At 46.7% G+C, this 287,483-nt stretch overlaps 3 protein-coding genes and 1 pseudogene across 3 annotated transcripts; 2 read left to right on the plus strand and 2 right to left on the minus strand.

The window, feature by feature from the left end:
- The first annotated feature begins 18,616 nt into the window (after nucleotides 1–18,616).
- Nucleotides 18,617–71,416, plus strand: Tp53bp2 (tumor protein p53 binding protein 2). The gene is made up of 18 exons (XM_021633645.2): nucleotides 18,617–18,897; nucleotides 38,847–38,994; nucleotides 40,780–40,893; nucleotides 44,323–44,405; nucleotides 45,874–45,975; nucleotides 50,128–50,302; nucleotides 50,944–51,125; nucleotides 51,484–51,648; nucleotides 51,981–52,209; nucleotides 53,662–53,769; nucleotides 54,082–54,230; nucleotides 55,769–56,228; nucleotides 57,873–58,651; nucleotides 61,045–61,182; nucleotides 61,889–62,022; nucleotides 64,767–64,933; nucleotides 67,730–67,929; nucleotides 70,668–71,416. The coding sequence occupies exons 1-18, from the start codon at nucleotides 18,871–18,873 to the stop codon at nucleotides 70,707–70,709; spliced, it is 3,402 nt and encodes a 1,133-aa protein (XP_021489320.1). The 5' UTR covers nucleotides 18,617–18,870; the 3' UTR covers nucleotides 70,710–71,416.
- A 4,069-nt stretch (nucleotides 71,417–75,485) lies between these two features.
- Nucleotides 75,486–124,870, minus strand: Capn2 (calpain 2). Its single transcript, XM_021633631.2, has 21 exons — nucleotides 124,377–124,870; nucleotides 119,444–119,513; nucleotides 100,248–100,366; nucleotides 99,608–99,741; nucleotides 98,420–98,588; nucleotides 97,553–97,636; nucleotides 96,544–96,629; nucleotides 94,739–94,813; nucleotides 93,553–93,713; nucleotides 91,255–91,424; nucleotides 89,649–89,660; nucleotides 88,468–88,679; nucleotides 87,023–87,059; nucleotides 85,788–85,853; nucleotides 84,655–84,712; nucleotides 81,689–81,753; nucleotides 80,936–81,004; nucleotides 80,314–80,392; nucleotides 78,647–78,763; nucleotides 78,142–78,200; nucleotides 75,486–76,490 (listed from the first exon to the last, which is right to left on the minus strand). Exons 1-21 carry the CDS (start codon nucleotides 124,611–124,613, stop codon nucleotides 76,467–76,469), a joined length of 2,103 nt encoding a protein of 700 aa, XP_021489306.1. The 5' UTR covers nucleotides 124,614–124,870; the 3' UTR covers nucleotides 75,486–76,466.
- A 1,055-nt stretch (nucleotides 124,871–125,925) lies between these two features.
- Nucleotides 125,926–225,230, plus strand: Capn8 (calpain 8). The gene is made up of 22 exons (XM_060365101.1): nucleotides 125,926–125,930; nucleotides 127,951–127,999; nucleotides 168,733–168,802; nucleotides 192,726–192,844; nucleotides 193,330–193,463; nucleotides 194,481–194,649; nucleotides 195,327–195,410; nucleotides 196,796–196,881; nucleotides 198,467–198,541; nucleotides 199,225–199,385; nucleotides 202,267–202,442; nucleotides 205,913–205,924; nucleotides 207,782–207,993; nucleotides 209,203–209,239; nucleotides 214,140–214,208; nucleotides 216,253–216,310; nucleotides 217,707–217,771; nucleotides 221,048–221,116; nucleotides 221,531–221,609; nucleotides 222,121–222,237; nucleotides 223,047–223,105; nucleotides 224,957–225,230. The coding sequence occupies exons 1-22, from the start codon at nucleotides 125,926–125,928 to the stop codon at nucleotides 224,978–224,980; spliced, it is 1,929 nt and encodes a 642-aa protein (XP_060221084.1). The 3' UTR covers nucleotides 224,981–225,230.
- A 17,555-nt stretch (nucleotides 225,231–242,785) lies between these two features.
- LOC110546673 (RAD51-associated protein 1-like) lies at nucleotides 242,786–245,604 on the minus strand (annotated as a pseudogene).
- Nucleotides 245,605–287,483: the final 41,879 nt, after the last annotated feature.

Below are 287,483 nucleotides of genomic sequence, written 5' to 3' on the forward strand. Positions count from 1 at the left end.
TTCTCCTGGAGCAGAAGCTGATTCTGTGGCTTGGATAACAGCAAATAGAAGTGAGGGAGAGGAGAGAGTGAGACAGAGAAGACAGAAAGGCTAGCATCGGGATGCATTTCTGTGGGGACAAACCACTTGTGCCATGGAGAAGTGATCTCATGGGAATCATGAGGGGAAGATAGAGAAAGCCCTCCAGAACAGTCCTTCTGAGGGAGAGCGGATGGACGCTCATGCAGCACTTCCTTCTGCTGGTTGAGGAGAACCCTGCCCTTCTTTCTGCTCTACACTTGCCCTGTACCCTAGCGGGCAACCAGAGTCCTAGAGAAAACTCGGCCATCAACTGAAAGACTAGTGTTTGTCACCTCAAGTCCCAGGTGGTCTGAGGTGATGCAATGACCCTTTTTCCCAGTGTTTGGTGACTGGGTAGCTAAGAGAGCATCCTAATCACTCTTCCTGTGTCTGTACATCTGGCACCAAACTATCCTAAATTCAACAGCGGCTGAATCTTCCTGACTAACAGCTCTTACCATGAATGCCTCCACCTGAAAATCTGTAATATCTTTTCCTCATGATAATCTGGCATCTCCTTTTGATGATGCTTCAGGTCCTTGTGAACTTACTTCAAGCTCGTACGTAAATCTTAGAGAAAGTTGGGAATAGTCCTTCAGTGTTATTTGAATATGCCTAGGCACTCCCCATCTTCATTTGGGCATCCTTTGCCCTCTGCCTGGAGAGTATCCCCTAGCTCTTTCTTTTTTCAAGACAGGGTTTCTTTGGGTAGCCTTGGCTGTCCTGTCACTTGCTGTGTAGACCAGGCTGGCCTCAAACTCAGAGATCCACCTGGCTCTGCCTCCGAAGTCCTGGGATTAAAGGCTGCGCCACCGCCGCCTGGAGAGCCCTTTCTCTTTAGATGTTGAAATCCTATCCGTCCCCCAACGAACGGTTCAAATGTCACCTGTATCGCTTTCGGTAGTTGAGTAGCAAGTTACTGGGAGCATAGTGGCCTCAGTGCTTCGAATGTACAGTCTTTCCCAAACTCCTGCTGAAATTTAGTTGTCAATGTAACAGTGTTGAGAGGTGAGGCCTTAAGAGGTTCAATCCCAGTAGGCGGATCTTTGTGAGTTCAAAGCCAACCTAGTCAACACCGCGAGTTCTACCCAGAGAGACCCTGTTTCACTCCCCCAAAGTAATTAGGTCATAAGAGCCCCGTCTTCCCTGTTGAGTTAAATGTCTATTTATTAAAGAGCAGCGCTCACTCTTCCATCTTTGCCACCTGAGATCCAGCCTTTCTTCTCTTTAGAGAAGGGGTTCTCAGCCTGCAACCCAACTGGTCTGCTTGTCAGTTATCCTGCATTATCAGACATTTACATTGTGAATTATAACCACAGCACAATTACAGTTATGAAGTAGCAACGAAATAATGTTATGGTTGGGGGTCACCACAACACGAGAAACCTTACTAGAGAGTCGCTGCGCTGGGAAGGCTGAGAGCCTCCCCTAGACCTGCGCAGCATGCAAGGTGCCGGCTTGGAAGAAGAGAACTTGCCGCTATTTTGGCTTTGTTTTCCAGTTTCCAAAACTGAGGGAATTCATTTGTTTGTTAATTTGTTCGCTTTCAACCTTATGTTAAAGCATGTGATCAGCCACTTAGTGCCTCAAACTAAGGAGATCTGAGGCCAAGAAGCTCAGGTGGAAGAAGCCAAGCTGTTAGCGGGAATGGTGATACCTAGGGATCCTGAGAGGCATGAGAGTCCAGCCTCTAGGACAGATTCAGCTCTAAGGGGCTGGAGAAAGGAGGGCTCTGCATTCTTATTGGCTATTAGCAGGGGGGGGGTTGTTCTCGGGGTAATCATGGCACTTCACAGTCCTCTTCACACTTAGTGTCTGTGACTTGCTCTACCACCAGAAAACTGCTTGTTTGTTTGTTTGAGACAGGATTTCTCTGTGTAGCTCTGGCAGTCCTGGGACTCACTCTGTAGACTAGGCTAGCCTCGTATTCACAGAGATCCACCTGCCTCTGCCTTCCTGAGTGTGGTGCTGGGGTTAAATATGTGCACCACTACCTACCTCTCGTCCCCTGAAAACTGCACTTTTGAAGGGCTTCTGTGATGAGACTGGTCCCACCGGGAAATAAGGCAACAAAACCACGGGGCTGACTGGTGACGTCCCTCCAAGCACAGATTCCATCGTTTAAGGGCAAGAAAGCATACAAGGGTGAATGGGTGTTGGGATTAAGATTAGAATTCTTCTATAGCGCCACTTCCTGTCCTGACTCCTGGCAATGAAGACAGTTTTGTCTTCTGCCTTTCACAGCGCTTCATGCTAATACATTCATTACACATGCGCGGGAGTTTCCTCTCCACCAAGAGTGGAAGCGCTTGATTTTGCTTACTTTCCATTTGTCTTATGTTGGTTAATTAAAATCTGATTACTGTTACGCAAGAAGATATTCTGGTATTGCCTGTATTTAAATTTTAAAAAGGCAAATAAAGGACAAAATGTAAAATGAAAAAGACAAAATGTAAAAGAAATGTGAAGTGAAATAGGTGAAGTCTGTAAGAAAGTATGTATTGTATATAATCAATATTGGGGGGTGGGGTCGAGAGACTGCCTCTTGCTGTCGTGCCCAGGCTGGTTTCAAACTCCTGGGCTCACGCAATCTCAAATGTTTGGCACGGTAGGTGACTATCACCATGCTCAACTTGAATATCATTTTTGCACGCATTTTTATCATGATCTTTTTTTGTTCTATCTTCTTGGTGAGTTAAATATAAAATGTCAATAAGTATTTTATTGCTACTTTCTTAAATGCTATAATGTTTTTATTGTGGAACTGAATTTTTAATAGGTGATAAGGTGTATGTTAAAAAAAACATTCAATTGGAATTTTAAAATTCAACCCAATAGTCTATATTTCAATTGGTGTATTTTACCATTTATATATTGTGATAACTAAATGTATTTAGACTTGTCCTACTGCCTAATTTTGTGAATGTGTGGGAGTTGGAGGCTACCTTGCTTTTTTTTTTAAGACAGAGTTTCATGGAGCCAAGACTTGACTCAAACTTGCTGTGTAACAAGGAGACATTGAAGTCTTGATGCTCCCGTGCTCACCTCTCAAATGTTGGGATTCCGACTGTGTACAACCGCATCAGACATTAAGAAACACTCTCTTTTTATCACTTCATCTGCCTATCATATTGGTAATTTCTTCTTTCCCTTAATATGATTTTAGGGTTAATATTTTGGTGGCTACCATAATTTTTGACATATATGCCTGATCGGCTCCAGCAAAGATTAAACTTAACCAGCACTTTATTTCAGTTTACTTCCAAATCTAACCCCCATGCTTAGTGTAATATTGGTTTTATTTTAGGTTGCTTTTAAGCATGAAAAAAAATATCAATATTATTATTACTAATTAACCATGCAACATGTTTGATATTTAGACAGACTGCTATGTAATACTAGTTTGCTCAGTGGTGTTTTGTAAGTTTAATTTTTCTTCATCTTTAGTAATTTTTCAGTGAGAGTATTTGGGTGGAAATTTTTCTAAGTTGTTACTTGAAAGAATTTGCTTTTCTCTGTTTCCATTTGTCAGTTCCTCCTTGTTAAGATCTGATGTGTTTACTGGAGCCACAGTGTTGCCTTTTCCAGCCTGCTGCCTGGCTGGACTTTACAGCACGCTGCTCTTTCAGACTGTCTCTTCTGATTAGTACATATTCTTTGAGGCTGTACTTCTTTTTAAATGCTGTTTTGGCTAGTTGTGTAAATTTATGCCTCCAGTTTTGCTGCTTACATACACATTCACACAAACATACACACCACACATGCACATAATACACACACACACACACTACAAAACACACACAGAAGTGCTGGGTCTCTAAACCATGGAAGGCTAGGGTCCTGAGAATAGTCTTACTTGTCCAGAGGATTTGCTTTATATTAGAATATTGTCAACACTGACAGTAAGTGGTCTCTAGTGGGAGAAATGATTATGTGTGATAATAATGGCAGCTACTCATTATGGAAGCATAGCATGAACCTGGTTACAGGCTGAAAGTTTGTATATACAACCTCCTTTAATGTCCTGGGAGGCTACCAAATTGATGCCAAATTATATGTGGACATCTGGTCAGCACAGCATGCATGACAGCCCAGAACTTCTAGACTTAAGTAACCCTCCTGTCTCCACCTTCAGGAACTAGATGTGTATGCTACCAAGCCCAACAAAGGTAGAGCCTAGACTGGCCTAAGACTAATATTCTCTTGCCTCATCCCTTTTAGCTAGTTGATTGATGGCATTCTATCATAGCTGACTCCTTAATTCTCACAGTGACACTAGATCTAAGAATTTACCTCTTCTATAGATAGTACAGCAGAGTCTCCAAGCGATCAAACAAATTGTCTAATGCCACATATCTATACCCAGCAAGGTGGCTTCTGTTACATACAGTTCTGTGTGACACTCAGTCCACGATTTTAGCCACTCCATATATTTTTTTGCAAGACTGAACTTCTAAAACACAAAATGGACTTTATTTCAGAGGGAAGTTTGGCAGTTAGGCTCAAGTTATCTGTAAACAAATTTAAGTGTTGGAGAGTTAACTCAATGATTATAAACTTACCATTCAGGTACAAATCCCTGCTTCAATCCCTGTTCATGGATAATCAGCTGGTCTTTGATCTCCTTTTTGAAAAATTTCTTTTATTTTTTTGAGATAATATAATTACATCATTTCCCCCTTCCCTTTCCTCCCTCTAGATCCTCCCATATATCTCTCCTTGCTCTTTCAAATTCATGGCTTTTTCTTTCCTTAATTGCTGCTACATATTTCATGTATATGTATATATTATATGTATATGCATATATTATACATATGTATGTATGTATACTCCTAAATACATAAACACAACCTCATCAGTCTGTATAATGTTACTTGTATGTGTTTTTTAGGGCTGACCACTTGGTAGTTGACAACCAACCAATTGATGTGCTCTTCCCTGGGGAAGCCTATTTTTCTCTCTCAGCACTCCTTGGTTGCCTGTGGTTCTTTGCCTAGGGTTGAGGCTTTGAGGGCTTTTGCCATCAACTTCATTTAGCATGTCTGTTGTTGTTGTCCTGGTTCAGCTCATGTTTAGACAGTCACGATGATTTCTGATCTCCTGATCAAATCTGCTTCTGTCCTACATCTCTAGTTGCCCAAGAACTAATAAACTAAATGTGCCATTTTTTCCAGCCTGTTGAAAATTTCCTTCTGGTTATTGACCTGTGCATTCTCTTCTCTTGAAAATGTATTCTTGGACTTACTTAAAATTCATAGTTAGGCACCTGGAATTATCTGAAAGGAGCCACCTACCTTACCACTGTCTACCAAGACCAGCAAACACCTCTTGGCATCTTTAGGCTCAAACAGTTTTGGTTCACAGGCTTAACTTACCATCGGTCCATCTTCATTTCTCATTCTCACAGGCTGCTTGTAGATATTTAAACCTAGACACAGTCATTCCCAGTGGAGACTGTGCTAACCTGGCTGATGCTTCTCATGCAGCTACAAGGCCTCTGCTTATCTCAACTTGCCTGCTGGGAGGACTCAACTTGGGTCAACAGGTTCTTCCAGTTTTCCTGAAGTCTAGGAAGATGCTTCTTGATAGTTGCATGTGCTATGTGTCCTTGATGGGACATTTAGATCCACACAAATGTACTTGGCCCCATCTTACAGCATAGTGAATTATAGCCTGGCATGGACCTTAAATTTGAAGGTCAAGAGTTTCCCCTGATGATGTCAAGAAGTAATATGCTTTATAATCCCTTGTCCTTTTGACAAGCTACCCCTGTAGACCTCAGGGGACGTGTGTACCTCTGTCTGCCCACCACCCACACATCATGCAGGCAAAACACACAAAGAGAGTCACCCAAAGAGAGGAAGGCTTGTTTCAGAGGAACTTTGGACATTTTTACCCACAGCGAGGTGGCCTGTGGCTGTTTGGGCCACTGGTGAGGCAGGGCACTGTGATGAGAACACATGGTGGGGTGAGTAGCTCATGTCATGGTATCCAGGAAGTAAAAAGAGAGACAAAGACAAGCATCCACAGTCCGCTTCACAGGGCACACTGCCAGGGACCTAACTTTCAGTTGGCTCTGCTGTGAAACATTCCATCACCTCTGAATAGAATCAGTCCGGAGTCCAAGCTCTTAATACATAAGGCATTTGGGAGATCTTTCAGGTTCATGTTATGGCATTATTCTCTGGAAAAGCATCTTCCAGTATGTAAACAAGTAGCAGGGGGGAAATGAAATAATTTCCTTTCATGAGTGTAATATTTGCTTCTAGAGAGAGGGAAAGTTCTGGCTCTTTAAGAGAAAAAATCTCATCTCTTGGGGACAAGCTGTCCAGTTATATTCAGGCTGACCTGAGTTGCAGTGGGCTCTTTTGATTCAACTAGAAGTCAGAACGTCGTGTCTTTCTTGGACTCATCTACTGTGTCACATGTCCCTAAGGTTTCTGCCTTTCCTGTTTATGACGTCTTGTCTGGCAGCTGGAGCCTGCCCTGCCCATGATTTGGTCATCTGCCACTTACCTTATGATTACTATCTCAACAGCAACTCCTGTCTGAGCTTACCATCTTCTCAGATATATACCATTTAACCATAATCTGACTAGCAGGTCCCACAGTCTCCTGGAAAACTTCTGGCCCAGGTGGCTCCTGCCTGCTGGCCATGTCTCCCTTGGACCTGTGAAGCCTGGCTCTTCAGGCTGAATGGCTCTCCCCTCAACACCTGTGAGAAGCACAAGAATTTTTGGCAGGAAGCTTATCTGAACTTCTACACTGAAACTTTGAAGCTACATTCCTGCATCCTTACAAGGGATTCCAGTCTAAGATAAGAAATGTGAATGGAATGGGTTGAATTTAACATCAGAGTTAGAGGAAGATGAATTTTATACTGTCGGTACAATATCATTCTTTACTCATCTGCACGTGTTCTTAGAGGAAGCCTTTCTGCTTCTGCTCACAAGCGTTTCTTCCATTTAAATGTTTAACTCCGGGGATCTTTGGATGTTCTTGTGTTAATGTAAATGCACACTCCATGTTAAGAGTGTGCAGTTCTTTCTTCCTCTTTATTTAGGCAGTGTGGAGTCTGGGCTTCCATCTTAGGCAGATGTGGATCTGGGTGTTAGCTCTGGTGTTTATTAGTGCTTTGGTTCAGAGGAGAGCTCTCTGCTCTAGACACTCTGGGATGGCTTTTGCTCATTGAACACACCAGTACCAACCCTCTCAGCATCTTTGCACTCGCTGTCCCCTGCCTGGTTCCCCCTGTGTCCAAGTCTTCTGAGGATAGCTATTGCTATTCAGGTATCACTTTAAATGTCACCTCTTTGGATGGAACATTCCTGACCACTATTACCAGCCCCACCCAACTCCAGCCTCTTTGATATTATCTTGTTTTATTTTTCTTTTAGTATTGCTCTTATTTACTTAATCTAGCCATCCCAACTAGAATACCTAGTTTTCATAAGCAGGACAGGCCTTTATCTGTCTTTTCCACAACCATATTTCTAGAGCTTTGAGTTGTATGAACCTAGCCTAAACAAGGTAAATTCTTTAGAAGTATTTGTGGAATGAATCAGTAAGATGGCATCTCTAAGCTTTAGTTTCTCTGTAAAATACAGGCCATAGTCTTTTCTTTCAGGTTAGTGAAGGTTAACATTTATGAACAAGTGCTGCATGAATCGAGTATATGCGTGGTGTACACTAAGTGTGCTAAAAGGACAGACCTAGTTAGTTATTTCTGCACACTTCTCTCTCCTCTCAAGTACAGAAATTCCTCTAGGAACACTGTGCATATCATATTGCTATACAATAAACTCAATGAAACTTGGTCTATCGTTTATAATTCATTTGAGATAGTGGTTTCATTTGTGGTCCAGGCTAGTCTCAAAACTCCCACACTCAAGTGCTTTTACCAACTCAGCCTCCCAAGAAGCTAGGACTACAGGTGTGCATCACTGTACCTATTTATAAATTTAGTCAAAGTTAAAAAAAATAATGCAAACTTAATGGTAGTTCTTATTTTAGTCTCAGCTTCTGAATTTCTCTGCTCTATGTGTTTTTTCCTGACTGTTCACAGTGGCAAGGTTAGGGAATTATTCTCTGTGTGACTTTGAGAACTTACACATTTGATTTAGTTCATCACTTGCAGATAGATCCTACACTTTGATGCTTTGAATCTTCCTTATTGTGTTCCCAATGACAGGCCCCAGGCCTGGGGCACTCAGGACAGGGGCAATGAAGGATGGGATTGTGGCAGGAGAAGAACAATGGCATGGTGATTAAGGGTGCTGATTTTGGACCTAAGGCATGTGAGTTCAACCTCCAGCTTCTGCACGTACCTACTGCAAAACTGCAGAGTACTTTATGTTTCTGTGGCTCCAGTTACCTGTTCATAAAATGAGGATGTAAACATGAATTCCACTATTATCGCAGTGATTATGATCACCTCTTGGTGTGGGTTTCTTTAAAAATGCGCCCAGATTGCACATAGATCATAGCAGACATTCAATAGCCATCCCTGAAAGATATGCAAGTTAAATATTCTTGGCAAATAAAAACATAATTAAACAGGCAGGAAGAACTTGTGATAGCTGGTCCTTTGTAAGAAATATAAATAGATTTCAGTTAAAATATTTAAAAAATATTTTAATAAAGTATGTTTAATTTTAATTTTGTTCAATTTCATAACTATTCTATTAGCAAATGTGAAGTAAAAATGAAAAAGGTTTGAGAATGGATTTATATTCTATCCCAAATCAATTTATAAACACTCTTAAAATACAAATGATGGAAAAGATGCTTCAGTGGTTATAATTCTGAAAATTCTTTCCAAACAAATACTTTCCCCCACTTTTGGTTCTTTTGTCTTCTGTTATGTGCACCTTCCTAATATTCCTGTGAGCTTTCAGTACAGCAGCAACAAAGTCTGAGGTTAGAAATTTTACATTGGTAAACATTGTTGTGCTATGCTCATAGGGACAGCAAGAACTTTGCCTATCTACTGTAAAACCAGTGTGTCTTTCCTAAGTGTTAGCTCCTCAGTCCCTGTGACGATACACCCGAGACACGATACACCCGAGACAATCTACTGAAAAGGAGAAAGTCAGCAACGGGTTGGTGGTTAAGAGCTCTTGGTACTCTTACAGAAGACGTGGGTTCCATTCCCAGTATCCAAATCAGGCAGCTCACAACTGCCTGTAACTCTAGTTCCACTGACTCTGAGGTGGCTTCTTTGACCTCTGGCTCTTTTGGCCTCCTGTGGCACCTGCATGCATGTGGTACACATTAACACATGTAGACACACATACACATATAAACATCTTTGCATGGAGGAAAGGTTTATTTTGGCTTTCAGTCTTGCAGGTCTTAGTCCATGGTTGATTGGCCCCATTGCTTTTGGACCTATGTTAAAGCAGCACATCACGGCTACAGCCTATTGTCAAGGAGGCTGTTAACCCCCTGTTAATCAGGGAGCAGAGCAGAAGAGGGGCTGGGGTCCCAATATCCTATTCACGGCACATCTCAATACTATTAACTTCTTTCTATGATGTCCTTCCAACAGTGCTGCAGGCTGGCAAGCCTTCAACACACAAGCCAGGCTATACGTCTCTTCTCTATCAACATTCCTGAAAAAGGAAAGCACGAGTAACCCCTGACATGACACAGGAACTTTGAAAACAGTTTCAAAATGACTACGACAAAGTTTGCTCTTATTTGATGTGTATTTTGAGAGAGATGGAGAGGAAAAAAAAAAAACAACTCATGTACATTCCTCAAAGGGGAAAGGAATTCCTCTGCACCAGGGAGAAGAGAGACTGCAGTTGACTCTCTTGGTGGCCAGTGGGCCTTTGGGAGGTCTTGGCATGAGCAGTGCTTGAGTATTTTAGACTAGACTGCCTTTGCTTGTCATTACTGAAGCCTCTAAATTCTTTCTCAAACCTCACCATGTAGATTTGCTTTCTTTTCAAATACTGCAACATAATTATAAAGTCCTCTATGATGATGCTATCACGTGCCATCATCAGAGCAGGAAGCACTTGAGGGGTGTGGTCTATGAATGGGCTTAGACTCCACAGATCTTATTCAACCAGAACTACTTATAGCCATTTATGAGTTTATCATTTGGCATACAATATATCTATGACCATAAAGGTGAGAAATGGACAAAACACTGATTTGCATCTCACAAGTTGCCGACAAATAACTTATTATCAGTGTTTTGTTCATTCATCCTTCATACTACTATGTCATGAGCCCTGTTTTAGGTTCTAAAGAATTCATGTTACACGAAGACGAGAAAAAAATCCTGCCCCTATAGTTTACAGACTAATGGGAGAGATGAAAATTAACTGGAGAGCACTTGTAACCAAGACTGAGTTTCCAAATGCTCAGTGGCAATACAGAGTGTGAAGATGAGGCCTTTCGACTTGTGATGTAGTATGTGTTGGAGGAAGCACTGCAGGCAAAGGAGACTGAGAAAAGACAATGTGGCTGACTCTCAGCAAGGGAGAGGACTGAGGTATGCAATTAGGCTAGAGGGCAGGCACAGCCAGACATGCAGGGAGTTGGAAGAATAACTGAGGTAGGATTTCCATCAGGGCTATGTGATGATCAGATCTATGGAAGGCGATGGCAGTTTAAACAGTGTGCTGTGTGGTAGATGAAGGGGAATTTGAGCTATTTAGGAGATAGAATAGACTAAAAGATAAGCAAACTCAAGCATGATTCCTAGGTTTAGGGTTTGAGGAAATGAACACAGTGCCATTTACTGTTGCAGGAAATAGGAGAGGATCAGCCTGGGAGAGGAAGACTATGGGGTTGATTTTAGGCATAGTAAGCTTTCAAGAGAAAGTAGTCAAACACGCAGTTGGGTTTGATGAAGTATAGACAGCCAGCACTGTGATGACAGAGCATACTCCACCAACTGTCTAATGTTTTAGCTATTACATTCACGTGACCATTTAACTTTAATTAAAATAAAAGTGTTAAAGGACTGAAGACGAGCTTTTCCAGAATGCTTGGGTTTGGTTCCCAGCACTCATGTTGGGTGGCTCACAATAGCCTGTATCTCCTACTCCAGAGGGCTCTGACACCTCTGGCGTCTCAGGCATTTGTATGCACACACAGACACACACCCAAGCAAATCTTTAAAAAGTTTAGTGTCTCTGTTCTAGTAGTTACATTTCAAGTAGTCAATAGCTCTATGTAGGAGTTTCAAGTTTGAGGCAGAAAGTGGCCTTACTATGAAGGAGGATTTGGGGCCTATCATTACTGGAAAATAAAAGCTCTTGGTAGACAGCAACTTTCATTTTTAATAGCCCAGTTCTAGAGCTCAGAGAAACACTTTGGGGTTAGGAGTACAGAAAAATGATGCTTGGGTAGAAAAGGTTTATCAGTGTAGGAAGAGTGATCAGTGAAAAGAGGAAATGGTAGGACTGAATCGGTTACCTTCAACATGCAAGGGCCAATGAAGAAATGTTTCAAAGGGCACACAGAAGAAATAGTCAGAGGCAGAAGGGGGAGCATCCTTAAACGTCAACAGAAAAGTTGTGCAGAGGAGAAGGGAGGAGCAATGACGCTGCAGGAGAGTCAAGGGAGATGAAGACAGAACGTGTGTATTCCATCATAATTAGAGATGTCCGGCCACTCCAGGAAGAGCTGTTTCAGTGGATGGCTGGGATGAGATGTGGAGTAGATGAGGAGGGGGAGGTCGTGGAGAGAAGACTGACACCAGAAGATAAACTCCTTATTCCACACGTTGTCAATACAATTACACTTACAATTTACTCATGTAAAATAGAATTAGTATTACAGACATACCTTCAAAGCATCACACTGCCCCCCTCCCGGGTTACCAATCTTGAGTATTTTGTCATAAATAAGAGGAGGCATGCATACTGTGCTTCTCCCTTTTTCTGACTACGTAGAGGGCAGGTAAGAGGGGGACCATCCAAGGGCTCAGACGAGGCCATATTAAGGAGTATCATTTAGCCTTCACCCACATAATGTAACAGAAGATGTTTCTTTCTTTTATATTATCTAGAAGTTAGAGAATACACAAGGGGACAGAAAAGTATAGAGCACCCTGCACTGTACTAGTCACTTGGCTCTAACACCTTCATCCTTTAGTCCTACCCCACCCTTACCCTATCCACAGGCATGGAAAGGTTTTAAGTCTGAGAGCAACATGATTGCACAGTGTTGAAAAAAGCATTCTTGCTTAATACCCACACCCACATGCACATGCATGTGCACAAACACACACACACACACACAACACACACACACACACACACATTATGTATTTTTTTCTGGCCCAAACTCTTGGGCTCAAGCCATCCTTCTGCCCCAGTCACCAGAAGAGCTGGGACTACAGGCCACTTCTCCATGCTAGAAAATAAGTACTGAAAGCCTTGCAGACCATACAGGTTCTGTCGCAGCTTTTGAATTCTGCTGTTCTTCCCTGAAAGCAGCCCCACATTGTATATTAACAAATGTATGGCTGTGTTCCAATAAAATATTATATATAGACTGAAGTTTTCACATCCTTTTAATATGGCACAAAATGCAAAATACCCACTTTTTTGCAGGGGGTGGGTGGGTAGTGGAGGTAGGCTGGTGGCACAAGCGTATAATCCCGATTTCTTGGGAGGTAGTGGCAGGAGGATGGCAAGTTCAAGATTACTCTGGACAACCTAGCAAGATCTGCATCAAAATAAAATTTAAAAAGTGAGAAGAAGCCTGGATATAGTTCAGTGGTGCTTCCCTAGGATCCACCACCAGTACTGCAAAAAAGCAAATCAGAAAACAAAACAAAACAAAAAAATCTTTTGCTCAATAAGCAATATTAAAACAGGTGGAAAACAAGTATGGCCTATAGTTTGCTATTCATTAGGTTAAAAAAGCAGTTCTCAATCTGTGGGTTGTGACCCCTTTGACAAACCTCTATCTCCAAAAATTATTTACATGATGATTCATAACAGTAGCAAAATTATAGTTATGAAGTAGGAACAAAAATAATTTCATGGTTGGGATCAGGGAAACACGAGGAATTGTATTAAGGTGTGCGACATCAGGAAGGCTGAGAACTACTGTGCAAGAGAATGATGGGCAGAGGCAAGAAGACCTGTCCAGGGCAAGAGTCAAAAGAGTAGAGAGACCTAGTGGTCAGGAGAGAGGGGTGGGGAGGGAGGAAGAGAGAAATGGGTTAAGTACTGTCAATTCTGCATTTACTGAGTATTTACTATGCTCTAGGCACAATGTTAAGGCTGAAGCTGTATAAAGTATTTCTTGCTATGAAATCTAGTTGGCTGTGAGCTTTTGTCTGTGTCATGTGGCGTGGGCTACAACATGGCACCATGGAATGTAGAGGTTAGTTAGTTCGTCTTGAGAAACATCAAATAGCACTTTCAAGAGTTATGTTTAGGGCTGGAGAGATGGCTCAATGGTTAAGAGCATTGGCTGCTCTTCCAGAGGACCCAAGTTCAATTTCCAGTACCCACATGGCAGATCACAACTGTCTGTAACTCCAATTTCAGGGGATCCAACATCCTCACACCAATGCACATAAAATAAAATTAAATAAATTATAAAAAAGAGTCATATTTAGGTGGGAACTTTAAAAATGCACAGAAGCCTTGTCATATAGGTTAAGTGGTATACTTAAAGCAGGGAATACAAACTTCAGTCCCCACCTCCTTGTCTTTGAATCACTAATTAAGGAGATTGAAGAAAAAAAAATTGGGTAGGTTTATAGGTCAAGGAACCTGTAAAATAGCTATAGTTGACAATAATTATGTGTTTCATTATAGAAAGGTTTTGAATGTGTCCAGCACAAAGAAATGGTAAATGTCTAATGCCAGTTATTCCCATTTGATTATTAGACACTGTATACATATGTTGAAATGCATATTGTACCCATAATTATGTAAAATTATTATGCATAAGATGGAGTATTTGAGAAGGACAACTGGAGCATTAAATTGTCCTAGATGCTCCAGGCCCTTGCTTCATCTTCTGGCTCTTTCCAGTTTCCATCTTCCCACAACTCCAAGCCCTTTTCACTACTTTAAGGTGGCAAACACAAGAGAATCTCGGCCCTTTGCCTGGCTGTCCCCACTGCCCAGAGTCTGGCCTCTTCGTCACTGCATTCCTCAGAAGCCACCTCTTGTCACCCTGTCTACAACAGACACTATACAACTAGGTTTACTTGACTGTTCTCTCCTTTCTGCAGCATTTACGATTACATCACTCATCTTCTTATTGAATAGCTTCTGTACTCAGAATATAAGCTCTAAGAAGGGAGAGGTCAATATTGCCTCTAAAATCTAGACTAGTGCCTGGCAGTTTGTTCTCCATATCCAAAGGCCCTGCATATGCAAAGTCAACCAACCTCAGGTTGAATATTTTCAGGAAAAAAATTGTGGCAGACTTGAACTTGTATAGACTTTTTTTCTTGTCCTTATTCTCTTAATAATATAGGAGAATAATATAGTAAGTATTTTTAAGGAGTTTACATTGTATCTAATAGTATGAGTAATACATAGGTGATTTAAAGTATACTGGAGGATATGTACAGGATATATACAATTTGGTTGACTGGTTGACTGGATTTCACCCAGGCTGGCCTCAAACTCTTGATCTTTCTGCCTCAGACTCCCAGGACTAGGGTTACAAGTATGTGCTTCCATACTTGTTATGCAAGTGATTGAGCATTTGAAGATTTTGGTATGTATGGGGAATCCTGAAAGCAGTCCTCCATGGACATGAAGGGACAATTATAATAGTCAAATCAATAAAAGAAGGTGAGGCAGGCAACTGAAGGGAAGTGAGAAAATGAAATTGCGAAGGTGCAAGCTCTGTAGTCCCTATCTTACTAAGTAACACGAGTGTGCATCTTCTGGGAGAGGAGAGGAGTCACAGTTTGGAACATCTGTGGGAAATGGGCAAGAGAAGCATGGGGAAGACACAAGCCAAACAGATAGGTAATTGCACTGTGCCTAAGGGTGGGGTGAGGTCAAGAGAGAGGCAGCTCCTCCCCAACCAGCTTGGTAATTTTATTTATCTTTCTTGGAGTCAAATACAAAATTATGAGGCTCTTGGAGAGGAGGTGAAGGTGGGAGCAAAGAAAAAGTGAAACTGAAGACATCTGACAGCTATGTGTGACTTACACAGAACTGAAGGGGGTAAATTAAAGCACAGACAAGTTTTCTTCTGTTTCTTGTTATTACAATTTAAAAAAAAAATCCCTCAACTATGAAAATAGCCGCTTTTTGGCAGCTGGAAATTCTCAGTTGGCTGGAAGTGAGTTTCAGGACAACTTGCCAGCAACTGTTCCTTTTTCTCGTCCTTCCCTTGGGCAGGGCATTTGTTTAAGTAGCACTGAAGACAAACAAATGGAGTGTATTATTCACATTCTTTGCTCCTTGTTTCCATCTTCATTGCAATAGTTTCTTTTAATCATTTCCTTATCGGTGTTTCGCCTCCTAGTGCATCTGCACGATGGTGTCAGATCCTTTGGAGTTACAGATAGTTTTGAGTTGCTGGGTGTGCCAACCCGGTGGTAAGGATTGAACCTTGGTCCTCTGAAGCCACCAGTGCTCTTAACCACTGACCCATCTCTCCTGGTTTAGTGTTTTGTTTTTTTTTAATTAAACTTATTTATTTTTACATTATTATTATTATTATTATTCTTTTGCCAACCCAGTTGCCAGTGTTCATACTAAACATAATGTACTGTTGTGTGCAGTCAGTTTTCTGGCAGTAATGAGATAAGCCCCCATTCCTTGACCGAATGAGAACTAGAGCATTGGTGGCCAATAGGAATTCTCTTACTGAGTTGGGCAATGATGGCACATACCTTTAATCCCAGCATTTAGGAGGTAGAGGAAGGTGGATCTCTGTGTTCAAGGCCAGCCTGTTTTACAGAGCAAGTTCTAGGACAGCTAAGGCTACACAGAGAGACCCTGTCTTAAAAAAACCAAACCAAACAAACAAAAAACCAAACAACATCAAAAACAAGAACAAGAACAACAACAATAACAAAAAGAATTCTTTTTCTGGATGACTGGATGTAGACCATTTCTAGGGCTGCCATTTGTTATAGAAAACAAGTGGAAAATAAGAGATTTTTAGTGAAAAATAGTCCCTGTGTGAACTGAAGGTAGCTGAAAATAACTTACTTTTCACAATTGTGCAAACATTCAGTATTAATTTTCTTTAGTTTTTAAGATTTTGATTTATTATTGTTTCCCTATTTTTCTTAGCAAATAATAACAATAAATTATAATACTAATCCATAAGGCCTTGGTTTACTTGATTATTTTCATATTTTCCTGTTTGGTTGTTGTGCCTCTGTGCACATCTATGTACCATATGCATGCAATGCCAGAAGAGGGCATCAGATTTCCCCCAGAACTAGAGTTAAAAGACAGTTGTTAGTTGCTTTGTGGGTGCTGAGAATTAAATCTAGGTTGTCTGGAAGAGCAGCAAGTACTCTTTTACTAAGCCATCTCTCCTCCCCCTACTCAATCCTTCATGTCACCCTGTCTTATATCCTACTACTCTTCTCAGTCTGCATAAGCTGTTTTGGGCCTCTTTGGTGGATCTGAATATATTAAGCTGGCTCCTTTCTCTGTGGCTAAGCATTGGCTGATCTGCCTGGAAGTTCTTTTCCACATTTTCATGCAGTTTATTCCTTTACCTCCTTCGAGTTTGTGCTTTTCAGTGAAGCCTGTTTTGAATATTCTATTCAAAAATACATCTCTAAGCTCCAATAAATATAATTTATTACCAAAATATTAAATACTGACTTTATTGTCCATTCAACTGTTTTGTTCATTAATGAATCCACAGTACTTAGAATATGTAGTACATAGTATTTTGATAAACTTTACTGAGTAAATGAAGGTCTGGATTTCTTCAACTTAACTCAGGATAATCTTAAGATAAATAGACTCTAAACTAGGTCTTGTTGGAACATTCAATTCTAGCTGTAGCAGTTATAATTTCATATTTAGACATAGCAGTTGGGATGATGTCAATTGGGAGTTTGATAGTGGTTTTGGTATGGGATATGTTCATATAAGAAGTAATTATTCTGTTTGTTGTTTATTTATTTGGAGGCAGGGCATGTAGCCCAGGTTGGCCTTCCACTCCTGATTCATCCTGCCTCAAGCTTCACGGTGCTGCCTCAAGCTTCACGGTGCTGGGATGACAAGTATGTAACACGACTCCAAACAAGGATTGTTCATTCTTTCTGTTGTACTTCATATTAAAACCAGGACCTTATTCATGTTAAACAAGCTCTCTATCACTGAGCTATGCATGTCTCTAGACTCTCCTTTTTTTAGTTTTGTTTTCAGACGTATGCTGCTAAGCTGCCCAGGTAGGCCTTAAATTTGCGATCTTCCAGCCTCTGCCCTCTGAGTACTTAGGAATGTAAGTCTGTGCCACAGGTCAATTTTTAACTTAATTTAAAGAAGTGTTTTTTTTGAGGTAAGGTCTTACTCTTTCAGCTCAGGCTGGCCTCGAATTCACTACACTCCTCCTGCCTCAGCTTCACAAGCGCTGAGATTATAAGTGTATGCCACAACATTCAGCTGGCTCCATTCTTGAAGCTACATAAATCCGGGTGCTTCATTTCATTTCGTTTTTGTAATCTTGTGTAATGATACAGCATTCCAAGTGAGCTTGCATGGGCTACTTCACCTGAAATGAGCTTCCTGGAGTTAGGGTTCCTGAAGCCCGCGTCTCTGGAAAGTGAAGAGGGCTGGCTTCTCTCCTCGCTCTGCTGCCGCCCCGTCAAAGCGAACCGCTTCAATTTTCCCAGCGCGAGCTTCCAAGGCATTAAAAGATGTGTTTGTAGGGTGTGATCAGCTGAAGAGCACCCCAAAGCTGTTTTACACATCTCCAAATCTTTTGACTGTACTGTTCAAAACATACACAAAACCACCACTTCGGTAATACTGAAATACTTTTTTCTTCTCACATTACAGCGAGTAACAGGGCTTGTGGATGAGGCCTTGGACATCTGCCTGAGGAGTGGAAGGAAGAACAACTTCAAAGCGCCTTCCGTCAAGAACCTGCTTCGGGCCAGGCTGGCTCCCGGGTCTCCATTTTGTGAGCGGGTCGGCTCCCCCAGGACTCCCCGAGTCAGGGGTGTGAGGGGGCGCCGCCCGGGCCTCTGTGCGCCCGGCGCCTTCTGGCGGGCTCAGGGTTCCTGAGGCAAAGGGCTCAGTTCTCTTGGGCAATTCGGAACTGCAGAGGTGAGGGACACAGCCCTGGGCTCCATCGCTGGGTTTTACGATTATTGTTCTCCCGAGGCGCCGCCTTCCCACTGCCAGGCTCCGCCTGGAGGCGCGCTCTGGAGCAGCTCCGCCGCCCGCCCGCCGCGCTTTCCTCCCGAGGCGAGAAGGTTCCCGCCCCCTCTGGCACCGCCCCTCCAGGATCTGCGCATGCGCCTTCGCCACCCTGGGCGGTGCTTCCCTCCCTTTCCTCGAGCCTCGGGGCGCGCCGTGGGCGGAGCCTCGTGGGGGGCGGGGCCACCGCCCCTCGGTGGGGTCCAGGCCGGGATTAGTTGGTTTCGGCGGAGGAGGAGGAGGAGGAGGGAGTCGCGAGCGCCGAGACAAAGCCGCGTCCGGAGGACCGGCGGGGGGGAGTGGGCCCGGGGCTCGGTGGCGTCCGGGTCGGCTGAGGGGGTTCCCGCGCCGCTGCCTCGCAACAGGTCGGCCGCCGGGCGCGCGGCCTCGTCCCCGCTCGGTTCCCCGGGCCCGCGACCCCCCGGGCTACTTCTCCGCAGGCCGCGGCTGGATCCCCGCTTCCATGCGGTTCGGCTCCAAAATGATGCCGGTAAGCCGGTGGGCGTCCTGCGGCCGCCGGGGCCCCGAAGGGTGCGGAGCGGGGGGTCGAGTCAGCCGAGCCGGTGGAGCCCGGGGCTCCGGGGCTTCGTCCTGCTCGGTCCCCGCGAGGGTCGCGGTGCTGCCCCGCAGGTCAGTGCGGCCACCCTGGCCGCTGCCCAAACTTTGCCTCTCGGATTGAGACCTTCGGGGGAGCTTGTTTTGAAGGTCAGGAGCCGGGGAACCGGGAGCCTTGCTCTTAGCCTCGCCATTCTTTTAATTGGTAAAGCCTTTTACTGACGTGAAGCATAACGCTCACAAGGGCTTGCTTTTCTCTCTCTTTCTTTCTCTGTTCTTTTTTTTTTTTTTTTTTTTTTTTTTTAACTTGAATTTCGATCTGATGTCGGCGATAGCAGCCAAGTCACCCTATCTCTTTGTGGAAACAGGTTTTTAGCAAATGCAGCCCGAAAAGTTTTAGCTCGCAGGGAAACTTCTGTTCCCCGCTGCCACAGCTTGTTCTGCAAGACCTCTAAGATGAGTGAATTCTTTGGCATCTGACTTCCGGCCACCAGACTGCAGGTGACCTGCAGGTTGTTGGAGGTGTTTTTGAAAAGCCCCTTTCCTTAGCGAGCGCAAGATCTGGCTGGTTGTGGTGGCTTGTTGTCGTGCATTTATTTCCTCATGGGTGCTGTATTTGCTCTTCTCTCAGGGAGGATCGGTCTTGCAATCAACTTACCTTCTATTTTTATAATAATTTTTATATATGCTTTGAAAAGTTCATGTATTTTAATCATAGCTATCCCTAATTTCTCCTCAGTTCATATTGTCACTTGTTTAAGAAAACAAAACAAAAAAATTAAAGCAACTTTTTTTGCTTTTGTTAAATCTGTGGACTAGAGTAATAAAATGTATGTGTGTGGGTTCAGTTTTGTTTTGTTTTTGTAACTACACATGCAGAATGTACTATATTGTCTCTTTGCCCCCTGTGATGTGTAGGATGTCCTACCTTTTTTTTTTTTTTTTTACCTTGTACACATATATAATAATTTGATTATTTGGGTTTAGATGGTTTGGGATTGCTTGTATTGATAAGAGTCAAAGAATTTGTAATTGTTAGCATTTTGTATCTTCTGGTTTAGTACTCATTGAGTTAGGTTTGTGACGTGAATATCTTTTTCAGTATAAATTTTACCTACCTTTGTTTTATATGCATTGATGTTTTGCCTGCATGTATGTCTGTGTGAGAGTATCAGATCTTGGAACTACAGACAGTTGTGAGCTGCTATGTGGTGCTGGGATTTGAACTGGGGTTGATTTGGAAGAGAAGTCAGCGCCCTTAACCACTGAGCCATCTCTCCAGCCCCTGTGATGTGAACACCTTAAAGTACATAACCTTGATAATGATACGTTTTGCTAACTTTTTAATTCATGTGTTTTTACGACATTGTTGTGAAAGGACTTTTGCAGGTTGCTTGTCAGTTTTCCCTGTAAAGAAAGAGAAAAAGAATAGTTTTTTTCCAGTGTGATTTCTTCCTGAAAGATCAGTTTAATATCAAATTATCCTTTGTTTTTTGTTTTTCTTTTTGTTTTACATAGGGATGTTTTTCTCTCAACTGAATAGCAGATCATTAGCATTCTTATAAAAAGTTACGACGGAACTGAAATCCCTTTAGCAGGGTGGATGTTTTGAATCTTAGTGGAATAGGTGTAATATGAGTGGTGTACTAGCTTTGAAATTCGATGCCCTTTGGAATTTTGTGCAGTATTAGTAATCCCAGATGTTCAAGAAAAATTTGTCTCTCAGCTTCCTCGTCTGTAACTTGGGGATGATAGAATGCCAATTCTTAGGGTGGTTTGGAGTATCAGCGTTCCTGTTTATGAAGAAAGGGGTCAGTGCGGTGCTGGCCAGGGATAGGTGCTAGATAAAACTGAATTAGCAATAGTGATTAAACATGAGGTTCCTACTCTGTGACACACACACATAGATATTTTCCTTCAGCAGCCTCGTGTTCTTTTTACAAAAGATTTATTTTATGTGTATGAGTTTTTTCCTTGCATGTATGTCTGTATGCCATATATGTGTGCCTAGTGCCCACAGAGGTCAGAAGAGGTCATCAGATCCCCTGGAACTGGGGTCATGACTGGTTTGTGAGCTGCTATGTAGGTGTTGGGAATTGAACGGAGGAGCTCTGTAGGAACAGCAAGTTCTATTAATGGCCAAGCCACTATCTCTTCACCACCCAAGCCACATGTTGTATATGCCTTTATACTTGTATTAGTAGGGTACCCGAAAACAGACTTTTATGTGTGTGGTAGTAGGAATTCATCCCAGGGCCTTGTATACACACTAGACAAACTCTGTCACTGACTGAACTGTAAAGCCGTTAAACGTCTCTTTTAGTTTAGCTATGTAGTACCTGGCTGGTGTGGCACCTACTTTGTAGCCCAGGCTGCCCTTTAGCTCACAGCAGTCCTGCTTCAGCATCTGGAGTGCTGGGATAGTAGGCATGGCCCACCATTCCTGCCTGAAAACCATTTTCTTAAATGTGGTTTTCAGATTTAGATTTTAATATGCTTGGGTTTTTATTCTAACATGAGTAAGGTTTTGTTCTATTTTGTTATTACTTTGGAAAACTAGCCAGTTTATTAGGAAAAGCATCATGCTAATGAAAAGATGTGCATTCAGAACATAGACTAGTTGCCTTGATACTTTTTTAATGTGCTAAAATATACATAATGTATAATTTTCTGGTTCTAACCATTTTCAAGTGCAGTTTTGTGGCACTAAGTACAGTCCTTGGTTTGCTTTGCATTATATTAAATATACATATGAACAAATGGTATTCATATTTTCCTTGCCAAATAGTACAGACTCAAGGAGTTTTCCTTTATGTGGGACGTGAAGTGATAATTGGTTACAAAGCCAGAAGGGAAGATGCATCTTAGTAAACTAACTAAAAATAAATAGAGAATCACAGTGGAGCTAATGATAGGGTACTGTGCAGTAGCAGGATGATTCCTGCCATGGTTAGCATCTCTTGTTCTGTGGTATCTCCTACACTTAGTGAGGAGAAACTGATTTCACAGTTGACACCTTACCTTCATCTAAGAAGGGTTATTTTACTTGGAGAGAGTGGCTTTTTAGTGTTCCATTCACTGAATTTCAAATGGAGGCAATTATCCAAAACAAAAATTCTCACCCACTTGAAAATTATACTAGATTTCTTTTATGCATTACTTTCATTTTGTAAAGTGTTATATTCCAACAAAAATATTTTTTAATGAAAGAGCAAATATTTGCTGCTCTTTTCAGAGAACAGCTTCATAAGCATTTCTGTTCATATCTGCTATTGAAATGGTAAATTAAAAACCCACACCCCACAATCAGCACTGCCCTGTAGAAGGCTGGTAAGCTTGGATTTTCATGTATGGGAGCATTTGGCATGTTGCGTGGGAAGTGGGGTGTACGGTCCTGTGGTGCCTGACAGTGTCTTTACACACTGTGGCTGTTGTGAGTGAGGAACTGAACTTGAGAAAAATGATTTCATTTTAATTATGTTTAAATAGCTGTATGTGCCTGGTGGTGACTGGTTTGCACGTGCAATCAAACCAAATGTCATCATACTACGGATAATATTTTCCAGACACAGCAGCTTATTTGAAAGAGCTCAGTTGCTCTGACCATGGTTTAGTTTTAAGTTTGCGGCGTTTTCTGTCAGTGCTGCAAGGGCATAATTACTCGGAACTGTTCTGTGGTGCTGGAAGACAAAATCTGAGTCTCTGAGCGCCTGGCATCGGGTGCACCTAGCTGGGTACCACATCAACTGCTTAGCACCTCTGCACCTGGGCAGCAGCAGCTTTTCTCTTTCTGTAGTTTTGCTTTGTGCAGGGCCTAACTTCTGCTTAAACACTGTATTTTCAAAGTCTAGTTTTATTTGCCAAGATTTCCCAAACTGAAATTGTTTTAAGTTACAGATGTGGAGCATGAGCCTGTCTGACTGTCTTGTGCTCTGAAAGAATTCCTTCCGGCTGAATAGGAATATAAGAAGGTGGTGTGGGTTGGGTTTTACTCTAAATGAAGTTTGGACTAAACTCTTAAAGATGCGTTCTTTAGAGTTGTAATTCTCAAAGGCTGTTGAATGGCCTGTTTTTAAAAATGTGCAAAAGATCTCACATTTCATGTGCTTCAGTTTTGTGGTCTTGTGACTTCAATTATATTATGTGTGAAACACATTTAAATTTTTCTTTTTTTTCCTTTCAGAGAAGTCAAACAGTATAAAGAAATGTGAGCAAGTATTCACTGCCCCATATTTAAAAAATTCAAGTGAATTAGCTTATCTGGAAGGGACCTTGGAGGCTCATTCTTACTCTTCTAGGAAGAGCTGGCAGTCCCCCTTTCCCAGCAGACTCTATGGACAATGAAGACTTTTTGTGCTGGAGTTGTTAAGGAATACTGTTGCCTGTTATCTCTGGTGATCTACCGCAGTGTGGCAAGCCTTAAAAAGGCCTCTAAAAGCTGTCTTAACACCGAGCCCTTGTGAAGTCCGCAGATCTTCAGCTCAAACTGCGTAGCAGTGCCTTCTGATCCGATTTGTTGTCATGTGTTATAAACCTCTCCCTAAATTTCTCCAAGTATCTCAAAGAATAAGAGGCATGAGACATAAGAGCTTTGGAATCCAGAGTGTTCTTGTCAGCTCATGCCACTCAGTCAGGACAAACACTATTTAAACACTGGCTTTCAATAGCGTGCTAGGTACATTTTTCTCTAATCAGTTAGAATTGAGAAAACATAGATACTGTGACCACATCTGAAATGTATTCTTAGTTGGAGTGCTAAATACAACTTTTAAGATTCAACATCTATTGAATGTAGAGGTTTTGGTCACAGGAGCTCCTCAGGGAATCAGGAAGCATTAAGGAGGCAAACACTAAGTACTGCTTTATCAGAGAAATACAAAGTCTTGGTTATAGATTGTGGGTAAGGAATTTAGCAAGTATGCTTTTTGGTTGTTTTAGCTTTTTTTCTTTGTAAAATAATTTAAAAGTTGTTATATTTAGATTATACTATCACCAATCTGTCATTAAAAAAAATGTCCACCACAAGGACAGCAACAGATCCAAAAAGTCTGGGCACAGGGGTCTTTTCTGAAACTGATACTCCAGGCAAGAACCACTCATGGAGATGGCCTGGAACCCCTGCACAGAGGTAGCCTATGGCAGTTCAGTGTCCAAGTGGCCTCCATTGTAATGGGAACAGGGAATGTCTCTGACATGAACTGATTGGCCTGCACTTTGATCACCTCCCCCTGAGGGGGGAGCAGCCTTACCAGGCCACAGAAGAAGACAATGCAGCTACTCCTGATGAGACCTGATAGACTAGAATCAGAGGGAAGGGGAGAAGGAACTCCCTTATCAGTGGATTGGGAGAGGGACAGAGGTGGGAAAGAGAGAGGGTGAGATTGGGAGGGAGGTACGGATGGGGAATACAAAGTGAATAAACTGTAATTAATAAAAATAAAAATAATTAAATAAAAAAATAAATGTCCAGTTGACTGGTCACAACTACTGACCTTCTGAAACACATGTTAGTTGCTTCCTTAGAAAAATTTAAAAAGATTGTGTGCCTGTGTGTGTGAGTGTGAGTGTGTAAAGGTATGTACATATAAGTGCAGGTGCCTGTGGAGGCTAGAGGTATCAGATCCCTTGGAGCTTAGAAATTTAGGTATATTTTAAACATATCAAGTAAAAGCCTTATAGGAAAGTAGTGTAGAAAAACAAAATGAACAATTATAAAGTACCCATTTAAGCTACTAGTGGTAATAAAGAAGATGGCTGGGGCACTTTGCTGATCTTCCACTGTGGGACCATCTGTTTGACCTAAGTTGGAGGTGGGTGAGGAGGGGTTGGGAACCCTAACTCTCCTCATAGGTCAGGCGGAAGGCTTCTGTTTAGAGCCCCTTTGTGTAATACAGGCCAGTAACCTAGACAGACCTTTCTAGCTAATGTCCTTGTTGATCTTTCCATTCTCATTCAACAGAATTTGAAGCTCAGAGTAGTTTCAGTAATTTGCTCCTGGTCATTTTACTAAAGTGAGATTTGAACAAGCTGATTGCAAGTACATGCTTTGCTCAAGCTTGAAACCCTATAGCTTGGGCTATGATATTTTATGTTATTTTAGCTAACGGCTAATAATAACTTCAAATATTGCTCTTCAGAGGCTAGAAAGAGGGCTCAGTGGTTAAAGACACTTGCTGCTCTTCCAGGAGATTGGAATTGGCTTCCCAGCACCCAAGTCAGGTGGTTCAGAAAGGCTCCTGCCCTGGGGAGCCAGTGCTCACTTCTGACCTCCACAGGCACCTGGCCTCCACAGGCACCTGCACACTCATGGCATATGCTTTCTCTCACACACACATATCCACATAAATGAAAATAAAGCTTAAAACATTCCCTCCAGAATGTAACTAATTTTTGAAGTAGAAAAAGAAAACAGATATTTTCTATTTAAAATGCATACCAAAAGAGAAAATTGGTTAATTTTCTACCATGTTCTCACTAAAAAGGAGATCATTAGCTGCACCTAGGTAAAGGAAATAGTGCAGTGACCTTTAAAAAATTTTTCCCCTGTAATAATACTGTAGAGCGCTCCTCAGATCTTTCTCATGCATAGGGAGAAATTTCCTAATAGTTATCTTTTTATGAGGGATGTTTAATAAGCCTCCTGCAGTGGTACTTTTAAACAGGGTTCAAAGGAGATGGTGTTGAAAATAAGACAAAACAGACAAAGGATGGAACAGAGGCATTGGGAAATGTTGAAGGCAGAGAAACTGAAATAGCTGGGCACATTCTACAACTATATCCAGTTGGTTTGATGGTGCAGAAGGACCTGATGTGGTGACAGGGTGGGTGATCTCTTCTTGTATACTCAGGACTGTCTATATGGTGAGTATGGGGGGACTGATTTGGATGGAATCATGATTGTATCAAACCTCTTTGTTCTTCTTTTTTTCTCATGATGGCTGTTTGGGGACAGTACATGTTCCATACATATTTAGTGACTTCCCACTGTTTTTCACGTTCCTTTCTGAGTGTCACGGATACAGAACAGGACAACTTTGAGGGAGACTACCTTTCATGGAGCTTGGGGAGGTGGAGACAAATGTAAAAGGAAGTAATGGCATTAAAGGGAACTGGCAGCAGCACTTTGTATCAGGTGGTCAGGGAAGTGACATTTCTGGATCTGCACAGCAGGAAGGAGCCAACACTGAAGATTTCCACATTTCAAATGGACAGAATTCCTATTGTCTGGGGCAGAGGTCCATCATGAAGCATTGGAAACCAGATAGATAGATAGACCAGAGCTTTGAAGGCAGGGGAGAGCAGCAGGAAGTGAGGTAGAGAAGTAGAAGCATGTAGATTTTGTGTGGAGGGGTAGCCACTTGAGGAGAGCAGGACAGTGAGACTTGGCACGATCTGATGACTAGGAAAGCTTGTTCCATGGCTGTGTGAGGAAAGGATTCTAGGAGCACCCTGGTGGAAGGGTGGAAAAGGCTATAAGGATACTATGAGAAATGAACAAAGGGGTCAGTCACTTTGCCACACCAAGGTTGTAGAAACTGGTTGTAGACTCAGCGAATACAGTTCACCACTTGCTCTACTACTTGCCTTAGTTGACACTAAGAGGTGGAAGGAGAAATAGCAGACTTCCTAGGGTTGGGAATCAGAACAAGGCTGGAATCTAGCTGTTTACCTGTCACTCATTTCTTTACTTCCCATTCTGTATTGGGGATTCAGGTCAGGGCCTTGCACATGCTGTCTTCAGCATTTTTACCCTCCCCCCCCCCACAACTACTTATTTAAAAAATGTCTTTTGTCTCCACATATGTCTGTTTACCATGTGCATGCCTAGTGTCTGTAGAGCTCAGAAGGTGTCAGATCCCTTGGGACTGGAGTTACAGATGATCCTGTGGGTGCTGGGAATTGAGCCCAGTCTTCTGAAGAGCAGACAGTGCTCTTAGACACTAAGTCATCTCTCTAGCCCCACAGCTTCTTGCTTTTAAGAAAGGATCTCCATAAATTGCCCAGTCTTGCTTGAACTTATTCTGTGGCCCAGGTAAACCTTAAGTTTACAGTCTTTTCTCAGCCTTCCAAATACCTAGCTAGCATATAGCTTGTGCCACCAAGCCCAGCCTCGTTTTTTTTTTTTAATTAATTAAATTCGAGTTTGCTTGCCCTCACAACTAGTGTAAGTGCTCTAGAAAGCTTTTGACCACACAGCTGTGTTGCTCTAGCAGCTTCAGATCCTAACTGCTCCTTTTGTTTTCATGGTCCTAACACAGATACAAAATGGGCAGAGATCTAAGCAAATCAAGTCAAGCCAGCTTTCATTTTAGAAACCATCTCTTCATGTTTTCTCCATCACACAAGCTGTAGACATGACAGCTAGTCTGTGAGATGCAGGTGACTTTTGATAAATGTGTTTGCTTTGTGAAGTAGGGACGCTATTGTGAAAGACGGTATTTATTCTCTTACTTGGTGTGTGTGAGTGTGGGATTGTTGATGCCACAGTACACATGTGGAAATCAGGACAACTTTCAAGGGAGAAGATTTCCCCTACAGTGGGTCCTAGGGATCCAGTGTGGGCTTCCAGGCGTGCACAGCAAGCTGTTATTTAAGGTATCTAGGATCTTGGTATTTTGGGTGTTGCTCTTTAGAGCCTGAAACACAGGTGTTTATGCTCCTTTCTTTTCTTTTTTCAGCCATTTGCTCAGTGTACACTCAGATTCTTTATCTCCAGTCTTTTTTTCCTTGGGATGATGCAATGCACACCTTGATTGCTATTTTTGCTCCAGTCTATACAAAATTGTGTGTCCCTGTGGTCTTTCTGAGCAGCTGTTTTTCCCTCTTAAAGACAGACCTCTAATATAGCACAATGAACTCCTTAGCCAGATACCAAGTTTCTTTGTTATCTAGCGCAGTGAAGTTAAACCTTTCGTGTGAAGGGTACATTCTATTTCAGAAGTTTTAGCTGTCTACAGGAAGTGACCAAAAGATTCGAAATACCCAGGTCAGCATTTAGAAGAGAGCACTTGGTCACCCTTACCTCTATCTTCGTGCTCCTGTGGAATCTTACTAGGGAGCCGCAGGGCTTACTAGGGGTGTTTGGTTTTTCTCTGGCTCACAGTCAGTTGTGTCCTTTTGCGTCTTACTGTCCATAGCCAGCCCTGCTCCATTCGACTTTGCCATCTTTCTGTGTGAAAGGCAAAATGAAGTATGTAGCAGTACCTTGATGTAAAACAAGTCACATAACCGCAGAGTAGCAATGCCTGTTTCAGAGGCATTAATCTTTTTTTTTTCCTTTTCCATAATTTTATTTTTCTCATTCGTTACATTTTGTTAATTCTGTATCCCAGCTGTATCCCTCATTCCCTCCCCAATCCCACCCTCCCTCCCTCATCTCCTCCCTGCCCCTTTCCAAGTCCACTAGTAGGGGAGGACCTCCTCCCCTTTCATATGACTCCCTTTTGTCAGGTATTTTCAAGACTGGCTGCAAAGTCCTCCTCTGTGGCCTAACAGTACTGCTCCTCTCTTGGGAGGTGGGGAGGTCAAAGAGCCAGTCATTGAGCTCCTGTTAGTAATAGTCCTTGTTCCCTTACTATGGGAAACCAATTGATTACTGATCTATCCTCATTTAGAAAGACAAATGGGATATGCATTGAACGTATGACAGGAGTCTACCGCAGAAAGCATCTGAAAGACTCTACCTAGCAGTGCTCCAAAATAGATACTAAGACTCACAACCAAACCTTCCGCAGAGTGCAGGGAATCATATGAAAGAAAGGGAGTTTGATGTGGAAAGGATAGGAGCTCCAAAAGGACCAAACGTATCTGGGCACAAGGTCTTTTCTGAGATGGACACTCAACCAAAGTCCAGAGGCATTAATCTTAACAGCAACGTTAATCCCACAGAATTGCAGACAGGAAGAATTCATTAAATAACCTCTTTTGCTACTTTTATTTTTAATTTATTTGTGATTATGACAGCTCCTGAAAGCAGAGTGACCTCAAGGGACGTTGCTCTGGATGATGTGTTTAGACTTGACAGATGTTTAGACTTGACAGAATTAGTTTTAGGTATAGTTGACAAGGTTTTTAAAATTGTCTCCAGATAGGTAGACATTCATTCTTTTCATTTAGCATTGACAAAGCTCACCTGGAAATAATGTTATGTGTTTATGAATAAATGTTTCTTGAGGCATGCAAACTGACCATCATGTTTAGTCTCCTCTAAGCATTCCAGTCTTCCATGCAGCGTTAACTCTCTGACTCATTGTCATTAGTTCACTTGGGCAGACACAGATTGCAGAGCTGCTGTGTTTAAGGGCTGAGTGAGCTCGGAGTGTGGTGTAATGGAGGAAGAGTGAGTAGCTGGCAAAGAGCAGGCCTCTGCCACAGTTGGGTGGTTGTGTAGGAGCGGCTTGAGGAGGTTTTATGTCAGAGTTGTCTAAAATATAGGGGTGGCTTCAACATGAGGGGATGGGCGGGGACTGCAGATAAGTTGTTCTAGGTGGGAAGTGAGGAAACTGGATTTTAGGTTTCTTGGTGACTTGAAGCTGTTACTTTGGAGCATATCATTTAATGTAAGTTTTAGGTCTTTTCCCCCCTTCATATAGGGTATCACTATTTAAGCCACACTGGTCTGGAATTTGGGATGATCCTTGTGCCTCAGTGTCCTGGGTGCTGAGATTATAAGTGTGAGCTATAATACCCAGCTAAGCTCTCAGCACATAGTATCCATGATCCAAAAAAACCGAAAACAAACAAACAAACAAAAAAACCCTCCAAAACTGAAATCTTAGACGTGGACAGGGGGTTGAGTAGAAAATTTCACTTCTGCCTCCTGTGAAGCGTACCTTTATGCTACCTTTATGCTATATGTATTAGGTGTATAGAAAATGCATGAATTTTATATTTATACTTGAGTCTCTTTAATAAGATTTTCATGGGTATTTGCAAATACCCCCAGATACAGAAACAAAGTGAATTCTGGAACATTTGTACTCCTAAGTCCTGATTTCCTATAATTAAATTGGAATTATCTGAAATCAAAATATGCAAAAAAATGATTTCCTTAGCAACAACGCCCACACATCTTAATCCTTTAAAAATATTTTACTTATATGGGTGTTTTGCCTACATGTATGTCTGTGTGCCATGCATGTGCAGTGCCCATAGAAGCCTGAAGCAAGCTGGAACTAAAGTTACAAGCCACCATATGGGTGCTGGGAATTGAATCAGGGTGTTCTGGAAGAGCAGCCAGCATTCTTAGTTGTTGAGCTATTTCTCCAGCCTAATACTCTTGTTCTTGACTTTCCACAATCAGCGGTGTATTATTAATCTTTTCATTCTGCCCCAAAGAAGGCAGTTTTTCATCGTTGTGACCTGTATCTGCACAACAGGCCCTCAGAACATGTTAATGAGTGCATGGTTCAGTGACACTGCAGTTAGCAGGGAGTTGTGGTTAGGAGAAGGACAGACCAGGAGCTTCTTTTGAGTGACTGGCTTTGATGAGATCCATGCCAGAAGTTGCGTATAGAAGCAGCTGCTAATCTGCTTATGTATAGGAATGGATGTTACAAGACAGCAAAGACCAGCAGTCTCCTTGCTTATAAAACACTTTTTTTTATGTGTAATCCTTTTTGCTTTAATTAAAATAACCACAATTTATTGTGTAACTCTTTCACGTTGATTATTTTAGGAAAGGATTGTCTACATGGTATTGAATGCATGCCAGCATATTTTATGTATGATTAACCTCACAGAATATTGTTCAGATTGATACTTCATGTGTTATTAGTCTGTTCTAACTTCTTTTAAGTGGCCTGAGAAATAGTTGATGATACGGAAAAATATTCATTGGCTATGATTTTGTGAATTTGCTTTAAATAACTCAAATTTGGCTGATAGACTTAGGTTAAAAGTGTGCCAGGGTAAAAGACAGTATATTTAGTGAGCACAGAGAATTTTGATATGATTGAGTGTTACTGGAAGATTGGTAGAGAGACTTCATTGCGATTTCCCACATAACTTGACAGCCCAGAGTAGACTCCAGGTAGGAGAAAGGGCTGGACAAGCATGTTGGGCTCTTGAGAGGAGTGATCTTTTGAGAAGTGTTACAGCTGGGATGGCCTCAGGGGGGCTGGGAAGGGACTTCAAGAGAAGTGCTCCTGGGGCTCCTGAAGGAGGTTCCACATCCACAAAGACCCTGCGTACTGCCCTCAGAGATGAGGATGAACCTTTCCGGCTGAGGCAGAGCATGCCTGCGTGAGGCAGCCAGCTGACATGCCGGCAGAGTGACCATAGGAGCAGGAGGGCGACTGGAATGGTCTGATCTTCTGAAACCCTTCAAATGTTGCATAGCTGTGGCCGGGCTGAAAGTCCCCATGAGAGTTGAGATACTGAAAGAAGCTTTGGTTGATGGAGAGAGAGAGAGAGAGAGAGAGAGAGAGAGAGAGAGAGAGAGAGAGAGACCCAGGCTCAGGCACTTGACAGACCCGATCTCTGCCCCTGAGCAATATGACAGTCCTTAATGTTTTTTAAATGAAAAATTTAATATTATTGTGTATGTGTGATACACACACACATGACAGCTTTGTGGAGACACTTCTTCCTTTCCTGCTTTATGTATATTCTGGGCCTCACACTCAGCCCATCAGGCTTGTGCAGCAACTTACCCACTGAGGTATCTTATTGGCCTTGCTATTTCTTAAGCCTCTCTCTGGCAGCTGGGAAGATGGGTCCTTGGGTAAAGTACTTGCTGTGAGAGCATAGGACTTGAATATGGATCCTCAGCACCCACATAAAAGCCAGGCTTGGTAATGCACAACTGTTGCTCCAGTACTGGGGGCAGATAATCAGGTCCAGGGGTGAGGGGAGGAGGCTCACTGGCCAGCCAGTCTAGTCAGTTGGTCAGTTCTGGTTTCAATGAGAGATCCTGTCTCAAAATGTAAGCTGAAGAACAATAGAGGAAGACACTTAATAGTCAGCCTCTGGCCTCCATGTGACACACACACATGCACACACATGGATACACACATCTGTACATGCACACGCTACTTTCTGAGTCAAGGTATTTTTGCAGGGGCACATTAAAGGAGCTTCATGGTACTGTTCTTCAGGAAACAGCCTGGGGCTTTGAGTGGGTACCATAAAATATAAATCTGGAAGGACAGTTCATATTTGCTCTTCACAGAAGCGTAAGAAACCCCTCGGCTTTCTCTTAATCTCACCACTGGCTTAATTACCTAGCAGTTTTGTGAGACTTTTCTTATGCATTGGCAAATTTGAAAAATATCTTTGTTCTTTTTATAAGATTGTTCATTTTTCCTTGAAGGGCACTTTTTTCTCCTTGTATGCCTGGTTTCCTCCAGGTAAGCCTAGAGTAAGCATGAGTTTTCCCAAACGGCAACTCTGAAGGTGTGGTCAGTCTTTACCTTCTGCCCATTACAACAAACGTCTTAGCCCCACACACAGTGTTCTTCCTGTGTGTCTTCACATGGCTTTTAAAACCTAATTAGTAGGACTGCAGAGGTGGCTCAGTGTGCAGAGGTCCTCATGGCCACCCTGACAACCTGAATTTGATACCAAGGAACCATATGGTGGGAGAAGAAACCTGATACCTGCAGGCTGTCTTTGACCCCCATGCATGTAGTGATACATGCATACCACCTCAATAAATAATAAATTACTATATTTTAAAATCAAGTAAATAGACTTAAACCTCTGACTCCAATAAATTCCTTGCAGTGCCCTAGCCAGTGCTCTGCGTGTCCTCTTGGAAAGGTTGCTCCTTCTTCCACCTGAAATAACTTCTCTTTGAAAACAAAGTATTATGTCAGTGACATAACATGAACTACAGTGGGTGCATGTTCTGTCACAGGGGCTTTAAACTAAGTCTGTGATCTGTTCTTTTTGACTACTATTATCTGTGCCCCTGTGTTTCTGGAAGTTCTGTACAGATATGGCTTTGGCGTGAATTACTGTGCAGTGTTCCTGGAGGATGCATTTTATCTTTCCCTGCATCTTTTCCCCTCTGAGGTTGATTTTTGTAAGCAGAAACAAGTAATAATTATATCAGTTATGCCGTCAAGCTGTAAATTAGTTTTAAAATTTTAACATTGACTTGTTTTAATTTAAGAGAAATTGGTATATGCTTACTGATACCATCTCCATGTTTCCATGCTAGCCAATTATTTGTCCATCTTTTTTATTTTGGTTTGGAGTCTGGGTTTATTTCACTGTGTATGTCAGGCTGGCCTTGAGCTCTCTAAGTAGCCCAGGCTGGCTTTGAACTTGAAGCACTCCTATCTCCAGTGCTTGCATTATAGGTGTGTGTGTGTGTGTGTGTGTGTGTGATTATACCTGGGCTTGTGTATATATTTATTTATTTTTTCTGTTTTATAGGGTTATAATCTACACCTTAACATTCTGTATTATAACTTTATCTTAACATTTTTCTCATTCTATGTTTATAGTGACAGTAATTGTAGCTGGGGCACAGTCTTTCTAATATTTGTATTTTGACTGAATTCTTCCATATTGTTGGAAGAATTTCCGATCTAGCACTGTAGTGAAAATCTTCAGACACTTAAACTTTTTCTTTCATTCCAACCATTTCTTTGGGATAAATTCTAGGAATATTCGGTTATGAAATACAACTAATTTTATAACTTCAGATATATGGTTTACTTTTTTTGTTTTGTTTTGTTTTTGTTTTTTTCAGGACAGGATTTCTCTGTGTAGCCCTGGCTGTCCTAGAACTTGCTCTGTAGACCAGGCTGGTCTCAAATTCAAAGATCTCCCTGACTCTGCCTCCTGAGGCTGAGATTAAAGGTGTAAAGTGTGCCCAGCTTCCTTCCCCCCTTTTTGGTTCCAGTCATTAAAAGTGAAAAATGAAAAATTATATATCATAGACTGGGAAAACACCCATAGAGGCTCACAGCCATTTGTAACTTGAGTTACAGCCAGTCCAATGCCTTCTGCCTTAGCAGGCATCTCCGTTCATACGTATAGAGAGATGTGTGTGTGTGTCTGCATGCGCGCACGCGTAAGTGCACGTTTATACACACAGGCAAACACTAATTACATAAAAAGTTTAAATAAATCTTTAAAGAAATGGGATTATATATTATGTGGTCTTTTGTGTCTGGCTTTTATCACTCAAGGTGATGTTTTTAAAATTTGTGTTGTCACATGTACAAGATCTTCACTGCTTAGAGTCATTTTCATTCCATTGTAATGGCATAGGTGTTTAAGATTTGTTTATTGATTGTTTCAATTTATTCTTGACTAAAGTTGAGGCATCATGGTTATACCAAAAATGCACTATTAAATGTTTTTCCTCTCAACAAAGATGTGTGAAAATAAGAATATGCATGAATAAAAACGGCACATTATGATTGTTAGCTTCATCATTGATTCTTTAAACCAATTTTAGTATACAATATTTGGCTTGGAACCTAAAATTCTTCTGCCTCAGTTTCGTGAATGCTACCGTATCTGACTTTAAAATTTGTTTACTATTTCATTATGGTTATTAAAAAAAAATCACATGATCTTAGCATAACAATAACTGCTTCATTTTTTTTTGCTGCTTTATTTCTGGAAATTACACTGTAGTTTTGAGAATACCTGGATGTGTGGGAGAGCACGTTTGTAAAACAAAGCTCAAAGGAGGTAGCAGTGTGCAACACTGGCCTGCCTGCCACCTTCACTGTCACACCAACATCATAGTTTAACCTGCAGCCGCCTCTCTTCTGTCTTCTCTTCAAGTAAAGGAAGGAGAAAGGAATTGTTACTTATTGGAAGCAAGTCTGCATTTCATTCTCTTTTTAGCACTTGAAATATAATAATAGATCATATTAAAATCCATCATTGTGGTTAGGTTTTAAGTTTAGATATTTGAAGTTATATTTAACCTTTATAACTTGGGGGAATACTTATGACTATGAATGTAAAGGAATGTTTGACATAGTTTTAAAAGAATGTTTCAGAGGTGTGGTGCCTTCATTTTGTTCTCTTCTAAGAGGAGGAAGAAGCAGTTTCTTTATCTTCTTCCTGAAGCCCTTGGCAACCATGGATTGATTAAGATTATGATTATGATTTGCCTCCTGGAGCCTCATAAGTTAAAATTCAAGTCCCTTGTTTTGCCTGTTCACAGTGGCTCCTGGTGGGTCTCTAGATCAGTTGTGCACCGTCCAAGACTATTAGAGATGGAGTGTCATCCCCCTTCCCACACCTGCTGATTCAGAACTTGTCTGGGTGGGCAGCAGTCTGGGTCTAACTACCCCTTGTCCTTGCCAACGTTTAGAACCTCTGCCTATAAATACTTGCATGATGGTTTCCACTTGTTCTTGTAATCGTTTCTTCTTTCTGTCTCTGCAGAGACCTCATCTTCCACAAATGTGGCCCATTTGTTCCCTCTTGGGGCCGTAGTTCTCTGTGTGGCATACTTGCTGACCCTTAGCTGGGCTCACGCCTCATGTCTTTTAGATAGTGGCTGCTTCCTAAAGAGCCCTCCCGGCACTGTCGAGAGGCGCTCTGCTCTTCAGCTGCTATTTTAATTCCCCACAATTCTCTCTTCTGCCTCATCTTGTACCTTGGGAGAGTGATTTTTGTGTGCGCCAGAGCTCCATGGCCATCTGGTTCTCCTTGGGGTTGCCCAGTGGGGAACAGGAGAGAGTGGGAGCCAACTTCAGTTCCTCCCTGTGTGTTTTCCACATAGGTTTCATGTTCTCCTTCTGTCACCCCCCTTCTCTCCCTCCCTCTGCTTTTTGTTCAGCATTAACTATTTCAGCAGAGGTTGTTTCTACATTGGAGTTCAGAGCATAGATCATCTATAAATGTTGAATGAATACAAAGAATATTGAGTCAGAAGTGGAATGGTGGTGGCCGGGTGTAACTGAAGAAAGCGAGTCTGTAGCTTGCTGTATACTCTATGCAGGACCATTTGGTGATACCTGAATAGACACCTTAGTGCTTCAGTGTGTTACTGGAAAGTGCTGTGCTGTCTACAGCATTTGATGCATGTTATGTGCCTGTTATCTACCAGGAAGCTCGAGGTGCTGAAGGTAGACTAACAAAGACAACTGTGGCTGCATGGTACTCAAATTTGTAATGAACGGTTAGCTCTTGATTATCAAGTACAGAACCTATGCAGAGGGAGTTGCATGCATGTGCGTGTGTGATCGAATTTTAGGTGGCATGCCAGGAAGATGTCACGGAGATGAGAAGGACACAGAGGCAAGTTATGTTGCTTATGAGCATGCTCAACAGGAGCAGCAAGTGCAGACTCCTGAAGTGGGCACAGGCCTGGCCTGTTGTGTACTAGCTGGGAGGACCCTGGTAGAGCAGGGGTTATAGGGAGGAGAAGTGTGGAGTCGTAATGTTAATGGGTGGCAGTGTCATTAGTATAGGCAAGACACATGGATCTTGTTGTCTGTAGTCAGTGCTGGCTTTTATTGTGGCACCTAACGAAATGACAGTTCTCAGGGAATATAAGACTCATTTTAAAGATGAGTATTTCAGAGAGGGCACCTTCCTAAAGCATTGTATAGAACAAGTGTGAGGTTTTACCAGATCTGTCCAGGAAGCCAGCAAATGCCGTTACTAGTCCATGCTCCTGGGATTTCCACAGCTAGTCTTTCTGGGGAAGAAGGGCATTGGCTCCAGCACTCGCCATTCACCCCAGTGTTAACTCCATGGGGCAAGTTCCCTGGGAGGAGCACTTGTCACATTCTTCCAGTAGTTGGCTTTTAGGTAACAGCTACTGGTTTTCAGAAAGTAAAGGCTAGATTGTTAAACTTGCGGTGGCTGGTTAAGTGGAGGAATTCCTGATGCTTTTCTGCCCAAAGCACAGACAGCGTGAAGAGTAGAACACAGCTCAGAAAGTGTTGTACTCCAGCCATTTTTCCAGTAGCCGAGGACATCACTGCTCTGAGTCTCCTTTTTCATTGATAAAGAGAAAATAAGACGTGTTTGTTGGAGAGTTGACGTGAGTCTGACGCCTGTGAAAGTGGCGGGCGAGGCAGGAGCGTACAGTCTCTTCCGCAGCAGTGCACATTCTTCTGTCTAGTATTAGCTTCAGTGAAGACAGTTCTTTTGAAGCTTTAAAGTCCAGAGAACGTTTTGGTGTGGGTGGGAGTATGGAGAAGGATTACTTAATACCTTGCTGCTGTGATTAAGTATGCTAGGAATTCTGGTCCAGCAGTAACACAGTAGCATTCTCTGAGCTTGATTAATCTCTACTCTGTTCCAGTGTTGTCCAGACACTGTGTGCAAGGAGCTTCCATGTAGCCCTGTTGGCTAAGTTGAGGCTTTAGGACTCCACACTTCATGTACAGTTAGCAGAGTGCGCCGAGCCCGAGATACTAGCTTGAACACAGTCAGTTCATTCTAGGAATCCTGACAGCATTTCCCCCCTTTATTTGGTCTTCTTACTATTTTAACAGAGTCCACTTGTCATGTGTCTGGATTACCTTGTATGTAATAGGTGTTTATATGAGTTAGTGGATGCCTTTGCAAAAAGTGGAGGTGTAGTACCCAGGGAAACAGGCTTTAGCACTGAGGAGCAGAGCCCAGGAGCCTCCAAATCTTATGGTCCCCAGTGTGATGTCTGAGTCGATTTCTGTCCTTCCTCAGTGCTGCCCTTTCACAAGGAGGCTGGTGCAGCTTTCTCACTGGGATGATGGCCAGAGGAGTTCTCATCTGACTTTTGGCAAACCCTGTAACTCTGTAATGCTACTGTGTCACTGTGACCAGAGTGTAGATTTTGCCTACTCTCCTTATTTTATTATTATTATTATTATTATTATTATTATTATTATTATTATTTTGTAGTCATAAATACCACACTTTTTCAATGATCAATGTAGTCTCATTTGGTTATTTTGAAAGACAATACCCTGATCTATTGTTTATCAGGTTCCCATAGTCTCTGCTTGCTTTCTTCTTTCAGCATGAAAGTGGGATAACTCCTTACAGGCATTATTCTCACTCACATGGAATTGAGTGAGCAGGGCTCCTGACTTGCATGCATCAAACAATGGTTTGCTGCTTGTTCGTTTCTTCGGCTTTAGGATTTACAAAACTTTTAAATAATTTGATAGGCATAGAAATGTGAATTATTTGGTAGCAGTGATTTTAGGATGTTTATTTTTATTAGGAAAAAGATTTACAGTGAGTTTTAATTATCTGTTGGACTGAATTTATATACAAGATCATGTAGGTTTTGGTATACTAGCTAATTTCTACTTACTCTCATACTTGAGAGTAAATATTGGATTTGATTGAAACTCTTTTGGGAGTAGTTAATGTATGCGTGTGATATAAAAATAAATTTTCTGTCTATGTTCTGGCTCCTGTTTCTTGTCCCCCATGATCAGAATCTGTACTTACTCTATTTTTATATATTCTTCCAAAGTGAAGTGCATCTGTAAGTATGTATGTGTGACATTCACTCCTGAGAGGTCACACATCGAAGCCAAACTTAGTGCAGACAGCTGATCAGTGTGGTGCACTGTAGCTCAGAATTCCTGAACTAAGCAGTCCTCCCACCTCAGCTTCTCACGCAGCTTGGACTACAGGTGTGTTATACCACATCAGGCATGTGTGCTATTCTTTAATCAACTATGAGAAGATTCAGGAAAAGATCTATTTGATGTCTTGATTTAACTCAGTTTTTGCTAAATAAATAGTACAGATGAAACCAGCAGAAAAAGGTTTGCTTTGCCCTTCTGTCTGAAGGCTGCCTGTGGCTGTCTGTGGTGTTTCCAGTTCAGCAGGCAGCACCTGGGGAAGGACCCAGTGCTTTGGGCCTGGCCCAGCTCCACCCTTTGTTTCAGGGCAAGGATCTAAGGGGAATGCCACCTGGGCAAGCAAGACAGGTAATGTTTGCCTCTGTTTCAGATGTTCCTGACTGTGTACCTCAGTAACAGTGAGCGGCACTTCACAGAAGTTCCTGTTACCCCAGAGACGACGTGCAGAGACGTGGTGGATCTGTGCAAAGAGCCTGGAGAGAGCGACTGCCATCTGGCTGAAGTGTGCTGTGGCTCTGGTATGGGCCTGGCTTTTGGCTTGGGTTCTGCTGTCTTCTACTTTTGAGTTCTAGGATTGGCACTGTGGGAGCACTCTTGTTCACTCACAGATAGCAGGACAGCCTGTACCTTAGAAGATCATGTTCTTGCTCAACCTTTGGTAGTATAAAATTGTTTGTTCTTTTCTTCTGCAACAGAAGGAAGTCACTGAACAAGGAGAGGTGACATGTGTTGGTGGAAGCCTTCTGGGATATTGTTATGGTCAGGAGCTTGGTACTCAGAAGTTGGGTGTTGAAGCTTTCCTTGCTGGGCGTTGTGGCACATGCCTTTAATGCCAGCATCTGAGAAGCAGAGGCAGGTGGATAGAGGACAGCCAGGGCTACACAGATAAACCCTGTCTCAAAAAGCCAAAACAAAACAAAAAACTTTCCTTAATTAGAAATTTGAGGCTTTCCTTCCCTTCTCTCTTTCTCTTGTCTCTTCCTTCCTGCCACTTTTGGTGTTGGGGATTGTCTTAGTGTCTTGTTGCTATGATAAAATACTCTGAAGCAACTTGTGAAGCGCAGTTTTGGTTGTCATCCATCATGATGGGGACATCACAGCAATAGGAGCCTGAGGGAGCTGGTCACACTGTTGCTGCACTCAGAAGCAGAGATGGTGAATGCGTGCTGATACAAGACCTCTAACCCCAGACCCGAAGAAAACAAAACCAGAAAACCCATTCTCATTCTAAAGCTTCAAGTGTATTCCCCTGTTGCTTCACTCTCTAAATGTTAAAGCCTCTCTTCTTCCCTCCCTCCCTCCTTCCTGTTTCATTTCTTTTCTATATACTCATCACATTTCTTGGGTGACAGTGTGCTGGATTTTGAGGGCTGCAGAGATAGAAATTCCCTGCTTTCAGGGATCTCACCATGCCAGCGAAGGAGGTGTCCGCTGGTGTCCTGTTACAGGGCGGGGAGGGAGGGCCGCAGTGGAGTATCCTCCAGACGGAAGGAAGGCTACTAGGGACGAAGATGAGTGCTAGTACCTGACCCCTCCCTTCCCTTCCCCTTCCTTCTCTCTCCCCTGTCCTCCCCCCCCCCAAGGGTTATAGTGGTTTGGAGAGAAGCGGGGGACTGCAGAATGTGTGGTTTGTAGAAACTGTCAGCCCTGTTACTGGAAGTAGAACCAGGACTGCGAGTTGTTTGTTCCAATCAAGCAGATTAAGTTCAGGGTTAAGTCGAAAAATTGGCTGCTGAATGCTTGGCTTCCCTGTGTCTGCCCATGTTGTTTATTTAAGGCTTTGAGAGATGGTGTCTTTGGTTACTGATGAGTGTAGAGTTTTCATAGGCCATTTCAACATTCTTACACAAATTATATTGATGTAATTGAGAGCTGAGTTTGTGCACTTCCCTTCGTAACTAGTACATTGGGTTTTTTAATCCAGCTTTCTTTCCTGAAGTAGACTCAGGGTACATTGTTTCTACTGAAACTCTGCATTATCGGAGTATTTAGCGGTTTGTATAGATCATACAAACCTTTGAAACTCAGAAATTAAGTGGCGTGCCTGTAGATACTGAGGAGCCATTGACTTGGACTTTTAAGACCCTGACAACTGACATAGACCCATTCTTTCTATTACTTTGTATTGACTTGACACTGATTTTGCGGGAAAAAAAATCTGTGACATACCTTTTTATTTTAGTTCTATTAATGGAGGAAAAATTATATGAGATACCAAGTGTTTCCTGTGTCTGTAACATAGTTTATATCAGGGGTATATTGTGCTTCTTTTACCTGTCGCTGATGTAATTTTTTTCTTTTAGAACGCCCAGTTGCCGATAATGAACGAATGTTTGATGTTCTTCAACGATTTGGAAGTCAAAGGAATGAAGTTCGCTTCTTTCTTCGTCATGAACGCCCCCCTTGCAGGGACACTGGTGTGTAATACCTCATGAGTCATAACTAGTGTTCAGGCTGTTTGTCTTATGCATTGTAATGCTGGGGAGAGGCAAGGACGACAAGCTGGGGAACTGGAGAGGTGAAGGGAAGTTAGGAAATGAGAGCAGTGGGGCAGGTTTCTCAGTGTAGACTTGACTGACAGTAGGAAAAAGAGAGGTCCTTTGCTCAAGGGTTCGTGTAGTGTGTTTTGGCAGGAAGTCAAGTTGGTGGAATCTTGAAGCAGCTGCTCCCCAGTCAGAAAGCTGGCTCAATGAATACTTGTACTTAGGTCACTCTCTCCTCTATACGCAGTTCAGGGAATTAACCTGGGGAATGGGCCACTCACAGTGAGCAGTGTCCCTGGCAAGGAAATTTCAAGCCTTAATTAACCCAGTCAGGCATGCCCAGAGGCTCATTTCCTGGGTGACTCTAGATACAGTCAGATTGGTACTTAACACTAACAACCATCATAGCCAGGATGGGTTTATGGGGAAAGAGTAGATTGCATCCAGTGACAAACCTCATAACTAGATTAGTAAACAAAGGCAATGCAGGGAGAAATGAGTGGTCAAAAAGGAATGATTAAATATGAAATTTCAGATGTAGACCACTTTACGTGATGTTTTTTCAGATTAGACCCTGCAAATCAGCCTGATTTAGAGGCAGCTTGGCCACAGAACTTACATGTCTTGGGTGGCAGGGTTCAGAATGAAGGCAGACTTGGAGCATGTAAAAGAAAATAATGGGATGGTAAGGCTTCGCAACTGACAGATGTGGCCCAAGTTGATATAGGACAGAGAGGACAGAAAGTAATACAAGTGGAGACTTGTGGGCTACTAGTGGTGTAGACACTGAGGTGTTGCCTTGCCTGTAAGATGCAAGGGAATCTGCATTCAGTCTGGGAAAGCCACAGGTTGAAACAGAATTCCTCTATTTCTGAATATGTTGGGATTTTCTTTTTTTGTTGTTTGTGTTGTTTTTTGTTTTATGAGACAGTTTCTCTGTGTAGCCTCAGGTGTCCTAGACTCACTTTGTAGACCAGGCTGGCGTTAAACTCACAGAGATCCACTTGCTTCTGCCTCCCAGAGTGCTGGGATTACAGGCATGTGCCACAGTGCCTGGCTATATGCTATGATTTTTTTTAAAAGGAAAGTTAAGAACAGTTTTCTTGGAAGCAGAAATACAGATAACATCTTAATTAGTTGATAGTATAACATCCCACTTTTATTTTTTGCTGTTATTTTAATCCAAGTATCCACATGGTACCTGAGCATTAGAAATGATTAGTGTCGGGCCAGAATTGACTTAGTTTGGCAACTTTTACTCTACAGATGAGAAGTGCTGATATTTAGGGTTAAGTGTCTTGTCAGGCCACACACCTAGTGGCAGAGCCAAGAGTGCAAGCTTGAATCACCCAGACCAGGCTTAGTTACATGCCTTTCAGTGTCACTGGTGTTTATAATTTTATTTTAAATATACATAGAGTTCCCCCCCCTAAGACTGCTTTTAAAAATACATTTTAATTGACATTTGCATCATGTTTTAATTTGTTTTGTATTTGCATTACTGTATACATTCTGAGTTCTAATAAGGTGAATTTTGGCTCTCCATCTCCCAGTTCAAATGTCTTGCAATGGGCAGCACTGGATGAATTATTAACTAGTCTCCCAATAGTGCGTTATGCAGTGTCAGTGTGTCTGTAATGTGAGAAACAAATGTTTGTAAGACAGAGGAGCTGTTTGCACACTGAGCAAGGTGGCTTTCCAGTCTGCTGCAGGAGTTTCTGCTTTCCTGTTCAGTTCAGACAGCCAAGGATTGGGAGACTGCTGATGCATGCTGTTTAACTACGACTGTGGCCCACAGTGTGTTTGAAATGATTTTTAAAACGTTTGCTTTGTATCCTAAGTATGTAACTGGCTATAAGAAAAAGCTAGTTGAGTATTTTTTATGCTTGCCTCTCAGGCTAGCTAATCATAGTTATTTATTGATATAAGAATTTGTTGTAGGTTTCCTGATGGGTATAATAGATATTTGAGTTAAAGAAATGTTTGTCTTAAAATCTCTCAAATAATTATAATGATTGTTTTAATTTCTGGAAAGTATGGGTTATGAGTTTAACATATTTTAAAGTTTATCTTTATTGATATTTCATACATGTATTAATGTAAGTTTATTCCTTTGTTGTGCATTGAATAGTGCTGAGACACATGTTTTGGCTTGAAAAACTTCTGTTAAGTCAAAAAGCAGAATAGTTGTTAGTTTTTGGTTAGACTTTCTCAAACTAAGAGAAATGGAAATATTTTTCATAAACTAATGAGGATATATTTCATAGCATACTTATGAATTTCCACAGAATATTCCAGTAAATAAAATAACAAAAATACCACTGGTTCTATTTTTAACTGCTTTCTTCTTGTATAAGGTTTTTTTTGTTTTGTTTTTGTTTTTTTACTGTTAATGAATACAGAGGTGTACTGATTGCATTTTCAGTTCTTTTATGGAATACTTCCCCACTCTGTACTATGCGTTCAGCTAGCATCCTGAGCATGCCAGGAAAGCACTCTATCGCTGGTTCATCTCCACAGACCCCTGCCTTCTTACATCTTTAAAAATTACATTTATTTATGTATTATTTATTTATGTGTGTGAGTGCGTCTATACATGTGCTTATTTCATGGTGAGCATGCTGTTCTGTAGCATGTATGTGGAAGTCAGAGGAAAATTTTGGGAGATCTCTTTTTTCAACTTGTGGGTCTGGTCCACGAAGTCAAATAGCTCATTGGGCTTGGCGGCAAACACCTTAGTAACCTGTTGAGATGTCGCTGGTCCCCAGTCCTTTAATTTTGAAACAGGCAGGCCTTGAACCTGGGCTTTTCTTGACTGAGCCTCCTGAGTAACTGTGACTATAGGCCTGTGCCAGCAGGTCCCTCTAAAGCTCTTTCTCAATCTGTTACTGCGTGGCCTAGAAGTAGGAGGAAAGCTATAAGCAATGGTGGGAGTTACTTGTTGTCAAAGGTCCAGTAGTTTCTCACCATTGTTGAGTGACTCAGACAGCTTCTTGGAAATAGGTGGAATGTGAGCTGCCTTAATACTATTCACTGTTTCAGATAATTGCGATTGTTTTTCTTCTTCTTTTGGTTTTTTTGAGACAGGGTTTCTCTGTGTAACCTTGGCTGTCCAGGACTCACTTTATAGACCAGGCCTTGAACTCAGAGATAAGACTGCCTCTGCCTCCCCAAGTACCTGGATTAAAGGCATGTGCTGGTAATTGCATTTTCAAAAAAGCCTAATTATGAGACTTAACCTCTATTGCTGTTAGGTATAGATACTTAAGTATCAAACAGCAGTTAAGCAGAAAGCAGAAAGAAACTGCTACATAGAACTTCTGTCAACTCCATTGTTAATGTGGTTTTTGAATTTGTATTTAGTGAGTGGACCAAGATCCCAAGATGCAAGTGTAAAAAGAAATGGTGTAAAAGTTCCTGGTGAGCATCGGAGAAAGGAGAATGGAGTAAGTGGTCCTTTTTTGTCTTGTTATATGCCATGGTGATGTTTTTAAACTTTAAATCTCATTCATTGTCATTTTCTTATTCAGCCAATCAATGAGGACCATTTTAAAGGCTTTTTCTTAGAAAACCATTTTTAAAATGTAAAAAAAAAAAAAAAAAAAATATTACTTTTGATGAGTCAGAGGAGTGTCAGATCACCTAGAGCTGGAGTTAAAGCCATTGTAAACTTCCTCCTATGGATGCTGGGACCTGAACTTGGATCCTCTGCAAGAACAGTGTGTGTTCTTAACCACTGAGCCATCTCTTCATCCCCTTTAAAAACTTTTTAAAATATATTCCATAGGTATTTCCATGATTCTTACATGACTGTTACTCTAAGAAGCCAGCTGCTGAATATAGCATAAATTTACAACAACATGTTTAGTAATGTCTAGGAAATATTTGCTGCTTTTTTTTTGTTGCTATAGTCACTTTTAGAAAAATGGAAAATTATTAATGATCTTGCCCTTATACATGAATTTAAGTATCTTTGAAGATGTTCTGTTCAGAGCCCAGAATTTTGAATATCATTCTGAATTTCCTAAGTTACCTTACTCTACTTCATAGTTAATTTTTGCCAGCATCCCAGGTATCTGCTCTATATTCCAAGTTCTTCCTGGTTCTGTTCTTTGATTTACAAGTAGTTATCGTACTGTGGGGAGGCCAAAGAAGATGACAAAAGTAGTCTTAGTAGCAGGATGCTTCTGAGTGTAATCTAACATGTAATTCCCCCAAACTGGTGTTTTCTTTCTTTCTTTCTTTCTTTCTTTCTTTCTTTCTTTCTTTCTTTCTTTCTTTCTTTCTTTTCTTTCTTTCTTTCCAAAGGAAGCTATATGTAAGTATTATTGAGATACAACAAATTGCATCTTTGTTTTTCAGTCAGGGTCTTACTGTGTAGCCCAGACCTGGCCTGGAGGACCTCCTTGTCCAGATCAAGGCTAGCCTTGAACTTATGACCCTCCTCCTGCTCTGGAGTTTGAGTGCTAGGATTACCTTAAACTGTTTTTTGGGATTTGGAAAGTAATACTCTTGCCTCAACCTCCCAGGTATTTATTCTTTACCGCTAGGTCCAGCTAGCGCTGATTTATGTTTAAATTGTGTTTTGTTGACTATGTTCTGAGTTTGCTGTCAACACTCTAGTACCATGTTCATGCAACCTAATGTAAGTTAACCGCAGAACAAAATAATTCTGAATGCTTCTGACCAAACGAAATTTTACAACCTTATAGTTTAAATTTTACAACTTGAATGATAATTGACCTGTATGAGTATGTTTTACATGTTAGTAAGTCAACTCAGTAAATATTAAAGTAAAAATTAATATCCAAATAATTGTGTTATGATTAGTTTCAGTGGAGCTTTTAAGTAAGTCTTTAAGTGGAATCTCTGAACATAATATGGAAGTGGATGATGACGTGCTTCCATTTTTAGGTCAACAGTCCTAGGATGGACCTGACGCTTGCTGAACTTCAGGAAATGGCATCTCGCCAGCAGCAGCAGATTGAGGCCCAGCAACAAATGCTGGCTACTAAGGTAGGTTCTTCACAGACCTCATCGCCTGGTTATCTCTGTTAATGTCTTTGTTGAATCTGTTCAGTCTACAGGCTGAATAAGTGCCACGGAGGCAGCAGCATGCAGAGGCTAAGGTTTACCATGACGTTCCAGGCGGTCATCTCTCACATAGGTGCTGCTGTTATCATCCCAAGTGAGCTGCACTGTGACTTTGTTCAGCACTTTTCAGAAATCCCTGTATCATCTTAGCTCTAATCCCGATCCTTAATTTTTGTCACTATTTCTTTTTCTTTTTGAGTTAGGTGTCTGTCTGTTACCTTTGCTGGTCTCAAACTCTTGGACCCAAGTGATTTCCGCTGCTTCTGGCACCTGAATAGCTGAGATTATAGGCTCACAGCACTGTGTCTGACCTGGTCCTGGTTTTGATCAAGCTGGTAGTGAACACTTTGCTTTGCTCTCTGGAGCTCACCTGGGTTGCAGCAGAAACATTTATTAATGCTAACACTGTCGCCTTCTGCTACTTGGCCCCAGTGGAAAAAAAGGTGCTTTCTTCACACTCTCAGGCCTGATCTTGAGTAAAAGAAAAAGTGCCTAAGGGAGCCTCCCAGTCACCACGAGTAGTCTCACTGCTGCTGCTTTTGTCGGCCATGGGCTAAGAACCTACAGCAGATGCCGGCAGACTTTGCTCCTGAGAGTGTCACGGCTTTTGCATGCTGCTCTGCCTCCATGCGCTTATTCAGCCTTGCCTTGTGCATAGCCACAGGTACGTATGGCGTGTTCCAGTGAAGCTTGCAGAAACAGTGAAATTGGGGCTCAGGAAATGGCTTAGTGGGTAATGTGCTTGTTGTACAAGTGTGAGGATTTGAGTTTGGATCTCAGAAACCACAGCTAGCTAGGTGTGGTGACTTATGTCTGTGACCTCAGCATTCCTGTGATAGATTAGCACCCCCCCCATTATACACATAGGGTAGTAGGAAGAAGAGAAAGAGAGAGTATTGATTGATCTAAAACAAACAAAAAATCTTGGCAAGTTGATTTTGCCTTCAGGCTCTAGCTTGTCAGCCATTAGTTTGCCATTAAGGATCCTTAACTTAGTTCTTAGTGACTGGAGGCTCTGGGAAGCCGGGATAGCCATGTGATGACTTGACAGGTTAACCCAGTGAGTCTTTAGGTAATGGCTAGGAGATCTTTTAGCTGTTCTCAGCAGGTGCTGTGCTCTTACATGTAACACTTTCATACATTCCTGTGTGTCCATTTTTACTTGTGTATAATACCAGCACTAGAGTTTTCAGTCATACAGACCTAAGCGTCTAGGTCCAGTTCAGGGTCTAATTAAAAACAATGTGTCTCTGATCCAAAGCTTGGAGTCTGAGGTCCTACATTTCTAAAACTCAGGATGAGCTGGTATGCCATCACAGTGAGTAGTGAGGTCATACACTCATGTAAACAGTTGATTATTGGAGAGAGAACCTCTAATTTCAAGATGTTCACTTTGAAATTTCATGTTATTTACATGTTTTAGGCACATTCTGGGATGTTTACCTTAATTTTAGATACTGTAACTGGTGGTTTAAAATTATAAAGTAATAAAAATACATTTTAAATTGCACAATAGCAGTTTTCTAAAGGTGTTACCGCCTTGGCTCTTTACAGTTCCTACCTATGGCGTATGTAATATGTAAGACGCTCCTCGGAGATTTCTATTCTCCACTTAGTCTAATCCTTGCCGCAGCAGCATGTAGATGTTCCTGCTCATTCCCATGTTACAGATGAAGAAACAGGTGTCTCTTCTTGGTGAAGCTATATAATATGTCCAAGCTTTCATAGGAATTCATAGTCAGCTTGGGTTTGAATCTGAATTTTATTGCGAAGCTTTTGCAGAATAAGACACGAGACTTGTATATAGTTTAAAGCTGTTGGCCTTTAGCTGGGGGCAGTCTCTCAGCTAGCTCATCCGAACTCACCTCGACTTCTCCGCCAGCTCCTCTCCCATGTGGATCTCACCTCCAGCTTACAGCTGCATTCTATCACTTCTGTGCTCTCTCTCTTTCATGTCTCTCCTTTTGCTCCTCTCTTCACTCGTTTAACTTTTTTTTTTTTTTTTTGAGACAAGTTTCAGTGTAGCCTTGGCTTTCCTGGACTTACTTCATAGGCCAGGCTGGCCTTGAACTCACAGTGATCTGCCTACCCCTGCCTCCCCAAGTTACTGGGATTACAGGAGTGTGCCACTGCGCCTGGCTTAATTACTTTCTTACATTGCTTCCCAACTCAAACGGGCTCCTTCTTAAAATTAGCCTCTTTTTTTAAGTTTGTGCGTGTGCGCGCGTGCGTGTGCGTGTGCGTGTGCGTGTGCGTGTGCGTGTGTGTGTGTGTGTGTGTGTGTGTGTGTGTGTGTGTGTGTATGGGCATACATATCTCTACCACAGTACAAGTGTGGAGGTCAGAGGAAAACTCTTGAGAGTTGGTTTTTCCCTTCCACCATGTGGCCTTCAGAGATTTAACTGGGTTTCTCAGGCAAGTATTTTTACTTACTGGCCCCAAATTAGCTTCTGGGTTCAGAGTCAGCTCAGTTACTGAAGTGCATGCTATGAGTTTGGATCCTTGGCACTCATTAAAAGCTGGGCCCATTGGCAGCATCTGTGACCTTAGCACTGAGGGGTGATGATTATGGTGACAGGCAGATCCCTATTGCTCATTGGCTGTCTAGTCTGGCCAATGCAGGTTCAGTGAGTAACTCATTCTCTATCTGTATAACCCCCTCCTCTCAAGGCTCAGGGATCATTGTAGAAAAGCGAGCACACAGAGTCTAAGGGCTAGAGGCAGTGGGTGACCTCAAGGAAACAATGTTTTCCACATACAGCAGGGCATTTACACGTATGAGCTCATTGCAGTTATGCCAACATGTATAAGACCTGTGTAATCTCAAGCCAGACAAAATCCCAGCGTGGAGAAGGGAGTTGGGCATGCAGTCGCTAGGGAGGGGCTGTTGTCAATTGACAGCTTCTGGGAGAGGAGAGTCTGTTTTCTTTAAGGGTATGGTCCCTGGTGGTTGGCCACCCTCCACTGGAAGGCACACATTCAAGAGTATGTGAGCAGCACAAACTGTACTCGAGTTTGTTTTGTTTTGTTTTTTGAGACAGGCTTTCTCTGTGTAGCCTTAGCTGTCCTGGATTAGCTTTTTAGACCAGGCTGACCTGAAACTCACAGCAATCTTCCTGCCTCTGCCTTCCCTGAATTCTGGGATTACAGGCGTGTGCCACCTCACCAAGTTGTACTTGATTTTTTAAAGGGGGGGGGGGAAGGGAAGCTCAGCATTTAAAAGCATGTACTGCTCTTCCAGAGAGCCTGAGTTCTATTCCCAGTACTGTCAGGTGACTCATAACTCCAGCTGTAGGGCATCTGAATCCCCTAGCCTCTAAGGCATCTGCATTCATGTGCACATACACAGGTATACACACATAATTATATATATATATATATATATATATATATATATATATATATATATATATATATTTTTTTTTTTTTAAGGACACAGTTGGGTAGTGAAGAAGGCATGGCCCCGAAAGGAATTGGGAAAGGTTGAATATGATCAAAATTCATTACACACAAAACTCTAAAAACCAATAAAAATGAAGGGGAAAATCAAGGAAGACATTCAATGTTGTCCTCTGGCCTTTCATGCTGCCACACATACACATATCCACATGTGTGTACAACATATATATTACACATGCAATCTATTTTACAAACAGATCTTTATGAAATTGCTTCTGGGATGACTGCTTGCTTAGTGTATAGGAACCTTTTGGATTAGAGTACTAATTTCAAGGTTATCTCTCGGGGCCTCTCGGGTGGCCAAGGAGTGTGTGTTTCGAATACAACCCAGCTGACTGTGGTGACAGAATGTAGAGTGTGTGGGGAGGGCCAAACAGGGTTAAGGAGCATTCCTCTGGGCGTGCAAGGGTCGGCTGAGGTTCTGTTGAGGGTGGTAGTTTACCTTTTCTTCTTTTTCTTTTTCTTTTTTTATTTTTTTTATTAATTACACTTTATTCACTTTGTATCCCCCCCTGTAGCTCCCTCCCTCCTCCGCTCTCAATCCCTCCATTCCTCCCCCTTCTCCACCTTTTAAAACGACAGGCCCAGTGAATGCTTCTTTTTTTCTATCTTTAGGAGCAACGCTTAAAGTTTTTAAAACAGCAAGATCAACGTCAGCAGCAGCAAGCTGCTGAGCAGGAGAAACTTAAGAGGCTCAAAGAGATAGCTGAGAGTCAGGAAGCGAAGCTGAAGAAAGTGAGAGCACTGAAGGGCCACGTGGAGCAGAAGAGGCTGAGCAACGGCAAACTTGGTATGTTGGTCACAGTAGACAATGAGGCCACATTTGAAGCGGTTTTGGCATAAGTAATCAGAGCAGCAAGGACGTTTATATAGATTTGTAGTGAGAATAAGTGTGTGTATTTAAGGACATTGTTAAAGAAAGTGTTTTGCTATAATTTTGACATTGCAAGTTCCTTTTGGTTGAAGTTAGTTAGCATTGAGTGTTTTAGATAAAATTTTAAAATAACATGTTAAAATTATATTTTTCTTAAATTCTTGATACAGAATTTGATGAGGATAAGGATTTTTGTTTATATGGCACCTCCAGTGAATAGATTGCTGTATTATTATTAATTAAAGTTTTAGTGATTCAGTCACCATGGTCTACCATTATAAAATTGGAAGCAAAGGTTCTAAAGAAATTTGAATTCTGAAATTTAGAGTTTGTTTACTATAGTCACTATTTAAATTCTTCAGAGTCTTCAAATATCTGCTTCTAGACAGAACTGCAGGTGGATAGTGATTTCTGTGTTGATCTCAGTTGCTTCTCAAAGTAGGCTGGACCTAGGATTCTCACAGAGTTTTCTACTTACTAGAAAGTTCATTATAAAGCTTGGTGTCTGGGAAGTAGTTCATTCTTTTATTTTCAACTGTGGTGGTTCTCTGTTCTAGTGGAGGAAATTGAACAGATGAATAGCTTGTTCCAGCAGAAACAGAGGGAGCTAGTTCTGGCTGTGTCAAAAGTGGAGGAACTTACAAGGCAGCTAGAGATGCTTAAGAACGGCAGGATTGACGGCCACCATGACAACCAGTCCGCAGTGGCTGAGCTTGACCGCCTCTACAAGGAACTGCAGGTACGCCACAGCCACATTCTAGATACAGTGTGAGCTCCTCCCTAGGAGTACAAACTGTAGAAGTGACTGTAACTCTGAGACCTCAGCTGCTCGTCCTTAAGGTGGTGAAAATGGGAGGCCTAACCCCCAGGAGTCCAGAATAAACTTTGGATGCCTTAAACAGGAAATGAGGCATAACCGCAGCCAGTGGTCTGGCACAGAAGTCCCTTAAGTTTAAACCAGGAGGTGAGGTGTACGGAGAGGTGGAAGCACTGTCCAGTTTTAGAAATTATGTAATAGTTAACCGTGTGATTGCCTCCTGAAGGTGCTTTTCTTTCTTTTTCTTGGTTATCTTTTGTTTCCTTTCTGTTTGGTTCAGTTAAGAAACAAACTGAACCAAGAGCAGAATGCCAAACTGCAACAACAGAGGGAGTGTTTGAATAAGCGCAATTCAGAAGTGGCAGTCATGGATAAGCGAGTTAACGAGCTGAGGGACCGGCTGTGGAAGAAGAAGGCAGCGCTGCAGCAGAAAGAAAATGTCCCGGTGAGTGAGTGAGTGGGTTGTTTGGGGCCTGGAAAGGGAGAGACAGCTTCACAGAATCTTTACATCTGCCCTCAGAGAGGACAGTGCAGTGTTGAATCTGCCAAAGATGATCTGTTACTTTTTACGTTTTGTTCTTTCCTGTGTTGCTTAGCTTTTCTTTCTAACACAGCAAGGTTGTAGGAGAGTTTGATGTAAGTGTTTCCTTTGGGGACATTTTTTATAGTCTCTGTGGTTAAATTCTGAAAGTGGTGATTCTGAAATTTTCAGTCCTTTCTGAATTCGGTCATCCAACAAAACGTATAATATTAAAAGTGATATGTTTTTAAACTAAGGTTTCACCTGATGGAAATCTTCCTCAACAAGCGGTGTCAGCCCCTAGTCGTGTGGCTGCTGTAGGCCCTTACATCCAGTCATCCACAATGCCTCGGATGCCCTCCAGAACTGAGCTGCTGGGGAAGCCAGCCCTGCCTGATGGTTCTCTGGTCATGCAGTCAGCAGAGGGGCCGATGAAGATACAGACGCTGCCCAATATGAGGTCTGCGGCTGCTTTGCAGAGCAAAGGTAAAAGTGGGCTAAGTTCCTTCACAGGTAGCTCTTCCCTACCCCACTGTGTTTTTTAACTTTGGTTGTTTTAAAAATTGTTTTCATAGGATCTACTTTTAAGATCTCAAGTTCCTTTTTGTTTGGCAGTGATTTTAATCTTAACCCATACAGGTTGACTCAGGATAAAACCAGAGTTATTTCAGAAATGGCCTTGCTGAATGCATGGTGTGAACCTCTAAGTCCAAAGTCCAGTACTCTCTGCAGAGGTTGAGGCAGGAGGATTGTGTTCTGGGGACAACCTGACCTATACAGCAGAGCATTATGTCAGAAAAGAGAATAAGCAGTCCTTGTTATGAAGGAAAATTTGGTCTGATGTTATAAAGTGAGATATTTTCATTCTATGTCAAGAGACTGTATACACACACCAGTAATGCCATTTTACAGGAGTAAGTTGTGAGACCATTCTTTTTGGATTTATGAGCTCTTCTGCAGGAGCATTGCTTTCTTATAGATGTTAATAAAGGTAAACACCGAGGGGTGTAAAGGTGGGAAGAGCAGAAGCTTCCGGCTTTAGTCGTCTTTGCATTCAGTGTGAGCCTCAGGTGCATGGAGAGTGCAAGTCAGAACTTCATAATGGAAGGATAATTGATGAAAGGAGCGATTTGGAAAGTGCAGGGTCTAAACACTACTCCCACCCCCCAACAGGGTTTCTCTGTGTAGCCTTGGCTGTCCTGGAAATCACTCTGTAGGAGTCTAAACATTTTTATCATTAAATAACTATTATTTTTCTTATATAAGAAAAAAGCTGATTTTAAAATATTTATTGTTTTGCCATAGGTATTACTATGAAGCATTAATAGTATTAATTTTCTAAGACAAAAAAAAAAAATCCATGACATTTGTATGGGGTGTGTGTGTTTTGTTGTTGCTGTTTTTGAGGTAGGACCTCACTGTTTATAGACCAGGCTGGCCTTGAACTCAAAGAGATCCATCTGCCTCTGCTGGGATTAAAGGTGTATGCTACCACTCCTGGCTGGCATTTGAAATTTAAATAGTGTAGAAACCATGAATACCTTAAATGGTGACCGCTGGATTGCAGTGATGGACACATTCCCTGATCATCAATAAGGCATTGTTTGTAAGATCCGTCTTATGTGCTTCCATCTGTTCTACTGGAAAGTGTCTTCTGGTGATGGTTCCTCACAGTCAAGAATAATGAAATAGGGTCTTTCTGGTACACGCTAACTTTTTCTTTGCTTTGGCTATTTTTGAACTGCTTGAGTAAGGTGGAAAATCTAAACATAGAAACAAAAACTAACATAGGAATTTTCTAAATAAATTTGCTTGAAGGCTGTGTGCCCAAACTCTAAAGCTGGTTTTAGAGATTAGAAGTCTTAGCAGTAAAGTGAACTGAATTAGTGAAAATGCCTTTAGGATATGAGTGACTTGGGGCTACTTTCTGTACTCTAGGCTCTAGAACTCCCTCAGCCGGCCCTGACTGGAACCCTTCCAGTGCAGATGTCTTACCCAGCCAAGGCTCTGCTGCACCCCAGAGTGCTGGGAATGCCCTGGACCAAGGTGAGGTTTGTTTGTGCTACCCTGAACATCTTGCTTTGACCCTAAAGGGTATTTTCGTACCTTTTTAGCTAGCTTGTTCTTTAGTTTGTTAAGACCAGGGACAGTCTGTTTATATAATTCCTGTACTTAACTGAGGAGCCAAGATAGTAGCATTGTAGTGTTTGGGATGCTCTTTTTCCAGCTTAGCATAAAAGTATGAAAGCACTTAATGGGTGAGGTGTTCATCGAGAGCTAATAGGAAGAGACAGAAGTGATAAGCAGTTTTATTCCAAGCAGTTCGAATATCTAGGTGGGTTTTTTCTTTGTCTTCAGTTGATGATGGGGAGATTCCACTGAGGGAAAAAGAGAAAAAAGTGCGTCCATTTTCGATGTTTGACACCGTGGACCAGTGTGCTGCTCCAGCCTCCTTTGGTACCCTGAGGAAAAACCAGAGTAGTGAGGACATCTTGTGGGATGCTCAGGTACTGGTGCTATCTCAGCTGCTATCTAATATGTTTCTCTAGTGCAGTTTTAAAGTACTCTCTGTGAGGGACAACAGAAGAAATACAACATCTGGAACATGAGGAAGTATAATAGGAGTCTGTTACTCCATTTCTGTTTAGATATGACTGTGCACTCCCTCCATGTTGGGGATGGCTGGCATATTTGCTTCTGAGTCACAGGTTTTTGCAGTTCTCTGAAGTGTGTAAGTACACTGAAGAAGAAAGTATTCATGTTGTGCAGGGTTTTGTTTTGTTGAAATCTCGTAGCCGAATATAGTGGCTCCTCACTATATTCCAACACTGGAAAGACTGAGGCAGAAGGGTTGCCTCAAATTTGAAGCCAGTCTTGGCTAAAGAGTGAACCTCTTTCTCAAAGAATGATAGCACAACAAAAACCCATGAAGAAATCTGGAAACAAGGTTATGTCAAAGACATGATAGTGAATCTTGAATGGCTGTGGGGGACCCTACCTTAGGGTAAGTGGACTTGTGGATGAATGCTGCAGGCTCGTGTTTTTTTCAAGCACATACAACTCTGAAATTGCTTGTTTTGGAGAGGTTTATTGAGTCTTGATTTTTGCTAATGCTGGCCTCAAACTTGTCCTCCTGCCTTAGGCTGCCAAGAGCTGGGATTACAGAAATGCACTTCTATGCTCAGTTAGGTTGTAAGACACTTTGACGAACAAGAATGTTTTCTAGGGTCCTGGAGAGATGGCTCAGAGGTTAAGAGTACTGGCTGCTCTTCCAGAGGTCCTGAATTCAATTCCAGGCAACCACATGGTGGCTCCTAACCATCTGTAATGAGATCTTCTGGTGTGCAGGTGTACATGCAGGCAGAACACTGCACTCATACTAAATAAAATTTTAAAAATGTCTTCTAGTATTGATGCCATCCATGGATATGAGAGATGGCAATAAAGAGTTTTGCCCAGCTAAGACGCAAGACTAGGAGGAAAGGAAATCATGAGGTTGGGGAGGAATATCACTATAAATCTCTTATTAATCTGATTTTAATTTTTTTTTATTTTTTATTATTTGATTTAAAGCCTTAATGATTTTAAGATTTAAAGCTTGTCATCTACTTTTCATGAGTGTCACCTAGTGTGCAGGAGTATATGTATGTATATATGCATGTTCATATGTGTGGGTTCATGTATGTGCCCGTGGGTGTGGAGGTCTGAGGTTGATGTTGGGAATTTTCTTCATTGCTTTTCTATCTTATTCTTTGAGGTGGGTTCTCTCAGTCACAGTCAGAGCTTGCTGACGTGGCTAGTCTTACTCGGCAGCTTGTAGGCTGGAATTACAGGCAAGCTCCCACTCAGCATTTCCATGGTCCCGGAATCCAGACTCCAGTCCACTTGGTGTATAGCAACTGCTTTAGGCCGTGAGCTAGTTAGAGACCCAGGAGCTCATGTTTTATAGTATTTGCTTGTATTTGTGAAATGAGCTGACTAGACTAGTTCATATACTTTTGTGTAGTGTTTTAACTGCCTTGCTGTGTTTGTGTGTATGTTACAGGCTGCAAATAAAAATGTGGCTAAAGTACCACCTCCTGTTCCTACAAAACCAAAACAGATTAATTTGCCTTATTTTGGACAAACCAGTCAGTCATCTGACATGAAGCCAGATGGAAATCCTCAGCAACTGCCAATAGCTGCTACATCCATGGGAGCTAAGCTCAGGCCTGCAGGGCCTCAGCCAAGGGTGCTGTTGTCTCCGGGTGCGCCTTCAGCTGCCCAAGACCAAGTCCTGTCTCCAGGCTCTAAGCAAGAAAGTCCACCTGCTGCTGCAGTCCGACCCTTTACACCCCAGCCTTCCAAGGACACGTTTCCTCCAGCGTTCCGAAAACCCCAGACTGTGGCGGCGAGCTCCATCTATTCCATGTATACCCAGCATCAGGCACCAGGAAAAAACTTCCAGCAGGCTGTGCAAAGTGCCTTGACAAAGACACATCCCAGAGGCCCCCACTTTTCAAGTGGTAAGGTTCCATTTGTTTGTGTTTTTAAGTGTGTTTCGGGGGGGATTGGGCTTGCAAGAATGCACTTGGAAGAGTGAGTGCACAGGCCATTGTGCATGAGGAGGTCAGTCTCTCCTTCCATCGGCATTCCACAGGTAGGACTCAGGCTGTTAGGCTTGCACGGTAAGCACCTTTAGACACGGCCATCTCACCTAGCCCTTGGTCGCTAAGGTTCTTGGTTTTGTTTTTTACCTGTTCTGGGCTTAAGTCCTGTGCCAAGCTACCAGCAGACAGTAACATGCCAGGTCTCTAGTTACATTGAGCTGTCATAAGAATTTTAACTGCTCCGGGTAGCTTAATGGGAGCTTAATGGAGTGCCTACTGCATGTCACCACCACAGTAATCATGGCAGACACTGCATCGTGTCCTATTTTCCTGTCTACAGCTATGATAGAATACGCCCACAGAGGGCAACGTAAAGGAGCAAAGGATTTATTGTCCAGAAACCCAAGCAGCTGGTCACATTGTAGTCACAGTCAAGAGTAGAGAGAAATGATTAAGCCCACTGTGCCTGCTTGTTCTCAGCTGCTTTCTTCTGTCTTACATAGTTCAGGACTCCTACCTAGCGAGCGGCGATACACAGTGGGCTGGGCCTTCCCACATCAGTTCACGGGCATGAGTCCCCACAGGCATGCCCACGAGCCATCCTGATCTAGACAGTTCCTCAGTGACACTCTCTTCGAAGGTGGCAAGTTAACAGTTAAAAACTAGCGTGACACATGAATTAGGTATCAGTTTTGAGGAGCTTGCTGATATAGGGAAACAGGGTCACAGAAGGCTGCATCTTTACATTTAGTTTGACGGTTCTTGATATGTGGAAGATGGGACGATTACATTATCTCTTTATTTTTTAAAAGCAGAATTCTCTTGTATTCTAGATCATTCTAATGAGGATACCACCACTAAGTACATATGAAACTATAATATAATTATTTTTTGTTAAACATATGCAGTCTGGATGTTTGAGTTTGTTTTTTAGATTATAGTTGGCCATTCACTGAAAATGGCTCTGGAGTTATGAAATAAGCATATAATTGTGGTTTAGACCTATCAAAACAGATATTAAAGTGTCAGTGTACTGCTATCCCTTAGTCTTTTCATTAATCCTTGGTAAATACTGCCAATATAATAATTTGGAGATGAGATAATGCTGACGTAATTGGAATGTTTCAGGAGAATGTCTTTGGGAAAGACAAACGTTTCTCGGTTTTGTGAGCCAAGTGTGACTTTCCACACTGATCTACATTTGAATAGTATGTAAGCTGGGTAGTTTATGTTTAGATTTAGTTAGTATACATGGACAGATTAACAGTTTTTCTTGATGCCACAGTTCATGGTTTCTTACAATTGGCCACACTTTCCTTCTTACTGTTTCATAGAACAGTGGTGCATGTGATAATCATTGGAGATTATGATTCTATAGTAAATGCAAAGATGGAAATGTTTACTTTGTCTTTGTTATTTTAAAAAAATCAAGTGTATGTGAGGGGAATGATGTAGCAACTATGAAATGAAGAGAGACTTCACTTGCCAGTAGCTCTTTTCTTACCAGTCTTGTTTAATTAGCACTAACTGTGGTTTTTCTTTTCTCTCCTTCCCAATTAGTGTATGGCAAGCCCGTGATAGCTGCTGCTCAGAATCTACAACAGCACCCAGAGAACATTTATTCCTGTAGCCAGGGCAAGTCTGGCAGTCCAGAGCCTGAGACAGAGCCTGTTTCTTCAGTTCATGAGAGCCATGAAAACGAAAGGATTCCTCGACCACTTAGCCCAACAAAATTATTGCCTTTCTTGTCTAATCCTTACCGAAACCAGAGCGATGCTGACTTAGAAGCCCTACGAAAGAAACTATCTAATGCACCAAGGCCATTAAAGAAACGTAGCTCCATTACAGAGCCAGAAGGCCCTAATGGGCCAAATATTCAGAAACTTTTGTATCAGAGGACCACCATAGCTGCCATGGAAACCATCTCTGTCCCATCATACCCATCGAAGTCATCAGGCTCAGTGACTGTCAACACGGACAGCACAGTTGACATCCCAAATCCATATTTACACGTGGAGCCAGAGAAGGAGGTGGGCTCTTTAGTTCCTGAACCATTGTCTCCAGAGGATATAGGGAGTGCCAGTACAGAGAACCGTGATGTGCCAGCTCCGTCTCCAGGCCTTGATTATGTGCCTGAGGGAGCCACAGACAGCATTTCACATCTCCAGAATAACACAGAAGAGGCCAACCCAGAGGCCCCCCATTTACTTGAAGTATACCTAGAAGAATACCCCCCATACCCACCTCCTCCATACCCATCTGGGGAGCCAGAGGGGCCTGAAGAAGACTCTGCACGCATGCGCCCACCTGAAATCACTGGGCAGGTGTCTCTGCCTCCTGTAAGTAATGCAGTGTCCCATGTTCGTCTAGGAGACCTTCCCTTGCGATGCTCATCATGGGGCCTGTAGTCTTCTCTAGTTCGTGTTTTTATCTGATGATGATCCCTTGGTATGAAGTGGATCTTTGTAGTCTTGGTTTTTGACAGCACTGGGACACATTCATGCTGAGCTATGTATTCCAGTCCTCTTTTTATATTTTATTTTATTTTTAATTTTTTATTTTATTCATTTATTTTATTCATTCATTCATTTGTTTGTTTGTTTTTTATAATGTCTCACTCAGTTGCCCAGATAGGCCTTACGCCTCTGGAGTAGGTGAGATATAGACCTTGGCCACCAAGTCACCCTCAGGGTGGGAGTTACAGATGCTGTAACATTAATGTAAGAATATTGCTGTATTTTGCTGTATGTGTGTGGTGCAAGGTTCTTTAAAGGAAACGGATTTTGTCCTTGTGCCTGTAAAAAAACACCTCTGTTGTTTGCTCTCTAGTGGAAAGCACACTAGCGAAACAGCACTGTATTGAAACACGTATGGATCATTTGCTTAGCTCTAACATCTGCAGAATGTGTTATGTCACTGCTTCCAGGCTTTGAGACTTTTTAAGACTTTGTTTTCATTTTACGTATATGAGCTTTTTGCCTACCTGTCTAATAAATGTATATTGTGTGCCTAGTATACAAGGAGTCCAGAAGAGAGTGCCAGAGCTCCTGGAACTGGAGTTAGGGATACCGTTAGCTACCATGTGGGTGCTGGGAATCGAACTGGGGTCTTCTGTAAGAGCAACGCTTAAAACATAAAATTTAAAAGGATTGAAGAGAGTGGGCACAGGAGAGAAAACTGGGGAGGGTAGATAGGCTCTTTGGCCTCTTCCTTCCCTTCAGTGTTGTTTGGAAATCACTAGCAAATAGTCTCTTGGTTTCCTTTTTCTCTAGTGTCAAGTTTTTCTGAAACTGTGTTTCTGGCCTGAAAATGCCTTCTACACTTCTTCAAATATTAAAATTGTTTTGTAGGTTTATCGTGTCACTTTGAAATAGGTGGATGTAAAAGTAACTTCTTTTCCAGTGGGAGAATACCATAGTGTCTGCTTTTCTCTAGCAGTAATTTTTGTTTCTTTAGGCACAAACAAAATAGAATGCTAAGCTGTGAATTTAAAATAGTAAAAATCAGAATGGCGCCTTTGAATGATTATTTAAATGGATTTTGTTTGTCTGATCCCATATTTTTTATATCAGTTTGTACTTTCTTTGCAAGATTCTGTTATTTTCTTTCTAGAAAAATGGCTGCTTTCTTCTTCCCATCTTAAGGGAGACAGATGTGATGATTGTGTTTCTCTGAAAGTATGTGGCCAGGTGCTTGCGTTGTGAAGCATCCAGAGGCTGTGAGCACTGTCTTGGGCTCATTACACTTTCTAACACTTAATTCTCTCCTAGCTGCAAGGCATGTTATTTGTTACTTAATATTTTACAAAGCTCTGGCTCGTCACATCTGAGATAAAATCAAAAGGGGCTAGCAGGATGGTTCAGTGGGCCAAAGCACTCACTACCAAGCCTGACAACCTGAGTTCTATTTCTGTGACACAAATTGTGGACCAAGAAGTGAGTGACTCCTGAAAGTTAGGTTGTCTTCTGACTTCCATATTCGCACTGTGACACGAGTATGCACGCACACACACATACATAAATAAATGTAACTTAAGAAATCTGATTGTGTGTGTATATAAAAATCCCTTTTTATAAGATGTTAGATTTCATTTTTAAAGTGCCCCTTTAAGGCATAACTTACTAACCTATCTTAGGATATAATGTTCTCCCTTTGTGTATCTATCTAGTTATAACTGATCATCTTTGTTATTTAGCCTAATAATTTGCCTGTGCCTTAGGAGGAAGGATTATGGTATGAAATACTTAAGAGGAAGGCTTACCTAGATTAAATTCTGGTCCTGATGGTTTCTGACTGTGCTCCTTTCCTTTTGTGGGCAGCAAGGAGGATTGGGCTGTTAGTGGGATTAAGTAAATAATGACTTACGCGTGTGAGCTCTCACGATTCTGAGTATTGGCCAGGTGAAGAGTGAGGCTCGCCGTGTTGTACTGTCAGATAAGGGACTTAGAGACAGTCTTGTCTGGTCAGCTTGCCACCAGGTTTCAGTTCACTCTGGCTCCATAGCCAGGCTTTCGTGGCATACTCCTAGGAGCGCAGGGCCTGGGAGACAGACAGGAAGATTGCAAGTTCAAAGTCAGTCTGGGCCACGTGTTGAGTTCCAGGCCAGCTTGAGCTAAATGTCAAGGAAAAGAAGGGGGAGGGGAGAGGCCCCGAACAGTAGTTCTTTTCACTAATTCAGCTGAGTGCTGCCTTTACTCTTGTTGCTCTCTAATTTCCACAATTTCCTTTACAGGGCAAAAGGACAAACTTGCGTAAAACTGGCTCTGAGCGGATTGCTCATGGAATGAGGGTGAAATTCAATCCTCTCGCTTTGCTCCTAGATTCATCATTGGAGGGAGAATTTGATCTTGTACAGAGAATTATCTATGAGGTAAGTTTCTTAAATATAACTTTGTATTTTATTTTAAAGCTCAAAATAGAAAACTACTATAGAGAAGTTCTATTTAAAAATTTTCTCTTTTGTGGAGTTGTGGAGAGGAATATTGAACATGCTTCAAAATAGGCTGTGTTATTTTAAGAATCTAACTGTAAGATTTTGATAATGTAGGAGTTGAGACTGGCACATGAAATATTTTAATGTATGCCTCTTTGTTAGGGAGAGCATGCCTCATTGAAAGTTGCTCTGAATGAATTTGTATTTTATAGTATGATAGTATAGAATTAACAGGTGTAGTCTCAGATTTTTTTTTTTTTACGATTCATGATCCTCCTACCTCAGTTTCATGAGTACTGGAATGACAGGCATGTGCCACCAGGCCCAAAGATTTTAGTTGAACTCCTTTAGCTTCCCATAGCAAATAGGATCTGCTTAGAAACCAGTGTGGTGAGAATTGGAAGGAAGAACAATGGTAACTGAGGGTGTAGTTTTGACACTGATTTTTAAACAAAACCTTCTTATAGTAAGTACTTACTCAATTTGGCTATGCTGTCTGCCCTGTTTCTAGGATTTTTCTTGATGGCTCCTCTATGTTTCAGTTACGATTTTTAAAACCAGAGTTTCTGTTTTATTGATCCTAAGAGGCCGGTTAGTGATGACATAAATTGGAGTGACTCTCACCTTTTTATCGGTGTAATAGGTTGATGACCCAAGCCTACCAAATGATGAGGGCATCACAGCTCTTCACAATGCTGTGTGTGCGGGCCACACAGAAATTGTGAAGTTCCTGGTGCAGTTTGGTGTGAATGTCAACGCGGCAGATAGTGACGGATGGTAAGTTTCTCATCTAACTCCTGTCAGACATCACTGGGGGTGCCCGCGTAGAGGCAGAGGCATAGCGCTATTGGAAGGCGTAGAAATGGCCAGCACACGTCCTTCCTTCACTTGCTGCCCATGAGCTGCTTTAGGACTTGCTGTGTCTTCTTGTAGTGGCCATTTTGTTCAATTTCTGAAAGCAAAAGAAGTTTTAAATTTTAATGGTAGTGTGCTGCAATAAAACTGCCAGCCTCCCTGCTCTGTGCTTGGAGGTCACTGAATAAAGTAAGATCTACTAGATCAAAAGCATTGTAGTGTTAGGGCTGTCCAGGTGGCTGCCACATGAACAATGGGCAGGGGCCCACACTATAGTGTGGACACTGGACAAAGCGGGGAAGTCACATGACAAGGAGACAGTGCAGGATCTTGCGCTACGCAAACCAGCCATAATGTATAACTTACCGACTATTGGCATTTTCTCTAACATTTTTAGAGCTCAGTTGATCACATCCATCTTGATACTTCAGAAAGTGAAGCCATAGGAGAGACAAAGCTCTTTCTGTGGAGGAATAGGAAAACTTTTCCTATATAGGACTAAAAATGTTACAATTTAATTTCCTGTTTACTTAAGTACCGTAAGCTTATTAGTTTTTTAATGTTATCAGATGCTTATGTATGTAAATCATAAATTTGAATTATCCTATCATTCCAAGTGACTGTGGTCATCTATATGAAGACTGTTTCCCTTTTGTTAGATGCTTGTTATTGTTAGAAGTAATACTTGGAGAAGTTTATGGTTGTATTTTAAAATGTGTGTCCACTGTGGAAAAATACACACAATAGAAAAGAAGAAAACAATCAATCTGCACCTCCACAGTTTAAAAGTACACAACATTGAAATTTTAATATAGTTCCTTCCGTGTGTGTATGTGTGTGTGTGTGTGTGTGTGTGTGTGTGTGTTCCCTGCACAGTAAATTTAGAACCTCCTGTATAAGCCATGTTCTTTATAGCTCCTCTAGTCCTCAAGTTCTTTGATGTGTGTGTTTGTATATATGTGAATATATATTTATTTATGTGTGTGTATATACACACACACACCTTTTTTGGTTTAGCACAAGCAAATCTTACTATCATATTATCCATTTTTGAGACTTTAGATTGTATAATTTTTCACTCTTAGAAATTAGAACTGAAAAGTCTGTAGGACATGGGCTGGGGAAGATGGTGTATTAGGTAAAGCGCCCGCCCTGCAAATATGAGGACCCGAGTTTGGGTTCCCAGGTCTGTAACTGTTGCAGGGCAGGCAGAGATAGATAGGTCATGGAGCTTCCTGGGCAGGCAGCATAGCTAGTTGGTAAACTCAAACTCAGAGGAAAACGCCGTCTCAAAATAGAAGGAAGTCTCCATCAATAGAGGGAGATGCCTGTTGTTGACCTTTAACGTTGGTGCACGCACGCACACACATACACACACATACACACACAAATACACAAATGCACAAGTCTGTATTCATATTCTCCAAAATAACCAAAATAATAAAGATAGTATTCTGGAGTAAAAAGGGCCAGAATTTCTATTTTTAAAAACTTATGTCTTGGACTGGAGAGATGGCTCAGAGGTTAAGAGCACTGGCTGTTCTTCCAAAGGTCCTGAGTTCAATTCCCAGCAACTGCATGGTGGCTCATAACCATCTATAAAGAGATCTGGTGCCCTCTTCTTGCCTGCAGGCAGAATATAGTATAAATAATAAATAAATAAATCTAAAAAAACAAAACAAAACGTTATATCCAGCTGTGGGTGGTGACACACGCCTGTAACCCTAGCACTTAGGAGACAGAAGCAGGTGGATCTATGAGTTCAAAGCCAGCCAAGACTATATAGGGATAAATAAATAAACTGTAAATAAATAAACAAACCTTTTACCCATACCACAGGTGAGATGTAGCTCAGTGGTGGAGCGCTTGTCTGGCATGAATAAGTGCCAGGGACTCCCAGAACTGTGCAGGTAGAATAAATGAGAGAGGAGACACAGAGAGAAAACAAACAGAAAAGCATACAGACAAGGGAACCTGGCTGAAGGAGGAAAAGAAAAAGTAAAGAAATACTATGCAGTTCAGAGCCTGATTATTAATACCTGTCTCAAGCCAGTTTTCTGTGTTTGGAGATTTGAGATGCCACAGATTTCCTTCGATGGTATTGATAACCATATGTGTATATTGATAACTATATATTGGTATAGGCTAACTCATTGCCTAAAATAGATGAAATTTTGTATGTGTGCGTGCATGCATGTGTGTGCACGTGTGTGTGTTACAGTCACTGTTTTAAGATTTTCAGGAATCATCTCTGCAGTTCGTTACAGCTACTTTTCTACTTAGAATACACATGTATATAATGAAAAACTAAAATTTAAACAAGAAGTAATTACAGAGGTGGGGAATCCAGAAAGAACCAAATCTATTTTTTTCTGTTCTTTTTAGATCACAGTGAAGACTTTATTAATATATATATATATATGAGTTTTGATTCTTCACACTAGTATTCAGCTCCTAGCTTCATTGTGGTCTATTGCTTCAGATACTTTCCTTTGTAGCTGTAATTCTTTTATTGGAACAGTCATCTGTCTTGATTGAACTGGTTTTAAAAGCCATTTGTGGGGCTAATGGGTAAGAGGCTGAGGATCTTGCTTCACAGACAACTTACCCAGTGGCGGTCTCGGCTTGGGGAAACACCTGTAACAGTTCTCTGTCCTGCTTCCCAGGACCCCGCTGCATTGCGCTGCCTCCTGTAACAATGTCCAAGTGTGTAAGTTCTTGGTGGAGTCAGGAGCAGCTGTGTTTGCTATGACCTACAGTGACATGCAGACGGCTGCCGACAAGTGCGAGGAGATGGAGGAAGGCTACACCCAGTGCTCGCAGTTTCTCTATGGTACGTGCCAGTGTGAGCGCGTATGCTGGCTGCTGCGTTCATTTACCCCTTTGTCTCTAGGGAGTAGCTCAAAGCTCAACAGGTATTTTATTATTTGCTCTGCGTAATTCCGGATGCTGAAATTAGGACAGCCTAGGTCACAGATACAGCAGCTTCTGTGCGCGTGCCTAGAAAAAGCTGTCGTCAAAGCCATCCTCAGCTGCAGCTGACTCTTGGTGTTAATTTAAGTCTTTATACATTCAAAAGACGCCCTGTTTAAAAAAATAAAAAGACGCCCTGTTAAGGTGTTAGCACTCAGAGAATTACAGCATGTTGTGAAATGAGATTAAAAAATAAACACAACACAGCACATTATGATTTTGATTACCGTAAAAAATGCCCTGTTAGGACTATATCTGGATACTGATCTCTGTTTAGGGAAAAGCAGGAGTGAAGTTGAGATGGGTATATGTTGATTATTTTTTATGTAGGACTTTTTTTTTTTAATTTACATTTGAAGTTAATTTTTCTGTTCATTTTGGCTTGAGAGGACAGGAAATCCGGAGGCTTCAGGAGTCTAGATTGCCCAATGTCTCAAAAGCTTAACAATTGTTGGAAAAGTTTCCTGAGATTAAAGGCACAGCCCTTTGCCTCCTCTGCCTGGCTATGTTCCTTAGGTGTTTCTGCCTCTTTTAGGTTGCAGGTGAGAAGAGAGATTGTTCTTGAGCCCCACAAGGCTCACATCATCTTTCTAAGTGCTTTTTCTTTATTTTTCTGCTGTGTGTTTAGTGGCGCTAGTTTTGAACCCAAGGCCTTACACTTACTAGCAGGTGGCTACTCCTGAGTGACTCCAGCCCTTCAAGCTGTTTTTTCACTATTGAGACTCATTTTGATTTTTTTCAACTTTGGACCGATAGAGTATTTTGACATTAACAATATTTCTATATCCATATGATAGACTATGATATTTTTAAAGACATGAAGGATATTTGGTCAGTTTTTTGATTCATGATTGGATCACAGATGTCAGGGTTGTTAATGATACAGCCTGAAGGTAACTGCTGGTAATGGACTGGGCACAGTGGGACTGGGAACAACTTCCCATCTAAGGGAGAAGAACATGACCTCTTTGATACCATCTGGATTTTTTATAAAATTTATTTTCCCATTTTATTTTACTTTATTCTATTAATGTGAATGGTTTGCCTTCATATATGTCTATGCACCGCATGTATATAGTGCCCTAGAGGCCAGATTAGGCATCGGATACCCTGGTCCTGGAGTTAGAGAGTGCCATGTGGGTGCTCAGAATTAAACCTGGGTCCTCTGGAAAAGTAGCTAATGGTACGTCTCCACAGCCCTGCCGCGATTCTTAATTTCATTGAAAACTGGGGCTTGAATTGTTAATTTGAGCATATTGTAGTACCTAGGATTTCTTTCCATTCCCATCCCAAACAGAAACGAAATGAATCTTTAAAATGTTGTGGAGTTACATTTGTGTGAAGTTTTGTTGCCCAGTCTTGTTTGTGATGTCTGGGTGGGAGCCTATGGCTTTTCACGTGCTTCATGAATACTCTCCCACCGAGAGACCCTCCGGCTGTTGTCTTACCCTGCTTTTCCTGTGGCTTTAAAATGCCAGAATTTATCTGACCCGTTAAGTTGGCAGAACTTTCTTTTGGAAAAGAACAGTTTTCATTTTGTTGCTGTTGTTTTAAAAGATGTATTTGTTTGTTTGTTTGTTTGTTTGTCGAGTGCTCTAGCTGCATGAATGCTTGCATGCCAGAAGAGGGCATCAGATCCCAGTATTGATAGTTGTGAGCCACCATTTGGTTACTGGGAATTGAACTCAGGACCTCTGGGAAAGCAGACAGTGCTCTTAAATGCTCAGCCATCTCTCCAGCCCCCACATGCTGGTTAATTGATATATTAATTGTCATAGGCTGATGAGTAATTGTTGGGTGCTCTGAGCTGAAAAATATGTTTGAAAGTCAAATAGATATTTTCCTAAACTTTTACAATATAAAGGTAAAAAAAATTGTCTTGCTGTAAACCTTATTGTCATGTCCCCATCTGCTTTCCTCTGCTTTCTTCCTGTGGTGCCAGGTGTCTAGTTTCTCCAGCCTTGTACCACTCTTCACTTTTAGGGTACAAAAGGAGGTTGAACCTAACTCACGGTTAGTAAGTAACTGCTGGAAAATGGCCTTTTGAGGATTTTCTCCTGCCCTGTTTGTAGATTTCAACATCCAGAATTGTGATTTTTCTTTTAGAGTAACCATGTGTAGACTTTTCTGTCTTATGTAACCCTCTGTATTCTGCATTCTAACAGATGATATTGTGCTTTTCCTTCTACTAACTAGGACTTGGTGTAGGCACGTAAACAGCTGACAGCCTTCTGAAAGTTTTCCTGTTGGCTCTGTGTGTTCAGTGAGGACTGAAGTTGCAGAGCCCTTTGGCCATTATGCTTAGAAGTAGGAAGTTGACAAGTGTGTCATTTTCTTTTTTAATGTCATAGATTTAAACAGCTTTTCTTTTAGCTCCTGGGCTAACAGAAGGCTTCTTCTCTAGGGAAGGTACGCCTTGCAAGATGCCTAGGAGGTGTTCGCTGTTGGCCTTGTGGACCTGACATTGTTTGTCTTCTGTAAACACTGCTGAGCTTCCAGGTTCTCTCCCACGCTGGGACATTTATTTCTTGAGGGCTTACTGTTGTAGTTCTGACATTCTAGTGAGTGTCCTTTTCCCACTTGCTTCAGAGTCTACAGTCCTCTGAGTGGTAATCTGAGTGGCGAGTTCATGGTCTGTCTTCTGTTTCTTTTGTAGGAGTTCAGGAGAAAATGGGCATCATGAACAAAGGAGTCATTTATGCGCTGTGGGATTATGAGCCCCAGAATGACGATGAACTGCTCCTGAAAGAAGGAGACTGCATGACTGTCGTCCGCAGGGAAGATGAGGATGAAGTCGAGTGGTGGTGGGCACGCCTCCATGATAAGGAAGGCTATGTTCCTCGCAACTTGCTGGGGGTAAGCCGCTCCAGCACTGACCGTGTTTTGTGTGCAGGAAAGTGGAGCTTTGCGTGGAGTGCTGTGCAGATTCAGTGCAATTCACTGCCCTTTGTTAACAAGACATTACAGGGCTGGAGAGATGGCTCAGCAGTTGAGAGCACTTGATGCTCTTACAGAGGACTCAGGTTCAGCTCCCAGCATCTCCGTGGCAGCTCTCGACCGTCTATAAATTCTAATTCTAGGGGATCAGATGCCTGTTCACTGCACACACATGATACACATACATACATGCAGGCAAAGCACTCATACACATAAAATCTTTTAAAAAAAATAGACAAAGCTTAAATTTTTGATGCTCTTTAGACTTACAGCCACATCTACTGTGCACCTGATTATACTTAGGAACATATTAATAGGTTTGAAAGCAAGAATAACATGCTTCCAAATTTTTGCATTAGGCTCTTTTATAGATTTAAGCCAGGTGCCATGTAGACCGTGTCCATATTCCCAGCACTTGGGAGATGGAAGTAAGAAGATTGAAAACAAATTCTTCAATGGGCTTGGGTATTCTTGTGTGGGGGCTGTGTACAACAGAGTGTGTTGGGTGTGTCAAAGAATGAAAGAAAATAGTATAGGTAGCTTGGGATTGCTTGTGAGTCTATTGGTAAGAAATGGGAAAAGCTTAAGGGAAGGAAGAGTGGGGTGACGTATGCAGGTAGGTCACAGGCACCGGGGTCCATGTCCCTGCTGATCCACTAGAACGTTCTGTCCTGGGGAAGCCTGGAGAAGCCTGCCTCCTGAGCTTGCTGTGCCGGCAGTGCAGGCAGTCCTGGAGAGTGCTGGTGGGTTTATTAAGCGTCACATCGGCAAGGTCTGTTAGGTAGACAGTAGGTAGAAGCCGGAGGGCGGTTTCTCCAGCATTGTGGCAGGAGCAGGAATCTGTCTGCTAAGGTTCCTCTGCTTGAGTGGTTCACCTGACTTTGGCCTGGGCCCTGGCATTCTGGATTCTGACAGTGACTCCCTTTCCTAGAGTTGCCTGTCACGTGTCCATTATTAAGTCATTTGCTGCATCTCACTGCTGCTTTCCAGACAGTAGCATTTATTGTGAAATCAACCACTGAGCCATCTCTCCAGCCTCATCACCCCTAGTCTTTCAAGAGCTTGGATTATAGTTGTTCAACTTCATGCTCCGACGAGTTCCCCTCCACGGTGTTTTGCTGTGTAGCTGAGGCTGGCCTCAAACTCCGAATCCTCCTACCTTCCAAGTGCTAGGTTTGTAGATATGTGTCACCTGCCTACCTCATTTGTTATAAATGGGTAACCAATTATGCATATTTGTGGTATATACCATGATTTTTAGAAACATTTATTTTATGTGTATATGTGTTTATGCATGTGCCAAGCAAGTGTGTGAGGTCAGAAGACACTTTTGGGAATTCAGAGATTGAGCTCAGGTCACGAAGCTTGACAGCTGGTGTCCTTATCTGCTGAACCATCTTCCCAGCTCCTATCTTCCCAGCCCCTAACCCAACTTTAAAATAACGGTTTATATTTATAAAATAGCTAAGCCAATCGACTTGTATAACCTGACATGTCTAACTTTTTATTTTGTGATGAAAATAGAATGTTAGTTTCCAATTAGTATGTGTGACTTTGAACTATAATTCCATTGTACAATAGAACTGCGTATAAATTCACTTTTTAGTAAAGAAATCCCCCGGGTTAATGCGGTGGGAGGATTATTCTCAGGAGGGGAGGCAGCTAGTCAGAGACTGTTGAACCCTCAGAAGGTTCTGAAATCAACAGACTGGGACAAAAGTTGTAATTTTAGTCCTAAACATAGATCCTCTTGGTTGTCTGGCAATCTCTTATGGAAGTGTGCTGTACATATCATATTTAAGTATCTTTTTTTTGGTGTTAAATAAAGGCAATTTCACAATGTAGAATTTTTAGACAGGCTCAGCCGTGAATCTGGAAAGTGCCTTGGTGAATGTTCTCTTAAATGAACCCTCCATTCCTCTTGTTTCCTTGTCCATAAGAGAAAGAAGGGGGAGGTGTGTAGTTTGATGGTTGAAATTCTCGTTTGACTTGCTCTGGGCCTCAAAGGGCCTTGCAAGGCTCACATAGCCGCTCCTCCCCTTGTTATGGGAAGCACAGGCCAGCAGCTTTTTTTCCCTAAGTGTGCTGACTCATTTTGTTCCTGATAGGCCCAGGGCCCACCCACGGTGTCATGTCCTTGTGAAAAAGGTTGAAGAAGTGTAGCTGACTTCTGTGGGTGGTCACAACACTTTGGAGCTGAGGGCAGAAGATTGTGAGGCTAGCCTGAGCTACCCAGAGAGACCCTGCCTTTAAAAAAAAAAGGGTGGGGGAAGAAAACTTTGTGTCCTGTCATAATGGGTGTTCCAAATCCTGGCACATACAGCAGTGTATAAGCAGCCTTCAGCAGTTTGGCTTCCCTGGACTGCTCTGTGGTTGAGCATACTGCAAGTTGAGTTAATGCCTGGAGTTTCTGTGTCCCTTGCCTAGTGACGCTGTTCCCGCTGGTGGGCCCTCTGACCTTCAAAGTCTTTTAGAGAGTGGCCAGTGAGCCAGGGCTGAGTGTGAGCCCTGTGCACTCAGGTGGCCAGCGTGCTTCCACAGCTCACTGCTTTCCTGAGTTGATCTCCCGTGTCACATTCCTTTCTGTGTTTATTGGAATATTGTAGAGCTTCCATGTATAAGGCACATGTAAATATTTTTTTTAAATTCTCTTGCAGTTATACCCAAGAATTAAACCCAGACAAAGGAGCTTGGCCTGAGACTTGAGTTAATGAAGAATTAATAAGCTAGAAGAAATACTATTATTGTTCTGGGAAAAAAAAAATAAAAGACTTAGTTTAATGGCATTGTAGCTTGAAAGCAATGAAGAATGTGCCCTGGAAGAAAATGAAGGATTGCAGACGTCAACATTAGCAGAGGACAGAAGCGTCAGGAATTGCGATGCTCAGCACCATCCATGCTGAGCAGAGTGCTTATTGCGGCACACATAGGCAGCAACAAGCCTGTTTTTGTCAAGAAATGGGACCATTCACTGGGCTGTGGGAAATGAGCTGCTTGTCCTGCTTAGGGCATTTTGGCACTGTTCCCATACCAGTCCCCTGCCAGAAAGGACCAGTGCCATGTCGCACCATCTCCAGCTGTCGCCAGCAGCAGCAGGTTTTGGGGGTCCCTGGCGCTGCACACTTGTGTGTTATCAGTGAAGAACTGTTAGCTGCTTGGCAGTGAGCAATAACTATTGTATGAGTTCCTGTAGCAGTTAAGAATTATGCATATTGAATACTGAAACTAAACTACACTACCTAATCTGAATTAGATTTAGAATCTTGTTTTTAGGCTGAATTTGAATCTATATTTATTGTCTTTTTGTATCTTGGAAATTAGAGATTTGTTATAGATTTACCTGTATTTGTCAGGATCATAGCTGATTTTAAAATGATTGTAATAAAATTAAACTTTATGACTCTAAGCCATTTACTGGTTTTCCTTTTAATGTCATAAACAGCTTTGGTTGTAGATCATAAGCCATTGGGCTGTCTCCTGCACAGCTCAGAAGTAATGAACTGCTTGATCAACATACGGGAACTGTGCTAAGATTTTTTTACAGTGGAGTGAGAAGTGCTTCTTAATTACAGAAAACTCAGCTTTGCAGTTCTCAGATCTGGATAGCTGGAATATCAAGCTTCTTTTCGAGACTGAGGGTATGCACATGCATGTATGTGTGTGTTTCATCTGTGGAGGCGGAAGAGGACTTCAGACCCCTTGAGCTGGGTTTGAAATGGTTTGTGAAGTACCTGATGTCAGTGTTGGGGTCTGAACTCTGGCCTTCTGATAGAGCAGTCAGTGCTCTTAGCCACCTCTCCAGCCCCTAGTTTTGTAATTTCAGAAAAGATCTTGGAGATCATAGTGACAAAAAGTTTCCATGGACCTGCAATGTCTGCTGGGTCATTTTAATGTCTGTTTTTTTTGTTTTTTGTTTTTTTTTTTTTTTTTACATTTTTCAAAAAGTTATTCACATTCATTTATTTGTCGTTTATTTACTTTTACTGCCAATCAAATTAATGAGTTGTTTTAGAGCCCATTTTGCTTAATGGAACTGTAATTTAGTAGAAGATATATATGCAAAACCAGTGGTTACGTTTTCTAGATGTTTTTAAGAGAAGCTGGGTTCTAGCAAGGCGAGTAGATGAGAAACCACGTAACCCTTCAGATAATGGAGAAGGAACGACACAGGAGACCGCGCAGGAGGAAAAATTCTGATGCCATGGGTGTTCCTTCCCCGTTAGTGAGGTTGGCACAGATCTAGGGATTTTTCAGACTAAGTTTCCTAATCAGCTAACACCATGGGGAGATCAGCTTGGATTAACCAGGTGGACCCAGTGTAATCACATGAGCCCCTGAAAAGCAGGCAGAGAGGCAGGAGCCTGAGCCAGAAGGTCAGCTAGACTTAGGGTGTTTTTGAAGATGAAAGCGGTCATGAACTGGAAAGTATGGAAACTAAGAAAAGCTCTGGACCGAGAGGCTGCAAGGACTTAGGACCTCAGGCTGGTAGCCACGAGGACCTGAGGGCACCCCACCAGGCAAGTCAGTCTGTCTAGGGGTGAGTCCCCATGTGGGGATGCGGTCTGCACTAGCGCTTGTTTGGCCCCAGTCTGTGTAAGTGTGGGATCCGGCGTTTTTAAGCCCCCAAGTTTGTATGAGATGGAAACACATGACGTGGATTCCAGAACTAGACTGTTGCACTCTGTGATTACTTGTATCACCTTGCCAAAACAGTTGACCTCTGGGAGACTTGCTCTGCTAACATGTAGTGAGACCTAAGGAGTCGTGGAGGAAAACCATGCAAAGCGCTAGAGAGAGCTCTGAAGAGTTCTGCCAGTCTACAAAGACAGGTGTGGAATAGGAAAGGGAGCCAAGCCAGTCTGTCGCATCGTCCTTAATCTTAGCGTTCATTTTTATCCTCTGTATGTTCTTACTTGTTTAATTAAAGTATCAAAGCTTCTTGGGAATAATACTGGAAAAAAAAGTTAGTGACTCAAGAAACACAGCCTTCAAGGGGATAAGAGACAGTTTATTATGTATGGAGCCAATTTGAATGCCCAAGGCTCAGGAAACATGGAGCCAAGTTACTCCAGGGTCTATGTTTCTACAGGAAGCAGTTTCATGAAGCTTCATAGTAGTATGGTAAAGAAAGTCATACATCAAGGCAATTTTAAAAAACTGGTGGGTACATCAGAGAAGTAGTTACGTGGGCAGTCTCTGCTATAGGTCTCAGATGCTGTCTGATGACATTCTTAGATGTTAGATTAATAGACTATAAATGGTTTTCATTAGTCACCAGGTGTTACTCTGACATAGAGGTGGGCTAAGAATGGCTATTTAGGGGCCTAAAATTAGCCCAAGATTTGGACCAAGCCAAGATAGTCCAAGCCCTGGACCTGCATCCTTCCAATCTCTCCAAATCACTGCAGTTCTAGACAGTCTTCAGATGGCTTCTGCCTAGGGATTCTTGTTTAGAGTTAGGCAGTGGACACTGAGACACTGTTGGGCATATTTTTTGTAGTATTTGGATTTTTTTTAATGGGTAGTTCAGAGCATCCTGTAAGCAATTCTGTATTCTGTTGCTTGCCACCGTGTGTTAAGAGTCAATGGCTATATACGACTCACAATTTATCAAACGATTTAATGTTTAACGTGGGCTGTTTTTCAGTTCTCTGTATTGCTATTGTAGTCATGCTAACAATGGGCCGTGGTACAGAGAAGAGTTTATTTAGACTTTGCTCAGATATAATAGGCAGTGAAGCCTTGGCTGGAGGTGCTCGCGTGTGACTGGAGTTGATAAAAGCAACAGACAGAAGGGAAGTAGGGTAATGTGGACTCAGATTAATGTGGTCAGAGGAAGCAGTGAGTGGAATTAAAGGGAGCAGAGTCTGGTGGAGGTGGGCTTGGTCTGGGGCCTGGGAAGAGTTTCGAGGAGTTGGCTTGAGGGAGAGCTGGTCCTTAGCCATGTAAGGAGACTGATAGGCTGTCAATTGGCTAGATGGTACCAGGTGGAGAAGTGATTAGGGAACAAAGGATCTAGGAGGGATAGCTTAGAATCGCTGGCCCCGGAGAAGGACAGGCCAGGGTAGGGCAGCTGTGTGATTAGGCTGCTGTTGAAAAGCTCTGAGAAGAAAGACTGAAGAGATGACTGGACCCAGTCCACAGAAGGACCAAGATAGGTCTGAGCTTGCAATTCAGGGCAGAGGTTTAGGGGAGTGGTGGTGAGGTGTAGGCCAGGACAGTCCCTATGGGGTCAGACAGTTGGGAGTCTGTTTCCTCCCTGTAAAATGGGCACTGACCAGTTTTTGTTTGTCAACTTGCTTATCTTTATGTGTCCATGTGTGTCTGCCTGCTTACATATGTGTGCACTACATGCCTGCAGTGCTGATGGAGGCCACCAGATCCGCTGGAATGAGTTACAGAAGGCTGTGAGCTGCCGTGGGTGCTGGGGACTGAACCTGGGCTCACCCTGCCCCGCTTCCTTCATTTCAACAAAGAGCAAAGTTGGCAGCAGGGAGAGCACTTTGCAATTAGAGCGCAGCCAGGAGGACCTGGCTGCATGCTGCTAGCTAGTGATGTCTAGAGTGGCCTCTGCCGTTTGGGAGGGGCCACCTGAGACCCTTCCCTCGGTTTACTAAGGCAGGACCCCACCCTCCCTCCCTCCAGGGTCTCCTAGCTTCATGCTTCAAACATCTTATGACCTGCCTCAATCCTAGTCCATCTTTAGTCCTTCCCCTACACTCACCTGTAGTCCTGAGACATCCATCCCTCTCTATCCCTCAGTGTTGAACAGAGGAAGCTCTTGCTAGTGACCCGAGTTAGCTCCACATTCCCTCTCCAACCTCTTAGCCTTCCCAGCCCACTCTAGCTGTGTTTGAGAAATCCAGCTATTACATGACATGGTGCTGTAATTCCCAAACTGTGGAGGTGGCGACAGGAGGACCGGGAATTCAAGGCCAATGTTAGCCATATAGTTACGAGTCTATCTAGACTGTATGATTCCGTTATATTCCCAGCCCCTGAAAAAAAAAAATCTGCCCCCTAAACTGTCTGTGAAATACTAGGTAGCATTTTCCCATTAGGCACCTTCTTCCTTTCCCATTTTGTGATTCTTTTAAGGATCACCAGTGACAGGCCCAACCCTAGATTAGTGATTGAATATGTGGGTTTTCTCATCTCCTGTGCTCGCTTCCCATCCCCTTGGGAGCTGGCCTAAGTGATGGAGCCAACAATGATACAAGACCCTTCCCCAAAGCCTTCCTAAACAGGACAAAGAAGCAGGTGAAATTAGAGCTGCCCTTTCTGGTCGAATGACTGGAACTTCTGACCTAAAGTTTTAAAACATTATATAATTTCATAATTTAACTGTAGGCAAGATGGCTTCTTGCTGTATGAGTGTGCAGAACAGTAGACCTCGGTGAAGAACCCAGCTGTAACCCTGTGTGCTCATAAACCCTCCCACGGGGCTGCCCTCTAGGAAGAAAAACAAGGTGTGCTGTGGCTGCATCGCAACTCTTTATTAACAGTATGTTTGGAAGGAGATAAGGCAATATGTTTAGTCTGTTGCTAGCATTTGTCCAAGATAAAGAAGCCAGCTTGTTTAAGAAGAACTTCTAAGTCCTGTCTTCCCCAGCAGTATGCACAATGCCTGGGGTTAGTGAAGTACATAAAATTCGAGGCAGCCAACAGTTTGTCCTTTATCATGATCTTGCAAACTGGACACCTGGTTCCGCTGGTGAGGAGCAGAATGCTCTCACTACTCATAAGACTTAAGACTTAAATGTGTAAGGCCAAATACGGTCAAGGACTTGAGTTTAAGAATGACTTGCTGTTCATGAAGGGTATAAAAACCATCTTTTGTTAGAACCAAATTATGGATGCATTTTTTAAATTGACATTTATTTTTTGAGACAGAGTCTTGCTCAGGTTGGCCTTGTCTCAGACTTCTGTTGTACCAGTCACCACTCTTGGCTCCTGGATTCTTTAGATGTCTCCACCAGGCTATTTCAGGATGCTTCATTGTATTTCCTGAGTTTGCTCAGGGCAAGTGGTAGTCCCTGGGCTGCTGTGGCAGACGCCACCACTGCGTTTTAAAACTTAATTTCTTTTAAAGTTCCTATCAAGGCCTTGTGGCCTCAGAGACTGACTTACTGTTTGCCCAGTTATTTAAACCTCTCTGCATTCCTTTCTGATTTAATATTGCTATGAACAGGAAAATGTGTGGACTTAAAAAGTATATACTATTTACAAACATAAAGCTTTTTTTGAGCTTCCTAAGGGTTATGCAATTCATTTGCATTTGGCTTAATGATACACAAATCTTTGATATGTGAAAATTCATCTATCTCAGATGGTTATATTCTTCTTTAATATCCGATTAAGTAAATGTTCCCTTAAGTTCAAGGTCCAGATACAAAGTGTTTAGAAGGTCAGGCGTTGACTGTTTTCTTCCATTAGAAGTCTTCAGGCGTGTAACCTCAGAGTACTGTAAAACTCAGCCACTGTGTAAAGAGAAGAACCAGTCATTCAGGGACCATCAGTAAAACGAAAGACTTTCTATTCTGGAAGACAGCTGAACCCAAAAGCTTACCAAGAGCTAAGACATCAGTGTCCTAGCAGTTCATTCTACCTACCTTCCGGAGTCTAGTTTTAGCAGTTTGGTGATTGGTGTGATTGGAGCTGGTGGTTGTTGGAGTGCTGAGTGAATGAGGGTGACATTCAAATAATATAGGAACCAGCATTTTTATACCTCTGCCTCAGCACAACACATCAGAGGTTGGTTTGGGGGCTGGTGTGTGGTGGTGCATACGAGGGAGGCAGAGGCAAGCAGATTTCTATGAATTTGAGGCTAGCCCAGTCTACATAGAGAATTCCGGGACAGCTAGGGCTACATAGTGAGAACCTGTCTCAAAAGGAAAAAAAAAATGTTTGAGATGTGGACATCCAGAAACCACTGTTTTCAGCCTTGGCTCTGTATTGGAGTGAGAAGCACTCTGTCAGACTCTTACGTCCATGTAGAATACACCAAGTCATCAGGACTCTGGCAAAGACCCCTGGGGTGATGTAACCCACAGCTGAGGTTGAAAATCAAGAAAAGCACTGCATAATTAAGGGGTGACTTTCTAGACATGGCTCCTCCTGGGCAACATCTCCAAAGAGATCTTTAGGAACTTGTGGAGGGCAAGTGAAAAGGAGGGTGGCAGAAACATGTCCCTTAGGGAGTGGGAAGGGGCTGGTTGGAGTAGAAAGGCCAGTATCTGTGAGCAGGGAGTGGGGTGGGTAAGTGGGGTGAGCCTTTCGTTATCAAGGTGACGAGAGCATGTCCTATGTTTTGTTTTTGGTGGAGATGCCTACCACACTGACTTAGACTGATCTCAGAGATGTGTGTTGCTGAGGTCCAGACGCATACGCCCGTACGGCATATGACAAATGCGTGCATTGTTGTTAGTTTCATTTTAAAGCGGGGAGAGAGAGTAGAGAGAAGCATTGGTCTTAGAAAATGCTTTAAGTAGATATGTCCTAAGAACGGCCCAACCTGAATTCCATCCGAAGGGTTTCCTTCTACCAGCCCATGCTCTCAAATGCCAATCGGTTCTTTCCTCAGCCATCTGGTCTACCCAGTTATCTTAGTGTAACCTGGTGCTTATGCTCCAGTCAAAGCCCATGGGACAAGAGACCCAGGTATATTTTTCTAGGCTGGAGAATCAGCAAGTGGTTCGGAAATAGCAAGTCAAAATGCGTCATGGGACTTTACAGCCATTTACAGGCCTATCGTGAACAGACCAGAAAAAAATTGAGAAGCAAAATTTTCAAACATGTCACCTGCCAGGTGGTGGTTAGTGCATGGTTGTAATCCCAGCATTCGGGAGGCAGAGGCAGGCGGGTCTCTGTGAGTGTGAGGCCAGCCTGCTCTACAGAGGGAGTTCCAAGTCAGCCAGGGCTACACAGAGAAACCTTGTCTCAAAAAAAAAAAAAACAAAACAAAGAAAAGAATGTCACCCTAGGAACAGCCTGCTCAGGTCACCCCAGGGACAGCTTTTCAGGTCACCCTAGGAACAATCTATTTAGCCTTGTTACCCCCAACCAGCCTGTCCTGACCCATCTTCCACCAGCCTTCCCGGGAGCCAAGGCTGGCATGAGCTGCTGACTCACAGAGATAAGGTCAAGCGTTATCGTCCCAGTGTTCTCCGGATCCAGCTCCTTGAAGATCTCTGTGGAGGGAGGACAGGGGTGTGAAAAATGAGGGAGCAAAAGTACAGATTCCAGCACCATCCAGTTTGGCAGCTGATTCTTGTTGGATGCCACCAGCGACTACTCTTTCCTGCTTTCTCAGCTTAACAAAGGGGAAGTTTATTATCAACCCTCGGGACACATTTAGTGACTGCCCCCTGCTAGAGACAAGACAGGTGAGTGGTCCTCAACCTCCCGAACGCTGCCATCCTTCAATCCAGTTCCTCATGTTGTGGTGACCCTAGCCATTAAAAGATTTTCATGGCTACTTTGTAATCAAAAGCTTGCTTCTGTTATGAACTGTAATATAAAATCTGGGTCTTCCTACGGTTTTAGGCGGCCCCTGTGAAAGGGGTCACTACCCACAGGTTGAGAACCACTGAGAGAGGCCTAACTCCTAGTGAACGGAATGGAAAGAGCCACTTACTGAATAGCACTTCCAGCCGAACCAAACAGCGAACAAAACTGTTAAAATCGATGATGAGTTCCTCATCGGCAAACCGGGCAACAATGACTTGGTGGAGTTGATAGGGCAGCTTGAAACCTGGAGGTGAGCGGACAAACGCCATCAGCTGAGGGTCGGACCCACCATCCAGCTCTGCTCCCACGCTGGGGAGCCGACGTGAACCACACACACACCCCCTCTCCCATTACTTTATTTATATGTTCTTGAAGTCTGTTTTTACATGTGTGTACCTGCTCTCCTGTGTGTGCGGCACCTGTATGTAGTGCCTGCAGAAGCCAGCAGAGGGCGCCGGCTCCGAGAGTGCTGGAGAGACTTACAGGTGGTCGTGAGCTGCCCGGTGTGGGTATTGGGAACCAGTCCGTCCTCTGTGAGAGCAGCAAATACTCTCAACCACCAAAGCGGCTCCCCGCACTGTGTGACACTTTAAATTACCCCTGCAACTGCCTTTGTCCACGGGCGGTGTGGCGGCTTGAATTCTGCAATGTAGTCCCTTCTGATATTTATTTTGTTTCTAAACTATTCCATCGCCCTGTTCTGTTTCCTAACAAGTGAAGCTTTTGCCTGTTCTTTTGCAATGGTCCTGCTGCTCTGTATTGACAGCCATGATCCCATTTTTTTTTTTTTTTTTTTTTTTTTTTTTTTTACCATTTAGTTTGAAATCATCTTGGAGATTAGCTTCTTCCCAGATTTAGGTGGCAGACTGATTGTGGCAAAATGATTAATATTAATTCTTCCTTGTAAACAGAAAAGGAACTTTAACAGGCCCAGGCTGTCTGGGCGTAGCTACATTTCCCAGCTTTCCTTGCAGCTGTATGAGTCCTTGGGAGCAAGTTCTGGCCAATAGTGTGAGTGAGCAGAAGTCATGGGTGCGCCTTCAAAAGCAAGGAGTCCTTTGTGTGTTGATCTCTTGACAGCATGTGATGGTGGTGACCTGTTGTCCCAGATCCCTAAACAGTGGATAGGAGGAGCCTGGAGTTCTAACAGCAGGAGGCCCCATCTCAGCCCTGGCTGCTTGAGGGGGGACCTGTTTAAACCACTCTTGTTCGGAGTCTTGTGTAGTCAGATTTGTCCTCGAAGCATAGAAGTCTCCTTTGGTGGTATTTGCTAGGTTCACATCCTAGTTATGATGTGTGTTCTGCTGGGGCCTTCCTGAAGGCTGAGCTGACACGGTCGGATTCTACCAAATCAGGTCTGCAGGGAAGAGTGTGAGGAGTATGGACACACATGCGCGCGCGCGTGCACGCACACTATGAGCTGGCTTTGCATGCTTGCTCTGAGAGGCTGTTCCAGGCAAAACTTGGATTCCAGAGGATGCCAAGTGCAGAGCTTCCAGGAAGGCAGGTAATTCTAGCAGTCAGTCAGTCTTTTTGAGGGGAAAGGAGAAGGATGTGTTTGTATGTTCTTCTGGACCAGTGCCTGCTTTATGTCACAGCTCACTGGTTTGTCTAATTTTTTTTTTTTTTTTTTTTTTTTTTTGTGGTGCTGGGGATAGAACCCAGAACCTTGTGCACGGTAGGCAAGATGTGCCTCTGAGCTACACCCCCAGACCCACCAACAAAGCTTTCTGTCCTACGGTATAGAATGAGGCTTCATGGGAACCATGAGGGGGCGTGAGTGTGAAGGGTTACCTGCTTCTTCCAAAGCTTTCCGCATCTCGTAGGAGTTCATCGTCCCAGACCTGTCAACGTCGGCTTCTCGGTAAATTTTCTGGAACATGCAAAATGCTTATTAGAACCATGACACAAAGCCAAACAGGTATGACGGTGCCTGGAAGATGTGTGCCGAGTGGGCGTGAAGGCCTCCATCTCCACGCTTCCAGTTTGGCCTTACTAGAATCACTCTCACCTTCAACGCCTGCTAATGCTTTTGCCTTTTTCTACCACCTGATTTCTCAGTGTGCCCATCAAATCACCTAGTCAGTCAGCACAGGCCTACATTACGTTTTACATGCGACTTGCCACAAACCCAAGCTACAAAAGGCCATGCAGCAAACTCCTGACGGTGACCTCATTTCTGGCCACCAAAGCAGGCAAAGGAAAGGACAAGGCTGCTTCCCTTGCAAAGCCCTTGCTTAGTTTGCTGGTTTGGCATAGCCAGATCTCTACTCGTGCTGAGATCTACCCTGGATAAAGTTCGATTCCCTTGGAAATGGGAGCCTACTCTTCAGAGGAGTTGCATCTTAAAGGTCAAGCCTAGAATGCCCCCCTCCCCAGCACTGATCCACCCAGCCCAGGGTACCCAGGACCCTACTTGGTATTTCTGAATCTTCGTCCAGAGGATGTAGAACTCCTTCAGGCCCAGCTTGCCGCTCCCATCTTCCTGCCCTCGGTCAAGGAAAATTCAAATGCCATCTGGTTGGCCTACAGGCTGGGCCTGCTGTTCCTCCCAACACATACACAGGGAGCTTTGGCAGAAGGCTTTGCCTGCTGCTTTCACCCTCAAAAAAGGCAGCAGGAAGGGTGTGACAGTGTCACAGAACCTTGGGCTATTCCGTACTGAGCATCAGAAATGGAGAGGAGCACAGCTACTCTGGCCTGGGGACAGGTAGGCAGCCCAGGGGGACGAGGCCAAAGAGAAAGAATGACAGTATGACAGTATAGGCAGACCCTTACCTTCAGGTCTAGAAACTTTTTTTTTTTTTTTTGAGATAGTCTTGCTATGTAGTCCACACTGGCCTCAAACTGGAAATCCTCCTGCCTCAGCCCCACCATGTGCTGGGGTACCACCACACATGGTTTTAGAAGGAGATCTTGCCACAGACACAGATCCTTATCAGACACATTCTGGTTTAGGGAAGCTCTGCTTAGGAGAATTAGGAGAACACGATCCCTCAAGAAGCCACCAAAGCTGCTCTGGGCTGAGATGGTGGGTGTATGGCCCAGGTTTCCAGCCCCAGACCTGACAGGTCTGTCTGTCTGCACCCCAAGCCTATGAAGGCAGCTGGACTCACTGTCCTCTGCCCGGGGAAGCAGTCTCTGTTCTCTGGAGCACGTTAAAGGATACATCCAGCATGTCAACCATGATTTTACAGGTCTCGATGCTGAAGCCATTCGACTTGATATCTTGGCCTAAAAGACAAAATAAGCATGTTGAGGAAAGCCTTCCAGACGAGCACTGCCTGACACTTTCTACAAGGATAGACACGTCCTTCCTCTGTGCTGGCCACTACGACAGCTGCCTGGATTACCTTAGCCACATATGGTAATTGGCTGTTGAACTGGGGTAGCACAGAGGATCTTGCACAGGCGTGGCCTCTCTTTATACCTATCATGGACAAACAGGGCTTTGCTATTAAAATAAGCAAGTGAAAGAATCAAGAATGACTGGACCGGGGTTTTGTTTTGTTTTGGACAGCGCTTTGCAACTGAGCTCAGGCAGGCTTCAAACTCACACTTCTGCCTCACAAGTGCTGGGGTCATAGGCATGGGCTCCCGCACCTGGATGTGGCTGAACCTTTAAATGCTGACAGGGTGGAAAACTGCATGTGGTCACACACCACCAACGGGCGGGCATGTGTGTTCGCTGTAGGCTCTGAGCAGGAGAGGAAGACAACTGCTCCACCTGCCCATCTGCAGACAGTTGTGTCCCCGCTGACTGTCCTGTGCCACTGGTGGTGATAACTGGTCTGAGACTCTTGTCACACACCCCACAGACCATGAGATCAACTCTGTGTGTGTGTGTGTGCAGTGAGGATGATGGTAATGTTGGGTATTATGTGTTTGCATGTGTGAATATGGATCTCTGTGTGTATCATGGCACATGCATGGAGTCAGGACAGCCTTAGGTGTTGCTCCTTGCCTTTCATCTTCTTTGAATGGGCTCTCTTCCTTGTTAGCCCTGTATATGCTAGACTGGCAAGCCCACAAGCTTCTGAGGACCCCTGACTCCATCTCTCATCTCACGACAGGAACACTGGGATTGCAGGTGTGTGCTACTGTGCCTGGATTTACCTAGGTTCTGGGGATTCCAACTCAGGCCCTCAGACCAGCGTGGCAAGCACTCTACCCCCATAGCCATCCCTCCAGGCCACAGGGAACAACCCTTCTGGTGCTGAGGCTGTAGAATATTTGGAACTAGTCTATCTCAAACTTGTTCCACTAGACACCAACCCATTCTCCAGTATGAGCATGGGGCTGTGTGGGGACACTTAGGCAGAAGGCTGGAGTCACCAGGGGCCTGAGCTCAGAGGCACGTGCACAGCACACACTTTTCCCTCAACTAGGAGCAGGCTGGGCCAAGCATGGCTTAGCTCTTCCTGCACTCCAGCTGTGTGGGACAAAGTGACTCTATCTTCTGCATGCACCGCAGCCCACATCTGAGGAGCCCTGTGACCACCCTCGTGCCTGGCAGCCACAAGGGTAGACACTATTCTCTTGTCCTGGAAGAGGGAGAGTGTAGCTGGGCCGGCCCGGGGGAAGCCCTGCACTGGCCTGCCTGGATGCTGGCTCCAGCCATCCTCACTCTGACAGCCGAGTGAACCACAGATGCTATCTTGTAGTTGTTTGTAGCCCATTGTTTCCTGTGAGGGACCCACGCCAAGCATGGGAGACTCTACAGACCTTGGGCTCTTTTTTGGCTTTAAAACAAGGATTTACTTTTATCCTGAGGGGTCAAGTGGAAGGCCATCTGATTTGGTGTCAGATGGAACAGCAACCCCTGGAGGCCAACCCCTGGTGGGACATCCATGATGACAGATTAGAGCTGATACTTGGGATGTCACAATGTCTGTTTCTTAAGCACATGACTTCAGGCATTGCACACTAACTACTGCATACACCAGAAGCAGGATGTTTGTAATGATTTGAGGGGGGAAAAAGAAGAGGGAACTCTTCTCTCTCGGTGAGCAACAGTAGGGGAAATGGGCACTAGTCTTTGGATTTTTATTTATTTAAGAGCTGGCATGGTGGATCACACCTATAATTCCAATTCTCAGGAGCACAAGGCAGGAGGATTGCTGCAGGATCATGACGAGCTTAGGCTACATTTTGGGTACAAGGAGGTCATTCTAGGTTATAGAATGAGACCATGTCTCAAAGCAAAAAAGGTCATCAAGATGGCTTAGCAGGTAAATGTGCTTGTCACAAGGCCTGATGACCTAAGTTCGATATCTAGAACCCACACAGTAGAAGGAGAAAACCTGTTCCTGCAAGATGTCTGCTGACCTCTACATGTGTGCTGTGGCATGAATGTTCATGCACACACACATGCACACATATGTACACACATATACATGTAAAAATAAGAGCTATAGGGGACATGAGAGATGGCTCAGTGGTTAAGAGCACTGGCTGCTCTTCCTCAGGATCTGGGTTTAATTCCCAGCACCCACATGGCAGCTCACAATTGTCTGTAACTCCAGTTCCAGGGGATCTGGCTTCCTCACACTAATGCACATAAAATAGAATTAAATAAATGATTACAAATAAGAGCTGTATTTTTAAAAAGCAAAACCAAAAGCAAAGCAAAATAAAACAAAACACAACAACAATAAGAAAACCAATAGCTACAAGCTAAAAAAGAAAGGTTGACAATAACCTTGGCTCTACCTCATTCTCCAGCCTCTTAACTAGTCAGTATAAGAACTTCCATTTACAGCACAAAGGCTCTGTGACAGGCAGGTTTTATATGTCACATCATGAAGTACTGGGAAGAGGAAGTCAGATGGGGGATGGTGGTGGGGGAGGATCAGACAGGTGGTCTCACTTGGTTTACATCACAGAGCTCATAAGTAGAAGAATTTGGATTTGATCTGCCATCTCTAGACCCAGGAACCTTTGCTCTTTGGCATTACTTCACTTAGACCCTCCTCTGTCCCATGGGGCTGGGAGTGCAAAGGCTTTACTAACGTAGGAGCAGAGAGGGACAGTTTAGCCACAGCTGCTGACGTGTGCCTGAAGGAAGGAGTCCCCGAGTCCCCTTGTGTCCACAGGGGGAGGAGTATGATGAGAGATTTGCAAAGGGGCACTTACGCTTGGCTAGAACTCTCCTCAAGATGGTCTGCAGCTCAAAGGCAGAGATCTCAGCATCCTGTGGACAAACGGCCAGAACATTGTAACTGCGCTCTGTGGGAGCGGGTGAACCACAGTGAACATCTTAGGTGAATCTTGTCCTCATTGCTAAAGCCCCAAGTGATGCTGGTGCAGCGGCTGTCCCCAGCCTTGCACTGAGTACCACCCTGGCTTGTGTTTAGCACACTCGAGGTGGAGTCAGTCACCCTTTCTCTGTGGCAGGGAACGCGCTCATGATCTTCCCCAGCCTAGTTCTCCCACACCATTCCTCCTACTAGGCAGGCCTTCTCCATTCTCTACAACTCAGATCTTGGGCTTTCGGAAGTGGTTTAAGATCAGCCATCTCCAAAATGGCTCAGCACCTCTCTGGGGCCATTTGCCAGGGCTCCTCAGACAGGGTCCAGCTGAGGGGTGTTTGTGAGATTTGTGTAATCTAGACAAGGCCCAGGTGTGTGTGGAGGGATCTATGTAGTTCAGTCAGCGGGAATAGTAAGTTTCTCTGAGGCCCCTTCCCTTGAGAAATGGGGTGGGGAGGGAGTGGGAGGGAAACAGGTGGTACCGCTTAGCATGTTGATGAGTGTGTGGCTAAACAGGGGAGGGCTTCATGGTAACACTAGAGAGAGCTACATGATGCAGAAGGACACTTCTGGAATTGCTGGGAGGAAGGGGCTGACTGGCTTTGCAGTGGCACTGTAGGGCTGGGGGACTGTTTTAAGAAAAAGAAAAGCAATGCTTTGGCGTGAACTGCTTACAATCTGGAGGAATGGGACCGTTCCATCTCAGGTATGTTCATGGGGGTCAAGACAGGGAATCAACTTTCATGTTGGCATGGAACAGAAAAAACAAAACAGCGTTGAAGTGAGCCAAGGATCTCAGGGAATGAAGAGCAGAGCCAGACTGACCTGAACAGAAGAGACCCTGGAAGCCATCAGAGGGCCTGACAGGATGTGAGCAAGGAGTGCTGAGCTAAGGGTCTGAGCAGTGACCAAAATTCCTCAGCTTTTGCTTGGCTTGTTTTCTTCCCAACTTTAATGGAAGTTTCTTCCGGGAACATCACTTTTCCTTTATGTCAGCAGGATTTTGGTGACACCTACCTCCCCTGCCAGCTGAACGAACAGCCTTCTGAACCCATCATCAATGTCCTCCTCATTGGCTTCAATCTAGAAGAGCAGTCAGAGAAACGGGCTATGGGTTAAAGTGAAGATTGACAAGTAGGTATCCTTTCCCTTCCCCAGCAGCCCCCCAACCAGCAATTTCCAGTCTTCCCATTCCCCAGGCAATTCTAAGAATACTGGGTTTACAGTGAATGGCACTGTGAAGAAGTAAATGTTTTGTTTTCTTTTGAGACACGGTCTCATATAAAGTTTTGGACATACAGGCTGGTCCAAAACTCTTAATGTAGTTGAGGATGGTCTTGAACTCTCCATCCTTTTGTCTCACCTCCCATATGCTGGGATTAGAGGTATGTGTCACCACACTTGTCTTTTAAGAATTTTTTCCTTCTTGAGGCAGGATCTCAAGAATCCAGGGTGGCCTTGAACTCACTATATAGCCAACGATGCTTTGAACTCTTCATCCTCTTGCATCTACTGCTTCAGTGCTGAGACTGCACTGTACACCACCACACCCAGCTAAGCTGTTTTGTTTTGTTTTGGCTGAAGCCCATGAGAGGAAGTGGAAACCACATGGCAGGGAGGTTACACTTTAACTTCTTGTAATTGCAATTATCTTTAATATTTAACTAAAATGACCTTGTCTGGTGTACTCCAACAGGAGCTAAGTGGAAGGCTATGGAACAGTTTTGTCAATGACAAGCCTTTTGGTATAAGCACCAGGCTTCAGCAACTATGACCCAATCAAAGAGTCACCTCAGGGCCTCAGAGAGAGGAAGGAAGAGACCTTCCTTTCTCTAGCCTGTAGTACTTCTACTTGGATTTGCTATAATTGGGCTTTGGGTGAAGTTCCTGAATTACATCCCTCAAAGCCTTCAGGATTTACCACAGAGTCACTCTTGGAACTCTCAGAAACTTGAGGACTCTTGTTATCCCGTGAATCCACTTTATCAATGATGAAAGTGAGGCTGAGCAAGGGGACTGACCAGAACCCAGCCTGTTCAGTGCAGCACTGGTGTTCTGTACTCACCATCCTCCCTGCCCCTGCACATGGAAAAACTGGCCTTTAATGAGCAAGAGACTGGCTGGCTGTAGCCTGGCTTTCAAACTGTGTTCACGCAGCCCAACGGGTGCCCAGGCCATTGCAGCGTTTTTGCTCTGTTGCATGCTGGGTATCCATCAGAATGAGTAGAATTAGAGAAATCGGGAAGAAATACCTCTTCAACGTTGGCTTCGATTTCATCATCGACAACTCTGGAAACAGAAGGGAAGTTTGTTATTAGAAGGGTGGAGGGGTGAACCAGAAGTATTGCAGAAGTCACCCTGTGAAACGGAACAGCAGTGTTTAAACTCAGCATGCTCCAGCAGAGGGGGGATCTCTGCACCCTGAGTTTCTGTGTTAGCACAGCCCCTTGGCAGCAGTCGCCCAGGAGGCAGAGATACTCTGTTGGTTTTGGGTCTTTATCAAACAGCACAGTCTTCCCATGTGGTATAGAGCAAGGGCTCTGGGGACGCGGTTAGCTTCTGGCTAGACATTTTCTTGACAGCTGCTTCTTTGTTTTGCTTTTTCTTTAAGTGCTGGAGCCTTGCAATGCTGAGCAAGTACCCTACCACTGAGCTACATCCCTAGTCTCAAAGGACAACTTTGAAGTACCATCTTAAACACTGCTATGAAGAGGACTGTCTTATTTGCTTGTATGAACCTCTGACCATGTCTCACATTGGGCTGGAACAAGCTATAGGAAACATGACAGGAGACTTAGCTTACTCTCACACAGTCCCTTGCATAAGCTGGGTCCTCCATGAAGGTACTTAAGCCTAGGAGGGGCTTCTGTGGTGGCTTGTAATCTTTACTAAGGGTCTCGTCTGAAGACCTGAAGCATCATGGAAGGGTAAAGGGATTTCTGAGTGCTGCTAGCTGGGATCTGCAGTAGGTTGGCTGCCCTGGTCAGGGTGGAAGCTCTGAAGGGCAGGTACCTCATGCTAGACAGAGGAGAAGGGCTGGCGCTTCTCTGGCAAGGTTTGTCGTTAGCAGTGTAGGATAGGGTTTGACCAAGAACAATGCCTTCGTAATAATATCAGGGTTTGACCCCATTTCGTTGTTGGAGGCTAAGCAGACACACTGGGATTCCCCCAGTGAAATGACCCAACAGGCTCCTTCCCTGTAGCAAGTGTCAATAAAACAAGAGCACTTGTCAGGGCAGGGAGCCACTGCCACACTCAACCAGCGTTGACCGCTTCACAGCTGTTGGGAACTGAAACTCTTCTAACATGTATTGTCTTGAAGCATCCTGGTCTCTCTCCCATCGCATTTTCCTTTTCACAGGTGATGGCAGGGGAGTGGCTTGTGCCCACTCCGTCAGACACAATTTATGAGGCCTTTGGGTCTTTGGCACAGGTTGTCCCAACCACGGTCCTCCAGAACACTCTCGTTCCGGTCCTTCCCATTTTGTCCCTGCTCTCCCCTCCCCCCTTTAGCCACCCGCTTCCTCAGCTGTCCTGTTCCTGCGTCCTGCGTGGCTTTCCCCTTTGCTTCCTCGAGGAGGACCCTCGGAGCTCTCCCGCCCACCTCCCCCTACACTGGTCAGTCAAGTTGGTTAGTATTACAGAAACAGCGAAGGGCAGACTAGGGCTGGGGCCAGGGAGAGGTAGCAGAACCTACTCGTAGTCGGCCTTCTTCTCCGAGAAGACGCGGACGCAGAAGTCGCCATCCTTGTGGGGCTCGAAGGTGGAGGGAACCAGGATGTACTCTCCCGGGGGCAGCTTGAAGCGGTTGAGCACCTCCCGCAGGTTGATGAAGGTATCCGACCGCTCCCTGGCTCGGGTTGTGAGGAAAAAGTTCTTGCCAAGGTGGATGTTGGTCTGCCCTTTTAGCTGATGATTAAACGAGGACATGGGGAAGGAGCTCACAAACGTGCCGTTTTCTCACAAAGGGATAACAGGGACAATGCCTGGATGATTTCAGATGAGAAGCGAAACTTCCATCCCAAGCATCACATGACTTGCAAGGGGCTCAGGCGTGACCAGCTGTGACAGGAGCACCCCTCTCCTGTCTACCTTGCTCTGAGTGACTCTCAGGGTGCTAGAGGCCCCTTCCTCACAAAGGATCCAGGTCAGTTCTGTGTTGTGTTTCACACACCGGTAAAAGGGGGCAGTAAGAAAGGGCCCAGCCATCAAACCAGATGTAACCCTAGGCTGGGCCCACAACTCAGAACGTAGCATTCAATAAAGCTCAACCGTCTATTGGCAAAAGCAGGAGGCCCATGGGTGGGTCAGGGCACATGGTGTGGCCATTTAGTACCTGGCCCTTTGAGTCACCTGGCTGCTATGCATCTTATTACTGTTAACCATGGCCTTCTATAACCCAGCTCATGCCCACAGTGCCCAGGAAGGTCATGGCTGATTATTTATGCTGGAGAAGATATGAAAGCTCAGCGAGACCATGTCACGTGTACAGGGTCACATGGCCTGGGAATTGGGGTCCAGGACAGTACAGCTCATCTTCCCCCTCCCACTTCTTCTCAGGGCTACACGGGCTTTGATGAGGAGTCTCTGAGGTCCAAGGGCGTGGGGCTGCCACCACAGCTAAACTCTACACAGGTTCTCTGGGCTCACGCAGAGACAGTAAACGCCAACGCACTCTCCAGATGTTTCTCCCTGAGCTTAGTCCACTGGGATCCAGAACTGGATCCACCCCCCACAGGGCCTCGGAGGGGGCAAAGACTCGTCCCTCAGCCACCACCCCTCCAAAGCTCCCTCTACTCCCTGAGTTCAGGCAGGCTAAGCCTCAATCATGTTGGCAGCTGGAGCCCTGGGGGCGGGGTTGACATGTGCCAGACGTACCTCTTCCGGAACCTGGAAAACAAAGGGGGCCCGATTCAGATTTGGGGAGCCAAGTGTAAGCACACCAGCACCGTGACTGACTACTCACGGCGTGTTTTTCTATGTTGCTTCGGTGCTATTAACTAGGTCAGCACGGCTATTGTTTTTCAAGGAACTCAAAGCACGTTGGCCACGCTCGAAGAAAACCCTCTTAGGACCCGGTGATAGGGTGGATGGGCTCGTACTGCCATTCATGCATGGAAACATGTGGAGGCTTGTTTTCAGTCAGGAGCCAGCTGTGTCGAAGCCCACACCCATCTCTTGCTCAGGGGAAGTAGGGCTGGGTGAAGGTGGAGGAAGCAACAGGCTAGGCCAGCCATATCCAGGCTGTATGAATCTCCTCCACTAAGTCGGTCTCCCTCATTGGCCTTAGTTTTCCTACATGTTGAATGGGACTGATAACTGTCAACGTCCTGCCCAGCTCTGAAAGGCCATGACTGGACGGACCCCCAAGTGCATGCATGAGCGGGCACAATTCACTTTGCATTTCTGAGCTATTCTGCCCAAGTCCTCAGTTTTCAGAGGCTGAGAGTCCAGGGCCTGTGTATACTTTGCAACTGATGGTTTCTGTCCAACCCTAATTCTCAGGTTGGTGGATGGGGCTCAGATCAGCAGCCAGTCAGAAGCGGCCATATTGCCAGAGATGTGCACTTGAGTTGAATCTTCTCCCTGACCTCTAGTCTGGGTTCCCAGTGTGCCAGGGGTATGCTTGGAGTTTGTGGGCAGAGGCCTGGCCTGGTAATGTTTGCCATTTCCAAAACACATGTTCCGGCTACGATGACCTTGCAAAGCGTGGGGCTGAGGGAATGATGGGCGATGGCCTGGCAGAACCAGGAGGAGTCCAGAAAATCGCCAGATTTCACTCATTAAACAAAAAGGCACCCCTGCAGCCTCATGGAGATCTTCATTCTCTACTCATCTCCTGCCAACCAAGGCCATGTTCTGTGCAGCACAGCCCCTACATGGCTCTAGACCTCAGCTTGAAGAAGAAAGATGGCCGTGACAAGGCTGCCGTCTGGCAAAGCTGGGCAGGCGTGGCTTTCCGTTGGCTTGGCAAGAGAGCCGGCCCCATGAGGGGTCTGTGAGAGCAAGGCTGCAGCCAGCAGGCCCCAGGGGAGCATAATGACCCTTCTTTATCCTGTCCTGGGCTCTCTCCCATCCAGGCCAAAGACTTGGCTGGGCTCTGACCATTAGGACCTGTTGGCTGAGCGCAGCCCTCACAATACTTCTGGGTGTGCTCTAGAATATTCTGTTCTAGCTGAAATCTTTCCCATTCTTTGGAGTTTGCTTGCCCAATCAGAATTCCAGGACTAGGAGATGTGAAGAGGGACACAGAGGTCTCTTCCAAGCATAGAACTCCCGGAAGGATAGCTTTGGGGGCCCAGAGAAGGGCCAGGAGGTCCCTGGAGACACAAACCGCTGCAGACTACTAAGTCTGGCTTCTTTCCTTTAGCTTGGCCAAGCTCCCCGTCCTCTGGCTTATGCCATGTTCTGCCTCTGGGGTCTGTGTAGCTGGGGCTGGGAAGAGGGAAGGGAAGGCAGGGCACCACCCATCCTCCGCTCATACCTCATAGATGCCAAAGCCAATGGTGTGCATGTCCTGGCCCATCTTCCTCTGCCGTCGCCGGTGCTTCTGGATGAGGCCCACCAGGAAGGTACAGCCCCTCTCCCCATCCTCATCATCTTCATCTTCCTCCTCCAGCTTGATGAGGTACTGGGGGTTCATCCAGAAGGTATCTGTGGAACAGGGACGGAGGAGCCTAGTCCCAAACAAATGCCCAGGGTCTGGGAACTTGGATGGGCCCTGGCTTTGTAGCTGGAGGTGGTGGGACAAGGATGAGCAAAAGGGAGATGGTGGGAGATGCAGAAGCACGGTAGAGGCCAAATGCAGCCCCTGGCTGGAGTGGCTGCTGACAGAGGGGGGCTGCGGAGGGAGATCTGCCTGCACCTGCCATGAGGAAGCAGCTTCCTTGGGTTCTCTTCTTTCTTTCTTTCTTTCTTTCTTTCTTTCTTTTCTTTCTTTTCTTTCTTTCTTTCTTTCTTTCTTTCTTTCTTTCTTTCTTTCTTTCTTTCTTTCTTTTTCTTTCATATAGCTCAAACTGGCCTTCCTCAGAGATGACCTTGAATTAATTTCTGGTCCTCCTGCAAGTACTAGGCACCGAATCCAGGCTTCATGCGTGCCAGGGAATCACACTCCCATCAAAATAACACCCTTGGTCCCATTATGAAGTGTTCCCCAACCATCACCCTAGGTAGAGCAAATGGAGGTTCTGCTGGGCTCCTGGAACAGTCTGGGTCTCAGAACATCTAAATCAGGAATGTCCTGCCTTGGTGCTCCCTAAGGCTCATCTACCCCTTGGTGAATGCAGAAGCCTGGGCGCATCTCTGTCTCTTGCCCCACCTTCGAGGTGCCTCTACAATCCACACTTCCAAAGCCCATCTGCAGGAAGGCAACGAGTCCCTCCTGTTTGAGGTAATTAGGCTGAGTGCTACTCCCCTTCCCTCATGAAGTGACCTCTGCTTCTCTAAACTCAGTTTTGTTGACACACACAGCTCCTAGGCTACCTGTTGAGGCAGAGCATCCCACAAGGCCAAGAGCTTCACTCTGAGGTCCTTGAGAGTGTCCGCTGCTCCCCTCTCCCCCGCCCCCTGCCAACTAATGTACAAGGTGTTTTTGTGGGTGGTCAAAGGGCTTCCCAGTGGAGGCCTCTAGAATTGTCGCTTGGTGACTGCATGCTGGGACTTGGAGGAACTGGGCAGCTAGTCTACTTGCTCTGTAGGTCTGGTACACCACCTAGAGCCTCAGTTTCCTAATCTGCAACAGAGAGTCAAAATATGACCATGGCCTGCTACCAGAGTAAGAGTGACTCCATAGCCAGACTGCCTGAGTTCAAACCGCAGGATGCTCTGTGCCTTGGGTCAGCCACAGCCCGAGTCTCAGTCCCTTCATCTTCAAGATGTAAATGAATATAGGTGAGCTTGTTGAGAAGAGTAATACACAGATGAAGCTCTGTGGGACAGTTCCCAGTCCCTGTATGACCCACCGCACAACTGGCAGTGTCACCAAGATCAGAGAGTTTTTAGGGAAAGAAGGAAGGAAGGAAGAGTGAGCCATCAGGACAACAGAAGAGATTAGCAGAGAGGATCAACAAAGAGCAGAGCAGAGAAATCCTCTCCCTGTGTGAGCTGGGCTCTGTCATCATCATCCTTCCTTCTTTTCTTTCTTTCCTTCTTCCTTCCTTCCTTCCTTCCTTCCTTCCTTTCTCTCTCTCTCTCTCTCTCTCTCTCTCTCTCTCTCTCTCTCTCTCTCTCTTTCTTTCTTTCTTTCTTTCTTTCTTTCTTTCTTTCTTTCTTTCTTTCTGTGACAGAGTTTCTCTGTGTAGCCCTGGCTGTCCTGAAACTCCCTCTGTAGACCAGGCTGGCCTCGAACCCTGCCTGCCTCTGCCTCCCAAGTGCGGGGATTAAAGGTGTGAACCACCACCACCTGGATGTCAAGGTTTTATAAATGATCTTGACACAGCAGAGGGTGGGAAACTGCCAGGAGAGGCTGGTGTGCCTCAGGAATGAACTGTGTGAGGGCCTAGGGTGGCTAGTTATGAACTGTGCCTTAGCACTGATCCACTAAGCCAGCTGAAGGTCACAGGCACCAGAGGATCTAGGGCCCAGACGGCTTCATGGCAAATGAGTGCAGGGAGTAGCAGGGCTGAGAAAGCAGAAAAAGATGTTGCAACCAAGGCTGGTGGTGAAGGAAGAGAACGATGGCCTGGGTGAGGGAGCCAGCTCCCCTGGGTTTCCAGGCTGCTGCAGCCCGTCTATCCAGGTAGGATGCTGTGGGACTGCTGCCTCCCACGGCCACGACCCTTACTTGGGTAGTTCCTGCAGCCCCCTGCAGTGGAGCCTCGCCTCCAGTTCCCATCCATCTTGTTGAGTTTCCACTTCTTGTAGGAGTCGCAGGTGAGGGTGTCCGGGGTCAGGTTGCAGATCTCCAGGCGGGAATAGTGCCTCAGGAAGTCACTGAAGGACATCCTAGCCGGGCAGAGACAGGGTGTCCCGAGTTACAGGAGACGCGGCCAGCCTTGGCCCTCCTCCTGGTCAGATGAGCAGCTGCATGAGACCCGGCGGTGGGCACTAGGGACAGACTCAGAAGGCACCCAGCCTAGTCCTGTAGCGGCCACTTTCTAAGTGGTGACTGAGCAAATTGGTGAGCCCTGTTTGCACCTCTGAGCTCTCAGAAGACCTGAAATCAGAGCCACGAATAAATACCAACCGAGACAACATCCGGGCTCCCAGGGCAAACAATAGCCACTGTAGGTATTCTGTGGAGCAATGCACATACAGGGGGCCCTCGCCCTCTCTGCTCACTAAGGAACTGGTTTCTTTCTTTTTAAGCTTTGTTTATGTTATGTGGGTTTGCTTTCATGATTGTATGTGCATCACATACAGGCAGGAGCGAGGAAGCCAGATGCCCTGGAACTAGAGTTACAGGCAATTGTGGGCCAGCATTTTGGGGTGGGAACTGAACTCAGGTGCTCATGAGCAGAGACGGATCTTAACTACTGAGCCGCCGCCCCTTCTCTGCTGTTGGCTATCGCTTTAGAGACTGATGGGAAGAAAGGTCTCATCTTTCTCTGTATTTTCTCTTGGGGTCTGAACATTACTGAAGGAATTCCTCTCAGCCCTCGTAAAGCTGCCCAGGTGTCAACCCCACTGATGAAATGGACAAATCGAAGAGATTTAAAAGTTGTTCAGGATCGTGTGGAGAATTTTTCTTTTTCTTTTTTTTTGGAAACAGTTTCTTGCTTGAGAGCCCAGGCTATGCATCTCAGCCTTCAGTTTGAGAGCCAGCCCTCTTTCTCAATTTCCAGAGTGCTAAGATTGCAGAGGTGTACCACCGTGCCTGGCACTTAGAGACACACAAGGCAGCAAAGCCAGGATGCCACGCCACACTCCCTCAGTGTGCTGAGCACACTTCTTGCTGATGTTCTGGTCAGCGACTTTCTGGTAAAGAGCACTGGGGTGGGGCCCTTCCCCTGGAGCCTCCGCTGTCTTACCAGAATTCCCCGTCCTCCTGCCGCTGTGTTAGAGTCGCTCTCACATCTGGGTCAACCGTGTTCCAGCTGGGGCAGCTGGAAAGCAAAGCAATAGGAGAGGCCTTAGGAGGGAGTGTGTGGTAACGACCGTTTCTCTCCACAGTTCCCAGATGCCCACTGAGAAACACAAAAGAATGACCTAAGGAGCACAGAACCGTGTACAGGAAGCAAGGGAAGAGGTCAGGCTCTCCTGGAAGATGTCAGACAGAAGAGTAGAAAATGAGCAAGGCCCACTGAAAGAATCAGACTAACTTTGTAACCTATGTTTCTTTTAATTGCCTTATAACTTATATTTGCAAGTTTTAGGCCCATGTTAATTAAAGCCTCTTAGTGCTTCTCCAGAGAGCCGAGGAATGTAAAAGTTCCTGACATTAGCCATCTGTGAGGGCAGAGATAAGGAAGAGAACAAGCAGAGATCTCTACTAAATGGAGAGAAAAATCACCAGCTGGTGCCGGTGAGATGGGCTTTGGAAACTGGGCCAAATGGCCCCAATCCTTCTCCTGACCTTTGATCCAAAGCCTGTAACCCCCACTCCTCAGAACAGACATGGGATGAGTTAATCACTCTTCCATATTTAACTGTGGATGGCAGGAAATTTCAAACTGACTTGAAGATCAGATATTTACGACAGGGCTGACTGGACCTAAGGGTGACCAGAACTAACCAATTATTTTAAAAGTTAAACACCTCATCCAATCCTGAATTGCCAAGATAGCAACCCCAGGAGATTCCCACCTTGTGTCTTTTAAAAACCTAAGCTCTTTGTCTCCCGGTGCCACTCCTAGCTGACCAGCAGGGGTGATCCCATTGCGCAATGGTCAAGAGGAACCTCTTGGCATTTTTGCATCGATGGATGATTAGTTTCCTGAGTTCTCATCATACCTTCTTATATTTAGGCTCTTGCTGGGCCTAACACCCACCATCAGGCATGAAGGAGCAGCACCTGTGTCAGGTGACATGCTCCTGGCGGCTCTTTCAGGGCTAACTGGACTCCCAAAGCAACTTAGAAGGAAGTCTGCCAATAGGCATTCCTCTGCTGAGGCCAGGGCTGCCTAGAACAAGCCAGAAAGTGGGTGGAAGAAGCAGGGGTGAGCATCTAGTAAAGAGTGGAGGGACCCGGAGGAGGGGCCCAGTGGAGCATCTGCCCCAGAGGGCTGAAGCTGAACAGCTACCAGCACACCGTGGAGAGCAACAGGCTCACCTCTGCTCTTGGCACAAGGTTCATGTCCTTGAAATGGAGGGTTATCAGGATGAGGGTGCTTTTTCCTGTTTACACTTATTTAGTCTGTGTGTGTGTGTGTGTGTGTGTGTGTGTGTGTGCGTGCGTGCGTGCGTGCGTGCACCAGCAGGGTGAGGGTATATGCTCATGACACGGTGCCTTTGTGGGGGTCAGAGGATAACTTGTGGTAGATGGTTCTCTCATTACTCCACGTGGGTCCCAGGGGTCAAATTCGTGTCACCAGCTTGGTGTGAGCACCTCTGCCTGCTAGGCCATCTCACCAGCCTTTGGCGTGCATTTCCCCCTGAGGGAGGTCTAGCCACTGAGGTGGGAGAGAGTGTGTCCACTGGAGACCTGGGCAGAACTCCCCAGTGCTGGGAGGGATGATCTGTCTACAAACTCTTTAAAGGGCCTCAGCCCTGGGGCCCACTCAGAACCTCACTTCTTGGCTCTGCAGGCAGTGCCTCATCTCTTGAGTTTCAGCCGGCCCTCCTAGTAGAACGCACACACCCTGGCCCACCCTGGCCCACTCTGCACCCCTCTCACTTGTCATTCCACCTCCCGGTCCACTCCACTTCTCCCCAGGGATTCCGGATTCGTATCAATTTCTGCAGGCTTCCTGAGCTTTCAACCTAAAGGATCCAATGAAAGAGAAGAGGGAGAGGCTGAGAGCCAGGCCGGCATGGAGGGGCTTGAACCCACAATGTGGGTTCAGCATGAGCCAAGTGGGTGGAGGAGGATCATGGAAGCCAGGAATGTCTTGGCCCTCAGACCCTCACAGCTGCCCAGCTCTGGAAAATGAGAATTAAACCTCAGGGAAAGCCAGAGACTCCACCTCAGTCAAACAGAGCAGGGCAGACACCAGCACCTCCCCAAAAGCAAAATGAAAATAGAGCTCCCAGGATCTGGCTCTTGGAGACTGGACCCTTTAATCTTTGTCAGCAGCCTGAGGTCACAGCAGCCTGACCCTCTGCCCTGGTGTCTGTGGTTGGGGTGTAAGGGTTAAACCTCAATTAACTAACTGTACAGGGATGTGCTTTTATCACAGGCTCTCAGAGAAGCTTTCTTGGTTGCTTAGAGGTGTTGGATGAAAAGGAAGATGCAGTTTGGGGATTTTTTTTTTTTTTTTTGACAAGGTTTCATTGGGTTACCCAGACGGGCTGTGAACCCTTGACCTTAAGTAATCCTCCAGACTCAGCACTGAAGTAGCCGGGACCACAGGCCCAAGCCACCATACCTGCGGCTCACTTGACTTACTTGCAAGCAAAGACAGCATGTGTGGCATGACTTAGCAATGTTAAAATACACATAAAAACAATCTTTAAAAAAATCCTTGCAGTTGGGTGACAGAGGCTGGGTGTGAGCCACCGTGTCCCATTTTGAAGAGTATAAAACAGTATACAGATGCAAAGTGCTGTGTTTGGGTTTTGCTTTTAAAGCTGATTGTCTTTTAACATAAGACCGCCTGCAGCTGCCTCTGTGGCCAGCAGGGGGCAGCGCGCGCCGGACAGATGCCGGCCTGGAGGCCCCACCCTGGAATAGCTGGGCTCCGTACCTCCTCCGCTCCAGTGACGGAGTACGCATGTCCTTTCACCAACTTCTGGTACGTAACGGCCTCGGAATCTGCAGCGCTGGTGATCTGCAAACACAGGGACATCCGACTCCGATACAAACCACCCAGAAGGACGCACAAGGCACCGGGGCCCAGCCTGGGAAACTGCGCCCTCATCCTGCCACCTGGAGGAGCTCCGTGCCACTTTCAGTTGCTGATCGCCAAGGATCAAGTTGGCACACCCCCAACCCTTCCCCCCCCCCCGCGCTCGCGCGCGCGCGCACACACACACACACACACACACACACACACACACACACACACACACTTTTAAGCCAACTTCTGGATGTGGAGGGCGTGTTGGAGGGACTCACCTTCGAGACAAGAGTCTGTGGGGGGAACCTAACGACAGACACCAACCTGCATCATCTGTGGCCAAGATGCTCTGATTCCCCACCCGTACCCCGCCCAGCTCAGTTGTGAGTTCTTTATCTCTAGCCTCATGCCAGAATCCACGTATTCGGTTGCCAACTCCTTAAAGTCCCTCCTTTCCCCTCTCGGCCACAGCCTGGAGAAGCTCCTGGGGCCTGCACCAAGCCCACTTCCGAGCTCCCTAGTGGGAGGTTTGCCTGCAAAGCTAGTTGGGAGAAACAGCTCCTTCTGGTACTTTCTAGACTCTTCTCCTGGACCCATGAACACTGGGACAGAGTGAGGAGAGGCTTCAGGGCTGGAGGCACCATGACTATGTCAAACGCACCCTTAGATGGCTAATGCCTAGCCACCCTGGGCTTCAGCAGGGTGGTTACAGGGTGGAGAAGGGTTCTGGGCTCTGGCAGACAGCCGGGCTTGGAGAGGGTGGTCGGGACTTACGTCGATGGAGCAGCCAAGCAGAGAGCCTTTCTGCAGAGCCTTCTGGATGATCTTGAATAAGTTAGGAGGAGGCTTCCTCAGCTCGTACCACTCAGCAATGCCTCCCGTGAAGTCCTCAAAGCCCTCAGTGGTGGCGCCGCCAGAGAGTGCTTCGTAGCACCCGTTGATCCTGAAGGAGGCAGATTTGTGCGCCCTCATCCCTGAGAGCGCCATCTCACTCCAACTCAGATCCGCTCCCCCTTCGTGGGAGCTCACGGGGCCCCCTGCTTTCATTCTCCTTGTCTTTGTCCCCAGCTTGGGAAGGGAAGGCCCAGGAAGGTAAGGCACTAGCTCCCTACTCACTTTCCCCCTGTGGTTCTGCATTAGAAGTTGTACAGAACCCCAGGACTGGAAGGACTAAGTGACGATCTAACCCACTCTGGTGTCAACTCTGCCCCTGACACAGAGAGAGGTTCGCTAATTGGCTGTTTGACAGTCAGTGCTTAAAGGGCCATTACAGTGGGGAACCCAGCTTCCCCGAAGAGCACACAGCGGTTCCAGTGGTCACTCCTGCAAGCTTCTCCATCAGTCCTTGAGCTCTAGGCTCCAAGTTCTTTTGGCTGAGGACATGAAGCCTCCCCTTCCTTTCTAGCCTAGGGCTGTGGTGATCCACCAGCTCCTGTCTTAATGCAGGGAGTCCACCTGCGATGGAGGTCCCCCCTGCAGGGGGCTGACATCCTGGGTGGACCCAGCACAACTCTGGGCAAGCTGGGTTAAGCCTGGCTAGGACTGGAACTGGGAACCCATTCTTAGCAGCCACATGACTTGTCGGAGATGAGTTCCCACCATTTCCCTACCTCAGCAATGGGTAGTTTTGCCTGTTGGCAAAGCTTTTTGCTCTTTTAAGTTAATGAAATGCAATGGGACCCTGCCAAAGAAGCAGGGCTCTTTCTCAAGGCCAGAGCACCCAGCCCCAGAATGTTCTGGTCCACTTGCTCAAAAACAGCCATGACTGTCCTGTATCAGTACGTCATGTAATCAGGCACAGTGCCCACAGTACCTCCTTGAATTAAGAGCCCGATTTGGGCCAAAGTCATCCTTTTATAGAATGGAACCTCTACTCAAAACAGTCCCCAAATAGCTTCTGCTGTTTCGGAGTCCGGGGCAACAGGGGCAGGATGGGGTGTGGGGAAGGGTGTGGCTACTTACTTGGCGTAGGCCTTCTCCAGCAGGGCACTCCAGAACTCGCTCCTCTCTGCTGAGTGCACAAAGAGCAGCTCCCCGTCCTTAGTGGGCAGCCTGTCGTCCACCACCACCTCCACCCATTCGCCGTATTGCCAGAACTGCAGGCAAGGGGGAAAGAGCGGGTGGCGCTGGGATTCCGAGCCTCGGCCTCATCCGGCTCTCTCCCGCCCAGCCCCTTGTTGTAGGTTCCCATGATGCTCTTCAGTGTTCTACGTCAGGCATGCCCCTCATCAAGCAAGAGGACAGTGGAGCTTGTCTGTGTCTCCAAGGCCACACATAGCTGTTTTTAAAATAGCATCTCTCATTTCATCACAAACAGAGCAAGTTTTGTAACCTTTTATCTCAAACCTCAAACTTATAAAAAAAAAAACTCGGGATACTTCCTGTACCCCAGTATCTACCTCCATGGACACCCCCACCCACAGCTGTCAGGCATTCTGATGGGACTCCATGTCTTGGGCAGGTTGGGAAAATCTTGTCTTTCTCTCCCAGCATCCTTTGCAAACCACCAGGAACTGAGGAGCTGAAGAGTCAGCCAAGCCAGGGAACCCTGCTGAGCCCCTGAGCCTGGGTGAGGAGGTGCCTCAGCTAGCAATTAAGTTACCTGGAAGTGGAAGATGCCTGCATAGTTTTCCTGGAAGCTCTGATCTAGAGGCACAACCCGAGCTAGGATTTCTTCATTCAAGGTGAGGGAGGCAATGGCAGCCAGCAGCCAGCAGTCCCCTGAGAACACAAAGCCAAAAGCTCTGGTCAGGTCTTAGGTCCTGGAGGATGTTGTCTTGTTCCTGCAGCTCGGTGCTTGAAACCCAGCATTACCCTTGAGGGGATGGAATGGTGTTTCAGACACTCCTCATATGAGGGATAGGTCACGCGGTCTGGTGGGTATTTTGATGGACCTGCTGTGGAAGAAATCATGTTGGGTGGATGGCTGGTTATAAGAAGAGAGGCGCTCTGAAAACTCAAAACCCTGTGGTGGCTGAACTGTGTCCTTGGAGCCTGCCCAGCTCTGTCTGACACACAGGAGCTGTGACCATTTATGGATGAATGAACTTGACCAGGCAACAGAGGCTTCAATAAGGAGGTTTCCTTTCTTTTTAAATATCTTTTTAAAAAATTATTTTATGTATATGAGTGCTCTATCTGCATGTACACCTGCATGCCAGAAGAGGACATCAGATTACATTATAGATGGTTGTGAGCCACCATGTGATTGCTGGGACTTGAACTCAGAACCTCTAGAAAAGCAGTTAGTGCTTTTAACCACTGAGCCATCTCTCCAGCACCCTTTAGGGAGGTTTTCCAGGGGAGTTTGAATGAGGAAGAAAATGCAGCAGTAGAAGGGAAGATGCCGAACACTGCACACCTCTCAGGATCGGGATTCGGAGACAAGGAAGGAGATGCCAGCAGGTGGCATGAGCACAGGAGCATGCAGCAATGCAGACAGGACAGCCATGAGCCAGTATGCATGAGCCTGTACTCCCTGGGGGTTCCTGGAGTAGAAGCAGAGCTCATTTCTGGCATGTGGACACAGAAGGGACTGGACAGATAGAGGGACAACCAGACGAAGCTCTCTGAGCCTCAGGTGCATCCTTTGTGAAGGAGAACGTATGTTTAAAGCCTGCAGCCCTCGCTGGTGCCCATGGCAGGAGCTGTGTGTAGTGAGCACAGTGACCATTCCCCGAAGGTACAAATAACCCAGTCCAGCACCAGCTCAGGACAGTTTGTAGACAGGGGCACACTGCTCACAAAACACCAACAAAGGGGGAACTGGGAAGAGAATGAGGATATTTACTGCAGTGAAAGTTTCCACAGCAGCTGTAGGGAATAGTTTGGTTGTGAGAAATACTGGCGGCATTGATGGAGTTCTGGGTTCCGGTGGGCTATGAACAAATGCTGATGAAACCTCAGCTGGATGGTCCCTCTGACAGGACTGCGGTCAGCTCTTGGGGGCCTGGATAGGCTGAGATAAATGGTCACAGTGAGTGGTGAGTTGCTTCTGAAATGGGGTGGGTGGCACAGATCTTGTGGTTTTCCACTCACAGCCATTTGTCCTAGTGACACCAGTGCGTTCCTGTGACTCTGTCTCCAAGGTCCAGCTGCCACAGCTCTGTCACCAGTTCCAGAGGAGAATGTGAACAGCGGGACATTGCCTGACTTCAATGGAAGGCTCAGGAACAGAGCGTAATGGCCCCAGTTGAACTCTGGGTCAGGCAGGCGGCCTCCCCTGCATTGCACCTATAAAGATGTAGGTCTGACACCATCCTGCCTCCATGAAACTCCACCAGTGCTGATGAAGACAGGCTGAGAGATGCAGGAGAAGGCAGGTCCCTGAATCAAGCTGTACCCGAATCAAACCGGATCTGGCTTGGAAGTTTTTCCGTCACACAAACTGATCATTTGGTTCCTTTCCCAGCCTCCTGGGCTGCAAGTTTCTGCTGCTTCACTGCTAGGGGAGGGTGGACAAGAGCCACTACTTACTCAGGCCTTCCAGAGTACTGCCCACTGCTCTGGGAGATTTGAATATTTTGTTACTCTTCACAACAGTACAGTGTGATCTCTGTCCCTCAGTCAAAGCTGAGAGTAACAGAGCTTGGAGTGCCCCGTCCACAGTCTAACAGCTGCAGCCCTGAGTTTTAAAGGAAGGACTTCATTGGCAACCCTTCAGGTCAGTGAGGCCACTCTCCAGCCCAAACTGGAGGCTCTCTGGCATGCTGAGGCTAGGGAGCCTGGGGAAATTTGGCAGTGACTCTTTTTTAGCTCTGGCTATTGGTTTATGCTGAGGATTGGAAGGGCTGATCTATCTGGGGGTGCTTTTCCCATCTAGTTCCCGGTGGTGCCTTGGGAGGACCTGTGGACTCAGTGGCCAAAAAGTCCTTCCAGTTTTTCTGAGATCTGCATGCTCACATTGGAGCTCAAACTCTCCAGGATTGGTTTGCCAGGCACCAGCTGCTCCTGGGGTGGTAGAAGCCCCCTTTCGTAGCATCTCTCCTCTTCTTTAAGGCCTCTTTGGGAGCTTGGCAGTGCTTGTGCTAGCTCTCCCTGAACTTATTTGATTTGCTAGGACTCATGCAAACTGCGAATATTTGAGTCTGTCCACAACACTTGGAGGAAAAAAGTTGGGGGGGGAGGGACCCACTGTAAGCAGTCAGGGTTGAGCCAGGAACTTCCATGGTTCCTATGTAATGTCCCATCAAATCCTAAGCATCCGCTTAGGGGCATGCCTGGTACTGTCTGAGCTTGTCAGCGACCATCTTGATATCTTCCCTCCCGATTCCCTCAGCCCCAATGCACATGGAAACACAAACATGCGTGCAGGGCCGGTTCTTTATAATCTTAAGAGGTCACTGAAGACCAGTGCGCTATTCGGGGAACAATGACTGAATGCATGGAAGGCTGGCTTTGGAAAGTGACACTTATTTGTAGCTCACATATCTACATCACTGGCCAGATTAGGTCGGCGAAGCCGTGTCACGATACCACCAACAGTCCTTGAGTGCTCTTGCCACATCCTGGAAATCGGTAGCCATGCTTTGTGGCTTCTAGTTTCTCCCCTTCTTGTCTCAGAAGCACATGTCTAGCTTGGCCAGGTAGGAATTAGGCCCCTCCTCCTCCTGCCTTCGGAGAGAGCTGCTTTCCTCATCACTTGCTAAGCAGTTTCCTCTGAGAGGGTCATGATCCTAGAGGGCTCCCTGGTGGTGAAACAGTGGCTCCAGCCTGAGGTAGGCTTAGCTCAAGTGTCCTGGAAGGGGCACAGCCCAGACACCTCCACCTCTAGTCTGCGTTCTTCCTACCAGCAGGAGTTTAAAAACTAACAGGCAGCTCACACTTAGGCAATACTTTGAAGCTGACAAAGAATATTGTACATTTTATAGGATCCTTTCATTGCATGCACGCCGTGTTTATCATTATTCTTATCATCAAAGGCCAGCAAATCGACGGAGTAGACACTTGGCAAGTCTTGCATACACAGTCTCAGAGTCCAAACCCTGGGGTGTTTCTTCGTTTGGTTTTCTTGAGACAAGGTCCTGATAGGTGCTCTGGTTGACTTGGAACTTGATACGTAGACCAGGCTGGTCTTGAAATCACAGAGCTCTGCCTGCCTCTGCCTCCCTAGTGCTGTAATTAAAGGTATGGGCTATCATGCCCAGCCAAATCTTGGGTTTTGTTTTAGAAAATAATAACATGATAATAATTTCTTTTGACCAAGAGAATCCAGTTCCCAGGAGAAACACTCAACTTGCAAACTCAAATTTGACACTGTGGTAGAACACACCTACAGTGCTCTCAAGCCGTGCATTTAAATAACTTAACGTATTGATTCATCATCTTAGTCACCATCCTACTGCTGCAAAGAGACACGGTGACCAAGCATCTCTCGTGAAAGAAAGCCTTTAAGTGGGGCTGGCTTACAGTTTCAGAGGTTACTCCATTATCATCATGGCAGGGAGCATGGCGGAGCCCGTGTCACTGGAGCAGTACCCAGGCTGAGAGAGAGAGTGACCCTGGGCTTGGCTTGGGCTTTTGAAACCTTGAAGCCCACCTCTACTGACACACTTCCTCCATCAAGGCCACACCTACTCCAACAAGGCTACGCCTCCTAATTTTTCTAATCCTTTCAAATAGTGCCACTCCCTGGTGACTGTGCATTCAAATAGAGTCTGCATTATTATGCAAACTACCACATGTATGAAATATTCAAAGCTATAAATCTCCTCAATGCAAGTTATTTTGCGACACCATGGAAGTTTATCATTACGCAGCCAACCCAATGACACTGAGATCATAGCCAAGGCAAGAAGAAACGAATGATGCGCATTTTGGGTTTGTTGGTGGTGGTGTGTTGAAACAAGGTCTCACTGTGTAGTATAGGGTAGCCAAAAACTCAAAAATTCTCCTGCCCCAGACTCCTATGGGCTGGGATTACAGGTGTGCTCCCAACACATCTTACACATCCTATAGTCAGACATTCAATTTTTCTAATTCTGGAGTCCAGTGAGGGAGCCTGAGAGGCAGAAGAAAGAATATGTTGTTATTGTTTCTCTTTAACACGAGAGAAACACTTGAAATCCCGTCTCATGTTTGATTCCTTCGTGTTCTCCCTCATCCCAATCAGCAGAATATTTTGAAACAGGCTGGAAAGTTCCATTACTCAATTTTTAAAAATCATTGATTGTGTAAGCTTGCTTGGCATCAGCCTTCATGCAATGATTGTGCAGCCGACACGCCCAAGGGCTTGCCATGTGCCGGACCTGTGCAGGCATTTGCATACACTGTCATGGTATCATGTCCTTTCTCGGTCACCACATAGTGCAGGGTAAATATCCGCATCCTGTTTCACAGCTGAAACCGGTTTCAGCGGCTGCAGTCCAGCTACTGCACACCCATCTAACCCCTTCACGTCCTGCGTTGCAGCCAGGCTGCTGCCTCTTCCAGGTTCATCCAGTTCAAAGGGTAGTGTCGGGAGACGTTAGTCCCCGAGAGATGACCTGAGGATGTCTCAGGACCTGCACAGTGCTCCCTCCACCGGTAAGCGCCATTCCCATGGGAAGCTTTCTCCCCATGAGGCCCCATCATACAACGTTATCAACTGTGGCTCCTCCTTAGTCCTACCCATTCTTCCCCACCAAGGTCAGAACATTTTATGGAAGCATTTCCCTTCCAGATAATCCTGATGACTTGTTCCTGGACAGGTGCCCTAGCTGGAGATGTCCCCGGGCCCCCTCTCTCAGCAGAACCCGCTTGGGGCACTGACAGTCTGGGCTGGTAACACGTCAGCTGGCTAGTTTGGGAGCGGTCTCATAAATGGATTAACTCAAATGCAACAAAGGGACGTGACTAATCTACTGTGGCTCCAGGTACGCCCTAAAGGGTGTCTTCAGGCACCGGAGGTGATGGCCCCTGGATGTGGCCACGTGGCTGCAGCTTGAAAAAAAAAATACAGATTTTAACCTGCACCTGTAAGAGACTCCGTCTCAAAGCTGTAGTTCTCACTGGCATTATTTTGGCTCTGCTCTCCAGTCACGCAGAAAGACACTGGTGGGAGGGAAGGTGGCATGGCCACTCAGAGCCTGGCTTTCCCACTCTGGGGGAAAGAACTGTCTCTTTGTGCTATACCTCGAGTTACCCAAACTCCTGTCTTCCTTTCCTGGTAGTCATGGCTGCTGTTACACACGTGGTTTATTTCTTGCGGACTATTTTTGGGTCCCCAAATAACTCAACTTATCCCAACACAGAAACGCTTGTCTCTGGAGCCTGAGAGCTGGACTGTGGTGAGCAGAGGTTAAGAGCCTGCTCAATACCCTCTGCTTGCCTCCATCTTGTTCTCTGCTTAGAAGCCCCCTGGCCAGCAGACCCAGGCAGGGGCTATGGCTGCTGGTGTGGTTTAGCCAGCGGAGGACCGGAGACCAGAGGCCAGGGCATGTTTTCCCTGGTTCCGCTGATGGCGGTTCCCTCGTGGTGACACTGTACAGGGCCCACTCCGGGTTCTAGAGTTCTAGCAATGGTCCCCAACTTCCAGGTGGAGATCCAGAAGAATCCCGGGCAGCTGTTGTCTTTTACTCCTAACGGTAAGTTGTACAGGAGCCTGACTGCTGGGCTGAAGCTATGATCTACTCCCCCTTTTTTTTTTTAAGTAGCCCATATACTCAGCTACAAAGATTCGTTATCATAAAGATGTCTTTTCCTCTTAAATTGGCCTATAAACAATGTGATCCCAGTAAAAATATCAAAAGAGTTTGAAGAATTGGAACCTGGTCGTTGACACTTAAATTTACCGGGAAAATTAAATATGGCCACATCCGGGAAATAAAGGCCCAGAGGAACATGCGCCTGTAGCTCTAGCACGTGGGAGGGAGGTGACAAGCGTTCCGCAGGCCATTGGACTCATGCCCACCATGTGGTCCACACCATGCTGCCTTTCCTCCTAAGCAACAGAGCTAAGTGACAAGGTGACCTCGGATCAAAAGATCTGAAACCACGAGCTAAGAACGGGCTGTGAGATGGCTCAGCGGGCGAAGGCTCCTAAGACCTCGGTTGGATTCCCAGAGGGAGAAAACGGACTCCTGCAAGTTGTCGTGGGCCCCCCCAAATAGGTTAAAAAAAAGAATAAATGATGAATGGTTTGATATTCCTATGTAAACAATCATCATGCAACTTAAGTTCATTTACAACTATGTATACATTTATAATTATGATAAACTATCCGCTAATATAATTTTTCTCTTATTTATATATTCGTATATTTTATATTATGGTATATTTAACATATTTAGCATATTTAACATCCGTGAAAATTCTAGAGGAGAAAGTGGGAGAACTGGCTAATTGTAATCTAGGAGCCATGAAATTTTAAAATCATAAGTTAAGAATATTTAAGTCTAAAATAACAAATTTAGCTACCTCAAAGTAGAGGAATTACGTGGCAAAAGTCACAATAAGTAAAATAACGAAAATATTAAAAACATCAAAAATAAATGTTATGCAGAGCTCACATTTCTTTAGTATATAAAGTCGAAGGCCAAGCTTCCTAGAAAAATGAAGATACGGTTAAAGAAAAAGGAGAAATTGATGTGTGTGTTCATGCACGTGCATAAATGTTCACAGGAGGCTGTCTGCCCCTGTGTGTGTTTGTATGTTCACGTGTGTGTGTGTGTTGTGGACATACACACGAGCAGGAGACCGTGCGTGTATGCATGTGTGTGCGTGTTTGTGTGTGTGTGTGTTTGCAGTTCAGTCTCAGCAGTTGTTCCTCAGGGCCGTCCACTCTGCTTTTTGAGACAGGGTTTCTCCGTGGCCTGCTTAGGCTGGGCTGGCTGGCCAGGGAGCCCAGAGACCCTCAGCGCAGGTCCGTCTGCGACAGTGAGGTGTGTCTGACGGTGCCTGTGCTTTTCTCTCTGGACTAGGGCACCTTCTTCCTCCCGGTTCTCTCTCTGTTAAGACAGGATCTTAGTCTGTAAGACTGTAGCTCAGGCTGCCCTAGAACTCACTAATAGCCTAGGCTAGCCTCAAATTCACAGCAGTCCTCCTGCCTCAGCCCCCCAAGTGCAGAGATTGCAGGTGCCTATAAGCTGGCTCTGGGCCGCATTTCCCTTAGAGCTACCTGCTTTTCCTTCAAGTTTTACATTGTCTATATTTACACTGTTGTCTGTGTACCCTGGGAATGGGGAGAGGCGCATGTCAATAGAAATAAACTCTGCGTTGGCCACTGTACAACTGAGACCTAACAGCTCTGCTCTGCCTTTCCTGCCCCAGGATTTACGCTGGCTTCTGTCCAGCACCCTGGGCGTGAGCAGGGACAAGGGTCAGAGAGGGGTCAGTGTAGCACTTATCACTCATGAGAGTCCCCCCAGGCTGTGCCTCCCCAGGGTGGGAGCTGGCAGCCGCTGAACATGTCCACGGTTAGCCCAGAGGTTACGGAGCCGCCTGTGACCACTGTCCACAGAATGCCAATCCTGTCACCCAGGCTGCCCCACATCAGTCAGTCAGACATCCTTCGGGAAGACGCTAAGACTGTACAGCTCGGGCCACAGGGTCCAGTCTACTCCCACTTCTGTGATAAAGGACGGATCCTCTCGCTCCAAACAGAGAGACCAGACTTGGGCTCACACATGCCTATGGAGAGGGAAGCTTTGGACTATAAAACTCCGAGGTTCAATGACTGATAATTTGAGGAAGGTCAGGGAGGCAGGGTTCTGGAGTCTAGAGGCAGCACTGAAAGGAACTCACTGGGCCAGGGGAGTGGCTGAGGTCTCACAGCCACCTGGGGAAAGGGGAGAGAAATGCTCTCTTCCTCTGGTGTTCTCTGGGGTTCCTGTCCAGGGTGTGTTTTGCTGCAGGCAGAGTACATACCATCTCCCTCTTCCTTCAGAGACCTGGCCTACCCGGTTCTGTTTCTAGTTTTTCACTCCTTCTGGCATGTTCCACCTACCTGTTTGTCTTAGAGCACCAGCAGGCACCATCAGCCTCAACCCCACCCTCCCAAGGCTCCTCAGGCTCTCCCTTCCTGTGGCCTTTCCTTCCCTGGGTGTGACCCACCCTTCTTGCATTGTCCCAGGCACCACTCTGTCCCTCCTGCTGGTAGGAGGCAAACGAAACGGACATGACAGCTGCCCACTGAGCTCATGACCTGAGAGCCTTGGACACTAATGACAGAGGGGCAGCGGTCACCTTGGGCAGGGGCACTGGCCCAGCCTGGGTCGTGAGGAAGCTAAGCAAGAGAGGCCCAGGAGGCAGGTGGATACACAACTGTGACCAGGAGCCTCCATCTGGGGCCTGATGCTGCCACGTAATTTTGGGTTGACTTTGCTTTCTTTGTTTTTGTCGTGTGCAAGCGTTAGCCACCTTAGGCAGTTTAGTCCTGGGAGGTATGAAGCTGGCAGAGGGGGTTGGGAAGGACGGGGAGGGGTCATGACTGAGGTGGAAGTGAGGGGGGAGAGGACAGTGGTGTGCTGAGCTCTGTCTCATTCTTCTGGCTTCCAATGCTGGAGAAAGTGCTGGTGTCCAAATGAAAGGAAAGCCTCACTGAGGTCAAGGTCAGCACTGAGGTCAAGGTCAGCACTGAGGTCAAAGCCATGGTTGCATAACTGCTTAAGAGCCAAGAGTGACTTCTGTAGAGAAAGTCCCATGTCCCTAAACCCCCAACCCCGACCAATTTTTCAGGGAAACCTGAGTTCCTCTTTATTCCTTGTAGAGCTGGGCACTGGACCTGAGAATTATGAGCTCTTTTGGGGTCCCTTCTCTGCTTGGTCCCCTGACACAAGGCTGCCAGTCTGTTTCCTGAGCCCTTCCTGAGCCCAGGGTTGTACTATCAGTTTCTTTTCCTGATGTCCTCACCGTGGGCTCTCCCAGAGACTCCTGCCTAGGTAGACTAGCATCTGCTTCTTCACTTATCTATTCTTCATCTATTCAGTGATAACTCTCTCTAGCCTGAGGCACGTGAGGAGGTCTTTAAGTCCTTTTTATATGAGGACCCTCGGGGTCTCTCCAAATTCAGACTTTCTCTCCCCCATTTTAATTTGCTTGGCCAAAGCCAGTTAGAGCTGGAGTTTGGGCTTTTCCACACCTTGGCCTCAGCCTTGGAGACTCACTCAGTCTACCTGGATGAAAAGGCTAATGGTCTCCAGTTGCTCTGGCCCTAAGAACAGCCCTAGACCCTGCAGCCTTCCCTCTACACCCAAGTCTACAGACAGGTCCCTGTTGGCACACGCTGTGCCACACCCTCCCTTAGGACAGGTCTTATGAATGGTTCCTTTGAGCTTTGGGGCCCTCTTCTGAAAAGATAGATTCATTCAGGGCCATGTCAGTAAATTTCCAGAGCTGGGCCCCTGGTCTCTACACCCTGTCCAGGACAGGGTCACCCACGCTGCTTCGGGGAATGTCTGTGCCCGGGTTACTCATATTTGCATGCGCTGTCAAGGTTACTAAAGGGACCATAAAACCTTTGTTGGGTGTTTTCTCTTTCATTTCCTTCAGACATCAACATCTTTCCTTCCCAAACAGGAAATGAAGCAGAGTGGGGAAACACTCCAGGGGACCCAGGACATGCTGGGCCTGGCACTGTTTTGCCACATCAGAGGGCAAAAGCCTGTGGATACAGTCTGGCCACTCACGGCTTCAGCCTCGCCTCAACATGGGTATGAGTGAGTTAGAGGACCAGGGAAGGAAGATACCCATCATTCATAAACTTCAAACCCGGGCTAAGGTGGTGTGTAAGCTGGCGGGGGGGGGGGGGGGAGAGGGGGCGAGGGGAGGAGCAGGACACAACCCAGACAGCTGCATCCCTCAGATGTCTCAGTTCCCCTCACAGGTTTCCATGATTATCTTTCCCATTTGAGGTGGGTATCATCCTCTTCTACCTACAGTAGGTGTGGAGTAGGTTTGGGTTCTGAACTGTCCCTGGGAGATTGAGACTGAGGCTCCTTCTTACCCCTGCACCTTCTGACACCAGCCTGTCCCGGCTTGGCAGCCCTCCAGGCGCAGCAAAGCTCCTGCATTCTAGCTACACCAGCTGGCTAAGTCTCCAGGGGTCTGAGAAAACCAACAACCCAAGAGATGCCATCGTCAGGGTGCCCAGGACATCCAGCCACAGCGGGTCACAGGGCTCCCTGGACCTGAGATGCATTCCGACACACTTCTGAAGCGTGCTTTAGTGTGGACGCAGAGCTGGGAACCTGAGAAAACAAGTCAATAGGCCTGACAGAAACTCAGAGAAGAGTCCTCCCGCCTCCTCCTTTGTGAGGCTCCTCCCAGTACTGGTGGGAAGCCTGGTGCTCCTCTCCCACGCGCTCAGATATCCCAACAATGCTGAGCCCTCCAGCACGGTGGCCCTGGCTGCAGTGTTGCTGTAACCTGAATCTTGTCTCAGTTAAGTCGCCGCGATGCTGGAGGTGTGTGGCTCTATCTTTGGCATTCACCAGCCATCACTGCCACCCATCCGGGGATCCTTCTTGCTGGCCTCTTCGGCATCCCAGGTTCCCAGTGCAGCATTCTGTGGCCTGGCGCCTGAGACGTTATGGTGCTTTAGGCTTCCATAGCTTCCCCTTCACTCCTCTGCTGGTGGTTCCAAGTGAGGCGTTCCCAGCCTCCCCACACTGGGAACGTTCTCGGCACTGGCAGCTGAGGGAGTACTCCTGGCAGGTGGTGGACAGAGGCCCAGGATGCTGTTGACCATGCAGGAACCCTGACTGAAGGGCTCTCCATCTCTAAGCATTTCAGCCAGGTCTCGCCCACCCCCTTCCTTCTCCCTTGCTAAACAGATTCCATTCCTAAGGCTAGCCCCCAAGCTCTATTCCCTTATTTGGCCACTGACTCAAGCCTGAGACTAAACACCAGGGTCCGACAATCACTATTTGGCTCTATTGGTTGACCTGTCCAATCAGAACTTAATTCATCCTAGCACAGACTCCCCATTTTTCTCCTTAAAAACCCACTCCTGCAAAACCCACCTGCTGCTGCTGCTGCTTGCTGCTTGCCTTTGCCTGATCCAGAGGCAGCTCCCCCAACCCCTCCCCCCACCAGGGTAATAAATCTACTTTGTGCTGAGAATTTGGTTTCTGGGTGTGCCCTATACCGACTCTGAACAGGCCCCCAACCCCTTCACAGACCATGAAGAATTCTCTGCCCCAAATGTCAAGAATGGCACCTAGGAGAAAGCCTGCTTCCAGTCCTGTTGGTTTCGTGGCTCACTCTTGTGGGGGCTCCTTTTCTCCCCTCACTTGCCTACAGCTGGATGAATGATGAAGACTATGGAAGCAGCTCCCAGCCCCACCTCCTCCTTCAGTGTCCAGCCCACCTGACACCTTGTTGGGGGAGTGACAGGGTGTTCTCCTGTCCTAGGCAGCCCAGGGAGAGGAGTGAATCCCAGTTCTCTGACAGCCAAGGTTCTCAACTTTAAAAAGGATGAGAAGGAATGACTCTAAGGACAGTTCAGGGTCCCCCTGGAGCTAGCTGTGTGGTTTTCTCTGGAGGAAACACCCAACCCAGAGCCAGGCCTGTGACAGGGTGATGATAAGGCCCTCTGGGCCTTCCTTTCTGTTACTCATTCCGCAGCCTGGCAGCAAGCCAGAAAAGGCTTCCCCAAACGGGAGTTCCCAACATATGTGCAATCCTATCATTTCCATCGGCCTTGGGGCGGGGGTGGGGGTGGGGGAGCCCGTGTTGTACCCCAACCCTGCCTCATCAACACAAGGTCTTCAGTCTCTTGTGCAAAAGACCCCAAATGTATCCCCTGTCTTTCTGTGGGGAGGCCCTTGTGGGGGCGGGGGGGGTAGGGTGGGACGAGGCTGCAGGGAGGAGCTTTTGTCACACTTTCACACTCTGGAGTCTCACCAGGAAGCCCGAAGAGCCTCCTTCCTTCCTCAGTTGTCCTGGAATAAGACAGCTTTACGTGGCTATTCCCTGCAGCCCCAACCCACATGGGCCACGCCCAGGTCTCTATCTGATGTAGGAATTTTTATCCCCTGCTACTCAGGCAGGGTAGCCCCTTATCTCCGTGGCTTCCTCTGCCGCAGGCCTCTTCCCATCAGGCAGCCCAACCCAGCCTTCCCCGATCATGGCCTCCCACACCCACAGAAGGGGGCGGGGCTTGTCCACCAGGTTCCTACTGTCCACCAAGGTTCCTCCCCTCCTGCAGGACCCAGAGGGAGGGAAAGGAGCTGAGCTGAGGCAACTAGCTGCTGGAGAAGCACCAGAGTGAAGGCTTGACGAGGAATGATGGTGGGGGGTGTTCTCACTGATCTCCAGAGAGATGGAGGAACCCCCAGAAAGACTCTCAGGTCTCAAGAGCATCTTAGCATCAGGGGTCTCAAGATGCCCTATTGTGTGGGAAAAGGAAAAAGGATCCAAATGACCTCATGGTTCCCATTTCACAGAGGGGTAAGTGGAAACTGATGGCTAACACACCCAGGGAGTTGGTGGCAAGCACAGGAGCCCAGGCTGTGTGATGCAACAGCCCTGCTGTGTGATGTCATAGCCCTGCTGTGTGATGTAACAGCCTAGGCTATGTGATGTAACAGCCCTGCTGTGTGATATCATAGCCCTGCTGTGTGATGTCATAGCCCTGCTGTGTGATGTAACAGCCCAGGCTGTGTGATGTAATAGTCCAGGCTGTGTGATACAGAAGCTCTGGTTGTGTGGCACTAATGGGCCTCTGGCTCTGAGGAGGAAACAGGAAGAAGTTGTGACCATTAGTTCCCCAGTGCTGCATCCCTCTCTGACAATACCATGGTCACCATGCTAGTGCTGAGGCTGGTCCCAGCACTAAGTGCGATGCAGCCTTATCTGAGCCTACGCCCCTCAGGTACACTGTCCCAAAGATCTTATTAAACCTCTACAATGCCTCAGCCTCTTGCCCACTGAGCCTCTGGAAGTCATTTCATCTCCACGATCGTTACACCCATTTTATGGAAGAGCACTCTGGCCATTCAGACTGACAGAGCTAAGGAGCTAGCCTCTACCAGCCTCTATCCAAGTCCTCCCTCTCACCCTGACGTTTTCAGATGCTCATTGACAGGTGTGCCTTGCCTCGCTCTGATGTGAGGGTCAAGCCATGACAGAGAGTACAGGACGGATAGGAGGACCCCAAAGCCCGGCCTCTGCTGCAGTGTCCGCCACCGAAGTCACATTTAGTTGCATTTAAATAAAACCTACAAGTGCATTTCTTCTGCCAGTCACGACAGAACCTGCCTATAATCCCAGCACGTGGGAAACCGAGGCAGGAAGGGCTCTTTGGATTCAAGGCCAGCCTGAGTGAGACCTCATTTCACAAAACAAAACACCAAGTTCACTTCCTCAGTCACGCTCCTCATGGTTTGAGTGTCGCTCAGCCACAGGGCTGGAGGTTACCACACTGGACAGGGCAGCTGGACAGCAGCATCATGGCTAAGTGCGCTGTTGGGTCAGAGCTGGTCTAACCTGCCTCGCTGCATGCCTGCCTTCGGGCTACCTGCTCACAGGCAAGCCAGAGAGAGGCAGCATGGACTGTCTCTTCCTGGGGCTCATCAGCCACACAGGGGGGGCAGAATGCACGGGACATGCCGTCCTGACTGCTGGAGCCCTGGAGAGGAGCTTCCCTGGAGCTAATACCATTGGGAGACTTTGGACTCTGTTCTCAAGCATAGTTGGGCTGACAAATTTTAAAATCACAGAGTGTTGCAAGCATGGGCCTTAGGAAAATCTGACCCAACCTTTCCTTCTCAGACATGAGAGGACTGAGGCCGTACAGGGGTGTGGTGTAGCTCGGAGCCGCAGACAGCTGGTGGGAAGGTCAAGGGGGTACCCAGACAAACCCAAGGTCACATCCTGATCTGGAGACCTAGAACCCTGTCACCCAGCTATCTGCAGGACATGGGAGGGTTTCAGAGGAGAGTCCATGGGGCTGGAAGCTTGGGTGGGGTCCACTCCCACAGCCAAGCACAGAGCTGGTACCAGGTGAGGCTGTAGCCTAGCTGTCTGATGGCCAAGGCTGGGGACAGCCAGGACAAGACAGGGCCTCAGGACGAAACAGCAGCTTAGCCCTTCACCCGAGCCCTGGTTACGCTGCCTTAGCTGCTGCAGGAAAACAGCTGGGAAGCTGACAGCAGCCTCCAGGGAGAGAACTGTGCAAGAGTGTTTGCAGCGGAGGGGAAGCTGTGGAAGCCATGACTCATAGAAACTGAAGTGCTCTGGGTGGGGTCTCTCTGGGGGTGTGGCAGGGCGAGGGATGGGAGCTGCAGCTGGGAGTGAAGGTCTATGAGGAGAGGGTGGGTTGACTTTCTTCATTAAAGCCCACACCTGTTTTCTGGTCATTGTTTTTGTTTTGTTTTGTTTTAACAGCAAGCATCATCATCATCATCACCACCATCATCTTATTATTATTAACTTAGTGTTTCTGAAATAAGGTCTTGCAACATGGATCAGACTAGCCTGGTACCTCCTCTGCCCCCTGAATTCTGGAATTATAGGCATGCGCCACCATGCTCGGCATCTCCACACATTATGTTAACAGGAGGCGCTTGCAAATTCTAAGAGAGGAGCATCTTTAAAACTTCTCAACAAGCACAAGAAAAAAATGGAGACGCTGTCGCAGTCAAGAGGTGCCCTGGGGGACACGAGTGATGCAATGTGGCATTCCGGAGAGACCCCAAACAGCAAAAGGCTGCTGGGTAAACCTGAGGATCCCCATGGTGTATGGACCTTAGGAGAACACACTGGTACTGGTTCATCAATGGTAGCAAATGTACCACACTCACGTGTGATGGTCATAAGACTGGAAACTAGTTCTGGGGCCTAGGACTCTCTGCACTGCCTGCTCGATTTTTCTGTAAATCTAAAGTTATTCTAAAGGCACAAAATTTACTAAAATGTAAAAAATATATTTTCTTTGCCTATTACAAAGGTGAATTTAAAAATTCACATTCGGGATTCTAGACTGAATGGCTTACTCAGTGGCTAAGAACACCGGATGCCCTTTCAGAGAATATAGGTTAGATTCCAACGCCTACATGGAGGCTCACAACCATATAAACCTTGTACGTCTACTGGCCTTCTTGAGCACTACATGAACATGGCACACACACACACATACACACACACCATGCAAGCACGCAGAAATCCACAAACATTAAAAGGGGGGGTGGTGGTAATTTGCATTTTAAGCCAAGCATGGTGGCACACTTGTAATCTCAGCACTCGGGAGGCTGAGGCAGGAGGATTGTGAGTTTGAGGCTGGGATAAACACAGATTCTAAGCCTGGCTACATAGCAAAGCCCTCTCAAACACATAAGTAAGAAGCCAGGCACGCTGGCACAGCCTTGTAACCCAGCATCTAGGGTATAAAACAGCATGGTGGCGCACACCTGTCATCTCAGCACTCAGGAGGCTGACACAGGAGGATCACTGCAAATTCAAGGCCAGTCTGGGCTACACACAGCCCAGACGGTGTCTTGTCTCAAACACACAATAATGATAACAACAACAACAATAATGACACATGCAGTTTTTTAAAAAGACAATAACTAGACAATGGCGTTGGCTACTTTGGCAGTGGAAGCTAATCCATCCTCCTGTCTTTATACAAAGTACTGAGCGGAGAACGGAGCCCAGCGGGAAGGTCCCCAGTCAGTGGCCCCTGAGCTACACTGTGAGTTCCAGGCAACATCCTCCTTAATGATTTACTTTCTGACTTACGATCTCTCATCTTTTGAGTGTTCCAGACTTGGGCATGCCCTTGCCACTGTGGTACGGTGAAAAGCTTTTTAAGGGACAAAGGTCCAGCTTCTAATCCAATTTATTTCTTCCCTGCTCCTTTTCTTTTCGCATCGTTGGGCTCCATTATCATCTGCATTCCCTTCAACTTCTTTAGGATTCTGCAGTGTGCTAACTCCTACTTCCTCCATCGCTTTCATTTTCTCCAGCCCTGGGAAAAGCATATCTTCATTACAGATGTTCTTTGACCTACTGGGATGACTAGAGTTAACTGCCACCGTGACAGGCTCTAGAATCCCTTAGAAGATGGGCCTCTGGGCACGCCTATGGGGGATGATCTTGATCCCATTAGTGGAGGTGGGAAGACCTGCCCCCTCTGGGTGTCACCATTCCCTTGTTGGAGTCCTGTGTTGTCTGGACAGCAGCCTGCATTCATCACTCTCTGTTCCTGATTGTGGACATGAGGTGACCATGGCCCACCGGCCACTCTGGCTTTCCCACCGTGGACTGTATGCTTGAACTGTATGCTTGAACTGTGAGCTAAAATAAACACTCTCTTAAGTTGTATTTGCCGCTGGGTTCCTGGATGCATGTTAGCAGCCAGGAAAAGAACAAATTCCAAAGTGTGGTTTGTGCTGAACGTGTGTGCTTTTCACACCACTGTCAAGTTGAAAGGGCTAATTGGACTGTTTTAAGTTGTTAAGTTTGTATTCCCGTTATTACAGAAGGGGAAACTACAGCTCACGGAAGTTGGGTGGCCTGCCCAAGACCAGAAGGGCTACCAAGTGGTAGAAGGAGCCAAGCTGGAAACTCCACCCTCAGCGGCACGGTTCCCACTGGGCTGGCTCCCTGCTGCCTCTCTGATGAGGGAAACCCTAGGAGGCCGTAGAGAAGGGCGCCCTGTGGATAAGCACCTCCTGGTGGTTGTTCTGGGAGCCAAATGAAGGTGGAGGTCGAGCAGCCCACTTCAAGGGCCCAGGGAGCTCAGGTCTGCTGTTTAAACAGCTGTGTCAGCATGGGGGTGGGGAGAACCTTACGCTCTCCCCTGGAAGCCAGAGGCACGCTGGGTACAGGCTCCAACACCATCAGCAGCAGTTACAGCGTGTCTGGCTGAGGCCCAGCCTTTCATTGCCACTTACCCAGGCTCACTGGGCCAGTGGATGCATTTGTAGTAGGAGGTACATATGGAGAAATGAAACATCCTTGCTCAGCTGAGCACCGAGGATTCAGACCCTGCTGTGGGGTTATAAATCAGTGCAGGACTTGGCATCATCAGGCCAGGGCTCTGGCAATGTTAGGGTACAACCTCACATGGACCCTCCTCTCTCTGTGCTTCAGCTTTCATATCTGCACAGCAGCGTAAAAATATCTACTTGGAACTTGGGGTATGCACATGGTAATGCAGCTCAGCCAAACGGAAGCCTGTGTCTTTGCCACAGCCCCGTTTCCATCACTTCTGAGCCTTTTGGGACTTGAGAATGTTGTCACCGGTCTTACTGGGCCTGTGTTTCTGCCACAACCCTTCTGTTGCCTCTGAGCCCTTTGGGACTTGGGGACCTTACCACCCCTTCAGAACCTCATGCCCCGACGCCGAAGTAAGGGTGAGAGTTCAGTAAACCAACATTTCACCACCCGCAATCATGTTAGAACCTTCCAGAATGAAAAGCCGAGAAGAAAATAAAATGGCTAACCTGGTTCTTTCAGAAACCTTAAATATTTGACCAATCGCTGGGAGGGTTTAGGAGGGTTTACATTTCTTTCTCATTTGGTTCTGGACATAGAGCAAACAATTTCTCCTGGAGTTTAGCCCTTGTGGCCCCTCCCAAACTGCCTGGTGGAACTGAAATGAGACTTAACTCATGTACTTCTGTACAGCTTGGTCCTCAGGAAGTGGACGTACTTTTGAAGTAGCTGTTCAGTCTTTGAGCAGTGCTCGCTAACTGCTGCATTTTCCTAGTGCCTTCCAAAGTTCATAGGTTGGTCAAAATCGTAATCACCTTCCAACCCTTATCATCGCCATTTTCTCTAGCCAGTGGCTTGTCCCCCCAGAACACCCACCTTAGGCACCCCGGGATGCCGGGTTTGCTCTCTTTCCTGGGGAGAGAGGACAGAGAGGGGAGGCGTGCTTTCTGCAGGTGAGAAAGCTCTCTGGCATTTTAGGAATCTACACCCAGCATAGTTGTGTTCCAACAGGTCTGGATCCTGTTCTCTCCAGAGGTTGCCCTGTCCTGAGAATTTGCACAGGCCATGACATCCCCCACAGGGTGGCATTTTTGCAGGCCTCTTTCAAGGGAGGCCACCTTGGCACTTAACACAGTAGTGCTGGGGTCAGAGCAAATGTGTCTGTAGACCAGGCGTCTTCTCTGGCTGTGATATGCATGGCATTAGCAGGCTCATCTGTAAAATGATCATCTGAGAGAGATCAGGAAGTATCTTAAACCATGTGGGCAAGCATGGTTTACTGACTGGCTTCTTAAGCAGTGGCCGCCATCATTAAGAGATCAGAACCCCTATGAAGTGGGCACGGAAAGGCAGTGAATTCTGAACAATCAGTTTCGTTACAGTGAACTTGTTCAGGAAGCCAGTTGAGGTGGATAACAGGTTTCTGGTTTATCAGAGCAAATAATCTGCCTCCAATAATTATAGGCCCATGTTTATTACATGTAAGAAAAAAAATAAGAAAGTGGGTTCTCATTGCTGAGACTTCACAGAAGCCTGGGGAGTTTCAGAATGAAACTGGGGACCCTAGAACCCTAATCCTCAGATATGGTCCTCCCAATCCTGACTGACGCTTGGGTTAGTTTGAATTACATGAGTATCACAATCCACATTGCTTTCCCTGGTACGCTATCCCATGGAGCTGCCTGCAGGGCGGAGCTGGCCCTGGTGCTTTCCACTTCCTTTCTGCAGCAGCGAGGTTACCCCTTCCCTCATGCTGAGTCACTGCCTCCTCCTGGGGACCTGCCTTGGACCTCACAGAGCTTCCGTCTTAGCACTGTGACTGGCTGGGGGACCATCCCCAGGAGACAAGAAATCCCGGAAATTTCTGGAAATGGAAGTCACCACGAGGCTTGAGGAGAGAAGCCACAGAACGTGCTTGCTGCAGATCCCATCACTTACCCAGGGCTCCTTGGCAGATGTCTGTGCGGGTGGCCCCTCCGATGATGAACTGGGGGTCAGCGCAGATCTCCTGGAAGCAAACACACAGAGCTCGGTCAGCACAGCGGACAGGAGACTCGGTTCCCTGTGGGTGCTTAGAGCCCCTTCTCCTCGTGCTGATCAGCTCTGAGGAAAGTTTCATAGTTAGACCCCTGTCCTCCTGACTCTGCTCCATTGGCACTAACAGGAGGGGGTGGACTTCAGGGAGTCATCAGACCCCACACACACTCCAAGTTTTCTGGGCCAGGGAACAGTCCAGCTTTCTGTGCCAGGCACTGAGACCCCTGCCCGCCATTCTGGCGCCTTCTCGTCTGAGCCTGCATACAAATGGTTGGGCCTGCATGACATCCCTCCTTTGCCTACACTTTCCAAATCGTTCATATTTCAATACTCCGTTTCCTCTCCCCCAGGGTGAAGCCTTTCCTCCTCACTTATCCCCACTCTTCCCTTTGAGTTCCGTCCCAGTCCCTGGGTTTTTGAGAACCTGAATCTTTGCTGCCTGGTGATGCTCCTGGGTACTCTTCCATCTTTCTAATATCCCCGCTTTTCGGAGGGGGGGGCTTTGGGGGGTGGGTGAAGCCCTTCTGTATTCTCCCAGTACTTTGAGAATTCATGCATTCTGCCCCTGCTGTGCAAACACTGCTTAAAGCCTTATCTCTTGTGTGTAGCCCTTTCGGAACTCAAGATGGCGTCAGCTCCTCTTATACATCGGTAATAGCTCAAGGTGTAAATGATTGTTCAGAACTTGAAGAGACCACTGGGATTTGAACTCACTGGCTTCAGGTGCAAACTGCCTGGCCCTGCTGTTTAGAGCTAATGCTCCTGTGCCTCTGAGGGGGCTGTTCCAAACAGCCAAGGTGGAAGGGTTCAGCCCTCCGGCGGCAGCCCCTGGGGATGTGTTTCCGGATTCAGAGGAGCTCCACCCAAAAGCCACAGAGGAAGTCGGGGCCCAAATCTAAGCTGCAATCGACTCAGCAGCGCTGTTGGTTTGTAGGAGTGTCACATCTGCAGCCTCTGCATAGAGCGGTCTGGTCCCTTGTCACTATTCTGTCTACAGGGAGTCTTCTTCCCTGGGTGAGAGCTGCTCTGTCCTGGCAGCCTCCAGCAGCACACCAGCTCACAGAGCGTGCTCCCTTCCTGCTTCCCCATCAGCCTGCCTGGGAGATGCAGGGACAATGAGAAAGCACTTCTGTCAGGGCAGAAAAGCCAACTTTTCCTAAGTCTTGCCAGGCAAGCACTTTTCCCAGGGAAGGAAGGAGCAGACTGGGCTCGGTTCCAGGAGCCTCTGTCACACTGATCATCCAGGGGCCAAGCTCTTACCACTGTACTTCAGAGACTGCCGCAGAGTCTCCAGAGAAGTCAGAGTTCAGACTTCACAGCCCAGAGACACTTTAGAAAACTGAGCCCCGGAAACAGCCTTGGAGGCTGGAATTAAACTGTAGCCATAGAAGAAAGGAGGGAGGGCTGGGGCCTTGGATTCTGATAACCTCGTGGGAATCTCGGGACTGCCATTTACTGCATAGGGCCTAGCTGGAAACCCTGAAGCTTGTTCTGCATCTGTACAGTGCGGGTGAAGAGGACAAACGTAGCACCCACAGAGGACTGTTCTCAGGGCTCGGTGGAACGACCCTTTAAAGCCATGGCACATTCTCTATACATGGCAGCTGGGAGAAGCTGACGTGCCAGCCTTGGGTGGTGCTGGACCAGTCTTCACTGCGGCCTTGCACTGGCCACTGCCCTCAGGGTGGCTGTGGTCACGCTCTGTCTCGTCTCTTTTGCAGTGGAGACCCCTCTCGCCAGTGTTCAGGCCCTGACCCTACCCCAACATGGCTAACCAGCTTCCTTGCCTGCCCTGCTTTCTCTTCCTCATGGGTTGTTTCATTCTTTCTCTGGAAGTCATCTTTAATCCCTTCCTCTCTCATGACTCAGCCTCTAACAAACTTAAATTGCTCACAGCTGAACAGTCTCTAAAATCAAGCCATAGGTGTTTGTGTGCCCTTTCTCTCCCTCCCTCCCCCTTCCCTCTTCCTGTACTTTAGACATAGTTTTTTTTTTTAAGAGTAGAACACCCATTTCACTTCCATTTCCTACTCTAGGCTCTGCAGCCTGCCTGGTTCCTGCCCCACTATCTATTGACATAGCTCTCTGATCCAGTCTCCACTAACTGGCTAATGAATCCCGTAGGAACATTTTTTTTTTAAACTCCTGTTGCCTGGCCCCACCAGGCTATGACAAGACAGGTTGGGACAGCTGGCTCAACCCCGGCTCCACTTCTGTTGTTGTTCTGAGCAAGTTTGGCATTCCGGAGATTCAGTTTCTCCACCTATACGGTAGTTGATGGTTTGGTGCATAGCCTGCCTGCCCTAGGCAGTGTCCCTGAAGTGGCCTAGATCTGTTTTCTACCTGGAAGGCCCATAGGCACTATCACCTGTTGAGGGGCATTTCTGTCCTCTGTTGTCTTTAGAGACAGAAACTAAGTAGACTGTGCCTGGAATACAATAGGCGTCCAGTAAGTGCTCAGTGACTGAGTGGAAGGTTGAATGGAGGAGTGTGCGGACTCGTATATGTGGGGGTAGTTTTAAATGTCCACTTGCCTCAGCCTACAGTCAAGGGAAAAGGGAGTTTCGGTTTAAGGATTATCCACACCCGGTTGGCCTGTAGCTCTGTCTATGAGGGATTATCTTGATTGGTAGGCGGCCCATTGCGGGCGGCACCATTCTCTAGGCAGGGGATTCTGAACTGTATGGGGCAGAGACAAGCAAGCAACGTGTGGCATTTGCTTTTCTCTGCTCTTGATGTGATGTGACCAGTTGCTCGAGTTCCTGCATTGATGTGCTGTAACCTGGAATTATAAGCCAAATACATTTTCTCTTCCCTTCAGTTGCTTTGGCCAGGGTGTTTATCATAACCACAGAAATGAAAGCGGGATAGAAAATAAGTTGTAAAACAGTATACAAATGTTCACCACATGTTCTCCTGTGTCTGAATCCTCTCCCCAATCATGTCATCCGAGGCCCTCGATGATTATACATTTATTTGTTCATTCATTCATTCATTCATTCTCCAAATAGTCAGTGGCTTTTTGTTGTTGTTGATGGATGTCTTAATGCCTGGCCTAGGATAAGCACTCCATAAATGAAAGAATGAATGAGTGAGTGAATGAATGAATGTAGCGAAGGGACACTACTCTGGCAAGACACTGAGAACACGTGGGCACATAACACACACCAGCTGAGCAAATTAGCACATGGTAGGAAAGGTCTGCCACCGGCCTGCCTGGCCAGGAAGGACTCTTTGAGGAGCCTTGTGCAAGAGTGTCAGTGAGCCAGACTTGGGGAGAGAGCGTGCCTGATAGATGAGAAGGGCAAGAGAAAGACCTGGGTGCCTCTGGGAAATGGAAGCAGCTGTGGCAGCTGCGCCAAGTGTGCTAGACAAGAGAGAGAACAGACAGGCCCCCACTTGCTCTCTTTGTATCTTATCCATTTACTTTTGAGACAGTCTTACTTTGTAGCTCAGGTTGGCCTCCAAAGCTGCAGAGTGTAGTGAGGGGTGGGATCAAGGGCGTGTACTACCACGCCCAGCTGAGGCGAGGAGCAGAGGACCAGTGACTCACCCAATGCACCCACGCCTCAGGCTCTAACATGCACTTTTTCATTTATTATTAAATTTGAGTCAAGGTCTCATGTAGTCCAGGCTGGCCTCAAATGCACTATATAGCCAAGGCTGGCCTCAACCTTCTTTTGTTGTTATTATTAATTTTATTTTGTGTGTGTGCTTCCCTGCAAGAGTCTACTGTGTGCATGTGGAGGTCAGAGGACAATTTTTGGGAGTTGGTTCTCTCTTTCCACGTGGTTTCTTGGATAGAATTAAGGTCATTAAGCATGGCTGCCAATGCCCTTACAGAGCCATATCTATGCCCCGCCCCCCGGCTTTGAATTTGTGATCCTCCTGTCTCCACCTCCGGAGTGCGGAATTACAGATGTACACTACCGTGCACCTGGCTTTATGGGGTGCTTGGGTTCGAACCCGTGGCTTCATGCCTGCTCAGGAAGCACTCTGCCAGCTGTGCTATACCTCAGCTGGTCTACGGTACTTTGGCACTGGCCCGGGAGAATCAACAGTATGGAAGCAGGGTATGAATACCCATTGTCCAACAGGAATCCGGGAGTCTAGATTTCCTTTCTGTTCCCTGGGAAAGCCAAGTGAGGGTCCCGTGGGATGCGGGCAGCAGGGCTTCTTCCACTGGAGACTCAGTCCACAAGGGAACAGAGAGGGCTTCCGGGCAGAGACCCTGAGGTTTGGGACAGTGGGGCAGAGGCTCCCAGGTGAGGCCAGCAAAATAATGGCTAACAAGATCGTTGGAGTGCTTCAGTGTCTGGCTAAGTTACCCGGCTAAGGATTGGAGGAGGGATCCTGGAAGTGCACTTTGAGAAACAGACAAGATTCAAGCCAAACAAATCTAACAACCGCAGGTACTTACGACCACATGTGTCAGCCAGCGGCAGGCAGTGCCCCAAAGCCACCCGTGTCTTCTGCCCTATCCCTACCCCCACAGCACAACAATACGCCCCCCACCCCCATCTCACCACCACAGCCCAACAAAAGTTTCGCTCCAGCGGCCCTGCGGCCTTGGGAAGCCGGAGGCGGCCTCCAGGGCGTGCCCACTGGGATTTGGGGGTCCTGCCCTGCGCTCTGGGCGCAGCCGGGGGCAGGTCCACTGGGTGGGCCGCAGCCTGCACGGAGAGTCCGCTTGGCAGCGGTCGCGGAGCACTGGCAAGTCAGCCCTGCCGAGCCGGGGAGCCCGGGCTCAGAGCCTCCCACTGCAGCCCCTCCCGGCACCCCGAGCGCCCTTCCAGGCCATCTCGACCCCGCCCGTTGTCCGCGCACTGCCTACCGTGGGCCGCTTCCACTCGATGCCCCGAGTTTTGCTGGAGTAGGGCCCCAACTCCTTGAAGCCCAGGGACGACGGCAGGGCGGGGAAGGAAGGGTCCTGGAAGAGCGTCCCGGACTCCAGGCACTCGTTCCGCAGCGCCTCGTAGTCCTGGTTGAGGTACTTGACGGCTCTCTCGTGCGACCCCAGCCCCTCGGCCGCCTCGCGGTCCTTGGCCAGCTTCATGGCGATGCCTGCCATGGTGCCGATCGGGAGTGGCGCACGGCACGGAGCGAGGGGTCGCGGAGAGGCGGGGCGCTGCGCTCGGCTGGGGCGAGGCCGGGCCCGGGGTGCTGCAGCGGACTGCGGGAGCCGCTGCTGCGGGCGATGATTCACCGGCGGGAAGCGCCTGGGCCGCGGGGTGTGGCCTCCGCCTCTCCCGGCCTGCTCGGCGTCGGGCCCCGGACGCCGCCAGCGGGCGACCTGCACAGCGCCAGCCCGACCGTGGAGGACTGCGGGCCCGGTGCTGCCACCTTCGGACGGCTCCCGGGATGGCGCGGCCCGGGCGGCAGGAGCACGCTCGCAAGCTGGGCTGTGAACGTGGAGACTCCAAACCCCAGCCCGTGGGGAGGAAGGCTGGGCGAAACTCAGCAGTGACTGTCCAGGAAACATCGGATGAGTCAGTGGCGGATGAGGGACTAGCCCAGTTGCCACTCACTGGGCGCAGGATCGGAACAGAGCTCTGCCCGCTCTGGGCATACGAGCTACTACCCCAAATTCTGTGTGAAGTGGCTGCTGGTGGGCCCATCTTACAGATGAGAAACTGAGCCCCATGGACGTGCAGTGACGTGACCCCCATGAATTAAAGATAGTCACAGAAAGATCAGTGTTTCTAACCCCTGGACAGTTATTTTTGCGTAAATTAGGGTTTGTGCAACGTGACAAAAACCAGTCCTCTTCGTTAAATCTAAATCTCAAATAAAGGGGGGAAATGTGTGGTTTTCAGTATGTGTGGCTCTCAGATATCAGCCGAGGCGAACCTGTACTAGAATAATGACGTGATGCTTGTATAGAACTCAAATTCACTTGAGAGGGCTAATAAAGTTGCTGCGAGGGCAGCACTCACCAGAGAGCCCCTGCTTTGTCCAGGGAGAGTTCCTGAGTTGCAGCTCACACACAGAGAATATGCTTCCGGATTAGATACTGGGAGGGCTTAGGATCTGCCTGGGCTATGAATGGATGAATGGTTTAAAGCGGGGGTGGAGTGGGGTGTGGGGTGTGTGTGTGTGTGTGTCTCAGCTGGAGGCAACCCCACCCACCCATGTGACCCAAGAGGCGTTTGTCTATAACTGCAGACCTTATTCGTATTGTCACAACCGGATGTTACTGAAGGTTTGGAGGGTCCAGGGCCGCGCTCCACAAAGAGAACAGCTGACGGAAAAGCCTCTGTGCCAGGCTGGGAAGCCCTGGTTTGGAACCCCCCTCCAGGTCATCTCAGTCTAGCATTGCGTGGTTTCTGAGATAGCTTGTAACTCCTGGAGTTGTAGGTAACTGTAGCAACCTTGAAATATCTATGCGGTGAGCAAATAACTGTTCCTGGAGGAGCCAGTGTCTTTCTCCCTGTGAATGCCAGAGTTTGTCCGATTGCACTGTCCCCTCACTATTCTCCTCTGTGCATAAAGGGTGTCTAGCGTCCTTCTTCCACTTCTCTTTTGAACCCAGAAGAAATCAGGTGTAACCAATGGAAATCAGACAGCAGGGGGGAAAAAAACCGAACAGCTATCCCAGGAAAAGGCTGTGAAGCTTAGAAACGGTCACGCCAGAAACAAATGCCTGGTGCTGAGCATGGTAGCCCATGTCTTTAAATCCCAGCACTGGGGAGGAAGGGAAAGGCAGATCTCCACGAATTCCAGGCCAGCCTGCTCTGCGTGGCAAGTTCCAGAAGCTAGGGCTACACAACAAGACCCTATCTAAAAAGCAAACGGACAAACAAACAAACTATGACGCTCCTGGTTGCTTCATCTGTATTTGTCAAATGAAATCTTTTACAATGTGTTCGTTTTATATCAATATGATAGCCGTAATTCTAGCTTTAAGCACTTTTCATACCGATATGAGCCTAGTTGCTATGTCTATTCTTGCCTTGAACTGGGTGCCCATGGCTTCACTTGTTCAAACTTCACTTGGGGTTCTTTCGTTCCTTACTGGTTCCACAGTAAGGAACTTCTGCCTTTACCCAGGCTGGCACACACAAATGATATGGGCTGCCTCCCCCAGTCCACCTTCACCAGTTTCTGGGAAGGGGCTGAGGATGACCAGAACTTTCCCCTGCTTGCCAAGTCATTTCCCAGTGTTTGTTCAGCGTCTCCTCCAGATTCTTCCTGACTCTGTCCCTCCTCTGCCTCAGAAGAGCAAGCCCCCAACCCCTTATTCTTCTGTTTGAATCTGAGACGCTTGTGGTCCTGAGATGAGTCCATTCTGCCCATGAGCATAGTCATTCCTTCTAAAGACAATCTCTCCCTACCTCAATTTAACTTTATGGGGCACCCTCTGTCTTCAAGTATCAACTCCCAGCACATTGCCTGATAGGCACACACTGCTGTCAGCAGGCTCTGTCTTGTGTGCCACTGAAGGAGTTGGGGGCACAATAGTAGTCCTTTGTAGTTAACAGACTTCTTGTGCAATGACTTCTGAAGCTTCACAGCCCTTTCCTGGAAGCTCTTAATTTTCTCATCATCTGATTTCCATCAGCCACACCCTGATTTCTTCTGGGCTCAGGGCTTTTGGGGGAGGGTTTGACCCAAACCTGCTATAGTGGAAGTTTGGTTACCTGCTGGAGAAAGTACCTCCTCCCTGGCAGCTGGAGGCCAGGCCCCTTCCCCAATCCTTTTAGCAACGAATACCTGGCTAGACTACACCCATCACTGTGATCAAGTCAGAAACCTGCAAGACAGAAGCTTTGCAAGGCTGAGGCAGAAGAATGTCTCTTCTTAGCCAGGGCTTCCTCTTCTGGTTTAGTGACACCCTTCATGGTGCATCCAGGCAGGCAGCAGACCTAGCCAACTGTGTGCCTAGAACTCTGTTCCCCAAAGGCCTCAGGCTGTCTAGAGCTACTGCAAATGATGTGCAGGCCCCTAGAGCAATGGCTGACCTCACCATCTGGACAAAGGCCAGTTTTTAACCTGAGCCCACACAGCCCCACATGCTTTCCTAAGCTTCCCACAAGATGTTATCGCAGGGGGGCTGGCCAAAGTCTTTTCTTTCTGTGGTCACATGACCTCTATTAGGGAAACACACACACACACACACACACACACACACACACACACACACACACACAGGGATCCCCTCTTCTCAAATGAGTCCATTCAGCCCAGAAGGGTAGCGGGTGAATCAAAAACATCTGACATACCTGGAAAATGAGAGAGATCTCGCGAGAGAAAGTGGGGGGGGGCAGGGAGAGAGAGACAGAGAGGCACGGTTTTTTGTTGGGCTCCCAGACTTCACAGCTGGCCCCAGGAAATCCCTGCTCCTTGTTTTAGGAGAGTTGTGGCAGCAGCTGACCTGTGGTAGAGTAAACCTCAAGCTGAAACCCTAGACCGCAGTCCCAGCGCCTGCCTTACTGGCTCCAGACAGCAAAGAACAAGGTAGGTGGAACATGAGGGAAACCTATGCTTCCCTCCTCTCCCTGTTCCAGGCCTGTGGTATGAATCCAAAGCAGATCACAGAAAGCGTGAGTTCCACAGTATAACTGAAAAGCACCGGGAGCTGTGGTTCAGCAGAAGCTCACAAATCTGAGTTCTGTCCCCAATATCAGCGCGCAGGAGACAAAAACAGACAACCCAGTTTTGTGCGCCTTGTTCTGTTTGAACATTAATGTCCCCCCACAGGCTCAAGAGTTGAATGCTTGGTTCCCAGCTGGTGTCACTGTTTTAAGAAACCGTAGGGGGCCTGGGGAGATGGCTCAGAGGTTAAGAACACTGGCTGTTCTTCCAAAGGTTCTCAGTTCAATTCTCAGCAACCACATGGTGGCTCACAATCATCTATAGTGAGATCTGATGTCCTCTTCTGGTTCACAAGCACACATATGCAGGCAAAATACTGTATAAATAATAAATAAATATATTAAAAATAATTATTATAAAAAAAAGGAAACCGTAGGAACTCTAGCAGGCAGGGCTGAGTGGGAGGAAGATGTCACTGGAAGGTGGCCCTTGAAGGGTACACATGGCCTTCAGGTTCTTCCATTCCTGTTTTCAATCAAAGGATGAATAGGCTCACTGCCAGGAGTGATACTGAAAATACTGAATAGCTACTGTGCTGTTGGACACTAAGCTAGTGGAGAGAAAGCTGATATCAGTCCTGAGGCAGGAAGTCTGTCAGCCATTAATCGTTCAGTGGATGTTGGAAGGAGCATATGTAGATTGCAGATAAGGAGTTGAGGGACCAGGACACTGGAATTATAAAGGGGAGGGGCTGGGAGAGCCAGCCACCAAACTGGCGACTCCGCTTTCCACCCCTCTGACAAAACTAAGATAATCAGCTTAAGGACAAAGTTTATTTTGGCTCATCGTTTCATAGTCTCCGTTTGTGGTCACTGGGGCCTGTGGGTTTGAGCTGATGGTGGCACATTATGTCATTGCAGGGCTATGTGCCAGGGATGTCTATTCACCCTCTGCCCTCCAAGAAGCAGAAAGAGAGAGGGCGGGATGGAGAGAGGGGGGCTGGGGTCTCAATAGCCTCTAAATGTGCATGCTCCCAGTGCCCAAAGGTAGTAATTTATTTCCTGTTGGTGTAATAAAATACCATGACTAAGGCCTCTTATAGAAAGACGAGTTTATTTGTTTGGGCTTATGGTTGCAGAAGGATAAGGGTTCATCTTGGTGAGGAGGCATGGCAGCAAGTGGCAGCAGGAACAGGAAACTGAGAGATTACATCTTTAACTGCAAACATGGAGAGGGGGGCAAATTGGAAGCGCTGTGAGGTTATAGACTCAAATCTCACCCCACAGAGATAAACTAGCTCTAGCACAACCTCCTAAGCCTCCCTAAATGGTGTCACCAACTGGGGACAAAGTGTTCAAATATGTGAGCCTAGAGGAGATTGTGGTGGTCTGAACAGGAATGTCCCTCATATATTTCGATGCTCGGTCATTAGGGAGTGGTGCTGCTAGACAGTTTAGGAGGTGTGGCCTTGTTGGAAGAAGTGTGTCACTGAGAGTGGGCTTTGAGGTTTCAAATGCTCAAGCCAGAGCCAGTGTCTCTCTCTTCCTGCTTCCTGCTGATCCACCTCCGCTGCCTGTCCAGCACCATGTCTGTCTGTGTGCCTCCAGGCTTCCCGCCATGACGAAAATGGACTAAACCTTGGAATGTAAGAAAGCCCTAATTAAATGCCTTATTTTATAAGAGTTGCTATGGTCATAATGTCTCTTCACAGCAATACAGCATTGACTAATAAAAGGATGTTTCTCAGGCAAACAATCACATCATATTTCTCCCACTGGACTCCATCTCCTATCAGTATCTTCTGACAGTGCTGCAGGCTGGTATCTCACCACTAGCCTACAGGGCATTTGAAATCCCCACCGGAGGCTGGAGAGAGGGCTCAAAGATTAGGAGCACTTGTTGCTCTGACAGAGGACCTGGGTTTGGTTCTCAGCACCCATGTGATGATCTGCAACCATCCACAACTCCAGTTCCAGGGATACAATGCCCTCTTCTGACCTCTGCAGGTACCAAGCATGCATGTGGTGCATGTACATACATGTAGGCAAAATAAATAAATAAAATAACATACACAAAATAGAATTAATAAATCTTTTAAAATATCTAAACCACAGCAATCTCCTAATATGCCAGGCCCTGCATCGCCCCTGCTTCCTGCTGTATCTGCTTTATAACAGGTGAGCCATGGTTCATATGCTTCCTCTGCTTTCTGCTGTGGTCTCTCTGGGGTCAGGAGTCATTTTCTTACTGTTTTTGGCCTGCCTCAGTGACATAGCATTATTGCTATAGTCTCATTTATTCTAGGGCTTTGATTTCAAACACCCCTCTGATTCTTGCTCCTCATCGACCGGCCATTTGGTATCCATCTGTCCAAGAGTGGCTCAGTGACCACACTAAGAATTTGCTTGACTGTGCATCTGAGATGGTGTCTTTACCTTCTCAGGCCTCAGTTTCTCTGTCTGTGAAAGAGGGACCATGACATCCATAGTGCTGACTAAGTGCTCAGTAACTGTCGGGTGGGTGAAGGCTCACGGATACAGCTCAGGTTGCTGATGCAAGGCAGAGAAGGGCTTGGGGTTCCTCTCTGCCATACTCACCCAGGATGCTTTACAATGTGAGATCTGCCTCACAGAAACCAGAGTTCAATGGGACTTTAGAAATGTTCTAGTTCAACGCTTTGGGTTTGCAACTTGACTCTGCAAAAACAACCCAAGTTTCATGAGATGTTGGTGGGTTGTCTGTGTGTATGTGGGTGTGTAATTTTTTTTTTTTTTTGTGGCCAAGTGATTTTGGAAAATGCTTCATATTCAATTTGCTTCTTGATGAGCCATACTGCTGTGTACATGTTAAGGACTCTAATAAGTTCTATAGCAACGAATTATGTTTAACTGGGTGTAGGCACAATGATTCTTTCAAAAAAAAATGTTAGAAATTGTGGTTGCTAATCTTCATTGTCAACTTGACACACCTGTGTTGAAGAATTGCCTCCATCAGAGAGTGGACATGTCATGTTCTTGATAGGCCCCACCCACTGTGAGGAGTTGCCACCCGTAGGCCTGAGCTGTATAAGAAAGGTAGCTGAAGCCAGGTGTAGTGGCACACGCCTTTAATCCCAGCACACAGGAAGTAGAGGCAGGTGAATCTCTGTAAGTTTGAAGCCAGCCTGTTCTACAAAGTGAGTCCAGGACAGCCAAGGCTACACAGAGAAAGAGAGAGAAAGAGAGAGAGAGAGAGAGAGAGAGAGAGAGAGAGAGAGAGAGAGAGAGAAAGAGAGAGGTGAGAAAGCCAAAGGGAGCAATCTAGTTTCTCAGTTTCTGCTTCGAGTTCCTGCCTTAGCTTTCCTCCATGATGGACTGTGACCTCTAGGCCAAATAAACCTTTGCTTCCTTCAGGTTGCTCTTTTGGTTATGATTTGTAACACATCCATAGAAAGCAAACTGGAGCAGAGGTACAAGGGAGCTGGGCATGGTGAGTCACACCTGTAATCTCAATACTTTGAAGTCCCAGGCAGGGGCATTGCTATGAGTTTGAAGCCAGCCTGGGCTATAGACTAAGAAGACAATGTTTCAGAAATCAAAACAACAAAAGATACAAGAGGCTTTGGGAGGCACCAGCTGTGAACATACAGAGAGCAGGGGGTAGGGAAAGCCTTCAGACCAGAAGGAAGATCTTAGAAGAACAATGGAGAGAGAGAAAAAGAAGGCAGGGCAAAAGGACTCTTAGGATACAGTGTAGCTCTGAGGAATGCTTGGCCACCCAGATGGAGACCTCAGAACAAAGATGGCTCCTTAGAGATCTGCCTGGGTCTGACTAGTCCAGGACTCCTGTGCTGCTGTCACTGGCTGGAGCCGCCTGGGGAGAGAAAATGCAGGTTTCTAGAGATTCAATTGCTTCCTCAGAAGCCTGCATGCAGCTTAGGGAGTTATGGCTCTGGACTGTGGGGATGGGCTGCAGCTGGGAACTCCCGCCCTGGGTGTGGGATGGTGAGCTTGCATCACTCCTAGGGAGAGGCAAACCTCTTGATCTAACTGTAAGCACAGTGCAGACTGCAGGACTGGCTGGCACTGGTCCCTTCTGTGACTGCTGGACACTTTTGTCCTACTCCTGCCAGCAAACCCTCCTCTCTTCTCTCCGGGGTGGGGAGTGTTTACTCCTGGATACACTGCCTTAAACTCCCGCCTCCGCCCCATTCCCTCTGCTTGTGTCTTATTGTAGTTCATTTTTTCTTTTCCACCTCAAAACCTCCCTGGCTTGTGCTTTTAACACCCGATCCGAGGGGCCACAGCTAGGGTTTGGGGTAAAATAACTCAGATGCTTCAGCTGGTGGAGACTTCCTGTCCCCTTGCACTTGCCCCTCCTTTTCTCCCTCCCACCTTTCCTTTCTCGGTCTTCTTCCTTTTCCCTTTACGCACACACCCAGGGAGATTTTTCTACAGTTTTGGGGTTGTCCATTCACTAGAATCCTAGCTTGGGTTCTCAGGCACAGCTAGTGGAGGTTCAGTGGTGCCCCTTCATCCTTCCGTAAGACTTGAAGTCCCAAAGAGACCTTCTTTGCACCCAGCCCTTCTGGAGAGGGAGCCTGAGAGCGGGGACGCTCATGGAGACTGTTGGAGGCTCTGCCCATCAGCACCTAAGAGAGAAGAGGGAAACCCTGCCCGGGGCCAAAAAAGGGCATGTTCTGGGAGGATCCTCAGAACCGAGCCTGGGACTGAGTCATGCTCAGCTATGTGTTCCCACAGCTCTCGACTCAGAGCAATTCCTCTTCACAAAAGCAGAGATCCAGAGGGGGGCTGGAGGGCAGGACCTTTCCGTTTTACCTAGACCACTGTCTGTGGCTGAGTGGGGAAGGCTGACAGCTCGGCAATGGTCTAGCCCTTACAGGAGTGCTGGTGCCAGCTGGGGCTGGGGCTTCCGGACTCCCCGGAGACAGCTCATTCTGCCTCTGCTCCTAAGGCTGTGCGGACTGAGGGTGTGTCTGAGGCCCAGTCACTCTGTCCCGGAGCAGGTTCTGCTGGGAGGCCTCAGCCTCCTGACTCATGTTAAGAAGGGAGTGTTTAGAACAGACTTGGGACTAATTGAAATGCAAGTCACACCAGGACCTGGAACTCCTCCAAGTGTTTCCTGAGCTGTGGACTCAAACACCAGAAGAAAGCACAGTTACGGATGAGTGAAGTTGTTCTCTTAGCCCTGTAAAAGTTAGTTGCATTCTTTGTTTTATTATTTTTATCTATGCGTGTGGAGGGCTGCAGGTGCCTCTCACAGGGGCCAGAGGGAGGGCACTGGGTGTCTCCCTGTACTACTTTGTGACTTGTTCTGTGGAGGCCAGGTCTTTTGCTGAACCTGGAACTTGCTCTGTTTGTCAGCTAGGCAGCCAGTCAACAAGCTCTAGCTGTCCTCCTGTCTCCACCTACCTCCAAGCTGAGGTCACGGGTGTGCACAGGACCTCTCCCAGGTTTTAGGTAAGCTTTGGAGTCTGAACTCCAGTCCATATTCTTGACCAGCAAGCACTCTAAAGCACGGGGGCCACCTCTCCAGCCCCCTTAGTTTTTTATATATGTCCCCTGATGCCACAAATAATTGCCCAATTGTCCACTAGTCTGTGGGCTCCTCTTCTCTCTCTCTTTTTTTTTCTTTTGGAATTAACTCTTTTATTAGCGTGCATTAGTTGTTCAAGGCAATTGATTTCATTGTGACATCCTCACATATTCATCTAAAGGACTTTGATAACCGTCACCTCTCCCCCTTGCTTTTCTTGTGTCCTTTCCTCCCTACTCCTTCCTTGTTGCCCCTTATTCCCTGACCTGCGTTCCCTTCTACTTTCATATATTATCATTATTATTATTTTAAATTCTGATTTTGAAGCTGAGTGTAGTGGCACCTGTCTGTAATCCTGGCAAGCCAGAGGAAGAACATGGATCAGAGAAAATGTGTGTGTGTGGGGACAGAGACAGAGAGACAGAGAGACAGAGAGACAGATAGAGACAGAGACAGAGAGACAGAGTCCTTGTGGCTGGATTATGCTCCCCTGTGGAAAGGGAACACATTTTCCTCATCTAGTCATCCACTACTGGACACACACCCAGGCTGACTCCGTTACCTGGCTGCTGTGAATGGTGCAAGAGATTGTGCAGGTCTCTATTGTAAGCTTTCTTGCCTTCATTTAGACAGACCAGATAGTAGTAGTCCTCCTTCTCCTTCTCTTCCTCCTCCTTCTTCCTGTCTTCTTCCTCTTCCTCCTCCTCCTCGTCCTCCTTCTTCTCCTTCTTCTTCTTCTTCTTCTTTTGAATTCAGCACTGATTCTCATAGTGGATTCACTAATTTATATTTCCACAGCAGCTCATTGTTTCTTTTCTAGATGATAGCCATTCTGACTACAGGGAGATAGAATCTATGTAAGTTTTCCCGATGGCTAAGGATACCAAATGTGCTTTTTATGTTTCTTGGACAGTTTGGTACAGTCCCTTCCTATTCTGTTTTATGGGACAGTTGGAGGAGCACTGCCATTAGCTCCTCTTTAAGAGCTTGGTGGAATTCAGCAGTGAATCCATTCAGTCCTGGGCTTTAATTTCTTCCGGAACTCTCAGGTTTGTTGCTTGCTCTGGATCTGTTCAGTTATCCACAATGTCTTGATTTAATTTTGTTATGTCATATATGTTCAGGATTTTATCCATTTCTTCTAGATTTCCCTGTTCACTTGAAATATAAGTTTCTAAAATATTCCCTAATGTTCTTCTGGATTTCACTGGAATCTATTGTAATATTCCTCCCTCATCTAATTTTATAAACTTGGGTTGTCTCTATTACTTTTGGTTAGATTTATTAACTAACTGGCAATCATGTTTATGTTGTCAACCCCCCCAATTATTTATTTGTTATTTTAGCTTCTACTTCATTAATCTTCATTTTAATTATTATCATTTATTATTGTCTACTGCTTTTGAATTTGTCTTTTGTTTTTCTAAAATCTGGAGATGCATCATTTAGTTATATACTTGTGATTTCTCTGATTTTCTGAATATGAGCACTGATAACTATAAATTGTCTTCTTGGGATTGCTTTGGCTATTTTCTCTAAGTTCTGGCAAGTTATGCTTTCACCTAGGAATTTAAAACAATTTTTGTTTATATTTTTAATGACACATTATCCATTCCAGAGTGTATTATTCAGTCTCCAAGTACTTATGTTGTTATTATGGTTTCTTGGTCTATTTATTTCTAGTTTTATACAATACATTATTAGGTTATTTCACATTTGTACCCTTGAATATTTTAGAAAAAGTTCCATGAGCTGAAAAGAGTGTGTATTTCATATCTGTTTGATGAAATATTCTGTAGAAGGCATTCAAGCCCATCTCATGTATGGTATAGTTTGGGTGACCTATCCATAGTTGAAACTGGAGTCAGGACCCATCTGATGTTTTTATGTTGTAAAAGTGAAGTGTGGATTTTGTTGGGGACCCCAAAATGTTGGAAATGCCAGAGTTTGGGATACCTGCCAGGGAGAGCTGCAGACAGGAAGCAGAACCAGCCCCAGAGAGAGAGAGAGAGAGAGAGAGAGAGAGAGAGAGAGAGAGAGAGAGATATGTTGCAGTCAGCAAAGCTGGAAGGGGAGAACCATGGAGCCATGGAGTGTTGAAGTGTCCCCGCTAGGTTTCAGGCTTGCTTTAGTCCAGTCCTTCCTTACTGTGCCCCGCTCCTCCCTTTCAGAATGGTGATGTACAATCTGTGCCACTGTATGTTGGAAGTACATCATTTAATTTTGATTCTACATGGGGTGACAACTGAGAGATTGCCTTGAGTCTCAAAAGAGGCTTTGGAGTTTTAAACTATGTTGAGACTGTGAAAGACATGGGGACTTTTGAAGTCGAACTAAATATATATTTTGCATTATAGCAGGGCCAGGGAGTGGAATGTGATGCCTTGAATGAGAATAGCCCCTATAGGTTCACATATTTGAATACTTGTTCTCTGTTGGGGCGCTCTTTGGAAAAAATTAAGAGGTGTGGCCTTGATAGAGGAGATGTGTTACTCAGGGTGATTTCAAAAGCCCTTTCCATTCCTGGTTAGCTCTCTCTTTATCTCTCTCTCTCTCCCTCCTACTTTTGGATAAGGATGTAGACTCTTGGCTAATGCTTCAGCAGCATGCTTGCCTGCTGCCATGCCAGATGGTCATTGACTCTAACCCTCTGAAACTGTAATCCCCAAAAAACTCCTTCTTCTAGAAATTGCCTTGGGTATGGTATCTCTTCACAACAGTAGAAAAGTAACTAAGAATGAATATAAGAAGGGGAAATAAAAATAAACCCAATAAGATAAACTCAAAATACTTCTAAAAGTATGCATAAATAAATGTGCAAAGAGTGAATTCCAAACAGTATAGTGTGTGCCCTGCTGAACTGAACCTGTAATGAGCCTGTCTGGCATTTGTCGGAGCTATCTTAACATCAGCAGCTCTGTTCTTTGCACACACAAAGCTTCTACTGGCTAACCATGCTTGGCTTTGTAATCTATGGGCCAAACAGGTTCTTCCACTCTTCCAAGACTCCCAGTTTGTGCTCTCTGGCGTGGGTGATGTTTGAGCCAAGTGTCTTCCAAGTGCAGTGAGAGTGGAGGAAACAAGCACATGGGAACACCTGTCTTCACACTCTCAAAGCCCTCCAAACACTCATGACCATGCTGGAGACAGGCAGCCATGGTTGATGAGTGTTCTGCTGGTGCTTCAGAGTCTTCTGACACCAGCAATGGACTTACAGCACCTAGCTGTCTCCAGAGGTTGGTCTGCTCTGCCGATCTCTGCTTTGGGGCTATTAAGCTCTGGAACTATTCTCAGCCAGTGATGTTTGCTCTTAGCCCTTGAGAGAGGAGCCGTCTTCTCTGTGCACCTGACGGCCTGAGCGAAGCCTGCCGCTCCTTGCTTGCACCTTTTAGCTACTTGCAGTCTGGCCTTCCCACTCTGCACAACCATCTCCCAGGGCTGCCTTCTCACTGTGGGGCTATGGCAGTTTGACCTATGGCCTTAAGACTTGGGACTGTTTCCTGTTCTCAAGCCTCAAGGGTACTCATCCTTAAACTCTGGGTACCTCTCAGGCAAGATGGCACCCCACCACAGTCCTCTGAGGCAGGGCCACTTCCCCGATGGCTGAGGCTTTCCACAAGAGAAGCCAGGGCTTCGGCAAGACCATCAGTGGGATGTGAGGGTAGGAGCGGCCTTGTGGGTAAGACGATCAGGATGTTCTAGGATAGTCTTGCTACCCAGGTCGCCTTCTGCCTCACTCCTAGCCATAGAGCTGGGACAGTGCTCGGCTTGGCTTTCTTCTTTTCAGTATCCCACCTCCCATTTCTCGTACTCTCCCACCATCTTCTCATTCCTTTTGTAGATTTCCAAAGCTCTTCCTTCCTCTTTCTTTGAGATAGAATCTATTTTTAATTTTTTTATTTTTCTTATCTTGGCATTTCTCTTTTGCTGGGCCACACAGAGGTAGGTTCTAGACCATCTTACCTGGAAGTCACTTTTCCGCATGGTTTAATATAGACATTGATAATTAGTTATAAACTTCTTTTTCTTTCTGTATCCAGGGTTATTTTATATTGTGTTTTTATTTTCATTTGATTCCGGAGAATTTTAAATTTTCCCTATTGATTTCTTCACTGGCTCACTGGTTGTTAAAAGTGTGTGCTTGCTCTCACATCACTGTTCAGTTTCTCTAATTACTCTTGCCATTGATTTCTAGCTTTGTTGCATTATGATATACTAAGAGATGAGCTTGTGTCTTTTTTGTGGACTGCTGTGGCCTTGGCAGAGTGCCTGGCACTTGGAAGGGGCTTTGTAAGGTTTATTAAATGGAAGACAGAGACACAGAGCTTCCCCAAGGCAAAGACTGTTGGCGTCCTTAATGTCAGTGTCACTGGTGTTGGCTGGGCTGGGGTGCTGTTGGCCTGTCTCCTGCATTTAAAATGGGGGCATGATGTACCATCCCTCTTTACAGGAGAATCCCTAAGGTGGAGTGCTTATCTACAGGAGAATGGCCTGGGACAAAAAGCCCTACAAGCATTTCCTATTGTCTCCTTTTCTTACTTTCTGTAGCTCAGCTCCTCCCTAAACTGTGAGTGCTGGCTGATAGGAGAATTTGAGGATGGGAGCTAAAGAAATCTTCGGAGAGTCTGTTTGGGATTAGGTTACCCTTTCACACAGGGCCCAGATTCTGCCTATCTTCCCAGGGTATTTTTGGAGCCACCTGGAAGATCATGGAAGCTAGATAAACCCTGGCAACTCTGAGAGTACCGTATGGGATGCCCAGGAGGGTGATTATGTGGTGATGAGAGTTTTGAATTAAAAAACAAGTCAACGGCATGCTTCAGGAAGACTATTCTGGACCATCATAATAGGTGAAGGGACCGTGGCAATGGGATTTGGGAGCAAGGAAGCTAGTGACCCAATAAGGAGTTACAGCCAAGGGCAGGGCTGGGTCACTAAAGTGGAAGCCTCAGGGTAAGGGGATTGGATTGACCCGGTTATTTATAACCCAGTTACCCGAGTCACTGCTGAGACCAAGTCCCTGGCAGAAGCAGCCCCTGGGAGGACGGGCTTGTGTTGCTTGTGGTTGGAGAGGGTACAGTAGCCTATCATTGTGGGAAGGCACGGCAGACTGGCTGACATGCCTCGGATCCGGGCCGACCAGCAAGCAGAGAACAGACAAGGCTGGTGCCAGCAACTGTTCTCCTTTTTTCTTTATTGCACATCCCACGCCTCAGCTCACAAGACAGTGTCACCCTCAGTAAGGGATGTGCGCCCTCCTCTTTTAATCCACGCTGGAAACACTCTTGTAAGACACACTTAAGGACATGCTTCATTACTTTCTGCTGCACATGTTTCTCAATTCAACCAAAACTAGCCAGCATACACAAGTAACAGCATTTTTGATGAATTTAAGTCAGGTGATCACAAGTCACCCAGAGGATAATAGAGGGTCAGGGACTCCATTAGATCCCAATGCTGAACACAGTGGAGATGGAGGGATTCTTTATTTTTCCATTTATTTATTTAGTCATTCATTCATTTTTGTGTGTGTGTGTCGCAGGACAATTTGAAGGAGTCTGTTCTCTTCTTCCACTGTGTTGTTCCAGGACAGTGGTTCTCAACCTGTGGGTCATGACCTTTGAGGGGTCACAAGACCCTTTTACAGGGGTCGCATATCAGATATCCTGCACATCAGGATATCATTCGTAATAGTAGCAGCATTACAGTTATGAAGAAGCAACAGACATAAGCTTCTGTGGCTGGGAGTCACCACAACATGAAGAGCTGTGTTAAAGCGTCTCAGCATTAGGAAGGTTGAGAAGCACTGTTCCAGGGGTTGAACTGATGTTTCAGGCAGCAAGCACCTTCACAGTCTTGCTGGCCTAAGGATGGGCACATTTCTTGATAAGGTGACTTCATAGAGTTCTTTGTTAAAAGTAGACTTTGTTAGAAGTGCTCAGAAGGTTCAGGAGCCTGACTAAAGTTTGGTGAAGTAAAGAATTGAGCCTAGGAGGTACACAGAGGTCAGATGGTGTAAGGCCATATAAAGGAAGTAGGTATAGGGACCTGTGACAGTATGTCAGGTGTGGTAGGAGAGGGCTCACAGTAGACCCCCTCACAAGCATGCCAACGGTGATGAAGATGCATCCCTGGGAGCAAAGGTCTGGCCAGGAGCGCTCTCGTACATCTCCAGCCCAGCTGACCCCTTCCACCCTCAGACCTGGGAAAAACTGGTTTCCTTGAGGACAATGACACTCTGCAGCTTATACTTGCTCACAGTGGCACTCAGCACTCTCATCTCTTCCATCATGCTGACAGCTGACAGGAGAGGACATCTCTCTTCACTCTCGTGTGCACTTTGTGTACAGAAAACTGTAAGGCTCTCTGAGATTTCCTGAACAAATGAACAGTCTAAATCACAGAGGGTGGGTATTGTCACAACCAGTCAGAAAGTGAGAGCAAAATGGAGGCTGTGAACGCCTCGTTGATGTTTCGTTGGCTCCACCATGTGGCAAAATGCAGTAATGTTATTTCAAGTAAAAAAAATTAACTCAGCAATGCAAAAGGAAATCTCTACCTAAAAAGCCCTTTTGGCAGGCATAAGCAACTGAATCTAGCAAAAAAACACTGCTGTGTTTATCAAGATACTGATTTCAGGAATCTGATACAGACTCCTTCACATGTGTGTATGTGATAGCTGTCTGTCTAGCTAGTTATCATTCATGTACTTACCAATTATCCGTCTGTCACAGCGGATCTATTTATCTCTCTATATAATCAATCTATTATGTATCTATAACCTATTTATGCACCTATTTATCAAATCATCTATCATCTGTTTATCTATAATTTATGTATCTACCTATTATTTATCTATAATCTATCATTATCTACAGTCTATTGTCATATATCTATTATCTGCCAATAATCTACCTATTATCCAGCTGTAATATATTATCTATCATTATATATCTACAATCTATTATCCATCTAGCATCTATCTGTTACCTATCTATAATCTATTGTTTATCTATAATCTATCAACTATATCATTATATATCTACAATATATGTATTATCCATCTATCATCTATCTGTTACCTATCATTTATAATTTATCTATTTCCTATCTATCTGTTATCTCTCTACCTCTACTTTATAACATGCACAGAAGGAATCCGCCTCTAACAATCCTTTGCTTTTAGGTTTGTCCCTACTGCCTGAGGCTTGGCAACCGTGGTAGGTTGAGTAACAGCTTCCTGAAGATGGCCACACTCTAATCTTCTGAACCCCACTGTGTTACTTTGTGGGGTAAAGGGACTTTGAAGAAGTGAGGTCAAGGATCTTGAGATGGTGGAGACTCTCTGTTCAGGTTGACCCAGTGTCATTACAAAAGTCCGTACGAGGGAGGCAGGAGGGCTGGGTAGGAAGTGATGTGACAATAGAAGCAAGGATGTGAGGTGATAGGAGGAAAAGACCGCAACCCAAGGAAGGCAGTCAGTTTCTAAACACTGGGAATGGCAAGTACACGATCTCCTCCTGCACGCAGGAGGGACTCTAAATGTAGCCCGGTGAGATTGGTTGGGACCCTTCACCTCTTGAGATACTCCATTTGTTCCAGCAGCCATGAAAAGTAAAGCAGCAGAAAGGGTGCTTTTTTACAGAGCCTGGAAGATAGAACACTAACTTGTCCCATGCTGTGGGAGCTGGGTCTCAGGCACATCACTCAGGACATCGCTGTGGAGCAAGTTCCCAGTGAAGGGACCAGAAGGAAGATTCCTTTGTGGGATGCTGGAGAGGCGCTCAGGTCACCTCTGGGGCCCACTGCTGCAGATGGCTGAAGGTGAATGAGCCTGTCCAGCGCCTCTACATTTTATTATTTTCTGTTTTAAATGTTTCAATTTGCATATTTTAATTATGCATCATGGTTTTAGTAGGACATTTACATGCATGCATATAGTGCGTTTTGATCGTATTAACCCCTGATTACCCTCTGGCCTCCCCTCACTCTGTCTGATGATCCCCCCCTCTTCCCAGTTAGTTCCCCTGTAGGCATAAGGTTATTGTGTAATTCAAATGCTGTTTCTGAACCCCCCATATCTGGTTGCAATCATTGTTCGGAGACTCTCCTGTCTCAATGTTGTGTTAATACCGTTCCCCAATTGTCCCCTGATATGCCAATAAAGCAGCTTACAGCCAATCGCTGAGCAAGGGAGAGAATAGGGCTAGAGTTCCTACCAGCCAGAGGAAGTGGCGGACTCAGCCAGAGGTCCAGGTGGGATCAAGAAAGGAACTGGAGTAGAAAAGCTACAAAGCGCGAGTATCTTTGGGATGTAAGCTGGGCGGAAGCCAAATTAGCTTAGAGGGTTAAGAAAAGAGTAATAACTGCTCAGTTTTTGTGCTGTGAAGCTTATTGTTAAACAAACAAAAAAGAGTCTTAGTTGTGTAATAGCTGGGATAAGAGAGAAACAGAGAAACAAATAGTTTTATAAAATTAACTGTAATAGTCTCCCTTCCTTCAGCACTTTGCTCTCTTTGGGGAGAACCAAGGACTATAATTAACGTTACTAACAAAAGCAAGGATGAAAGATTACTTATTGATGCATCTTACCAGTGACTATACCACTGAAGAAAATGTTATTTTTCTCTTTCCCTAACAACCATTGATCAACTGTAGGTCCTCACGGTGAGGCCTTGCAGTACCCTCCCCCATCCATGACAGAATGTTTAGAGACCCAGTTTCTATCTCTTGTTTTTAAAAGACACTTCAGCAATATTTTATTGAGAATTTTGTATAAAGTATTTGACAATATTTACCTTCCATCCCCCAACTCCTCCTATTACCACCCTCTCCATCTCTTCTCACTCCACAATGAATCCAGTTTATCTTGCCCAGCTAGTTTTGGGGGTGGGCTTGTCCTGGGATGTTTTCAAACTCCCAAGGGTCATATCATTAAAAAAGACGGACTCTCCCTGTCTAAGCAGCTCTCCTATAGCAATTGCTCCTCAGTATATGGTGGGGTTTTATGTCCACTTTCCCCTCTCTATATTGGAATTTTCTCTGGTTGGATTTGTACAGGTTTTGTGCACACTGTGATTATCACTGTGAGTTTGTTGTGGGGTATTCACTAGAGAAGACTGCTCAGACATGGGTTTAAGCCAAAAGAAAGTCTTTATTAGCCGGCCATGACTACATTGGGTGTTTGGGATCTCAGTGTAGCCTGAAGCCTTTCTCAGGATGAGATTTTAAGCACAAAAACCATGTCCCAGTTGGCATATTTCAGTTAACAAGAACAGTTAGCCAGAAGCAGAACTACAGAAGCCAAAAAGCAAGGTTAGTACATGAGTGAGAAACTTTCCCAGAAATGTGGGCTTTGAAGGATTAGGTCTTTGTTTTGCTTTTTGTCAGGTAGTCCCACCAAAATGCTGAATTTTACAGCCTGAATGGGACTTCCACCATGGAGTCAGTTGTGCTAAGTTCTAGGGGCCCTGTTACAAGTCCACATGTATGTCTGCTCTGTTGTGTCTGGGATACACTGTTTCCTTGATGTTATTGGCCAGCTGTGGCCCTTACAATTGCTCTACACCCTCTTTTCTTACCTCTCTCTCTCTCTCTCTCTCATCTATCTATCTATCTATCTATCTATCTATCTATCTATCTATCTATCTATCTATCATCTATTATTTGGTTTTTCACGGCAGGCTTTCTCTGTGTAGGCTTGGCTGTCCTGGACTCACTTTGTAGACCAGTCTGGCCTTGAATTCACAGAGATCTGCCTGCCTCTGCCTCCCCAAGTGCTGAGATCTCTTATTTTTATGGCATCATTTTGTCTGGGGTCCTGGGCTCCAGGCCTCTGTGTGTTTCTCAGGTGGATCTTCTCTGAGTGGGTTTCTCTGACAAAGATTTTAAAAAGCCTCAGTGAGGTGGTCAGATGCTGAAGCAGCCTGTGCATGACTCTCCTCTCCTCGTGGAAAGCAGGGCTTGTTCTGGAATGAGCTGAGAGTGGCTCATGAGTGAAATTCCTCTTACCTGGGTCCGTTTTATTTGTTGTGATCATATGTTCTGTTCTGTACTGTCATCTTGCAGGTAAATTCCTGTGGTTCCTAGCTATGTGTAGATGGATTTTATCCGTCTGCTGCATCTGATTCTACATCAGTCATTACCCCTCGATGGGACCACAAGTCTCCTTGTTAGGTTAGGGTCCTGTCCAGCATGTTCTGCACCTGTCAGCGCAATCCCCCTTCCTCCCAACCGTCTGTGGTTCTGAACCTAGAGGTTTAACCTTTGAGAGTAGTTTCTTTCCTTCCTGAGAACATGCCGGGTCGCCCGTGGCTGTCTGCTGAAGTTCTGGTCCCCTTCTCTCTGTCCTTGTACTTTCTCAGGAAGTCCTAGACTCAGCACCATGGACAGGCAGATCCTGTAAATTGGAGCATCAGGGACCAGAAGATCTTTCTCCACTGGCTTTAGTAGGTGTGGGTGGTTCTGCCGTGACTCAGGACTATTCCTCCCTCTTTCACGGACTCCTGGACCTTGTGTGCTGGGAGCTATTTGCTGCTCCGACCCTTTCTATCTAGTGACCCAATGTGGAGGACTGTGACCCATTACTTGTTTTCGATTGGGAATTGTGGACTGCTGCTCCTGGGTGCTGCCGAAACAGTTATCCAAGACCCACCTGGGTTGTGATGGAGGCTGACCCGGTCTTTTTCCTGGTTTTCTTGGAGGACTTTTCTCTTGACAAATGCTGTGGTTTGCGAGTGATGTGAGTGACCTGCAGCCTGAAAACAGTACAAGACTGTAAGAAGCTAAGAACTTCATCCCCTTTGGTATTTAGTGATGAGACTGTAGAAGTGGTTGGGATTAAGTGAGCTGATTAGGGCTGATCCCATGACTGAATCCATGCACGCACGCACATAAGCACACATACAAACGCTCTCAAGAGAAGGCCATAGGGGATGTATCCTCTAGGCCTTACACTTCCAGAACTGTGAATCCACACAGGCTTTCTCCCTTATAAAGTTAGTTTCAGGCATTTCTTTATAGTAATGAAAAATGGACGTGGGTAACAAATTTTAAACTTATGGAAGAATAGTATCACCAACCCCCCTGCATATATCACTTGCCCTGACTTAACAGTTGCTTACTTTTTGTTAGTTTTCTGCTTTATTTTACTGTCTAGATCTATCTACTGTATCTCAACTATCCATTTAACTACTATTATATGCATATCATATACACATATCATTGTTGTCTGCATACATGTATGTCTTTGTGTGTCCTTGTTTCAAGAACACCTGAGAATCGGTTGCAGACATTAGGCAGTTTGCCGCAAAAACAGTTGAAGGTGTATTGCAGACAGCGCATTTAACATTGATATATTGCTATCATCTGACCCACAGTTTATTTTTAATTTCATTAATTTCTTTCACAGCTGTGGTAATTCCCTGGTAAATGGCCCAACACAGCTGCACGGACTGCATTCTGATGTTACAGCTTTTCAGTCTTCTCTAAGCCACAGTGATTTCACAGCTTATATTGTTTCTCATGACCATGGGATTTTTTTTTTTTTTTTAACAACATAGGGTATGGTTGGTGCAATGCCCTCAGTTTGGGTTTCTCTGCTCTTTGAGCAAAATTGAGATCTGACTTTTTTTGGCAATGATATCATGGGAGTGGTGTGTCCTTTGCTCTTTGAACAAAATTGAGATCTGACTTTTTTTGGCAATGATATCATGGGAGTGGTGTGTCCTTTGTAGGGCATTACTTTAAGGAGGCATGCAACATCGATTTGTTTCATTTTTGGTGATGCTAATTTTGATCACCTAGGCAGGGCAGGCACTGTCAGCTTCTCCATTACTAAGCTATTTCCCCCTCTGTAAGTAATCAGACTTTGGTTGGGAAGTACTTTGACACCACGTACTTTTCCTCATCAAACTTTCACCTACCAGTTTTAGCCTTTGTAACAGGGTCCCAAGCAAGACCTTAGAACAATTCGCTCTGTGGTGGGAGTCCCGTTCAGACTGTAAAACTAAGCATGTAGACAGTATCCCCTGCCAAAACTAAAACAAAGGCCTAGTCCATTAAAGTCCACAGTTATGGGAAATCTCAGTGTCCTAACCTTATTCTTTTGCTTCTGTAGTTCTGCTTCTGGCTGACTGTTCTTGTTAGCTGAGGTACGTCAACCCAGGACATGATTTTTGTGCTTAAAAAGCTCACCCTGAGAAAGGCTCGGGCTTCACGAGGATCCTGAACACCCACTGTAGTCGCCAGTCAGCTAATGAAGACTTTCTATTGGTTTAAACCTGTGCTTGAGTAGTCTTCTCTGGCAGATACCCCACGATAACACCCTTTACCAGCATTTCTTGTCTGAACCAACCATTGTTACAAATTTGTGTTTTAAATTTGAAATGTCCTCTTCTTTTGCTGGTTGGCCTTTTGTGGTTAGAAAAAGTTTTCCCCTCCCGGCCATTTACGGAGATAAGACACATGGAGTTTCCGGTTTACTCATGGCTTAGAATGCATCACCATTATTATTTAGCTTGATGCTCCCCGTGACCCCGATTTTTACCCGTGTTTGTTGTTTCAAGCCACGTCCTCTGCCCTCTTGTCACGTCCTCATCATTCATGGAGAACGAAAAGATATTCTGGATTCTTCTTACATGTGTTCTGTGGCCTGGTCTGGGATGGACTGTTTCTTGAGGAGCCATGGTCTCTTTCATGGAGAAACCTAGATCTGAGCATTTATTGCTATGGAAGTAATCGTGTTTCCTCAAGCAGAGAACTCTGTCTTGGGTATAGGCAGTGTCCAGTCAACAGGCTCAGCCAAGGATGTTTTCATTCTCAGTAGAATGTTTAATCGCCTTTGTTTAGTTTGCTATTCACCATGGAAGAGGGCATAAAAGAGTCCATAAAACCACATTTTAATGTGTAGACATTTTTAAAAATCCAGTACGGATGCAAATAGTTCCTAAAAGGTTAAAAAGAAAAACAATGAAAGTGGAAACAAACCTCCAAAAAAGCCAAATTTAGGAATTCCCAAATCTTACTCGTTTTCTTGCTCTTCGTGGTGCCAACCAGTTCGTGCCTCTTTGAGCCAGCTTTATCGTCTCGGTGGTTCTTTCATCCGTTAAGCAAATCATAACAGATTAGATAGAAGAAGGCTCTTCATCACCGCGGGCTGCCTCTTTTACCCTCGCCCACTGAGCGTTCCGCCTGGCTGGATGCGGGTGCAGGGACCCCTCCCCCTCTCCTCTTCCACGTCGTCTCCACCTTCCTCCTCCTCCCACCGTCTACCCTGCTTTCCTTGCTCTCCTCCAAGCCGCTACCCTCCCGGTGGTCTGGGAGGTCTCACACTCCGGGGCTCCTCTGAGGTCGCCCTCCCTGCGACCCCGCAGTCCGGCCCCGCCTCAGGCTGCTTCTGAGGCTCTGAGGACCAGCGCAGGGCGGAGGAGGCGCCAAAGAGGATGAAGATGGAGGTGCGGGAGGACAAGCCACCGGGCCACTCGCTGCCTGCTGGACCTGTTGGAAAGCACGACAGCGAAGCAGATGAGACTCCTGCACGCTAACGGGTTTCGTGGAGACAGTAAGAAGGCCCCCGAAGTTCAGGGCATCAAAACCCGCAGGAGGCCTTTGACACCGTCGTGGCTTCCATGAGCCACCCAGGTTCTTGTCTGAACCAACCATTTGTAACAATGGTTGGTTCAGACAAGAACTGGTCAACCCCGAGAACCAGTTCTGAGGGCACCACGTTCCGAGCAGAGCACGAGGCACGCGCAGAGCCTCGACCTCCAGCATTCCAAGACTGTGGGAGGATTGAGCTAGTGCTCCCTGGACAGGGCCAGTGTGATCAAGCGACCGGGATCCGCTTCGCTGCCTCCTCCTGACCTCGGGAATCCTTGAGAACAGCTTCCAGCTGGGCAAAGCCAACTCACGCTTGTTGGAAGTGGGTCAGCTGCGTGCCGGCTCTGGACTCCCCTTCCTCGGCGAGCAAGACCTGCGTGCTGAGAAAGTCCTCGCCGGGAAGCCGAGGACTGCTTCTTTCCCAGAGTTTGGCCGCCACACGCCTCCCGAGGACACAGCTCCCGAACCCGGGGAGGACCTGGGTCGGCTGCTCTCTCCTGGAGGAGTTTCTCAGAATCAGCGCTGCTGGGTGAGGTGGACACTGAGAACACTCTTCCACGACCGCACGGGCACCTCCGCCTCAACGCGCGGCTCTGAGAAGGGACCACGCAGGTTTAATTCAGCCCTGAGCACAATTAAGAGTGAAACCATAATAAACTTTTAAAAGAGTAAAAAAAAAAAAAAAAAAAAAAAAAAAAGAGTGAAACCAGTTGATCACCCACTAAAGGGCATCATTAAAAATACAATCTTTTCTTCCGCCCCTGATTGATTCTGACCCCTCTCCCGGGTTGCTTAGGTGTTCCAAATTTAGTAAGCTTAAGGTGCTGCTTACAGAAGGAAGAAGAAATAGGCCGCAAAAATGCCCTCTCACTCTCAGTAAATAAAATTGAAAAAGCAGCAACAAGCAGTAATAAATAAATAAATTAAATAAATGAAACAAAATATGAAATGGAATAAATATCGTGTTATGAAGCATTAAAAAAATCGAAATCAAAATTAAATTTGAGCAAAAAAAAAAAGGTACCTAAATCCATGCTCTTTTCGTGCTTATAGAGGGGATAAATAAAGTATACCTTAGCCATAAAAATTTTTACTTTGCTATGTAAGTTTTAAGTTGGCCTGTAGTTCAAAATGAGCACCTCTTGGCTCATTTTTGCTTTTTCTTTCCATCTCTGTAGTTCTCTTCTTCAACAGGAAACATGCCTTTATTCTTCTTGATTTAGTTATTTATTTAACCCAAGAATACATAGAAAGCAGTTTTAGAGTTACTAACCCATATGACTGTGAAAATAAAGAAATACTAAGTGGTGTTCAATATTTGCTGAGAGAGAGACAGAGAGAGAGAGAAAGAACATTCGGGGTCTTGTCTATTCTGTCTCTTTGGTTGATTTTTTTTCCCCTCTCCTATCTGATAAGTTCTTTCTCTCATCCTAGTACTGAGCAGGTCTGACCTTGCTTAGCTTCTGAGATAGTGTGGAGACTGGACGAATTCAGGGTGGTATGGTCCTAGATGTGCCTTCTAAGCTGAACTATGTAGGAAAAACTGTCTTGGTTTATCCTGCCATCTTTAGCTAGAAGATTCTTAACTGTGGAAGTTATTTTTACATACAGAAAAGGCCTTCTTCTTCTTCTTCTTCTTCTTCTTCTTCTTCTTCTTCTTCTTCTTCGAGTAAATTATGTTTCTATCAGCTCTGGAGAGCCATGCACTAGATTTACCAACAACTTATGAGTGTCCTGGCCTTCGCTGTTCTCCTAATGACACATTAGTTCTACGCCCTGTGGAAAATGACTGGCTCGGCACACTTTAATTAACTCCACATTATTTTCCTCTCTTTAGAATTTGGAGAAATTGACACTTCTCCAGAGGACCCCAGATGATAAACAGCAATTCCAGTTCTCTAGAGCTGAGCTATCCAGAGTCAGTTTTAAGAAAGAGGTTGCATGATGTCCCTGAGCATTCAAATCTGTATGTGGCATTAGGGTACTTGTGGTGTAAGGGGATTTTTAATGCCTCATATCAATGACATCTTAAGTTTTAGTTTTTTGTTTTGTTTTGAGTTGGGTTGTATGCTTTGCTCTCAGTTTTAGATATCTGGCTGCATGATTTGTGTCCTTGCCAGGAACAGAACTTAATGGAATCTAAGTGAGCATTTGTCTTTAGGACTCTGCCCCAATTTCATCACTCTTTCCCCCTCTTCATGGTATTCACACATGTTATCTATCTTCCCTGGGGTTGTTTTACACATTTAAAAACCTTTAGGGAACTACCTAATAAGAAGGATAGATCATGTAGACACAAACCAGAAGACAGCCAGTTTATCTCTGCTAGTACAAAATAAAGCGTCGCTAGAGGGTAAGGCGAGTCATGTAAATGGCAGAAGCTCAAATCACAAGGGAAAGTGAGACAGTCAGAAGGCACATTACGGAGACAAGCTGGGAGGGACTTCTCCCACCAGCTGCCAGCTTTGAGAGTTTATTTCTTCAGAGCAGCAGTCCTCAACCTGTGGGTCATGGCCATCGGAAAACACATATTTCCAATGGTCTTAGGAACTGAGACACACGTAGTGGCAAAATTATAGTTATGAAGTAGCAATAGAAATAAATTTATGGTTGGGGGTTTCTAGGACCATTGGAAATATGTGTTTTCTGATGGTCGTGACCCACAGGCCAAGAACCACTGCTTTAGAGTATTATTGTGTAGTTTAGAAAATAAAGGATGCCATCGAGTTATAAAAGGACGTGGCGGAAGCTTTAATTCACGTTATTAAGTGACTGACAAGGCCGTATGCTGTATAATTGCTACCTTAGGACCTTCTGGAGAAGGTGAAACTGTGACAGTACAAAGACCATTGCTTTGTGTTTGGTGGCGAGGGAGAGAGCGGGGAGCAGTGGCGCGTGGAGGTTTAGGGCAGTGAAAGCTCGGTAGATGCAGCAATGGTGGGCGTGTGCTGTTCTACTCTTGACAAGCCCATAGAAAGCACAGAACTGAAGATGGCCCCGACTGAAACTGTGGTGACAATGATACGTTCAAAGCACACGGTAGACCAAGGCATTGACATCACAGCAACTGTGTCTGAGGGTGAGGGAACTCCAGTTATTTTTCTGCAAACCTGAAAGTCTAGAAATTTAAAGAGTTACCAGCAGACTGTGTACAGCTTTTCTTTTGACATAAGTTACAGAAATCACCTCAGACTAAGCGTAAAGCAAACAGAAGTTACAGAAAGCACATCAAACTAAGCCTACAGCCAAGATCAATACAGGGTAGGACTGAGTGACAACTAAGTCAACCGCCGTGGCAAACATAGGAAGCCTGATGCCAGGCTGTGATGGTACAGGGCCTAAAAGAGAGGTCATTAGGGAGTTAAGCAGTAGGTAGCCAGGCTGGGAAGTCCACTGTGGATCTGGAATGAGAAAGTAGCTTGTGGAAGCTCCTGGGTGGTGAGGAAGCCTTGGGTAGACCTTTGGTGGAGCTACTGAGCTTCAGAACAGGAGGCCTAGGACCAAACCTCACTGTGTGTGTCGTCACTTCTCTTTTCCTTCCACAACCCTGTGTTTCTCCACAGTGGACTTGAATCCTGCATATACGGGAAGGCCAGTGGATACACAAGCCATCCCAACAGTCAGCAAGGAGAAACTGAGTCAAAACTGCTCTGAGTCCCAGAGTAGAATAGTGACTGCCAGGGGCTGGGTAGAGAGGCAAATATCTCTCTCTTCATAAGCTCCGAGTTTCATTCTCGGAAGACTGGACATAGTTCTGTGGATGGCTGGTGGAAATGTGCTGAATGCCACTGGTTCTGGCTTTGTTTCTGCTGCTTTGACAAAGCAGCTCGACAAGACACAGCTTTGAAAGAGGAGGTGTTCGTGTAGCTCACAATTCTGGCTTTTACCATCATTCTGGAAGCCAAGGCGAGGACTTGAGGCCATCACAAGTCACAGTCAAGAGCACAGAGTCAAGCAAATGTATGCATGCTTGCTAGTGCTAGGCACCATCACCCCTGCATTTCTGCACTCTAGGATCCACTGTCACGGTGGGCTGGGTCCTCCCACTTCGGTTAACATAGAACGCCTCACAGACAAGCCTGCACAGCCCAGCTTGATCTAGACACTCCCTCACTGACCCCCGCACCACCAAACTGTTCACTTAGATAACAAGGTAGAAAACTATGTGATACACCTTTCAGTAATGTGAAAACTCAAAAACCACACGCAGTGTGCAGATTCCGGAATGGTGTGGGGCACAGTGGGTAGAGTGGAGTTATACCTCAGAACAGAAAAGCAGAGGCATGTAGCATCTCTCTCCAAATCTTGTTTCTTGCTACAGGCCTGGAGCAACACTGTTAACTATACTGTTTAGATTGTCTGTGTCCTTGTCTGTGTTTTTATCTGTTCATTTTATCAGTTGTGCATTACGGTCGCACACTTAGATATTACGTTTTGCCTTTTTGACTTGCAAAGTTTTGCTTCGTGTATTCTGAGGCTGTGTTGAGAGTTTACAGAATTAAACTAGTTACTACACCTTCCCGTGAACCCATCCTTCGCTCTCATGAAATAGCTCTCCCTATCTCTGGCAATTGTTTGCTTTCAAGGTGGTCTCTGTGATGTTAGCACAGACACTCCCACTTTCTGTTAGTATCTCTTATACATTTCTCCTGTTCTTACAGTAGCACTCTGTTGTTGTTTTCAGTTAGTCTAGGGATTAATTAATGAACTGAATTTTAGTACTGTGGCTAGAACCTAGGGCCCTATTTGGTTAGTTTTTATTGTCAACTTGACACAAGCTAGAGTCAGTTAGGAAGAGGGCACTCAAGTGAGAATTGTGTCAGGCAGATTGGCCTGTAGCGATGTCTGTGAGGGATGGTCTTGATTGATATTGGAGGGTCCTACCCACTGTGGGTGGTGTCTTACCTAAGCAGGTGGCTCTGGGCTAGATGAGAAAGCTAGCTGAGCAAGCCAGAGAACAAGCCAGCAAGCAGTGTTCAGCCATGGTTCCTGCCTACTTGTTCCTGTCTTGAATTCTTTCCTGATTTTTCTCAAAGTCAGACTGTGACCTGGAACTGTAAAAGGAAGTAAACCTGTAGACTTTCCCCTCCCTAAGCTGCTTTTAGGTAGACTGTTTTTTCACAGCAACTGAATGAAAGTCAAACAGGCCTGGAGCAGATGCTGTACACTGAGCTACAGCCCAACAATATTTTATTTACAAATGTAATTACTTAGACCCAAAAGAACTACTGATTTATTGGTATTTAAACCTACTGTTTCTTTTTTTTATTTGCCTCATTGATTCTATGTTCTTTTTGTGTGTGTGTGTGTGTGTGTTTTCTTTTTTATCAGCTCTTTCAAATTATTTTATTTCACCAGTGGGTTGGTTAGTTATTCTGCTATTTTTGGTGGTCATCCAGACCTTAATGTCAGTTGTGAAGGGGTTGAGAAATCCCGCTTAATCTCCCATTCCTCTAACTGACAATTAAGCTGGAGGTTTGCTTAGATTCAGCTTGTTTTGGAGAAGACAGAGCTTCTCTCAGGCGGCTCATGCTGTCATCCTGTTTTAGCATGTTACAGGGCAACAGGGTCCTGAGGCAGATGCTCAGAAATGACAAGGAGGCTTGGGTGTCTCAGCCTGTTCCATCCACTCCAAAGCTTCTTATTAGCCCTTCTCTGATCATGCCAGCATCCTTGGTGACAGCTGTCTAGGTCCATTATATCACTAAGGGTTGCAAAAATGTTGACTTCTGTCACCACCTGTATCCTGATTAGCTGCAATTCTCCCATAGGGAGATACATTAATTATCAATTATTATTATTTTTAAATTAAAATCTATCTATCTATCTATCTATCTATCTATCTATCTATCTATCTATCTATCTGAGACGAATTACCACTATGTGTGTAGTCCTGGATGGTCTAGAACTCACTGTGTAGACCAGGCTGGACTTGAACACATAGCCTCTGCCTACCAAATTCTGGGATTAAAGGTGTACATTGCCACACTCGAAATTGGCAGTTTTATTTATTTTATGTGGGTGGGTGTTTTGCTTACAGGTATGTCTGTGTACCATGTCTGTGCTGGTGTTCCCAGAAGCCAAAATAGGGTGACAGCTCCTGGAACTGGAGTTATAGATGGTTGTGAGCTGCTACGTAGGTGCTGAGAATTGAACTCAGATGCTCTGCAAGAACAGCGCTCTAAACCACAGGGCCATCTCTCTAACACTTAGCTAACCTAAAATACAGTCCACAGGAAAGGCAGCAGGGTAAATGCTCAGTTCTTAACCTTTGTCAAGTTTCAGTATCCCCAGTCACTTAAAAATGTGCTTAAAATATGCTTTGTAGGCATTTCCAAAGCACCAGTAAGACAAGAAACAATGCTTCAGAGGTAATGCTAAACTAGGCAATTTTAACAAGCCACAGTGAACGGAGTCCTAGGGGGCAGCAGAGACCAGCTGCTGCTGCTGCTGCAGTGGGAACAGCTTGGTTTCCTTACCTTTCAACATTTGTTACCACTGATAGAATACTCCTGGGTCCTTGCTCTAGGCTTCCTGGGGTGGGGTGTGTATGTGTGTGTGTGTGTGTGTGTGTGTGAGAATCTCCCAGGGACTCCCAGTGGGAACCCTGAAGTCCCCATGGGGAATCTTGTCTGTGACAAGACAGCAGCTTTTAATAGCTTAAGTCTTTGGGAACATTCAACATACGGTAAAGTGATTCCTGACCCTTTAAACCGGTGGTTCTCGACCTGTGGGTCGTGACCTCTTTGGGTTGCATATCAGATATCCTGCCTATCAGATATTATGATTTTTAACATATGAAATAGCAACAAATAATTTTATAGTTGGGGAGGCCTCTGCACCAGGAGATATGGTGTGTTAGAGGGTCACAGCATTAGGAAGTTGAGAACCACTACTTTAAGCAGTGCCAACACAGTATCTTTGTCTCTTGGTATTAGTTGAGACAAACTTGAGTTCAAGGTGTGATTCTGCTATGGATGGACATTGTGATGATGTCCCATTTCCCCATCATGGGGAACATGGTTGGGCATTGCACAGGATTGATGGACAAAAGGAGATGGTGCAAGGAAAGTCCCAGCTGGTTTCATTATTATTATTATTATTATTATTATTATTATTATTATTATTATTTGAGACAGGGTCTCACTATGTGTCACTGGAACTTGCTATGTATAGACTAGGCTGATTTTACACTCACAGAGATCCTCCTGCCTCTACTCTCTGAGGGATGGGTTTAAAGTGGCCATGCACCACTATGGCTGGCCACTTGATTACTCTTACAAGCAAATCGAGTCAAAACAACAAGAGCGGCAGCAGCAGCAGCAGCAGCAGCAGCAGCAGCAGCAGCAGCAACAGAACAAATTACACAAAGCTGACAGTTAACGGGGACACACCATGCTTACATTTCTAGAATGTCACCCAGAATCCTGGAGAGTATATGTTGGTAGTGACAAACCTTCTGATGGCTTCCATGATGGTTGGCAAAGTGGCCTTGGCTGCCTGCTCTTGTGGCATAGAGGAAGGCAAAGCTGGCTGCTGAGCATGCTCACACTGATGCCCAGAATGTGAAAATGAGAAGGGCTTTGGAGGCAGTAGCTGGCAAGCTGCCACCTTACACCTCAGTGACCAATATTTGGCTCAGTCAGTGACTTCTAGGACCCATGGGACATGGGAAAGATCTAGGACAACTAGGCTCTCACCTCTTGGGAATTTAGTTGTAAAACAAAGGAGCCAGTCCCCTGCCACTTAGTTGAAAGACAGAGATTTGACCCCAGGGAGGCTGTGAGGGTGAGTGGGGAGTCCAAGTTGGGCTGGGGCAAAGACAGTAAGTGTCTTGGGAGACTAGCTGAGGGCGGGACCAGGTTGGAGGGTTGGCCAGGCCAAGGCTAGCTGATAGGAAAGTAGGTGTCAGGACCCACATGTCCTGCTGGGCCTCTGAAAAATCCACCTTCTGAGTTCTGGAGGCTCAGCTCTATGCCCTCTCTGGTCCCTGACTCTCTGTTCATTCTTATGTCTAATTCAGTTTAGTCCAGCTTTCTGCTCACAACATGCCTGACCTTGCAAAGCAGGATGTGTCTGGCTTGGCACACATAATCAAGCTGCAGTAGTTCAAAGATATTTTCTCAGAACCTCTCTCCCTGATGAGAGCAGGTTGGACCAAGCCATTTGCTTTAATAGTAAATCATAAGTAATTGGGTGTCACGTCAGGCTCTGCGGTTTTTTGGGGTCATGTGACCTGAAATAAGGCAGTCCCTGTGTCATGAGGACACACAAGCTGCCCACAGAAGGTCCCACGGAGAAACTGAAGGACTTGGCTCAGAACCACGTGTGTGGGCCATCTTGATTCTAGATCCTTCCCCTCTACTCCTGCAGCCTCCTCTTCCCTCCCCAATATCTTCCCAAAGCTGCAGCCCCTAGAAACACATTCCGGGCTGCCCCTAAATTCATTCCCCTCAGAAACTATGAGGTAATAAATGTTTGCTGTTCTAGACCGTTAAGTTTGGGATAATTGGCTGGTAGTAAGAGATAAATCATAGTATGTGGATTGGCCTCACATTAAATTAATGCTCTCCAACTAGAATGCCCCCAAATGCTTGCCTCCTATGATTATGTATCTTGTTCTTTCTCTTAGTTTCAACCTCTCTTCCCCTATTTCCTCCCTCCCCACTTCCCTACTGCTTCATTTTCACACTCCCTTAATGGCCTGAATGCTTATTTCCAAGAGAAAGTCAAAGCACTTGGCATTTCCAGGCTCTGTGCTCACACTGTCCTCCCCACTGGATCTGCCTTCATAGCTGTGGCCTGCTGTGCTCCTGGCAGAGGTCAGCCTCTCTTCCTATGCTCTAGGTGTGCTCTCTCTCCTTGCTTGTTCCAGGGTCTCCCTTCTGGAATCCTCCCCTACAACTACCATTTTAGGAGAAAAGGTCACTAACCTGTGTCTTCTAATTTGCTACTTGCAGATCAAACGCAAGGAGGACTAAGAGTCAACAATTGCATGAGTAATATCAGGGGCCCAAGGAGTCCTGGCCCATGATTTTACCCTGAAAAATATGCCTGGAGGGACAGTAAAGAAGGGAGAGGGGAATGCACTTGTTGCTTTCATAAAACTTTCTTGTGAAAGGAAAAGCAGAAGCCAGATGTGGTGGTTCTCATCTGTAACGGTAGCACTTGGATGGCTGATATCTACATTTCAAGGTCAGCCTAAGCCACACAGTGAGGTCTAGCTCAGCCTGGACAACAGAGTAAGGATTGTTGCAAAAAGCTAAATTGGGTGGTGGTTGTAGTGGTGGTGGTGGTGGTGGTGGTGGTGGAATGTTGCAGGTCTGTCTGTGGCCACTTGGTATCAGGGACTAAAGGCAGGGAGGTATGACAATGAAGTGCCCAGAAAGAATAACCTCCAGGTCCATAGGATCAGCCTGGGACTGCACGTGGAGTCTGTGAAGGGCTGGGACTGTGAAACCCCCACAGATCCTGTCTCTATGACCTTTTGTAAACCAATTAAGAAACTCCCAATGAGTGCTCCTTCTTTCCTAGCGAGTGGTTTCCTTTTGGAGGAAATGACAGCCCCAGTATGTGGGAAGTGATGCCAGGCTAGCAGGGCCAGGATTGCTGAGAGGCGCAGGAAGCACTCTCTGCTTGTCTCTGTTCACAGGCTGCTCCGCTTCTGACCCCACATGTGGGGTTCCCCTCACACTGACCAGTTCTCTAACACAAGCTGTGTGTATTACCGTCTTTTAGATTCTGCAAGCCCTCTGGGGTGAAGGTTCAGATTTACAAGACTGCCCCCTTTCTAGATCTCACTGCTAGAATCGGTACCCACTGTGCCTACTCTTGTTCAACTTGGTCAAATCTAAGAAAATTAATTTTTTGAGATAAGGTTTTGTCTTGCTGTATAGACTCGGCTGGGCTCAAACCCAAGATCCTTCTCAGCCTCATAGGCAATGGGATTATATTACATTAAGTGTCCCTGTGTCACGCGGTCACAGTGAAGGTTCCTAAGACACTCATCTCATTGATTTGAATAGCTTACCTGATGTGAATCAGGGTGAGTTTACTTACTAGGGTGCGATTCCATTGAGCGTAGAAGAACACAGTTCATAAGTAGCCAGCTGGAACTCATGCCAGGGGTGGAGCCTGTGAGGAGGGGTCTGGGGCTGCCAAGCCCTCTCTAGATGTACCACCTCCCTAGCATGCCTCAGGGCTCACAGCTTGGAGCACACCATTGAGCTGATACTGTAACCAGGATGGAGATTAATTAGTTTAATCCACTACTTTCTTCCCTGAAGGATAAGACCCTAATGCCAGTTCCAGGCTCCTGGTAGGTAGCAGTTTTGATTTTTATTTGTTTAGGGTTTTTTTGGGGGTGTGTGTTTGTGACCACCTCTAATCCAGAAGTCCACCTAGAGAAGCCTAATTAAAAGCAAAGACGTTTTACCGCCAAGGAAATTCCAAGGCATTTAGGAGCTCTGTGTTAGGAATTTGCATCAAAGACTTCATATTGATATAAAAGATGTTCTGTCTATCCCTAATTGCTTGGGAAATTCCAGGGGCTTTAGAAACTCTGTGCCAAAAGAAAGAAAGACAGAAAGGGAAGGAAAAAAAAAGAAAGAAAGGAGGGGGGAGGAAAAGGAAAGAGAGAGAGGGGTTTGATTTGTAGATCCCAGTAGTATCATATGAGGACCCTGGCCACGTCTCCTCTTTACCCATCTCCCATCACCTGTGGCCTCATAGAGAAGGCAGCTTGGGAGCTAGTTTCCCCCTTGTCCAGCTGTGCTGCCACTGTCCTATTTAGGCTGCCACCAGTCCTGCATGTTTCCAGAAGCTGCCTTCTAACTATGAGAAAACACCCTTGCCAGGGCAAAACTGCCAGGGCCCCTCGGTGTCTCTTCATCTTGCTGCTCCCGTACTTTCTTGGGTAGGGAGCAGGGTCCTCCTCACTGCCATGCTGTGTGCAGGCTCTTCCCCCATATCATGCTGTGTGCAGGCTCTTCCTCACTGTCATTGCCATCCTGCTCCCCTCATCTCATGTGCTTGTTTCTCACTGCCTCTTTTCAAAACCCTCACCCTTAACCCCTTTCACCACTCGAATGCCACTGCTTCCCCAAATCCTTCCTTATTACTCTTCACTCTGCCCATGAGTGCCACCCTGTCTTGCCATGACTGATGTCTGATAGGGGCAGGCTCTATTTGTGCTTTTATTCCTTGCTCATCTATGGTCGCCTGCCCTCCTGTGCTCTCATGGATGGTGCATCCCACCTTGCCCTCTTATTCAGATGTCTTGGAGATTGTAGCTCTTAGTGATGGGAAGATAACAATATTTCAAATTAGAAGACTTGGCTACCTGGGTGAGCTTGGATGAGTCTGGCTGTGAGCTTGCTGTGAGTTTGATCAGCCAACTGCTGAAAAAGTGCTATGCAGACCCAGTTTATTCCAACGGAGTGCTTACCACCTTCTCTTAGCTACAATGATTCAGCAGGACCTACATTGGCCACTGGAGGGCAATCTCAGCCAGCTTCCCAACTGGCCTTGACTGGGTCTCTTCTTGCCAGGGATGAGGGCCTGAGGTATAACCAACCCCAAGGTGCCATGAGTGATCTCACAGACCTGCTGAGGGATGTACCCCAATACTGCCTCTTGGTCAGCTTTCTCTTTTCTTTGCTGTGGCTAGAGAAGGTTCTGCATGCAGCCCCAGTACCCTGCTGCATAATGAGCCATTTGATGTCCTGACCAGACGAGAAGACAGCCTTGTACTCATCTTACTGCAAGTCCTCCCTTATGTAATATTTTCCTCCCTCCCTCCCTCCCTCCTTCATACCCTTCTCCCTCCCTTGTCCTTCTTTCCTCCCCACAGCCCCACCCTCATTATTACATCATCTAGACTGGTATCAGATTCACTCTGTAACCCAGCCTGCTTTAGCCTCCTGAGCGCCAACATTCCAAGCATGAGCCATAATTCTCAGCTCGATTTAGATTTTGTATTGAGATACAATCCACACAACACAAGCATCGTTGTCATAAGGCATAGGTTTAAAGTGTGACTTTTAGTTGTACAGCCATCACCTCTAGCCGACTCCATCACCCTAAAAAGAAGCTGTGTGCCTTGTAGCAATCAGTCCCAATCCGTCATCTTCCAGTTCCTGGCAGTCACTGTCTGTCTCTGTGGTTTTACCAGCTTTGAAAGTCTCATGTAACTGGACATGATGGTTAATAGTGATGTCAACTCGACTGGATTGAGGAACGCCCAAGAGATGAATAAAGCATTCTGGGTATGTGAAAGCATTTCTAGAGACTGCTAACCAAAGGGGAAAAAAACCTGCCTTGAATATGGATGGCCCCATGTTTAAGGAGTCTGGAAGCCCAGAGAACGGGAAGGACAAAAGAGAAAAACCTAGAAAAACCTGCTAGAGCCATTCTTGCTCTGGCGCTGCCTTGATGTGAGCTGCTTAGCTCTGTCAGGAACCCCCTGCCGTAAAGGATGAAAACTTTGAGACTTGATTGTTCGATGTTTCATTATAATGACTTTGAGAGTGAAGGGTCTTTGGTGATTGGCTTCCTTTCATTTGCATAAGGTTTTCATACATGTAGCAGTATTTCTATCTTGGGGGATGGAATTCAGGGCCTTGCACATGTCAGGCAAGTATTGTACTGTGAGCTACCCCACCCCTTGCTAGCCTTGAGCTCACAGTCCTCCTGCCTTTGCCTCCCAGCTGTATGGCAGCACACCTGGCCGCAGCGCTCATTTTTACGACTGAATATTATTCTGTTCTCATTCGAAGACGCGCTGCATTTTATCTACGCACCCATTGATTGGTGTGTGCTTGTTTCTACCCTTTGTCTGGTGTGGAGACCTCTTCATGGCACAAACATCCATGTACAAGGTTTGGATGGACATACGCTTTCTTTTCTCTTTGAGTTCTTGCTAACTGTGCAGTGCTTCTGGGAGTCACCATGCAATTCCATGTCTGGCAATTTTGCAAAACTGCCAGACAGTTTTCCAAAACATCTGGACCAGTTTCCATTTCTGACAGCCCTGTATGAGAACCCCAAAATGCTCTCGACACTGAGTCCAACCTGTTTCCCTTACGTTATAAACATGGGAGGCTCATGAGAGAGATCTGCCAGCTTTCACCCATCCCTTTTCCAGCATTATAGTTATGCAAGACAACAAGCTTTGCAAACTTTAATTGCCTGAGAAGCATACTCGGGCCCTGGGGTGCAACCAGGGTGATCCGTCTCCCTTGCTGAGGAGATAATACTGCCTGACTCCCCGTAGCCAAGGAGGGCTTGCTTGTGGGTGAAGTTTAGGGGGTGGCTTGGCTGACGAGCACTTGGGATGTTTGCCAAGAAATGTTCTTATGAAGTAGGGGCTGCCAGGCAGGTGTCTACACAGACTGCTTGCCTCTAATGGATCCTGAGGCTTCCTGGCAGGGAGCTGGCTCTGGCTCCTGCAGCTGTCTGAGGCACGAGGTTGGGAAGACATCTGTCCAGATGGACAGAGACTGTGGGTACAGGTAGCTTCCTTATTGGTGCCTGGCTGGCTAACAGGTAGATACTTGCTGTTTCCTGGAGAGGGGCTGGTGAGCGGAGGCCTCCCTCCTCCACCCACCATTCTTTTCGTGACTGGGCAAATGAGGGCTCTATTTGCAGCAGCTCAGACCTGCCTGCCTGATGAGGAAGGGCTTCTTGGTAGAGCATCTGGATTGGGAGTGAGGCAATTTAGGAAGGGGGAGTAGGAAGGAAGGATAGACAGCTAACCCCAGAGGAGCTCCCTGTTGAAGAAGCAGAATTACCAGCTGTGCGGCTTCTATGCTTGGAGGAGGAAGGGCTTGCTCATCTTTGTCAGTCTGAGGGGAATGTTTCTGGGAAGCCTAGGGAAGAGACAGGCAGGAAGACACTCCCATGAGGTCTTTATTAATTAACTAATGGCCATGCGTGGGGTTGCCAGGTCTGTTATATCTTGCTTATATCTGTTCACCTACTGGACATCTTCATATATGGCTGCTTCTTCATGTAAAAATATTTACTGAGCTTCTGGGTACGCCCTCGGTTCCAGAGACTGAATGACACATGAAACCAAAGCCTCATGGGGCAGAGGGGCTTTAACTCTGATCACAGAAATCCATACTGGGCAGGGCCTTGAATACTTATCTGATAGCATAAAAGAGACTGGGGGAGGATACATTTGAGGGGTGGGCTTGGAGAAAACTCCTTGGGCACAGGTCTGAAGGATGAGCCCACCGGCAAAGCAGAAGAACACGTCAGTTGGCAGGAACAGCATGCTCGAAGCCCTGAGGTGGGACAAGCATGCCATCCCATAAACAGAAGGCAAACTTTCTGGGGAAGAACATGGTGGAAGGAGAGACATGGAGACAGGTGGCCAAGCCAGCAGGGCCGGCATGCCGGGTTTCCACTAGCCTCACAGAAGCCCCAGGCTCTTCTTTAGCTTGCTGGTGATGGCCAGGTGGGTGTTCAAAATAAATGACCATGTTGTTCTTCGTGACTCATCATGAACTTCAGGTAACTAGGTGACAGAGTCAGGAATAAGCATAGGTCCCCCACCTTCCCAATTAGGGCTGCAGTGCTTCTAGCACCCCAAGTGTTCCCAGGGGATAGGATGGAGCTGGCTGTAGAGAGGATGAGTCAGCCTTGTGCACTGGTGAAAACTTAACTGAATACTCAGTGAGCCAAACAATGAGTGCTGATTCAGAGGAAAAGGAACATTGAGGGAATAAGGGGGCTCCTGACGGATGGGGGGATCGGTCTTTCAGATAACTGACTTGAGCCCCTGAAGGTCATTCTGAGTTTGTATTTCTGATGAAGCCTGGGGAACCATTTCCTTCCTTTTTCCTGCCTGGGGAGGTGGATGTGCTTTCTGCTTGTTCAGAGCTGAACACATGGGTCACCATCAGCATGAAGGCAAAGAGTGGCAGGCCTCAGAGGCCATCTGTTTCAGAGAGCCCAGAGTGAACCTTGTAGCACAATCACCTAGGGCAATGGTCTAGAGAAAGCAGGTTCTTGAATCTTAACCTCTGCCTCTTATATGAATCACGACTATCTTATATTTTCTTTTATTTCATTTTAGAGACAGGGTCTCATGCAGACCAGGCTGAATCAGAACTCATCGTGTAGCCCAGGATGATCCAGGACATCTTATTCTCTCTTCTCTACCTCTGAGGATAGGTTGTCCTCCTCACGTGGCAAGCCCTCTATCCACTGAGGTGTCTCACAGCTCCCCCAGAACCCTCTTAGAGATGGTGGCAATGGTGCAGGCTACTAGGGAAGCTGTGTTGTAAGTAAGTGGTCCAGAGAATTCTTGTCTCATGTATTGGTTGCCTGTGTCTTCTGTAATAAGTGAACGCAGATGCAGTGACTGAAAAGAGCAGGAGAGAGTTGGGGCGGGAGAGATGGCTCAGGGGTTAAGAGTACTGGCTGTTCTTCCGAAGGACCTGGGATTGATTCCTAGCACCCACATGGATGCTAACAACTGTCTGTAACTCCAGTTCTGGGGACTCTGACCCCATCTTCTGGCCTCCAGGGACAATGCATATCTGAGGCACACAGGCACACACGGAGGCAAAGCACCATACACATTAAAAAAATAAAACATTCTCTCTTTCTGTCCTGGAGACCCAAACTCCTAAGTTATTTTCACTGGACTAAAACCGAGATACAGGCAAGGCCACTCCTCATAGAAGTTGTGGGGGAGAACCTATCCCTGCCTTACTCAGCTTCTGGAGACTTCTGATAGTCTCCTCCTGTGCCATCTGAAGGTGGGGCACATTTACCTGCTCCTTAGGTACATATTTGATCCTGTTTATGACTCATGTCCTTTGGAGCAGGGCCTCCCTCAGGTGAAAAGTTTACATGCCCCGCCTCCCTGCATGCTGCCTTATAGGACAGCATTCCCATAGGGCAGACGTCTGAGAGGACGTCCTGCTTTCCTGTCCACCCTACAGGACCAGGCCATGGCAGCCCTGGCAGCTGGAGTATCCAAGCAACGTGCAGCTGCTGAGGGCCTTGGCTCTAACCAGAATGCTGTGAAGTATTTGGGCCAGGACTTTGAGACCCTGAGAAAACAATGCTTCAACTCAGGGGTCCTATTTAAAGACCCAGAATTCCCAGCATGTCCATCAGCTTTGGGCTACAGAGATCTTGGACCAGGCTCCCCACAAACCCAAGGCATTGTATGGAAGCGACCCACGGTAAGGCACAGTTTTGAGGGTCACACAGGGTAGCTAGAGGGTTGTCACATCTGGTCAAGAGTTGAAGTAAGTGACATGGTGGCCTCTGTTTTCAGATCCTATCGTTCTGACCCTTCCTTTCCTTCCTAAAATTATCTCTAAGAAAGAACATACACAGGCTTTGGAGCTGGACAAGTTAGATCTCATCAGCTGCTCTGCTGATGTAGCCTTGGGCCACATCTCTCTTAGCTTCAGTTCTTCCGCTCCTAAAATGATGCCACTGGAACCATTGTATTTCACTGTTGTTATGAAAACTAGAAATAAATCTCAGAGTATAATTGCCCTGCATGTAAGAAGCAAAGAACACATGGTACTTAGAATTGCATAGTGGCCCCTGGCCAGCTCACCAGGGAACAAACCAAGATTCGATACAGTCAGCTATGGGCAAACTGTGACAGCATCCCTGCTGAGAGGCCTAGGGTTACTGAAGGTCATGGAAGGTTCCATCAGGGTTAGAGAATAGAGAAGAAAGGTGGAAGCCATTCTAAAGGGTGCGGGTGTGGTCACGCTGTGGTCTTGATTTGCACCTCCTCCCCCCATGATAATGGATATTGTACTTTTTCATTTTTGTGCTTATAGATCACCGGTGTATCTTTTAGAGAAACACCCATTCAAGACCTTTGCCCATTTCTCAAAGGTTCTGTTTGCTTTTTGTTTCTTTGCTTGGCTTGCTACTTTGAGGGTAACTCCTTCTTTAGTTTGGGAACTGCTATTTTTTTTTTCATCCAGTAATTCTACAAATTAAGGTGTTTCATTTCCTCATCCACATCCAGATAACCATCCTTTTACTTCTACGCTTCCCCAAGCTCCACACACAGGAGAAAATATGTACTATTTATCTTTGTGAGTTGGGCTTATTTCATGTAAAACGACGATTTTTGCTTCTGTCCATTTTCCTACAAATGACGTGAATGATACTCCATAGTACATACGCACATATACCCTTCATACATATACAATTTTTTGTTCATTCTTCTGCAGATAGGTACCTGGTTGATTCTATAACATGGCTACTGTGACTAGTGCTACGATAAAAATGGGTGTGCAGGTGTCACTGTCTTAGCTGGCTTATTTTCTTGGATATACACCCAGGAGGAATATAGCTGCCTCTGCTTGCTCTCAGGCTTCTAAGTAGAAGAGCCGAGGCTCTTGTCTAAAGGAAGGGAAGACACATTTTTCTACGTGAAGGTTGCAAGAGCACACTTCAGTTCTCAAGATGAACTTTCTGTCGGGAGGCTGCAATCCCTTAAGGCTTTTCTGTTTATGTGGAGCAAGGCCAACAGTCCTTCCAAGGAGACACAGGCTGGTTGTGCCAATCCTCAGTGCTCTTAGCTTCTTGCCTCAGTGTCCCCCCCAAGCCCCTGTGAAGTACGTAATGCTCAGTGTGAATGGACTTAGTGTAGATTAGCCAATATTCTTTTCTGTCTAAAGTGTCCACCCTGGCCCCCTCCCCGTCTTGGCAATTAAGCAGTTTGTTGATCTTAAGGAGAAGATCGTAGTCAAGAGTGAAGCCATGTCAGGCACATCATAAGGGCCCCAGTTAAGAGACACATGGAGGGTTGAATAGGAAAATTCATGGATGGTGGTGGGCTCGGTTTGGAGTTTCCAATTTTTCTCCAGCTGCTAGCTCTTGGGTTAGGGACACGGGAGTTTCCAAGTCAGCCATGGTTTGCTGTGTTCTTGTCCTGTGAACTGAGGTGTCTTGAGGAGGGGCAGAGAATAGACAGACAACTGAGGGAAATGGTGGCACAGAAGAACATGGGCTACTGCTCCCTGTCTTCCCGTTGACCAGGAGCTTGGGTAGTTTGTGTTGAGGAATGTGTTGGGGTCATCACTTGATGGCCAAGAAGCATCATCCTGCACACATGTGACTGGTGCTAAAGAAAAAAAAATAGCAGTCCAAAATGTGTGTAGATAGAGACTTGGCTCTTTGCAGAGTCTCCATCTTTTAAGCCTCTTCAGCTTCCTGTTTGCTCTCTATCTCTGGCCTGAGGTTCAATGGGGAGAAAGCAGAAGGTAAGTATCCTGCACAGGTTTTTATCTCCCTGTGAGTTTGTGAAACTGAGGACTTTCTATGACCCTTGAAAGATCCATGTAACATATCAGTCATGGCTATTTTTTCTTAAGTGGGGACGTTTTGCATTCTTCAGCCATGAAGAAGGTAGATTTCAAGAGAGTTATGGAGGGATGAATTAAAAGATACTTTTATTAATTATTTGAGAAATTTACCTATGCCTACAATGGATTCTGAGCACATTCACCCACCACGCCTTGCTCTAACTTCTTCTAGACCCCACCCTCCACCTTCCCACCTGTCCAACTTCCTGAGTCCCTGAGTGCAGTGGTCCTGTGATGTCACACTGTTTTGCTCTCGTCCTCCCTGTTCCTGCAATCTTCCTGAGCCCTCTTCTGAGATGGTCCCTGAGTCTCGGGAGAAGGAAGTATGGTACAGTTGTCCCCTTTATGATGAGCACGCCTGCGGCGCTTGGTTTCAGTACCTTGACTGATTCTGAGTTTCTGTATTAACCGCCACCCTGCTGCGAGAATCTGCGGGATGGAGATACGTTTAGGGAGCACTTTGATACTGTGTCCATTTAGTAGAATACAGTAGGAGGGGACGGATGAAAAATTTTTAAACAATTGTTTAAGGAGAGAGACTCTTTCAAACCCGCATTCAATGTGCTTTCTTCCCTTCTGCCTTGAAATTACCACCTTCTTTTTACAAGCAAAATTTAAATTAAAAGATTTTCCAATCTGTCACTTTATAATTAGTTTTTTTTTTTAATTCCTCTACCTTTTAGTTGTTAGCAAAAATAACGGTTCAAGGGATGGGAGCTCTTGAGTACCTGAGAGCAGTAGTGTAGCTAGAGTTCTTAAATTTAATATACTGTGGTGTGTGTGTGTGTGTGTGTGTGTGTGTGTGTGTACACAAATGTTCCATCACATGTGAAGGGCAGAGGGAGGAGTTGTGTCTTTCCTCCCCCATGTGAATCCTCAGGAACTGAACTCAGGTTGTCAGTCTTGGCGGTAAGTACCTTTACCTGCTGAACCATCTGTCTGGTCCACCATGTCCTCCTTTCACTTGCCACCAGAGAGTGCAAAAGATGAAAACAAAGCAGAACAAAAATGAACTCTCCCTCACTGGAGGACTGGCTGAGTGATTCATGGTGCTTCTAATGCAGCTGTGAAATTCTTTTTGTTCTAATGAAAGATATAAATGATACATGTGATTACACACTCAAATGCATACACACACACACACACAGAGCGAGAGCATAGTTTGTGTCTTGTCTTTTCCAGAAGGCCCACCCCATAGTGCAATTGGGATGTGCAATGGGACAGTTAGATTTGTGTCTCACGGTCACTGAGTGGGAGTTAGGATCTTAGCTCCTCCTTTCTCTTTTCTTCTTAGCATGAAGTGGCCAGGCCTCTTCTACCTAATATTCTGACCATGCTGTCTGCCTCACCACAGACCCCCAAAGACTGGAACTGATCATGGACAGAACCTCCAAAGATGTGGGCCCAAATGAGATTTTCCTTCCTCCTTTACCTCTTTTTCTTTCTCTCCATCTCTAAGTAGAGTGTTTAATATACCCTCAGAATAATGCTCCTCTTGCTTTATTCTTCCAAGTGCTGGGATTATGGGTGTGTTCCACCATGTCTGACAACTTTTCTTCTTCAGGTATATTGTTACAGTAATAGAAAGTTGACTGAGATACATACGTACACATGACAATTGACAATGTGCTAGCACATCAAAGACAGTTTTTGAAAGGATGTGTTAGAAATGTTAAGAATAAAGAGCCAAAATAAAAGGGCTATTAGTTTATTATCTACCGTTGGACATTTGTTCATCAGTAATAGTTACTTTCTCAATAAAAATACAAATTAAAACTAATACTTGGGGTAGGAGAGTGAGACGTTAGGAGAGAGGGGCTGTTTCTGGCTATTAAGGCAGGAGCTAAGAGGTTCATACAGAACTGTAGGACTGCCTTCCAGAAGGTTCCATTTCCTACAGTAGGATCTCAGAACCCCTGTTCCCAGCTCCACCTGAGCCCTGCCCTTTTGCTCAGCTCACTCCCTGCTTCCTCATCATGTTGGATCATTTGTTTCTTCGTGTCTGTGGAGTAAGCAGTGATTCTCACCGTGTAGCCAGCCAGTCCTTGCTGTAGTGCAACCCATCTCAGGAAGAGTAGGCCAAGTTCCCTTCAGGCCCGTGAGGTCCTACCCTTTCTTCGGAACAGTTTGTCTTGTGTCCAGCCTGACTGTCTTTTTTGGACACCCCTCTGCAGACTGTAGGAGAGCCCATCTTTGTAGCAGACACCCATCGTCTGCATGTGGCCAGCTGGCCAGCCAGCATTCCCACTGGACTTTTAGTACGCATGAATCTTCTTTCTCTGTTTCCTAATAACGCCAGCTTGATTTGCCTGTGTAAATCAAAAGCGCTTAGAGGCCAGCATTTTACTTTTTTGTTCTCTTCACTTCACCATCCTTCTCTCTCCCCTGCCTGCAGTGACACTGTAATATCCAGAATGGGGCCCAGTAGATCCTTCTAGGGTAAACAGAGGAAAAAGGAGGAAAGCATGCCTCTTGCTCCCCTCTCCATAGTCTAGAGTGACATCACATGCGAGCAGACACCAAGTGGAGGCTGGTGAAGGGAGGCAGCAGAGGCAAGCATGTGACCTTATCAGATCTGAGGTCTCCTGTCTGGAAATGGTACTCCCTGACACTCATCCTTGCTTCCTGACTTCCTTCCTGTCTCCTTCAAGATCCCATCCTCTCTTCTTAGTCTCGTGTTGTGTTTAAAGAGTGTCCGCAGAGCTTTGCCTTTTGGCAAACAACCCTCTAATTGGCCTTCCATGTAAAGAAGGCTGTTGTCCTAATGGGCAGGGTCATATCTCTTTGTGTCAGTGTCTCAGCCTTTGCCTTTCTCCTACCATTCCACACCCTTCAGCCTTTTCACACCCCCGTAGCCACACACCCATACACCCAGTGTGCATAGTGATAAAAAATCCTGGTCATGAAAGGGGCTCTGGGCTCTGGGCTCTGGGCTCTGGGCTTGGGCCTCCAGCTTTTGTCCTGTGGACTGGGAGCTATGTGAATCTGCTGTGCTTCCTTCTCCAGTCTTAAAGAGCTGCCAGAGGCATAAAGACCTGCGAGTGTGTAGTGGACAGCACTGGCTTTCTCCAGGTCTGAACTCTGTGCTGATGTCTTTGGCTATGCTGCCTCCACCATTAACCAGCACCTTCTGACTTGTGTTTTCTCCTAAACTACTTTCAGGAATTGTGTCCCAACCCTCAGTTCATCGTTGGTGGAGCCACACGCACAGACATCCGCCAAGGGGGTCTAGGTGAGTAATTGGGTTGAGCCCTATTTATTTAGGGTGAGGGTGGGTGAGTGTGAGGAATGAGCGACATCAGATCAAGCTGTCAGACATGGCCAACCGAATGATGCACGTATCGGCTATTGTTTCTGCGGCTGCGGCTTCAAGGTGGGTCTCAGGGCTGTGACTACCTTTTGGCTCCCCTTAGCTGTCAGTTTTCTGCCAGCTCACGGAACTCCTTTCATGCTAGAGTGAAGATCCAGGATTACATACCCACTGTAGAAAGCCTGGGATGTTTTCTGTAGCCACCCTTAAGCAGGCAGAGTTTCCCGTGCAATGACCTTGCCTGTGTAATTACAGCAGAGGAGATGCCTTCATCATTAGTAAGAAAACATGATCTTATCTTTCCAGCCAGGCATCTTTTCACAGACTGGGGATCCTGGAATCAAGAGCCTTCCTATGGTGGGGTGAGGATTCATGGAGGAATGGGTACCACGACAGAGTGAGGTCCTGAGTTTAGTCTTCAGACAAACAAAGAAAAAAAAAAAACAACAACACCCAAAACAAACAGATAAACAACCTTCTTGGAAAACACACCATTTCTCCTAGTCTCACATTTTCTTCAAGCACTTCAACTCGGGAAATCTTTGTTTGCATGTTCTAGGCTTTCAGGGGTATAGCTCAGCCTCAGAGGTGATGCTAGAATAGAAGAGGCCCTGGTCCAGTTCCCAGCAGCAACAATAATAAACCAACAGAGTTTGCCAATCAGGAGAGTCTGACAAAATGTGATAACAATTCATTTTGGCGATTACAAAGTTTGTATCTCATTTTCAGAGAAAATTACCACTAATCTTTTGTATCTTCTCATCAGAGTTTAAACATGCTGATGATATGCATAGCGACATACCTAGGTTTTATCTATCTATCTATCTATCTATCTATCTATCTATCTATCTATCTATCTATTTATTTATTTTGATGGGGGTGAAGTTTATCCTGACTGGGCCTTGGACTGGCTGAGGCAGAGGATGGAAATGAAGTCACCCTCTACCCTCCATCTCTGGAATGTCTGAGATGACAGGCCTGGGTGCCCACCACCCAGTTATAGGTGGTCCTGGGGATCAAACCCATGGCCTTTGTGTACTAGGCCAGCCCTCTAGCCACTGAGGAACAGCCCCAGGGGAATTTTTTTTTAATCAGAATATCCTTAGGGAGCAAAATTTACTTGAAAATGTATCAAGTTTTAAACAGTTCTTAACTGTTTCGACACAAACTAGGTACAATTGTTGCCTTTATTTTTCTTTTGGGTCTTGTGAATAGCGTGAGCAGGAGCCTGTGTGACTACATTTTCTTAGTATAGAAAGAACACTCAGAAATACTGTTCTGGGGGCTGGGGCTCAGCAGTAGATTTCATGCTTAGCACACAGGAGGCCCCAATCTCAATCCCCATTGCTACCAGAAAACAAACAACAAATGCCACTCGCCATACCGTGCCACTCCACAGTTCCATCATAGAAATATTTCAAATGTTTAAAATGTATGTATCTCAGATAAAATGGAGAAGCAGGGGCTGTCCTTGCTAACAGGTGAGCTCTGTTGACCTCAGGCCTCCTAACCCCAGAGCCTTTCTGACCGGACTTTCTGCAGAGTTGCACAAAACTTAATAGATTTTATGGCACAATTGGGATCTTGAATTAAACTCCCTAGGCTTCCAAATTGCCTTGCTGCTTGGTTAGTGGACAGCTCCAAAACACAGATCAGAGATGAGAGAGAGAGCGAGAGAGAGAGAGAGAGAGAGAGAGAGAGACTGCTTGATGAAAATAAGCAACACTCCCTTGCACACCGACCCCTTGACCTTTTGTTTCTTAGTTCGTTTTTTCCACCCCTCCTCTTGTTTCTTTCTCCCTCCTTGTTCCAGCCTGGAAAACCTCTCCTCAGCCTGTGGGAAACCATCACGACTTGGAAAATTGCAGGGCATTTGATTTTAAGTGCTTTCAATGTTCTGTCCCTTAATGAGTACAGCAAATAGCTTAGTCCGAGCCCAGGCAGCATGACTACAAAGCAGAAAGCACAACTGGGGTGCCACACATGAGTGCCCCACTCCCAGAAACTCACACCTTGCATCTGGTGTGAGGCTCCCAGAGGGGTGAATGTGCTGACCTTTTGCATGCCCTGGGTGAGGACAGGCTGCCCTTTTCTTTCAAGCTAAACAGTGAGTCTAATTCAGCACACAGCCCAGGGAAACACAACTTTGAATGTCCGTCTTTAATGGCTCCTTGTTAGAGACCTTTTAACTTGGGGGAAGGCGGTTAATGAGAGCCTTTTCATTGATTGACTTGGTGGGATTGTCTTTTGATTACTGTTAAGCAAGGGGATTCGAGGGCTTCCAGAAGGGGCTGGAGCGTTACCATGGAGAATGTGTGTGGTGGATGGAGACCCAAGCTGGAAGTGCCAGGAATGAACCCAACCAGTTCTCTGATCCCTGCTCACATCAAAACAAGTGAAGCTGCCACCGTGGTGGTGGATTTTAATGAATAGAGCTAGGAAAAGGGGCCATTGGGCACCTGAGCAGGATGGGTACCTGCGCCCATTATCAAGATCGTATTTAGTAAGTAGAAAAGCAGGCATTTCGTAGCTGAGGCTGCCACAGTGGCTGAGCAACCACAGCTCTTGTGTCCTGTGAGATCTGAGTCAGGAAAGAGGAAATGAGGAAAGATTCCTCACTGGATGCAGCTCACCTTCCCGAGGGCCCGGGGAAGCTTGACACGGGAAGCTTGACACAGCACTTGCTGATTTGGGCGTGGCAGAGAGTAATTTTGCTTAATGACTTGTTGGCATTCCAGAGTCCACTGAGACACTCCAGAGCTCTGGAGTGTCTCTAGTATTTTGTCTTAAATGAAAACATTTGATCTATACACTAAAAAGAGATTTTGTTGATTTATTTTTGTTGTACTGAGGATTAAACCCAGGGCTTTGGGCATGCCAGGGAGGAATGGTACCAACGAACTATTCCCACCCTCCCCTAAAATTCATTTTAAGATAGAGTATCACCAGGCTGCACAGGCAGGCCTTAAACTCACTCTGCAGGCCAGGTAGGAGCCTTCTGCCCCAGATTCCTCTGAGTGCTGGGATTACAGGTGTGTACCAAAACCCCATCTGAAAATAGTATCTTTTAAATAGAATTTATTGTGATGATTTTCAGTAAGCATGTTTACAAATAAAAAAGTTGCAATACTTGTGAGTTGTAGGAGTCCTCCACTGAGCTCCTCCCCCCACCCCCATTAGGGTGCTCCATTCCTCTATAAAATGCCTATTTTCTTCGCAGTGTTCCATTGACCCAGGGTGCTCCCCTGTCCCGTCAGTATGTTCTACCATCCCACCATTATAGTGCTCCACTGTCTTATCACAATGCTCCATGACCTCATCACAGTGCTCCATGACCTCATCACAGTGCTCCACTATTCCATCACCATGCTCCATTGTCCTTCACAATCCTTCACTTTCTTATCACAGTTCTCCACTGTCCCATCCCAGTGTTCTACTGTGCCGTCACAGTGCTCCCTTGATCTATCACAGTGCTCCAGCATCCCCTCACAGTGCTTTCCTGTCTTATGAAATGCGCGGCTGTCTAATCCTGTGTTCCCACCGTCAAGCCACAATGCTGCTTTCTTCCTTCACGATGACCCACGGTCATAGCGGTGCTGTGCCGTTGTCCCATGACAATGCTCCATGGTTCATCACAGTGCTTCGCTCTCCTGGTTCAACACGACGCCCCACTGTATCATCACAGCGCCCCATTATTCTATCACAAGGCGTGTTCATCTCACCACAACGGCCCGTCCCATGACAAACGCTCCGTTGTCTCGGCGTCCTGTTTCATTGTCCCAAGACAGTGCCCCCCTCCCCCTCCCCGTCACAGTGTCCCACTGCTCCATCATAATACTGCATTGTTTCGTCACCGCGGTTCGCGGTATTATCCGATCACGATTACAACTGGGCATTGCAGTTCCACACAGTCCCGTCAGAATGCCCCATGTCCGCCATGGTGCTCGACTGACCACCACAGTTACACCGTCTCATATCAGTGCTTTGTCCCAATCCTAGTCTTCTAGTGACCCATCAGGGTGTTTCCTCCTCTGTCCTTGCCTTTCAGTCACTGCACGTCCTGAATGTCTCTGCGGCACTGAGCTTGGTGGCTTTCACACAAGAAGTCACATTTGGCGCCTGGCTGTGGATGTCCTACCCAACTATCCTAAGGAAAAATGGGGAATAAACTGGTCCACGAACAGGAGGTGCTCAGTAGGCATTGGTGGAGATGGCATCCACGGATCTGAATGTTCCTGGCATACCTTCTGACCATCTTCCATCTCTGCTATCAGTTGGTTGTTATCTCCTCCCTGGAAGAGAAGCTCCATATGATGGGAAATCTGACCACTACTGGTCTTATAGATGTCATTGCCACCTATACATTCGGCCAGTTGCTGCAGACAGAAGGGTCCTTACAGCCAGCCCAATCTGAGGCCTGGGATCACTGTTAGGATTGCGAGAATTCAACAAACCACAGGAAGGACTTTCCAAACGAAGTGGCCAGTGGCTCTTGGTAGACGGTGTAAAAATGACAGTGTGACATTTCAATGTATGTGTATTGGGTGGGGACAGGAGTCTGGCCCAGTTTGGGCTTTCCCACTGCCAAGTCATGCCTGCTCTCTGAGCCCAGGGACCTGGCTTCTTTCCTCCCTCCAGTCCATCACATTGCATGCCCATCTTCATTCCTTTCCCGAATGCTCTTATTCTCTCTCTGGGTGGATCATTAGCCAAGACTCTTTCAGCTCACCTCTGTAGACCTGGGCCTTCATGGTTGGCTGACGAGTGTCCTTCCTACCATTTTCACAGTTATAATTAAACCAGCCAGGTAATGTGGTTAAGGAAATAGCGCCTGGTTCCTTATCACCCCAGAAGAGGTCACCACCATGGATAGAAATGGCTAATAATAGCCCTGGACATCACAACAGACATACTGTAAAGCAGCATTCAGAGAGTGTTTGTAGCTCTTTGATCTGTTGACCCTCTGCCATTGTGTCATTATTAAAGTATTTGAAAACTGTTATAACCAAACCCTGAGACTCCCTTGAGTCTCCAGTATTGTCAATAATCAGGTTGGATTAGGCATAGGAAAAAACTTTATCCTGAAGTTGCCTATTCGTCTTGATTTTCAAAGGATTTCAAAATTTTGTAGAAACTAGGTTATCTTTTGTGGAAACCAACTTTCTGGTATGGATGGGTAGAAATGTTAAGAAATGTGAAGGTGTCTGTCTGAAGGGGCTAGCTGAGGAACAAAGGAAGAATGTTCTAGAAGCAGTTCATAAATGGATCCTTGATGGTAACTGTGGAGAAAGGCACACAGAGACACCTCCTCTCTGCTGCTGTACCTGTAGGGTTTTAGTGATGGCTGGCCTAGTTACCGCTGTTAGAATTCTCAGAGATGGCTCACCTACAGTACCCTGTTAGGATTCTCTGGTAAGCTCAGTGGCAATGGCCAACCCTTCCTTCCTCAGCCCCATTCGGTCCTTGCCTTTAAGACAATATTAACATGTGCTGTCCTTGGTGTCCATGAGTGTGGAAAGACAGGACTCAAAGCGCTTTAGTTACTCAAGGGCCCTGAATGTCACAGAAGGAATGCACTCACCAAGGCAAAGACCTTGGTCCCTGGAAAATGAAATTCTTGAAGTTTGCTGCCCTCAGAAGAATGGCGTATTTTTTTTCTTGAACAAATATGGACCAGAGACTTCCAGAATGTAGAGAGAAGTCAGTGAGCTTTCTGAATAACCCGTTCTAATGTTTATCCAAAATTTAAATCTATTGGGGGGGGGTTTCTTTCCTTCTCCTCCCTCCCTTCTCTCCTCCCTCTCTCGTGCTCCCTCCCTGCCTGCCGTTCTCCCCCTCTCTTCCTTTCTTCCTTCCTTTTTGCCCTTTCTTTTGGGTTAGGGAAGACAGCCGGGCCACCCGCACCTCCTCCCCTGTACAGCACATAAATTATCCACCAATGATGTATTGGCTCTCCCTTTTATTTCTCACTGTCGTGTGCCTGGTGTGCTTGAGCCTGTGTGAGCTCATTTCCCTCCCCCTCCCCCCTTCCTCTATTGACCTGGGTTTTTTCTTCAGCTCTCTGGAACTGATGTCTTATTCATCTTTGCTGCACTTATTGAATAGAGTTTTATATTCTGTATTCATGTTTCAAAAAGGGAACGAGTAGAATGTTTTGTGCCTCTAAAGATAAACGAAAACCCGATAGGGATGACCTAAACTCATCACCCTCTCGGATGTAGCCCTGGCATTGATTTCTTTTGCTCGCCAGCACTCCCCCGTGGGGCAGGGTCTAGACTCCTGGAGCAGAGATGGGCATGTGCACTTGAAGTCATTGAGAGTAGTGTCGGCAACCTTAAGACATTCTGATCTGTGCCATGCTCCCGGGACTGGGGGAGGAGAGCAGTTCACTAGGTCTGGATGCTTACTTTTAATGAGCAACTGGGGAAGCTTTTGCAAGCACAAAGGAGCAAGTCGGCTCCTTGATTCTGGAGAGCACAGGGTCAGACCTCCGGGAGGCAGGAAAAACTGCAGAGGCCAGTTCCATGAGGCCCAGTGGGGGTGAGCGGGACCCAGTAAGTTTGGTTCTGATGGGGTCTTACCTTCGTTTTGCTGTTGTCTCTTTCTGCCCTTACTCTCCAGTGCACTCATGTTCTGTTCCACGGTGACTCCTCACCTTTCTATTCTGAGCAAAGGCACTGGGACAAGCATTAACATTTGATGTGAGTTTGACATGGTGAGTTACTGAGATACTCACATTGCCTATTATTCAAGAACATGGAAGAATTCTTTGTTACAGGATCACTTCCATTTGCCCTCACTCACCTCTTCTCTTCCTGTAGGACTGAAAGTGCTGAAAAACAGGGCTGGCAACCCTAGCCACGCACTATTTTATATCATGGAACCGTTGTTACAAACACATAAAATATCACTTCTGCCTGGTATTTTGGTCCTTATCACATTTCTTAGGTACTTCCCCATATTTTTTAAGGCATGAATGAAGCACAAACATTGTAATTTTTTAAAAAAATGGTTATTTTCCAATAGACTTGGGCTTGCACACCACTACTTCTTATCCTATGCATTGAGACACACTATTCTGAGATTGAACTTTTGGCTTCACTGAGCTGCCATTGTGGTCATGTCACAGGCAAGGTGAAGGTCACTTACAATATACAAGTCCACTTCTCCAGATGAAAATTTGCCAGGAGGGTGCTTTTTTATAATTTAGTGTATTCTGGTTTTGTGTGTTATATAGAGTATTTCTCAACTGTAAAAGATGCAGGTGAGCTTCTGAGTCTCCAGGGAGAAATTCTCTTGACCCCGGGAGGAGGTGGGGTGGGCCCAGGTAACAGGCTTCTCTCTCTCTCTCTCTCTCTCTCTCTCTCTCTCTCTCTCTCTCTCTCTCTCTCTCTCGGCTCAGTCCTGGCTGAGAAGCCATATCCCACAGTGTGGCAGATTCCCAGACAGAGGGCGCTGCCTGAACTCCATCTGTGCTGTTATAGCCCACAGATCGCATTCCACAGTTCTGCCCCCACTAGAAGCCTACGTGCTTGCTTCCCACCTGTGGCTCGCATTTTGAGGGAATCGTTTGGAGAACCAGAGAGGAATTTTTCATCATTGGCCAACCATGACGGTTGGGTTTCTGTGCTCTCCCTGGTGCTTCAGGAACCCCTACCTCAGACACCAGGCCAAGGTGCGTGGCTGGATAAAGGGCATAGTTACAGGAGGCTCTGGGCCACCTGAAGGTGGTGAAGCCGATAAAACACCTCACTGTCTCAGCCCTCAGAAACTGGGGATGCCAGAACGGAAAAAGGTATATTTACGCTGGGGGTGGAGGCCTCAGGCTGAACTCAGGTCCTTCACCTTTAGGGAGCCTTGGGGCTTTGTTGGAAACCCCAGCAATGACATCTGTGTTGTAGCTCAGAGATGTAGCCTGCCTGGGTTCAGTATTTTCTTCTGCCCCGGGGAGGCAAAGTTGGGGGTTGTCTAAACAAGAACCATTTCTTGGGGCTGTGACTGCAGGACACACAGGAGCTGTGTAGAGTAGGCCAGGAGTAGGTAGCTGGAGAAAGGGGGACTGTAGCAAATAGGAGAAATTGTATTAGACTGAAGCCTTCTCCTAGCCTGAGCTGAAGTTACCATGAAGGAGGGGGAGCTGGACCTTCCCTTTGCCATGCGTGCTTTAATCCAGCCTCTGTCTCCAGTTATCTCCCTCCCATCACCCTGCTGTATTTTCTTTATGGCGTTTATCACCATCAGGCGTATTATTTATTACTTGTTTTCCTTGCTAAAATATAGCATGCATGAGGCCAAAGATGTTCCTTGACACCTATACTTATGCTAGGAGTCATACTTGGTCCAGAGTAGACACTTGGTGGCCACTTGTGAAATGAGTTTGTAGAGGAAGCCTTTAGCGGCCTTGGGGTGACAGTGCTCCCTCTGCAGGGCCCTCTGCCTCCCTGTGCAGGGTGTAGCATCTGTGCTCTCTCCTCACGCTCTTTCTGCTCTTATGAACTGCGCTCGGGATAGTTACCCAGCTTAAAAACTCCTCGTTTTCAATCTCTAACACTCTTACACTCTGACCTGAGAGTCGTTCACGGTTGGGAAACCATCCTCCCCTTCCAGGGAGACTCTTGCTACCCCGTGTTTAGCATGTGCCATACTTTAAGGGCCCACGAGGAGTCTTGAAGCCTCACGGCCCTCCCACTGTCCTCAGGGCATCATCTGCTTTCCAGACAGCTTTGGAGGGGGCTTTTGAGCAAAGCTGTCCCTGGTGTTAACTGTAGCTGGTGTGGCGCGCTGAATCTTGGCACCGCCTTTTTCAGCGGTCCTCTTAGCTTTCGGTATTTCCCTGTTGCATCGGTCTTAGAGCATTTGGCTTTTTCTTTTCTTTTCTTTCTTTTCTTTTCTTTTTTTTTTTTTTTTTAATTTCGAAGGGCGTTGTAATTAAACACAGTAAGCGAGCGAGGCACTCCGTGATGTATCTACATAAGCCCCACACGTGCTTACTAGATAAAGTTCCCGCTCTGGTGAGTCAGTTTCATTTCTGTAAATCTCCCAAGAACTCTTTTCTCTCTCAATAACATTAAAGGTCTGATGTAGGGCGGGGAGCAGGAACACCTTAAATGGTTTCATGCCAGAGAGTCTAATTTCTTCAACAACAGCTCAAATTAGCCGAGAGTTGGTCTAATAACTTCCTACGCAACTCCAAGCATCTCTTCTCTTCCTCTTTCTCTTCTTCCCCACTGATAAGTTAGGAAATAAAGCACAATGGCCTTGCATTCACGCATGTCCTGCTACCCGTTTCTGTTTTTCTGCCTTTTTTTTGTGACTACATTAAGTCTGGGGTGTTGTACAGCTCCTGGAAACAGAGGCCCCCCAGGCTCAGAACTGTCCTTGGGCAAATGCCATTATGCATTATAACTGTCCTCCACTCTGAGCTGCCCTATACTACCGTGGCTCTGCTGTCAGGCCCAGGAAGTCTTTCCTGAGTCACCATGGGAACCAGGAGTGGAGGTGCGAGGCGGCCTGTGGGGCAGCAGAAGTGGATTATTTAGTGCATGTTATTATTATATGCAGTACAGCCGGAAAGAGTTATTTTGAGGACGTAAAAATTACAGTTGCTATAAGGGAGTAGGCTGCCGCCACTCAGAAAAACATCAGGAGGACTCAAGGCTGATCTTCGAAAGTAGCTCTCTGCCCAGGGCGAGCCCGGTACTCCATCTCCCACGGAGAACGTGGGGCTGGCTCTTTGACGATTTCTGGATTGACTCTCACCTCGCTTCTAGATCAATGATACCTTGCCGCACACCAGCAGTGGGGTCTGTGTGGTACCCGAGAGCCGTGCCAGACCCTTCACTTGCAGCTGCAGCTGGAGGGGTGGGTTGACAATGGTGGGTCCGGGTTGGTGTAAGGAACACATGACTTACCTGAAGTACTCAGGGGGAACGGCCATCGCTCTGGCACTCGTTTGACCCTGCGGTGAGTCTCTTTCTCAGGCTAGGAAACAGGAAATGAGGCAGTCCTTGTCTCTCCTCCTCTGGCCTGGGTGGATGTGGGGGAGGATTCCCGGCAGCAGCAATCAGAATAGAGCCCTTTTACCCAAAAGGGCATGTGGAGAAAGAGATCTGCAGGGATGAGGCAGGGTAGGGCAAACAGGAGTAAGGAGTGCAGGGCCAGATCGTGCCTGGGTCCTGATGCCGTGCGGAGAATTAGGAAAATTCTGGACATTATTCCTAGGGATGATGCAGAATGGCTAGGATTTTAAGCAGAAGGCTGTGTGGCCAGATGTGCCCTGTGGAGAACGGGCACCCCAGACAGGACACAGCTGCAGTATGAGAAACCCTGGCTCCCCTCAGAAAATCACGGGTGAGGACGGAACTGCAGAGCAAACCAGAGGCCCTCATTTCATAGCAAAGTTTCTTTAAAAAGATGTGATTAGCTCATCATTTTGATAAATGATGTAAGAGAGTATGAAACATTTTCTTATAGCTCACCACACTTAGGAAATAATTGTGCCACGTGACAGGGGCACAATGCTCTCAGTGCCTCGTTTGGACTGTCAAAGCAAGATCTTCAAAGCACTGGAGACCCCGAGCTCTTCCAAGATCTTCCTTCACCCCTCAGCGCTCAAACTACTCCCCTCCCAGGGCCCCGACCAACTTGCGTCTGCTAAGGTTTCTCTCCCTTAGCTGGAACTCAGTTCTTTGGCCAATGGCACAGTCACTTCAACAGCTTCCCCCAGTTCTGCAAATGCGGCAAGTCATTCGGTGCCACCATGTTAATCTAGTTGTCTGTGTAACAAAATACAAAATACCGCAGACTGGGAGAACCACGGTTCACAGAAATGCATGTGACCGAACTGTCCAGATCAAAATGCTCTGCAGAGTTGGTGTCTCTGCCTCCAGGATGGTGTTCTGTTGCTATGTACTCTTGGAAGGGATGAACACCATGCCCCTACATGGCAGCAGGCAGAAGGGCAAAAATGCGGCAAGCCCTGTCAACTCTTGGGTAGCTAGTCCAATTTGTGAGGGCCTACCTCTCAAGATTCGGTTTCCTGTGAAGAGGCCCCAAGGTGGGGGTAAGTGCCCTGTGAATTTTGAAGGAGACACCCTAGCAGCTGCTTTGTTACCTGCTGGCTTTGTAGTTGCAGGTGTGCTGGCTTGGTTGGTAGTTAGGAGAGGTTCTAGGGTTAAGTGGGAGTGGGTGTTAGGCTGTATCTTGTGTTATGGTAATTGTTGCAATTTCCCAACTATGGCTCCTGGAGCTCCTAGATCGTGAATATTTAGAGAAAAGGGTCCCTCAGGGTTGCAGTATGAACGGAGGTTGCTGGGGAGATGGGAGTCTAGAAGCATTTAGGACAAGATCAAAAGCATCTGGCAAACAGTTGGACATGGAGAAGGTGAGGGCAAAGCAATCGGCCTGGCTTTCAGAATGAGCCTGGCCACACCAGTGGTGACAGTGTTTGCTGAAGGGAGGGGACTGAATGGGGCCAGACATGGGTGGGTGGGAGTCAGCCTACAGCTTGGCTTCCTGTATCAAACTGGGGTGACTCAGGGAGACACCCGAAACTAATTACCACCATTTTCAGTTTTGTCTGCTTACAGGTAGCAGACACCCCATAAGTGTTTGCTGATTCACATTTTGGGACTCCCCGTGTTTGGGTTAATTGTTGGGTGAGAATAGAGAATAATGGGGAGGCTTATTGAGGCCCTCCCATGTGTCAGGCATCAGGCGAGGTACTTTAGACATCTTACCTCATTCTTGTCTTCCTAATATGTCTCAGAGGTTCCGACTGCTTCATGTTTCTACCAGGTAAGTAGATGCTATTATATGAGGTAGGTGGCAGGGTGAGCTCAGTGTTAACCAAGGTGGGGAGAGGGCAGGTTCTGGAAGCAAATGGAAAGTGGAGGTGAGGAGAAGCTGAGCAGCTTTGTGTGGGAGGTGGAGAGGAGGGGCCAGTCCTGCAATCTCCGGTTCCCTTTGTGCAGAGGTGTAGGGCATCTATTTCAAACGGTGATAATGATGCTTGTTTCCGCTTCTGGCCCCACAGCAAGCTCATCTCCTAGCTGGACACTTACTGTCTGAGCTTAGAGATCACTCAGCTGACCAGGGCCTCAGCTTCATTCATCTGCAAGTGGGTATGAAATTAGCGATCTACCTGTTCAAAGGGCACAGAGAGCCAAGTACAGGAAAGCACCATCCTGCCCCCGTGTGCTCTAGCAATGAGCGGGTGGCATCTGTGAGCGAGAGAACTGTTGGAGGGTAAGGGCTGGGCCTAGAATGAGTTTTCTTCACCTTTATTTTGCAGGCATATGTTGGGGGAACCTTTGGGTTCTCCCATCCAGAATGCACTTCAGCAGGATTTACGGCATGTAGGAGACTCTGAGATAGGCAGGGAACATTAATCCTAAGGATGCTTCTTTGTAGGCTGACAGGATATGCAGAGAACTGGCATTTTGAAGCTGACTCGGCATGTGCGTGGTGATGGGGTGACCCACTTAAAGAAGAGCCCCAGTGAGGGGCTCACCGGACTATATTTTTTTTTGTCTCTGTATTGTCCCTTCAGGGAAGGTAAAGAGACCCTGAGATGCTGGCAGATACCTTCATTCTCCCTATTATATCAGGACATACTGGAGATACTGTTTGACCTGGGTACAGATAGGCCAGAGAATTTTCCATTTTGAGGAGAGGAAGTAGTTGCTGGCTGGGGGAGACTTCACTATAGTACCTGAACGCATTTCCAGTCACCTTGCCAGTGAACTCCGCTAGTCCTTGGATTGGACACGAGGACATGTCTGATGTCATTCTGATCTTCCTCAAGAGCCCTGGCCAGGGAAGCGGGAAACTAAATTTACTCCCATCTGGTTTATAGTTCTAATTCAATAAATAAAACCATATTTCCAGCATAAGTAGGTCCCTTTGGGGTGAGTGCCCCTCTGCCCTTCTCTTTCAAGATGGCGGTGGACGTGTGGGGATGAATGGCCTGGGTACCCCCATGGGGCCTTCTGTTTGTGTTCCTTACTGGCATTGAGCAGGAGTTTTCTGTCCTTTTTCTTTAGAGGCCACAGAGAGGCTGAGGAGGCTTTTGGACAGTCAGCTAGGAAGTTCTAGTTATGGCTCATTCCTTTTCTAACCCAGGGAGCTGCCCCCATCCAAGCAGGCTCCCTCCTCTCCATGTTGGTTTTTCTCTGCGAGCCAGCTGGAGCCTAGATAAAAGAGGCCCCTGGTCCTCTGCACACTTCAGCACAGCCAGATGCTTTGTCCCTGCTCTGCAAATGTAAAAATCACATCTCTCCCTCATTCTCCTTGATTCTTTTGAGCTGGATTGGCAGATGGGGTCAAAGAGAGAGATGTTGGCACACTCTAGAGGGAGGCTAATCAAGGTTCTGGGCTCTGCAAATACCATGCTTCCTGGTTCATGAACTCATGTCTGTGTTTCAAATCATCTAGACAGATGTCCTCTCTATTCAACTAGAGGTATATAGTCATATACCATGCAATGATGGAGGCAAATTTTGAGACATCTGCTGATATGCCAGTGTTGTGTACTTGCAAACCACTAGTACAGGTAATGCCTTGATGCCATTAGGAGATGTGGTAAATGTAAGTGTGTGAAGTTGCTGCTGGGCTAACAGGATAAAGTTTGCAGTAAATTCTGTAAGTAGGAGTTCACACTAATAAAAAATTACAGTTTACTAAATATACAAACTATACCATAGTCATTTGCTATCATTATCAAGTAGTATGTTTTGTGTATATTTACACATGCTAGCTTTTCATAGGACTGGCCGGCTTCCACAAACAGGCCACCGTGGGTTGCACTAGGCAGCAATGACTAGATAAGGGAATTTTACTAGATAAGGGAATGTTACTAGATAAGGGAATTTTTTTAGTTCCATTGTAATCTTAGGGGACCCCATCAAATATGTAGTCTGTGGCACTTGAAAACCAATAAATGTTCTTATAACTGTTATAATGTGTAACATAATAACATACAATTTTAATATAAGTTTCATAAATTGTGTATTTATAGACATTAAAATATGTGGAAAGCATATATACTTTATGCCTGAAAAAGAACGTGTCATTTTATATATTTAATAATATATTTACATACACATATATGTATCTTAGTATCAAGATACTATATACTTAGCATCAAGACACTTGATATTTAGTATCAAGATATTGACCCTGTACTGTAAGCTGTGGGACACAGGCTCTTCTTCAGGTGAAAACTCAGAGGCTCACAGTACGGTGCCTGCCTCTGGCCAATCTGCATGGGTAAGTTAGGGTGGTGATATGTCTTCGGGAGCAGGTGATGATAATCCCAGAGCTGACAGGTGTCATGGAGATGACAAAGGCCAGAGCTGAGCTGGAGCCAGGTGCTACCAGGTTGACCTGGGGAGAGGGCAAAGGTGAAGAGTGACCTCAGAGGGGGTTCCAGGTTGGGGGAATGTTCAGAAATGTCCAGGACGTCTCTGTTCACAGGATCACATTACTGTATGGATTGAAGGCTCTACCAGAGGCCAAGAGAACAGCCACTCAAATCCTCATTGATTTGAGAGAGCACAGGGAGTTTTCAAAGAAACGGGTGTTAGAAGTTGGGTGAGATGTGACACACTTTTGGTGTGGGTGCCAGAGGGAGGGACAAGGCGGGACTTCTTTAACTGATGAAACTATCTTTAACCAGGGAAGACAGCCATGAGTGAAAACGAGGAGAAGCAGATGGTGGGTGTCAAAAAATTCCAATTGTGTCAGGCAAAGCTATACCATTGAGAGTTACCACTGGTGATGTTTGTAAACTAGGCAGTCATGTAGAACTGCGGAGGAAAGTCATTCTGTCCATCCCTCTTCCAGTGTGGGGAAGTTTTCCTCAGACTTTCCTCTTTCTTTGTTTCTCTCTCTCTCTCTCTCTCTCTCTCTCTCTCTCTCTCTCTCTCTCTCTGTGTGTGTGTGTGTGTGTGTGTGTGTGTGTGCATTTTGATTCCCATTCCTCTCACCCAGAGGGCATTTGGCAATATCTATATCAATTTCTGGTTGTCACACAAGGGATCTGCTACTGGAACCCGTCAGCTACAAGTCAAGCACACTGTTCAACATTCAGGATGGCTTCTACCGTAAAAGATTATCTGCTCCATAAAGCCACCTGTGCTGTGGCTGAGACGCCTATCCTAGCTCATTACACTTCCAGCATGAGAGTGTTACTCATCAGCTCTGATCTAAGCCTGGCTCCTGTCCCACACAGCACTGATGCATGCCACTTTGTGTTTCTCTGTTGGAGAAGTCTTCTGCAAAATGGGCTAAATTGTAGGACTTCCTTGGTGGTCAAAGTGCGTGTGTTCAAATCACTTCTGACAGGTTCATCCCAAGGTGATGGGATAGATCGTGTGCTGGGGTCTGGGAGGAACATAGGGTCCTCCATCTACCTCCGTCCACCTTCCAGTCTAGGCAGAGAGGCAGAAATTGTCAACAAGAGCAAGGGCAGCCAAAAGCACATGTGTGCTTGAATGCAGTCAAAATGGCATGAATGAAATGGTGTGGGCTTGAGAAGCCATGCTCACAACCCGGAAGGGAGGACGGATGCTCCTGTGATTGCTGATCATGGAAGTGCCCCGCTGAATTAGAGCCCTGCATGTAAAAACATTCGGAGCGGTCTTACGTGGGAAGAGCAGGCAAAGGGTGCCTCAGCTGTGATAAAATGCTGAAGATGATTAGCAAACAAACAAACAAACAAACAAGCATTTGTCCAGGGTCAAAATCTTTGCATTACATTTGAATGTGTAATCAGAGAGACTGTGTTTTTCTCAACTATTTTCAGCCTGCCAGGGTGCCCTCATTTCCAGTGACAGTGAGGGAGTAGACAGCGGAAGTAGAAACTAGCCAATCAAAGGTATCGTGACTCTTCCTCTCCTCCTGTTTTAGGTTCATGTCTCTTTGGAAGACATAGTCATTCTATGTGAGAGTTATTATAATAGATGGCTTCCTTGCCCCTTTAAAATTCATGTTAAAGCTCAACGTCCGGTGTGGTAGTATTAGGAGTTGAGAATGTAAGATGTTAAGTCATGAGAGTGGAGCCCTTGTGAATGGGATTAGTGCCCTTATGAGAGAGCCTATGGTGAGCTCTCTTCTCCTTTCTGTCATGTCAGGATAGGGTAAGAAACTCTTCCTCTGCCAGGTGCAGTGGCAAATGCCTGTAATCCCAGCACTCAGGGAGGCAGAGGCAGTTGGATCTCTGTGAATTTGAGGCCAGTCTGGTCTACAAAGTTAGTGCAGGGCAGCCAAGGCTACACAGAGAAACCCTGCCTCAGGGGAAAACAAAAGAGAGAGAAAAAGAAAAAAGAAATCCTTCAGCTATAAACCAGGAAGAGGGCTCTCAAAAGATGCTGAGTCCGCCAACACCTTGACCTTGGCCTTAAACTTGCAGAACTGGGAGACACAGATTGGTGTTGTTCACAGTGCACCTAGTAGGTAGTGTTTTGTTTTAGCATCACAACTAGACTAAGGTAAGTACTGCCTCTCTTCTTAATGTCTTGTTGCTCCCCAACATGGCAGCTGGATACAACGAAGGCCAAAATGACTTGGCAAGGAAGAGGTATCAGATGGCTTTTGTACTGCCTAGCACTGTGTTCAGGGTCCTTGCTGATCTCTTGAAGAGGTGATGGTATCTTGTATGGTCTTTCCTGGTTCACCAGGGCCCAGAAGACATGAAGAAGCCCCATTCGAGTGCCCATAAGCTCTACCCACAGAGGACATCTTGAGGCCACTCCCTAGCCTCTGCAGGGGGATGGACCCACCCTTCTTTTCCCCTTGACAGAGACACCATGATACCATCTTCCTGTGGTCTCTGTGCCTCAGCACTCCATGTGACCACTTTTTATCTGCCTCTAGATTTCTGAGTTGGCGGGAGGGCATAAAGACTGTGCGGGCTTCCTCTTCAAATTATCTGGGGTTTTAATATCTATTATTTCTCTTCCAGTCGTTACACTTCCTAAGGTGAGGAAGGTCCTCCTACTGGGTTCTAGTGTCTACCTTCCCCCCATCCTTCTCATCACCTGCAGTCTAGAAGCACCCTCACCTAGTGTTTGAGAAATTCCCTTAAGCTTGAGTTCTTGCTACCTATATCTTATAATAACAATGGCTGTTGACATAGGCAGGCTTTAATTTATCTGTTCGTTTATCACTTGTTTCTTTGTGTTTTGAGACAGGCTCTTGCTATATTGTCCAAGCTAGTCTTCAGCAACCAATCCTTTCACTTTAACCTCCTGAGCAGCTGGATACATAGAACATGAATAAAACAGCAAATGTTTCTGCTACTGTCACCAGTGATCTCCATATTGCAATGATCAATTTTCAGTATTTATCATCTCAAAATTCATATGCAATATCTGTCCTGCTGCTAACCTGTCTGCTTTATGTCCTCTTCCTTTGCTTGCCCAGATGTCACACTGGGATAATTTTGCCTCTTGCCCTGCTCTAGCAGCTACTTCTCAGCCTTTTCTTTCTTGTGAGGGACAGTAATTTAATGAGCTATAATTCAATGGCCACATTCTGCATTCTAGCTGTTACAGATCCCATTTGATTCCCAATGGGAATTAGTAACACTCCTGAGTGTGTAGATTATGTACCAAGGCTCAGGGAGGTGATGCCTCTTTTTTGGGTCCACACAGCTAGGAAATGACAGAAACAGGAGTCATACCTACATCTTATGTTTTATTCCCATTAAAGGAATTGCATCCCTTCACTAAAGTCAACCTGAAAAGGCTCTAGAAATCTCTTTCCCTCTGGCCTTTTCAAAAAAAGAACCTTCAGCCTTCAGTGGGATTTCTTATTCTGAGTTACATTCTTTGTGAAATCCAAACCTGTCAACAACCAATATCCCTTGTTGACCCTTTATCTTCAGTAAAAGTCTCCGTTGAAAAGTGTCACACCAAATTGGGTATGTACCCTGTTTTGAACATGCAAAGTTTATCTTTAAAAACAAAATCATTTTTATGTTTATGTTTATCACATGGATGCAGAAGCCCACTGAGGCCAGTGGAGGGCATTGGATCCACTGGTACTAGAGCTATAGATGGTTGTGGGTGCTAGGACCCCAACCCCCGTTCTCTGGAAGAACAGTGAACACTCTAGACTGCTAAGCTTTCTCCCTAAACTGGAGAACTTTATCCTAAAGACAAAGCTCTTCCTAATCAATGATGAGAAGACAACTCTTAGCACCTGTGGATGTGCTAGTCCTGGTAAGTGTTCTCATATCCCTGCCTCCTGTGGCTCTGGTGAAGCCCACTCCTTCCCAAGCTTCCTAAGACACCCCCTCTCTTGCTAGTCTGAGACATTAATGGGGAAGGCTGTCGCCAGTGTGCCCTCTGGTAAGTCATTTCTGTCCTGCGTGTGTCTGCCGTTCATGAAAGACCTTCTAGCTCGTTCTCTACCCTGGATAAAGAGAGAACAGGTTCTTCAGGCCTCTTATCTGTTAGTCTCCAGATGGGCCAGGACAACCCCAGACTCCTCTGCCCAAACTTCTCTTTTATTTCCCCCTCTCCTTGACAATATACACCATGTCCTGCTTACACTTCTCTTTTTTTCTATCTCTGTCTCTTCGTCTCCCTCCCCACATTATCTGAACAATTTTTTTTTTCTAATTTCTGTAGTTTGGATAGTCAGTCCCCACTGAGACTCTTGAATTGTGCTGGTTTGGGAGAGGTAAGGCTGCTCAAGTGATGAGGTCATTTAGAGGGATTGGTGGCTTCTTCTGGAGAATGAGTTAGCCACCACAGGCTTCTTTCCTCTCCTCTGCTTGCACCCATTTGCCCATCTGCTCGTGGCCATGAGTTGAAACAACATGAGACATTTGCTGGTATCATGCTGTCAGATTTCCAGAACCATGAGCTAACTGTAGCCCTTTCTTTTATAAGTCACCCAGACTCAGGTATTTTGTTACAGTAAGAAAAAGAGATGGACAGAGATGCCCATGTCCCTGTCCTAGTTTCATTTCCTGTCGCTGTGATAAAATATGATGACAAAAGCATCTTTAAGGAAGAAAAGGTCTATTTGGCCATCATTCCAGGTTCTGGTCCATCACGGTGGGAGGTCTAGACAGGCACTTGATGCAGCCAATCCCACCCACCATCAGGAACTGAGAGAGGAAGAATGTGTGATTGCTGTGCTTTGCTTGCTTTCATCACTCTCGTGCAGCGTAGAGCGGTCCCATCCACTTTTAATATGGGTCTTCCCACATGGATTATCATAATCGAAACCCTCTCCTACCCACCTCACAGGCATGCCTGAAGAACCAGCGAGTCTAGCTTTCCAGAGATTCTCTTTCCAGGTGGTTCCAGACTGTGTTGCACTGGCAATTAAGCTAATCATCTCAGTCCCTCACAAATGCATCCTTCTTGTCCCTCGAAGCATGTCCGTGTCTGCTAGAGTTGAGGGAGGGCTTGGGCTTTCCTGGCATGTTCCTCCTCCATGTTTCATTTGATTGAGTGCCATATGCAAATGTTACTCTCTGTAATTCCGTAGTCTATGATCCTTTGTGGAGATCAGACAATCCAGCCAGTGTCTGCAGAACACAGTCAGCCCATCCAGTGTGTAGAATAATGTGCACATTTCAACTCTCCATAATCCTGATATTTTAAAGAACTCCTTTAATGGAGTTTCCTTCAGAACCAGTTTACAAGGCACACTATTCACTTAGTTACTGCATCAGGAAAAGGTTGGCTGCACGCATCATTGACCCTAACCGTGTCTTAAACAGGTAGGGATGAGGAGCTGATACTTTTGTGACAGGAGTCCAGAGGTGGCTGGTTCTGCGCTGGTTTTTAGAAACCCAGACACACACTGGGCTTCTGCTCTCTTCTCTAAAGTATGCCGACTTCCATCCCATGCTGCTCTGAGATTATGAGATAGATGCCTCTGGATCTCCAGGCATAACGCCGACCTCCTAGGTAAGAAGATAGGAGAAGAACAAAGGGCAGAAAAAGTAGGGTAGGTAAATCTGCCACGCATCATCAGGAAAGCAGGTTCTATTATCAAATTCCACTTCCCTGCTGGGGATGCTAATTCATGGTGACCACCAGCTGGAAAGTGACTGGAGGTAAGAGATTTGTCTGTGGAGACAAGCCCCAGCTTTCTGGTCTACCTCATTTGCCTGCAAACGTGAACCTCAAAGCTTCTCAACTGCTTTTGGAAATCAAAACTATGCTCAAAGATCAAGGTGCCACAGCTTTGAGGTAGGTCCTTCAAACATGTGCCTAAGGTATTTTAAACAAGAGAGTAAATGCTGCCATTTTAAGAGTACCTTTGAAAGGAAGCACATTTATTTGGGCACGTTAGAAAAAACATCCTTGCCAAGAGGGTCCACTCACACTTGATGTAGCAATTGGCAGGGATCCAAAAATGGCATTTCTTTGGATCCCTTATTACGGTAGCTGGGTGGACTTTGCTAAATGTCAGGAGAGATAGAGAGAGAAGAGAGAGAGAGAGAGAGAATGAATTAAACTCTTTCTCAGCTGGCTGGACAGACCTGTTCAGTGTTAGCCATTGAGGAAATTTTTCTGACATGCTCTACTGCGATGCCCAGGAAGTGCTTGGGGTGGGGTGTTACAGCAGCTTAGACTGAGAGTGAGAACCTTCACATCAGAAGGGAGCCGGGGTCACACCTGTGATGAGGAAGCCTGAGCAGCATCTCTGATTTCATTGAGAAGTCACCTGCTTCAGACATCACAGAGCAGTCCTTCTGTGTTTTCACTGGGGACTGTGCCCTTCTCTCCTGCTGTCTTCTTTTGCCACAGAGCTTTGAGTAGCCAAGCATCTTGGTGGGAGGCAGGTCTGCCAGGTTTAAGGCAGAACCCTGCTCCCTTCAGCCCAGAGCTGAGATCGTCAGCAGCAAACACATGTAAGGTGCTAGTGTTGGCTCACAAAGGGAGAGAGCATGCCTGTCTGAATGAATGAATTCCTCTGGACATTTGCTGACATATTCTCTGGGTCTTCTCTATTTGCCAGCTACTGCAATGCTACCAGGAGAGACTCCATGTTCTTTCTCAGCAGGAAGAAATGAGAGAGGAACAGGGATGAGAGATGGCTGTATCGGGTAGCCTTGGTAGGGATTAGGAGCCCTGTGGAGGTGGGGATGTTGGGTTATTCAGGAATTACAAGGAATGCTCTACCATAGAGCCTCCCTGTGAGTGGACCTGGAGTCCAGCTTGTGTGTTGTAATCAGCTGAGAGGGATAACCAAGGCCTCCAGAATGCACAAAAGACAAAAGAGGTTCCTTCTGAGTAGACCCCAAGGCAGGGTTCCTGGAAGGTGAAGACTCAGGTGACCAAGTTGCAGGAAGCACCATGCTTACGTACAGACAGACAAATAAAAGATCAAGCATGGAAAGCTGTCAGGGTTTGCTTTGTGTTTTCAAGTTTGATGGAGGCTAAACTCACAGTGGATGGGAGACCAGGCAGGTAGGGCAGAGTCGCTCCGGGAAAGGTTTTAATTCTGTTTCTAAGCAAAGAAAGGCAGAGAGATGGCATTATAATGAGTTCATAGGAAGAAGCTGAGCTGAGGGGAACCGTCAGCAGGGGAATTCTTATTTTCTCTGCTCTTGGGAAGTTGCTTGGTCAATGAGGTACCACCCTGCTGAGCTCCTCTGTGGTGAGGAGCAACAGGGCCCAGGGCACACACGCAAGCTCCATCTCTACTTTCACCTTGAACATCTCCTTGAATCCCTGTAATCAGCTGAGGGATAGCATTGTTGGTGAAGTGAGGGAGGTAAGAGCAGGTTACTTCAAAAAGCAGAAAAATTCTTCAAAAAAAGGAAGCGTGCGCACGTGTGTGTGTGTGTGTGTGTGTGTGTGTGTGTGTGTGTGTGTGTGGTGTTGATATCAGAAGAGGGCATAGAATCCCTGGAATTGGAGTTAAGGAGTGTTGTAAGTCATCACGTGGGTGTTGAGAACCAAACCAGGTCCTCTGCAAGAGCAGGGAGTGCTCTTAACTGCTGAGCATCTCTTCAGCCTCCTCCTTTTTCTCTCTTTCCTTCCTTCCTTCGGCCCTCCTTCCTTCCTCCCTCCCTCCCTCCTGCCTTCCTCTCTCCCTCATTCCTCCCTTCCTTCCTTTTTTTCCTTTCTTCCTTTCTTAAGCAAATAAGCCCAGTGTCTAACTGGTGCTGCCCGGGGAATTGCTGACACTCTTGCTGACATGGTAGTCCAGGTCTTCTGCTTTGACTTCGTGAATGCAGCAGCTACACCACGACTAGAAGACAGCATTTCACAGTGCTCTTCCCCACCTTCTGGCTTGTATGTTCTTTCTGCTCTGTTTTCCACAATATTTCCTGAGGCTTGCTGGGGGAAAGGTTGATCTGTAGGTCCCACTTAGGACTGAACACTCCAGGGTCACTTAGTCTCAGCACTTTGGCTCATGGAGTCTGCACTTGTGCCCACTGCAGAAATAGGGTTCCCTGGCTAAGGTTGAGGTGAGGTGTTCTGGCTTTTCACCTGGGGACAGTGATGCCTGGAGCACACAAGGAGGCGTCAGAGCCAGAAGAAGCATATGAATAAGAAAAACAAACACTGCTTCACTAAACTCTAGACTCCTATGGCTGGGAGTCTTTGTTGAAGCTGGAGAGAGACAAGATTGGGCAATACAATGGCATATTGTTTTACAGAATGTGATGGACACTAAGGACATTTTGCCCTCAAGGAGTGCGAGCATCTTCACAGGTGTGAGTAACATTCTGTAGCTTCCACAACACTGGTCTCTCCAGCTCAGGAGGTTAAAAGTGTCCAGGGCCTGTGACTATTCATTTGATGTCACCCGGAGGAGTCAGTGGTGCTCACTCAGGAGGTGGCTTTCAGGGGATTGAATGGTCTTTCTCACTCAGAAGGGAGTTTTCTATTTGCTTTTAAATGCACTCAGATATTCAAAGTGACCAACACCAAGCCCTGGGAAGTTTAACCTCTCTTGACTTTTATTTCTTTTGCTTCAAATTATGATGATTTCATGCTAATCAATATCTCAAGGGTATTATGACCAAGGCTCTCATGGTGAACTCTGAAACATAAGAGGATCATTATACTCTACATAGATAATACAAAATCAAACTGTCATTACCCAAGGCCAAAGTGGAAAAGGATTGATCGCTGACTGACTCACGGATTACATCTCTCCCTTCCTTCCTCCCTCCTTTCCTCCCTCTCTTCCTCCCTCCCTTGCATACCTTATGTCATGGCTGAATAGGTTCACCGTTTTTCCCAACCGAATTTATTCAAATGGAACAAAGGCATACATTCCTTTCTCTCTTTCTTTCTATTTCCATTGCGCTGGTCGGGAGCCTGGGAACTGTGAAGTGGTCAGCATACAGGGAAGGCACAACAATAAGGATGAAGAGAGAGTTCCCACGCCTGGATTAGACCTTCCCAGGAAGGCCTCAGGAGTCGAATATGTGTGCACTTCAGCCGGGAGAGAATCTGCCTGCATGACTTAGGGGAGCGGCATAGTGCTCTTCGTTGGCTGTGTGTCTTTCTAAGAGTCAGTGCCAGACCCCAAGCCCAGTGTGACCGTGGGTGGTGTGATTAAGAGGCGGACCTTAAGTACCAGTGCTCCTCTATTAGTGTGGGAGAGCTAGCCTTTTGCCCATTCGCTTTCCTGTCATGTATCAGGCAGAGAAGTGGAAGCAGAGAATGGCTCTCACCAACACCAATTCTGTCAGCCTCTGGAACTGTGATAGGTACATTTCTGTTGCTAATCCATACCCCAGTCTCAGAAATTGTGTTCCAGCTGAAGTGAGCAGCCTACAACAGACAGACTCTGGTGGGATGGGGACGGCGAGGGCCCGGCCTCATCAGTGATCGTCTCCTCTGATTCCTTGCAGGAGACTGTTGGCTTCTGGCAGCCATCGCCTCCCTCACCCTGAATGAGAAGCTGCTTTACCGAGTGGTCCCCAGGGACCAGAGCTTCCAGAAGAACTATGCAGGCATTTTCCACTTCCAAGTATGAGGCCTTGCCTGTGACCTTTGCTATTACGTTTGTATCTTAGATATCACTTAGATATCTTAGCTATCTGTGGAATCAGAAACACTGGAAGTGAGGCCAAGTTACTGACGTCAGAATCTCCCCCTGGGTGATTTGAATAGATGCTCCAGTTTGAGAGCCATTTCTTCAGACATCTATCCAATCATCTCTGTTTCCCTCCCTTCCTCCAGGCCATGGGGCTATGAGGGAATCACTATGGACTAAGGACCAGGTGATGGGAGCCCAGGTTACCCACTTTGGCTTCCTGGATGATGTTGAGCAAGTTCTTTCCTCCACAGACTAAAAAAAAAAAAAAAAGATGGGACACAAATCCTCCTCCCAGGGAGTTTAAGGCTTGTAAAGATTGGTGACTTGCTCACGGACTGTAAAAACCCCACCGAGGAGGCTGCTGAAGGAGCTCCCTCTGCTTCTGCCTGTGATCACTGTTGCGTTTCCACCCCCAGTTCTGGCAGTACGGAGAGTGGGTGGAGGTGGTCATCGATGACAGGCTCCCCACCAAGAACGGACAGCTGCTCTTTCTCCACTCGGAAGAAGGCAATGAATTCTGGAGTGCTCTGCTGGAGAAAGCCTACGCCAAGTAAGTGGGATGGTGGGGAACCTGAAGACCCCAGAGCCTCCCGGAAGCCTCTCTCCTGCCCTCCCACGCAGGGTGCCATAGCCAAGGTTTCCCCAGCATCCAGACATCCACAGGCTATACAGAAAGCACCCCTCTGAAGAGAACGGAAATCTGGGCTGAGAGTTTAAGATCCCATCTCTGCCGATGGGGATGTAGCTCAGTGATAGAGTGTGCGCCCAGCATGCACAGGGCCCTGGCTCAATCCCTGACACCACAAATATAAATAAGTAAAATATATGTATTTAAAGACCCAGCTCTGTCTCATACAAATATCTCTCTAGCCATTGTTGTTTTTCCTCTCTCAAGTCCCATGGTAAGCTCTTAGGGCAGCATGAATGTTCAAAAGGATGATGAAGAAGAAATGTTTATAGTTACCAAACTCAACAAAGTTTCTGTTTATATCTTGAGTGCCATTTTCCTGATTGACACTCAAAGTTCAAAGGCTTCTTTGGGGTTCTTTGAATTAGTCTTGTTTGCTGTCACTCTGTTCTGACAGCCCAGTAACTTTCCAGTTTTGTTAGGGCAAACCCTAACAGATACCTCCCAGCCTCAAGGGAGGGTTCACCAGTCCTATCTGTGCCTGGACAACCCAGAAACCCAGGCAGTCAGGGCCAATTCTGGAAGAGATACCCTTGGTCTTGAAGGTGGGTGGGAACCTGGAGAGGGGTTGTCTGGGGATCTGTTCCTAGTGAAATCCTTTCTGTCTGAAAATGTAGCCTGTGTGTGTTGGGGTGTCTGTCAGAAATAGTGGCCTCTGCATGTTCTGGGCTGTCTGACTGAAAGAGTGGCCTATGAATGTTCTAGGCTCCTTGTCAAAAATGGCCAAGGTCTGTCCCTATGTCTTGGCCTATGTCCTGGCATTGTCCCTTTCCATGGTCCATGGTTCCCTTATTGGGGTTACTCAAGGCTGCGGATGGTGTGTGTGTATATATATATATATATATATATATATATATATAATATATTTTTTTTCAATAGGCTCAATGGTTCCTATGAAGCTCTTGCTGGAGGCTCCACAATTGAGGGGTTTGAGGATTTCACAGGTGGCATCTCTGAGTTTTACGACTTGAGGAAGCCTCCAGGCAATCTGTACCATATTATCCAGAAGGCCCTGCGTTCTGGCTCTCTGCTGGGCTGCTCCATTGATGTGAGCCTCAATTCCCCTTTGTCTCTCTTGTCTGGTGGCACACTGGTTTACAGCATCCAGGAACTGGTGCGGATCAAGAAAGTGGGTGGGAACTGGGGTTAATCACATTTTAAGGGTATGTTTTGCTGGTAACTGTTGGAGCCTTTTTAGTATGGCTAGACCTGTCATGAGAACACAGCCCTGTCCCCTGGATCATGGTGCTCTCTCCTTACCATCTTTTTGCTAAATCATCTCTGTCTTTGGGAAAACAAACATGGCAGCTGACAATAGTTGATGAACTTGGAGATCCCTGAGGAAAAGTGGAGAGTCCAGCCCTGACAGGAAGGTTGGCTATATGGAATGCCAGTGTGGCCCGATTTTATCTATCTGCCCATGTGTGCTCTTTTCCTCTCTGGCTGTCATCGTGGGTAGTTTTGTTTGCTTGTTTGCTTTGTTTTGAGGCAGCATGACTATGCTTTCGGTCACACTGCAGGCTCTGCAGCCACTCATGCCTGCCAGGTGTACTATCAAAGGGGGATCACTAGAGATGGGCCCCTCTGCTTGTGGGCCGAGTCTGCCCCACATGCTTCCCACCTGGGAGATCCCTGGCTGTTTGCTGTACTTTTAGAAAGCAGTACAGTGCTGGCTCCAAACGGGTCAGGGTCAGCCTTTCTGATTGGACTTTCTCCTTGACCAAGGTCTCAAGCGCAGCCGAAGCAGAAGCCACCACCAAGCAAAAGCTGGTCAAGGGTCATGCATACTCTGTTACTGGAGTCGAAGAGGTAGGAAGGGATGAGGGTTGGCAGAAGTCTGGGGCATCCCAAGAAGGCTGTAGGAGGTGACGCTGAGGGGTTTTGAGTTTGCCTTTGAGCTTTCCTGCTTGCCCAGGGTAAAATTCTCTCTGGATTCAGGGCCTGGTACAGATGTGCAGTTAACTCATGTTTGCTACAGGGCGCCCAGCTCTTAACTTCTCAGAGGGCAGTATCTAAGAACCCTGAGTTCTAGCTCTCGGGTTTTAATTAAATATGACTCTCTTCTGATGTGTAGTCAGAAAAGTCATAGGGACTGTCAGTTGGATTCTCCACACATTCCAAACAAATGTTTATGTAGGCAAATAAGCATAAACCCACAGAGCCCAGTGTTGAGGATAATTTAACGACGAAAAGGCACATTGCATAGATATTCCTCATTCTCGGGTCCCAGTATGACCTATAACATTCATGATTTTTATTTCATATGGTCTACCTATGTCCAACCAGGATTTGAATCATTTGGTTTATGGTTAAAAGCAGGAGCAAGTGGATGATATGACTAAGGTAAAACACATCAGTCTAGACAGTACTACATCTGACAAATGAAATTTTCCTTCGAGTTTCCCAGTGATCGATGCAGAAACAGCCACACACCTGTACTCCAGCTCTTGCTGCTTGTGGCAATGGTGACAACACTCATTACATGTCTTTCCATCAAATGTGGTATACTTAAATCAAGTCAGCTCCATAAACATGAAATGAATATGTATGAGGAAGCTTAGGGCTAGCATGTAACGGGAATGGTGAGGATAAACACTAGCAGACTGACGTGTTTATGGGTGTGTGAATGCCAGCATGCGTGCAGGGGTACGTGGGGGAGCATACTTGAGTCTTCACGAAATAGTAGGGTGAGGTAGGGTCTTAGTCCATTTTCTGTTACTATAACACAATACCTGAGTCTGAATGATTTATTAAGAAAGAGGGTTTTTGTTTTGTTTTGTTTTTTTGTTTTTTATCTCATGCATTTGGAAGCTGGGAAGTCTCCTAACAGCATCAGTTGGAGGGATAGGTAAACACAGAAGAGAGGCAAACAAGACAGGTTGAGTTTGCTTTCTAACACTCTTAGCAACTAATCCGGTCCTGAGAGAAACATCAGTCTTATCTCCTGTTCTAATCCCTTGAGAGCTCCACCTGCAAACCCGATGACAGCAGGGACAAGATTTCACCACAAGTCCCTAGGGCGCTTATACAGTTAGACTTTGGAGATACCCTTTCCCTGCAGAGGTGTGAGCAAACGTATGTCCACCCTGGACATATGTACCAGTGACAGACCGATGAAACGGTCCTACCCAGATCTACCTTAGCGGACGTGGTGATATGGGGTGGCTTGTCTTTGTGGTGTGCGGCTCTTGCAGGTGGATTTCCATGGCCGCCCAGAGAAGCTCATCAGGCTGAGGAACCCGTGGGGCGAAGTGGAGTGGTCGGGAGCCTGGAGTGACGAGTAAGTCTTCCTTCCTCGTTCCCATTGCTCATCTATCCTTGGACAAAGGTGTCGTGGAGCAGAAACCACACCTCATGAGACTCAGCATTCACTGGGTTCTGCATCACTTGCTCGCTGTACATTCCGAAGCCTGCTGTGGAAATGATATTCCATGGTTCCAGACAGGAAACCACTCTGCTGACATTTTTGATTGTGGATTTCTCCTTTGGCACTTGACACTTTGGCAGCTCCATGGAATTTTGTCTAGTGCTGAAGGCTCACCTGTTTCCTGCCTACCACACTGGGGGCTACAAGATCAAACCAGTCACTTGCAATCTGACCTTACCATACCACAAACACTGCTCCCTCAGGACCAAGAGGAAACAAAGATGCTGGGAGAGCCTTGGTCCTGGGAGCCGTGGCCCACCCAGGCAGTGATGAATGGGAGGGTCACTCACACCATGAGTTCCTCTGTGACTACATGGGTGTTGACCCCTGGCTGGAAGGACAGTATTTGGGCTGCCTATCCATGGTAAGGGGAGTCAGTCAGAAGAGGTGAGAGGTGAGGTCTTGGGAAGGCTGTGCTCTGGAATCCACATCCCCTATGTCTTCTGCCAGTCAGAGAACAGTGTGGGCTAGTGACCTAGTAGAAGCTGGAGAGGGGCTCGGAAGCCCTGAGATGACATGCCTAAACGCAGCCAGTCTCTAGCTGTGTCGTTTAAATTTGAGATGACAACAGCAAAAATGAAACCAACTGGGAGATTAGATTAGATCTAGACTTCTCCAGTGTGGAACTCAGTACTGATGGAACGGATGCTGTGATGCCTTTAAGAGGCCCCAGGATGCTTCTGCTGGTCTCCAAGCACCTAAGAGCCAGGTAGAGCGAGAGGCTGAGCCTGGCTGTGCTCACCGCTGGGGAGGGCAGAGCGGGGTTTTGCTGAGTGTGCTCAGGGAAGAGCTCTTGTTTGTTTTGAGGATTGATACTAACACTGGCCACTTATCTGGATACTGCACATGTATTTCAGGAAAATCCAAAGCTCTAAAGGTCAGGCAGCTGTAGACAGCATTTGAGCAAAGTACATGGATATTGTCACAGAGAGGCCACCAGAAGGACGAGGGGTGACATTACTTCATGGAAGTTTTGCTTCTTTTATTTTTTGTTTTAAATAAAACTGGGCCTCATAATCAAAGCTATAGGCTTAGGAAGTGGACAGTGTCTATGTACCCAGAGCTGGCTGGGCCCCAGTGTGGTAGAGGATGAGAGTGACAAGGTACTAATGGATACAGGAATACATGCCTTTCTTATGACAGGACTTCCTTGTCCTTACAGTCAGAGGTCTGTGAGCCTTAACTGGAATGTAAAACTCACCCAGAGGGTGAAAATTAGAATAAAGCCATCAGATTTCTGCTGCATGGCCCAGGCCACCCCTGCAGGAGCCCGAGTCCTTGGCTCCCTCCCCCAGGACTTCACACCAGGTCCAGCCTGTCTTCCTTCCTCAATGGGGGTGCATCCTATGTGTCATCCTTTGGGGGGACATTTAGCTGCAGTAAACAGCTTGCATCTCAGGAATGACCACCTCTGGTTCATTTTTCTCCCCTCCACAAGTGCACCCGAGTGGAATTACATAGATCCCAGGAAGAAAGACGAGCTGGACAAGAGAGCAGAAGATGGCGAGTTCTGGTGAGAAGCCATGTGCTGAAGGGCTGTCCCCTTAGTGCCCAGCCTGCTCCAAGGTACACGGGGGTCCATCTTCAGGACCTCCAGGAATGTGAACAAGGTTCCTAGCATAGGGGCTTTTGTTTTTCTCTGCCCCTTCCCCTAGTATAATTCTACCTCTATCCTCATGTCTAAAACAGGGGAACCCAGCCCACAACATGGCCTGGCCAGCAGCCTGTCTGCCTTTTGTGAGCCTGAAACAATGTTTCTAAGGCCTAGCTTATAGTCAAAACAGGATTCTTTACTTTGTTGGGGTTGGGTGGGATGTGCCATGCAGAAGATGGGATGTCTTAGAGGACATCTCCACACTGGACACCATGAAGAATTTCCTCAGGGATGAGCCTCTTGTGAGTATAGCTGTCATCCAGCCTAGGTGAGGGCTGCATTCACATCATCTCCTGGGGTTTCCTCTGGTTCATGGTGCCAAGTCTGTGGCTGGTAGCTTCAGGAGGGAGATTCTCTCGGAACTAAGACACTGGCCACAGTGACAAATGCGGACAGTAGCCCTGCATGTTTGTGTCACTGGGCTGTAGGAGGGAATTCAGTCAGTCCACAGCTGCTGGAGGACAGAGCTCTTTCTTGGGCCTTTAAGCTCTCTTCCAGTCCAGTCCACTCACTCGCTCCCTTCCGGCTCCTCTGTTCTTCAGGATGTCCTTTTCGGATTTCTTGAAGCAGTTCTCTCGACTGGAGATATGCAACCTGTCCCCGGACTCTCTGAGCAGTGAAGAGGTGCACAAATGGAACCTGGTACTCTTCAATGGCCGCTGGACACGAGGCTCCACAGCTGGGGGCTGCCCCAACTACCCAGGTGAGGCAGAGGGCCACCTGGCTTTTCCTCCCTGAGCCGTGTGGCCTTTTACATGATCTTTGGGTAATTAATGCCCTTGGATCGGAGGTTCTGTTTCTCCTCTGGCTTGGAGGCCAGGCCAGCGAGGGTGGACAGTGGCTTTGCAGCTGCCTATCTGAAGCCTCATCTCAGCTCCTGTGTGTTTAAATCATTCTTGCTTCTGGCCTCTGCTCTCCCAGCATGCTGCTTTTTGCTACCTGCTCTTGGACCATCACTAAGGCCTCTGGTTCTTCTCTTGGGCTTCTGTCTTCCCTACCTGGTCCAGCTGGCTAACATCACTCCCCTGAGCTTGGGGGCAGAGTAGTTAATGACGTCAGAAGATAATCTACTGCTTCCGGGGGCTGCACTCAGAAGGGCAGCCATTCCGCTTTGTGTTACCTGAGGTAAAGCTGCTCCCTGAGGGGTGAGGCTGTGCTGGTCAGGAATGGACATACTCGGGCTATGTGTGGTCTGTGTTCCATTCTGTGGTGGTCATCAGGTTTCTATCCCCGGTGCAAACCACTGCCTCTGACTTAACTCTGGCTCATCATTTTGCTAAAGGTGAGAATGGCCTCCTTGGTTCCCACAAGATGACTAATATGTACTTGTATAGGCTCCTTTTAGGTCCAGTCCATGAGGCAGCAGCTGAAGAAACAACTGAGAAACGACCCCACAGCTCTCGGGAGAAACAAAGGAAAGAAAAGCACGCACCCCACTTGCTAATTCCCCACCTTCATGCTTCTCTGGCTTGCTGTTGCTCCGTTGATTTGTGCCGATTGACTTGGGGTCTCTGTGCAGGGGCCAGGGGCAGCCACTTTCTCCCCAGCCAGAACACTGCATGCTGTAGAAACGGCAGCAGCGTTGCAAGCCCTGTGTGGGTAAAGACTGGGAGCGCAAGGTCTTCACCTCCATTCCCATCCATCTTCATCTGGCTGCCAAGACCAGCTGTTGACAGGCCTGAAGGGGGAGCTAGCGGCCTGCCCCATCAGTCAGCTTAACAACAGTGATAGTGAGACCTGAGGGGCGTTCCTTTTCCGGGCTTCAGTTTCTCAGTCCTCACAATGGTTCATAATTTCTACCTCCCGACTCGCTGGGGTGCAGTGAGCATTGTAAGGCGGAGTGCACAGGGAAGCGCTTTGTAAACTATGCAGCGTTATACAAATGGGATGTATTATTTTTATGGCCCATTCTCTTCCTCTAGTACTGTTAAGGAGTAAACAAAAAATGTAGGGATTGCAGTAATGCTACATTTGGGAGAAATTAAAATATGCCCACCATTAACAAGCTCTTAGGAAAGACATAGGAAAGCCGCATGGCTTGTTCTGGAAGCTCAGAACCATAGGGGGTGCCCAAGGTATATGCACACACCAAATCATAATCCCATCTGTGCTGCCAGCTAGCTGTCAGGAAGAAATGGATTGTTCTTGCCTCATGGTAATGAAGTAAGTACAGAAGATTACCGAATTTTCTGTCTCCCCTGGAAGCCACAGACACCTGATCTTAAAAATCTATATACACCTGTGCTTTGAGTGGAAAAAAAAAAAATCAAGAGATGGAGGTTCTGGGAAGGAGGGACTGAATAAGTAGTCTCGCTGTTAGGGAAAAAAAAATGAATGTGCCTTGAACATATGTGAATGCTATATTGTTTTATAGAGTTGTACCATCATGTAGAGATTGTGAAAACACCCACAACCCCTCCTCACACTAAACCAAACACTCCTTCCCAACTGAGCACCTAGCATGGTGAGAACTGTCAGGCCCATCTTCTTCAATTACACTCTTGGCTCAAGTCCATCATAGAACTACTGTGTTTCTGTGGCTGATCTCTTCTGTGTCCAGCTTGGGTAGCTACTAAGTCGACAGATTTTTTTTTTCAAAAGTTTTCTTTGGACAAAGGTGTCATGTGTGTGTTTGGGGTATTGGTTTGTGCACGTGTGTGCATGCACACTTGCGGAAGACGTCAGGTGTCTAACTGTATCACTCTCCACCTTGGCTCTACCAGCCTCATCTTACTCCTGTGAGACAGGCTCTCTCACTGAACTTGGAGTAATGCCAGCCAGCTAGGCCAGCAGTCCCCCAACAGCACTGGGTTTACTGGCACGTGTGTACCGATTGGCATTTTGACATGGTGCTGGGATTGGTAGGATCTGAACTCATATCCTCTTGGTTACACAGCAAGCCCCCTTACCCACTGAGCCACACCCCCTTCCCCAGCTCAACAAGGCATCTTTTGAAGTATCCATAGCTGGTATGGCGGCGGGAATGCTTAATGGCACTATGATCTCTCCTACATTATAAAGTGATTTGTCAGAAGAGCATGCGTCACATCGGTAAGCTGCAACGCTGAGCATCATGGGAGCTCCTTGGGCTGCGGAACAGAGGACGGGTCTCAGGGCCTCATAAGGTTGAAATCCAAAGCGGGGCCTTCTTCTGGGCACTGCGGAGCACATAACAGTCAGACAGAGGCTTCCTTGGTTCTTCTGAGACTCTATCTTCATCCATCCCAGAGATACAGTTCTCCCTAGAGTGCCTTTTCTAGGTAGAGTCTTCAGCTAAGAACAGGAGAAAATGGAGGGCTTCTCAGAAGGCAAATTATTGCCATCCAGAGCCGCCTGGGATGACTGGATCACAGATTTCACCACTCAGGCAGTTCTGGGCTACTGGTTAATCAAGCAGAAAAGACAGATATTCTAAGAGTCTATCTGTGGGGTGGGGCAGAGCGATGAGAGGAAGCTTTCTACTTCCGCTGTGCCAGGCAGTGTGGCCAGTGTTAACCTTTCATTAAGATGATGCAGGTTCTTTCCTTTTTTATTTTTCTTCATCTCCTCACTCTGTTGGAATACTATCACTGAATGACTTCCAGCCACTTACTGGACCAATCCCCAGTTTAAAATCCATTTGGATGAAGCGGATGAGGACCAGGAGGAGGACACCAGTGAACCCCGCTGTACGGTGCTGCTGGGTCTGATGCAGAAGAATCGGAGACGACAAAAGAGGATTGGCCAGGGCCTGCTCAGCATAGGCTATGCCATCTACCAGGTACCACAAAGCCAGGTTGCTCTGCCACAGTCTTTGATGGAGATGTTTGGGTCAGTAATTGGAGTGCGTCTTTCTTGTTGCTCAAATACTCTTAATTAGATGTTGTCCTTCCTCTCTTCCATCCCCAGAACTCTTGCTGAGGCCTGGCTTCTATAGTTATTCATCCCTGTGGCTGTAATTCCTTCTGTTAACACCTACATGTGCAATCCATTACGCTTTGCCTGTCAGTGAGAACTCAGTGTAAATGGGTACATTAGAGTCTTATCCAAGAGGAGGTGTCTCAGGGGACAGGAGCCTAGAACACGAGGGTGAAAGTCATCCGAACAATAAAATGCATTTTAGAGTGGGGGAAGGTGGCTGGATACAGCGTCCCTTCTTCTACTACAGGAAGTCCCTTAGAATACACAGCACTATCGTGGGGAAGAGAACCACACAGCCTTTTTTTTTTTCTTTGGTTCTGGAGTCTGAGGTTTCAGTCTCTGGCTCAGGATTCCAGGCTCCTCCAGTGACTGCCCCTCTGTGAACCTGGTCTCCCCAACACAGTAAATCAAGTCTTCAGGTCTTGACAATTTAGCTAGGCCCATGCAGTCAACTTCTTTACCCAGGCAGACTCTGTACAATGTATCTCACAGGGACTCGGTATGTGTTTGTTTGTTTGTTTGTCTGTTTGTCTGTCTGTCTGTCTGTCTTTGGGTATGGTTTTATTACAAATGAATTTCTTGATAAAAATACAATTCTAATCAAGAGGTCCCAGAGTGGCTGGGTCCCAGAGTGGTTGGGACCCAACATATCAGTATAAATTAATGCACATAAAATAAGCATTGTACTAAGAAGTATTGTAATAAATTTAGTAACAATGAAAATTTCAGTTGCTAAGCCCCTACCCTCCTCCTTCAGCCCCATTTATTATATTCTTAAACCTTAGGGTTTCAGGCGTGCGTGTGTGTGTGTGTGTGTGTGTGTGTGTGTTTCCTTTCCTATGGTTGTGGCAAAATATCCTGACATAAACAGCATGCAGAGGGGTTTATTTACAGATCAGTGCCCCCCTCCCCATGGTAGGGAAGTGGAGGAGGTCATGCTGAGGCACTGGTCACACTGTGTCTGCAAACAGAAGAGAGCAGTGATCACACAGGGTTCAGCTCCCATTCTGCACTTACTGCACGATCCTAGATAGGGAATGGTGTCACCAAGGGTGGATAAACCTTCCACCTCAACCAACAATCTTCCGAGTCCACAGGCCTATCTTCCAGTTGATTCCAGATTCTATCAAGTTGGCAATTAACACTAACAAGGACCACATGTGTGCATGTGTGCGCGCGCGCGCGCGTGTGTGTGTGTGTGTGTGTGTGTATGTAACTGGAAGAATGAGGGTTAGAAAAGAATTGCTACTTAATGGCAAGAGAAAGTAAGTGCCTTTTTACTCCGACTTAGCTCTTCCAGCCCTGTCTAGACGTAAACACTGCAAACCCATCCTCACTGCTCACAGCGGTAACAGCCAATCCATATCCATCTAGCCGTGTGTGCCTCCCAGCACGGCAAACCTAGAAGCTGGGGACACTGAGGAACAGCACACAGTCCCTGACCCCAGGCTGCTCGCGATCAGGAACGGGAGCTGATGACAGGCAGGGGGCCTCTGTGACGGTGGGACCACCACAGTGGTCTGGGCTCTTCAGCGTCACGCTGGGGGAGGCTTTGATCAGGTCTTCAAAAGGTGACCTAGATGTCAAAGGTGGAGAAGAGAGAACATTCTGGTCTGAAGGGGTGCCATGACAGACAGCTTAAGGCTCAGTGACCTGGTTTACAGAACCGACGGTTGGCAGGCCCAGTTACAGGGTGAACCGCTCAGGGATGGTGGCCAGGGCCTCCTCCTTCAGGCCTCCCTCATTGTGCCAGCTCAACAAAGCATTCTTTCTCAATAGCTGTGAGTGGTGTGGTGTTTGCATCAATAAATAATGCACACAGCATGTCAGTTTCATGTATCGAATTATAGCTGTTTATAAAATACGCCAGGGTATGTGATCTGTGGTCCTGCTTCTTGTCACTAGAGCCATATAATTTAGAGCTTAAAGTCTGAGAACAGACAGTTTTAAAGTCAAACTGAGGCTGTGGATGTAGGAAGCAGCTGGGGTATGGGGAAGCAGCCTGGGTGAGGGGGGGAGCATTTGGGAAGCAGCCTGGCTAGTAGGAATATCGTATTCTCACCCCCATGTCTCCCTTCTCTGGCTGTAACTGTCTGAAACTGGACTCTCGCTGAAGGTTGAAAACCCATGGCCGGTTGAGGAGTTGGCAGGCACCCGTGAAGGCTAAAGAGCCTCCTATTGCCACCCACGGGCCTTGCCGTTCATAGATGGCCACCCTTCCAATCTCTGTGTGGGCAGTGGTTGTTCCTGTCTGGCCGGGTGACCCAGGGCCAGGCCGATTCAGAGCAGACTGCCAGAGGCATCCAAGTTGTTGAGGGCAAGCTGGCCAAGATAATTAGGAAAGCTCCTGGCAGGGCTGGAGAGGGCCTCCGTGTGGCTGATTGTGTTTTAAACTCTGAACTAGAGGCTTGTCGGCATCCCTTGACCACCGTGGCTCTGTGAGAGGATCCCAGCCCCCCCCTCACTTGCCCTCAGAGTGGAAGGCAGTTGTGCAATGAGCCCAAACCAACAATATGCTCTTCTGGTTCAAACAGCCTGTGAGACAGTGGCAGGAGGAGGATGCAGGAGGATTAGGGTCCTATTTTCTAGCCTGGCACAGGAGCACTGGGCATAGCCGGGCTCCCTCTCTGGGTCTGAGAGCTCATCTCTGTAGTTAACCTTCTTCAGTTGTGCCTGAGAGCTGCAGCTGAGCTAGTAGAAAAGAATTCATCACCTCATGTAGCCAAAGCAAAAGATGCCTGGGATGAGGGAGTCAGAGGCAACCAGGATGCTTTCTCTTCACATCCCTTTCCCTGATGCCAGTGCTTTCTCCCAGTCTAGCTTTCTACACTGCCTAATGTCACTAGCATAAATGAAGGGACCTCTTTCCTTAGTTCCAACTTAAAAACCTTAAAGGAAGGAGTCTCCTGCAGGCCCAGCTTGGGTCACTATGGCCAAAGACAGGATCAATGATGACTCAGGGTGAGTGGAATTTTCTTTTCAGCCAACTCCTTGATCTGACAGGCCAGGGTGAGAAGTCTCTTGGAAGGCCTCAGATCCTGTTTAAGCTCAGGTGTTACTACTTTTGAAGTATTTGGGAGATCCTGGTAGGTTACGCCAGTGGTGAACAAAACAAAAGCAGGATGTCAGCCCCATATTTCTAGGACCTGGCAGTCTGTGTATGACCTTGAACCCGCTGATCACCTCCCGATTCAGGAATGCACACCACCCTTTCATTGCCATGTGACCTCCATCCCTGTGAGTTTGGTCTGTCTTCCAGGTGTAGGGAGAGATGCGCAGAGGAAGGGGCTTGAGCCCACAGGTGACTTGCCCTCGTCTTTTGCCCTACAGATTCCCAAGGAGGTACGTGAGTATTGCCTGGACAGAGGTGGTCTTCATTCGGTAAGGAAGGGCCTGCCTGCTTTTGGCTCCTTCCTGCAGTGAAAATGGACTCGCCTGTGGTTACTCTTACGATTCGTTGAGCTGGTAGCCCTGAGTGCGGAGCGGCGGTGAAAACAAGCTCAACTCCCACCTGTCAGGCCCTCCGGGAAGGGAGCAGGAGTGATCTTGTCCCTATCTGCATGGTGGGTTGGCCTGAATAAGGTAACTGCAGCTTACTGTAGGTTCCTTCTTGTCTGGCTCTGATGTCTAATTAGAAAGGGAGGAGGCAACTTCACCCTCTCCGCTCTGGCTTGTTCCAGGCTCCTTGGTAATTCACAGCTGGCTTAGGGACTCCTATCAGCAGTGTCCCTATGGTTTGAGGTTCCCTCTGACCTCTGGGTCCTGTTCCTCTGGACCACCCAGCTCAGCTGGTTGACGGTAGGATCCTGGAAGCAGTCCTGAGAGGACCTGCATGGCCACACAGGAAAGTGCAGTCAGCACAAAGCAAGGCCCAGCAGTGTGCTGGTCCAGAATCGTCTCTGCTGCAAACTTGGGAGCCTTAAAACCCTTAGTGTATAGACTACATCCAAGTAAGTTATAGCAGCATCTTGGGCCCAGGAACGTGCATTGCAGGTTTATCGACAACCCTGGACTCCGGTGTGCACCCACGGCTGGGCGTTGACCTGTGCTCAGCTGCACTGATTATGCAGTGGTCTGTACCAGGCTACAGCCTCCTCTCTTCTCCCTCCTAGGTTCTCAGCTTGACCAGGGGTATAGGTAGACCAACAGGGCCCAGATTTATAAGCTTGGTCCCAGGCTGTATTCCCAGATAACAGTCTCCTGGTCCTTTCTGCCCTTGGATCACAGATGCCTGCTATCTATCATGGAGGGAAGAGCCTGCTGCATTATTATCACTCCTGGAAAAGCATTGAAACCAAACCTGAGTACACATTTTCAGAGGGGATCTCAAGCATTTCTGCTGTCCCAGATGCCACCTGAGGGTATCCTTGAGGCGTCCCGGCCAGGGCAATGACAGAGGGACAAGTGGTCCTACTTCCCCATCCCCCAGACCCCCATCAGCAGACCTGAGATCCAGGGAAGGTCTCGTGAGCATGCGTAGACACTGACCACTCCAGGGCGGGTGTTTTGGCTCCCGTGGATTGCCTGCACCTGCCTCTGTCACCGGCATCCTATAAAGATTGTAAAGACACAGGGCTCTGGGGAGGGTTAATTGCAGCGCTAACAGCGCTGGCACCTGTGTTTTTGGAGCACTCTGTTGTCAGTAATTAGGCCACATCACACAGCAGCAGCCTCTTCATTCCTCACAATAAATTCACGGGTTATCTTGTCTCTGCGCAAGGAAGAGCCCTGATCCCCAGGCCAGGAGGGACCCAGAACCAGGCCAGGATAGCTGCCTCCTCTGTCTGTCTTCTTCAGAGCCTAGTCATTTTAGTCACCTCACAGGGCACTCTGCTTGAGGACAGGGCTGAAGGTCTGGACTCTGAGAGTCAACGCCATTCTTGTTCTCCTAGAGACAGCTGTAGAGTGCTGACTGCTGGAATCAGGAGGACAAGTATGCAGAGCACACACCCGAGTTCTACCCTTCATTTAACTGGGGAGGCCTAGAAGGCAGAGGGGCTGGCCAAGGTCATACAGTTAAGGCCACAGCCTCTTTGGGCTTGGCGCCCAGTAGGCACCCCAAATCCACAGTGAGCTAGCTCATGCCTGAACTGAAAACCCCCCGGGTTCTTACACGTTAGGTGCAGCGAACAATCCCTAACTCAACAGGGTCAGGCTGAACTCCAGGGAGAGACTGACTCTGCCCTTTGCTTTGTGCAGTTGGAGACTCACACGGACGCACACCTGGGCCGAGACTTCTTCCTGGGCCACCAGCCCTCCGCCCGCTCCAGCAGCTACGTGAACCTCCGGGAGGTGTCCGGCAGGGTCCGACTCACCCCAGGACAGTACCTGGTGGTGCCATCCACCTTCGAGCCCTTCAAGGATGGCGACTTCTGCTTGAGGGTGTTCTCGGAGAAGGCGGCCAAGGCCCTGTGCGTCTACTTTGCGGGGAGATGTTTTCTGAGTCAGGCCACAGGTGGAAGCGCGGCTCTGGGAGGCGCCCCTCGCTGAGCGACCTGCCGCTGCATCTTGGTTGACGTTTCTAAAGTTTGGAAATTGTGACACCACCCAGGGACCTCCCCCGGGGTGTCTCCTGTGGCCTCCTCTTTGCTCTATAGGACTGGGGGTTTCCTCGCCCAGAAAAAGTCAAGCCTGGAGAGAAAGGGCCGTTGACCATCTGTCCTACCGCATGACAGCGAGGCTGATGAGATCTGGGCCAGGGGTGTGCACACAGTACCTACACACTGAGTACATACATCACACACACACCAATTATAGACATTACACACAATGTACATACAATATATATGTGTCAAATACACTAGACATATATACCAAATGTAACATCTATACATCTCCCACTGTATAATATATATACATACATACATATACAGATAGACAACATCTACACATACAGCATGCATGCCAGGTATATCATGTACACACATAATACATGCATCAGTTACAACACAAAACATACATTATAGATAACACATCATATACACAACATATGACACGCACACACACCACACGCTACATACATATTACGCACATTTATACATATTACACATTTCAATACCACTACCACACTATGCACACTCACTCCTAATGCATAACACACTCACACACGCACACATGCACACACGCACATACACACACACACTACACATCACACACAGAGCATATTCATGTACACCCAGAAACTATATGCATGTCTCCTGTACCATATACCACGTGCACCACACACACTCACACTCACACACACGTACTGCGTATCCCCTGCTGTGTACTCATCCCTCATACTCCACGTTGTCCGTGAGGCCAGCAGAAGGTCTTCAGAAGGGGGGGGGAGTAGCCCCTGGGGTAAGATGGGGAGAGCCTCAGAATCGACTGTGTTTGGCAGTCTAGAATCCATGGGAGAGCGGTGAAGCCTCAGCTCATGAAAACTTCAGAGTGGGTTGTGGGTTGGGGCAGTAAAGGGGAAGGATTCCTTTTAGGGGTTCAGCCATACAGAATTCTTAGCAGGAGCGGAAAATCCTGGCTGAGAAATCAATCCCCTGTAAGAGGAATTCTCCCTGAGGGAACCTGCCGTTATCTGAACTTGCTTTTTCATGTGTAATTCATTTCTGTCTGGATTTCAGGGAAATTGGGGACACCGTAGCTGGGAACCCGCATGAGGTATGCACTCCTCCTACTGCATGGTGGGCATTCAGGTTTCTTGTTGATTTGACAGAACTCTTTATATATTAAAATAGTAACATCTTGTTTTTCTGGGACATAGTATGATAGTGTCTGGTACGATGACACCAGAGGCTGTTCGCTAGTCTACACACGTGGACACACACACACACATGTGTACATGTACCCTCCACACACACTCACACACATGAATATGCACATGTGTGTATGCATACATACAGAAATGTGCAGAGGGGTTGAAGTACGAGTTCATTTTCTTGTCTTCTCTACATGGTGTGTGCATGTGGTGGTGTGTGTGTGCGTGCATTCATGTGTGTGTGTGTGCATTCATGTGTGTGTGTGTGATCATCCTTTTTCATGGGGAAGGATCCAGGGCGGGGGATGTCTTCACGTGACACAGGTCCACCCACACTCCTCTGCTGTCCGCCCGGGGTATGCGGTACTTATCTGTAAGCAGCTGCTACTCCAAGTGTCCCTACTGGGGAGCTTTCCATCCTGGCACGAGCAGCCGCGGGATAGACATGTTCTCTTAGTGGATCATGAAAGTGCGTGTTTCTACAGCTGAGCGGGAACGCGCCACCCGAGGACCCATCTGCCTGGGGCTTGGGTATGCATTTATCTGGCAGGAAATGCCTGGTTGCTGGCTTCATCTTACTACAGTCTCTATCCGGCGTGACTGCTCCCAGGCTCTGCCGCCTCAGACCCTTGCTGGGCGTGGCGCTTGGTAACTGAGCAAGATGGAGGCAGCTCAGCCTCCTCACTCCCGGGTCTTATTATTCTCACTGTGGGGCACAGGAGCGTGAGAGGAGCCACAGCGTGTCGGTGTAGATGGTGCGGAATTACAAACCCGTTTCAGTTTCTGCTAGTTCACATAAAGCCGATTGCACACCCAGTGAGCCAGCCCAGCAGAAGTTCAGTCCCCGCCTCACCGGGCTCCCTGTCTCCATCTCCCGTGGGCTTAGGATTTTCCTAAGCCCCAGAGTAACACAGAGTCCCTCCTGGCCATGGGTGTGCCCTGGCCATCCCGTGATCAGATCGTATGTTCTTCGGGGGTTACAAGGTCACCGGCTGAGGCATTTGGCCTGCAGCTTGGTAAAGTGCTAGCCTTTGGGCAGAGAGCCTTCTGTGGACTCCAGAGCATGGCGGTGGAACCGTACAGGGGGTTCTGGGGCTCCAAGGCCTGGGACTTCCAGCATAATCCGGCTCACAGAAACTCTGGCTCAATTTCTCACTGTGTCCACTTCTGTCCTAACATCTACATACCATTCGCCACGCTCCCACCAAACTTGACATGCTATCATGCCCCGCGCTCAACATACTTCGCCACATCCCCACCATAAGACATTCCACACACAGACCACACCACCACAAAACACACCACACACGCACACCACATAATCGCCACATACTATACCACACGTGCCTTCTCACACATACCAGCCATCCATACAGCACACTTCCACGTATACCATAGACCTATACTGTCACACTAGACAATCATACGCACTATGCCATGTATGTATTCACAGTAACACTACACATGCCTTGCATGTATAACGCACACATAAGCAGACTTATGACACACGCACACTACTCACCTGCATTTGTACATGCCACACACACACATATACCATACCCCCATGTATGTACACACAGACTACAGTGGTCACATCTTTGTTGATCTCAGGACTTTACAGGGTATAGGAAGGGCCTTGGCCTTCTGGAACTCCTGTGTCTTCACCTCCAAGTCACGGACAGTTAGACATCCCAAGGGCCAGACTGCCGTGCTTGGAGTGAGGGAGTGAGTGAGATACACTGAACCAGCCACTCCCGGGGCTCAGAGGCGTGCCTTTGGGCAGGGCTGCTAAGATATCAGCACCCAATTTAGTAGCAAGAGACTCCTCCCTTGCCTTTGTCCGGCTGCCACGTCATTGCTAGGTGTTTCCACAGACCTCCTATCAGGACTGCAGGCACCCCTCCGGCAACACTGTTTGCGGTAAGGGTGGGATCTTGTTCACCACCGTATTTACTCGGAGACCCAGGGTGGTCTCCAGTTGGCCAGGTGAGTGAATGGCCAAACTGGAGGTACTTTGTCATTATACAAATGCAACCTCCCCATCCCCCGAGTACCAAAGTTCCCACATCCGGTGGCATGGTCCTTACCCACCCCCACCCCCCACTGGCAGACTGCCTTCTACAGATGGCATCTGGCTGCATGTGTCCACTAGGGTGGTTGTGTGCGTCTCAGAGGCTGGCCTTAAGCTCTCCTTCCTCTTGCCTTTGCCTCCCAGGGGCTGGGATTCAAGGGTGTACCAGCTCACTTGGCTTTGCCCTTTAAATGCAGTTTTGGGCTGGAGAGATGGCTCAGTGGTTTAGGGCACTGGCTGCTCTGCCTAAAGGTCCCGAGTTCAATTTCTAGGACCGCATGGTGGCTCACAACCATCTCTAATAGAATCTGATTTCCTCTTCTGGTGTGTATGAAAACAGAACATATTTATATACATAAATAAATAAATCTTTAAAAAATAAAATGCAATTTTATACCTTTGCTCCCCAGAATAATAGAATACTATGCCCCATCGAGGATTTGTGGGCTTGCTACTAGATTTCACAGTACATTACCTGAACAATATAACGTCTTTTCTGAAAACAACAACAACAAAACAAAAACAAAACTTAAATCGTATGTGTGGCAAGTATCACTTTTTCCTTCTAAAGAATACACGTGTGACTCTGGACTTGTGCATTTTGTGTGTGATGGTATGTTTGCGGTGGTAGCTAGTGGAAGAGATAAGGAAACAGCCCCAGAGGCAGAGAGAGTAGGATATAGGAGACAGGAAGTCACATGGCCTTCCAGAAAATCGCCAAGCCATGGGTTGTTCATTCTTTCAGCAATCTCTCGTCACACCAGAGGGTGGTAGAGAAGCACAGAGAGGGATTTGGATGTTGGTTTCACACTTACTAGCTGTTGATTCTGGCCTGCCACTCAGCTGTTGATTTATGTGGGTTAACTCTGTAGTCTAAGCAGCATACCTAGATCATATGCATATCCACTTCTCCTCTCCAGCCTCCTCCATCTTCACCTTCATTTATTTCTCCTCCTCCTCTTCCCCTCCTTCATAACCCACTGAGTACAAAATTAGTGCTGTCTCTATGTGTATGGGAGCAGGGCCATTCATTGGAGCACGAACAAGCTACCATGGCCCCACAGCAGAAGAAAACGGGACTTCCCTCCCAAAAGCTCCTCAGTTAGGGAAAGGGTCTCATGCGCCTCTCACCTACCCACACTGGCGCCTTGACTGGCCCCATCTTGTGGAGGTTTGTGTATGGACCCACAGCTGCTGTGAGTTTGTGGAATACCAGCCTTCTCATATCTAGAAGATACCACTTTGGGGCAGTCCTCCCCAAACTCTGGCTCTATCTCTCCAGCCCCCTCTTTCTGTGATGTCACTTCACTCTCTAAAACTCAGCTTCCCCATGTATGAACAATGTAGAGTAATGAGATGGCCTCACAGCATGGTCTCACTAAGCGAGATGATTCATTTACTGAGCCTCATGGGCAGTAAGTAAGGAAAATACCAGCCCTACCACCGTGACTTACAATTACAGCATCATCAGGCCATCCTGGGCTTTGTGTACTTATTCCGGCTTTGGAAGAAATCAACCTGGTTCCTGGAAACTCTTCAGGCTATCTGGGAAGCTTTCTCTTTTTCATTCTTTCTGGTGACGACAGCCAGAGATCATTTTGAAAGTATCCGGTCAAAGGCATTCATAGAATGGTTGGTACTTTTTAAAGGACGAACACACATTAACTCTCATTTGAGTTTCAAAATGATGCTATGAAACAGTCCTAGGTAGTTTAATATTGGCATTAGGAAGCAGATGCTCAGCTTGCAGAGATGGACTCCGATAAGCAGCCCGTTTGTATTTCAGCTCCAGGCTTCTGGCTTCTAGATCCATTACACCTACTAGTCTGTGCCCTTAACCTCTTTTTACTCTCTTCTGAGACTCTGGGAAAGCTGGGAAAACACGTATGAACAGCTCTACATTTCTGAGATGATTTCTGGAGTTCACATTCCTATGAGGTTGCTGACCCAGCCTGATATTTCCTGAAGTGATTCAGGGTTGAAAGCAGACATGAAAAGCTTGGGGGCCTGGGGAGATGGTTCATCAGTTGAGAGTATATATTGCTCTTGCAGAGGACACAGTATGTTTCCCAGTATCCAGTCCTCTGGGTATCCAGTGCCTCTGGCCTCTATGGGAACTTGCGCTCACATGCACACAGCCCCTCCCCACACATATGGACAATTAACATTAAGATAAATCTTCAGAGAATTTTGGGGTTTAGAGTGCAGAGAGGAGCTCTGGATTTGGCATGGCGCCCTGCTGGCTTGCCAACGCTCTGGGTATCTCCCTGCCTTACCACCTGAATTAGTTACCTGTTGTGATAAGAAAACACTGTGACCGAGACAACTTACAGGTGAGTTTATTCTGGCTTATGGTTCCAGAGAGATGAGAGCCCATCATGACAGGGAGGCATAAGGTCAAAGAGCAGGCATGCCAGCAGGAGCAGGAAGCTGAGAGCTCACGTCTTCACATGCAAGTTAAAGCAAAGAGAGCAGAGGCACAGGGGATGATGCTTTTAACCCCAAAGCCTGCTTCTAGTGACAGCAAGGCCACACCTCCTCAGCCTCCCCAGACAGTGCCACCAACTAGGAAACAAGAGTTCAAATACCTGAGACTATGAGGGGCATTTTTATTGCACTGTATGGCCCCACTTGGCCCAAAACCTGGCCCAGATCAGGCTCACAATAGAAGCTAATGGGATTTTCCACGTCACACAATTTCTGTTTGACTTTATCACCGTCTTCCCTTTCAGCCACATCCCTGTGACATGGATGGAGGAGATGAGCATTTCCAGAGCCTGTTCGAGGAGTCTGCAGGCAAGGTGAGTGGAGGGCAGCAGCTGAGCAGCAGCGGGCTCAGGTCATGCTTGTGTATGGTCTCTTGGGTCTACAACAGCACAGGAGGGCGAACCTGCGTCCCCTGACTCTCCAGACTGGGCCTGTCACTTGTCACTTCAACTGGTCTGCAGCCGGCAGGCTCTTCCTGCGTATATGGGAGAGAGAATAACTATTGTCCAGAGGCCACTTTTCTTCCTGCGTTGACTGACTCGAGAAAATAGAAAAGCCCAATCTCAGGGTCTTGCCAAAAGCCTTTCAGTTTGTAAATTGGTCTTGTCGGATGGGGCCTCTGACTAGAAAACCAAGGCAGTGTGACCTCTCTAAATCAATAGCCTTTAGAGGTGAAATTGCCCAGCAACAGCAGGAGACCACTCAGTTAACCTGCCCTGGGATTGGAGTCACAGCCCAGCCCACTGACCTGGGAGACCAGCAGTGCTGGCCTCCTGGGATCCAAGTATGTATGTGACTGAATACGATCAGGGTATACACAGTTGTCTCACTTCCCTTGTCCTCCTGCCATGCTCTCCAGGGGTCATTTTGGTCCCAGGCATTTAGAGGTCTTAAGTCTGAGCTCACCCAAGATTCACTGTGTCCCCACCAGCCCCACAGTGATTGGGGATCCTTGATGGGTCATAAAGTGATTTAAAAAAAAAAAGATGCAAAGAAGGGGAGGGGAGAAAGAAAGAGAGACAGAGACAGATATAGAGACAGAGACAGACAGAGAATGAATGAATATGAAGGAGGAATGGAAAAAACATGAAGTATACCAGAAAAGAAGCCTTTGTCACGAAGCAAAACAAGCAGCCCCTGTGTGTCCACGGACAAGCGCTTCCACAGAATACATCAATTTGCTCTACCTGGCCGCTCAGGCCAGTATTTTTCCCACCAGAGGCTTCCTTCCTCCGCTGCCGAGGGGCCATGTTTTATTTAGCACACGCAAACACTAGAGAAGAAACACTGTTGTCTGGGAGAAGGGATGGGCACCTAGACACCATCCCCTCCCTGTGCTGGTAAAGTGACAGAAGGTTAAGAAAATGGTCCAAGGTCCCAAGGCCACAAAGAGGTCATAACCAAGGTCCAGTATGGACCCTGAGCATCCCGTTTATTTCTTGGTAGATGACTGAGCCTGTCTTCCCAGAGGTTTTTCAAGGGGTCCCTGGCCACCCTATGTCCCAGGAGGCCACCCTGAGACATGGCTTTGTGCAGTTGTGATCTCACTTTTCAGTGCTAGGGCCTGTCTGGGGAAGTGCAGGAGGTCCAGAGTGGTCAGGCTAAGTGGGAAAAATGGGCGGAGTCCAGCCTGGAACCCAGCTCACAGCCATTGCTTTTACTGCCCATGCCCCTTGCTCCTCCCCTGCCTAAGGCTCACCTTCTACCTGGGAGTTCAGACACACATCTTCTCCCCAGCTCAGGGTTTACACTAAACACACACAGGATGCTTCTTTCCCCTGAATCTGAATCCCAGCCTAAAATGTGTTCCTCTGTGTCATAGCAACCCCACACATGAGAAAGCTGGTGTCTGTAAACCCCAAGCCACTGTAGAACAATGATACATGACAGTGTGTGTGTGTGTGTGTGTGTGTGTGTGTGTGTGTGTGTGTGTGATTGGCAGTTTCTACAGTCATGGCTCCTTCTCTGTAGCGTGGATGCGGTTTTGTTAGAGATTTAATGATGCTGCATGTAGGCCACGTGGTACGTCAGCACTAGTCCCCACTGTCACTATTCATCGCTCTGCTCTCTGGCTACACAAGCCCACGAGACACAGGAGGAGGCAGGGCTGGCAGCCCTCTGTGGAGTCAGGTGCCAAGCTTGTACCATCAGCATCTCCTCTTTTTCCTCCTAACCCTCCAGTACCCTTCCGGGCTGTTGGACCTCAGAGGAAATGGAGAAGTTGAGTTTCTAAAGATATCACATGCTTTAAAAAACCATAGGGCTGGTGGACCCGAAGTCTGGCCGGGGCTTACATTAACTGAGTGCTATGAGGCAGCTTGTCGGGTCTGAAACAATTCACATTTGGGCTCTTTCTAGGATTCTGAAGTCAGTGCCAATCGGCTCCAGAGGGTCCTGAATGGAGTGTTTTCTAAACGTGAGTTCTCCCCTGGGGCCTATCGGAAAGTCCGTGGGCATCCAAGAGAGGTGTCAGGTGGGGCTGAGAGAGCGGGCAGGCAGAGACTGTTGAGAGGCACAGAGGCACTCGAGGTAGAGAGGAGGGGTTCAGCTACCTCTGACCTTAGAGATCCCCACTGTGCCGTGAGGCAGTATCTGGCAGAGAGGAGAGGCGGGAGGAGGTGGCACTCGAAGAGGTGAGGCCAGCACTGGTTGGCAACCAGACCCTGCAGGACTGAGAACCTTGACATCAAATGCAATTATTTGTAAGTCCTGAATGAAAGGAAGCTGAGCTGTGTTTGATTTATTTGACACTTTCCTACAAAGTTAATGTTGCCTGAAGACCCCCTACCACATTTCTTGGGGAAGCAGGTGTCCTTGCCTGTACTCAGTTACTCAAAATCTTGGGGACTGCCCAAGTGTCAAACTCTCCCAAGGAGGGCCTTGTACCCCTGCTTCATGCCTAAGCACCATTGGAGCCAGCATGGAGTCAGCCACCTTCTACTCTGGTCCATCTCTGGCCAGGGTTAAGTCCTTCAGTTGCTTGGGTGATGGGCTCATACTAGCCCAGAGACAGACAGGGGCCTGAGCCGTGTCCTGGGGCTCAGAGCTCTGCCACAGCTCAGGACAGCCCCTCGGCACTCTGCTTGGCTCTTCTTCCTCCTATGGCCCAGAACGGAGTGAAGGAAAGGGCTACAGTGTCTTTAACACATGTTTGGACTCCCAGGTGAAGATGGAGAAGCAGGGAGGTCTGGAGCTCCAGAATGATGCCTGCGACTTAACAATGACAGCTTCATCGAGCCACTGTGTGTTGTGACTACGGAGCCTGGTGGCCTGTGTTTAAATCCAAGCTCTGTTCCCTTACAGGTCAATGAGTTTGAGCAAACTGTATAATCTCCCTGGGCTTCAGGGTCACTGCTTATAACAGGAAGATGGTCATAACATCTGCCAAGTGGGATTATTCTGGAGTAGACTATATAGTGACAGGGACAGCCAAGAGGGGCTGGGATGAGGATGGAGGACAGGATGGGCTTACACCAACACTCTGGTAATAAAGCCTCGCTTGCCTTATCAAAATTCTCAACTAGTTTTTGGTTGCAAGTAGCATCATCAACACCATTGTATTTACCTTTGATCATTTACACACATAAGTCTGTGGGTACCAAAGCCGAGATTCAGAGGTTGAAGATCAATACCAGTGCTGGTCAACACCATATCCCAGGGTACCAGGAGGTTGCAGGTATCTATCCTGAGCCTCCCACGATGCTCTTACCTTTTCTACCCTCTCTTTGATGATCTCCCACTGTCTAGATCATTTATTTTCCTTGTCTTCAAACAGCGCTGACTCCCACCTTCCTTTCTTTTTAAATATTTAGGAACAGACATGAAATTTGATGGATTCAACATCAACACTTGCAGAGAAATGATCAGCTTGCTGGATGTATCCTTTAAATGTCACATCATTTTTTTTTTTCTGTTTTAAAGACTCCTCTACATTTTTTTTTTTAAAGGAAGGTGGGAGGGCAGGGGAGAAAATGAGAAAGGAAGCATATTTACTGAGCCCATGTCAAGGATTGTGTTTGAGTTTTAAAGAAAAATGTATCATTTTGTTGATTGTCTTTATCACACTTGAGACTATCTCCCATTTATTCATAAAAAACCAAAATGGTCCATACTTGAGTGCCTGGTCTAATCATGGAACTGAGAGCTGACAAGCGGGGATATTTGTTTCCTTCTTCCTCCACACTGCTTTGATCGCAGTTTCTCCACTTGATGAAATCCGTCTCACTCCCCATCTTCATCCAACCCCCTTGCTCTCACTATGACTCTCACTATCACTCTATGATCTTTGTTTCAAATACTTGGTAAGGCCCTTGGATATATATTACCAGTAGTTTAGGATTATGATACAAGATAAAACCTATTTGTTCTCTCTGATCTGATTTAACCCCCATCTCCTATGGAAGAACAATCCTTTCAGTGTTTTCCAGAATAGTATTACACAAGCCCTTAAACTGTGCAGCTTATAAATAACGGACGTTTCTTACAGATTGAGATGCCGGGAAACCTAGGGCAAGATGCAGCAGACCTGTCTAGTGAGAGCTTGTCTCTGGGTTCCCGGCCAGAAGCTGTATAATCACCTTGTGGTTCCCTCACAAGGTGGAGGGGGATTTCTCTGGAATTACCTTTTAGAACAGCACAATTGCATTCACAAAGGGTTTTCCTTTGTGACTCAGTTACTTCATACAGGCCCCATTTCTTCATCCCGAGACTAGATTAGATTAGATTTCAAAAGCCTATTATAAATGGGACGGAGTTTTCATGATGAGTAGAGAAAGGGCGTTCTGCACGTCAGGGACAGTCTATAGGAAGGTACAGGGCACTCTTGGATCAACAGCATTTCCTTAAGCTTTGCCTGGGACAGGTCCAGGTGACCATTCGCCACATACTGGTGGTAAAGGTTAATTTTTTAGACTGGGGAGGCCCTCTTCAGTTATGACTGGCAATTTTACTACAGGACCCCTTCACCAGCTCCAGGAAGGTCAGGAAGAGTCTCTTTGCTTTGGACATGGCAGGGTTTGTGTAGAGTTTTGGTAGTGGAGTGTGTGCCGATAGCTGCACTAGTCATTAGTGATGATAGGTGGTGCTGTCTGCTGACCCCAGAGCCCCAAGTGGCTACTGGCAGAACAGTGCTGGAGCCCCTCTGCCCTTGTGTCCTTTCCTGGGTGTGTGGTTAGCAGTTCAAACCTGTCATCACTAAGTTCAACTCACTTCTGTGAATGGGTTCTTGGTTTCAGAAACATTCTCATCAAACCTTTCTGATGATTTCAATTCAGATTCAGATTTTGTTGTAGTTACCTGCCATTGGTCCTGGTGGCATTGTATCTCCTATGGCTACCAAGGATGCTAACTTGATCCCTCTGTCTTCTTTTGGAGTCTTTTCTCCAGTATGAAGTAATGTTTAAATCTCCACGTGCAGTGAAAAGGCCCATGAAGATTTAGAAAATTGATGTCTATTAAGATTTAGTTCATATGTCAAAAATATGCTTAGTCAGGATGTATAGAACTATCCATGGCTCTTGTTAGATTTGGAGTTGTGTAGCCAACATTACCAGGCTTAGAACACTTTGTCACACACCCCTAAATCCTACACTCACATTAGCAGTCAACTCTTTATTCCCCTGACCCTCATTCCATAGCAGCTACTGCTATATAGTCTATCTAGATAAATCTTCCCATTGTGGACATTTGTATCTGTGGAGTCCTAAAGCAAGTGTTTTAGGATAAGCATTTAGGATTCCATTAGCATAATGTCTCAAGTGCTAGAGCACACGTCAGAATTCCCTCACCCGTGGAAACCTGAAAATACCTTTGCTTAAATTTCAGTACTGGTGACTCTGACGCAATAGGTCTATCTGGACTTTGGAACAAGCAAAGGTTCAAATTCTGAGTTTAACTTATCAGGTGTGTAAATTTAGAGAAGTGATTAAATGCTTGGACTGTCAGGGTCTTATCCTAGAGAATGGGATAAGGATGTCTAGTTTGTGCAACCACCGTGGGGGTGAAATACAACTCACCCGTGGAAAGCGCCCACACTCAGGGTGCTACTTCCCTGAGCCCAAGCACCTTGCAGAGACTGGTTTTCTGTGGTGGTGTAAGGATGTGAGTTGTGGTCCAGTCAACATTCAGTGCTAATAAGATGCAGCCTGAGACTGGATGCTCCGAAAGGCCGAGGGTGTCGGTCAGCATCCCACAATTTTGACTGTTTGGACCTATGTTGAGGCAACATATTATGGTGGAAATGAGAAGAGCCACTGGGGGGGGGGAAGAGAGAGAGAGAGAGAGAGAGAGAGAGAGGAAGAGACAGGGTCCAGCATCCCCTTCAGGGTCATGCCTCTGATGACCTCTAGTGTCCCGCTAAGCCAATCTCTTCAAAGTCCCATCACCTCCCAAGCATGCGATGCTGGGAACTGAGCCTTTATCTTGTGGGTCTTCGGCAGTCACTCCGGATTCCATACTGCAGCAGAGAACTTTACACTCGTGGGTGCAAAGTGGACTTCGATTTGGCTGTCTCACACACATGGGGAGGATTGATGGTCTGTTCTGTGACTCAGTGGTGTTAATTGATTTGTTGCAATTGGTGAGAAAAGAGACTGAAATTTATGAGGGTAAGGACAATTTAAAGCCAAACCCCCATGTCTAGCTCGGCACTCAGTAAGTACTCGTGGAAGGGAGATAAGTCAGATGTGGAAAATTCCACAAGGCCTCCCCCAACATGCTTTCCTCTTTTGGTTTTCTCATGTCCTTTGAAAAGACTGATTGAAACCCCTGGCCAAAAAAAAATTTTTTTTTGACATTTTGACAATAATATCATGATTTAAATGAACTGTTGCACCAGTCACAGAAATTTAGTCTGGAAGTGAGTATATAAACCACATAGCTCCACCTTCTGTCAGCCAGGATAATGAGGCTCTGATGCTAATCTGTGTTGCTAGGAGGCTTGTTCTTCATCCCTACCTCTGTGCCTGACCTCTACAGTGACTATTTGACCTTTTTAACCTTCATTTGAGTTCGCTTCCCACCATCACCCCATTGTGTAGCTTGCTGCAGACAGGAAAGGTTTATTAGGGCTTCAAGGTACACATGCGGGCTCACAGGAGAAAGAAACTCACTGATGATTTGGCGGCTTATCCATATTGGCCTTTAACAAGCTTAGAGTGATGGGACTGGAAGCCTGGGACCTGTGGAGTTCAAGATACTCTGGCTGAAGATTCATAAGTATCTGGTAACTCTCTCTCTCCCTCTCCCCAGCCCCCAGGAGAGAAGGACACTTCTCTCAGCCCCGGCCTCTTTCCTCTTTCCTTCATTCTGACCCTCTATAATACTTATTCTTCGGTTGACCAGACCCTAGTCTGACCAGACTCTGTCAAAACCATCCAAAGTGGATACACTGTTCAGAAAGGAGACAAGGCAAAGGCAAAGAGAGGCACTGATATCAACCCCTATAATGAAAGCTCTGTTCAGAGGACAAAGCTGACATTTAGCCCCATTTCTACTTGTTCTGAAATTTCTTTGGGGACATCAATATAGTCTCTCTTGAGTGCATCCTTGGCCTCCCGAGAAAGGAGTAAAGTGGGAGGAAATAATTGTCAGTGCTGGGGCTGTGCTGTTCTCATGTGCAATTTTTCTCTGGCTTCAGGAGATCTACCAGGAAATGGACCACAACCACATGGGGACCATTGATGCCCATGAGATGAGGACAGCCCTCAAGAAAGCAGGTGAGGACCCATCCTGCAGAAGAGGTCTGAGGTTCCAGATGTGCCCACTGGAAACAGTAGTCCTCATGATGGTGAGGGCTAAGGGTCATTCCTGAGCACTTACACTGGGTGTAAAACAAAGCCATCCTATCCCGGGAGGAGGGGAAGCTCCGTCCTCCGCCTGTTACCGAGGTGGGCGGTGCCGGCAGTTACAAGGTGCGGGGCTCTGCAGAGGGACACGGATACAAAGCCCCTTATCCTTTCAACTTTCGCTTTCTCTGGTTGTGTAGCCATGACTGCCGCGGGGATGAGCTGGTATTGGACCAGGGAAGGGGCTGGTAAGACATCCCTAGAAATGCAGAGACTCATTGGCAGGGCATCTCGTGGGACTCCCCGGGAGAGGCAGAGTAGTTCTGATTTACAGATTTACACAGAATCGTGGAGGGCCCCTGGGACGCCAGCCCCTTGAAGCCTATCAGGAAAATGCTAAAATGGCTGCACCACCTGTGACACGGTCTCTCTCCGCCGTCAGGTTTCACTCTCAGCAATCAGGTGCAGCAGGCCATTGCCGTTCGGTATGCGTGCAGCAAGCTTGGCATTGACTTTGATGGCTTTGTGGCTTGTATGATCCGCCTGGAGACCCTGTTCAGTAAGCCTCCGTTTTCTTTAGCCCGGCTTCTTTTCTTCAGAGACGCTGAGCACTGGAGGGGCCAGGCCAGGAAGTGAGGCCTGATGGTGCCTTTGAAGCCTGGGAACTAAGGAAGTATAGATGAGATTTGTATAACTGTGATACTCAGAGGGAAGAGGAGGGGGGTGGTAGATGCTTTAGGGGCTACTGATTCCTGAGCTGGTCACACCTAAGGGCCGAGGCTGCCTTTCCTTGGAGACCTGGAGTTCTGCTATCCTGAGGGAACTCACTAGGCCAAGGTGCTGAGTCCCACAAGTCTCCAGTGTTATCAGATTCTAGTGTTTAGCCACCTGTACACCGCCCCCAGGGTTGTTTGAGAGGCTGTGCCACCTTCCAGGAAGAGGGGGAGCTCTCTCTAGTGGGCAGTGGCTGTATTCCTTCCATCTTGGGCACTGGGGTGCTGTTATATCTTCTTAAGGGGGACCTTCCCTCCACTGGGTAAATGCAAGTGGAAAGTCTTGGCAAAATATCAGCAGCTAGAGATAGAGCAGAGGGACTGTACTGTCCTCAACCCCCTCACCCAAAATGGCCGGTTTCTTGACTGGGCTTCTGAAGGTGAAGACCTAGAGGCCATCTCTGCTGACAGTCTGGGAGACATCTACTGTCATGAAATCTCACCCTGGCCGCTAGTCCCCACGTTAGAGAAGAGCTGGAGTGCAGAGGGTGAAGGGAACAGAGCAGGCTAGCCTGCTCTGAGCAGAGGCAGCTCCCTGGTGTTCCAAAAGCTGGGAACAGACATGACTAATTTTCTTCCTTCTCTGGTGTTTCAGAACTGTTCAGGCTTTTGGACAAGGACCAGAATGGCATTGTCCATCTCTCCTTGGCTGAGGTAAATGACCCGAGGCTCGAGGAGCTCCTCGTAGATAGAACTTTGAATTCCCTGGGCAGAACGGATGCTCTGCTGTCTTTATTCCTACCACCAAGCTTATTGCCTTGGAAAGGTCCTGCTTGTGCTGTGGTGGACAGGAGGAGAAGGGTTGGATAGTGCCTTAAGAAGTCAGTCAAACATTTTAATCAAGTAATTAAATAATTTAATCAAATGCATCCCTCTTGCCTCTTTCATCCCCTTTTTATCTTAAAGGTAAAGCTGTACCTGGCTGTATCTAAAATCATTTCAGAGATGCAAACTCTCGTTAATTGTGATGAACTTGTGTATGCTTGTATATCTGGTGGGGACGGGAGGAGTAGACATAGTTTAAAATGCCTGACTTCTGGGACTTCTGAATTGACATATAGGAGGGCACTGGGAGCCACAACCAAATCTCCAGCAAGGCGAAATGACGGTGCAGAATAAATGAGCGTTCTTACTGTGCATAAGTAACATTGTGCTTTAGGCACAAAGCACCAGCCACTGCCTGTAAGGAGCATGCTCGGTCTGACAGTCTGTCACTGGCTGCTGGGGAGGAGCGGGGAAATAGAGAGTGTGGACATGGCTCAAGGGTCCAAGATCCGAGGCAGCATTGGCCTGCGACTTGCTTCTGAGGCAGTAGAGTTAGAGGACTGGGTTAGTACCGTCCTGCCATATTAGAGGACTGGGGTATCACCATCCTCACATGTTAGAAGACTGAGTTATCACTTTCCTGCATGTTAGAGGACTAGATTGTTACCATCCTGCCATGTTAGAGAACTGGATTATTACCATCCTGCCACGTTCTGGGTCTAACTGCTTTTCATTTTTCTGCTGAATGGAGATGGTATTGATTACTTCCTAGGATCAGGAAAAAGCTTTCTTGGAAACATTTCCATGGATTTCTACAGACACCTGGGAACTTGCGTAGGGTCCAAAATGAAGTGAACATGCATGAGCATATATGTACATACATACATACATATGTACATACATACATACATAATGTAAGAGCATAGATGTACACACATATATGAAATACAGATATAAATGCAGGAATATATGTACATATGGAATGCATATACATGTATATGAAATATAAATATGAATATATACACATATGTTAAAATATAGAGACATAATAATACAGGAATGCATATATAGGGATATATGTATGTCTATAGAATATGAACATAATTGTCCATATAGGGCTTTAATTCCAGAGCCCTCCTAAGATCCTTGGATACATCAGACCTTTGTATAAATGGCATGCTGTTTGCATAGGACCTACACACATCCTCTTGCACACTCTAAATCCTCTCCAGACTACTGATGATGCCTAATATAATAAACATCAGTAATATAAATATCATGTCTAATATAATATGCTAAATATAATAATGCTGATTCTGGGTAAAGAGCTGTCTCACTGCATTGTTCAGGGAGTAAGCGACAAGGAAATAAATTTGTTCACATTCAACACAGATGCAATTCTTTTCCTGAAGATTTTTTTATCTGCCCTTGGCTGGATCATGGATGTGGAACTTGCAGATAGGCAAGGCCCATTGGAGTCATCCATACATCTATTTTTGGAGGTCCCTTTGGGCATAGAGCTTTTTCTAAGTTGAATTTTCTGTAGTGCTCTGTGTTGGGAGCTAGTGACTTTCTTAAGGGATTCCTGTGACTGAGTGAGAGTGAGTGAGTGAGTGAGAGAGAGAGTGAGTGAGGCACTCACTGAAGGAAGGAGCTATAATAGGAGGCAGGAGGACATCTGTAGACGAGGCCCACATACTCCCTAGGAGCCATGCTCTAATTTCACCTCTTCTTTTGCAGTGGCTGTGCTGTGTGCTGGTCTGACCTGGTGTTTTGGACATCAACTGCTTCCCTGCCTCCTGCTTGTCTCTTTGCGGCCTTATGAACATGTATCCTCAAGTGGCACTCACTGATGGATTGTTGCATTGTTCTGGATAATCACCATTCCCGAGCCACTGGCCTTTCCCAACAGAGCAGGCTGGGGAGCCCCCAGACCTCTCAGCAGAATAGAGCTATGAGCTGTTTGAGCTGATCCCAGGGCCCAGCAGAAGGAAAGCAATCAATTAAAGTTGTAGTTTCTGCCTCCCTCTAGAGACGTGCAATGGTGAGGGGCGACCTGGGCTTTTCATGCTGTGGGAAAAGATAGGACCCTGACCTAACAGAAGGCTGAAAAGATGGATGCTTTCTTGGAGGGGAGACTTGCTGGAAGCTGGGCTGCTTCTGAGAGCTCTTGGGGAAAGAGGCAGAGTTTCAGCTCTGCCAACAAAGGGCACAGGCCAGATGTAGGGAAGACCATAACTTCCCTCCTTAGAGACAGAGAATGTTGTTGGCTGATAAGCAGCTGGAGGGCTAGTGCTGTTCAGGTGAGTTTTTGCTTGCAAGTGAACACAGTGCTGTCTACAGATGGTGAGGAGATTGAGAGCACAGCCAAAGCATCTTAGTGCATAGACAGACACAATTGTTACTTTTCTACTGCTGTGACAAAACACTGTGACCAGGCAACTTAGAGAACAAAGAGTTCATTTGGGTTTATGGCTCCAGAGTGTGAGAGTCAATCATGATGGCATGAAGTTAGGGTGGCCGGAGCAGGAAGCTGAGGGTTCACATCTTGAACCACAAGAACAGTTTAAGTTCTCAAAGCCCACCCCCAGTGACGTTCTTTCTCCAGAAAGGCCATACCCCTGAAACCTACCAAGAGTGCCACCCACCAGGGACTAAGCATTCAAATACCCAAGACAATGGGGAATATATCATTCAAGCCACCGCAGCAAGACAGTGCTGTGCCTTCCACACAGCCTTCAAAACAAATCATAAGGGAGACAACACACATGTGAGCCCCGACTCCTATATTAGTCTCATTAAGGACTGGTTTAACAAATTCAGTTTGATGAGTGTTCCTTGTAAGATTATGGCCTGCAGGTATGGTGAGGTAAGCTTTCACACTGACTTTGAACCTTCGATACTCGGTGCACTAGTTGCTCTTGAAGGTGACAAAATACCTGACAGAGGCAACTCAAGGGAGAAAGGGTTTCTTTCGGTTCACAGTTTCAGAAGGTTCTAGACTGTCACAGCAGGTAAAGCATAGAGGTTCATGACAATGGGAGCAGAGGTCCAAGTGCCATTCAGCATGGCTGTAGACAGGAAACCCAGCAAACCAGCCAGCACCGGAAGCAGGTGGGACCTCCCGACTGACTCACCTCCACTAGCTTGTCCACCTCGTGAAGGTTCCATGGCCTTCCTTTAAATACTGCCACAAGTTGCAGACCAGACATTCAAACATGAGCCATTTGGGGACATTTTCCATTCAAATCAAAATACTCTGCCCTTGGTCCCTGAAGCTCATGCCATCTCATAATACAAAAATACATTCAGTCTGATTTCAAAAGTTTCCATAGTCACAACAGTCCCAACACTGTTCAGAAATTTAACATTTCTCCTGAGGCAAAGTCTTAGCTGTGAGCCTCTACAAGAATAAACAGGTCATATATGTTCAGTATTTGGTGGCACAGAGGGAACACTGGGAGGCCAGCAAGATTAGAACAAAGCAAGACCAAGGCAGAGTAGGGAAAACACTAAATCACATAGCTCAGTGTGTGCCCTATGGGGCATACAGTGACATCATTTGGGCTTCAAGGGACTGGGGTAGCCCCTCCCCTTCCATCCCTGACGTACACCTGGGCTCTTTTTCTTCAGGGTCACCTCCAATTACTGCCTATGGCTTTAACAGCATATGTCACCTGCCCCTGGGGTTTCCGGTATCCTGGAGTCCCCACTGAAACTTGGGCTCCACCTCTACAGCCTAATCTAGGAGTCCTTGTGGGGAACTCAACTCTCTCCACGTTTCCTGGCCTTAGACTTTTCTCTGAAATCTCGTAGCAAAGCTGTACAACGCTCATATTCCTTGTGCTTGAAAACTCAGCACCATACAAGCAGCACTAATTTTTTGTTTGTTTGTTTACAGATCAGGATATAGCCAGGATCCCAAAGACTGTGACAGCAATGGATTCTGCACACCCAAAAGGCTTAACCTGGGGTTAATCTGAATGGCCCTATAGGTACTCTTTTGTAGGCACTCTCATTTTTAAATGAGTCTTTCAAATGACCGTTTATACCCTGTAGTATCCAATGGGTGGGATCTTTGCCTCAGGCCTTTCTACTATTGAACCAGGATAAAGCCCTCATTTGTCTTTTACACTGAGGCTTTGCCTGCAGCATTCGCTTGGTCCACTGCTTTAACTCTGTTCAGAATCCATTGCTGAATGATTTACAAATACTCTGTCCACTCTTTGCTCTCAGTGGCTCTCGCTGTAAATCTGGTTAAAAACAGCTGGTGATAACCGTGCCACAGCCTGGGTGCTAGGCTGGCTTGAAATTTCCTCTATCAGATAAACTAGTCCATGACATGAGTAAAATCAATCCAGATTCTTGGTCAGGGTGTAACATGAATGGACCTGAGTCCCATTCCCAATAAGGTCTTCATATCTATGTAAAACCTTATGAGTGAAACCCTTACTGCCCATATTCCCATTGGCATTCTGACAGTCCACAATCCCACCATAACCTACCTTTTAGCAGAACTTACAACAGCCTAGCCACTCTCTAGCCTGCATTTCTAAACCCTTCCAAATTTCTCCTGCAAACCAGCCCCAACAGCCTGAGAACCACATGGTCAGGCTCATTGCAGCAGTGGCCCATAGCTGCTTTTTTTCCCCCATAACTACAAGATCCCTGGCATCAACCTAAAGAGAAAAGGTTTATTTTGGCTTATGGTGCTGAAGTGCCAATCCATCCTTGTGGGGAGACATGTCAGAGTTTGCAGTGATTGGCATGTGTGAGCTGGGCTCTTCTCATTAGTATCAGACAGGAAGCAGGACAAACCAGCTGGAACCAGAAGCATATAACCTTCAAAGGTCTCCCCAGCGGGACTCTTTCTCCTAGCCAGGGCCCACATCCTAAAGGTTCTGCAGCTCTCAAAACAGTGCCATGAACTTGCTGGTACAGGCCTGAAATCCCAACCACTCAGATGACGAAGCAGGAAAACTACATACTCAAGGCCTGTGTGGGATGCAGAATGAGTTCAAGGCTGGCCTGGATGACTTAGTGAGACTGTCTCAGAAAGTAATACTCCTAAGAGGATAACTCATGTTGCCTACCCTGTAAGACAGCCCTGGATTCAATCCCCAGCACTGAAAGGGGAGCAACAGGAGATGGGTGACCGAATGTTCAAACACGAACCTGTAGAGGGTTTTTCTGTTTTGCTGTCTGTGGCTGTGGTAAACAACATGACAGAAAGCAACTTGAGGGAGAGAAGGTTTATCTCAGCTTGCAGTCCATCATCGGCATAAGTGAAGGTGCCACCCCTGGGCAAGAGGTCATGGGTGGTGTAAGAAAACTGGCTGAGTGAGCCGTGGAGGGCAAGCCAGTAAGCAGTGCTTCTCCATGGCTTCTGCTTCAGTTCCTGCCTCTAGGTTCCTGCCTTGAGCTCCAACTCTGACTTTCCTTCAGGATTGACTATAAACTGCAAGCTGAGATAAGTCCATTCCATCTTAAATTGCTTTGGGGCACAGTGTTTTTCATAGCAATAGAAAGCAAAGTAGGATGCAAATTAGTGCTGGAGAGCGGCTGCGGTGTGAGACCCGAGGGAGGGTGGATTGTGGAAGTGTTTGTAACCTATGTTGAAGAACCGTGAGCGGTCAGAGCTTAGTGGGATGTTCTGGGCAGGGTGGGGGGGATGGAAGAGAATACTGACAGAAATGCAGACAATAGAGGCCTGGTTTGTGAAACTTCTGTGGGAAGCAAAGATTCTATCAGGGTTGTTCATAAAATATTTTTAATTAAGAATTTGTGGTTGCTTGAAAGCTGGGACTGAAGAACCAGCTATAATTAATAAGAGACACTGAAGTGAAATCTTTGCTATACTGGCACAATCAGAGCTAGTTAGCTGAAGCTGAAAAAAAATCAGCAGTGGTTAATAACAGACTGCTATCATTGAGGTTTGGTCTTGCTTTGATTTGATTATAGCTATGCCCTGGTTCTTCCTTCTTGGAGTAAGAAAGCATGTAACTTATTTTTGGATTGCAAGGCCCCCCACAGTTAAGAGATTTTGGATGTTTTAAAGAGACTAAATTTTTAAAGTATTTCAACTTTTTAAAGATTGTGGGGCTTTTAAAATTGGAATGTGTTTTAAGTTGTGATAGTAAATGGAAATATTGGGGATAAACAAGTAAGAAAAGGTTATGGTTTAGTAGTGATGTGTTTGTACATCAAGTTGATTAGAGTTTAGTTGTGCCGATTAGAGCCAACCACACACAAACTAGTCATTTGGGAAGAGGGGATGGCAGCTGATTCCATCAGGCTGGCCTGTGGACATTTTCCTTCATTGCTGTTTGGCATGGGAGGGTCCAGTCATTGTGTGCAGTACGATCATGGGCTGGTGGTCCCAGGTTGTATAAGAAATCAAGCTGAGTGATTCTTGAAGAGCAAGGCAGTAAGCAGTGTGCCCTCCCTATGCTCCAGTTCCTGCTTTGGGTTCCTGTCCTGACTTCCTTTCATGGTGGACTGTGAGCTGCAGAGTGAAATAAACCTGTCCTCCCACAGGTTACTCTTGGTGGTGGTGGTTAACAGTCATAGAAAGCATGCTAAGGCAACCGTACTGACTCCTGGTGGTATTTTCTCAATGCCTGTACACAGCCGTGGCAGCAGGGGCTGTGATATCGTCTCATGTCCTGTTTGTGCACGAGTTCCTGATCCAGAGCTATGGCTTGCTCTCACTGCCCCCATATCTCTAGCCTGGAAGTACATCCAAATTCCGAGTTCAAGATATGGAATCTACTGAGTGTGTAGACAGTTTAGCAAATGTGTTGTGGTTTTACTTGGCTGCACTATAATAGTTTTACGTGGCTGCATTATAATCAACTTGCAAGTATTTCGTTTTAAGCCTTCAGGCCTCCCTTACTTTAGGGAATGGATTGGTAATAAAACCGTCTCATTATGAAAGTGGCATTTGCTTTGATGTCTTACACTCCACCATGAAGCAGGCTGAGTATCCCAGTGCTATAACTCTTGAGAGTTTGCTTCAGGCTTCCTTTCTCTGCTCTTCTCCCAGATGGAGGCAATAGAAATGTTGCTTTTAGGCATGGCCTCTCCCTTGCTCCTTGATTTCGTTGGCTTTCTGTCACTGGAATGAAATACTGAGACAATATATTTATAAAGAGAAACGTTTGTTTTCTTTGTAGTTTGGAGGTTCTTATCCAAGATCAGGTAAGCTCAGGGACAGCGTCGTGCTGTGGAAGGAACAAGCAGTGGAGTGAACAAGTTATGTCATGTGCCAGGAAGCAGAGAAGGAGATCATTGGGGAGTCTCAATCTCTTTTGAAGACACACCCTTAAGGGTCTCTCCCAAGACCTCTCCTCCTACAGATTCTATTGTCTATCAATAGCACTGTTGGATCCAAGCCTTAAAAATGTAGGCCTCTGAGGGTTATACCCATATCCCCACAAAAGCCTCCCTTAGACGTGGCTGCAACTCAGGAGACTTATTGCCTCCACAGCATGCCCATGTCCCCATTGGAGCATGTCACACTACTGAATTAGCACGTTGACCTGCTGCCTTGCGTATTCCTACTGGATGGTCTGTGAATACAGGAATGGTGTTTTCCTACCTACCTATACCCCCCCCCCCCGAGCCTAGCGCAGTGCCTGGCACAAAGAGGGCAATGAAGAAGATGGCATCCTTGCCAGTGAGGAGGATCTGACCATCAGGCACTTCATCTGGTTTCCGAGTAGATGGGATGCATTTTCACTGGTCAGTACAGATGATGCAGGAGTTTATGGTGTCTTGAGCCCAGCCTGGATACAGTTGACATGCGCTGAAGCCAGGACTCTGCTCCGTGGGAAGGGAATGCTTCTCTTGGGAACACGTGATACCTGCAGGGTCCATGCTGAGTGCTTCTCTTGCCACCCCCACCCCCAAAGCCAGAAGCAGGGGAATTTGTGGCCCTACGGGGCTGACCCACAAACCATCAGGCCTTTGATTTGTGCATTTATTTTCTGAGCGCTCCTGGGTTCTCCCACGTCCCATGAGGAGAGTAAAGCAATTTAATGGGGGTGCTTAACTCAGCTTGGAAGGACATCCAGGGTGGAGGGGCAGGGTTACTCATCACTTATTGTACCTAATCCTCCTGTGTCACTCAGCCATTCACTGCACTTCTCAAAGGCACAGTTTATTGCTCATTAATCAACAGGAAGAAACAAAGGCCGCACACAAACCCCAGACTCCTTGGAGCCCTCCAGGAACTGCGAAGCTGGCATTTAGGTGGGAGGCATTGCGAGTGTACCTTCTACTCTGTGTAGCTCCTCAGCAGCAAGAACATCACACGGAGACAGTCTTGTGATTTAGCTTTCTCCTCAAATCCTCCGGCCTAGGCAGAGCTTATCGTAATTACGTATAATCACAGAAGCAGCTTGGAGTGAGACTGGGGAGAATCAGACCCGCAGTCCATCTACAGGCCACGGGAGGTTTCCAGGCTGGTTCTGAAGACTTGCACTTACATCCAATTCAACTGTCCAAGAGGGTCTCCACCTCACTTGGGTGGCCCCTCCCTGGCTCCTGGCTTCCCTCCAATCAGCGGCTCTTCAGTGTGTCTCTGGGACAAAGCCTTCTCTCTCTCTGTTCAGTCAGCTGCACATTCTCTGCTTGGCCAGGCTTAATTGCTTGACTCTCTCCTGTTCAGTTCAACCTGCCTGCGTCCCAAGATGTCCGTCATCTGTTCAGGTTTACAGGATGCAATTCCTGTGAGTCCCATGCACTTGCAGCCCTGCCCCAGGACACGGCTGTCCTCCTAGTCCGCTGCCTGTCTACTCTTCTCTGACAAGAGCCCTGAATTGTGGATGAGCGGCTGTCTCCATTCTGTACCTTAATCATGTACTCTGGGTCAGAGATGCGGGCGACCCTACGGCCCGTGAAACAGATGGGGGGTGTGTGTGACTGAGTTTTCTGCTTATTTATGACCTCTTTGACTTCAGAAAAGAAAACATCTGTAGGTCTTATTTCAGAGGCCTTAGCTGTCTTTGTTACTCTGTTCTTTTGTCCCATGGGACTGTAAGGCCATTTATAGCAGGTGCTATAAATTAGGGTTTGTGTCCCCTCCCCCAAGGTCAGATGTGGTGTTATCAGGACTAATTTTAGCATGACTGTGGAACATACACAACTGGGTTTGGTGTTCTCATAGAGGGACCCCAGAGAGCTCCCTGGTTCCACCCACCATGTGAGGGGAGTAGAAAGTCAGACCTCAAGGAATCAGGAACTACATTCTCACCAGACACCAAATCTATCAGCAATATCACTGTGGACTTCCCAGACTCCAAAACTGTGAGGGATAAACGTCGTTGTTTCAGAGCTACACGTTCTGTAGCCTTGCTGTGTGCACAGACTAACAGAGCAAGAGCAGAAAGAATGTCTGTCTGGTGGGGCTGCATGAGCTTCCCGCCAGTGCCTTGGGTCTTTGGGAGGGAACACATTAACAGCGATGGAAGCTGCACAGAGAAGGAGGGCCCACCAGTGGGGAACAAGGTGATAATGAGAAGTTTGCAACTTGTCGAGACAGATGTTGGCTCCTCACAACTTGGGGAGGCCTGTCTTGGTCCACTAGTTGTCTAAGGAGGGCCTCATGGGTCAGGGGAGTGGAAACAAGGCAGATGCACTGTCCCCTCCACCAAGCTATTTAAAGCTGATGATGTGTCTCCTCTTCCTGTGTCGGATCTGGGGACCACAAACACATGGAAAGAGCCTGTAAGTAACTGCCAACTATGGACGCCTTAAAGAATTATATTCTGCCAGGGCTGCTGGTGCAGGCCTCTAGTTCCAGCTACTCAGGAGGATGAGGCAGAAGAACTACAAGTTCAAGGCCTGCTGGAGCAATTAAAATAAAAAGTAAAGGAAGTGTTGGAATTAAAGTGTACTAGGATGTAAGAGGCTCTTGAGTTACTGAATACTGTGTAAACACACACACACACACACACATTCTTTCATTTGTAAACTTATTCCTTGCAAATTCAATATGTTTATGATGTCAGGAATCAAACTCAGTGCTTCAAAGCCTCACTCTTGGGAAACACAGGCTCTATTTCTCTGCTATGGCCCCAACCCATCTCTTCCTTCCATCCCTCTCCTCTCTTTTCCTTCTCTTCCTCTTCCTCCATCATCCTCTTTCCTCCTTCCCTCCCCCTCTCTTTCCCTCTTTCTTTGTGGTACTTGGGATGGCTCCTCATGCTAGGCAAGTGCTCTAGCTGCTTGCATCCCTAGTCATTCCTTCTGAGACAAGGTCTCCCTCTGTAGCCAAAGTGGCTTCAAACTCACTCATCATCCTCCCTCCAAATCCGAAGTGCCAGGATGATACATGCATATAACCACATCCAGATCTCTATATATTACTTTCTATAGACATTAACTTACTATCATTTAATTAAGTATATAAAAATATATATCTATGCAAGTCTAATATAAATTGATACAACAGTGTATCAAAGCCCCATATATTACCACATACAGTAAATAAGTTTTTATGTTTTGCTATTTCTGTTTTTTTTTTCTTTCTTGTTTTGAAGACATTTTTGCTACTGTAAAATGTCAACTATCATGTCATGGTATCTGACATTTTACTTTATTGTAGGCATCCCTGTGAAAAGACACTTTATTATACGGCCACAGCTCCTGGTCCAACGCGACAAAATTAACAATAACTCTTTAATCACGTTTAGTAACCGATCTCCATTCAGATTTCGCTGATTGACATCAACATCTATTTCTTTTTTACAGTTGGTTTATTCGGATGGAGATTCAAACACTCCCTCGTCATGTGCTTTGCAGTCTCCGGCCATCTTCCCTTTTTCATGCTAGCGAGGGAGTAAGGAATAATTGGAGTTTTAACGAGGACACTGGTGATGTAAATGTGTTCTGCACCTTTGCTTCTCAGTCTAATTAAATCTCACGCGAGGCTCCCATTCTATCTGCCCCCCGAGGGCCACAGTGTGCTTTACAGGGCACAGCACAGGGGGAAAGGGTGTCTCATTTTCACTGTGACGGGGATGCTGTCCAAGCCTGTCCATCCTTAGAGGGGGCCTCTGTCTTCTGGGCCTCACGACTGGGGACTATCCGGGCTAAAAGCCTCTGCCTGCTGCCCACACCCAGTGTGGTCTTTCTTTCCCAGTCTTTTTCTTACTCTGAGCTCCTCCCAGGAATGAGAAACAGGTCCTGCAAGGAGCATGTCCTTCCTGGCTTCTAAAAACTCCTCTTTTCTTTCCATCTCTTTTTTACCCCTCCCCCCTACACGCACATACTACAAGCTTTCATATAAGAAAAAGCCCGAGCTGGGTAGGGTTCAGGGTGGAGTGGAGACCCTAGCATGGGTGTCTGGGTTGCTTCTCCAGCAGTACCAACAGGAAAGCCCAGACATCATGCTCCTCCCTCTGCTTGTATGTTACAGTCACCCGAGGCCAGATAGCACAAGCCTGGCTATCACAGGCACATGGGAAGGGGCATGATGAAAACCACAAGCTAGACTTGAGGTCCTGTGACTTGTTCTGGGTGCTACAACAAAGCAAAGGAGTCCAGAAGGGTCCTCCTGGGCTGAAATTTCCTGTGACTAATTTCTTCCATTTACCCTAACACATCCAAGCAGATGTCCCACATCTTGCCATCAGTTTTGTACCTTTTTGTCTGTAAAATGGGCTGACAGCAGACACACGCTTTATAGGTCATGGGTCTGTGGATAAAGCTGGAGCCTCAGACCCTAAGTCGCCAGCCACAAGCTCAGTTGCTGCTGGCTGGGGGTTGAGTATCAGCCTGCTGTTGATCTGGAGGCTTGCCTGCCACCCGTGAGTTAATTTCAAGCCTGAGGAGCCTGAGGTTCAGGGGGCTTCTCATACTTGTCTCATCAATGCTCCTATGCGCAACATGAGCACAACTGTCTCTGCATCTTCCCGTCTACCCTCCATCCCTCACGCCTTCTGAGGCTCTGAGAATTCCGAGGGGTCTGCCGCTAAGACTCAGCAGTGTCTGCGTGTTCTGTAGGGAATGCTGTCAAGAGAGGAGGCAGAAGGGATGTTCCAGGATCTTCCCACAATGCTGCCGGGTCACTTCATCTCAGGCTCGTTGAATGGAGTGAGATGAGAGCCTTAATCCGCTCTTGAAATTCCAGCCCCGGCCATCCTGTACCATCCTCCTGAGCTCTGAAAAGGATTGCTGGGGGGTCTCCTCCAGGACATCATGGATGCTAGTGTGCGACCATGCCTTGAACTTGCCCACTCCCAATGTCTGTTCTCAGTTCCCATCTCCTGGTCTCCTCGGGTAGAAGCCGGTCACTGCCTCAACCATCCAATCATGTTTCTTAAGCAGAAGCCGTGTGTCAGGATCAGCCTTTGCCCAGGGAGTGCAGGTGGAATGCACAGGACAATATGGCTGCCATCCGGTGGGGGAGTACTGGGACAGGAGTAGTCATTAAAGCCAGTCATTAAGCATGGTAAGAAGGTACAGAAAAGGCCAGCCAAGGAGACAGGCTGTCTAATGCTGCCTCAGGAAACAGCGGCTTTCTGCGGGATGAGTATGGACTCTGTAGATGGGGCTTCATTCGGTCAGTAACCTCAAGCGTTTATAGGTCTGTTAGAGACACCGGTGGGAGGGACGGTATTCCATAAGGAGGGACAGCACAGGGGAGGTAAGGGTCCGGGAAGACATGTCTGCTTGGGGATTTCTATGGTTCCGGAGGTTTCCATATGGCTAGGAGACTCCAGGCTTGCCACTGTAGTCCAGCTACAGGGCCTGGACCAGAAAGCAGCTGCTTCTCTTTAGTCCCGTCTTGGTGCATGAACTAACCTATGCGGAGGTGCGTGCTGTGTCCCCCTCTCCACCAGTGCAAAGTTACGGCAGCCTACTCTAAGCTCAGTTTGCTTGGTAAGATCTGTCCCCCCATTATCTTGGCTTTCTGTGTAGCCGAGAAACCTTTTACATTGCTGTCAGGCAATGGCCAAAGCCTCTGTGTGGCCAGCTTGTGCTGTTTACATTGAGGGGAGGAAGACAGAGCCCCCAGGAACTCAGTGGCCTGGGTACCGCTTCTTTATAGAGACATTCTAGAGAGAGTCATCAGGAGCTAGGAGTCAATCCAGCTGCACGGCTGGTGGGTCGCAGTGGGTTCCCGCTTCTACCTGCATTCCTGAAGCATTCACTGCTAATTAATTTCTGAATTACACAACAATGCACTCGCTAACTGCACAGGGGGAAGCACAGCAGCTCTAACGGGGTCCTTATGTATTGTACAAGCAAGTCTAATAGATGCTTCCAGGATGAGAGAGGGGGAGGGTAGAAGAAAGGCGGGGGCAAGAGAGGAGAGGAGGCAAATGTGGGGCTGGGGAAGAAGAGCCCTGGCCGACACACGACACACCCCTTCTTGCTCGGGAGCAAGGCAGCTCTCCGAGGCCCACAGCAGCCCTTCCGGGAGCTGCACATCAACCTCTGAGCTCAGGCAGGAAGGGCCTCCTTGGGAACTGTGCCAACTGTGCAAACACCAGCACAGAAATGTAAATAATAACATGCAGACTCAATGCAAACATAATTATAGCCCAGCATTAGGAGGAGAGCGACTCGCTGGGAACCTGCGTGTCTTCACATCTCAAAGTCCCAATTTACATGGTGGTGATTAAAGCACAGGCTCTGGGCTGCTCTCTCCCTTTCTTTTCACTGCCACCTGGAATTTTTTTTTTTTTTTTTTTTTTTTTAATTTACAGCACTTTGGACACCATATAAAAATGAACAGTTTTGTATCATGTGGTAATACCCGGGCTATCAAATGCTATTAGGCTCGGTGCCCTTCTGAGGCTAATAAACAGTAATGAGCATTACTGAGGGCCTACTATGTGCTAGGAAGCATTTCAGGCAGCAGGGCCTTGAATAGAATAAGATGGGAGGAGCCTCAAGCATTGAAAGGAATGCAGGAGGAGGTATGGGCTAGGATCATGCAGCCTAGGGAACCCAAGCCTTGTCTCAGGATCTCCGGGGGCCTGGTGGGACAGTGGAGACTGGAGCAGGAGTCACCTCCCTAAGCTGTGAGGCCGGAGGAGCTAGAGCTGATCTTCTAGATTCCGGTTCCCGGCAGACGATTAGGCATGGAGTTATGGGTGTTACCCTGAGTGTGGGCTGTCCCCACCCTGTTCTTTGAAGGGGCAGAAGCCAGACCAGTCATCTGAACGGAAGAACTGGAATGGGACACATTTAAATAGTCGAGAGAGTAGTGGATGAAATGAGAACTTCAAGGTTCCACGGAGGTACCTGCTGCGGGAGTTTAGTGAACAAAGGGTTGGAAATATTATCATTGACTGGACCTTGCCTAACGGTCTAGACTGGAGCATCATTGCTCCTGAGTAGCTGGGGGCACAGACACACACCGCCACCCAGCCATCGCCAGGGTTATTAACACTTAGGAACTCATTGGGAAGATCCCAGGAAGTTGAACCTCTGACCACTATGGAGCCGGGTCTTGAGGAGGGAGCAGCTATGTGTGTAAGGAGGCCGAAGCCGCACATTACTGAGAATGTTGCAGTGGGTTTGACTGCTGCTGGTGTCCCCTACTGACAGTCTCCTGCAGCCAGGTCTCCCGTGGAATTCCGTCAGAGGCAGCTTCAGGAGCCAGTGCCTCTCAAGAGCTTGAAATTCAATCTGCTGCCATTGTTTTGTTTGTTTGTTTGTTTGTTTGTTTTGTGTTCGAGCACCCACAAGGTGCTAGGCACTTTCTAGGCTCGGAGTCTCTGTCATCTCTGGAGAGTCACATTCAAGTTGAGGGAAGGACAACAAAAGAGGAAATTCTCTCTCTCACATATACACATGTGTACACACATCATATATTATAAGAAAAGAAATAAAACATTGGTGGGAAAGAAGAAAGGGAGTGTGTGTGTGTGTGTGTTCACTTTTAAGTAGACAGTTCTGGAAAGGCAACTCTGAGATTATGGCACTTGGATAAAGACATGGGAAACACAAGGAACCTGCTTCATGCCATTTAGATGAGTGTTGCAGGTTGAGACAGCACAAGAAACACGGACACAGCAGGTCTGAAGAAGAGCAAGGAGGGAGGTGGGAAGGGGGAGCAAGATCAAATCAGGTCTTTGCTCTGGTTTGAGTGACAGTGCCCTATCAGAATTCACGTGGAATCCCCTGATTTCCACTGTGGTGCTACTTGAGATGAGAACCTTTGGGAGAGTGATGAAGCCATGAGGGCGCCCCTTGTGAAGGGATCTGTGCCTTTCCGCCAGGGGAGGACACTGCGAGAGAGCCCTCACCAGACACGAAGCTTGCCCCATCATGGCTTTCTCCCCCATGAGAAGTTTCTGTGATAAATTACTCCATTTCACGTGCTGTGTCAAAGCATAAACAGGCAGGAACACAAGTCTCTGGAGGGTTCAGGCTAGAGTGACAAAGCTCCACCTTGTCAGTATTGGCTGGCTGGTGACCAGAAACGAGTTGAGGGGCAGCAGAGATACGGCCAGGAGGCTGTGGTCACAACCCATGTGAGAGGGAACAACTGTGTGGGACAATCTACACTTACAGAGATAGGGTCAAACTCTGGACGTGCTTATAAAGGAAGATTAACCAAAGCCTCCTGCACACTGAAAATAAAGGAAAAACAGGATGCTAATGCTTTTAGCAGGGTTTTCCTGTTATTAAGTGAGAATTTGTTTGTCTGTTTTTAATATTTCAGTAATCTGTGGTGATACAATGACAATAAAGACTTTATTTTAGTTCATTAGAAGAGAACTAACCTGAAGAATACAGGCATTAATAATAATCTGAGGTATATAAGTTGTGTTTTAATAACTCAAAATATTTGCATTTTTTTAGTACTCCTGTAGAGACAGAAATTCTTATTTCTCATTTGGGCCCTTGGAGTTGAATGATCTGTGCATATCCTGAGTTGCCATTTTCTTACTATGCTCGCCTCCATTCCTTGCTCATTCAGAATTATTCAAACCCCATTTACCTGTGGGTGACCTCCCCATTGTGAGCTTCGAGGGCCATAACTGTCCTCATTTTCCTCCCTCATGATTTTCCTAGGCTTCAGCTTCTTTCTGCTTTTCAGTGATCGTTAATATCCATGTCAACGCTTTCAGTGAGCTCTTGAAGGCATTTCTAGAAAAGATGAACTCCCAGAAGAAGAGCCACCCTGGCTGTCTGCTGGGGACCAAATCAAAGCTGGGGAAGGATAATGCCAGCTGAGCATCAGCATTCTCCCTTCTCTCCCTTCTCGCTACTGAGATGAGAATAAGCGGCCACAGAACCGCCTGCTGCCAGGAGCCACCCAGTGCTGCTGAGCCGCCCGCTGCCACAGAGCCGCCCACTGCCACGGAGCCGCTCACTGCTGTTGTAGGGAAGGATGGAGAGACTACACCCTCTCAAGCCGTGAACCAAAATAAATCCTTCCTCTCCCAAGTTGCAGCAAAAAGAGAAGTAACTAATGGACCTCTTCAGGCTTCTGTTGTCAGGCTCCTTGATGCTCTCCCATCGCCACATCATCCGCTCCTCCCCAGTTTCTGTTACATGTCCTTTTTAGTTTTGATCTACCTTTGAAAGCCCCTGAGGTGGTTCTTCAGCCTGAAAGAAAGAGAAGGCTTGACCGGAGAGAAAGGCACTGTGGGAATGGGCTGGACTTCTCCATGTCCCCCTCTATAGTTATTCCTCTTTTTGCCACCCCCCCCATCCAAGATTACACTTAATGCTACCACCCTGCCATCCAGCCACAACATTTTTGATTACTTCTCTTTCTTGTTCTCAGGGCTCCCCTCCCACGAGTCAACTTAGAGCCAACTTTCTTTCTTGTCTCTTCTAACTTTTTTTTCCTTCCCCATAGCACCAACTCAGGCCATCACCCTATTTCTCCTGGCCTGGAGAAGGCAGGCTTCCCTGAAGTCTGGAATAGGACAGGACCTTTCATGGAGGCAGCCAGAAGTCTCCCATACCTAGCTAGGTTTCTGCAGGCTGAAGGAGTACTTCCTCTGCTGTCTAACATCAGCATTTGCTTCCCACTGAGTTCCGTGGGCCCTGGCATCCTGAGGCCACTTTCTCTCTAACTACCTCTCTCAGGACTCCCTTTGTTAGTCTTTTTCACCAGTGGGACCAGGCCCAGCTGCCCTAAGCTCATGTTTTCTCTTGTCCCTAATGCTGTCTGAGCTTTGGGGGAGAGAGTGGTGTCTTTCTGGCTCCTGGCAGGGTTAGGATGTTCATCCATTTTCTGATTCCCCTGCTTTTCCTCCAATTAGAGATTTAGAGAATTAGAGATTGCCTGCCTCAGGGATGTACCCCATGGACTACCCAAGATGTGTTTACATAGCTCCAACGCTGTCTACCCTTGGGACCAGCGGCATATGAGTCTGTGGTCTCTGGGTTGCCTTCAGGAAAGACCACCTCATTCTATACTCTTGCCCTCCTTTTCTAGGCTCTTCATGCAGCCTGTGGCTCTCTTATACACTCCAGGGGTGCTGGTTATTCAGTTTGAATTCAGCATCTGCAAATTCATCGAGGCCAACTTGCAAATGTGTGGAATGCAACATGCTGAGAGCATTGTGCTGGAGACGTGTGTTCAGCACACACGAGGCCTTGGGCTTACCTCCTTTCTCTTGGGGTGGTTCCCCTCCCTGTTAGCAGTTCTTCCTGGCAGGTGTCCCATGGCTCTGGCATCTTCAACATCTTGGGATCTCCAATGAAATCCAGGCTTCACACAATGGCCTCAGTGGGCCTCTACTCTGGGACACTCCAGCCACACAGCTGGTCTCAGTGGCTTTCCTTTGTCATGGAGGGGTATTCCCTAACTCCTTTCTTGTATCCTTGACTCTAAGGCCAGAACCACATGGCCAAAGCTGCCCAGTTATGCTACTTGCAGGGACTGGATCATGGCCCCCTTGTTCAGTCACATCGTCACCAGCCTTCTGTTTTCAATGGTTTCCCTCACTGGCTCTGTAGACCAGGCTGGCCTTGAATTCAGTCTGCCTTCCTAGTGCTGGGATTAAAGGCCTGTGACACCAAGCCCAGTCCTAAGATTTTCTTTAATTCCTGTTCACAAGCTTAGCTGGGTGAGGTCTTGCTCTGATACCACCACATCAGGATTTTCTTTAATCTGTTTATCTCCTTGAACACAGAATTTAGCTCTGCTAAAATTTCTGGTACCTCCTTTCTCCTCAAACTGTACATTTTGTATTTTTTCCTTGATCAGCTTGCTCCTTTTTATTATGTATCTGCATAGGAGTGACCAACCACTAATAACCAGAGGACACAGTCAGTACTAGTCTATTTTAAACTCTCTTCTGCCATCAGGCAATGGTGCTGCCTGCTTTAATCCCAGCACTTGGGAGGCAGAGGCAGGTGGATCTCTATGAGTTTGAGGCCACTCTGGTCTACAGATCAAGTTCCAGGACAGCCAAGGCTACACAGAGAAACCCTGCCTCAAAAAAACAAAAAGAAAAAAAAATCAACAAAACAAAACAAAACAAAAAATTTCCTCTTCCAAAGCTGTTACTTCATAACTCTTAGGCAGATTTTTTTTTTTTTTGACAAGGGAAGAAATTAGGCACATTCTTGACCAAAATATCACAAGAATAGTCTCCAGGCTACATAATAATATTCTCCTCTGAAACCTCTTGGGACAGGTCCCCATAGTTCAAATCACCCTCATGGTGAAGAGACACCAGGACCATAACAACTCTTTTTTTTTTTTAATAGGCAAATGCTCACTTCAATCATAATTCAAAACTGCTTCTCATGGTAACATAGACGTTTCATAGCTGAGAACTAGGCGAGGCATTATATTTTATGATAAACTAATTTTTTATTAAATAGTGATCAAAACCAGGTTTACATTCTCACCATAAAAAGAATTACTTTTATTGGCAATATCTAAGCTTCTTGAAAAAGCTGAATTGGCTAATATGACAGGGTGACGAGCCTACAGGCAGTCTGTCACGCTCTGGCTTCAACTGAAGTGACGAAGACACCGCTTTCCCTTGCTTATGCTGACCACAGAAGGCTTCTCTCACTAATCTATAGACAGACAGGTGGATACGTGGTATCAAAGAACACATTTTTAAATCTTTTCGCTGTTATTAAAAGTTTTAACAAAGTCCATAAAGTGTTATTAAATTCTACCTGCTATACAAGAACCATCTCTTCCCATGCTGCAGTAATCATTTTAATACGTACAAAAGCAGAATTCTTACTAAGAAAGACCTAGATAGAGACAGCAAGCTTGTAATAAACCTAAAGAAACATAGTGGTGGGGAAGATTTCAGAAATGCCTCCTGATATAACTCAGGCTGCCCCCACCCCTTGCCAGACAGAGCCGGGAGTGATATATAACTACAGACATGCTGCAGAGCCTCAAGTGACGACTTATAAACTGTAAGAAAACACAGCACGTTCTTCAGGAGTGGCGCAAGGGCTCCTGAGGACCCTTTGCTGAAGGACAGAGGGGCTTTGATGAGGCCAGAATCACAAAATAGGTTGTGGTCCTTCATGTAACCTGTTAAAGGTTCTCCATGCGCAAGCTGAATACGACAACCTGCTTGCAGGACTGAGGGTGCTAGCGGTCCTTTCCTGCTACTGCACTTGGCTGCTTGCAGCACTTGGATGCAAACGCTTAACTGGTGCTAATCGGGAGAGGCCCAGGATGGCTCTGACTTGGGGACTTGGGGTGGTGCTCCTGCCAGTGAACTGCTGCTGGAGCTTCTGCTCCCGGAGGGAGGCGGCTGGTGGGACCCACATGGGCCTCTTGCCTTCAGATGAAGGGCTGCACATGTTTGCTGGTTTCCTAGTGGTCTCTGAAGAAAGACCAACAGCTTGGGGTAAAGATGGAGATCCTGACCTGAGGGAAGCTGGAGCCGGCTCTGGTGCCTCACATTTGGGTTTTGGGATTTTGTGTCCTTCCTTCTTTCCTTCCTTCCTTCCTTCCTTCCTTCCTTCCTTCCTTCCTTCCTTCCTTCCTTCCTTCCTTCCTTCCTTCCTTCCTTCCTTCCTTCCTTCCTTCCTCCTCCCTCCCTCCCTCCCTCCCTCCCTCCCTCCCTCCCTCCTTCCTTCCTTCCTTTCCCACTGTGGCTTCTTTTTTCTACATTGCTTTCTTCTTTGTTTCTCATGTTTTCTCACAGCACAGTCCTCATCACTTTCTTCACTATCATCAAAATCAGAATCACTCTCTGAATCTCCACCAGTTGCAGTGTCTGGCTCAGTGTCAATAGCACCGCTGCCATCGCTGCCTTCCGAAAGCACCCTCCTCCTTCGAGCCCCAGCTTCAGACATTGCTGTTCTCTCCCCTTCAACACCGACGGCATCCCCCTCCATGATCTTATCCAAATCTTTATCATCACTGTCTACACTGCAGTTAGAAACACGACATTTATCCGTTATTTCTGTTTTCCTATCGCCTTGTTTGTCAGTGATTTTCTCTTGAGACTTCTTCACTTGGTTGCTGAGTGCTGGAAGTTCCTTGATAAAGCCAGAGCAACTTCTAGGCTTCATGGAAGACCTTGTCATCTAAAGCCACCCTTTTTTTTTTTAAGGGGGTTTTGTTGGTAAGATGTCTTCTTTTTGGACATTCTTCAAGTTAGGTTTTGGTTTGCCTTGCTTTAACTCCTTTGGCACTGTTTTGGATTTGTTGTTTATAGGCATGGTTGCAGAAATAAAATCATCATCAGAGTCGCTACCAGACCTCTCAAACTGTGAGTAATTGACTATTTCTTTTTGTTGTTGTTGTTTTTTAATTTCTGGTAGGGAGCACCATGGTGTCCTTCCACAGCTTATAGCTGCAGCGCTCTGTGGATGGAGAGCAGCAACTCTTACATAGAAAAGCATTTAGTTGGGGCTGACTTACAGGTCAGAGGCTTAGACCATTATCATCATGGTAGGCAGCATGGCGGCATGCAAGCAGACACGGTGCTAGAGAAGGAGCTGAGAGTTCTACATCCGGATAGGTAGGCGCAGGAAGAGAGGGTGAGCCACTGACGTGGATTAAGGATCTGAAACCTCAAAGCTCACTGCCAGTGACACACTTCTTCCAACAAGGTCACAGCTCCTCATCCTTTCAAATAATGCCACTCCATATGAGCCTATGGGGGCCATTTCATTCAAACCACCACATGGTCCCTATGTTTTCTTATCTGGAAATGAGAGAAACTGCAGTGAGTTCACTGAGTTGGGTGATCAGGATGATAGCTGCATCTCCTGCATTCGGATCAGTGCCCAGAATGCAGCAGACAGTCCGTGGAATTTAGTTATTGACTCTTATCGGTGCCAGGGAAAGTTGGAGAGGGTAGAGCTCAAGCCTGTGGCTGTCCACACAGCCGTCATCACCCCACCCACTGCCCCAGCACAGCACTCTTCAGCTGTGGTCCCATACAGGGCTCACTCTGAGTTATGCCCCTCTGCTCAGAGCATTCCCTTGTCCTTTGAGATTCCCAGTTTTCCCCTAGGAGCCCTAGACAAGCAAAGGACAAAGTCAAGCAATGAGGGGTTTATCTCCACTCATGCTGTGGAGAACCTAGTGAGGTCAGCCATGTTTCCCCAGCCATGTTGCTCATTGCAGGCTGGAGTTTTCCCCAGACAAGCTTGCTCCAGTGTGCTTGGGCTTGTCTCTACTCAGTGCTTAGAAATCCACGGGTTTATCTACAGGACTAATGAATTCCGCCAACTTGATAATCAGCAGGCATGGGAGAGTCACCCAGAGCTAATTCTTTCTAGAGTGTGTGGTAATTAGTTTAAAATGACTTATTTAGTAAGATGTAATGGTAAGGGTAATGTTTCTCCCCAGATGATGAGCCTATTAGTTGTATAGGTGAGGCAGAGAACAGGGAAGTCACACAGTGGGGGTGTCTTGGAGGGCTTTCTCTTCCTCAGCCCGTTAGTTCTGCCTTGAGTGGGAGATGGATTGGTTTCTGCCTCTAGGATAGAATGACAGCCAGAGCTTGCTTCCCTCTGAGAGACATAACCACATCAGCCAGCTGTTTTCTTTGTGCTTCATTGGGTGAGATCACACCCCTTAAAAGCACCCCCACACCCCATAAAGCCAGCACTATCACCAGCTCTTCAGCCCAAGAGCTGTTGAAGCTATGTCCACTTACCCACAAGGATCACTGACTCTAAACTCCAACTCTATCTTTTAATAAAGATCTCTGCCCTTTCCATTTGACCATGGTGACCATGACAACCGATGGATGCCTATAAACCAGGAATTCAGGCAAAGGCTGTGGCCCTAATAGACACTGGAGTGAGTTCAGAGTCTAAATATGACACTGAATTTCAGATCTCTCCTGCCCCCTCTTAGCAGTGTTTTGGATGACCTGGTCAACTTCAATGACAATGGTAGCCTCCTGTAAGCCCCAAGGCTTTCTTTCCCTACCATGCACAGGGGACATTAGAGACGCCATGGTGGCTCACACCTAATGGATTTACATAGCACACTTTGCACTTGACTTTAGTGTCTATGTCTTGCTACTTCTTTTTCACTCACAATAACCTGGTCCTTTATTCAGTCTCATGGGGTTCTTTAATCTATTTCTGGGATTAAATTTGGGATTAATAAATCACATGTAAAGGTTGACAGTTGCTAAAACTCCACCCTTTAATGTTCCTTCCCTTTCTCCTTCATAGAAACCCATGTCTTCTTCCCACACTCAGTTTGGGAGGTGCCCATGGAGAGCTGAGGATCTTTAGAGGTAAGAAAATGCTGTCCAATGACCGAAAAGGAAACAGAGGCAAGGGTTGAACTAGATAAATTGTCCAAGAAGTAGGGCACCCTGGAGTCAGATAGAAAGAGCCGAACACTGCCATAATGGTTAGAGCTGGTGAGTTTGGGGCTGAAGTAAGTGGCTGTGGGTAAGTGATACAACCTTCAGCAGGTCTTGAGCTGTAGAACTAATGATGGAGATGTCTTTTTACAAAGCAGGTAGATACCTTAAAAAGGTCAATGCGTCATCTGTGACTGATTTGTCACGATGGCACATGGACATCTACGAGGTTGCTGTGTGACCAAAAAGGACCAGAAAGAGCTGTCTTGGCATGGTTGGCATCTAGAAGGGCAATCCATACCTTTTAGATCAGTGGTGGTCTCTCTCTTGAGAGTTCAGGAACCAGAACAATCAGGTCCAGCAGACTCTTCTCAGTAGCAGTAACCAAGCATCAAATGTTAGCATAAACCCAAAAGGGAGGTGTGTGCGTCACTTGGTCTTTGGTCCTGATACCCTTGACCAGCGAGCTTTGTGTCCCCGGGATTCTGGATTACCTTGGCAGAGGACTACCTTCTGGAAATCTTCACCCTGACCCAAGGCATGAAGAACAGAGGTGTGTGGGAAGGTACAGAAAACTCTTTCCCAGACTCAGCAGGCGCCTAGCTCTCTCAAGTTTGATGAAACTGAAATAGTAGTCGTAGCAGAGAGGGAATTTTCATCATCTGTAAAATGGGTACCAGTGGAGTCTGCTGACCTGGTTTGCTGTGAACTGCGTGGAGGAGTACAGGACATCCAGCCTAGGATTCAGGATAGACAGAGAACACACTGTATTGCATTCCCCTCTTCTCGGTATTACAAGTAAAACTCACACACAGAAAGCCTGGAGTGGGTTCATCCTATAAAACCCACTTTCTCTGTCTGCCTGACACCAGAAGGCACTTGTCCTAGACAACTATGACAATTTTCTTTGTCGTGGTAAGTGTGGATGATGTCTTCTGCTAGGCCTTTTGCTCAGGTTCTCAGAAACCAGGCCAGTGGAAGGGAAGGGTGCTGGGCTGATGAAAGGTTCCGTGGCTGAGAATTTGAAAGGAGAATTTGAAATGTTTTGGAGTACGTTCAATTACACTTTTTAAATATTGTGTAAGGAAGGAGACATTTACGTTGAAGCTATCAGGTGTGATCGCTGTAATGCAAACAAATTAGATGTTGTCTGGTCTTTTTTGTAGATTTAAAAGTCAGGACTCGCCTGAGCAGCAGGGGCCCAGAGTAGAACCTGAAGCGCTGAGTGGGAGGTTTAGGCTGATGTTGTGTGTGTGTATGTGCGTGTGTGTTGGGAGATGCCAGAGATGTGTAGATGCTTCAAGCATCAATTTGTCTGAGATTTCCTCCAAGGCTAGCCAAGGAAAAAGGGAACTCAGGGCACTGGGCTTGACATCACTGTTATTAAGGTAAGATGGTACTAGAATCACTTGTGACGCCCTCTTTGACCTGTGCCAACGCCACAGGGAATGAGAATTAGAAGTCTTCCTGGTCAGAGGCCTGATAAGAGTGGACACAGCAGTGTGTCACTCTTGGCCCTTCCGTGCTCTGGGTATGGAGATCACGTGCAGAAAGGGTGAGGGTGGACGTCCAGCTTTCTCATGGGGACGATGGGCCCAGCTGTCCAGGAGCACAGTGAAATGCTAACCTCATGTGTCTCTCAGCAGTGGTCCCCAAAGGGAGGGTGTCTGGAAAATAGGACATGACAGAACTGTGCCTGGGTTCATGAGAGCCAGTCACAGGGACCAGCAGATTCTATTCTCCCAGGTCTTTTAGCTCTTCTTCTCCTCTGTCATATTCTTCTTCTTCATCTTCTTTATTTAAAAGATGTTTGATAGTAGTTTTAATCATGCCTATGGAGGAAAAAATAGTAGATATACCTTATCCACATGCTGCCTTAACCCAGAAGCCCACTTTTGTTTTGGAGAGTGAACTAAATTGTTTAGGAAATTATTTAGTTCATCTAAGTTTTTAACTTTATTGGTCCAGGATTGTTCATTTATTTTCATGTGACACTTATTTAAAGTTCTATTGGGTTTCATTCCCACTGCATTATATTTGTACATTTTCTTTGCCAATAATTGCGCTGCAGTTTCAAAGGTTTGGCCTGTCTGTAATCTCCATCTGTCCCATGTTGGAATAGGCCTGGCTGGTCACCAGGTTGGACGCTTTGTCTTGAGTCCACTTTCACCTCAGAGATAGAACATTTAAGTTGTCGCACTAAAAGACTGTCTGGCTTTACACAATCACAGTCTACTGACTTTTTCCCCACCTAGAATAAAGCTGTTTTAACACCATTCTATCCAAGTGGAAGTGTGTGTGTGTGTATGTATGTGTGTATTAAGAGTTGGGTGGCTTTGAACTAACTATCTTTATAAAAGACCTTTTTGTTTTGCTTTGTGTGATTATTTGTTTGTGTGTTTGTTTGAAGATCCTGACTGTTCTGACTTTATTATCCAGGGTGGCCTTCAGCTAGAGATCCTCCTGCCTTGGCCTCTCAAGTGCTGGGAGTCTAAGTGTGCAGCACATGCCTGGCTGCAAATGACATCTAGCTAACCGAAACACTGCAATGCAAGGTGAAGATTCCTCCTTTAGAAGTCTAAGTAATCAGTGAGTGAGAAGTTAACAACCAAAGATAAGGTTGAAAATTAATGTCCATGCCTTATACCCTTCACTTTTCAGAATATTTAAAGGTAGCAGTCAATAGAATTAAAGCCATCGTAAATACCCCACGTTAGGGCTGTTTGAATATTTTAAGTGGATTTGACTGCTGGTGGCTGTCAGAATGCATCTATTCATGTCTGGCTGTCTGCATGTGGTGATGGTGGGAAATGAAAGCAGGAGAAAGTCTTGGCTGACATTTAATTCTCAGCTTACTGCAGGCATCTCACTGTTAGGGCTTTTGCTTCCTGGCATGGAGATGTGTCCCCACTTGGAGCAGGACTCTTCCCCCTGCCATCCACGGCATTTTAAATACATGACAATCGCTTATGTGTGGAGTTATTTGTGTGGCACTTGGCGAAAGCCTTAGGAAAACAATTGCTGTTCTCTTGTCCCTTACAAGACCCTTGTGAGGTGATGACATCAAACTCTGAGGATATGGAGGCAAACCACCACTGCCGAGATCCCAAGGATAAGTGGGAATCCAAGCTGCCACCCCAGGACTGCCCACAGGCTCTGGATATCCCTACATGTGCTGGAAGCTTCCCATCTCTGCAGGATACACTTCTGATTCAAAGAGATTTTCAGAAAATCTGAAGAGTGACCATAGGGGCAGCAGTAAGTGGCAGGGGCCCAGGGGCCCAGGACAGAAGGATTCTTCTCTCTGGACAATAACTTTCCCAAATGCAGCCTCCTAGAAGGGTCCATGTGGGCCACTGCTTTAATTATTTATTCATTTACTTTTTATTTTTGCAAGTGCTATGGATTAAACATGGGCCTCATGTATTCTGGGTATGAGCTCTACCACTGAGACGTATTGTTCTACTTCGGACCAAAGAGAAATTGAGCATCACCTTTAGAACCATGGTGTGGCTTGTTTCATAGGTGGTAGGGAGGTAGAGGTGGTGGCCATTGTCCTGGAGACCCAGACTTGGTCAGATACTGACTGAATCTGAAGGCAGTCGGACAGCCTCTTTGTGGCAGTGTGCGACTGGAAAGGAGAGTTAGAAAAATGAATCCCACACTTGGCAGCAGTTGCTACCATTTTCTCAAGGGGTAGCCTCCTTATGGGGACAATGAATGGATAGCTCCACGAGAGCTGGCTGGAGGAACGGGGTGGAGTGGGGCAGCTGTGGGCTCTCAGAGGACCCTACACCACATCCCGCCTGTTACCCAGACCCTGGCTGATGTCACTCTCTGAAAGTCAGGATTCCTGGCTGGGAACCCCTCCCTAGCTCTTTGCCCTGAGCTGGGCTAGAGAATAAAAAAAGAGCTTATGGAATGAATGTGCCCACCTCCCTTGCTGCCCCAGGGTCCCTCAAGGGAGGTGTGTGTGTGTGTGTGTGTGTGTGTGTGTGTGTAGAGCAACTGAAGAGACTTCCTGTTCTAGGAAGCACCATGCCCACACACCTCTGATGCTCTCTGCAGCTCTGTGCAATCAACACTATTAATTCCATTTTACAGATGAAGAGACTGGCATTCCAAGTGCTTATCAACACGCCTAAGATGATGTAGCTAATTAGGAATGGAAAGCAGTCTCATTCGCATCCCCAATGAGCCGAAGAACCTGTGGGTGTGTCTCTCTGAGGCTTTGGTTTCCTCGGATTTAAAACAACTATCATTTTAATTCCTTCAGCTCAAATGGTCTGCTGCTCTCTAGGGCTCTCCTCCCTGGGCATTTACCTGAGAGTACAGAGGATAAAAATTCCTGTTTGATCTCCTTGTATGATGAAGGTCCCTGATAAAGTTCCAACTTCTCTCTGGCTTCTTGGAAGACATTGGAAATATATAGGAAGAATGCTTGTCAACGGCCACAGGGCCCCTCAGTTAAAAGAGATTTTTTTTTTTTAACCACTGCAAATTGAAGAGGCTGAGCCCTGACCAACGTCTTGAGGGGCAAGGGAGTGTACCTTGTCTTTGTGTCTCTCTGGGGGAGGAGGCTCCCTGACTTCTTTGCCTCTGAACTACTGTTCTCTCCTCTCGGAAGCCATTTGGATTTAGCTCTTCCAAAGGGCCTGTGTGAAGCACGTGTTTAACTTCAGAGCACATTCGCCTTCACGTCCCAGCAAGGCCAACAAAGCCCTTCTATTTCCAGATCTGGGGTGAAAGCTCCCATCTCTGCGGGGTCAGCTTTGGCATGTCTATAGCTCTTCTGCAGCGATCTCTGTGCTTACCCTGCTTGGGCAAGCCAGTGTCTCGAATGGCTTTCCAACAAGAAGACTCCCAGCTCAGCATCACCAGCTACTGGGAAACTAGGCCTGGTTCTTGGTCTGAGGAGACTTCTACGCCAAAGTCAGAAATACTCCACGGCAAACTGAGGCAGGGCTGAGTCAGCACCGGTCCCTGCTGGTTCTCAGATGCCTTATTTGTTAGCTTTCCATTTGCTGAATCCCCATCTTGTGCAGAGCATGGACCATGAAAGCTGTGGGAAGGAGCAGTTGCCTGGGGTGGGAGACATACAGCTGAACCTAGATTCTGTCTCAATCTTCTGCTCTGAGTGAATGTGTGTATGAGGCAGGCAGTCTGACACATCAGCAGACTTTACAGAGGAACACATGTGTGATCCAGTCTTGATTAAAGAACTAGCAAGGAGAGCCTTCTATGGACCTCCAGGGAAAGATCTTCCGACAAAAAAGAGAGTTGTGCAAAGAGGTTGTCTTTCCTTCTGATTAGGTCATGATGGGCCTGGGGGTTCACACCCATCTTCCACTTTGCAGGATCCAGGCTGACACTGTGGACAGCAGAGAAGAGCAGAAAGCAACTGGCTCTTGGTGACTTCACCACACAGAATTAAGCAAGCTGAGCACTTCCTGTCTGCACTTCTTGATGGGACGGATGATCAATATCTATATTGCTCAAGGCTATTCAGTTGGGATATTCCATACTAAGAGAAAAGCAATACAGGCAGGAAACAGAATCTTCCAGGGAGATCAGCATCTGAAGAAGATAGGAAATGCTCCTGTCAGGCCCTGGAGAGAATTCACCAAGCCATACCTGTAATTAACAGCCTAGTTTTATAGCTTAGAAAAAGGCATTCATAGAAACAGTATGTGAAGAGAATTACAATTCTCCAGAGATTTCCACAAATGCCAGGGGTAGTCTCCTGGCATTCATAATTGACATTCAACTAACAATTGCTCCTAACACTCCGGAATTTCTGTCTTCTGTTTTGACAAGTGGTAAATGTATAGGAACTTCTACCATTAACTTACTGCGTAAGCCGGGTATCTTTTAACCACATGAATATTTATCTTTCCATTGATTGCTCTAGTAATTTCAGACTTTGTAAGTAGGAGTATTAAAAACGGGCCTCACCTGTGGTCCTGCCTGAATATCAGGGTCTGCAATCACTTCTGTTATTCTCAAAGACAAAATTGGGGGGTAAAACACAGAGTCTATCATCTCTTCATTATTCCAGGTGTTTGCTGTTGCCTTGGTTATCATAAATCTAATGTGATAAAAACAGGTAGGTATTTGGGTCTCCATTAGTTTTTTGTTTGTTTGTTTGTTTGTTTGTTTTTTGTGATAAAGTGCCAGGACCAAGGGAACTCACAGAAGGAAGAGGTTGTCTTGGCTTACGGTTCCAGAGGGATAAAGGTCCATCAAGGTGGAAAGGCATGACAACAGGCAATAGACAGGACAGTCACAGCGGGAATCTGTGACTCAAAGATCACTCTCAGTGATGTATTTCCGCTAGCAAGGATGTGACTCCAAAACTCCCCAAACAGCTCTATCAGCCTGGAGCCAAGTGTTCAAGTACCAGAGCCTGTGGAGGCACAGTCAGACCACCCCAGGGCGGAAACATACAACATGCTTTCATCACTCAAAGGAAGGAGACCATGTGCAGAATTTATCACAATGTGCTTTCATTCTAACCACACGACCCAAGTCTCCCTCCATAGTAGGCAGGTGGTAGTTGAAAATTAGCAAGTGGAATCAGTGGGATCAGCCTGCAACATCTGCTCTCTCTTTCTTAGGAAGTCCAGAATCTGTGTCCGACCCTCCTGTTTACAAAGCTCTGACTACGGTTCACTCCTGTCAACAAGATATCCTGGAACTGGATTTGGAAGCCACGGTGCAAATGAAATCCCTCTTTTACCCCCATCATGGTAAGAGCAGGGAAGCTCTGGCCAACATGGTTTTTCCAGAGAGTTCTGTTCCCTGGGCAACATCATCTCTGGGCAACCAGGCAGCTGTGAGCCTTTGGTGGTGACCGTGACTTTTGGACCTCAGGCAGTGGCAGGGGCTCTGTGCGTGATCTTTGGAATCATTACTATGAAAAATAAGCACGAGTATCTGGGGTAGGCAAGGGCTGGCAAACTGGATTCTTATCCTCCGGCCTGTCTACGAGTCTGTCCAGCGTCTAATGCTTCAGTGAGTGAGTGACTGCAAACCTCGAGGGACAGAGGCCCAGGTCACCCTCTCTCCTAGTACAGCTGTGGGTTCAAAAGGCTCCTCAACTCCCACTTGTTAGGTTCTAGGGGTCTCTAGAAGGCCTCCCAGAACTCACCGATAGCTATTACAGCAAAGGCTGTGGTTCACTGTGGGAAAATATTGAAATCAGCCAAGGGAAGAGTCTAGAAATTGCAGCATGGAGTTTTAGTGTTCACACCCAAGCTCCAGGCGCAGCTGTCTTTCCGTATCTGTGTAACGACGTGCACTGGGGTAGCCAGGAGCACTCACCCCTTTATCTCTTCTGAGTAAAATAACAACGGCTTCTGGTTTCTTCTTTGAACCCCACCCAATACAGGGCAGGGAAGTTCATCCTCTGCCACCCCATTTCCTGGCAGACGGCGTGAAATAGACAAGGAGGAAAGGTCAGTATGGCGCCCTGTACAGATTGTGGGGCACATCAGACAACGGTCTGAGTCTCCTGAAGCACGGGTTTCTGACAAACTGTGACTGACCACTGTGTTAGACAGGGCTCTCCAGAGCAACGGAACTTACAGAACACATCTCTCCGTGTATAAAAAGGGGGATTTGTTAGAGTCATTTACACTCTGTTGTCCAGCTCATCTAACAGTGGCTGCCTCCAAGAATCCAGTAGTTCAGTCAACGAGGCTGGATGTCTTTGCCGGTTTTCGGTGTACACTGGAATCTCAAAGGAGTAGGCCCTAATGCCAGGGACGGAATGGACTCGCTAGCAAGGCAAGAGCCATCCGGCAAGGAGAGCAGCTTTTTTCTCTTATATAGTCGGCCAGCAGGAGGCGTGTCAGATTAGAGACGGGTCTTCCTACCTCAAATGATTTTTCATAACGTCATGTCTTCCCAGTTCAAAGACACAGATTAGAACTGGATCTTCCCTCTTGGAATGATTTAATTAAGAAGAAATTCCTCCCAAGTGTGCCCAGCCAGTTTTGAGTTTTTAGTTCATTCCAGATGTAGTCAAGTTGACAACCAAGAATAGTCATCAGTACTGCAGTACTGAGAGCATTACTGGAAGTGACCAGAAGATCCAGGGGCTTCGTTTTCACCAGAGTTGGGAGAAGATGGGCTTAAAACAACAACAACAACAACAACAACAACAAAGCTGGAGATGGTGGTCACTTCAGTCTCCATGTGCCCCCTGCTAGGAGTCTCAGTTAGAACCACACCTGTATCTTCCCAGGAGCCTACCCTGTCGCAGGCCAGCTTGTCAAAGGGATTGCCTCCCTCAGTTTCCCTTCTTGTTCCCAACCCTCTCACCTCCCATCCCTGTTATCCTCACATCTGATCCCCATCTTTGTTTCCTTCCCCATTCCACCTCCTGCTCAGTTCCCTCTGTCCATTCACTTCGGATAGCTATTCTATTTCCCCTTCTGAGTGACATTCTAGCAGCCTCCCTTGGGCCCCCCTTGCTGCTCAGCTTCTTTGGGCCTGTGGATTGTAATATGGTTATCCTGTACTATAGGTCTAATATCCACTTATAAGTGAGTACATACAATGAGTGACCACCTCCTAGCCATGCGGGACTCCTAGTGGAGGGAGAGGAACAACAACCCACCCACAAAACCTTTGATCCAAAAATTCTCCTGCCTCTAAGAAGTATAGGGATAAAGAAGGTTTGACCAACCAATGATTGGCCCAACCTGAGACCCATCCCACAGTAGAGAGCCAGCCTATGACACTATTAATGATGCTCTGCTCTGCTTGCAGACAGAGGCCTAACATGCCTGTCTTCTAGAAGACTCCACGCAGCAGCGGATGCTGAGACTTGCAGCCAAGCAGAGGGCAATGCTCTGAGGGTCTTGTGGAAGTGTGGGGAAAAAGAAGGACCTGAAGGGGACAGGAACCCCACAAGGAGACCAACAGTGACAAATAACCCTGACCCATGAAGACTTACAGAGACTGAGACATCAACTAAGGAGCATGCATGGTCTGGACCTAGGCCCCCTGGGCGTATGTGGCACCTTTGTCTTCAGGTGGGTCACCTGGCAAGTGGAGGGGGGGTGCTGTTTCTAACATGGACTCTATTTCTTGCTTTTGGATCACTTCCCCCTGATAGCACTGCCTTGTCTGGCCTTAGTGGATGAGGATTTGCTCAGTCCTGATGTGACTTGATGTGTTGGGGAGGGTTGATATGAGGGGAGGGGGAAAGGGAAAGGGGAAAGGAGGAAGAGGTAGGAGGGGAGGGCTAGAAGGAGAGGAAGGAGAGGGCTGCTACCCTTGGGATGTGAAGTAAATAAACTTAAAGAACAAAAATTATATAAATAAAGCTGGAGACAAAGACAAAGATGTTCATTCAGTGTAACAGATACACAGATCTATGTTTTCTTCTAGATGTTTAACCCACTGTGTGTGCACGCACATCTGAATTTCAAGCACCTAGAAGCTGTGTCTGGCTTATGGTAGCCATTCAGTAAGTAATGGATTTGGTGAAGGCAGTGTTTCAAGATATCTCACTAGTCAGCTTCTGTCATGGTATTCTGCTTGACAAATTACTTGAAAAGTAGTGGCATTTCCATCCTGCTCTGGAGGCCGTGTTCTGTAGAACTTGGCTGACTTAGGCTATTTGTAACTGCAGCCTGTGGGGTGCAGATTTCTGGGTCTCTGCCCCACACATCTCTCATCTTCCTTTGGACGCTGGACATCTAAGATACACTCTTCTCATGTCAAGGGGCAGCCAACTCAGGAGGGCAAGCCTGACCATTCCCTTCTGCCAAGGCACGTGGCATGAACACCTCCAAAGTCCAGAGGTGGGAATCAAACAGTGTAAGTGAGAATGAAGAACTAAGAGCAAGAGTTCAATCAACCACAGCTTCCACAAAGTGTTCTTTCGTCAAAACTCGAAAATACATATGGCTCAACTTGTTCCACATTGCATGGTTCTCAGCAGAGCAGGAATGAGAGAGCATGGGGCTGCCAGCGGGGACTGATAGCCACCAGGGACTCGGAAGCAGGAGTTCCGAGCTCTTGCTCTTGGTCTTCACAATAATCCAGAAGAAAAGTGACACAAAGCACCAGAAACATCCAGGATGAAAGCAGCTCTGGCCACTTAGCACAGGCAGAACCTGTGTAACTCGAAGGCCCATGCTTGCATGAAGGTTCTGCTGCCATTACCCTGAAACAGAATGATTTCTGGACAGTGGATTCACGCTTTCATCTTGCACTGGGCCCTGCAGTTTATGTGGCTGGCGGAGTTCCTAAACATTAACCAATGTCATTCCAGCTCCGGAGGGTCCATTGCTCACAGCACCTTCGTTCGTTCAGCAATAATAATGAAGATTGCAGCCATCATTTATCCAGTGTCTATCAGAGGCTGGACACTACACAGATGAGGACTTCATAAGCAAATCCTTATCCTTATGTAATAAGATATTCCAAATTTCACATCAGAGTTTCAGATAACAGGACTGATCTCCATTGTTAACTTATTAACTCATCCACGAACACAGACAGGATTTGAATCCTAAATCTTTCTAGGAGATGGTTTTCCTGTGATGTCCCAGGAACTGATGTGGTGATCTGGGGCCCCCCTGAAGGGAAATACATGCATGACACCTGCAGTGTGCCAGATGCTGTCCTAAGCTATATATGTGTGTGTGTGTGTGTGTGTGTAATATATAGATTATATGTTCATTTCTGTGTGTGTGTGTGTGTGTGTTCCTTTAGTTCATGTAGTGGGAACTGTTACTAGCCTCATTTAAGAGAGGGGAGCACTGAGGGTTAGAGTGGGCAACTGGCCCACAGTTGTGTGGCTGTAAGGTGACAGTGCCACCGTGAGCCCAGGCAATCTGTTTCTCAAGCCTATGTGTCAAACATATACTCTTTCGGCCTTTCATCTGAATTGCCAAGGAGGAAGAGAAGAGCCTTAGAGCTACAGAGTGGCCTGTGCAGGGCTTTGGGGAGTTCTGGAGAGGCCATGGCAGGGGAAGGAAAAGGCCTGAAAGACCCATGAGAATTAGCCAGGGAGAGCAAGCAGGAAAGGAGGGACTACAGAGTGTCTGGCTGATCCCAAGTCAGTTCCTGGGGGTCCCTGACAAGAGATAAGAGGGGAGCAGGGAAGCTATTTTCATACCAGCCTGGTTACAGAGTTTGCATCGTATCCGGTGAAACTCAAACCTTATCCATTATACAGCTGGGGCTGCAGAGCCAGGAGGCAGGTGAGCGTGTGGCAGTAGGGGCCCTGAATATGCCATGAGGGGCCTGAGGTCAAGGTGACCCAGGGATGCAGAGGTCAGAGTCATTCCGTGACATCAGCAGGCAGATCTGCACATACAGCCAGAGGGGAGCATCTGTGCAAAACTTAATTCTGCCCTTTCTGAGCCCAAGTCCATAAGGACTTTTCTCACCTCTGTTCTCAGGGGCTGATCTGATAATACTGCTCACTTTCTTTTTTTATTTTTTATTTTTTTATTAATTATACTTTATTAATTTTGTATCTCCCCATAAACTCCTCCATCCTCCCCTCCCAATTCCACCCTCCCATCCTCTTCTTCATGCATGCCCCTCCCAAGTCCACTGATAGGGGAGGTCTTCCTCTCCTTCTTTCTGATCTTAGTCTATCAGATCACATCAGGAGTGGCTGCATTGTCTTCTTCTTTGGCCTGGTAAGGCTGCTCCCCACTCAGGGGGAGGTGATCAAAGAGCAGGCCAATCAGACTATATCAGAGGCAGTCCCTCTTCCCATTACTATGGAACCCATTTAAACACTAAACTGCCATGGGCTACATCTGTGCAGGGGTTCTAGGTTATCTCTATGCATGGTACTTGGTTGGAGCATGAGTCTCTGGGAAGATCCCTGTGTTCAAATTTCTGGTTCTGTTGCTCTCCTTGTGGAGTTCCTGTCCACTCCAGATCTTACTATTTCCCACTTCTTACATAAGATTCCATGCACATTGCCCAACAGTTGGCCATATCTTTCAAAGGCAAATATCTCCAATCACCCAGATTCTGATTCTCTTGGTAGGCTGTTTGTATCTGCCCAGTAAACACAGGGCTGAGGAAAAGTCCAGCTGGAGAGAGCAGACTCTAGGACCACTCATGCTGGACCATGTAACAGAGGGCCTGGGGTGGGGTGCCCTTAACCCCCTCATGCCAGCAGCCTGTGGTCACAGAATGACATCCACTTGGGGTGTGTGCCCGCAGAGGCAGCCTTTAACAGGTGAAGACTATAAAGCTGCCCAGTACACTCCAATGCTAGCACCTGAGTCATTGTCATTTCTATGCGGGTGGCAGAGAGCTACAGCCAAATCCATACAACTGGTTAGGCAATCCTGGTTTCCTAGAAATTTTGAGTAGAGCCTGCAGGTTAGTGAGGGCTAAGGGGATGGAGGGAGAAGGAACCTAAGTCCAAGCAACAAGATGGAAGGAGCAGGCTGGTGTGGAGGAAGGGAGGCACAGGGATGAAGGTCTAGACTAAGGCTCCATTCAGAAGTTTATTTATTATTATTATTATTATTATTAATTGTTATGTGGATGGGTGTTCTTCCTGCTTGCATGTCTATTCACCACATTCATGCCTAGTGCTCTCGGAGGCTAAAAGAGGTCATTGGATCCCTGGAAACTGGAGTTACAGATGGCCATGGGCAGCATTTGTGGATGCTGGGGCCTCTGACACGGGTCCTCTGGGGAAGTTAGAGCTACTAACTTCTGGCAGGTTCTGAAGCAGAACGGTTGTATAGACTGGCCTTCTCTACTCTGACCCATACCTTAGATAAGCAGCTTTGGGGAGAGAGTGGGGGTTTGGGCACTCAGTTTTGGGGGTATTGGTGGAGCATCAACACTTTGGACCCATGGAGTAGCAGCATGTTATGTTCTGATGAGAACCAAGTCAGTTAGTTACATCACTGCTGAGACCAGACTCCTGCACCCCCTCTTCAAGTGCATTCCCAGTGACTGAAAGACCACTGGGCCCTCTTAAAGGTTCAGAAGCCTTCCATCAATACCAAGTGGGGTCACCAAGCTTTAACACATGGGCTTTGTGGGGAAATTTAAGATAAAAGATAAGTAGCAAGGCACATATAGAGGAGGGATGGAGTCTTATCTGAAGGTCTTAAAAACTGAGGTCTTTGAAAACGTTATATCCTATAATAAGTTGTCCAGTGGGGGGTCCCAAGACTACGCCAGTCCTCAGTTGGATGCTGGACTGGAGGGTACAGTTTAGTATCCTGCACATGACAGAAGCCCATCCTTCCACAAAGGTCTATCCAACCCTGGCACCCAGACATCACTCTCTACCCAACAGTTCCTTCCTGCAGTCTGCGTTGGTACCCAGGCTTTTACTGGTTCAGGGGTGGCTCTCTCTTTCACATGGCCTGCCTTTTGCTCCTGAAAGAAGAGCTAGACCAGAGAGAAGGGGAAGGGACAGAATTGAAGCTGCTTCCATCTGCATCTTTGAATAAAGATTGAGGCAAAGCCAATTAAATGTAATGTGAATGGTTGGGTTGAGAAATTAAACAGAAAATTCAGACGAAACACGTATCACATTCCTTACAGGAGTCTCACTTTGTCTCACCAGTGACGTTTGGGCTGGGAGGGTCTGGATCTTTGGGGACCTGTGAGACTGCCGTAGTCATGCTGCCATTTTCGCTATTTTGTATCCAAAGCATTTATAATACAGTTTAAGAGATTCCTCACTGGGTCACTATCACAAATGAGAAGTTATTCCCAAAGAACCTTATCTAGAACAACAAATGGATCAAATTATTGAATTTATTAACATCTAAATTAAAAAGTCAGAAAAACAGAGTCTTAATTAATCAACTTGCAAACAGCTACCCCCAGGGAGAAGATAACAGACCCTTCCACAGTAGCCCGCGATTGGAGACATATTATTTTTTAAAACAATAATAATATTTTCACTGCAGCTCCTATCTGAGGAATTCAAGGCTGTCCTATAAATGTTAATTATTTAAAGACTTTCTGAGACTGAAGCAGATAATTACTATTTTTCTCAGGCTTTCTAATGAGGAGACAACATAGTGAGGGATGGATGGATGGATGGATGCCTTTGCCCAAGGTCGAAGTACAGGCTGTGTCAGAGAGACTGTGCAAGCTGCATTGGCAGCTCTCTGCCCCGAGTTCCCCTTTGTGCACGGAGCCTGCCTTTCTTTCCGGCCCCTATCTTGTCACTAGCCCCAAGTACAGCTCTGTCTTCATAGCCAGAGGTCTGAATATGTGATCCCAAATCATGCTACCATGAGTGTATCTGGAGCCTGCCTTAGGTTCAATTCTGAACCCACATGACAGAAAGAGGACCAACTCCCACAAGCATCCTGTGACCTCCACGCATGTGCCATGGCACATATGTGCCTTTTCACACATGTGTACATACACACACATACGAAAATAAATATAGCCTAATTGAAAGGAAAGAGAAAAGAGGTGCTTAGAGAGGTTATGGCGTGCGCCCAAGGTCACACATGGCTGGCCAATGAAAAGAGGGAGGTTTGAACTTGAACCGAGGCCCTCTAGACATGCATGCTCCGTGACCTCTAAGGTTGGCAGGCTCTGAGACCTAAGAAATGCCAGATGAACCTTTCTGGGGGTGGAGTCGGCAGACCGGGTCTGAGCAGCTCAGTGCCTTGACTGATAACCCAGCCTCTACACTCTAGTGTCAATGAGGCCAGGACGTTCGTGAATGGGTGTGGGTCAACTTCTAATCCAGTGACTAGGAGAACAGGCTTGGGCAGGAGCACCTTTATGGGACCCACTCCCACCCCCACCCCCGGCGATCCCTGGATCTGTGGAGGGTAGAAGTTCCCTGGGCCAGCTTAGTCTCTACCCCAAGCCACCAGCTCCCTGCCGTGGGAGTAATCAGGCCCCTGCTCTATTTGCTGGGAACTAATTAATTCTCCTCCCCTTCCCGGAGCCCTTCATCATCTAGAGAGCTGAAGTTCTTTGTGGGAGGGTGGCTGTGCCCACAGCAGGGGACATGGCACAGGACACAATCAAGATTCCTCCTGGAGGAATCAGGAGAAGGGGCAGGAGACCATCCTGTCCATTGTCTTCTGCTGTAGGCATCTGCCCAGGCAGCTGGCTCTCCCACCACTCTCCATGTCCAGTGACTCCCATGATCTTTCTTTGTGCCCACTCATTTTCTTTTTCACTCACTCACTTACCGGGAGGACTTGGTGCATGACTTAACTCTTTCTCAGTCTGCTCATCTTTAAGATGGGAGCTTAAAATGAGGGTTATCCTGGGGTCCAGTGGGAAGATGTGTTTATACCATTCAGCTAGTGCCCAGCCCCAAATCTGTGTGAGACTAGGCCCAGCTAATGTCAGTGCCATTAATATCGAACCTGCTCTTCCTCGGCTGTCAGCCGTGGAGAAGTGCACAGGTGCTCTAGGACAATCTAAACGTGGCACTTAAGGTGACACATTTGCCTAGCAGTGAGAATGGTTGATTAAATGTTGTGTGTAGAATCCCAGGGATACAAATGTAAGTAAGACAAGGCCTTCGCACACTTGGTCGGGCGGACTGGAGGTGGGGATACCCAGCACAGACCCTGTCTACCTGCCAAGCAAACGACAGATGATGTTGCATCTGGAAAATTCTCTTCAATTCTACACATGATCAGGGCCCTGTGCCAGGCAAGAGCAAGATGAAAATCCTCCCAGTGTGGGGTGTGCCCTTCAACTTACAGGTCATTTCCTTATCCCTTGTCAATCTGACTTTTACCAGGAAGCATCAGGATGGCCACACTGTCAACAAGGAAGCCACAGCCCCAGGGCAGAGCCACCTGATTTAGTCCTGAGTCAAGGGTAACTATGACCATTTATCATTTGGCTCACTGCAAAAACACCAGGCACCTGCTTTCCCCAGCCCTTGATGCTGTGAGGCCAGACATGATGGTTACCTTTTCTGAGAAAGGGAGAAGAGAGGAGTCTAAGTCTTGTTCACTTATTTACCCAGCAGCTACTTGTCAGGTTTGATATCTTGCAAGAGCTCTGAGGTCCCTAAGAGAAGGGGAACTTGCTTAAGAAAAAAAAGAAACCATAGTAGACTTTCTTTGTAAGAGAGGAAACCTATGAATTTCCCTGTTTATTGCTGCTGAGGAGAGGTATGTCTGGTACTACCTGTCTTCTGCTCAGTTTCCCACTCCCTGCTCCTGTCTGTCCTTCCTGCATTCCTCGATCTGCTTCTGGCCTCTCTTGTTTGACTTTTTGGGCTGTGTCCTCTGAGAGGTTGCTTTTGAGGTACTGAGTTTCTAGCTCTAAAGCCTGCTCCTGGAGAAACCAAACCGAAAACCAATGAATGGGACTGGACAGCATGGGCCTCCTTGCCTAAGCTCATCCACTGAGAAGGCAGCTCCCTGTGGCCACACCCTGCATGCCTTGGCAACAGCGTTACCTGTGTCCCTTGGGGGAGCGACGGTGGTGACTGCCTGGAGCTGAGGTGTGTGCGGCAGGACGCTGCTTTGAGCTTGTGGGCGGTATATTTACTGAAGGCGGCATGCTCTGGTCTCTCTGGAAACTACTTGTCTGAGGAACAAGTGGCTTGGCTTTCCCTCATGAGACAGTTCATTTTTCTCTCAGTCGGTTGGTTTCATAGCCTCAGGGTTGGTTAAATTCTAAAGTGGATAGGTCTTGGGGAAGAGGTCTTGTAATTTGTCCAGCTGTCAGCAGGACTCCCGAAAATGGAGAGAAAGGAAAGTTATTAACAGAATATGAGACTCCTGCATGCACACTCGGTGGGGGCTGCCTCCTCCAAGCAGCTTTCCCTGGAAATTCTGCCACCCTGCCTGTAATACCTCCCTACTGTTCCTCCAGCAGTCCTCACCCCGTTCCTACATCTCTCCTCGCTCCTAGCATCCTTCCTGCCAGGATCCAGAACAGGGTGAGAATTCACTGCTCTTTGTCCTCTCAAGACCTGCTGGGGATGTATGAATGCCTGCTTGCTCTCTGCCTGCAGAACCCAGGCAGATCCAGGCCAAACCCACAGGAGAAAAGCAGGAAATTGAGCCCTATATCTTTTCCTGTTCATCCCCCACACAGCTTCCTTTGGGGGGTTTTGTTTCCCCTGGATTGTGGGGTGAGGGAAGCCGGTGGCAGAATCCCCAGATGCCCAAGGCTGGTCCTTCTCACTCACCACTCCTCCCTTCCCTGCTGTGGAAGAGGATAGCAGCCTACACTGGTGCCTCAGTCTGAAGCTGCCATTAGGGCACTGGGATGGAACACGGAGAAGAGGCCTGGCCCAGTGACCAGGCTATGACATCAAAGCAACCCTGCCTTGTTTCTCTCCTCTTATTGGCTAGTAACCATTTGAAAGTTTACAGTTCAGTGACAGCAATATGCTCTCATCACTGCCCAAACCTTGATCACTACACTTGTCAGGAACACTGTCACCTCTCCACAGACCTCCCCAACCACCACCATCCTGCTTTCTGTCTTTATAAATGCACAGCGATTATTTCAAAATAGCCCCAAAGTCCTTAGGCATAGTGTGAACCAAGCTCAGGGTACACATAGAACCCCCGTACAACCCCTTGCTGGCAATTTTCTTATCAACTTAACAGAAACTGGAGTCAGTTGGGAAAAAAAAAATAGAACCTCACTTGAGAAAATGCCTTCATCAGTTTGGCCTGTGGGTAAGTCTGTGGAGGTATTTTCTTGATTAACGAAGGATATGAGAGGGTCTAGGCCACTGTGGGCAGTGCCAACAGTGAGCAGGGGATGCTGGGCTTGATAAGGAGCATGCTGAATGAGCCACAGTGAGTAACCCAGTAAGCCTGTGCAGCCTCCCCTTCAGGTCCTGCCTCTAGCTTTCTGTCCTGGCTTCCCTTGATAATGGACAGTAACCAGTAAACAAAAACCATTTCCTCTCCAAGTTGCTCTAGTGTTTTATCACAGCAACAGAAAGCAGAGGAGGACAACCCCAGGCTCCCATGACAGACCTTATCTGCTCAGGTGCAACAGACATGCTGTGGATGCTTCTCCTGCTGTGGCAGGCAGAACCAAAGCCGACTGCCAGGTTCTGGTTTCGCCCTGTGTTCTAAAAGCTGAGGAATTAAACTTGAGTAGGGCCATCTCTAGAGCTTTGTGAGGGAAGGGACAGGGACTGGGGCTTGGAAGAGTGGACAGTTTGGGGGTCCCTCCAGTCATATTTGATTGTTTTCTCCTGCCATCAGTTTTGCTCGAAGACTCTTGGTTTCAGGCCTTTATTTTTCTTCTTGCTGAGCATTTACCACAAACATGGATGCCAAGCTCCTTAGAACCACGAGAGCAGTGTTTCCACAGCGATGAGGTCTCAAGAACCTCTTTTACCAATGGACTTCCCTGCTTGTATGAACCACTCAGAGCCAGGCGAGGTGAGTGAACCCGTAAACATTCAGCATATCTGCAGCAGGTCCAGCAAGGTACTGGCCCTGATCACCAAGAAATGGTGATCAGACTGGCTCACTCAATCTGCACTCCTGACATACGACAGGCACTGTCTCAGAGTTTGCCGGAAGCAGACCTGAGCCTGAGATTCTTTTGCACAGGGCTCACTGAGGGAACTCACCACAGATGCCGTAGCATCGCAGAGAGAAGTGGGAGATGGCAGGGAAGAAGCAGAGTTAAGATGTGGTAGATGGAGCTTCACTTTAACCATTCCCACCCTGGAAGCAAGGTGACTGACATCAGTTGTCTGGCTTAGAGGTGAGACTTTTTGCTTCGTTCATCTCTTGTCAAGGAGTGCTCCCCTCCACGAAGCTCTGGCTGAGATAGCTGAAGGCCAGTTCTTCCTCGTGGCCATGTGTGTGCCCTTCTGTCTGCCTGGCTCCAGCTCTCTCCACTGTGTATTTCAATCTCCAAATCTACAAGAATCGACACAATAGGTACCTCCCCTTTGCTTATGTGAGATTTGATTAGTGGTATCAGTGACAGGATAACTAGGGATGTTGGTGTCCTACGGGGCTCTGGGATGTTGGAAGCGTTGAGGATGGAGCCTTTCGTAGAGAGAAGTGTGGTCCTAGATCCTGGGTGTGTGCAGTGCTTTGGGACACTACCTGTGTGCACTGACAGGTTTGGCTTCCACTTTGAGGCACTCCCTTTAGTCAAGTAACTGTTCTTAGGTGAGCCACCAAGTTTTCGGCCCTTCCATTTGCTCAGCGAGAGATGCCACCTGCCTCTGCCAGAGAAATGCGGAGAGCAAAGGAAACCCGTGTGAGTGTTTTTGAAAAGCACAGGTATCTACGAACAGAGGGAAGCAATTCAAGGAGAAGGGGCACATGTAGGGCCACCCAGCTAACCAGCCACCAGAGCGACTGCTAAGCCACCAGATCTGTCCTCCATGCTCTCCACTGAGCCATGCATGGGTTGATGTGTGCTGCAGGGCCATCTCTCTGGGTCAGTACGGAGCGGAGGGGGCACCGTCTTCCCTCTAATGTTCCACAGGTTTTTTGGGCCAGTGTGTCTTGTCAATTTATGCTTTAGTGGTTTCTGGCTGTGTGGAGAAAAGGCGTGGGCTCATCCAGGGCCCTGGGGATACAGACCCTCTGTCTTTACATTCTTTTGTGTTGCACCCTTCCCTTGTTTGGGGAGGTGTGTATTTGCATAGAGCTATGGAGCTTCCTCTTCTGAGCTTCAAAAAAAAAAAAAGTAAGCAAATATTTAAGGAATAAAGGTCTTAAAACAACAAGAGTAAACACTCAGGAATGCCAGCCATTCTGAAGCATAACTAGTTTGGAAAACTGCTTATCCCAAGCAAGCCAGTAGGTGAAGCAATGGCAGGGTTGGCTGTCCTCACAGCAGGCCACAGCTCCCAGAGCAGGCCCGCAGAAGACTCCCGAAGAGCCCTGATGTCCAGGCTGCTTTTTGCTCACGTGAAAACATCCAAGTTCTGCATTCTCAGCAAGGCAGGACAGACAGACAGCTCTGTTGTCTGAGATGGTGGCCCAGGCTGATCCCTTCAAGAAAAAGGTGAGGTCGGCATGAGACACCAAAGAGGAGGAGACTGGGCCGTCCCGGGTAGCCTCATGAGAATTTACCACTCAGTGAAAGTCTTGTCTGATGTCAAGAGTTGCCTACTGGAAAGACATGTCTCTTCTCCTGTGTTCAAATCCATGACGTCACTGACCCAGCAAGTGCCAAGACTCAAAGAAAGGCCTGTTCCAGCAATCTGTCTGGTAGGCCATTCAGCCAGTCCCTCAGCTTTATAAAAGGGCTCTCTCCATTTAGTTTGTGCCATTTTAGTTTCTGTTATATGTCTTTAAACCCAATACAAAATATTGCCTTAAAACCTTATTTTTATTAAGGAGAAATGTGCGCATAATGAAATGCATAGATGCGTCCTGTGTAATTCAGTCACGGTTCTGGTTATCGGTGATAACAATTGGCCAAGCAGTGATGTCACACACACCCCCCCCGGGAAGCCCTTGTTTCATGCTAAGTTCTGCCTGCAGCATCACCAGCTCCCAACAGTGTCTGCTTAGTTCTCCTGGCTCTGACGCTGACTGACTCAGCCGTTCTCCGAGAAGACCTCATATACAACCTGCATACTTAACATCTACGGGTTTTCCTAGCTGGGATTCCCAAGGGTTTACCCACATGGCTTCTTGGTATCTGGAAGTCAGGCACCATCAACCATCATATCTCTCCTGTGACACTGGCTTCTCACAGCATGGTGGCTGAACTCTGAATGTCCCACAGAGAGGCGTAACTGATATGCAAAATACTATACAAGGTGTGTGTACAATTAGATAAGTTGTGTTATTACCGTGATTGAGGTTACAGACATATAGCGCCTGCAACTGTTCCTCTGACTTGCTTTCCACATCACACGGGATTGGCTTTCTCAACACATTAAGCACACACAGCTTACTGTCAAGGGTGATGCTACCTGGCATAGGAGACCTCTGGAACTTACTCAGCTTGTGTGACTATAGTTTTATCCCTAGAACCACGTCTCCTATACTACCACACTCCCCAGTCAGCCTTTTCTGGAGTGAATAACACAGACTTGACAACCGGAGGTAAGCCTTGATACTTGCTACATGTGAACCTCAACACCTTACCCTCTCTAATCCCTAGCTTTCTCCTCTGTGTAATGAAAGACTGCTTCCTACCACAGTGATGAGGTTAGATGAGACACACGTCAGCTCTGTCCTTTCTCACCCTCTCTTCCACGCTCCAGGCTTTCAACCCCATAGAGGGCACAAGAGATGGCCTTTGTTATAGCTAATATTGAATGTCAATGTGACGGTATTTAGAATAACCCAGGAGACAACACTCTGGGCATATCAGCGAGGGAGTTTCTATATTATAATTGAAGTGTCAGGGCGGGGGACCCTACCCTACATGGGAAATTGGACTGAGAGAATAAAAAAAGTGAGTGAGTACCAGCATTCATCTCTCTGCTTCCTGACTATGGCTGCCTTATGTCCCTGGTATCCTGTCTTCCTGGCAATGACGGACTATGTATCCTTAGACCATAAGGATACATACTTACTTTTGTTAGACAGAGAAAAGTGGCAGATGCAGCCTTGCTGTCAGCTCAGGTATGCCGTCTTGGAATGTGAGCTCCCAGCCTACCCCGAAGCTCCTTGGGCTCCCAAGTGGACTAGCCTCTTTCTGAGCTGCTTCCTTCACACCACACACAATCCAGAAAGGTTGATGGCTTCCAGGGAGTCTCCTACTGGAAGCTGCTCTCACTTCATTAACCTGTGGGGCAGGAAGGGACCTTTAAAAGCCATTTTCTGCACCACAGGCCTCTCCAGCAGAGGCCGGCTCCAGATAGGCCATCAGACTCTTAACAGGGGTCTGTGTGTAAGAAATGGATGTGGTGTCACCTGGGGAGACAAGCACATGCCTGACCTGACATTTACTGCTCAGGAAGGCTTAACATATTCTCTCTGGGTGCAATCTTAGATACGGTTAGAGGCGACAGAAATTTCTAGGCCTTTGGGGCTCTTTGCCTTCCTTGGGAGCAAGGGAGAGCTGAGTGTTGAAGGAAAAGTTCACGACAGAACTGTATAGGAGGCTCTCTTTAAAACTCAAATTTACCCTCTATTCTAGCTATGGTCTTTCAGAATCTTGGCTGGGGATGCATGCACAGACGGATGTCCTGATAACCCCCATGCATGTCCCTACCTCTCTCTGAGAGGCACAGGCCAAGGCTGAGGGACACAGGGCAGCAGTGGACGGCACAGCTGCGGCTGTTGAATGAGGGCCCAGAAAGCAGACCCTTCCCTGCTATCATTCCATCATGCCCAGGTCCCAAGTGCTTCTCGGGCGTCACTGCACCCTAAGTCCAAGTTTGACTTCTCATTCAAGGCCAGCCAATGTGTCTGTTTTACAGATAAAGGGAGTCAAGGCCAGCTAGGGCGTGAGCATAGGCAAGGAGAGAAGGTTTGAGTCCTTCTATCCCACTCTGCCAGGGTCCCAGCCTGCTGAGTGCATGGCCACAGCACTGGTGGCCGTCACCCAGGTATAGGCTGGGGCATGTTAAAATACACATTTATTTCTTCTCCTCTGTTATATTCACTGTGATAGAGTGTCAGGTTCTTTGTTTGATGTCACTTTGGTCCGGGCTGTCTTCATTTTCTTAGGATATTTTTTAGTGGGGGCCTCGTCCAACTGCTGTGGGTAGGTGGTGGCCTCTTTTCAATTCTCTTGGCACCTTCCAAACCACAGAACAACTCCCTTTTTTCTTTTCAAACTTAGTCTACCTTAAGTATTTCATTTATAGTGATACAGAATGGGTTAATACAGTTCCACCGAGTGGGAGGGCCTCCTCCAGTCAGTGGAAGGCTCTATTGGGCCAAAGACTGACCTCTCTTGGCAGAGGAAACTGCCAGCTGGTGGGCTTCAAGCTTCTCGCTCTAAGACACCAGCTCTTCCCCGGAGTCTGTTGAGAGTCCCCTGCAGCTCAGCCATTCCCTCTGCCCTACTGAGCCATCTTCCCTAACCCTCCCCAGGGGTGGGTCCAGAAATGCTGCAGGAAGCCTTCTGTGACTAAGCAACAGCTGCCTTTCATCTTCACTAAGTCTGCTTGCTGCCTAGGGGCCTGACCTGGGTATTGGAAGACTGAGGAATTCCCGCTGCTGTGGGAAGCATCCTGGTGACCAAAGCTGGAGACCTGCCACGTATCTGGGTCTCAGGTAGGACCTTGCCCAAGCGGTCCTTGAGGGCGTGGACACCTGCACTAGCGGAAGTCACCAGAAAGGAAGCACGGCCAGCACATTAACCTATCTCCAGCATGCCGCCCCCCATCTAGAGGAACCCAGAGGAAAAGCAGACAAAATAGAGTCACAGGGACAAGCCACACTTGCCATTAATTACTTTTAGCCAGACAGACAGTGGGAAAAGACCTGCAGCTGGGTGGAGGTGGCACATACCTTTAATCCCAGCACTTGGGAGGCAGAGAATGGCAGATCTCTGAGTTTGAGTCCAGCCTGGCTACAGAGCAAGACCCAGGGCATCCAGGGCCACACAGAGAAACCATGACTCAAGCAAACAAAAAACAAGACAAAACAAAACAAAAGATCTGCATGTAGTCCCACCCGTTGGGGACAGTCAAATCTCTCCAGAAAAACAGTCAATGGGATATTGGGAAGACAGGGAATCTATACTAAGGAATTGGTTTGTGTGATCATAGGAGCTGCTTTATGTCTAAAATCTGTAGAGCAGGCTGACAGAATAGGCCCCAGAAAGAAACTGGGACTTCAGAGTGTAGAGTCTGAAGGCTACCAGCGGGTAAGGCTTTACTCTAGTAAGGTCTTTCACCCACTCATGTTAAGGTAGCGCATTAACCCATCTTACATGACTCTAAAAAATAAAATACCCAAGGGAGCCTAACCTTATAAAAAATATCTAATTCACAGTTCTAAATGTACAAAGTAAAGGGGCCCCATCTGGTAAAAAGCACAGGTGTGTGTGTGTGTGTGTGTGTCACCCTCATCCTGCCTGCCCATTGTTCTCCCACCATGATCCAATTCAAACTGTACCATCAGAACCTCTTGTAACCCCACTTCCCTGCAAAGGCCTCACGTCTGTCTGAACACTGACTGTACCCAGAGTAACTTCCCATCCTCTAAATAACTATACAGTGGCTTTGGGGGGTACTTAGACCATCGCAGGAGGATAATGTGACAACATCCAAGTGTATTTGACTGAGGATCTGGGCAAAAGACCCAACTGACATGACAGTGACTGTCACACCTTCACTCCACAAGCTACAGCTCACCTCTGTCAGGGGTGAACTCACATACCTCAAGACCTTCACATACCCTGTGTGGTAGGCCGTCAGCTTTGGGCCGGGGGCCAAGCCCTGAGCCCATATGCTGGCTTCACCCTCAGGGTCAGACCGTGGCCCTTGTGAAACTCTGGATTTTAGTCTTTTCTTGTATCCAATCTTGATATGAGCTCTGATCCACACAGACTACCTACCTGACACCGGAAGACATACTGTGGAAAGGCCTGGAGACTAAATATTTAAGGCTGTGTGTTCGTGGATGTCTCCCTAGCACAGTCTTTGTTTGTCTCACAATCTCTTATAAGTCCAAAAGCTACTGGCAGTTTGCTGCTCACAGAGAGACAGGTGGAGGCTGGACTGGCCTGCAGCCTGTAATTTGCCAACTGCTCGTTTCAGCTGATCTTGCAGGCACACCTGGCTGCTTGACATTCCAGAGCTCCAACAAATCTGTAAGCGCGGTCCTCCTCCAATCACCTCTGAGGCCCAGTTATGCAACAGAAACCTAAATAACAGGGATGCCAACAGGAAGAGAAGTCAACAGGAAGAGTGGTCAACAGGAAGAGAAGGACCTGTTTCCCTCGCGCTTTAATCACCCAATCGCTCCAAAGATGTCCCAGAAGCTTGCTTTTAGGAAGTAAATTGCATGCTCCAACTCAAGTGTTTCCAGGGTGAAAACTTTATGGCACAAGGCCCAGGGTGAAGACAGACGCTGTCAGAACATGGCTGCCCACCAGACCTCTGCCTGCTGGTGGCCCATCGTCACCACCTCTGATTCTGTCTCCTGCTCAGAATTTCAGCAGAGAGAGACACTCAGAAGTGTTTCTGAGTCAGTTTGGAGTTCGGCAAGGAGGAGGAGACCTGTGGTTGGGGCAACTGCAGGTGCACTGGACACACACCCAGCCAGAGAGCACTGCCCCCCTTGCTAAGGGTCACGAAGTGACTAAACTCCTCTGTTTGGTGTGCATTTGGAGAAAGGGGGTTGGGAGGTGACGTGTCTGAAATCCCTGTGAGTCAACTGAAACACATGACTTTGTTGGGTGAAGACCCAAAACCTGATCTCTTGGTGGGTCATATTTTAGTGTGAGTGGGTTCCCTTCTCTCTTAGTCTCTTTTGTTTTTGTTTTTGTTTTTGTTTTTTCCTCCCTTGAGTCTGAAGTGATAAGTAGCTGAGTTGCCATGCAAGCCTGGCCACCTCAGTTCTGCTCTCAGAATCCACAAGGGGAGAAAACCAACTCCTGAAAGTGGTTCTCCCACTTCACTGCCACAGACAGGCCTTGGAATGTATGCCTTGACGTTTAGACAGACAGACCCATGTGCACCAAGAAAGAAAAGAAGAAGGAAGGAAGGAAGGAAGGAAGGAAGGAAGGAAGGAAGGAAGGAAGGAAGATGGAAGGGAGAAAGGGAGGAAAAGAATTCTCACAACTTAGACTCTTTATTCTTGGGATTTCTTTCCTTTGCCCGCTCTCCTGCCCTCCGTGCTGTCGCCCTGCTCCTTGCCTGCTGCTCTCAGCTACCAGGGCACCTGCTATGCCTGATGCTCTGAATGTTACGATACCAGATCTGGGATCTTCAGCCACATAGTTGGATCTTGTTTGTTCACTGTCTTCTCTCACTTACTGGAACTATTGTTTCTGTAGTGTTAACCACTCAGAGAAGTTAATCGAGGGCTCAGCTGTCTCAGCATCTTTGCATTAAGCACAAAGCTGAGCACAACACAGCTCATTCCTGGGATGACCTACCTACCACAGACAGATGCCCTGGGACAGAAGGTGAAAAGCCCAAGCCCCCAGCACGGTGCAGTGTGCAGGGCAGAATTAGGAATCCTCCTTGCTTGGGAACACAGTATCGAGTCCCCTGGTGGCGCCACCGACAGTCCTCTGAGCTAGCAGACATTACCATTGTCATCAGAGCAGCTGCAACCACTTGCAGAAGACCCTCAAGATCAATCCTGTGGATATTCCCTCAGAAGAAGTGGAGAGCATCATTAGAGCCTCACTTGAGACTCTAGCTACTCCTCTGCTGTCCCCCTCCCGGATCTACGTCATTCTGCACAAGCCGCACACGGTCTCATGACGTTGGGACCTGGTGGCGTCGTCTATAGAGTGTATAACTGAAGGGGCCACTCGGTCTTTGTAACTATGGGAACTTGTCCATGCTGGAGTGAAGCTTTTTGGTGATGCCGCTGCTTTGGGGTTATTCATGCTCCCGGAAGTCACACATCCCCCATATAAGCCCCACAAACTCATTGGCTCACTACGCTCGACTCTTGGTGAAATCATTGCTTTGGCCTGTCACTGATGCCCTATCTGAGTGAGGACACTTTTTTTATGTCTCACCCAGAAAAGTTCATTCAACACCTGAGTAACTTTGGACCGATTTCCATTCTTTCACAATATTGCAGTGGTTGTTTTATTTGCGTGACTTTATCATTGCCTTTAGACTTGATTTTGCTGCTGGCCCAGATGCTGATGCCTAAATGAACTGAAAAGAAGTCCATGAACAGCTCTGTGCCATACAGACTGTCTGCTCAGGGGTCTCAACCTGGTAACCGCAAATCCTTCAAGGGAGAGCGGTAGATGCGCCTACAAATGCTAACAGTGTGAAGCCACTTTAAAAGAAGTTTCTCCGTCATTTTTCTTTATGACTTTTTCCTCTGTGAGGTAGGACATTTAGTCCAGATCTTCTCACTGTAAATCACTCAGAGCCAACTGAGGTTCAGGAGAGAGTAACAGGCGCTATGAAAATCCTTGACGTGTCTCTAGCAATTGCTGTGCACGGGGCACTATTTTAACTTCTGAGTGAATATGGGTTCTAAGTCACGTTAACAATGACTATGGAGACAAGCCCCAGATAACAAAGCTATTTCCGTCTCTTACTGAATGGTTCAGGAATCATACTGCTTTAATATACTTTTACCATATCTATATATTGCCCCGTGACTTTCTGAAAGAGGTTTGATGATTCCGGTAAGTAAGCCATTTTTGCATGACGGAAAGGAAGAGAAAAGTGGCATTGTCCTTTATTCATGTATTCATCGAGTTTACTTTTTCATTTGTCAGATCAGCAAAACCCCAGACTAATAACAAATAACCTGCATTATAAGGTTGTGGTAAAGTTTGTGGGCTGCCCAGCCGGGAACCTAAGAGCCACCTTGCTTTTCGTTATGAATACAAAGAGAACTGACGGTTTTCAAAGCTCTATGCATGACCCTGGTGGCAGGTCTAACCCCTCTGGGGCATCTCAAGGACATCACCAGAATCTTCTGAGGTCAGCTGTAGGTTTCATAGTCCCTGGAGCCAACTTGAACACCTTCAACCTTGAGGCTTTTTCTAATTCTCAGCCCCGTGGGGATTTGATCTCTGTCTCAGTTCCACACCGCTTGGTTCTTATTTCTCTCGTGCCACTCACGGTTGTAAACTCATACATCTGTGAAGGGCTGAAGGCAGGAGCCGGCTGACACATCTTTGTTTCCCTTGCCACAGCTGAGGAGTAGAGCAGGGGATTATTCACCCCTGGTTGATTTGAAAGCCTGGAACATTAACTAATATTTAGCGAGGGTTTTTCCTCATGAAAGGCCTTTTGCACAGGCTTTTCCTGAGTCATTCTCACCACGCCACCTCATGGGACAGGTACCCTGGTTGCCCTGTGACAGCTCAGAGAAGTGAAGTAATGTGCCTGAAGGTACACAAGCCAGAGGTGCAGGCAGGACATACAGACAGGCTGGCCCCAGGTCAAGCTCTCCAGCTCCATGCTGTCAGCCAGCTGGCTCACGACCGTGGACAGTGTGTCTGTCATCACGGCTCCCAGGAGAACAAGATTCTTCCCAAGGAAGATAAAGACAGTGCTTCTGCATCTCGGCTGACCTTGGGGTTGCCTGGAAACACTGTGCACCTGTTTTCACCTGTATGTATGTCAGCATGAGAGGCCAGAGATTGATTTGGGGTGTCTGCCTCAGTGGCCCTCTGCCTTAAAATTTCGAGACAGGGATGCTCACTGAATCTGGAGGTCACCAGTTCAGCTAAACTGGCTGGTCTGTGAGCTCCAGGGATCATTTTGTCTCTGATGCTTTTCTTCATTTATACAGTCCAAGATCTCACCGTGGGCACCATGAGGTCTCCTTACCTCAGTGACCATAATCAAGGTAATTCCCCATGAACAAGCCTGAAAGCCCATCTTCCAGATGATTCTAGATTCTGATGACAGACAACTCTCACCATCACAGGTAGCATTTATCCATAGCTCTCCTGGGACACATGCAGCCCACAGGCCACAGGCCACAGGTAAACAGACTTTTAGCACTTGAGCCATCCCAGTTCTGACCCCATCACACCTGCCTCTGTGAGTCTGCTGTCCCTCTACACTGGGTTTGCTCTCTGGGCAGCATATGCTCTGCTGATAGTGTCAGTCCTATGCTCTACAACATTTCCTGTCTGCACTGGGGAGTCCGTCAAGACTAGTCTCCAGAAAGTCACCCCCAGCCCTCCCCACCTGACAGTTCCTTTGGGTACCCCCAGCCCCCAGGAGACTGCATAGGTCCAGGAGGGTTTCCCCCACCGTTGATTGTGCTCCTAGCCTCTGCTACCTGCCCAGGACCCTCTCCGTGCCTTGCCCTTTGAAAGCCTCTACACTCAGAATCCCCATACCCTTCCAGCAAAATGTCCTTTCCAGGTGAGCAATCCCTAACAAATATGCCTAACAGGGACCTCTGTTCTTTGTGCTCATCCTGGTTTCTAGTTTCTAGCTTTCCCAAGTACCCTTTCTGACCCAAACTATCCCAGAAAGGATCTCTTCCCCACAGGCTACCTGAGCCATGACTCCAGAGTCATAGAGTCTTCCATGGAGCTTTGGGCTTCCCCTTGGCCGCGGGGGTGATAATGGGTGAGTGAGTCTCAGGGCTCAGTTTTTCCATCTGGAAATGGATGTGATGCTTACCTGAGGAGGTTACTATGAGGATGACAAGAGGCAATGCACAGAAGATCTGCCATGGGGTATGGCATTCAGTGAACTCTCAGCAAATGTCACTCTGCCTCCTGACAGGAAAGGAACACTCTGGAAGCATGAATCTGGGCCAGATTAGAGAGAGCCTTGCATGTCACAAGGAATTTGGAGTGTGGGCTGTTACCCAAAGTTTCTGGATGTGACTATATTTGGACTAGGTGGTTGTAGATGCTGTTTAGGTATGGATAGGATGGGCCTAATCCAATATGGCTGGTATTATGGTCTGTATATGAAGTGCCCCCCAAACAATCACGAATCAAAACCTTGGTCTCTGATGCAGGAAATGTTCAGAGGTGGGTCTTTGGGGGAAGAGAATGGACTGTGAGGATTCTCCCTCCATAAACTGATTGATAATTTCATAATCTGAAGAAACTGTCAGGAGGCAGAGGATCAAGGGAAGGTGGCGTAGCTGGTGGAAGGAGGTCCCCAGGAGTGTGTCCTTCAGGAGTACTCTGCCTGGGCCATTCCCCCTCTTTCTGTCTTACATCCTCTATGAGATGAGAAGCCTCCTCTTTCATGTACTCCTGCTACCACAATGTTCTGCTTCATCTCAGAGGTCCAGTGTGATCTGGCCATGGATTAAAACCACAGAAGCTATGAGCCAAAGTTAATCTTTCCTCAATTAAAATAGTTTCTCTCGGACAGTTTCGTTACCGTGGGAAAAGTCTAACACTGCTGGCGACTACACAGAAGAAATCTGGAAGCAGACCTTCACACAGGGGAAGACTTCAGCCTCCAGAACAGCAACAGTGAGTGCCTGCGGCTCAGGCCCCCATGATGGTTTCTCCTGGCAACCTGACAGGAAGAACTGCCTAGGAGACAAAACTCTGGGCATGTCTGTGAGGAAGTTTCTAGACTGGGTAACTGAGATGGGAAGACCCTCCCTAAACACGAGTGGCGCCATTCCATGGGCTGGGTCCTGGGCCAGGACCCAGGGAGGGAGAGCTGAGCATCATCACTTGTTTCTCTATGTCCCGACTGTAATGCAGTGTTGATAGCTACCTGCTACCATGACAGCTGCCTTACCCACCACGCCGGATTCAAAGTCAGAACAAACCTTGTGTCACAGCAACAAGAAAAGTAACTAACACAGGCTCCTGGCCTGTTATGGGTATCACAGCACACTGCCAAATGTCACCTTGCAACTTTGGTTAGAGGGATGTGAAAGGTAGGAGAAGAGATGCAGGCACCCACAGCCAGGAAGAGCTGGAGGGACAGAGAGAAGCCAGAGGCATCAGAGCTGCTGCTGGCAGGTGTGGAGATGGGTGGGGATAGGAGGATGGTGGAGAGAGGCTGGGCCTGGCAGCCACACAGATCTGTGGGAGGGTTGGTGAGACTCCCAAGCCCCCACCCAGGCAGCTGTGGGCTTGGCCTCATGCTGATCTGGCAAGACCCTCCCCTGAGAAGCTTTGGGGATTTGCCTTTGATGCGGGTCACACGGGGGGGGGGGGGAACACCTGGCAGGGTGGGAGGCCCTGCTGTGCAGTTGTCTGCACAAGCAGAGCAAAGGAATCAAGACAGGTGTGACAGGGAGAGGGGTTAGGGCCAGGGGTCAGAATGAATAACTACACTTTCCTTGAGCATCTAACATCCCGGGGGAGGAGGGAGGGAGGGAGGCCAAAACCCTCTCCCAAAGACAGTGATGGAGAACAGCAGCCGTGTAATTAATAATCCTCACAGTATTTGAAATGCAAACGGAAAAGTCCCAATTCTCTCAGGCAAATTGGCTGCTGGGATTGATCAGCACCTAGTAGGGGGAGGGGCTTCCAGGCTCCTGAGGTGCACCCCCACCCTCCAGCTCCAACAGGAGCTCGCGGCCTCTCAGAAAAGCAGAGTCCTGCACCCAGGAGAGAGACTTTACATGTTGGTGGAGATGTATGTACTCTTTCATTTATTCACGGCATGTGGCTTTTGAACCTTCACAGCATGTGGAGGGCTATCTGAGCCCATTTAAAGGCGAGTGAGAATGAAAGCACCTGTCACCAGGAGCCTAACCCCATGGTACTGAGCCTCAAGGCGTGCCTGCTGGGGGGTGAAGATATACAGGGGTCTAGAGACAGCCAGCTGAGGACAGCATTCTATTCAAGGCATGTCAGGTGCTCCTGGGCATGGGGGCAGTGCGTTCCAAGCCCTCCCTGCATTCTCCTTAAAAAAGATAGTTTTGTTTGTCCGTTTGTTAGTTTGACACAGGGTCCCATTATGTAGTCTCGCTAGCCCGGAACTCACTACATAGAACAAGTTGGCCTCTAACCTGTGGCAAAGCTCCTGCCTTTGTCCCCAGTCCTGGGACCACAGGTATGCACCACCACACGGCCCTGTCAAGTCTTAGGTGCCGAATAAGTCTCTCGTCCACTGAGGAGAAGGAGGCCTTCTGGGAGACTGGTGGAGGTGAGCGTGGTGGCACAAGTGTAAGGGTGAACTTGACTATGCCTGTGTCCTCATGGAGTATCCTGACCCCTTCAAGCCAAAACAAATACTCAGAGAGCACCTGAGCCAGCACCTCAATAGGTGTGGAGGGCAGTGTCCAAAGAAGAAAACACCCAGGGGCCTTGTCTGCAGGGTTGCGTCTTGTGTGGAGGACAGGGCTTGCTGCCAAGGGAGCCAAGGGTGCTCTGGGGGGCTGCATGGGGCCCTCTCAAGAGTCACTGCCATTTGTCATCATCAAACACTTTCTGAGCCTGGTTCTGCCCTTCAGTTGTATTTCTCAGCGCTCTTCAGAACCAAACAATGTACAAGTGAGCAAAACAAATAACCACATAAGGCAACTTATTTGTATCATTAATTTTCTTTTGTTTCTCCTCCTTTCTTTCCTAATAATTGCCTACTCAAAAGACCCAACTGGTTACGAATAACTCATCCATACAAAATGTCACAGAGCTGGTGTGAGCCCCTGTAAAGCTACCTCACACCTGCCCCTCTTCCCTGACGCACACCTGTATGCACGGACCACACGCATCAGTTCCCACTCACATCCTGCATCTGAACACTTGCAGACATCTATAACGACACCGCACTGTTTCAGAAGCAGACACCTGGATCACAGATTCACAATGTTTCATGAATGTGGCAAGCGGGCTACACGTCCACAGACCTCACAGCACACAACACGCATTCTGCAAGATGCCTGAGATGGCTGCTTCTGTCCAGCGAGTTGCTAGGAAAACAAAGAGCCGCCGCCATGTAATGTCAGAAGTAGAGGAGGCAGAGAGCTGAGGACAATGGGCCAGCTGAGGATCAGTCAGCAGGAGGGCAATCCCCAAACAGCTGCCTCCCAGGACTGGAGCTGTCTTTACCTAGAGCCAAGAAGACCTGGGACTCACCCTCCCCCACAACACTCCAGCAGAAGGGCTGACCTGCTTGCATTGATTTCTTCTGGGCCAACACTCCAAAGGTCCTGGGGAAGCATGAAGAGTGTGGCTGCTGACCCATATTTCTCTCTGGGACACAGCTGTGCTTCTTTGCCTGTGCCCTCTTACCACTAACAGGGGCAGACAGACACCAGGAAGATAGTTGGTTATGCTGATATGGGGTCCAGGTGTGACATCAGGGTGCAATTTGGGAGTCACTGGCAGAGAGTTTAAAGTCATGCCTTTGAATGAATTCACCGAAAGTAAGACCAAAAGCCTAGGGCCCTGAGAATACTTAAGATGTGGGGCCTGGTGGGACATGACAGGGATGACAAGAAAGGATGCTTAGAGAGGCAATGAGTGAAAGAGGATCTAAATACAAGTGCTGGCTAGTCTCTGTCAACGTGACACAAACCTAAACAGATCTCAGAAAATGGGATCATAACTGAGGAATTGTCTGCAACAGATTGACCTGTGGGCGTGTCTGTGGGGCATTTCTTGACTTATGGTTGATTTGGGAGGGCCCTGCCCACTGTGGGCGGCTTCATCTCTAGGCGGGTGGTTGTAGGCTGCCTAAGAAAGGTAGCTGAACAAGCCCTGAAAGAGTGAGCAAATAAGCAGAACTGCTTCAAGGCTGCTTCTTCAGTCAAATAACCCTTTCCTCACCAAGCTGCATTTGGTAATGTTTATCATAGCAACAGAAACCAAACTAGGGTGTCATGGTTCCTGGGAGGTATAATTGTCAGCTATAGGTTTCTAAGAAACAGTTTGCAAACCTCAGAAATACGTAACAATAAGTATTTATTTGCTTAGCATTGTAGGTCATCTCGAGAGCTGCCCGTCTGTGCTGGTTGCCTCAACTAGTGCAGTCCTGGCCCAGTGGCACATCTATCGAACCAGCTGGATCTTCTCTTGGTGCTGGTAGGTACACAAGATACAAAGCACAATCGCATGGCATGTCTCAGGCTTTTGGTCACGGCAGGCCGTAACCAAAGTAGACCAAAGTAAGTCACAATGAGAAAACTAAAATCAAGGGCCCAAAATCAGACTCATATTTTTGGTGATTGGCACTGTAAAGTCACGTGGCAAAGGGGGAACATACAAGAGGCACAGCGATCCACAGCTGCTAGCAAAGCCTACCACAAAGGCCGAAGTAGACACTGCTTCCAGAAGGAAGGAGTAGCCGACCATGAGAAGTTCTCAGGGGTCAGAGAAGAAGAACACAGGAACTTGGACTGGGCTGGTGGCCACTAGAGACATTAACAGCACGTTGGGTGATAAACTTCTGCTGGGGAGATGTAACACCATCACCCCCGATAAGAAAGCCCACCACAGAAAAGTATGGAGTGCACCCAAGTCCAACTTGGTGAACCAATGAGTTTCACTGGGGTTATTTACAGGAACAGAAAACAACCCAAAGACAGCTGTATCACCAAAGCCCACTGCAGCATGGGTGACGGCCACAAAGCTGGGAACCTGGAGCACACTGCACAGTCTGCAGGCAGTTCAACAGGCTGGAGAGCGTCCTTTCTAAGTGCCTCAGTTGGCCTAAACCTCTTCCACGCAGCTCAGCTGGTTTCTGCTTCTTCCTGGCAGTTAGTCTGGTCTCAAGTCTTCTTGGACGCTTGGCTCTCTCTTTCTTCCCAGCCCATTTTACTTTCATCTAACAGGAACTCTCAGTCTTAATTGTTTAATTAACAATTAATAGGCCCCTCTGGCAGGGAGGGGCCTATTGAATCTAGTCAATTTCAGGGACTTCTGAAGCTATTTGGAGTTGCTTTCCTTCCTGCTTACGGAGCTTCCTGTAGGATGGGAGGTTTTAATCTCTAGAAAACTGTTACATGATACAGCAGCAGTGAGGCCCAGAGCCCCAGGAGTGGAGATTCACTGAACTAGGTTGAATAGAGGTGGGAATTGAGAAAGCACAGACAGTGAGCACAAACCAGGCTGAAGTTCACTGTGAGAGCCTGAGAGACGAGAGGCACACTGTTAGGGATACAGTTCTAGGAATGGCTTCCCTATCCTGCCCCCTTTTGCCTCCGTTTTTCTTTTCTTTTGTTATCTCGCTCATCCCAGGAGTCAATACTAATAATACTAAGTCAATATTAAACTATATTTCAGTATTATGGATTAAATGGGTCCCTGAAAGCCTGGCTAGTAATTATAGCTTTGCCCTTATGGGAAACTGTATCCCAGGTAACAGCCAACTTCAAAAACACTCTTAATTTGGAATGGTAGTGTGGTGTACAAATACCTATTTGTAACATACATTGCCTGTGCCCAGAAATCCCAGGTTAAGCTTAAGTGGTTCCCACAGTAGGGGGCCAGGCTCAAGTGCTCTGATAAGAATAAGACTTTGATTGCCAGTTTTTTTATGGGTTAGGGGCCTGTAGGAAGTGAAGAGGAAAGCCCTGTTGGGCCAAGGGGTGTGGTAGGGCTACCTTATATATGGGTGATGAAGCTCACCTTCCACTTTGTTCCTGCTCCCAGTTGTTTGGTGTTCTTTGTTTGTGTGTGTGTGTGTTTGTGTGTGTGTGTAATGATTTCACATGGGTGTGTATGCATGCATGAGTGTGTTTATGTATGTCTGTGTATGTGTGTGTTTGTGTGTGTAGTACATTCTGTTTACTCTTACCACCACCCTTCATCTCCCTCTTACTTCCCTCTTACCCTCTTCATGAGTGCTTTTCTCATATTCATACCATTTTGCTTTGCTTTGTGGCCCATTGTTTTTTAACCAGAATCATCTATGTGACCACGGGTTCAGAACTAAGCATTGTAGCCTGGCAGGCTTACCATGTGGTATACAACTGAAGGCAATGACTGGCTGTCAACTACAAACTTTCTGTCCCATTGTTTTCATACATAGGTGTTCCAGTGTATTTGAGAGGTCCAAAATTTAAAATTTAATTCCTGGGGCAACATGACTGAGGTCCTGGGTATACATTTAGACAAAGAAGCAGGCAAGTTGAGACAGACCTGCCCAGCTGCAGAAAAGTAACCAGGCTTGCACTTGAGAGATACTGTTGCCTGGCAACCCACCCAGATAGCCCCTAGTTGGTGACCAAGGTCACATAGCTACTAAGAAAAAACACAAGATGTGCTAATCCTTTACCCTTCCTAACAAAAGCAGATACCTTCCAGATGGATGGGCCAGGATCGTTAAGGCCTTGGTGTCTAAAATATACCAAGGCTTGGAGAAGTCTTGGAAATTCCCCACTTGTGGTTTTGCCCGTTAAAAATCCTGTTCCCCCAGACCTCAGGGCTGCATACCTCTCTGTTTTCACAGGGAACTTATGGCCCAAACTCGAGCTTGTATCAAATAAACCCTCATGTGTTTACAGCGGAGTCAGTTTCTGGTGGTCTTTGGGGATCTCACGAACTGGACATAACACATTCTCTGGCCTCAGGCTACCTGTCTTCTGTCTCTATACCAATTATTATTCTTAGAATGTTTCCCGGCCACACAATCACCAAATGGCATCCCGTCCATATTCAAGGATCCTACTTAGATGATACTCCCTTCATAAAGGACCCATAAACCTCTTGTGTGATCTAATCCCTTCCTCATCTTCTGAATGTGTGCAACTTGATGTACCTGGAAGAACCAGTACTGGTATAAGACACCCCAGAACCAAGTTCTCAGCACAAAGGAGACTTATTTGTCACAGAGGGACAAAGGGCAGGGAAAAAGCAACAAAGACAGGAGATAGAGGACAAGGTAGAAGGGGAAGTGAACAGGGAGAAAGGGAAGGGGTATTTGCCCCACAGAGACAAAGGACTGCCTCTGGATAGAAGGGACCATAGGCAAATGGTGATTTATAAAGCCAGTAGGGGAAACTCCGAATTAGGATGAGGTGTTTAAATTTTTTTTTTAAAATTCAAGTTTATTTATTTACTATGTATATAGTGTTTTTCTTGCATGTACAAGCCAGAAGAGGGTATCAGATCTCACGATAGGTGGTTGTGAGCCACTATGTGGTTGCTGGGAATTGAACTCAGCACTTTTGGTAGAACAGCCAGTGCTCTTAACCTCTGAGCCATCTCTCCAGCCCCGAGGTGTTTAATTTTAATTGGGCATATTAATTAGGTGAGCCAAAGAGGGCTTTTGATTTCTGGACTTTAATATTTTGATAGCTGGACCGTGTTAGTCAGCCTCAGGAAGAGGAAGTGGCCAAATAAAGAAATAGACCTTGGTGGTTAGCTTTAGGAGTGTAATCTAATGGGTTATTTTAGTAAGGCAAAGGGGATGGGCAGAAGGGCAAGACCTGCCAAAGCCATGTTTGCCATCATCAGGCTGGCTAAAGAAAGCCTCTTTCTTTACCTTTCTATGGGTAAGTCTCATTCAGTTTTGGGTTCAAGGCATTATGCAATTGACTTGAACGTATATTTTGTTGCTTAATGAATTTATTTAGCTTATTTAGCAAGTACTAGGGAAGCATAAATTGTGCCTCATCATGGTGCCAATGAGTACAAGGACACAAAGCTGGGAGAAACTGGTCCAAGAAATTTATGGTTTACTAGAGGGTCCATTGAGTCAGTGACCGGGATACTCTCCAGGGCAATGGCAGGTTGTGTCCTCCATGTGCTGTATAGGACAGCTGACCCTAATCTGCTGGGACAGCAGTTGTTTGGATCTGGGTGGTGTAACTCTGTCTACACGAGCAGCAGGCCTCTCCTTAGCACCAGTCTCCTTTCCCAGGGATGCTTATGTTCAGACTAATTTTTACCACTTTCTTTCCTCCAGCAGGCTCAATTTTACCTCCATAACATCTCCAGGCCAGAACATTGTGCTGCATTAGGATATCGCCTTCAGTACATTAGCACCCTAATTCATCACAATGGTCTAAATGACAGAAGCAGGAGCCCCATAAATCTCCCAGCACTCATCCATGCCCTGATGAAGATGGAGCTTGGGGAGCAGGGGAGCTCATTTCCTAGCTCCTTTAGCCTGGCTGGGGGGAAGGTCAGTTTACCCAAACCTGGAGAAGGCTAGGATGAACCAGAGGAGGCCAGACAAGACTAAGGAGCTGTGGAAGATGCCAGCTTTCCATATTTCTGTTCTCCCTCTCTCACTTTCCGCCTTCTTTATTTCTTCACCCCTCCCTTCTTATTTTAGCAATTGCTTCCTAAGCACAGGTGCCACAACCATGAGCACACCTGACATTTTAGGGCCCCTCACAAAAAAAACCAGAGTTTGTTTATCCTGTCTTTATGTGAATGTACCATATAGGAAGTGCTGGTCAGTGTTGTCCCTGCAAGATGGGCAGCCTGGGTGACCATTCCTGAGAAGGGAAAATTCTATTGGCCAGATAGACCCTTGTGAGGTATCTGTGGGGAGAGTCTTGATGGAGACTGAACAGAGGAAAAGTGTGTCCCCAGGCAGGGGTAGGGAAGACGCCAATACACAGGGAAAAAGAGATGTGGGAGAAGAGAAGAGGTGGGGGCAACAGGGGGTGGCTAATAAAAAGACACTGTCAAGTGTGAAGTTCATGAGTGGATTCCCAGCCAGGACTTTGAGCCCCAGTTTCAGGGATCCTCTGCTTGATGAGATCACATCGTATACACTCATCATTCCTCCCCTGAGCAGTCAGGTCATTTGTGAATGTGGTCCGCCCACGGACCACTGGTGACAGCTTCACTGCTATCTAGTCATGCCATTGGTGGGCTGAGCAGGCCAGGGCTATCTATCACCATGACTTCATTCTAAAGTGATTGCCTTTGTGCCTCCACCAGGCTCTTCCCCTCAACCTTGCTGGCTCCTTGACACAGAATGTAAAGTAGCTGATCCCTCCCCCAAGACAAAGAGGCCCAAAACTCCAGCTGCAAGATGTTCAGTCTTTCCATCTTAAGACTTTCTGGCTGCTGGGGGCGGGGGTATCCCACCTTTTGACAGAGTGACATGATGCTGTCATCTGCAAATGTGTTGGGCCACATTCATAGCTGTCCTAAGAGACAATGGGAACATTTGCCAAAGCATCAGTGTCCCCAACGCTCAAAATACCATCTTGACATCTGGTTGAAGAATCATGCTGATCATGTCCTTCCAGGTATCTCCCACGATACTGTTGAATTTGGGTTTAGAGGACAATTTTCTCAAATTATTTGCAAACCAGCAACGTCTGTGGCCTCTTTAAAAGAATGGTTCCCAGGAGGAATCAGAGCAAATTGGAAACACTATAGGATACCATACATATGGAGACGTGTAACAAGGGTTAGGCACTGTCACATGGGGACAGTCACATGAAGGAAAAAGTGTCCTAAACATCAGAGCCCCCGAGGGTCATTTTCATGTCAAAGAGGCTGTGCATGACTTGAGGGTGGAGCTGGTGAGTCCAGGGAAACTGTTAGAAGGGGAGGGACAGTCTCCTAGAAAGCTTGGAAGAAGACACCGGAGCTGGAGCTGGATATGGAGAGAGTGTGAACTTTTTACAATGCGCTAATTATTAGCAGCAAGGCTAGACAGCTAGCCCAGCTCCGCCAGAAGGCAGGGCCCTGCTGTGTCAGGGCCAGATGATCTCCAGGACCTGGAGTGTGAATCAAATGCAGATGTAATGAGAGTCCCAGACCTGAGAGGAAGGAGGAAAGGATGCCAGAGGCCGAGCAATGTCTGAGAGTAATCTACATGCAGTAAGGTGACCACTAGCAAGAGACCGGGTTCCAAGTCACCATTGTATTCCTCCTTCAGGATATTTCCTATCCAGCTGGTAGCACTGATGGATTCCCAACAGTAATGTTTGTACAGGATTACCCACTGACCTACTGGCTACCTCAAAGCAGATGCCACATCCAGCCTGGTCTAGATGAATCCTTTGTTGAGATTTTAAAGTCTGAAGATTCCCACTTATATCTGGGTCAGTACCTTGTATAAATTAAATACCAGAGAGTCAGTACCCATGCTTCCTACAGATGGCCTCATGGTAAATAAAAAAATAATAATAAAGGCCCGAGAAACCTGTGTTCAAAGCTCCCTCTGAAAGTTTTCCCTTTGTCCTGTTCTGTATTCCTAACAGCCCTTGGAGACAAAATTTCTTGCTTGGAAAAAAAAAAGGGGGGGGGGTTGAAATCACCATAGCTTTTTGACCTTCAGATGGATTTTTTTTTTTGTCCCACTTGCTCTTATTTTCATTGTAGACTTGCATAATAGTGATTACTAATACCACAGAAACAATACTAGGCTCTCTTGAAATCTGCCCAGCCAAAGAAATTATCTTATTACTTTTCAATTTAGCCTCAGGTGAATTCTTAAAATAAGGGCAGAGGGCAGCCACACTGTTTTCCAAAATATCACAGAAATGGTCTCCAACTTAGTTGCTAATATTGTTCACCTCTGAAGTCCTTGAGCTGGGCATCCATAGTTGAATAGTTCTTAGCAGTACTTCATCCAAGGTCCTAGGATGGCCCATTAAGCCGTGCATACAGCATTCAACCTTGTTTCCACTCCGAAGACCCAAAGTCTTCCACATTCCTCCAGAATACCACATGGTCAGGTCTGTCATGATCACAGCTCATTCCCTGGTACCAACTGCTATCTAGTCATTTTTCTATTGCTGTGATAAAATACCATGACCAATACAACATATAAAAGAAAGTGTTTAATTGGACTTACAGTTTCAGAGGGTAAGAGTCCAAGATGACAGAGCAAAGACATGGCAGCAGGAACGGCTGAGAACTCATAGTTCTAACTGCAAGTAAGAGACAGAGAGCACAAGAGAATAGCCTGAGTCCTTTGAAACTCCAAGTCCACCGCAGGGACACACCTCCTCCAACAAGGCCATGCCTCCTTATCCTTCCCAAACAGTTCCACCAACTAGGACCAAGTATTCAAATATATGAGCATATGGAGGCCATTCTCATTCAAATCACCACACTGAAGTAGCTCTGTGAAATGGACAGCCATTAGGATACAGATGCTGCTTCCTACTGCTACTGTAACAGCAGACATCACTAAGTGATCTTGTTTTCCCTGCTTATCCCAGAAGCAGCCCCAACACTGTTGGAGAAAATGGCTATTAATATTTACTATTAATTATGTATAACTATTACAGCAGTTATTATTTAAACTGGTACTATATCAATAAATGACACAGATACCTGTTAGATTTTTAATATGCCTGAACTCTGGAAATGGGCAGGAATAAACCTCTTAAGCTACCTTGTTATCTCCCAGCTCTACATCCTATGCCACTTGCTTTAATTATTGCTATCTGAGCTACTTCCCATCTAAAATCCCATAAATACTTGCACATGTTTTCCATCTGGGCTGCTTCTCTCCATCTCCTGATCCTCAGAGCAAGTTCCTTCTGGCCACATGTTCTTCTTTATGCTAATCCATTGTGACTCTGCTTTCCTCCTCTTCCTCTCCCCTGTTTCTCCCTTCTCTCCCTCCCCTCCCATGATCTTTCCGTCCTCCTAGCCAGTGAACTCACTTCTGCCCAACCCAGGTATGTAAGCAACTTTATTTAGCCAATCAGGGATAATTTTGGCAATATTCACAAACATCATTTTGGTTACATGAGGATTTGTTTGTAGAATTGAGGGGGGGGCAAGCAATTTACATCTGAATACATGGTGGCTCCATATCAATCACCACACAGCACTGCAATTTAGATACTTTCAGTGGGTAAGAGCTTGAATGAAAAAGGGCGACAAGAGATGAATACATCTCATTCTTAGACTAAAAGTAGAGAGGGAGAGGCCATGACTCTAGAATCTGAGGAAGTAGATTTAATGCTGGATTCCACTGCAGACAAGAACAATGTTGCTAAGGGAGCCCTTATCCTGCTCACCGTCTGTACCAGACATGGATAATCTGGAGAACTGAGTTAGTGTAGGGAGGAGAGATGCTAAAATGGATTGTTCTCTTAAATGCCTAAAGACAAAGGCGGGAGTAGGCTGGGAGTGATGAACAGGACACAAGAGTCCTACTGAAAGTC

Source organism: Meriones unguiculatus, chromosome 11, assembly GCF_030254825.1.
Source record: "Meriones unguiculatus strain TT.TT164.6M chromosome 11, Bangor_MerUng_6.1, whole genome shotgun sequence".
Classification (NCBI taxonomy): Eukaryota; Metazoa; Chordata; class Mammalia; order Rodentia; family Muridae; genus Meriones; species Meriones unguiculatus.

Excerpts from the sequence above, each read along its gene's own strand:
- Capn2 (XM_021633631.2), bottom strand. The coding sequence starts at position 124,613 with ATGGCAGGCATCGCCATGAAGCTGGCCAAGGACCGCGAGGCGGCCGAG. Across the intron at positions 119,514-124,376 it reads TCGAGTGGAAGCGGCCCACG|GAGATCTGCGCTGACCCCCA; the intron begins GTAGGCAGTGCG and ends GTTTGCTTCCAG. Across the intron at positions 76,491-78,141 it reads TAACGCTTGACCTTATCTCT|TGGCTGAGTTTTACAGTACT; the intron begins GTGAGTCAGCAG and ends CTCTTTACACAG.
- Tp53bp2 (XM_021633645.2), top strand. The coding sequence starts at position 18,871 with ATGCGGTTCGGCTCCAAAATGATGCCG. Across the intron at positions 54,231-55,768 it reads ACATCTTGTGGGATGCTCAG|GCTGCAAATAAAAATGTGGC; the intron begins GTACTGGTGCTA and ends TGTATGTTACAG. Across the intron at positions 64,934-67,729 it reads GTGCTCGCAGTTTCTCTATG|GAGTTCAGGAGAAAATGGGC; the intron begins GTACGTGCCAGT and ends TTTCTTTTGTAG.
- Capn8 (XM_060365101.1), top strand. Across the intron at positions 214,209-216,252 it reads TCGAGGAGTCTGCAGGCAAG|GATTCTGAAGTCAGTGCCAA; the intron begins GTGAGTGGAGGG and ends GGCTCTTTCTAG. Across the intron at positions 217,772-221,047 it reads AAATGATCAGCTTGCTGGAT|AGTGATGGGACTGGAAGCCT; the intron begins GTATCCTTTAAA and ends TAACAAGCTTAG.